We start from the raw sequence: 278,097 nt of genomic DNA on the forward strand, positions 1-278,097 counted from the left end.
CCCACTGGTCCCATACCCTGTGTCAATAATGTTAAGAAATTATGCTATAAAATACAGGTTGATCAGCTGAAACATACATAGCTCAGGAGAAAATTAAAGATGAACAGGAAAGAGAATCAGAGAACCAGAGTATTATTTGAGTTGGAAGTGACCCCCAAAGGTCATCTAATCCACCCAGCAGGGACACCCAAATGTAGAGGTTGCTCAGAACTTCACCCAGCCTGATCTTGAATGCCTCCAGGGATGGAGCATCCACTGTCTCTCTGGACAATCTGTTCCAGTGCTTTGCCATCCTGTGCCTGTCCCCATTTTTCTTTTATATCATCTTTAGGTACTGAAAGACCACTATTAGATCCGTCTGGAGCTTTCTCCTCTCCAGACTGAACAGTCTCAGCTCTCTGTCTAAAGAGAAAGCATCTGATTTAATTTCACAATCAGAAACAAACTCACAGAAATGAAGTCTTCCCCAGCTTTTTTTTTAACTCAACTCAAGTTACCTTATATATACAAATAAGTTTGCTAGAAGAGCAAGATTTCTTTCCTGCTTTAGGCATTTTTTACTAAAATATGCAGTATTCCAGTTATAAAAGAAAACTGAAGAGAAATTGTGAGGAGAAAATAATTTCTCCAGATGTATTAGGGTCATCCTTTCAAAGAGGCCATTTGACACTTAACTGTGCAAAGTTTTGTTCTAAGGAATGCTTCATGAATTACAAAGATTAAGTATATACATAAATATATACTTAAATATATGCATACAGATGAAAGATCAAGTAGCTGTTGTGGCGTTAAGCAATACTCCAGCCAAGAGGCTGTTTACTTGATTTTATCAGTATTATGCATGTCTCAGCTCTCCAAACTGTGTTCACCCTGAGACAGACCAAAATCCCCTACAATGCCTCATCCATTTTTTTGTTGACATTCTGGGTTAATTAGGACAGGTTTGGAGAATCCTAGAGATGGAAAACAATTTCAGGTACTTATTTTATATTTTTTTAAGGGTTTTTTGAATTTTGTGTGAATTGAAAAAGCGGTCTTAGAGGTGGCTTCATTTTATAGGGTAAGAGTCACTGAGATCTATTCAGACTCTCCCAAGTTACTGAAGGATAATGAAACTGTCAATGGTTTACAGGCCTGTTCGGCCCAGTTCCATGACTAACGGGATAGGGGAACCCATTGAATCATGCCCTGGAAGAGGAGGAAAGGGGAAAATGGGGAGAAGGTAGGGAGATGGGCCTAAAAGCAGAACAGTGGCAGTGATCTGAAGAGGAAAAGTTAATTTACTAAATATAATACCAGAATGCAAGATAACACAATATAATACCATATAATTGGAATTAAAGCTAATAAATCAAATAAAATGAGAGAGTGTCCAAAATTGAAGGCCTTACTCTAATGCTGGAGGTGAGACAGGTAGGGAGCACACAGCTGCAGTGATGAGCTATCAGAGAAGAAAAAGGACATCTTGGTGTCTTGCGAACAGTTTTATCTTTCCCATTAAATGGAAAATGGAAACAGAGCAGTGAAAGTCTTCTGGAGTATGTAGTTCTCCTCTTCTGAGAACCAGCTACCCAGAAAGATCAACAATCCACAGAACTGAGCATGAACTCTTTAACTCTCAGTGCACTCATGATGCTATGATGTGGAATATCAATAACAAAAATCATAAAACCATGACAACAACTAATGCCATTTCAAGACAAAGCTACAATAGAAAAAGCTAACAACAACAAAAACCCACAAACCCACTGCCTGATTTTAAAAAAGTGAGAAATGTATCTTCTTGCTGGAAGAAATGAGACTCATGACTGAAATATTCCTTTGTAACTAATCAAACAAGTCTGGAAATTTTGCACTGAGGACAAAGAGTCTTTGAAGACAAAACAAAATTGTCTTGACTGCTTGTAGTAAGTCGTGCACTTTTGTTTTTTATCATCAGGAAGCACTGAATGGCTCCCTTTTAGGTATATGAGATAACAGAAAATGTAATGATGTCTGTAATAGATTGTAATATGCCCAGCTCACATAATTGCTTGCATCAGAGCTAGGACTGGCATTTGCAAAATACAGATTTCAATATTCTTGCAAAACACACTAATTAAAACTTATATACAAAAACATGAAATTTTCCTTGGGAATTTGATATTGTTATGGAGAAACATACATTTCAGCATCCCTTTATTTTATTTTTTTTTAATAAGCATGTTTTTATTAATCGATAAACTTGGGTAATCATCTACATTAATGATATATTGCCTAAGAAAGTGTTTTATTGTTCTTATTTTTATCATTATGTTCTGTTACGTTCAGTGTTTGTGCTTAACTTGGTATTGTTACATGATACTATCATTTCTGCAGTGTCTGACTCTTAGGGACATCTGCCTTTCAACATATTTGCTTTTGAAAAGTCCAGACTGTTAGCCCTCACAGCCATTCTACTGAGTATGATTAAACACTTTTATGTTGGCTTTACTTGGTACTGGACCCAGCCAAATCTTGCATAAATATACCCCTTCTTTCAAGACAGATCAGCCTCTTCTATGTGATCAGATATAATACACACCTATCATCTTACTACTGTTTCCTTGCAGAGCAGTGATAGTTAACAGAGCAGAAGTTCAGTTGCAATGTTGTGCTCCTTTCCTATTGCCCACAGGGCCATTTCTGAAGCTCTGTTTACTCATCCATGTTCCAAACTGAAATCTGTGAAGTTAAATAGGCATTAGTGTGAGAAAAGCATTTATAGTTTTCAGAGGTATATGGGGTTTTGAAAATCAGCAGAAACTTGAACTTTAGATTAAAGATAGGTTTGCAGCATCGGCTATTGCAAAACCCATCTTTTACTTCTGACTACACTCGATTTGCAATTTAGTGAAATATAAACATGCAACTGCATACTACTATAATTTATTTTTATACTAAAGCCAAAAGTGAAATTACATAAGCTATGGCTTGGTTCTGAAATCCATACTTATCAAAGTCCTTTCAAATTTAACATATATTATGTTTATTTATGAAGGACAGATAGGACAATGAAATTTACTTTAGCAATTTATATGCAGATTTTATTAAGCCAATAGTATTTTGCTTCTCTTTCAATATGTTTATTTCTTTATTTTACAAAAGCAGTTTTGCTTTGCTCCATCTTGAAGTACAAACAAGATACGAGATTAGACTATTATCTCTAATGAAGAGGAAACATCCACAATTTCCACCCATACATAGGATTTCTGAAATGATCCAGTACAGTAAGCAGCAGTATTTACTGCTTTCCTCCCCAGCTGCCATAACAATAAATCTATATGGAAGGTATAATCTCACATAGTTTTAAGGTTTTCTGTGAGGTTATGTGTCATTTCTCACCAAATGGGCTGACATCTATGTGAATTACTCAGATAAGATAGAAAACGTGTCTTTCTAGGCATTGCACTGTCATGCCATTGAGATGGTGTTGATTTCCAGCCTGCAATGTTGGTATGTTTTGTAACGCACCACATTATAAGCTTTGATCCTAACACCAGATCAAGCATGTGACTGGAGGGCAGAGTAGTACCTTTCAGTCCACAGTTAAACTAACCTCCTCAAGGCCACAGAATGAGAAGGTATAGAGTCACAGAATCATCATAAAATGGCTTGGGTTGGAAGAGACTTTAAGGACTACTTTCTTCCAAAACCCTTCTCAAGATCAGACTGCCCAAAGCCTTATCCAACCTGACTCTAAATACTTCTAGGCATGCGTTGTCCACATAGGGAATATGGAAGCCTATTCCTTTGACTCAAAATCCTCTGATTCCCAATGTCTGATCTGAATTTACCCTCTTTTATTTTAAAGCCATTGTCCTGTCATTACACTTCCTGTTAAAGAATCTCTCTCCAGCTTTCTTCAGGGCTCCCTTTAAGTACCAGAAGGCTCCTCTCTCAGCCTCTCCAGTACCTCTGGAGAGGTACTCCAGCCTTCATGGACAACTCATAAGCCAACAAAGCACTCTCATCTGGAAAGCATGGAAGTGCTCTTTAGAGCTATAGTATATGTGTCCTGACAGAGACTGTAAAAGACTTTTTGTACTGTTTCCAAAATGCTGTAAGTCTGAAAATTTCCTGATTTTGAGTTTGTTCTGCAATCATCATCCTGAGAAGTCTGTTTTGGCCTTGACTGGGTGGACAGGGACAATGTTCTTGAAAGAATCCAAGCAGAAAAATCCAGAGAATGTTTCAGGAGAATTGAGGATTTGCTTATCTCAGTGGAACAGTTAGAAAAATGAGTCTGCTTCTCATGGCTTCTTGCATATTTCCAGTGCTAGGGAATGCAGAGTTTTTTCCTATAGTAACACTTTTGTTACTCTTTATTGCCTGCTATTCTAATAGCAAATATAAGAGTTAAGTGGAGTATTTTCTTCCATTTTAAAGAAGGACAGCAATGTGTTGCATCTCCTCATGAACCTAGGATTGTCTTGTACATCAGTCTGGAAAAAAAAAAAAAAAAAAAAAAGGTAGCTACAATCATAAGCAGCACCAGGGAAAATCTTTCTTTTAAAGACCTTAGCAGAAACATTTAAATCTCAATGTACTCTGAAAACTGATTGTAAGTAGAAAGATTAACTCTGAAAGCAAAGATATTTCTTGCTTAGCATAACTTGCCTACAATATTTGCAATAAGAAATCAGCTCAGGTTATGCTTTCTTTTAGGCTTTAATATATGCTTACATGCCAAAATAGCTCAAAAGATATTTTGTTGAAATAGTTTTTATTAACTGCTTTTGTACCGGAGGTAACAGCACCATCTGGTCAACCTGAACAGATTAGTTTCTCATAGCTATACTCACTGTACACAAGTATCCTACTGTGTAACTGTGAGACACCGTACAAACACTCCTTTTGTCTTAAAGATTACTGTGGAGTGCAAGGACAACTTTGGCATCTCTGCCTACACGGGAGTGTCAGGAACAAGGAAGATAAGGGGACTGTCTTGACACTTATCACCTTCCACTGAGATGCCTTGTGTGGGAGCCCCAGCTTCTCTGATCTGGATAAACCTGCACTGGACCACTGCACCTCTGACAAACATGCCTTTACTATGGGCAACCCAAGAAGAGCCAGACAGTATATATATGGCCTCTGCAAAAACTGGGTATGGGCTATCTAGTTTGTTGTGTTTTCTTTCTCCTTGTGATCGGCTGAGAAAGAATCTGCACCTCCCACCCCTGCCAACAAGACTCAGGAAATACCACAGTAGTAACTATCTCTGCCTTTCTATTACAAATCTTTGCTTCTAATTTCTGTATTTTCACTATCACTTTCTTTGTCCCACCTCTCGTCCCCAGACCTAGTTAACCAAAATTTGTATCATAAGCTGGTTGGGTAAATATTTGACTCCTTTTTGAGTCTTAATCTCATGTCAGATATACATATATCATGAACCGTCTTGCCATCGAGAGTTGGACAGAGACAATAATCTGAAAGCTGGAGCAGTGTTTCTGAAGAAGTAGCATAGCATGTACTCCATTGTATTTCTGTGAAAGGAGAAAGTACTACCTGAGATGCAGATGCCAAAAACTCTGAGCCATAAAAACAAACAAAACAAAAAACACCACCAACAAGAAAACTGACAGAGGAAAAGTAAAGTAACATTTAAGCAACAATATTAACAATGAAGAAAACTTAAAGAAAAACTCCAGAAAGGAGTTATTCATAAAATAAGTATGTAAAAAGCTGAGGAGCTAGTGTTCCCATAACTGAATAGTTATCTTCCACTATAAATGATCCAAAACAAGTGGGACTATAAAAACATTAAAAATCATAGTATCATAAAAGTTGGAAAAGACCACTAAGATCATGAAGTCCAACCACCGCCATGTCTACTAAAGCATATTCCTCAGTGCCACACATCTACACATTTCCTGAGCACTCTCAGAAAGTGACTTTACCACCTCCCTGGGCAGCCCATTCCAATGTTTTACCAATTCTTCTGAGGAAAAGTTTTTCCTAATATCCAATTTGAATCTCACCTGGTGAGATTTGAGGTCATTCCCTATTGTCCTATCGCTAGTTAGGTAGGAGTAGAGGCCAATCCCCACGTTATACCATCTGCTTTCGGAGAAGAATAAGGTTTCCCCTTCTTCTCTGGAGCCTCCTCTTCTCCAGAGTAAACAGTCCCAGTTCCCTCAGCTGCTCCTCATAAGACTCCAGATCCTTCACCTGCTCTACTGCCCTTCTCTGTACATGTTCCAGGGCCTTGATGTTTTTCTTGCAGTGAGAAGCCCAAAAGTGAACACAGTATTGAAGGGATGGCCTTACCAGAGCTGTATACAGGGGGATGATCACTTCCCTAGTCCCACTGGCTACACTATTACATTGTATTGGCCAGGATACCTTCTCTATTCAGCCATGGTGAGGCCGCACCTCGAGTACTGTGTCCAGTTTTGGGCCCCTCGCTGCAGGAAAGACATTGAGACCCTGCAGCGGGTTCAAAGAAGGGCAACAAAGCTGGTGAGGGGTCTGGAACACAGGCCTTATGAGGAAAGGCTGAAGGAGCTGGGAATGTTCAGGCTGGAGAAGAGGAGGCTCAGGGGAGACCTTATTGCTCTCTATAACTACCTGAAGGGAAGCTGTAGTGAGCTGGGGATCAGCCTCTTCTCTCCTGTAACTGGTCACAGGACTAGAGGGAATGGCTTCAAGCTGCGTCAGAGGAGATTTAGGCTGGACGTTAAGAAATACTACTTCTCTGGAAGAATGGGCAGGCAGTGGAATGGGCTGCCCAGGGAGGTGGTGGAGTCACTGACCCTGGAGGTGTTCAAGGAACGTTTGGATGTTGTGTTGAGGGACATGGTTTAGTGAGAACTATTGGTGATAGGTGGATGGTTGGACTGCATGATCTTGTAGGTCTTTTCCAACCTTGGTTACTTTGAGATTCTCTAACTCTGTGACCACCTGGTCACACTGTTGGTTCACATTCAGCCAGCTGTGGAATAACACCACATTATTTTCCTTAGCACAGCTTTCTGGCTACTCCACCAGAAGCGTGTAGTGATGCAGGAATTTTATTTTTTTTTGTCAGAAGTACAGGGCCCAGCACTTGGTCTTGTTCAATCTCCTCCAATATTTTGTGTCACCAAATCAAATGAAAAAAAATTTCAAAGGAAAAAGTCATCAGTTTACAACTGAACAAAAAACTATCTTATTTTTTTATTTAGCACTGCTGAATGCTCATATTAAATTTCAGTTGTATTCTGGGTAACTATCTGTATTTATCCAGAAAACCTCTCTTAGAATATTTATTGGCAAAAGCCAATAGAGTTCTATGTAATTGAGAAGATGTATTTAAGATTCAAAGGAAAGAAACTACAGCTTTCTAAGACCTCATGTTGGTCTTGACATTCAACATATTCTTTCTACAAAGAACTCTTCACATTCAAAATGATGATGAGAGTTGAGAATTGTAATTAAGGCAGCTCTTACCAAAGAAAACCTTTACTTTGACTGCTAAAGTGTAAGTCATCTGCACTTACTTATTTCTCTAATCCATAGATAAGAGATGAGAATACCAATGGAAGGAGAGAGAGATCGTGTGCGAGAGAGAAAGAGCTTCTTTGGGTAGTAGCAATCATGCAGTCAGAAAATCAGAGAATCATAGAATGGCTTGGGTCGAATGGGGTCCCACCCAGTTCCAACCACCCACCAGATTAGGCTGCCCAGGGCACCTTCCAACCTGGCCTTTAACAATTTCAGGGAAGAAGAATCCACAGCTTCTCTGGACAGCTTGTGCCAATGCTCACTGGAGTTGTGGAGTTGAGAGACTCCAAAAACTATGTAATGAACAAATTATAGTCATCACTCTACACTTTCCACCTCTTTCCCCCACAGAGTGCAGCAGTATGCAGATGTGATAAATTTGCTTCAGGAATCTCCAGTTTGTGACTCTTTACTGGCCTTGCCTGTAAAAAAATTTAAATAGTACCAGTTGGTCTAAATCTTGAGTAACTACATAGAACTAGGGTCATTAAATGAAGTTAAACTCGCACAGTCCAATGTTGGATTTTGTTCTTCAAGTTTAGCTGAGTTCTGTAAGCCCAACAATCTGTACAATCTAACCCAAGGCAACTGATTTTGAAAATATTCCTATACTATTTTCCTTGAAGTAGTATTTTTTAAGAAGTGTGGAAAATCATATTAATAAGTATATAGCATGAACATTTTCCAAATTTTCTAGGTATTTTATACTAATATATCACTTTTTCTGAGTCAAAATCAGTCAGATATTGAAATGCCATTCTAGTCTGCATCTCTAAATATCTATATGAAGCACAAATAATCAAAAAAAAAAAAAAAAAAACTTTGACTGATCTCTGTGTTAAACTACTAGAGAGTGTCCAATGGAGAGTTATGAAGGTGGAGAAGGGTGTATAGGGCAAGATGTATGAGGAGCAGCTGAAGTCCCTGAGTGTGTTCAGCCCAAAGCAAAGGAGGCTGAGGGGAAGCCTTATGGCAGATCCTCACAGGGAGTGAGCTGACTACCTCTTTAATGATTTATTTATTTTATCCTAAACATATTCAATGCAATGTATAATCTACTTAGTACAATGAGCAGTAGATTTTTTTGTTTCTACAACTCAGCAGCTGGTGGTGTTTGCTGAGACATGACTATGTCCCCTCCGTGTCCACTATGACTTCAGATCTAAGACAGCTTAACAGGTCTGTGCTAAACACATGTATGTAGTTTTTTTCACCTTCAAACGCATAGTAATTGAATGGTTTCATTAGGTTACTGGTAGTCATTCGGCTGTGATAATTATTTTCCCTGAAAGACTGAGCTGCAGGAATTGTTCAAAGGAACTGTTCTGCTAAGCTGAATGAATTTTTCAGAACTGAAGCTAGATTGAGTTTAGCAGTACTTTCTGTCATTTCTTTTCCCTTACTTAAAAATTAAAATGACCTCACTAGTTTACTAGTTACCATTTAGATCAGCAATTTCAGTAGTTGATAAACAAGGTTCTGCTCTTTTAAATCTAGCTTTCACAGTGTTAGCCAAGGGGGGAAAACAAAGTTATAGTCTTTATGAGACCAGTCCAGTGGACAAGATTGCTATGCAAATCAGTTGAAAAATAAATCCAATTGAATTAAAGTAGTAAGGCATCATATCAAAAAGTATGCCCTATTTTATACATAATAATATGTATAATATTATGTATAATAATATGTATATGTATATATGTCAAATTCAAAGCTAAAAAAACAGATTAGGTGAGTGCAAACATGGCAAGTAGTCCTTATAAAAACTATACTGAAATAATTTTGGAAATTGAAAGTAGTAATAAACATTGGTGAAACTACTGAATTTCCATGAAAGACATTGGAAAGTTTATTGATACCAATAAGCCTTGGACGGGGCCTGAAACGAAGTTTATGTAAATATGCTTTCTACATTTTAACACAAGTAAGCTTTTTACAGCTGTGCAGCGAGACTGACTGGACATTGATGACTTCTTTGGGGGCTGAGGAAGAATATATGAAGAGTAATTGTGCCACCTTGTGAAGTAATATTGTGGTTGCAGTCTTATGGGTTCTGGCAGCATTTTACTGTCATTCAAAACACAATGTGATATCTTCTGAACCAAGTTATTATTACACAATTTTATTTTATATCCTTGACTAGAACACACTTTCAAATAAGTTGTTCTTCTTCTGAATTACTTAGTGAAAAGTATTCTACAGTTTTGAAAATGTGTTTTACTTGCTGATTTCCTGCAGTATGTACCTGGAGAAAGTTGTACAAAAAGTATATTGTTCTTACTTGCAGACTTTTTCCAAAAAAATGGTATCTTTGGCAAAAAAATATCAGCTGATTTGTACAAATTTATACACTGTACATTGTCTAGAATATGGGAGAAAATTAAAAAAAAATTAAAAATCCACAAATCTTCTACACACATAGAATGTTATTTTTTTTTTCCTAAAGTTAAATCGTTTATTTTAACATTTCATAGTTACGTTCATGAAGATAAACTTCACAAAGCAATAAAAATGTTTTTCAGTTGAAAAGATTTTGTGTGAGTAAAAATATGTGTAAGAGACACCAACTTGTATGCTGAGTTCAGAAAATTTCTACAAGGAAACAGTTGCTCTACTTAAACAACGTAAACACATGAAAAATTTTACTTTCATTGTTTACTGAAACCTGCATTTAGCTGACAGAAATCCAACAGGTACAGAAAGTCATCTACTGTTTCCTTTGTCCTCTTTCATTTGATTAATGCGTAACTTGTGGCACATCTTTGTTGCTCAGTTACATGCCAGCCCAAGTTCTGCAGAATATATTCTTATTAACTAAGAAGTAATCCCAGTGGAACTATGATACTGAATGCTAAGATCTCAAAAGAAAAGCCTGGAAAAAGCATAGGAGGTTCATTTTGTGCATGAAATTAAGAAGTGCTATTGTTTTTCAATACCTGTATCAGTGGAAAATGCTAGAGGTTCTGCAAGATAAATCTGCAGATGTACATGTGGAATCATAGATCCCAAACCACTGATACAAACATTACATCTGTTATGATTGTGGAACAAGTATGTTTGAAATTATATCCATTTGACCTTTTTTAAATGGAGGAATTTGTTATTTTCTTAATCATAACAAACTTATGCACAGCTAAATAATATAGTTGACCAGTTCAACTAATATTTATACTGAAGAGATTGCAATAGTGGAGAGAGAAATTATGAAATTTGATTTGTTTATTTTTCATATACATTCAGCAACTAGCATTCTTAGAAAATTGACCTCAAGTTTGAGGCAAATATGCTTTGAAATAACAATCTGCTTACATAACTACCTATATTTTATGTAAAAGTTGCAAAGAATAAATTTGCTTTCTTGGGAAGCTGCCATTTATATAACTGTTAAACATCATGTAATAATCTGCAGAGAATATCGAGAACTCAAAATGATTCTGCAGTTTAGCTTACAAGCTTGGGTTGAGACTGTAGAAACTTTATGGATTTACCACAAGTTTCAAAGAAGGTATGCTTTTAAAACTTAGGGCAATCGTCAGACAAATATTACCTCACATTGAGCAGCCTTTGTATGGGAACACTGTTGGAATGTGGAAATGCAGCTCCTGTAGACTACAGTAGGCTTATTCTGATGAATATTCATGTAATTTTTGCTAAGGATGTCTGTTGTTTTCCAGGCTACTGTGCCCCACTGAGCATTTGACTCCGCTCTGCACCATTTGCTCTCATGACAAAGCCTCAGAGCTCCAGCTAAATGGTATTTAGAGAGGTGGAGTACTTCAGGGAGACCTCATTGTGACCTTCAAGTACATAAAGGGAGCATATAAACAGAAGGGAGTACAGCTGTTTACAAGGGTGGATAGTGACAGGACAAGGGAGAATGGTTTTAAACTGAGACAGGGGAGGTTTAGGTTGGATATTAGGAGGAATTTTTTCACCCAGAGGGTGGTGAGGCACTGGAACAGGTTGCCCAAGGAGGCTGTGGATGCCCCATCCCTGGAGGCATTCAAGGCCAGGCTGGATGTGGCTCTGGGCAGCCTGGGCTGCTGGTTGGTAACCCTGCACATGGCAGGGGGTTGGAACGAGATGATCATTGTGATCTTTTTCAACCCAGGCCATTCTATGATTCTATAATTCTATGATTTAATAGCACTGAAATCACTCCATGCATTTCAGACCAGAACGTTATCTTGGCTCAGAGTGAATCTGTCCATTTGAACTGTTTTATTTCAAGACAGAATATCGGGGTGCTGTTTTAGATAGAACAGGCAGTGTTTAGCATCCACAAAGAAGGGAGTGAGCTTGTTCTTTAGGGTTTTCCTATTTACATTCCAATATTTCATGTAGGCTAGAAAATTCACATGGCTCCTAATCTTTCTGTTTTGTCCTAAGCAAAACTGTAGACTTTGGCTGAGCAGAAGAATTACAGGACTGTGCCATCATCCAAAAGACCCTGTGTTGTCTCGTGCCTTTGAGCTGATGGGGCACACATGAACGTCACTTAGTAGATAGGGGCTGGAAATGTCTGCTGGTGGCTTGTGAGCAGGGATAGGAGAATTTCCTCAGGCTGGAAGGACAAATTGCTCATTTACCTTGATTATCATACCAATCGTCTGGAAATAATTCATCAGATAAGATATTCTATCACTTTCATGATGTAGATTTCTTTCTAGACACAGGGATCAGTGACATTCAGATGTAGCAGAGTTTTTATAATCTGTCCACCCAAAAGAAACAGTTGCATAGGATCTTGCATTAGAAAATTAGGAGTACATTTTGGCTAAGATGGCAGGTCTAACTTGGCTGATGTTCTGATGTGTTTCAAACTATGATCCTTGGAACAGGGGATGCAGAGGATTGCATGTCAGACTCTTGCATGTCAGACAATTAAAGGAGCCTGATATGCAATGTCAGACAGGAGATTATGCATTATAATGAAGATTTAAGATTTGCCATTCTCACATTTATTTAGCTTCATTTGTAATGCTAGGGTAAGTGAAAGAGCCATATCACAGAGTCACAGAATCAGAGAATTGCAGGGGCTGGGAGGGACCTCAAGAGATCATCGAATTCGGTTTCCCTGCTGAAGCAGGTACCCAACAATAGGTTGCACAGGTAGGCATCTAGATGGGTCTTGAAGGAGACTCCACAGCCTCTCCGGGCAGCCTTTTTGTGTTCTTCATCACATATCAGATATCAGAATTTTCACTCATTGTTTCATTTTTTCTGTTCTCCAAGTTGTATTTGAAAGCTTCTTCATGCTGAAGGGTGCCCAGGATGCCACTTTTCAGAAGCAGTAGATGATGCAGTAGATCCCATGTAAGGAAAATGACTTCCTTCCCACAGAGGCTATGTTTAGCTGTGAGGCATTCTTCTGCGTTTGGAGAGAAGGCAACACTTAAACCTGTTTTCACTGCAGAATTGTCAGATGTGAACAAGTTCAGAGTACTGACAAGCAAAAGTCCTATTGGAGATAAAGGAAGATCATATACAACTCAATAATACTCACCGCAAAAATCCTACCATCACATATTTTTTTTAGTTTCTCAATAAAACCCTGAGGAAGCTCATTTTACAGAATCACAGAATCACAGAATTGTAGGGGTTGGAAGGGACCTCCAGAAATCATCGAGTCCAACCCTCCTGCCAAAGCAGGTTTCCTACACCAGGTCGCACAAGTAGGCGTCCAGGTGGGTCTTGAATATCTCCAGAGAAGGAGACTCCACAACCTCCCTGGGCAGCCTGTTCCAGTGCTCTGTCATCCCTGCCGTAAAGAAGTTCTTGCGCACATTTATGTAGAGCTTCCTATGCTCCAGTTTCTGGCCATTTCCCCTTGTCCTGTCTCCACATACTGCTGAAAACAGTCTGGCCTCACCACTCTGCCCCCCACACCTTAGATATTTATAAACCTGAATAAGGTCTCCTCTCAGTCTTCTCTTCTCAAGGCTAAACAGACCCAGCTCACTCAGCCTTTCTTTATAGGAGAGACGTTCCAGGCCCTTCACCATCTTTGTGGCCCTCTGCTGGACTCTTTCCAAGAGATCCCTGTCTTTTTTGTACTGGGGAGCACAGAACTGGACACAGCATTCCAGATGAGGCCTTACAAGGGCAGAGTAGAGGGGGAGGATCACCTGCCTCAACCTGCTGGCCATGCTCTTTTTAATGCACCCCAGAACGCCGTTGGCCCTCTTGGCCAAAGGGCACACTGCTGGCTCATGGCCAACCTGTCATCCACCAGGACACCCAGGTCCCTCTCCACAGAGCTCCTCTCCAGCAGGTCATCCCCCAACCTGTACTGGTGCATGCAATTATTCCTCCCTAGATGCGTGACTCTACACTTGCTTTTGTTAAACCTCATCCGGTTTCTTTCTGCCCAGCTCTCCAGCCTGTCCAGGTCTCGCTGAATGGGAGCACAGCCTTCAGGCGTGTCAGCCAATCCTCCCAACTTTGTTTCTGCTGAGATCCAAAAGCCAGAAGGTGTCATTCCAGAAGGAGCTGACTTAACCACTTTGGACTTATATAAATATGTTTATACTGTCACTGGAAAGTATTACCATAGTCACCATTGTCAACCAAACAGCCCCCAACAACCCATCACTACTGAAAACAAACCTCACTGGACTCATGGTGGTACTATCTCCCTCTTGCTCTTTATAAAGACTCCGTGCTTTTATTTCTTACCTTTTCCATTGCCCGTCTCCCCTTCTCCATCTCCCTGATTGATTAAGATTTGTAATAAATTGGTTGGACCAACATTTGAACCATTGTTTCTTAATCTCACAATGGGTATACATCTATCAAAGTACCTCCTTTCCCTCCTATAAATTGGAGCGAGACGGCTAGTTGGGCTGTGATGAACTGCATTGTAACAGGTGTGTAGCAAAGATTTAGAGTAAAAATTTCCCTGGTCAAGTATAATTTATATACTTGATTAATTCTGGATCAGCCTTCCAGAAGACTCATTGTGTAAAGATCCCAGGAGCTCTTGGCAAAGAGTTGGCATTTCTGGGAGAGGATATTGCTTCTGTTCAATAATTCCCAGGTACATTATTCTTTATCTAAATAAAAAGTTTGAGAACTGGTATTTATTACTGCCCCCCAGAATGCTATTGGCCTTTTTGGCCACAAGGGCACACTGCTGGCTCATGGCTAACCTGTCATCCATCAAGACACCCAGATCCCCCTCTGCAGGGATCCTCTCCAGCAGGTCATCCCCCAACCTGCACCAGTGCATGTGATTATTCCTCCCTAGATGCGAGACTCTACACTTGCTTTTGTTAAACCTCATCTGGTTTCCTACTGCCCAGCTCTCCAGCCTGTCCAGGTCTCGCTGAATGGCAGCACAGCCTTCAAGTGTGTCAGCCAATCTCCCAACTTCGTGTCATCAGCAAACGTGCTGAGGGTAGCCACTATCCCCTCATCAAGATCATTGATGAAGATATTGAACAAGACCGGACCCAGCACTGACTCCTGAGGAACACTCCCAGTTACAGGTCTCCAACTGGACTCTGCACCGCCAATGATGACCCTCTATGCTCTGCCAGTCAGCCAGTTCTCAACCCAGCTCACTGTCCACTCATCCATCCCACACTTCCTCAGCTTTGTTATAAGGATGTCCTGGGAGACAGTATCAAATCCCTTGCTGAAATCAAGGTAGACCACATCCACTGCTTTCCCCCCATCCACCCAGCCAGAGACAACATCATAGAAGGCTACCAGGTTGGTCAAGCATGACCTCCCCCTGGTGAAGCCATGCTGGCTACTCCTGATTACCTCCTTTTCTTCCAGTTGTCTGGAGATAGCATCCAGCACAAGCTGTTCCATCACCTTTCCAGGGACAGAGGTGAGGCTGACTGGCCTGTAATTACCTGGATCTTCCTTCTTGCCCTTTTTGAAGACCGGAGTGACATTGGCTATCCTCCAATCTTCAGGTACCTCCTCCATTCTCCAAGACCTCTCAAAGATGACAGAGAGTGGTTCAGCAATCACCTCTGCCAGCTCCCTCAGCACCTGTGGATGCATCCCATCAGGTCCCATGGATTTATGAACACTGGTGTTGCCTAGGCATTCTCGGACCACGTCTTCCCTGACTAAAGGAAAGTTTTCCATTCCCCAGATCCTCTCACTAGCCTCCAGGGTCTGGGATTCCTAAGGGGGAGCTTTTTCACTGAGACAGAAGCAAAGAAGGCATTCAGTATCTCCACCTTCTCAGCATCCCCCGTTACCAGAACATCCCCCTCACTTAGTAGAGGAGCCACATTCTCCCTTTTACTGTTAACATACTTTAAAAAAGCCTTTTTTATTATCCTTTAGCACCTTTGCCAGATTCAGTTCCAGGTGGGCTGTAGCCTTTCTCATCACATCCCTGCAGGCCCTGACAATATTTCTATATTCTTCCCAAGAGGTCAGACCCTTTTTCCACATTTCATGGACCTTATTCTTCCCTTTGAGTTTGTGCATGAGCTCCTTGCTCATCCACACAGTTCTCCTGCCACCCTTTTCTGATTTCTCACTCACAGGGACACACTGATCCTGAGCTTGGAAGAAGAGCTTTTTAAATGCTGACCAGCTCTCACAGGCCCCCTTACCTTCTAATACTGTAGCCCATGGGATAGCTCCAAGTAGATCCCAGAAGAGATCAAAGTTGTCTCTCCTAAAGTCCAGGGTAGCAATCCTACTTTTTGCTTTCTTGAACTCCACCATCTCATGGTCACTACAACCCAAGCTGCCCCTGATCTTTACTTCCTTGACAAGCCCTTCCTTATTAGTGAGAATAAGGTCCAGCAACACCTCTCCCCTCATCAGTTCCTCCACCACTTGCATCAGAAAGTTGTCTTCAGCACATTGCAGGAACCGTCTGAACCGTGTGTGCCTGGCCATGTTGCTTATCCAGCAAATATCTGGATAATTGAAGAATCCCCCATTAGCACCAGCGCCTGGGATCGTGACGCTACTTCCAGTTGCTCATGGAAGGCCTCATCAACCTCCTCCTCCTGATCAGGGGGCCTGTAATACACACCCACAATGGTGTCACCCATACCAGCCTGCCCCTTGATTCTCACTCACAAGTTCTCCACTGCTACACCACTGTCCCCCAAGTGGAGTTCAGTACATAGCTGCTCTCTCATATAAAGAGCAACTCCACCACCTCGCCTCACCAGCCAATCTTTCCTAAAAAGCACATAGCCCTCCATGACAACATTCCAGTCATGCGAGCTGTCCCACCACATCTCCGTGACTGCAATGAGCTCGTGGCCATGCGACTGCACACTGATCTCCCACTCTTCCTGTTTATTTCCCATACTGCGCGCATTAGTGTACAGACACTTTAGGGAAGCATCATCCGCCTGCCCCTCTCCATCCCTTTGAACTCCACCCTCATCATCCATCAAGCTCTGTTTTGAGCCTCAAACTACCCGCTCAACCCCAGTGGCCCTCATTTTGTCCCCTTCCTCCTTCTTACCTAGTTTAAACACCTTTCAATGAGTCCCATCAATTCCTGGGTTAGGATTCTTTTACCCCTTGCAGACAGGTGAGTTCCATTTGCAGCTGTCATGCCAGGTGCTGAGTAAATTGCCCCATGGTCAAAAAAAACCAAAATCCTTGTGTTTGCACCAACCTCTAAGCCATTTATTTATGAAGAAGGATTTTTTGATCCTCTCAGTATCTTTCCACGCCACTGAAGGGATAGAAGAGAAAACCACCTGCACGCCCACTCCATCAAGTAGCCTCCCCGGTCCCTTGAAGTCATTTTTGATAGCCCTCAGGCTTCTCTCAGCAGCATTATCACTGCTGACCTGAACTACCAATAAGGGATAGTAATCAGATGGGCAAATAAGACCAGGAAGCTTTCTAGAGATATCCCTGACCCGTGTCCTACGGAGGCAGCACACTTTCTTACAGGTGGGGTCACCCAACATATTGGGCCCTCAATTCCTTTTAGAAGGGAGTCACCTATGACTATCATCCTCCTTTCTTTACTGGAGGAGGCAGTCTTCAAGCTTGGAGCTGACTGTCTCTCCTTAGAAAAGCCTGGAGCCTGTCCCTCTCGGTTGGCTCTCTGGGTTTAATCACAGCAAGGGAGAGTGTCCACTACAGTTTGGGGGTTGCTTCTTTCTCGCAGAGAGTCACACCACCAATCTATCTCCCTCTCACACTGTCTAATGGTTCTTAATCTCTCTACCTCCTCCCTAAGCTCCACGACCAGGCTGAGCAGCTTGTCCACCTGCTCGCACCTCACGCAGGTGGCATCCGTCCCATCGTCCCCAGCAGCAGCAGGCTCAGGCACTCCCTGCAGCCAGAGACTTGAACCACCACATTTCTGAGCAGGGCTCTCTGTCTGGGTCGCCACAATCTTCTTGGAGCAAGCCCGCCAACTGGTAGATACCATGTTTGAACCTACGGTCTCCAGGTTAGTTAGTAGGAGAGCGGACTCCTGAGCAAAGACAAGAACACTGACGCATCCTGCCACAAGACCCACCTACTGCTGCAGTAATGGGCAGTGTGGGCTGTGCTCAAACTCTGACTTCCCTCCCTGTTATCAGTGGGCAGTAACACCCTTTTCTCTCCTTTTCTCACCAGGCACGTTTGGTGGCCCTCCTGAGGGCTGCTTTTAGCCTCGCAGAAAAAGGTCAAGGTTAACCATTCTAACCTTAGACTGGTGAAGCTCCCACTGGTTAGAAAATGGGAAACACAACAATCATTTTCAAGAAGGGAAAAAAGGAAGATCAAGGGAACTACAGGCCAGTCAGTCTCACCTCTGTACTTGGCAAGATCATGGTGCAGATTCTCCCAAAAGCCCTACTAAAGCATGGGGAAAATGAAGACGAGGTGATAGGTGGTCAAGTCAAGGGCAAGTCATGCCTGACAAATTTGGTGGCCTTTTATGATGGAGTTACAGCATCAGTGGATAAAAGAAGAGCAACTGTTGTCATCTACTTGGACTCATGCAAAGCATTTGACACTGTCCTGCAGGACATCCTGCTCACCAAATTGGAGGAAAAAAAATGGATTTGATGGATGGACAATTCGCTGGATAAGGAATTGGCTGGATGGTCACATTCAGAGTTGTGGACAGTGGTTCGATGTCTAAGTGGAAACTGGTAGTGAGTGGCATTCCTCAGAGATTGATATTGGGAGTGGTGTTATTTAACATCTCTGTAGGTGACATGAATAGTGGGATCAAGTGGACCTTCAGCAAGTTTACAAATGACACCAAGCTGAGTGGTGCAGTCAACACATTAGAGGGAAATGATGCCATCCAGAAGGACTTGGACAGGCTTGAGAGGTGGGCCCATGCCAGTCTCCTGAAGTTCAACAAAGCCAAGTTTAAAGTCCTGCACCTGGGTCAGAGCAATCTCAAGCACAGATACAGGTTTGGCAGAGAATGGCTTGAGAGCAAACCTGAGGAGAAGGGTTTGGAAGTGTTGACTGATGAAAGATTCAACATGTGTGCTTGCAGCCCAGAAGGCCAACTGTATCCTGGGTTGCATCAAGAAAAGTGTGACCAGCAGGTCAAGAAAGGTGATTTTGCCCCTCTGCTCTCGCGATTCCCCACCCGGAGTATTGAATCCAGTTCTGGAGTCCCCTAACATAAGAAGGACATGGACTTGTTGAAGCATGTCCAGAGGAGGGCCATGAAGACGATCAGAGGGCTGGAACACTTCCCCTACAAAGAGAGGCTTAGAGGGATGGAGCTCTTCAGCCTGGAGAAGAGAAGGCTCCATGAGGAGACCTTATAGCAGCCTTCCCCTTACGGGCGCCTTCTGGAAAAGTGGAGAGAGACTTTTTATAAGGGCATGTAGCAACAGAACGAGGGAAAATGGTTTTAAAGAGAAAGTCAGTAGATACAGACTAGATTTTAGGAAGAAATTTGTTACTGTGGGGGTGTTGAAACACTGGAACAGTTTGCCCAAGGAGATTGAGAATGCCCCCTCCCTGGAATCATTCAAGGGCAGGCTGGATGGGACTTTGAGCAGTCTTGTCTAGAGGGAGGTGTCCCTGCCTATTGCAAGGGGATTGGAACTGGATGATCTTAGAGGTCCTTTCCAAATCAAACCATCCTATGACTCTCTGATTCTATATGCTTTTAACTCTATGGGAAGTTCTTCTCTCCCTCAGAAGTTTGTTGTATATTTTAGTTTGTTATATATTGTATCATTCATTTCCACACAAAAATCACCCCTATAAAACCTAGATTTTACTCACCTGTTTTCTACTCTCTGGGAGTTGACAGCTTGCCAGTTTAATGCATAGGCATCAAGGCTGCAGTAAGTATGTTTACTCCATGTGCTAGAACAGTCAATTCTTCTCTGATTTGCAGCTTTCCATAATCTTATACTTCAGACATAGTTCTGATATTTTATAATTTTACTCATATGCACAAAGTCAGAGCTACTGCTGCATGGTCTGCCTTAATCTAAATGACTTGTTTGGAATTTATTTTTGTTTTAATAGTAGATATACTTCAGTGTCACACTTCAGCCAGGGACTGCTTGATTTAAAGGAGAAGGAGAAGGAGGAGAAGTTGAAAGGAAAAGGAAAAAAGGAAGAAACAAAAGCAATACTATCAGCTCCTCACTGAGAATCTATTCACTAGTGCTAGTTCAGCTCAGCTTCTTGTAGAACTGAGATAGCATACTTGTGGGTAAGAAAAAGAAAAGTAGGTGTGGGTGTAAAAAACAGAAAGCCAATTAGACGCAAAAACAAGCATCTTCCACAACAAAACTATCCTTTATCATTTTCACTATGGATCTTTGTTACCAATTCCTTTTCTGAGGAAGAACAGTTACTTAGAAGAGATAGAACAAGACAGCTGAAGATGCAATACCACTGTAGCATGCATATTTACATGCTTTTATTATTACTCAGTTCTGCCTAGAGAGGAGAAACCTTAAAGATAGGGCATGTACATCACATTCAGAAGTGTTTAAAGACAGAAATCTACCAAATTTAAATGAAAATAAGCATTCTATCCAGAATGCTTTCTGTGGTACAGCAGCTGTGTGCTGGAGCAAAACTGTCTCCTTTCCACCTGACCTCCACACCACTTCCTCCAACAAGTATCAGGAATCTTCCCAGATGAGCCTACTTACTGATACAAGAATTTCAGTTTACTGCAGCAGCTGCAGCAAATTGATTTTGAGCTGGAAGTGGCCTTTTGGAGCCCAATCAAGAAGAGAACAGTATGAACAAAAAAAATCCCAGAGGAAAACAAGGCCTCTTTGGGAAGCCTGACTCTTTTCCTGGGTTGTTTAAAGCTGCCTGTGAAGCTAAACGTGGGTGGGAACAAGAATGAACAGCAACTTGGGATTTACATGTTCTCCTGAAAATACCGTATGTCATGCTGCTATTGACTCACCATTCCTCTCTCTTATAACACAAAAATTTGTCTGTCAGCTTGTTTCAGTAATGCACCGAAATTAAGTCTGTGTGCAGGAATTTTGTTGCTGGATTGATTTAATCAAACTTCATGTTTTTCAGGAAAGAGCGCTCAGCATTCATTTTCCACAGCCAGATGAGTTCCATCAGCTCTGGAGATGAAAAAGTTAACAAGTCATTGGTAACTGGATCTGTGACTCAAGGATTCAGCATATCCTGGTCAGCTTTAGAGGAGTGTCAGGACCAGCCTGAAGTGGGTCTAGATGCATACAGTCCCACAGTCGGAGCACCTTGACAACTCCTTCTGGCACGAAGAGGATAAGCAATCAGTATGCACCACAGCCAGACTGGTTGCTTGGAGGAGTCCACCAAAAACTGCTGCAAAAGGGAGGAGAGAGCATCACACCTCCTCAGTGATCTGGGCTGAAGCTCCTTATCTTGAAATACCTGTGCTCAGATTCCACCTCCGCTCACTCTTGCTGTGTATCTGTGCTTCCATAGAAGTCTGCCTGGATTTTGTTTCATGTTGAGAAGCACACGTGTAAGGGTAACTCAGTGGTATTTGTATTTGGATAGCTGCAAACTTCATCCATTGATTGCTGTTTGCAGTTGGACAAGTCAGAGAAACTGAGCAGACCTAGGCAGTTAGCCATCTTCAAGATGTAGTTTAATTAAGCTTATCATTTGGGTTTAGCTCAATGGATAGGCAGTAAATTTGTCAGAAACACAAATCCCAGTCCTCAGGAACTAAATGAAACACTGTGAATAAAACGGCTTGGGGAAAAGAAAGAAAGAAAGGTAGGAAAAAAAAAAGAGTAAAAAACATCCCTCAGACCATAAATATTTTGCAACTTAAATATTTTGAAGATTTAGATTTATAGATTGGAATGCAGTATTATATGAAGAGATTTATTTTTCTCAAAGACATTGTTCTGTTTTCTCTTTCCAGCCAATGGGGCACAATGGGCACAGGCCGTTAGATTTGATGTATGATTATGGATTTACACAGCTGTCAAACAGCTGAGAAAGGAGCTGAGCCATGGCATGTGCCATGCCTTACCCATGGATCCAGGTACACTGAGTGTGCACCTGCATGTCACCTGGGCCTGAATCAGTGTTGTGGAAGAAAGCACTGCTACTGTGAAACCCTCTGTGAGAACAGAAGCTTGCTGTTACTAGAGTCTCCCCTGTATTTATTAACACATTCCTATAAAGTGCACATAGTCATTTTATAGTGGTGCAGGTGAGGCCAAAAGAGACCCATGAATCCACAGAAAAACTCCAGACTTCTGTCTTTCTTTATTTACAGGGATAAATCTTTCTAGGAAATCCTAAACAATTTTAAAAATCTGTACAAAATGTATTTTTTTTTTTAATAAAAGGTGCTGTATAAGAGGATATGTTATCTGATGTTAAACCCAAAACCATAATTTACTTAAAGTACTCGATGCTTCAAAACTTCTGAAATTTATCTTGTGTGGCAAAAGAGATAGTACTCCTTATCTTATACAGATCACTGTTACAGCATGTAATGCTCTATGGAGACAATTTTTTGCTGCTTCAGACCTTGTAAGTATAGGTTCATTTTCTGAACAGTAAAATTGCTTGAGGAAATAATTGGTGGGAACATCACATGAGTTGTGTTGGAAGGCTTTGCTGAGTTTAGTTGAACTGACTTATACCTCTAAATTCATATGTCATTGAGTTAATAGTACAACCGAACAGCTTCAAAACATATCTGCACTGATCAGAGGGATCTTCTTGGTTAGGGAGACTTGCAGGGACCATCCTGATCTTCCAGTGATAGTTGAGTCAGATACTTAGCATCCACATGTCCCACTCTTACCATTCTTGGTTGTTTAAATAAGTGTGAACTCATCACACACACCAGTATGCTATAAATGAAGGAGTAACGTCTGTCCTGCCCAGGATCATAGTGTATGATACCTCACAACTCATGCTGTATTTTCCCTTTTTAAGTCCTAGTGTGATCAGCTCTACACATGGCAAACACAAACATGCCTCTGTCCTTATCCTATTCCGTTTTAGAACCTGTCTTGTTTGACAAGTGCATCAGCAGAAGAAAAATAAAGAAGACTAAGTGTGAATATATACACCATACTGAAGTACTAAGCCGTGCTAAGATCCATCTCTGCTGAGCCAGCTCTGTACTTCACTGAAGTAGAATGGTAGCTGTAGTTTCCCCTGGTAATGCCTTCTGGTGCTCCAGAGCCAAACAGGAGCCTCTGTCCCACAGCTTCACAGGATGAAAACAAATAAAGTGAGAACTCAGGTGAGTATTTACTGATAGTTTTTGGGAAAAAAGAATGTGGCAGAGGAAGAGAATGGTTGGGGTTGAGTTTTCTGAAATACTCTAGTGATTTTAGAGCAGTTGTACTAAAAGGCAATAAAAAATAAAGTTCAAATCCATAGGTAGTTTTGAAAACTAATCCTTAATTGCTGAAGAGAAGGAACTAAGTTTTCTCACATCACTTGCAGAATACAGTAACTGCCTGTGTAATTATAAATTGGCAGAGCCTGTGTGAACTGTCACTCCTATTTCGTTCCAGATTACAGCTGCACATTTCATAAGAACAAATTCCTCTACATCTCCCTGCAAGTACCAGTTTTCCCCATCAAAGGTAGCATTCTGCAGCAGTTACCCTCTTGTTCTACATCATATGAATAGGTGCTGGCATGGTATCTATGTATCAGCCTGGTGCTGCATGTCACAGTTTTATTGGCTATTAAGCAGGAGACTTTGCTGGCATTTGAGCTGATTACTGCTGGAATAAAAAATTCAAAACCTTGCCAACATTTGTTTCTGTTCTGATCCAAATTTGACTTCTTTACTTAAGCACCTGCTTAAATCCCATTGAAGTCAAGCAGAGCGTATGCGTAAGCATTCTCTCAGGCCAGGAACAGACCAATGAATTTAGATCTCGGAGATTACTTACTGTGGAAAAAATGCTGTATGTCCCATTTGAATGTCATTACCTAGTAGAGTTGTTTTATTCATCCAGTTTTAAAAGCTCTTTTGGAATACACTAAACATTCTGTTTTCCAAACACCTATCCTAATCCCACTTTATAAATGTTACATGATGACTTTTCTGCTTCAGCTCTTGCCTCTGAGGAATTAAAAAAATAAAATAAAATCAAATAAAATCGCACAGTAAAGAGGTGGCATAAAGCAACCTTAACAAATAAAGCTGTTCTAGTGTAATACATGTACCCTGCATCACATCCAGGGGTTAAAGATGGGTGTCTCCTCGACTGCTTCTGGATGAAGCACACTTCAGGGAGGATTCCCATCTACTTGAAAAGAGGTCTTTGTCTCTCAGTTCTATCCTCCCCCCTCAAGCATTCAATTGTTGTGTATTTTCCCAAAGGCCAGAGCGCGGCTCTCATTCAGACAATGACGGGCTGTCCCCCTGCGAATGCTCTTCCAGGCGCGTAGCAGCACGGGGTCTCTCCGCACGGGCAGCAGAGACGCTCCACGCTCCCTCAGAGAGCGAGTGCGGCCTCTTCCCCCTCCCTTCCCCTTCCTCCCCCCCGTTTTTAACACTTATGCACTTCCATAATCGAGACAACGTGCGGGTGACCGGAAGCGGGGGGGGGGAGGCGGAGAACGGGGCTGCGCGCCCGGCGCGCTTCGGCCACCAGGTGGCAGCAGAAGAACCCGCGCGTACCGTTAAAACAACAGCAAAAAAAACCTCAAATAAATAAACGCGCCTTACTCCGGACCAGCAAAGCGCCGCCCGGAGCCTTTTCCCCGTTTTCTGACTCTCCGCTAGATGACAGCAGCAAAGCCGAAGCAGCGGTAAATGGACTTGTGGAGAAAACGATTTTATTCTACTGCTAAAGCCTCAGAGAGCAATGCAGTTAAGAAACTCTCATTATTGGCTATTTTCCTGGAAATTACAGAGCCTTTTGCTTTTAGGCGTCCCGCCTACAGGCCTTGATAATTTAGAAAAATATGTCTCTGCATTGTATGCAATTCACTTAAAGCAAATTCACCATGGTTAAAAAAAAAAAAAAAAAACAAAAACAGTTAAGTATTGTTGCTTTAATATGAATAATTACTTCACAATGTTAGCATTAGTCTTGTAGAATGCCCCTTGGTTCTTACTTTCAGAATCCAAGTGCCTCTGATCTTTCAGACAAGAACACCATCCACACCACTGCTGCAACGGGCTGAGAGATCAAGCTTCCTTCCTTCCCATGTTATTTACAGCAATGTTCAATTTTATAACGCTTCCTTCCCGTGTTATTTACAGCAGTGTTCAATGTTGTAATGCAGATACTAATTTTATGTCAATGCATTTAAATGCTGCTACAGTTTTGCTGTTGGCTGATTACCAGGTTAATCATAGAATCATAGAATGGCCTGGGTTGAAAAGGATCACAGTGATCATCTCGTTTCAGCTCCCCTGCTATGTGCAGGGTCACCAACCAGCAGCCCAGGCTGCCCAGAGCCACATCCAGCCTGGCCTTGGATGCCTCCAGGGATGGGGCATCCACAGCCTCCTTGGGAAACCTGTTCCAGTGCCTCACCACCGTTTGTGTGAAAAAACTTCCTTCTAATATCCAGCCTAAACCTCCCCTGTCTCAGTTTAAAACCATTCTCCCTTGTCCTATCACTATCAACCCTCATGAACAACTGTACTCCCTCCTGTTTATGTGTTCTCTTTAAGTACTTGAAGGTCACAATGAGGTCTCCCCGGAGCCTTCTCCAAGCTAAACAATCCCAGTTCCCTCAACCTTTCTTCACAGGAGAGGTGCTCCAGCCCTCTGATCATCTCAGTGGCCCTTCTCTGGACCAGTTCCAGGAGCTCCATATTCTTGTACTGAGGGCCCAATGCCTGGATGCAATACTCCAGATGGGGCCTCACAACAGCTGAATAGAGGGGTACAATCACCTCTTTTTCAATGCAGCCCAGGATATAATTGCACTTCTGGGCTGCAAGCGCACACTGCTGGCTCATGTCCTGCTTCTCATCCACCAGGACCCCCAAGTCCTTCTCCGCCAGGCTGCTCTCAAGGAGTTCTTCCCTCAGTCTGTATAAATACCTGAGATTGCCCCAGCCAAAGTGCAACACCTTGCACTTGGCCTTGTTGAACCTCATCAGGTTTTCATGAGCCCACTTCTCCAGCCTGTCCAGGTCCCTCTGGATGGCTTCCCTTCTCTCCAATGTAGCCACCGCACTGCTCAGCGTGGTGTCATCAGCAACCTTGCTGAGGGTGCACTCGATTCCATCAAGTGAGAGTTCTCTTGTGTCATTGAGGGAAATCACCAGCACAGCAGTAATTGTAGCCCTTTGCCCTGGTAGAGCTATAAAGAGTTTGCAGAGTATAAAGAGTTTGAACTTTTAGAGATAAAATAAAAAAAATTTATATGCTTCTCTCTTTGTTCACTTACATTTAATTTCACCTTGTATTGTCATCCTCCTGAATTTTTCTGCTAGAACTTAGTTGTCCTTTTCCTTTCATTTTCAAAGACCCTATCTTACAGGATGACTATATACATTCAGTCTTTCAAATAGATATATTCAAATTTCTTTCAACTTTAGCACTCACCAGATCCTGAAGTGTCAGCTGTTAAAAAATATTAGCTCTCCACATTTTGAAGTGTGAAAGATGTTGCATGTTTGTAGGTCTGGACTCTGGAGTGAAGAAACCCTCTCACAGATTCCAGGAAATTATTTTGATGGGAACCCAGAGATTTAGTGGTCTTGTTTTTGTTTTTCTTGTTCTCCAAAAAAAAAATGTAAGGAAACATTTATGCATTTAGACTAAGATTTTAGAAAGGGTGTCATTACTGCAGAAATGCATTTAGTCAGTAAGTAATGCAGATCTTTTTGGTTTAGAATTCTTTAGTAAAACCTGAATGCTAATCTGTTATACTTTGCTGTGTTCCATAAAAAGATGGTAGATATTTTTTAGAATAAATATTCAGTCAGTAGTCAGTGCATATCATATGTACTATATTACAGATACTGAATCAAAACACCAGTCAGAAGAAGAAGCCGTTATAAGAAGTACTGTGTTCAGAGTTTTGCCTTTAAATTATACCCATTAGGTGACATTCTCCTATGTTTAGGGTATTTGTATCTTTTCAGTATCAAGTCCTTATGCTGCACAAGAACATTTTAAAATAGTGATGTCAAACAAATTGTACTTGTGCCAAAAAAAGAACAGGGAAGGGAAGGGAAGGGGAGGGAAGGGGAGGGGAGGGGAGGGGAGGGGAGGGGAAGGGAAGGGAAGGGAAGGGAAGGGAAGGGAAGGGAAGGGAAGGGAAGGGAAGGGAAGGGAAGGGAAGGGAAGGGAAGGGAAGGGAAGGGAAGGGAAGGGAAGGGAAGGGAAGGGAAGGGAAGGGAAGGGAAGGGAAGGGAAGGGAAGGGAAGGGAAGGAATTAAAATAAAGTCAAATAAAACAAGGGAGGGGAATAAATAAAAATGTTTATTGAAAAACTTCCATTACCAGCTTTTGGCTGCATTAAGTAAGTAAAACACTGAGTGTGACTATTGTCAACAGGATGCAAACAGCTAGTACCATTACCAGGATGATTCGACACCATTTAGAATGCTTGCTTTCTTTCTCTTTCTTTTTTAACAAGGTATCATACCCAGGAGTATAAATATCCCCCATCCAGAACCGTAGATCATTAGGATTTTCCTGAAAAAAAAAGAAAAGAAAAATAAAATAAAATAAAATAAAATAAAATAAAATAAAATAAAATAAAATAAAATAAAATAAAATAAAAAAGAACTCAGCTCTTCTGCCTTGCATATATAGTCATTAAAACATAGCTAGGAGTATTTTGGCTATCATCAGATAGTGATTAATGAATTTAAAGCATCACAACAGAAATGCAAGAGACTTTCACTTGAACATAGGTTGTGCTACTTGCCAGATGCTGCAAATGTTCCTCTGGGGAAAGCTAAAACCACAGTTTCCAGCCAGGAACCAAATGTAGGACACTAAGCATTGAAATGAGATTTAGAAAAGAAAGAAAAATGAAGAAAAAAAAAGAAAAAAAGAGAGAGAGAGAGAGAGAAAGAAAGAGAGAGAGAGGAAGAAAGCAAGAAAGCAAGGAAGCAAGGAAGCAAGGAAGGAAGGAAGAAAGGAAGAAAGGAAAAATGGAAGAAAGAAAGAAAGAAAGAAAGGAAGGCAACAAAACAAAACCCCAAACAGTAGCAACCAGATTGTATTCTGAAGAATAGATGCTGATTTATAAAGACCTAATCCTTCCTAAGTCTAGTAACAGGGAATAGCAAAAACAAACAAATGGAAAAGCAACTACAAAAAAAAACAATTGTGAAAACCCACATGCAGGTAGGATCCCGCATAGTGTGAATAAGCCTGAAAAAACGTGTGTTATCTGTGACCTTATGAACAGCTACAAAAGTGGACACATAATTCTTAAGTACCTGGTTTACAGATCACCCCTGTATAGACTGGGAAACTGTTGCAGGGTGTTGTGGTTTTAGACTTTCTCATTACAGAGATCATGTTCTGCTGAACTGCAATTGCTGGCATCTAACCAGATACATGGACTTCTTTTTCTGATCAGACTCATGCAAGTGTCATGTCTGCACAGGAAAACATGTCCATATTTGCTTCTGGAATCCTACCAAAAGAACCAAACACGCTGCGCTGTGGCTCATGTTCACACAGAGCTTATAGCAATCCATTCTGTTTGAATGCAGTACAGCAGCACGTTACCTTTATGTGGCTGGCCAAGTCAGAATGCAGTGAATGTCTGTCATAGTCCTGCACTGTCCAGGAAGGGGTCCTTCTCTTCTCCTCCCAGTCATCTTCCACCTGGAAATCGCTATACAAGGGATTGCTCTTGATTGTGGATTTCAGTGTGACGGGTGTAATGTGTTTCCCAAGAGTTTTGTCTATCATTTCTTGGCTGACCCCATTCAGTTCCAACCCAGGCAGCTCAGTAATGTTTTTCTTTTCTCTCTGTAAAGCACAAATTAGAGAAGAATTTGGCTTTCATTTTCATTTATCTATGACACAGGTTCCCTTTCAGAGCTATAATTTGTCAAAAGTCATTATTAAAATTACCTGTGCATCAATTGTTCTGGCAAACATCGTCAATGTACTAAGTCTGACTGTTCACTCTGTGAAGATTTCTTCCTTCTGTGGAAGCACGTGGTTACATGTGAACATTAAAGTTTTCTGCAAATATGAACAGGCACTGTGAGGCCCACTGAAAAGAAAGCTTATATTATAGCAGAATGGTGTTATGGGGTATGACAGTGGAGCATGCAGATCTGACAGATGCCAAGGTAGTGAGATGCAGAAGCACAGCTGCAAGAAGAAAGCAGAGCGAAGCGTGAGGTAGCAGTCTGCCAGCGGCTGTCTTTGCTGAAGCTGCACATCTCACCATGGGGGGATCTCACAGCTCTGATACCCTCACAGCCTGACAGACCCATCAGCGGCCTGGCATGCAACTAAGGGAAAGTTCCTAACACAGGTTACCTTCAGAACACAGGTAATTAGACAGCTGAGCAATCTTCCTGCAGAGCATTGGCTCAAACAGGCCTTTAGGGCAGTGGACGGCAAAGGAGAAGGAGTATTGACTGCATTGGGGTGTGGTTTTTGGAGAATTCACAATGTGCTTCTTAAATCAGCCTAAGCCTCTTCAGCAGCTGGTAAGACCGTAACCATACAACGACCTTCTGTCCCTGAAACTCGGAACTAGCCCATGGCTCCAGCCACACCTCAGCTTCCCAGGAGAGCTATTTCTCACAGAGCCCTGCCCTCACACCAGCACCTGCCCTGTGCTTCAGGACTGTCTTTGTACTTCCATCCCAGCACACACAAAGCTCTTCTGACTAGTAGATGACATTTCCTTTGAGACAAGGGTGGTCTTGGCCTGACTTGGTGCCCTGACAGGCCTGCTGAGAGGAGCACGGGGCTTCTGCATCCTCTTCACACTGGTTTTGGATGCGCACACATCTTCTACCAGGCAGCACCAGTCCCAAAGCTGACAGCAAGCTGCTTGATTCCTTGAGTGATGTTCTGCTGCTTTGGTGGACCCATTTTCAATTGAAGCCATGCTCTGTGCCTCGTGTCTGCATATATGCAAAGGCCCTGTGAGCCAGTGTGGGGCAGGGAGGCATAGATAAAAGCAAAGGCTGGTTTTGTTTGGAAAGGAATGAAAAAGGTAAAGAAAGCATCAACCTTTGTCTAAGTAACCCTAGTAGAAATCATCATGCTGGCACTGTTATCACCAAATCATCAAAAGTAACTAAGTGTATTTCCCATCAATAATTATCATTAGTAGGTGGGTGGATCCTCAGTGCCTCCCAGTTCCTCCATTAGTTCATAATTTCCATATGTCATTCCTCAGCCTTGACATGTCCCCTGACAGTATTACTCTATGCAGTGCAGTTACAGCTGGCACTGAAGGCCTCTGAATTGTACTGGCCAGATTTCAGCTGAGCTGGTGTTTTTAACTGTCATTTCTTTCTGATTCCATTTTACTTTATTTAATTTATTTCTTATTTAAAATTTGTCAGTGACCTTAATGATGCTTCCCTCAGGCCCACTAGATGGTTGGACTTGGAGAACATTTTGCTGAAGAACACGAGCCGTCTCACCATGGGATGTTCAGTGTCCTTAGGCTAAAATATTGTGAAAATAATGTAACTTGACAGTGACTTTTAAAGCTGTTTTATATAAAACCCTCCCACACTTGGAAAAGGTGGCACAGTGGAGAAGTTTTTCAGAAATCAGTGTCAGAACTTCATGCCCCTTCCTTCCAGAATACCTTCCTTTTTATGGGCAGCAATTGATAAAGACAGGAGAATGTGCTATCCTGAAGTAAAGCTAGGGAAAAAATATCATGGGAGGAGCAAAAGTGTTTTACCAAGAGAACTGGACTGGAATTTGAATAGGAGATGGTTTGCAGAAGCTTTTGAGAACAGACACTGAAGTTCTACATTAATTGGGAAAATATTTTTGAGTGCAACTGAAGATTTGACTGTGACATTTTTGCTGCTTATGGAAAGAGAGGAGCCCAAATCATGGACAAAAACTCCATGGACTTTAGGTCCAAGAAACAGCATATGTAAATGTGAAGCAGATTGCATGAAACATATGCATTTACAGAAGCAGATAAATGATTTCATAATGCGAATTACGCATACCAGTAGATGACAACATACGTCACTATAAATTCTAAAGTAATCTATATTGTTAGAAAATATTTCAATTTCATTATTATCTTAACTTTGTCTTTCTGTTGCCACTGCTGTTTTAGCACAGAAATAGTCTAACTTTTCTGTCCTCAGTCTGTGATAAGGGAATATCAAGCACCAAGCTATGACCCGCCAAAACCAAGACATTATAGTGCTAAGGCTAGGCCTTGGTCCCAGGTCAACCTGTCTGCAAGAAGAAATGAAAGAGACACCTAAAAAATTAACGAAGTTCACATTATGCAAGTCAAATTTTTTCCTTACTCCCTGCAAAGAGTTATTTATGTCCCATGGCAAGCTGGGCTGCTGGCAGCCCTTAGGGCAATACTCAAAGAAAGTAAGGAACACTGCCTACAGGCAGCTGCACCTAGTAGCTTTACTAAAGCAGGTGTTCAGAAATTTTTGGCCACCATTTTCTGCTGGAGCTGTTTTGTAATACTAATGAAAGTGGGTGGCAGGTTATGTAGGTGATTTGTTTGGTATTATAACCCTCTATTGTTCAAAAGGCATGCACTGCTTTCTCTGGAGAGCTCTCCAAGTAACAGGTGGGGCATTACTTTGATATAGAGACATAAGGTATTGCTGACAGGAAGCTGCTAGGTAGCTGCCAGGGACCTAAGGAACTCTGCAATAGTTGTAACAACTGTATAGGTGCTGTATGGTATTTAGTCAACTGAAAAAGCTCATTTATCAGAATAAGCAATAATTGCCTCTGTAGATTTTCTAAGACAAATCTAATGTTTTGGGAGATGTTGTGGAAAAGAAACCAGGAGGGCAATTATTAACCATGTCTAAGTGAGTGGATATGAAAGACAGCAGAGCACATTAAAGGCTGCTGAGAATTCACTTTTTCTTTTCAAGAGACCTGAAGGGGATCATCTGTGCTTATAGGAGGAACAATTCAGTGCTAGGTGATGCAAAGCAAGATGGGAGTCCACCTGATGGAGGCTGCAGATCAGTAGGTGGCTGTAAAACCTTAAGGCAAAGTGACAGGACCCAAGAACATTCAGAGAAAAGCAAGCATTCTTAGTGACTATCTTCACTGTGTGGAAAGTACTTCTGCACAGTAATTAACTGTTTACTTAAAGAAAGCTGTTTTATCTGTCATTGCTAATGAAGGTCTGCAGGGCTGTGAGTACAATATATAAAAACTGCTGTATGGTGTCAGATCAGAACTCCTGTCAGCTTTGCAGCTGGTCTCTGACTGCGGACAGTTGCAAATGTCTGGGGAAGAATAAGAGAACACATGTGTAATGCAGGCCTGAGCCAAGGGATAGGAAGCAACTGGCCCAGCACCTAACTGAGAGGTAAAATCTTCCTCCTCAGTGCCCTGAGAGGTGTGCAAGGGCCAGGCACAGGTGTTGCAATCAAATGAGGCACCAGAAGTGCAGTTAGCATGGTAACAGCAATTCTGGAAGGCCAAATTTGTCTGGTTGTGAAATCCTAATAACCACAGCAAAGTGAAGGAACACGGTGTGCAAAGACAAAATTCTCTCTGCTGTCTTCCAAGGAAAAGAACAAAATGCAAGCAGGAAGGAGAAGTCCAAGAACTGCTGAAAACAAGGGAAAAGGCAGAGGGAGATGAGCAAGCCTGGTATCTGGGAGCTGTGCACTGTGCACCGGGAGGTGCTGGGGCAGAGCAGTCTGCAGTGCTGAGAACACACAAAGTGAGCAACAGCTGCTAACATTGGTGAAGAAACAGTCTGTGCTCCTTGTGCTGCTTTGAATCAGGAAGTGCCAGGATTACTGAACCGCTTCATGGCCTTTATTTGAAGTAGACAATGAAAATGTATGCTGAGCAGGGCAGCTGTGTTTGCCTGACACAGAGAAGTAAGGGAAAGAGCAGAAATTTTTGGTCAGAAATATTAATTGCCATTATAATCAGGCTGCTTTCTATAATGGAAATTCATTTTAGAAGCTATAGGTGAAGAAAACATGTAAGTACTGAAATGTGCAGAAAATGAGTGCTATTGTGACAGAGGTTGGAAGGGGTGCAAACTGCCACACAGTCACTGTGCACAGGGATACCTCTGCAGCCCCAGCTCCTTACAGAAAGAAAATGAATTTCTGGGTGGGGAATTTCAGCTGCTCTCAAGGATGCTGGGAGTCTGCAGGTCACTCACATATGTTCTGAAACCAATTTTCCTCCCTCGCCCCCCTCATTTCCGCTTCAGAATTAACTAACCCTTAACCCCATTAGCTTTCTCATCTTAAAGCAAAACATGTTACTCCTGCACCATTAGTTCTCTGCTGTGCCATCGTGTTTATTCTAACGTCTGGAATTCATCAACTCTTTTCCCTTTATTTGTCAGCAAGAGGGAAAGAGAGGAGGCCTCTCTTTCATAAGGGAGGGAGAATGAGGCACAGTGATGTCTGGACAGCTCACAGTCACTAAGAACTGCACTTACAAACATAGGTTATGCCCCACATTTGGGGATTTATAAACCATGCTGTATTATAGGAGCAGTTCCGGTAAGGCAGCAGGCACAGCCATCTCCCCGGCTGTGCCTGCATGGAGCAGGGTGGAGGGAGGCCTTGCTTAGGGCTCCCACTCAGCCCAGTCCTCCTGCAAGCCTGGCCCAGCCTTGAAGCCTTTTGCCCAGCAACAATGGGGAGAAGCGTCCCGCTGCGGCGCAGCTCAGTGTGTGGTTGCCTCATCCTGCACAAAGAGGAGCTGCAGCGGGGCGGGGAGCGAGGCCAGCATTGCTCCATGCCCTATTGTTTTGGATCCCACAGGCTCTTTCTTTTAGTGAGAGCTCTGTGCATGAGAGACAGCAGTGAGTGTGGGACCCCCCCTGCCTGCCTCCTCCCTTCCAGCTCCCCATGGGGAGTCCTGGGCGAGGAACATACAATAGGAGTGGACTCTGGGAGGGAGGGAAGGGGTCTGGACTGCTGATGAGGGAAGAAGTAAAACTGGAAGCAGCGATGGGAGATTTCAAGGCTCTTTCTCTTCCCTTCCTGCCCCCATGTTGATGGTTTTTCAGTTCCCACTCTTCATTGTCATGGGGATCTGGACTCATGCCCCGGGGATGCTCAGGATACAGAACCATCTCCAGCCCCCAACCACCTCCGCGTGTCTCCATCCCCTGACAAGAACCAGACCTTGAAGCTTTTCTCAGGCTAGGGGTGGGGAAAGGCAAGGGGCTCCCCAGGCAGCCGGAAAGGAGTGCTGTGGTGTGAGCTGCAAGTGGGGCCCAGAGGGGTGTGAGCTGATGCAGCTGTACTGCTGCTGATCCAGATACAAATGTCTCCTCTGTGGGCTCCAGGCATCTGTTAGACAGTGCACTTTTGCATTTTTCCATGAAAACACTGCTACCTCCACATAATAACCTGCATTAATGCTGTCATTGCCTTTCACGCCTTCAACAGACATCTGTCAGGGTGACAGCAAGGTCAAAGAGGAAAGACGAAAAACAAGACGAAGTAAAGAAGATACAGCAAAATACACAGACATGCACAAGCTAGCAAGACACTAGAAAGAATCTCTGGTGTTCTCTCTAATGTGCCTTTTATTTCTTTTATTGAGTGTTGTCACCTGGATTTCACATTTAAGTCCAGTGTTGGCTTTTTTTTTTTCCTCCTTTGCTATTCTTTTCCCTTCTTTCTCTAACTTGTAATTTCTTTAGAGAGGGTGTTCTATTAGCCTCCTTAGTACAATTAATCCATATCTGACATAAGTCGGCTTTCTGGGAAGTACTATGAAAATGTCACCACAAGTAATAGAAAACATAATGTACTGAAGCAAATGAGGTGGACTGTGCTGCTGCTGAGGAGAGTGACTGCCCTTCTGGAGCCCAATCCTCACTGAAATCAAAGGGAAAACCCTGGGGGTTATATTAGTGGTGCAGATTCAGGCATGTGGGAAGCTAAATTCACAGTTGAAATGCTGAGCTCTTATCATTTGCCTCCAGATTCCCAGAAGAAGATAGAAAAGTCAGGAAAAGAATCTGCCTCTGTTAGATCTTACCTGTAAATAGATCCTATTGTGCCACTGTTGCACTCCAGGTAAAGCTGCTTCTGGGAACTTTGCCAGTCTGGCCTGTAGAAAGGTTGAGTTTTTCACTAAAGACTTCACCTCCAGCTGTAGGAATTTATCAGGATGGTTGTTGTTTGGCAAAGCAGAGAGGTCCATGTTTCTGTCCTCTGGAGTAATAAAGAAAGCAGTCCAAGCTTCTGCTTCCTGGCTGTGCACACTGCTTAAATCATTAATGATGTGAAGAAGGATACGACAGTCCCCTGAAACTGTATCTGACCTCCTCTTGGTGTCAGGCTCTCTTGTATGATCTACCAATGCTAACAACATTGTTCGGAAGTGGCAGAAAAGACGAGACCTGTTTCTCTATATTCCTAGCTTAAGTCTTCAAATTCAAGGTCTGTTTTAATAGGTACAAAAAAAAAAAAAAGGCAACGTATGGCTCAACCGAGACTTTGGCAGATCTGCATCACAAGGCTATCCTGCCTGAGGCCAGGGAGATGGTGAGAAGGGAAGGTACTGCTGGAGATAGGTGCAGGCATGGTGGGCACTGGGCTACACCCCAGCACCCAGCTGGTGTCATGTTTGGCTCCAAAGGAAGGGATTTCGCTCTTTGGACTGGCCTTAGCTCATTAAAGCTAACCAATTATCAGTCAGTAGATGCATGAGACACTTAAATGTGCACCAGCTCTTCTTCAAGTGACCTGCTAAAAATTTCAAGCTTACAGCACTTCAAAGTAAAACCTTTCTCAGAAAATGAGAAGCAGCTCCCAGTACAAAGGCAGTTTTCCTCCTCTTTGGCAGCCCTGAGTGGCTCTGTGGTGCTGTGCAGGTCAGTACCATTCTCCACAGCAGCTATGACACACACTTCTTGCAGGGATTTCTTTGACAGTAAGTTCTTCTTGACTTTGGGAAATGCCCATTTGTTTCACGTAGTTGATAACAGAAGTTCTCAAGTGGTTGACTACTTGACAACTCCTGGTCAAGTGAATGGAAAAACTCTTGCTGACTTGAATGACAGTCTCTTAACTTCCACTGATTCATTTTGAGATTTTGTATTTTCATCAGCAGTTTAGAAGTAGGAAGTTCTTTTGACTTCTGGCTAGTGAAATTCTCCTTCTAGTCATGGTCACTACTTAAAAAAAGCAAAAACAGCCCCTTCATGTTTATTTTAAGCTTTTTAAAAATCTTTTCAAAATTTTGTATTTTTGTAATACATCATTTTTTTTTATTTTTTATTTTTTTTATAATGCCACATAGGATAGGTTTGTAAAAGCACACTGTTTGAAAAACCTATTTTGGTTCAAATTAAGTGCGTGATTAGGACATAATGAAAATGTCATCCTTGCACTTAGAGCAGAGAATTAATCCATTTTCTTTATGTAAGATTTCTGGTACTTTAAATGAAAATTAAACCACTAGACTACCTTTTTAAGGTACTCATGTGAGGTCCTAATGTAATAAATGACTAATTTGATATACATACGAGTTAAAACCCTTTTTATTCACAGGTAAAGTTTGTGTGTGTGTATTAGCAATTATTAGGCAGCATATCTGGTAAAAAGAAAAAATAATTTGTTGATTTTAAAGTAGGAATGGAGTATTTGTGAGCAGACATAAAAGAGGCAGTAATAGCCATGTTTCCAGGAAGACGCACCTGGGGAAAATGCTGCTTAATTTAGGGTTTCTGCCCCATAATGTAATGAAGCCCTGCAATTCTATATCACACATTCACAGTATAGCTGCAGTGACTACCCTGAAGTTACTCTTCTAGACATACAGTGACATATAGTACCCTCTTTCCCTGTGTACAGCTAAGACAGAAATAATAAGTGTTCTGCAATACTTGCATGAATGTACATACTCTTTCCAGTTTATTGCTGCAGCCAGGATTTTTATGTGATACTGTATCATATAGGATATGGAAATGAGTCCTGGACGTGCATCTGTGGGAATTTGCATATAACTACTTCTTTTAAATGTGATTTAAAAACATAAAAGAGGATTGATTGGACTGGAGGTTCCCCAAATCCAAGATCTCTCACTGTGTTTGTAAATAAGGAGAGACACTACTTAGGAGCAGTGTTTATTCCTGGCTGCCTCCTGCAGTCCGTTCTCCTTTTAGCCTCCCAGAAAACACAATTATTTTTTGTACTAGGGCGTCTCCTCCGAGGCCTTCTGTTTATAGGCTACCCATCCATTAATGTCTCTAATTTCTTGTCAAGTCTTCTGATACTACCTCTTCTGAAAATAAGATTCTGACCATTTCTGTGAAATGCTGAAGATGTTAAACAAGACCAGACCCAGTACCAACTCCTGAGGAACAGAACTAGACACAGGCCTCCAGCTACACTCTCCATCATTTCCTTCAGCCTCCTCCAGCTTCAGTAGTATTTGTGCTGTAAGCAGTGCACAATGTGTGTATCATCCCTCTGTGTCCCTACTTGTGTCACCAGGTGAACCCACTGACTCTCTAGCTGCCTTCCTATTTTTGATGTATTCCTAGTCTTCTTTACTATAAATTTGAGCATCTTGCCTTTTATGTTGGTTTCCTCATGCATGCAACTATTCTAATATATTTTTAGAATTGAACAAATTATTGGCTATTTGTCACCAATATATTAATAAAAATAAAATAAAAAACAGGATGAAAACTCCCCAACAAAATTAAGCCGAAACTCCAGAAATTAAACCAAGTAAACAAAAACACATCCTACAGAACAAAACAGCAAATATCTTCCAGAATAACCAATAATGTAATTAAAATTCTGTTATTCTTTTTATTTAGGAAAGGTGTAAGAAGCGATAACTAATGTACCACAGCAAATGAGCATGTAACTGAGACAAAGCATGCCCACTGTGTACCAGCCCTGTGCACCACTTAACCCAACCAACTGGGTGTAGGTGGGATTTCACTAGCCCCTGGCAAACAGGGTGCATTTTCAGCTCTACTTGTCAGATAGCCATGACTGATTGAAATTCACGCATAAGGCTGGAAGAAAAACATATGAGTGGAGAAGGATTGTTGCTGGGGAGAAAAAATAAAAGAAGCTCCAAAAAGTAAGGGGCCTTCCCCTAGTGCAGTAGGCTATTGCTGCCCTGAGCCCTACTGGGAGGACCATTGAAGGTTGCCCAGAGAAACTGTGGATGCCCCATCACTGGAGGTATTCAAGGCTGGGTTGGATGGGGTCCTGGGCAGCCTGAGCTGGTGGCAGCCCTGGCATGGGATTTGAACTGTGTGGGCTTTACAGTTCCCTCCAACCTAAGCCACTCAGTGATTCTATGACTTTATGATTAGGACCTAGCTGTTCTCATCTGGACCTGTGGCATCACCTGGACTGTGGCAAGGCTCTGCAACATAGGCAAACACACTGAGCCTTCACACAGCATGGACCTGTGAGTATATGCTGCTTCTCAGAATGATAACTGTGTGTATGAAAGAAGCAAAAAGAAAATTAACTTGTTTTCAAATTCCAAGAGAGTAGGAAACAACAAGTATTTTTTGCTATGTAAACACAGAATTTCTTCAACATGATTCACACACATCTAATTAATAGTCCTGTATTACAAGTGCTGAAGAAGAGCCAGAGCCATCAGGATTGTAACACTGACTTCACTCGTTACATTTAAAAGGAATGTCATTCAGCTGAGCAACTTTCCATCCCTGGTTCCAATCTAGAGGTCTTTTTCTTTTATGGTGCTGCGAAAGAGCAACAGGAGGACAATTTATGCATCATTCAATTGTCCCTTTTTGGCAGGCGTAGGCAGAGTACTTTCATATTTTGAGATAGGTTGTCATTCTTATTAGTGAAATACTCCAAAAAAAGCTGAGTGTAAACATGTGTGATTGTGTGAATGATACAATTGGCTGAAAAAAGAATGCCTCTGGCCTCTAGTCTGGAGGCATCTTTCTCTTTGGTTTTTAGTTGTGGTTGCAATCTGAGCTTGTAACCCAGAACTGGGTATTCAGTACACTGGAAGCAAACAATGTTTCGAGGTTTTTTTTGCCTACCAACTTCAATAATTCTGTTAATTGAATTTTAAATTTGCGTTGGGGACACTGAGTAGTTAACATCCAACGGCAACTGAACTGTCTGTACATTATAACACACCGTGTCTATTTAATTACACAACACATAATTTCACATAATTCCATGACATCAAAGTAATTTTTCACTGCTTTTTCACTTCTCAAAAACCAAAAATGTATGATTCAAACATTATACAATTACTTTAATATAACACACAATAGTTTCCAAAGAGAGGTCCGATGCTCAGTGAAGCCTACTGCAAAGCTACAGTTAATTCAGTGCAGGGCCATAGTTCCCCTTCCTGCAGTCTCTAAGGAGACTGAAATTGTTATAGGAATTACTAACTATATCTTGTGACTCCTTTCAGACTCATTTCTCCAGCTGTCTTGCCTTCAGAGTTTGCTCTCCTGGGTGTTTTCCGAGCAAGGCTAATGGTTTGTACTGCAAAACAGAGGCAGAGAACCTACCTCACAGTGGTTACAGAACTCACCTGAGATACCTAAGTTCTTCACTGAATATCCCTCTGCTAGATTCAGCTCTTCATGCATCAGGATCATGGAGCAGCACATCTGCCTGTAGCCGCAGAACAGTGCCTAAGTCATGAGGATATTAGGCATGTGCTGCAGAGATTACTGCAGCTGTACCTGCTGCTATGCAGGGCTCAACGGATTCTGCAACCAGACACAGATGGCAAAAGCCACAAAAATGCAAATAACAAAAGAAGCTTCACTTTTTATTGAAAATGTAAAAGTCATGTGAATCATGTACAATATTTTCTCATAAGGAAAATTTTAGCTGTTTCATAACGTTTCACAAAACTGTAAAACATTTTATTTTTATAAAGACTTTTTCATAAAACAAAGATAAACTAAAGTAAAATTACAAAGCTATTTCCTAAATTATTGACAAAGAACTGAAAATGTTTAACAGATCAATTCATAAAAATGGCAGGAGGAAGGACTTCCATTTGTAAATCTGCAAGAAGACGCACAAAGGTATAGGGGGGCGTGGGTTTTTTGTTCCTAAACGTTCAAAATCAAGTGACATGCTAAACAGTACAGACGTGGATTCATAGGATGGTACAATTTCTAGGACTGCATTTCTCTACACTACCTCAAACAGTGCAACAGTGATTCAGTGTAAATCTCTACAGTGTTTCATTGATTCAATACTTGTGTTCAAGTACATGTCCATGAGAATGATCAAAATTCCTATTTCTCTATTTTAATTTTCTTGTTTACAATAGGTATAAGTTACAGTAGATTATCCCCAACAGCATGATTCTAAATCAAATCAAATGAACTGATTTCACAATACATTCTGTAATAACCTGCTCAATAACGTTAGCTTACTCACCTCAACATCTGTTGCAAAATACACAAGATCATTCTGCCAAAAATATAATAAAATTAAAAAAGGCTTTATTTCCATATACAACAAAACTATTCAGCTAAATTAAAATAAATTCAAGATAATATGGTGGCTTCTTTTGGCAACAGAGAGATGACCCTACTGAAAATAAACATTTAAAATACTAGTTACTATTCTTTAAAAAATTCTGATAAATGTATCCCAAATTGTTCATATAAAAATTAATTATGAAAACCTCAGAGGATAAAACAAGTTGACTGTCTAACCAAAACAATTAAGGATGTCTGGCAGGCAAAAATAAATTAAATTTGATTAAATTATATGTAATCATAGTATTTGGTCTGAAAAAGCGTGCATGTGTGTGTATGTGTATGCGTGTGTGTGTGTACATCTATGTGTGCTTATAAATAATAAGATTGCAAAGAGCTGAGAGCCAGCCAGCCTGACAGAGGTCAACTCCTTTGTTGCATCTTCTGCGCATAGAAGTCCCTGCACGTCTCACAGCAGCGCTGGTACCACCTCATGTCTTGACACAGGTTCTTCTCTCGTATCACTCTGCAGTACACAGGCCACTGGTCACCCAAGCACTTGAATGTTAAAGCAGCTGTGAAGCAACAAAAAATACAGGTAACTGTTACATTTCTTGTGAAGAATTGGGTAACAAAGATGACCAGGACACCAGAGTGTATCCATGGGTGGCAAAGGAGGACAGATTTAGTTTTTCAGAAAAGAATGACCACGAATCCTCTTGTTTTCAATATTTTCAACAGTAAAATTTTAGGGCCAGTACAATTTATAAATGGGATTAAGTCAAGCCACACTGAAAGTGCTGGTTTCATGTCATGCAGCTGCCTCCTCACAAGAGAGCTAAGGCACATTTCTGCCCCACACAGAGGTAAGCCCAGTTCTACTAGGGATGAATCCAAGGGCATTAGGGGGCTGCAGAGCCAGTTCTGGCTGATGCTGTGCTCAGGTGAATGTCACCATTAGAAGCCTCAGCTCTAATAGTAAAAGAATGTGGTTCCCAGTGAAATCTAGAAGGGGAAATGCTTTCATCAGAGGCAGATGTGGAAAAGCAGGAAATAAGTATGGAAGTTGTTGCTTGTTTCCATTTTCAGCTTTTCCTCAAGAAATCAACACTTTGTGCCATGTTGTCAGTGAATAGAAATTAAACAAAACTGCATAACATTTTACCTAATCTTTCTTTGTTAGTAATACATCTGATAAATCTTCTCTGCCTACTTCATTGAAACATATGGAATAAAATTGTCTTGCTAGCTTTAATACCCTAGACACCACACAGCAAGGTACTCCTGTAAGCATACGGAGTTGAAGGCAGTTATCAAGTTCTATTTAATAAGGCAAATACATTTTATCTACAAGCATGGAATTTGCTGCATGGAATCAATGAGATTTGATTTACTGGTAAATATTTTGTCCAGGCCTAATTATCTCCCTTTCTGTTTTTCTTAAATTTCTGAACTTTATCTCTCCTCTTCACATAAATTCAAAATGTTGTGTTTGTCTTTGGTGGTTTTTTTTTTTAATTTGTTTTGAATTATTTTCCAGTACAGCAGTCTGACAGCATCAACGTATTTCTGATTACTCTAAAGTCTCTTTCTTTTTCCTTCTTTTAATCCTTACCTCCATATATTTCACAGTTTATCCTCATTCACTTATTCAAGTTGCTCCATTAGTATTCTACTGCTGCTCCAGTGGGCTGCTCCAAAAGTAACGCCTCCTGTCTTATTATTGGCCCACAAAATCAGAGGTGGATGTTGGTGGTATGGCAGTAGAGACTCAACTTTCCTGCCAATATTCCATTATATTTTATTGCCATGTGACAGATGGCAGCAAAGGAGCACTTTGACAGGATGGCCTCTGACTTGAAAGTGCATCTGAAGCAAAGTTGTACTACTGAATTCCTCCATGCAGAAAAATGGCATCCATTGGCATTTATCAAGATTTGCTGAATGTTTGTGGAGATCAAATAGTAAATATGAGCACAGTGAGGTGGTGGCAGGTGGTGTGTTTCAGCCATGGCGACAATCATGTGAAAGATAAGCCATGTTATAAACAACCATGCAGACTTTTACAAGCACTGCATGAAGGCTCTTTTTTATTGCTGGTGAAAATACAAAGCTAATGGTCTTACTGTTTTGTAGCTGAGTATTTGCTGTATGAAATAGTGCTCTGGTGCTCTTTGTATCTGTAGTTTCCATGGAATTAAACAGGAGGCACTAGTGTGACAGAAGTGACCTGCATATTACTGCTTTTTAACTGTGAATCCCTAGCCACCAAATTCTTCCTCTGAAACATTCTAAACTGAAAGGGACATCATACTAGCCTGAAAAGCCATTGTCTGATTTATTCCACCTATTTTCATTTGTGTTACAATTATATGGTTCTCTCTAGCTATCGTTAACTCTCAGATGCAGACACCTGATAACTCTAGTTGTTAAAAAATAGTCATATTTTCACATATGTTGTCTTTTTCCTTTTGAAGTCATCTCTTACTTCACATATTTGTTTCACTTGCCAAGGCCTTTTATTATGTTAATCATCTTACAAATTTGGAACCTTATACACTGAGTTAGTCCAACTGTAGTGCATCTGTGCAATTACTATGGGAAACCAAGGAAATATAGGGCACAAGAAGCACATCATACAATAATCAATATAAATGCTGAACTGAAAAAAAGGAAAGTCAGTCATTTTAATAGAAGTCAAAGAGAAAGTGGGACTATATTTAAAACTGAATAGAGATAGATGGTGTAACCCACATCAGCTTCCCCCAGCCCTACCCTCAGATCCAGAGGATCCATGCAGCATGGTAGGAAATGAAGTGGATGAGAAAATGATCAATATATTTAAGTGAAGCTTTGGCTTATGAATTTGGAGCTTTTAGCATTTCCAGTGGACTGGATTCTGAGTCGCTCTGCATGAAGTGGACTTGTAGATTTGTAATAATTTCTATAACCCACTCTACAAGGACAGCATAGCCCTTTTGTTTTGCGAATTTCACATAATGTGTAATTCTAATCTAAAGATGCACCTTCTGTGAAACATTGTGGTTCATTTAACTTCATGAAACAAAGCCTCTTATATTTTACTGGATTGAGAGTGTCAGTGATGGAGAGATGGCCTCTTGCTTCTCTGGGATCAGCTGAACAAAGTATGAAGGGCAGCAGTGAAATAGTTGAGGAAACTTCTGTAAGCAACAGCTATCATCTCATTGAGCAAACTGAAACAATGACTACTACGCAGAAGTGTTTAAGAGTTAAAAGCTTCAGAGATAAATACCGTTTCCTCACTCAAAGGAAGGATTACACGGCCTGAAATGTTATACTTGCTTTCCATGCAGGAGTAGTCCTTTTGACAGGAGAATTTATCTTTAAAGGGCTCTGGAAAATAATCTGGAAAAGATATGCTGTCCTACAGAATAAAAAAAGCTTTTGAATAATGCCCCGGTCATGCCCAAAAAGATGAACATTGCAGGGAGCTAATGGTAAGACCACCATTAACACACCGTCAGGAAATGACAATTAGAAGAATCAACAGATCATTTATGCAGTAAAATAATTTCTTTAAGACCAACAGAGACATCAGTTTCCCCTGGAACAGTAAATCTCTTCTTGTTAGCAATTTTCTTTTATATGTTTTAGTGCATCAGTCATAGATTATAGAAATGTGTACTAAAGAGAAGTAGAAAGAAAAAATTGTATTGAGGAACTATCTTACAAATATAATGAGAACATGATGTGCAGAGCTTTTAAAGAGAAAATGAAGGATTTTCCTACTTTAGCAATGTTTGACAAAATTCAGTGGAAAAAGAAACAAATTCTTAGCTTTAAAATAAGCCTGTATTCATGCAGGATATTTTGATTCCATAATGTCACACAGTCTCATAACATAATTCTTCTCTGGATAACAAAATCCTTTACCATCCTGAGGACAGTCTCTCATATATGCAGTGGAAAAGTGAGATAGAGAAAGAAGTCTCTGCAAAGAATTTGCATCTTCTGAATCTCAGTCCTATGTTTTGAATTTATCATTTAAATTTATAAAAAAAAAAAAACTAAAACCAAATTTCCAGTAAGAAGTTGTCATTTTGGATGCTTACCTAACCTGGGTGATGTTATAGTGTTAACATTAATTTTCTCATTGCAGGGGTGCAGATGACAGGGTCTGTAGGCTGCAGGTTTTTCTGAAGAAAAACATTCATTACCATGCCTTCCTGTAATCTTGTGCATGCACTGAATGACTCGGGACTGCATTCCTTTGCCACAGGTAACAGAGCACTGGAACACACAGAAGACAGAAATTCGTTGTAAAGGTATTTTTGCCTGCAAAACATGAAGTGAAATGCCAGTCCAGTTGAAGCCAATGGCTCTTACTGCAATCTGAGATTTCTGCCTTCCGTTCAATTATCTTAACAAAAATACATTAAAAACCATAAACAAAATGGCAGTACCACTGAAAGATTGATTCTTGCGTGCAGTGTCTGCCAAAATCCATTTTTGCAGTCAGTGATGAAAGTGAAATGTAGCAACCTGCACGAAGGAAGAAAGGCTTTTCTCCTTTATTTGTTTTCTAGTTTACTGTTAGAATGGAGGTGAGAATGATGGAACAACAGAAAATGCTGACAGAGAGAAGCATTTTGAAATAACCCATTATTCCCTCTGCCAGTGCAGAAGTGCTCTTTCCAGAGTAGAGTGTTTGCCTCCTTCTGCTTTTACTTCCCACCTTTTTGTTTTCACATGTCGCACATAATACACACGCAGTCAGTGAGACACTACTGAGCTTTTAATCACCCTCCCCTGATTGTTTCCATAGTGAATGAAAAAAGAAAACAGCTAAGTACTATAACAATAATAATGTCCTACTTTTATCACAGTAACTTAGCAAAATAGAATGAGTAATGCTTTACAAACACATACAAAAACCTGTCCCAAAACTAACAAATTACACCTTTTCCCCGACTTCCTAAGAATAAAACTTCACAACACACAAAGTATTGTTTGGCCACTTGCGTATGTTCAGTTGCATTTGATTAGAAGTACACTGAAAAAAAAAGAAAAAGAGCTTTGATTTGCTCCTATGTGCTACTGATTTTGACTCATGCATCTATAAATTTCATTCAGTTTTGGAGACTTTTGTAATAGAGATCATCTTCAAGTATTAATTTCTTGCAATGAATCTTATGAGCACTGGCTAGTAACTTATGCATCAATACCCATATAATCCTGAAAACACTTTTATTCTTTAAAAACTAATAGCTAAATATTCATAAAACGTTTTCTTTGGAGACTTCATGAAGCAACTGGAAAAGCACTGAAATAATAGAGAAAGACAAGAAGCATACCCTGTAACAACAGCACTTTCCCAACCACCCTTCCTCTCAAGATGGAAATAGAGAAGTAGGGTTTACTAAGCCTCTAGTAAAACAATTGATTTTTAGTGTAGCAAGCACTACAGGGGTTTTTATCCATCCCTTTTGCCATCTGTGTGCATTTGGGTGACAAGCAATGTTGTTAGAAGGAAAGATTTACACATTCCAAATAGGAACTATGTGGCTTAAGAGGAGCTAGACTCATGTTTCACTCCTAAAATGGCAAAAGAGACTAGGATATATATCTAGAGGGCGTTTTCAAAAAGTATTAACAGGATCCAAAGCAACACTTCATCTTGTAAAACACATTAAATTAAACACTGACATTCTACAGATGTATTAAGTGGACTTGATTTTGCATCTCAAAGTTGTACATCAGGAGTAACTCCACAAAGTCAATAAAGTTATTACAATTATTTACGAAGTTAATCAGATATTGCCTGCATAGTTCAAAGCTTGCAAAGGCATTCAATTAGAAACACGCAGTTGTCTATTCAACAACAATCACGACTTAATAAGTGAACCACTGTACTGATTGCAGGAGGAAATCCAGCAGGTACTGAAGTTGTCCCAGAGGAGAAGACTCTCATCAACTTCTAATTTAGTAGGCTGCTTTTTAATTGTGCAAGAAAAAGATTCAGACAGAATTTACTTTCTCGAATTCTCTACCATTTTCCTGTGCAGCTAAAAACGCAATGACTTTCTACAGTGGCAAATATTGCACGTATGATAAACATATAGTATTACACGTAAAGATAGCCAAATTAAATAACCACAGTGGCTGGAACATTTATCTTAATCTTAATAAAATTCCAGCCACTGGTTGGATTCCTCTCTCCGTGAGTTCAGAGAGGTTTCTCATCAGAGTATTTTAGTGGATTGGTATGCAAGACAATGGAATAGTAAACTTAAAAAAAAAAAAAAAATAGACAAACCTAGGAATGAAGCCAAGATGAAGGTACTCTTTTAAGACTAACACAAAATTTAGGGTAATTTTGCAGAGAGTATTGTATTCTTTCCCTTCAGTAAAACATTTTCATGTTTGGTAACCAGAGCAAAAGTGTTTGTGAAACCACAGTACATTTGCATCTTTTATCACCTACAGAGACGGAGGACAGGAGGATGGACCTGGTACATATGATCTCTTAAGAACAATTTATCCGCCTTTCTTTTTGTTTGTCCTAAAATGAGCAAGTGCAACCTCGCCATCTGGAGTACTGGCGGGAAGTGAGAAGAGGATTTGAAGATGCTGGACTTCTGGTGATGAACTGTGCTCCAATGGTTTATCTGCTAACTGACAGTGCATAACAATGCCCCCTGTGAAGATGCCAGTGCAGAGAGCACTCTGCCACCAGCCACATCTTGTCTCTATCACACAAGCACTGGCCTGAATGCTTTTACTGCCACTGAGTCAATCACAACAAGCAGACATCCCTCTCAGGCAATCAGGTAATCCCTCTCAGGCCCTTCATTTCTTACAGACTGGCAAAATTTGGGTATTAAAATCTTAAGGGGCAAATTAACATCCCCTTAATGACTGACCCACTGTAAGATATTTCAAAGAGCTCTAGGAAGCATTACCATGTAGTTTTCATGCAAAGTTTTCATGCAACTTCCAAACAATTCATTTCTGTCTTGCATGACCTATCATACAAATTTTAGAACAGAAAAATGACTCTGAAGGGTAGTAAAATAACAAGTTCCAATAAATATAGAAAGTATGTGGCAAAGCAAGAAGCATACTATTTCTCTCCCCCTTCTCTTCCCATTTTCCTCTCATTTTACCTAATTTTCATAGAAATGTACTAAATTCTAGCTTAGTATTTACGATTATCTTGTAAAACTGAGAAATTTAATTAAGTCTTGAAAGATTATCAGGGAAAACTTTGAAGAGGCAGGGCTATCACACTGATCTGCCATCTAAAATGTTTAAAGCTTGCCTGATAAGTTTATGAGTAAGGAGACTTTTTCCCCAAACCACTAATGTTTTAAACTCCATCGTATAATCAGGTTGTGCTTTACTGTCTTCACACATCACCATCCGCAATGGTGTCTGACTTTCTGACTTTAGAATTAGAATTCTACTCACTGGATGCCACAACAACAACTACACACACAAAAAAAAAAAAGGTCAGAAAACAAATCAGTTTACCATTGCTATATTGTCATGTTCAAAGTAGTATGAAATATGATGTCTTCTAGCAAAATTTACACATAGACTACTTACAAACAGAGCAAATGAACTGTTTTAGTCATTTTAAAAGCACCTGAAAATAAAATGAAAATTTTCAGGTACCCCATATTATTTGTATAAAATTAGGGAAAACATACTTCAGATATGGCATTTAGTAGTGGCATTTGCTAGTGCCAGGGACAATGAGATTTCTGCTTGTTTCCATGAACTGGTCATACACCTGAGTTTGTGCTACCTGCACAACAGCCAACTGCTTACATAACCAAGAGCAGCCACTTAATTCTGGGGGATAAATCATATCCACATCCTTCTTTTTGACTCTGCACACGTAAAGACTCGTTCCAGTTTCTCCAGAAGACATCTCAATTTCTGCAAACCAGGTAGATGCAGTGCAGAGCAAGAGCTCTGACCCTCGCTGTGAAACTCACTTCATTACATACGTATCTTTACTTTCAAGCTCCATACACAAATGTCTCCTAACCTTTTCTCACCTCTACATTTTTCTCACTGAAAATGCTCAGCTTGAGGGAAATACTGCTCACTGGATACACGAGTTTCACATTTTATGTAGAACTTATAGTACGTAGTCAAGGCTGCAATGGTTCTGTGTAGTTTCCAAGTTTAAAACTGTAACAAGATTTTCAATTTACAGCAATACTTTCATCTTCACATTCTAAGCTGTAGATTAAATTACAATACTGTCCATCTGTCAAAACTGATTTTTCCATACGCGTTACATATAAGTGAGTACAAAAATATGTAAAGCTTATTTAAATAAAATTTTCAGAAAATGCCCACTTCAAATCAATCGGCTCGAACTTTCGTAGATTCTGTAGATCTCAGGTTTATTTCAACCTACATCTTTTAGGATGAATGAATAGAGAATTTTTTTTCTATAGCTTTTCTCCACACCTCCCATACACACGCTTGCACATGCTATATTTTATTCTGCGGTGGTGAATTACATTTTAATTTTGACTGTTTTGATGACCTACACTTTAAGGCCATGCAGATGATTAGCAAAAATTCCTGTAGGACAACTGTGTTTGTAGGTTTAGACTAAATGTTCTAATACACAGCCAGAGGTTTTTTTTTTTTATGTGGCTGTTAATCTGTGCATTTTGGACATATTCCTAAAAGTACTGTAAAACCGTTCAAGCAGTAAAACATTCCTGTTAAAGATTACGAAAAAATCTTGGATAAATATAGTTAAGAGCCTTTTTCTTTTCTTTTTTTTTTTTTTTTTCTTGTTTTTTCTTTTTTTCTTTTTTTAAGAAAAGGAAGGGTTTTTTTTTCTTTCAAATGAGATCCACCCACCCTATTCGAATTTTGTCCTACTTTTGAACTTCTTTTAGACATAATTTCAGGGAAAGAAATCTAGGTGTTAAATATAACAATCCTTACACTTGGCATGCACACCAGTTACCCAAGATTCCTTATTTCTTTTTCCTGCCAAAGATATATATTCTGGAGAGAATGCATATTCCCATGGCCAACAGCTGAGGAAGGTGCTGTAATGCCTTGGCTGCTTCCAGCTGGCCTTTCAAAGAAGTAGGAATTCCTAAATTAAGGGAAAAATTGTCACTGGCAGACTGTAATGGTGAAAATGCATCCTTTTGCCAAGACAATAGGCAATCATTGCAAAGGCTCATACAATCCTCAATGAAAAATCCAATCAATATTAACAGAATTGACTTGGACAATTTATATTCAAGAAAAAATGGATTGTTCAATAAAAGGTTTTACAAGTCTAAGTATCATTAAAAGTGGAGAAGTGCTCTAAGAAAACTCGATGAGTTCTACTGGAAATTATTAGCAGAGCATTCCTAGTCATATATGTACAGGTTCATCAGTTCCAGCATTCAAACAGTTTCAACCTTTTAATAAAGTGAGTGTGAAACAAGGATAGCAAGCAAGCAGATGCTAGCAACAGGATTTGTACTTTCTATCATGCTTGCAACCATTTTGTATATCCGAAGTTCACTTTTTAAGGCAGGTAGTCGGTAAAAGTTCTGCATTTGTTTGCAGTAAACTGAGTTTAACTATATTCTTAGTTTTAAAGGTTACTATACAAAGTAAAAAGTCTGTAATTTACTTCAACTTTTTTTTTTTTTCTGAAACTATTTGTGAACAGTGCGACTAACACACACACACACACACACACACAAAAAAAAAAAAAAGGGACTAATAGTTTCAAATATAAGATGAAGTTTGAGTTCTTCTATTCATCATTTCCAGGAAGGTCTTTCTGCCTCTCATTTCTGACACACCCAATACCTCAGTCTGTGAATGCCAAAAATATTCAGAACTTGCACTGAAAAAGTCTGCAGTTGGTCTCCTAGGTTTAGGAAGTTTTAGTTGTCCTTCTTTCTTTCTTTTTTTTTTTTTTTTCACTTTTTCTTTCTTGCTCTCTTTCTCACTTGCTCTGCCTCTCTCTCTCTCTCTCTCTTTTTTTTTTTTCCTTTCTCTTTCTCCAAGCGCTTTCTTTTTTACCGATCAGTATTTGGTAACTGTTCAAAAGACATAAGATTTGAAAGGAAGATAGATGGCCCCAGCCCACCTCTGATAAGCCGGACTAGAGGCAGGCCTCATGAAGAGGAAGTCCTCATTATATGGTCTCAGGAACCTGGAGTTGTCTTTTCTCTACTTTTTTAGTCATTGTTAGTTTCACATGGAGATTACCTATGCTGTTCAGTGGAAGATGAGAAACTGTACTTGGTAACAACACAAAAAGCAACTGATAGTTTACAAGTAAGATATGACTGTGGAAAATCACATGGAATTTAGCTTAACACAATTACTAAAGTAAAAAAAAAATCATTTTGAATAGGATGGCATACAGAAGTTTCTCCATCAACAATCTATGCTGTAGATCAACACTGATCATTTACTCTGAATCAATAGTGGGACTTCACAGGCATCAATCTTAACAGCTGTACTGGACTTAACTCAGAAAAACTATATTCTTTGTCCATGTGAGACCCTGCTTCAGTTCCTGATTTATCTATCTATCTATCTATCTATCTATCTATCTATCTATCTATCTATCTATTTATTTATTATTATTTTGGATAAATGAGTCACAATCCCCCACTACTTGATTGAGTAAGCTTGAGTGTTCCATTGAGAGTAGAATTTTGTCGAGACAGGGAGACTGCTGACATTCCTCCACAATATTTGCAGTGTTGGGTTAATTCACAAAATCCTATACAATGTTTTGAGTGGTGAATTTAGAGGCTGGATAGCAGTAGAGCATACCACCTCTTCTGAGATGAAGATTACTGGTGGGACATACGATCTCATGTTCCAGGGGAGATTTATACTGCAATGTTCTTACTGATTATACAAGGATAGGTAGAAGACCCTTGGATGTGGAAGGAGAAATCCCTTGCAAGACTGAAGAGTTTTTAACGTGGTGTATAAAATAGTTGTGGATTTCTTTGAAACCAAGGAAAGAACAAAAGGAAAAGGTATTTTTTTTATGACGGATTCTTCACTGACTTAAAACTCTTTATCATGTAGACTTTCCTTTTCTGCACAAAGAGAACTCTGATGACTAATTTATTACTCTCCTAAAAATATTAACTTAAAAGTTCCTGAAATCTTCATACTGAACACTAAGCTTCTGCAGAAATTCTATGTATGATAACGTGAAATCCTGATCCACAAAAACAACAGACTGCTTTTTTTCATTTGTTTGTTTGTAATTTCAGGTAAAGCTGCCCAACTTAAATGTATATCTCTCCTTATTCATGACATGTACTCTCAAAATCAACAGAAGACCATCACAATTTATACACCTGTAGGTTTAGCAGAAAATTATTTACATGCTTCTGAGTTATATAAATACTAATTTTTTATTTTCCCAGTTTTGTAGACTATATTTCTTCTTCATGCTTTTTTTAAAGGCAATATACATGCAAAGCTGAAAATAAATATTCAACTAATTTTTTTGGTAGTAATATAGATCTGTGATGTTTCTGATATTCAGAGATAAGGGAAGTGAAAGCTAACCATTATTAGGATCTTTACTATTCAGTCAACAGAGCAAATAACTTTAGTCAACTGCACTGCTGCAATGCTTGTATGCTAATATTTTGTGGATATTTTTACAATTTAGAGATACCGTATGCTTGCCTAAAGCCTTACATTATTTTTAAAGTTTCAGAAAAGAAATTGGAAGGAGGCAATTATTTGTTAGAGCCATGTGATCAAAATGCAGTTCATAACTGCTTAAGAGGGCTGCACGTAGATTTAATATTATACTGCCCACACTCCTAAAATTCCTTTCTGTGGCATTCTGTATGTAGCACTGCCATTAGTACTTTGTGGTAAGTAAGACATAATCATACCTAACATTTTCACATGGGAGAATTCACTAAACTGTTTTTTCACAGAAGACGACCTTCCATTGATTATAACTATCAAATAACAAAACAAGACTATGATAAACTGGAAGCAGTTAGTTTCAAAGACATCATAATTACCTTTTCTATGAATTTAAAAGATCTATGTTGTTCTGGATTAGTGAAAACAAATTCTTGAAAACATTCTGAGAAATTAGCCTTTGAATATATAATTTGATGTTAGCATATATCACAAAACTGCTGTGTAAAAATCCTTCCAGGGAAAATAGCTCATCAAGATAAATATTTATTTAAGTGATTACGGCATTTCTAATGAAATGACAATTCTAAGAACCCACTAGGAACATAAATAAAATGTCATAGGAGAAGAAAAAATCACCCTCGTGTTTCCAAAATTTCCATGATTTAATATATTTACTTTCAGAAATTAAAGAAATATAAGTCAAAGGCTGTTCTGTATCACCTAGTAATACTAAAAGTAAATGAAAGAGCTCTTCCCTAACAATTACTTAATTTCCATTCAGTGTATTTACCAAATTTCACATCATGAAGATCTTAAGTGATAGCAAGTTATTATGTCAAATGGATATGAAAGATATTCAAAGAAAAACAAAGAAACAAATCCTGTCTGTGTAACAGGAAACTGACAGTTATTTTGGCTAAAATACTGTGATCTCACATATAGGTCATTACTTCTGAAAAAAACGACACAAATACCACAACCCTAACAAAACAAAACAAAACAAAAAATAACAAATAATAATAATAATAAACACAATATAAAAGAGAAATGAGGAAAATGAATTAGAATATTACTTAAAATTATGAGCAAAACCTCACCAATTTTCTCTTCATAGTATCTAGATACAGTCAGTGCAAGAAAATGGATCTCCAGAAAATTCCATATTAATTGGATAATTGTACTAAAATGAAATGTAAATTTTATTACATATGATGAAGTAATCCAAAAGTAAGAATGTCATTAGAGAACTATCAAAAGGCCAGGAAATAGACAATGTTAACCAATCTGAGCTGTTGTGGTCCAGTGATAGATTCACCTAAGAACAATCACTACTTTTGTTTGAACGCTGTTCTATGTCAATTTTAGCAGAGATATTGTAGCAAGATTGTATGAGGGAACCTTGGATATTAAATGTAGTTCTGTGAATAACACTCTGAAAGATAGTGCAGAAAAGTAAATCTTTCTTCCAGTATTTAAAAATTACAAACAGTAAAAATAATTTCAAATTGAAATCTAACTGGAAGTTATTACAAAACAGTAGAAAGTAAGAATCATGTAGCAACAAACAAGAAAAAACAATAAATACTTGTGTGGTAAAACAAGAACTGCGTAAGTTTATCTCAAGCATGAACACCTGACAGTATTATTTGCATTAGCTTATGAAAGATAGGAGGAAAAATGCATGAAATAAAAGTTTTCCAACATACAGAAATCATCTAGATCCCACAAGAGCAGAAGGATTACATAAATGCTAGCAGAATCCAAGTCAAAAAGCTAAATGAGTTACACTTTGGCAGAAGATACAGTCAGAGATGCTGATGAAAACATTTGGAAGGACAGAGAGATTATCTTAGAGATTGAGATACACAAGGCAAAAGAATGCCTACTGGGCTAAGTCTCAGTATTGGACTGAGTAACTGAATTCTCCTGCACAAATTGACAGGTTCGGAATGATTTGTCAGCTATCAGAAGAAAAAAAAAAAATGTCTAGGCATCATCATGAACAGACCAATGATATGATTTGTCCAACATGTATCACCAAGCAAAAACAAGAGAGAAGACTATGACAGAAAACAGGGTAATGAACATGCAGCAAACGCTTATACTGAAAACATGAAAAAAACTTGTAGTTGAAAATGCCAGGGATTGCTGTTCCCCAAATCAGGGATGAGCCATGAAATGCTAGATAAACTGCAGCATTTTCCATTTGCATACTGAGAGAATATCTACTTTTTTTCCACCATAACCTCAAGTATATCACAGAACCACAGAATCACAGAATCATAGGGGTTGGAAGGGACCTCCAGAGATCATCGAGTCCAACCCCCCTGCCAAAGCAGGTTCCCTACACCAGGTCACACAGGTAGGCATCCAGGCGGGTCTTGAATATCTGCAGAGAAGGAGACTCCACCACCTCCCTGGGCAGCCTGTTCCACTGCTCCGTCACCTCACCGTAAAGAAGTTCTTGTGCACATTTGTGTGAAACTTCCTATGCTCCAGTTTCTGGCCATTTCCCCTTGTCCTGTCTCCACATACCGCTGAAAACAGTCTGCCCTCGCCACTCTGCCCCCCACACCTTAGATATTTATAGACCTAGATCAGATCTCCTCTCAGTCTTCTCTTCTCAAGGCTAAACAGACGCAGCTCACTCAGCCTTTCCTCATAGGAGAGACGTTCCAGGCCCTTCACCATCTTTGTGGCTCTCCGCTGGACTCTTTCCAAGAGATCCCTGTCTTTTTTGTACTGAGGAGCCCAGAACTGGACACAGATTCCAGATGAGGCCTTGCCAGGGCAGAGTAGAGGAGGAGGATCACCTCCCTCGACCTGCTGGCCACACTTTTTAATGCACCCCAGGATACCATTGGCCCTCTTGGCCACAAGGGCACACTGCTGGCTCATGGCCAACCTGTCGTCCACCAGGACACCCAGGTCCCTCTCCGCAGAGCTCCTCTCCAGCAGGTCATCCCCCAACCTGTACCGGTGCATGCAATTATTCCTCCCTAGGTGCAAGACTCTACACTTGCTTTTGTTAAACCTCATCTGGTTTCTTTCTGCCCAGCTCTCCAGCCTGTCCAGGTCTCGCTGAATGGCAGCACAGCCTTCGGGCGTGTCAGCCAATCCTCCCAACTTCGTATCATCAGCAAACTTGCTGAGGGTGGCCACTATCCCCTCATCAAGGTCATTGATGAAGATGTTGAAGAAGACCAGACCCAGCACCGACCCCTGGGGAACACCGCTGGTTACAGGTCTCCAACCAGACTCTGCACCGCCAATGACGACCCTCTGTGCTCTGCCAGTCAGCCAGTTCTCAACCCACCTCACTGTCCACCCATCTATCCCACACTTCCTCAGCTTCGTTATAAGGATGTTGTGGCAGACAGTATCATCAGTCACTGTAAAAAGATGGGAGATTCTTAAGTGGAATAGTGTGTACATATGCAATATATTTGTTTCAGTTAAATGAAAGTCTAAGAAAAAGATACAGAAGCTGACATTTCTGTTTTTCCCATAACCATCCTTGACCCTCAAGGGCCACATTACTCTTGATTCCTTAGTTCCTTTCCTCATAATGTACTTGCACATAAATTCATCATAGCTCTTGGGGAAACTGTGAAATTCTCATGGACTCTGTAGTTCTTATCTAATAAAATTTTGTAGAGATTAGTCTTCTCAGACCTGACTGAAGGAAAATTAGTGTCAGCACAAGGACACAGGAAAGATGCTTGCTGTTAACCTTTGCCATTCTGTAGAGATCTCTGGAATATACATTCTGTTAGTTTGAGAACTCTTCTTTATTTTCTGCTCAAAGCTTGCTTCCTGAGGTATTTCTTGTGATAAGACTCCAGATGATTTATTGAGAAGGCGAGTGATGGGTGCTACCATGTGACAATCAACATCACTCTGTGGTCATCTGAAAGCACCTTCCTTCATAGCTGTTTGCCTTCGAAAGAGTGTGCTCAGGACTGTTTAATGGCAGAAGGTCTGGCCTGTGACCAAATAACTCCAGCTTGCTATGGGAGACTGGGGGATAATACCATTGTATTCTGTGAAGGCAAGATACAAGTTGGTGCCTCCAAGCTCCCTCTTATCTGCTGGCAAGCCTTGGCAGATGGGAACAAAAGGAGTTTCTGCTGAAATCCAAAAGCCAGAAGGTGTCATTCCAGAAGGAGCTGACTTAACCACTTTGGACTTATATAAATATGTTTATACTGTCACTGGAAAGTATTACCATAGTCACCATTGTCAACCAAACAGCCCCCGATGACCCATCACTACTGAAAACAGACCTCACTGGACTCATGGTGGTACTATCTCCCTCTTGCTCTTTATAAAGACTCCGTGCTTTTATTTCTTACCTTTTCCATTGCCCGTCTCCCCTTCTCCATCTCCCTGATTGATTAAGATTTGTAATAAATTGGTTGGACCAACATTTGAACCATTGTTTCTTAATCTCACAATGGGTATACATCTATCAAAGTACCTCCTTTCCCTCCTATAAATTGGAGCGAGACAGCTAGTTGGGCTGTGATGAACTGCATTGTAACAGGTGTGTAGCAAAGATTTAGAGTAAAAATTTCCCTGGTCAAGTATAATTTATATACTTGATTAATTCTGGATCAGCCTTCCAGAAGACTCATTGTGTAAAGATCCCAGGAGCTCTTGGCAAAGAGTTGGCATTTCTGGGAGACCACACAATTAAGTCCTGGATAGAGGATATTGCTTCTGTTCAATAATTCCCAAGTACATTATTCTTTATCTAAATGAAAAGTTTGATAACTGATATTTGGCCTGATCTAGTCTGCAGTGGAATGGCTTGGAAGACTGCAGATAGTGGCAAGTGGTGATGGAAAGCTGTGCTCTTTGATTTCTATTTTGTAGATGCATGATACATCTCTTATCAGCTATAAACATGTTTATATTTCCTGGTCTTCTTTCCTCTGAGAGATCCAACTGTTAAGAGAGGTCACCGAGCTAGCTTCAGCACAAGAAAGAGGGTTCCTGCTATCCTCATTGTAGTAGAAACAACCATTACTCAAAGGCATCCTATTTGCACTTCTAACCCTTATAATTATAGCCAATGTATTTTTTAAAAACAGGCTTCACTTTGATTCTATATATGCCTTGAGGATAATCCTCAACTCCACTATCAAAGCTTAATCATGCAGTGTAAATGTGCATGTATCATTTTATCTGGTTGAAGATCCCAGGTGAATGTCATGGCTTTTAATGGTTCCACTAAGCTTTCTTCTTCAAATTACACTTTTGTATCACCTTGTACAATTTCAAGAAGCCTTTTTGTTGGTCAAAAAAAGACATTCCAAGAACTTACCCAGCGGACAGTATGTCATACGATTTCTTCTCATGCAAACGTTTCAGCTAAATTTTGGGGATCTGAAATAATTTTTTTATTATTTATTTTAAAGACTATTCAAAAAATATTAACATTTTAGATGTTCACATTTTTATCTTACTGTGAACAGTTAAAGAACTTCTAAGAAATGTCACAAATATTCTTATAGATTAAAAGCATTTTGGAAATCTGCAATTTATCCCATTTCTGGACTCTGGACTTCTGACTTTCTGTCAGAAAGTCCACCAGTAAAAAGAGGAATTAATGCCAGCATGTGACAGCAGCCATTTTCAGAAAGTCAAACACCCACATTAGCACTGTCCACTGAAACTGTGGGAAGAATTATTTCTTCAAAAAGCCATTTATATTTAAAGAAATTGGTCAAATCACAAAGACTGGTGGATACTCTGAATCTAGTACATTACTAAAATATCACATCAATCATTCATATTTGGCACGGTCAGATTGCCAAATCTACTAATTCAATGAACAGCTGCCATCAATATAGAAGGTAATTACAGAATGTAAATGAACAATTAGTTGTCAACAGTAGAAAACAGCAACGTGGAGATGATCTATTTGAGTACAGCACGGATATCTACTGTCTATTAAACTTGAGACAAACTGAGTTACACAATGTTAAGTTTCATGAAATTCATACCAGCTGACAGAATAAAAACAATTTCAATAGAAATAAGAGTTTGCTTTGATGATATCAAATATGTCTTTCGCCAATAAGCTACAGTCTAGTAATCATTTCTGCCAGTTTTGTGACAAACACTCAGTAAGGCAAGTGGTAGCCAGACTTCATCACTTAAAGCAGTGATTGTAAGCTGTTGATAGAACCATAGAATTTGTGGCTGGAAGGATAGCCCCAAAAATTTGTTAAGCTGCCCAAAGATTCGAAGTTTATTACTGCATACTAACAATGTTTAGTCTTGATGGGTATAAAAGGAAGAAAACAGCCTTTATATATAAAGTTCTAAGTTATCTCTTTTCATCACTTCCGCTAGCAGTGTTACTCTTTTCTTTCTCTGAAATCTAACAGGTTATAATAGTATCCTCTTTCCCTTTCATACAACACCCTGTAGCACGCTGTACATTATGCAGTGAGACTATGACTTGCACTAAACCCTTGATCATGGGGCTCTATTTGCATCTACTGCTAGCTACCAGATGGACTTTTTTCCCCCATCTGTTCTCCTTAGTTTTACTTTATACTGTCTCCTATAGTCCTAGGAGGGTCACTATGGGCTTGTTCAAGAAGGGTAATGTCTACTTTTAAAACGTTTTCCAGTTTTATATGCTTTTTGGCTATTACAAAGGGTGGTCTTAATTTGTTTTTCTAGAAACTAACATGACATCTCATTTATTCTAGGCAAAATACTACAGTTCACTTGACTGAGCTACAAAAAAACAACTATCTAAAACAAATTAAGTTAATATCACAGAATTGGCTGGAAATGAACAAAAATCTCCCAACTCTGATTGTATTATACTCACATCTTCTATAAGATTTGCTCACACTTCATTTCTGAAACAAAGACATACGTCACCTGCCAGAATCTTACTGCATAATTAGGTCAATATGAATATTGTTAACATGATGCTAAAATTATTTTGACTTCAACTATTTCACAGTCACATATTCTCTTTTTACATAAATCTATTAATAGATTTGAGTTGCAGCCAATACTGTTTCATCCCTAGATTGAGAAAAAGCTAATAATTTCAGACTGGGATCTAAAGAATAAAACCAAGGCTAACAACCTTCTCAGTGAAAATACAACATTAATAATATTCAAATTCTGTATTTTTAATTAAAGGAGAACAAATCAGTTATTTGCTATGGAAATTTAGGGATTGTTTAAATGTTTCAGCACACAGTTTAAAGGTTGAACATCTCATGTGGTTTAACAATTGGCAAAAAGTGAATTTGTTTTTTTCCTTTTTTACATTATTACATGTTATTTGATCAGGACAAAAGAGAAGAAATGATCGTCACTAGCAACTGCTTTTTGTACCACTCAACTGAGAGATCTCTCTATCAACTGTTGGCTTTATTCTGTCTCCCCTCAACAGCTGGAAACATTATTTTTCTTTCACCCTCTGTCTGGAGGGCATCGTATAGACTATCTTTAATAAACAGTTTGAAACAGGACATGAGTTCTGAGACTTACTGATGTAAAAACCGAGCAGTGGCTTCAGATGTCCTCTAGTTTTACAAGAAAAAATTATCAGATCCAACTTTGATCCCCCTTCTAACTTCCTCAGCCAGCAGACAAAGCAAAATACACCTCAACCATGTGAATCATTATGACAGATTCTCTATTTGACTCCTATTTCTCTCCAGCCTAATACATAGGTACTGTTTAGAAATTCAGCTGTCACTTCCTATTTAGCCCCTACTGAGTGCATCTTTTCTTTCCAGATTCCTCTGGAATATCTTGAAAACAATATCTTATCTTAGTACTTACATCATATTATATGCTTTGACTCCCATACACTTCACTTACTACAAATGGCTGTTCTAAATTCTATTCTCTTGCCCATTGTTTCAATCCTATTATCACTTGCTGAATGTCTCCAGAAGTTTCTGGCATATTATCACATGAAACTTAAGATTTTTATTATTGTTTTCAAAACGTACTCTACTCCCAAATTATCCTCCCTTCCAAAATTCATCCTGCCTCTTATGCTTCATTTCTTCTACCAGTGTTCTGAGGATTCTAGATAATACCAAAATATATGCATATATATAGTTTCCAACATAAAGTTCCCTAAATACAACCTTTGAGTATTCTTTACTGTCGTCATTTAAGTAACTACTCATACAGTGATGCGAGCTTCTCTAGTAAGTCATCTAGATGTGTTAACAAACAGTGCACATGCATTTCATTTCTCTACACCCCTGCTTGTTTCTTTATCCTTAGATGACAAATTATTAGCAAAAGTTTCTGCTTATGATACAAGCAAGCTACACTATGCTCTGTTTAAGTCCATAATAAATGTTGTAAGCTTTCTTCATCTGAAGAAAACGTTTGTGTTTCTCAGCATTGTATTCCATGGACAGTATTCACAGAGAAAAGACAATGAAATTGATAATGTTTCAAGGCAGTGGCTCCAGCAGTTCAGTTTGAGCCTTTAGTTTCTCAGCACACTCATCAGGGCAGGCACAGAGTACTCAACTCAACTGATGTTGAGAACAGAAATTTTTAGCACACTGAGCCACCTTGCTGACTTAAGAGCTGGGAAGGAGTTTAATGCTGCATACATACAGTTCAGAGTATACAGCATATGTATAAGTTAAATTAGAATTTTAGAAGGATTTACGTGGTCTTTGACTTATCAGAGCCTGTAGTCAAATTTTCTTTGATCTTGGTATTATTGTTAAAATGTTGAGCAAAAGAATTATTTGATCTCAATGTGACTGTACCTCTAAAACAATATTAACTCCATTACAGCACTACCATGGTTATTAATAATGTTATCTTTCCAGTAATAGTACAGTTTAAGCTTCATTTAAAATCATGCCTTACGAGTTCAAAAGGAGCAGCAAAGCCAATAAGGATCACATTAAGCCTCTTGTTTCAACGTGTGAGAAGCGTCATTTAAATTTTTCAAGCCAAGTCTTGGCATTAGCTAGGGGGAACTTGGCTTTGCTCAAAGGAGCAGCCTTCTGTCAATGTCAAGAATGATCCTGAAGAGTAAAAACAGTGAACACAGAGGGCTACACTGAACTTCTAAGTTAGAAACAAACAGTGAGCAAAGATCAACATTTATTTGAGCTTTCCATTTGTTTCCCCTATTGCAGACATATTAATATGTATGACATGACTTCATGTTGCTATGTACTCTAGCAATGGAACAGAATAGTAACAGGGGAAAAAAAAAAAAAAAAAAAGAGGAAATCCAAGTATATTTTAAATTGAACTCATGTCTCTGCAGAGAAATTAAAGTATCTATTATTTTTGTATAAATCCTAGAAAATCTCAGTTGTATAAGTCACACTTGGGCTCTATTATTAACCATTCAAAAGATTTTGTCAATTCCGTATGAAATATTGCCTCATATTCTGTTTCTGAAGTTTAAAGCACAATTTAGGTGATACTATTAAAGCCTTGACAGGAGGAAGGCAGAACATTTGAAATGCCAGTAAATTTTAAACAGGAAGAAATACATTCTCGTACATGAATCTATGACATGGGCTTTTGAGAAAAGTACTGAATCGGAGAATAAAGCCCTTCTTTTTCTTCAGAGGGCATTGGGAATACAGCATAACTGTCTGAGCATCCTCACATAGCCTCAGCAATGCTGATTTGAATGACTGCTTCAGCTAAGAAAGCAGATGGTCATTTCTACATGGTCTACTTCTTGTTCATGCTACTGCTATATGATGCAAGTTTTTTGTCCAATTCTGCGGTATGGAAAAGCAACTACTATGCTTATTTCCAAACATATCTTCTTATAAAAGTAACCTTGCTTCTGAAGATAAGTTGCTTCTGGCTGTTGCTTAAAAATTAATGGCTATATATTGCCTTGTATTTCTGAAGTAGCTAAGGTAGGGGGTTATGTCCTAGTTTCTATGACAGTGTTCCAAAAAATCAAGTATTTGAAAATAACTCATAAAGAAGACCAGAAAATTGAGTAAGCAGTAATACGATAGTGACAATTTGTACCCCACAGTCACTATAGTCATAAAATGGGAGCTCACAAGAAGAATTCTGTGAAACACTCATTACCCATACAGTTCTTGCAGCTAATTCTTGGAAGGCTGGCTAGTCATACATTACTGGCTTTAGTCCTTGTTTCCAGCTATTACATCATATTAAAAACAACCAAAAATACATTAAATACTTCTCCATGCAAGCAAGTTTAAAAGCTTTTGCAGTAATGTTATACACTGAAAGCAGAAGAGATGTTTGCAAGGTTATGAACAGAAGCAAAATAATAAATAAATAAATAAACAAACAAACAAATAAATAAATAAATAAATAAGAATATCTCTGCTCAAGCACGGTGATAGGGCAGTAACAAACCTTAGCATTTTTTTTTTTTTCTTCAGAATTTCATTGTGTTCTGAATATTTTAAACCGTACCAGATGTTCAGGTTCCCAGTCCAATAACATATTCATTCAAATGCAGATCTAACCAGTGTCTTCTGATACTGTTTGTCCTGTGTGTATGTATTTCACTGAAATCAAAATCCCTATACCAAGGAAATAACTGGTAGTTACATCAAGTGTTCAGAAAAATCCAGTTGTACATGCTTTCTAGTTATTAAATGGTGTGCTTGGAAATTGACATGCTTCTTTATGAGGCTGAAAAGTACAACTTCTTGGAATTGTGGACAAATAAAATCTGCAAACATAATAAAATGTCTTTGAAATGACCTTAATTGGAGTATAATTATTATAATTAATTACAGTTGGGTTACATCTAAATGGCAAACAATACCTTGCCCTGGTTAGACAGTGAGGTAGTTTTGAGATGGAACTCAGCAGAATGACCTAAGCAAATTACTCTAAATGTTTAGTAATGGAAATTCAGTTATTTTCCTAGAACCATTTTGTTAAGCAACCCTTGAAACAAATTCCACATTACAATGAGAAATGCATGACAGAATTAGGACATACAACAACAAACATTAGGCCACTGCCAGCCTATGATGGAAGTGGAAAAGAAACACAGGAGTATCTCACCAAAGCATGTAGTGCACACTGCCAATTGATAGGCTGTATGCTGCTATCCAGACATTCAGGAACTTCTTGCTGGGAGCCAAACACAGTATTCAATGTGTTTGATATTTTGTCTTAGTAAGACATCAAGTCAGAGGCAAGCAAGAAAATAAGTCTAACAGAAAATAAAGAATACAGGCAAGAGAGCTGCTACTTTGCTTAACCAAGTGTTATCAGAACTTTCAAACAGTTCTGGAAAAGTAGTAGTAGCATATTTGCAAATATGAACACTTAATACATTCCATACTCTTCATGTCTCTGACAGTTTTGCCTGCCTACTGGAAACACTAAATATATGTACACATTTGCACAATACTGAACATTCAACTCATTCACATTTCTGACTTTTCTTTTACACTTTGGTCACACTGTGACTTCATATTTTGAATATGTATTTTTTTCTAATTATTATTTTTTCATAACTGGGAGGGTCCTAGATCTCTAATAGAAGCCGTGCAGAGAATTCAGCTAGCAGAACGTATTGTGCTATGGGACAGCAGAATCAAGGATGTCTCACCTTAGACCAGTCTCCCATTCTCCAGACATAGCATTTGGAATAGTCCTCACAGTCCTCTGCTTCTTTAGGTCTTGTGGACAAAACACATTTCTTGCGGGGATTGGTGCACCTCACGGTCCGATGCCGTACTCCCTTACCACACTTTACAGAGCACTGTTGGAAAAAGATGCTTTTCAGGTTTCTTCAAAAGGCCTCTGCCAATGACTTCTGCCAAGCTATTATAAATACTTCAGGACTTCAACGATTTCCTGACTTTCAATCCTTGCACAGATACTTGATTTGCTAAAAACTAACACATGAACAAAAATTCTGTATGAGGCAGAATGATCATTTTTAGATTTATATGTGAAAATATGTAATTTGATGAAAAAATATTTGCTTAGTAAAAAACTAAGCTTTAAAAGCTGTGCTTGGATAAGGAAACATTTAGAAAAGATATGATGAAATGAAAGTTGCAGTAAAAATATAATGCAATCTTTGTCTGAATAATTAAAAGAAATATTATGAAAAAAAAAACACTAAATGAAGACTATAAGTACAAGGCATGAATCAATTTCAAATAAACTCCACCTTTATAAGAAGAAAAAAAATAAAATGTAAAAGCAAATACTCTAAATCAATGCAAGAATCCAGCTGAATTTGAAAATTCAAATTCACAGCATATACAGCATGTGAAAACTCTCCTCAAGTTCCCTAGAAGGTCTTAATCTATGCTTTTTTCAGCTATTACCACTTACGCTGCCAAAAATTATGCCATTTCCTTCTTAAAACATTATCACTGCTTTTGATCATCCCACTGCTTGCAGATCAAAACTCTCCTTTGCCAAGCCAATTGCAACTGCAGGAAGCAGTAATGGCTAGCTTCCAGTTCAATGGTGATAGTAAGAATGCCGATGGGAAACACCTCTCTCTTCAAAATACATTTCTTCCAGCAGAAACATGCTTATTTATTTGTTATCTCTCAAGTGAAACAAATCAACTAAACCACATGGGTTTCTTTCTCAGACCACTGTAAGCATGCCTTATAATGCATCAACTTTTGCATTATAAATGACTGTATCAAACCAACAACTGCTGATGATTATTCCTCTTATCTCCATCTTAGCACATGCTTTTTCTTTTTGAAAATATTCCCCGTGCTGCTGACCAGAGAAACCCAAACAAATCTGTATACCCACATTCAGAAGCTGCTATTCTTATTTTGAGCCTGGAGGGACTCATAGCACAGCTCAGAATTGCAGCATTCTTCAAGTGGAGGGAGCAGCTTTAAATAACCCCTTCAGCTTTTCCAGACGGCAGTGATAACAACTCCCTTCTTCCTCCACAGTCAATTACTTTAAGAATTAGTATAGCTTCTTAGAAAAAGAAGAAAATCAAATGAACATACAGCCCGCACTAATGCTTCAGGATAAATGGATCCAAAATTATCCTATTTACAAGCCCTTTGGCTCAGTGCTTGTACTGCTCTTGGAAAAAGGAAGGGAACGTCCTTTTTTTTGCATGCAGCTTCACTCACAGCCTCTGTGAAGTAAAATGGAAGCTACAGTCTGATCAACCTCCCTTGGTACAAAAATACCTCTCAGACACTCACAGCCTGAACCCATATTTTGGCAGCTGGCAACTGTCTTAATTCTGCTTACCTCTAGTTAGCCATTACTACAGTCAGGATGTACTTGATTACATCCACTTGAAAACAGGCCAAAAGAAACTGTTCCAGGACGTTAACTAGGTAAAATGTAGTAGTTCTATACTTGTTTCCCTAACTTGTTTTCCTAGTCCTAGTTCCAAATCATTGCATGAGGATCCTGAAACACATTTTGCTAGGAAAAAAAAAAAAAACAAAACCCTACACTCTCAGAAAATACTAATGCATAAATAAGCATTGTGTCTGCTTATATGCTGTAAATGCAGCACCTCAGACCAGACTCCCGCTTCCCACACAGTCATGCAGTCTTGGCCTTCACAGCGCTGTGCAGAAGCAGGCTTTGGCCCAAGGCAATCTCTCTCCCTTGCTCTGATCAGGGTCCCATTTCTGAGCTGCTGTGTGCAGGCTATTTGTCTGTTTTGTGTCCCTTTTCCACATGTCCTTGAACATGGAGTCCATTCAGTCATCATCCATCTACAAAGAAATACAGGCAATACAGTAAGAAGAAATCAGGATGGAAGAAGCCCCATTATATCACTTAATCTTTTGCTTACCAATAATTCCTTAGTCAGGATACACTTGTAAATGTTCTCCTTCCTTTCAATTTTACATTTAGCACTAAACAGACTAATTACTAATCTAACATACTCTAAACTTAAATACTACTCTGTGATTCTATTAATCAGTTAACGTTCACATCATCAGTTTGCATGTTTTCAGAGTACTCTCTTATCATTACAAGTCCAATTAGAAAAGCTCCAAAATAGTGTTACACGTTTCAAATACAACAGTCTACTAACCAACCTGTATTTTCTGTCTATCTCTATGGCTACCTGTATGTCAAATGTATGCCCTGCACCTATGTCCATCATTTTTTAAAAGACTCAGTTTCAGAACAGAATCAAACTCCTGTGTGTTGTTCTACAGGAAGCAGAGGAGTTCAGACTCTCTCATGTTCTTTATGATCAGGCCTAAATATAATCACTTAGCTTAAATCACAGCAAGTAAGGCTGATGATGCAGCTTGGCAGAACCCATGTACCTGGAAAGTAACCATTCTAGGAGATAATTTTCCCCAAATGTTTTGTAGCTTCAAACTGGCCATACACCCTTAAAATGAGAAGTTCTGCCATTAATGTAGTACACAAGTTTATCCCTTATAGATTTGCAAGGAAACTGAAGTTTAACAAATCTCCAACATTCTGACATTTATTGTAAGAAAGCTGAACATTTAACTGAGTTTTCTTTATTAGTCTAAAGACTCAATTTACAATTCACTGGAAAATGACTAAATTGTCAAACTGTCTAAATAATGCAATGGACAATGCCTCAGAAGAATAGCAGACTATTTCATTTCCATCAGTTCACTGTCTATTGTCATTAACAAAATAAAATGCTAACCTGGTCAAATATGCATAAAGAAATCTATCTACTCTATCTACTGTTTAATTGTCTCTGGAAACACAAATGTTAATATTTCAGTCTTACTTAAAATGTATTATAAGTTGTATTTTATCAATCCTAATATTTCATGATTTACAACAAAGCTATGTCTACTGGTCCATTTTACACACTTTCTTCAACAGTATTTGCATTACATTTCCTTTGAATTGAATTACATTTCAATTTCATTGTACACATCACAGTGAGAACTTCTACCAAAGAAAGTAATAAGCTGCTTTCTTGAATGATAATTCATTGAGACATGTTCTTAAGGGCTCTCTTTAATTCAGACTTAAGATAAACAACATTAAATGTTTCAGCATCCTCCATATTTCGCAGTATAACTTTTGGGAAGTGTGGCTTTACTGCACATTGATTGCCAGAAGCAGTAAATGCTCTTGAGATTTTTACATTTAGATATAACTCTGATACAATCAAATCACTATTACCTGGTTTGGCATGGCTGCTCATTGCACTTTCGGATCTGTGGTTCAGGTTTTGTTAAATATTTGCACTTCTTGTTGTCCACATGACTGATATTTTTATTCATAATCTTTGTGCAAGAGACTGTTGTTTTTCTTTCACCTAGTAGAAGATAAAGCAGGTATGCAGAGAAACCAAGAACAGACAAATTTGTTAAATGAATGCAAAATCTATCCGTACATCAGATGTAGTTATTCTATGCTCAGTTTGGCAAAAAGAAGTGAAGAAGACAGCAGCGAGCCTAAGGGAGATACTAAGCTTTTTAGGGAAGAATGCATTTTCTTAATCCGGTATATCTATACCAGTGTCATTAGAATATTGCTGCAACAAGTCATATTCTGAGCCCCACATCTCACTGCTGTAACTGCTTCCTCCTCAACCAAGACCACAGTGTTGAGAACAGCTTGTGGAAAAATCACATAGAAAGAAGACATGTTTGCTTGTTAAGTTAAAGGAAAGGAATAACAAATCCTGTCTCCCTGTGTTGCTTGAGTTTAGCAGTTCTGCTTTGTTTAGTAGCAGGTGTGGCTAGCACTCAGGTAAAAGGAAGCACTGCTGCAGCCTTCAGAAAGAAGACACACTAAAGAGAAAAGGCCATACAGTCTGATCTGTAGCATAACCATTTAGGAACCTGTTTACTGCTGGTGGAGACCTAATGCATGTTCTGTTATGTAAACACTGCCTTTACAGATGAACTGACACCTGATTCTCTTGAACAGGTAGGAAATCTGAATTGAACGCAATGATTATCAGAGTGTAATCAGAGTGGAGTATAGTTTTTAGAAAACTAGCAAGGCTTAATTAAAGTCTTCACTTTGTAGAAAATAATTTCATAACCACTTCTTCCTGTTTCCATCTGGAAGTTTGCTGACAAATGGTGTGTGCAGAATACAGTACTTAATAGCGGTTAGAAATGTGCCTGCAGATCAAGCAGCAAAGTTAGAAATAGTAATTTTCAATGTGACCACAACTGACATTTAACACACTGTTTGTATACGTGAGTGCACATGCAATTTATCTCTTACACACAGTGTCCAAAACTTTTGACCTCTTTTTTCCACATTTACATATACCTCTTTGCATCCATATTCGTGCCTACACAAAGAATGCTTTTCTGCAACACAGGAAGTGGCAGACCAGTGACATATGTAAATATGCACAAAGTCAGATGGCTTCATCAGTACTTTCATCCTGAGAGATGTTTTAAACACCTTTAAATAAGGAAAACTACTGATATGTGTATTCTTTAATCAGGTACATCAAAGTATTGATGATAAAAGTTCAAGCACAAAAATTTACACAGGGAACAAGCTGCATCATTTTTATTTCACTATTACTTCATATTAAATGAAATAAATAAAAAGAAGAATTAAAGTGAGAAAACTTTTTGACATGTATTTCAGAATATTTGCAGTTAAAAAAAAAAAACTTTCATGGAACTTTGCATTAACTCAACTATTTCAAACAATAATAAAAAGTGATGGCCAATTACAACAGAGAAAAGTATGATAAAAATAAACATTACAGTAAAACACTTAAATATTTATTTAAGCATTAATGTAGAAAAAAATCACCAGCATAGTGCATTTTAGGACTTTTCCAATTGATAGGTAACTCCAGAAATATCTGAAGCAATAATGAGAGATTGTGGTAGCATTCCAATTATTCTAAAAATACTTCAGGAAACTGTAAAAAGCATGAATATTCCAAGTGAATATGAGTGCACTATGAAGAAACGGGGGATGATGCTAGTACCACGTACAAAATGCCTTCAGGGAAGAAGCTTTCTTACCAAACCACAAAAGGCATGTTTATGGAAACTACAGTAATCTGTCGTGACACTGGGACTGTTTGCAGAATCAAAGTAGCTAGAACACTGTGTTCTTTGTGTTGCTGTTATGAGAAGGTAAAGTGTTTCCAGGCTTTCTTATTGCATTACAAGTTGCATAGCAGTTTTCACAACTGCTGATCAGAGCAGCCATGATTATCAAAGCATGAAAGACAGGTATTAATAATTAATATATTATTCACAGTATAAGTCTGAAAAATTAATTATGCAAGATATTAAAAGATCTCGGTGGGTTGCCTTCATTAAGAAATCCCTCACATTTTCTAATAACTAGCTTCTAAACAGTTACTGATTGGAAAGGATTTTGTTGCAGTAATATCATTCATATTCCAATATTTGTTCTCATATTGGCATTTAGTTCTTCCAAATTCACATTTTTTACAGTTTACAAACATAAACATAGGAAAAATATTACATAAGCATATTAATATCTGCTGTTGCTATATTTGTTCCGTATGTTTCTGGATCATTCTCAACTCATCTAACTAATGTATTTGATCTGAGATTGGGGTTCAGCTCTTCTGAAGTTTGAAATTTCTTTTACAGATCATTTATCTTAAGTAGTTCCAAATACAGAGTGGAATGCATATGAACATTCTATTCTTGTTCTAGCTCTTACACTTGTACTTCTTCTTGGAAACTGCATCTTGAATTTATTTTTTTTAATTGAGATTTGATTCCTTCACTATCATTTTTTTCTACCTACTTTATTTAGTTTGTATCTTAACTAGATTATCATTAAGATAATCATTATAGTTATCATTATTCTTTTAGTATATTCAGGAAGAACAAAAAGAAATACGTCAATCATTCTATGTAATCATACCAGCTACAATGGGAACATTACTATTAAACACACTACACTGACCACCAGAGTTTGAAATATTAATACACCATTTGTTCTAGTTCGTATATATATATATATATATATAGGGTAAATATATATACAGGGTAAATATATAAATATATATGCATTGAATGTTTGCGTTGTTTTTTTGTTTTTTTTTTTACCTCCTCCACACACAGCATCACAATCCTCCCAGCCAGAATGAGTCCACATGAAAAGAGGTTCCGGTACTTTAGAGCTCTGATTCTCAGGAGGAGGATCCAGTGGGATTGTGTACTCATAGTGCAGACCATAGCTCTGGTCATGGAAAAGCAGCACCTGTCAATTACAGAGGAGAAAAACATTCCTTTGAAGATAAGGCACTGAGGAGAAAACAACAGAATTTATGAAGAAATAATCTTGAAGTGCTTGACAGAATGACTTATTCATTCAAGGCCAGGCTGGATGTGGCTCTGGGCAGCCCAGTCTAGTGGTGACTTTGCCCATGGCAGTGGGGTTGAAACTAAATGATCTTTGAAGTCCTTTTCAACCCAAGCCATTCTATGATTCTTTGATTCTAAGATTCAGTAGCTTTTAGAGTTTTCTGATAGATTTGATGGGAGAAATTGCTAGAGGTACCTAACTCAGAACTATGGGAAAAATGTTTTTATTTAACAGAAAGGTCTAAAAGCTCCCCAAGTAAAATAATTCATTAAAATAAAAAAAAAGAAAGAAACAAAAACAAAAGCAAAATAAAATTCATAACAAATCCAGGGAATTGTGTTTTCAGTACTCTTAAAAAGATGATGTCTTCCCTAGGTATGAGATATTTCAAAGTATTTAGACATTCAAGACAGTTTCTTGCAAGTAAAGAATTTTGAATTGTGAAGTATTTCTGCATCATTTCTTCATCTTTTCTTTTGGATTTGTCACTTGGCTACCAACTTTTCCTCCCTACACTGAAGTGTATCAAAACTCTACTTCTTAATGGAGAACATGGTAATTTCAACCTTGAAATGGCAGTACTGTGCTAAATTTAGCCAATGGCCCAAGAGGATAGAAAAAAAAGGCTAAATAAAACACAAAATTCATATTGTCATACCAGTAAATGTAAAGGAGAAGTTGTGGGACCTTTGGCAGAAATCTTCTCCCAGAGACCTCTTCGAACATAATGGACAGTGGTCCCAGCAATATTGAACGCTCCTGAATGTTCTATCTTCCAGTCACTATTGATAGACTGTTTACCAGCATCACGAAGAGCTGCAAAAATACATTAAAAATGTTTGGTCATTAGTGATTCTGGCCTCTTTCCACATGCTGATTGGATAATATAACTGAAATCACCTAAGTCTGCAAAGGTACGTAGTTAACTCCAAAAGTAATGTCTCTTGTTTATTTCCATGGAAAGTACAACAGGTGCAAAAAGCACAGTAACATTATTTGATAAAACAAGTTATCAGCTACAAAATACTACCTTTCAAAATAGTCGCCACCATTAGCTATGCATTTTTACTAGAAATGAACAAGAGCCTGTGCACCGTACTTGTAAAATTCTGCAATAGCAAAGGTGACTCACTGTTTCACAGTGCTATGACAATGTTGTTGCTAGGAAAATATTGCCCACACAGTTGATCTTTCATCAGCCTGAACAGGGGTAAGTCAGAAGGCACAAATCTGGGCTGTACAGTGGGTGTGGTAGGACAGTCCAGCCAAGATTGGCAGTGCTCCACAGTCTTCAAACTTCCACGGGGCCAGGTGTTATTTTGATGCAAGAGAAAGATTGTCTTTTTCTCTAGCCTTATTCTGGACGTTTGAGACTTCAGCTTTGTCATCATAGTGATATAGTGGTAAGAACTGATGGTTTGATGGGGTTCCAGGAAATCCGGAAGGATCATCCTATCCCAAAAGATAGTGCACATCACTTTACCTGCTGAAAGCCATCTCTTTTTCTTCAATGGGGAACTGACATGTCAACACTCCATAGATGCTGTTTTGACTCCAACTAGTAGCAGTGATACAACATCTTGTAACTGCTAATGATGCAGTCCAGGAAGAAGTCATCCTCAGCCTCGTATTGGTTGAACAGGTTCTGACGAACTTGCATAAAGCATTCTTTCTGGTTCCATATGAGTATTTGCAGGACCCACGTGGCACAAGCTTTGCAATATTTCAACATTGCCATCATCACTGCCAATGCACTGAAACCAGTATTTGGCTCCATACACAATTTCCTGGTCATAATCCACTCATTCATGTGGATGACCTAATTGATATGCCTTTCATTTCATGGTGTGACAGCTGTGCATGGGCATCTGCAGTGTGGCTTGTCTTTCACACTGCTGTCACCACTACTGAAATACAACACCCACTGCCTCATTGTGCTCACATCCACTGTTTAGTCTTTACAAATGTTCAGGAAGCATCGATGAATGTCAATGGCTGCCAGCTTTTCCTCATGAAAGAGCTCAATTACACACATTTGCTTCAGACACACTTCCATGTCAGACGCCATTCTGTAAGACTGTCCCTCTGCTGCCATCTGTCACATGGCAACAAAACATAACAGGAGATTGGCAGGAAGGTTCAGTCTCTTCTGCCATACTACCAACATCCGTCTCTGACATCCTGGTCCAATATGGTAAAATGGGAGATATTACTTTCACAACAGCCCTTGTATTTATGAATGCTATTGTACAGGAACTTAAATTGAACAATTTTTGGAAGAAATGCTTGTCCAAACCACATATGCATAACATTAATTGAATTTAAAATGTTTTATTGCCTAGTAAGACTGAAGGCTCCAGAATTCATTAAATTAATTTAAGACAAAAACAATTATTCTCCATTCCTAGGGTCTACAACCTTTACAAGACAGAGATATACCATTTTCACAAGTTATTTTTCAATATTTGTGGAACTACATTAGAAAAAAAAATTCTGGTTCAAAATTATTGCTCTCTAACCACTAAATCTATATTTTTCCCACCTCAAAATGTAACAGTACTATTGTTATCCTGCTTAAGCACTTATTTTACTCTATTATTTGCTCTAACAAACAGAAACAGATTGTTCTTTTTGGTCAAATTATGATTTAAAAGCATCACCAAGTCAGAAAAGATATTCAGATATTGAAAACACAGTATATTACTATTTTTTTCTATATTAAACTCTGCAGAAACTCTTCTGTGAGGAACCTTTATTTTAACCTTTTTTTTTTTTTTTTTTAATTTTATATAATTCTCTTATTCAAAATAATATCTGAAATAGGCATGTGAAGGAAGATGTACTTGAAGTCACCTTTTGGACAAAAAGTTTACACATTCCTCTTCACTGAAATTGCATGTTTGGCATCAAACTGTTTTAAGAGAACCTCAACATCTTAACCCTTGTCCAAATTTTCTTATTTAAACTTGTAAGTTAATGTGAGTCATTCCTGTAATTGTCTTTTCTCCTATTCATATTTATACTGTTATGTTTTGTTTCTATGGGAAACAATGGCAATAGCTCTATGGACTGGCAGCAATACAATTGCATAAGACATCACTGATGTGTACTACTACAGTGCTGTGTAATAAATGTTAAGATTATAAAATCCATCAATGCCTTGTGCTAAAAATAACAAGTCATTTTACAAGATCTAAAAATTGGTATTTCAGGTTTAAACATTCTATAACTAGTGGTAATTGGGTTCTATTTAGTTTTAAAACTGTAGATGCCAATCCTCTTTCTAGTGTAGAAAGAACACAAATGTAAATGACGGTGCTGGGGTCTAGTTGAGTAATGCTGCTCAAATGGAGCAGAGTTTCTCCCTTGAGAGCAGTGGACCTTGTACTGTCTTCTGTGTCTTTAAAAGCAACATTATGTGCGACTGCACACAGATGTGTTCAGAAGACTTGAAATCTCAGTTCTGGAACACAGAAATATGTCAGTTCCTGCATTTTCTTCTCTCAGCTTCCTCAGCTGAGAGCCTGGGGTTAAATGAAGGAAGAATGAGTGTTAGCGTGCCTAAAATTTAGGCTTGGATTCAGGTAGTCCAGCTTCTATATCTGACTCTGTCTCACCTCTTATTGCAAGCTAGTTCACTCAGTTTTAATCCATGTCACATGTGTAATCCCTACTCTGCTTAGCTTTTGATGAAGGAGGATCTCCTGTACAGAGTAATGCGACATAGGAGGAAAATTCAGCACACAGGTGTATTGCTTCTCAGGCTATAAAGCATACCGAGTAATATACCAATAATGAAAAAGACAAACAATAAAAAAACTTATGAGGAGGAAAATCTACCAGAAGAAGAAGTGTTTGTGCAAAAAAAAAAAAAAAAAAAAAGGGAAATGAATGTCTTTGGAAGTTGTGAATTTGAGTTTTGTTTGTTTGTTTGTTTGTTTGTTTTTGGTTTTTACAAAATTTAGATATACTCTTCATAAAATAACCAAAACAGCATCACTTTGGCTGAACTTGATTTTGTCAAGAAAACTGGCAAATATAAAAAATATATGAATCTAATTTCTAAACCAGAATGCTTTCACTGATATCTTTTATCAGGGAAGTCACTGTTTCACCTGCATTAAGGTTATTCTGTGACACCTTCAATATATTTTAAGAGTAGTAATAATCAAAATTTGAAAAGTTGAACATAGAAAATTTCAATTTATCAACTCAGGAAGTAGAAAAATTCCATCTTGATCTTATATATGGTGCCAGTAAAATTAGGAGTTACATGTAATTTGGCATAATGCCTTCTTGTTTCTGTTTTTACTAAGTAAATTATTTAAATTTTATATTGAAGCATTTATTTCCAATGTAAATGGAAAGTTATTTGAACAAGTAAATGTTTAGAGATGCTGAAAACTACTATACTTATACTTGCAGTACCATATGGGATATATTCAATAAACGATATGTCTTATAAGTAGAAACTTCTATTGGATGCTGCTTTATTTTCTATGAGGTCACGTTTTAATGCTGATAGTTCCTTGCTGCTTTCTCAAAATTAACTAATGAAGGGACATGATATTACCTTCTGCAGCAAACTTCCCATTAGTTGCTGCTGCTTCAGTCTTTTCCAAATCATTGCTTTGATACTAAGGAAACTAAGTAAGAGAAGAGAAATCAAACAGAAATGCTATCAGGTGATTATGCAGCATGTGTCAGCAAAGGAATATTTTTTGCTTAAACCAAAAAGCTTAAAAAAGCTCAACTGCCACGAGTAACTGGCCCTCAGCCTGACACAAGCCCATTTTCTACAAACTTTTGAGCACAACCCATCAGCCAATTGCTCACCAATCACATGTTTTTGTCGTTGGTCATAACAGTAATGAAAAAGCAGAAGAAGCTCACAGGTTCTTTTTCATTTTATAAGCAATAACAATCAATTTATAGGCTACATCCAGAGGTATGCATATTGCTAAAAGTAATTTATGACATTTCAGCACTACTGTGACTAATTAGCCCCAACTGATCATTAATATCCAGGAAATCCTTCTATTAAAGTCAGTGTTATTATTATAATGAGAAACTGAGAACAGGAAAAGGATCGTGTCTGTTTTGTTATGATTTGACAATAAATGTATTTTGTATAGAAAAAAAAGACTGACCTTACTTTCTCAGAAACCTCTTGAAAATAAAATGAAAAAAATCAGGCTGGCCTGCTTAATCACTGTAATTGGTAGCAACTATTCCGTGGTAAATAGTAATAAAGTTACAAGTATCTTATCTATAGGCAAATATATAATCTAATGAAAATTAAAGACTCTTTAAGACTACACATAAAATAAGTGCTAGTCCGTGCTTAAAATTAGTAAGTGCTACTTTTGTTTCCTGCCTGGCAGTGTTCACACATACAGTGAACTTATTTCCAAAACTCATGTAACTCAAAAACTGATTCCTGACAAACCCATTTTCTTCGTTACGTATTTTCATTCACAGCTTTGCTAACACAGAATCACAGAATCACAGAATCACTAAGGTTGGAAAAGACCTATAAGATCATCCAGTCCAACCATCCACCTGTCACCAATGGTTCTCATTAAACCATATCCCTCAACACAACATCCAAACGTTCTTTGAACACCTCCAGGGTTGGTGACTCCACCACCTCCCTGGGCAGCCCATTCCAGTGCCTGACCACCCTTTCAGAGAAGTAGTATTTCCTAATGTCCAGCCTGAATCTTCCCTGGCGAAGCTTGAAACCATTCCCTCTAGTCCTATCACCAGTTACACGAGAGAAGAGGCCGACCCCCAGCTCGCTACAACCTCCCTTCAGGTAGTTATAGAGAGCAATAAGGTCTCCCCTGAGCCTCCTCTTCTCCAGACTGAACAATCCCAGCTCCCTCAGCCGCTCCTCATAAGACCTGTGCTCCAGACCCCTCACCAGCTTTGTTGCCCTTCTTTGAACACGCTCCAGGGCCTCAATGTCTTTCTTGCAGTGAGGGGCCCAGAACTGGACACAATACTCAAGGTGCGGCCTCACCAGAGCTGAGTACAGGGGAACAATTACTTCCCTACTCCTGCTGGTCACACTGCTTCTGATACAAGCCAGAATGCCATTGGCCTTCTTGGCCACCTGGGCACACTGCTGGCTCATGTTTAGCCGAGCGTCAACCAACACCCCCAGGTCCATTTCCTCTACACAGTCTTCAAGCCATTCCACCCCAAGCCTGTAGCGTTGCTTGGGGTTGCTGTGGCCAAAGTGTAGGACCCGGCATTTGGTCTTATTAGACCTCATCCCATTGGCTTCAGCCCAGCTCTCCAGCCTGTCCAGATCTCTCTGTAGGGCCTCGCTACCCCCCTCGCTATATATATACCCCTCGCTAACCTACTTGCACTTCCTTTATCACTTTTATTTCACAGAACTACAACACATATTCTCTTGGTGTTAGATATGAAAGAGGGGAATACTTAATTGAGGTGGTACAATTTGTATCTGCTGCATAATTCTGTATAGAAGAAGGGCTTTTTTTTCTCTATGGAGAAATTTGAGCTATATTAAAATATGTACATGCGAAAATATACTATTGGTATTTATTTTTATAAATAACTTATCTGCGTGTGCTGAGCGGAAAACATAGCATGATTCCATATTGGTATCAATCTTCACTCCTATTTTGAAAATGACTTCAAGACAGTCCATACCACTGTGGTGCACAGTTTTACTGACTGTGAAGGTAGAGCTGATTCACATCATTTTCATGTTGTCTTCTGCTTTGGCAATGTAAGAGCTCAATAAAGATTTCAATCGGGTTTAAGCACAATCTGAATAAAATAAACTTCCATTTACTAATTCTGGTTGTTTTATGGAATGGGTTGCTCAGCTGTTGAAAGTTCTAGAGCTCTTTATACACACAGGAAATGATTACTGGGTGCTTAAATATAAGCTGACTTTTTCTCCCTCACTATTTCAGCCGATGAGAAAAATGGGGGGTCAGTAAAAAGGCTGTTTAAACAGTAACAGATCAGCAACAACTAAAAATGTGCATATTCTTATCTGGAAAATAATTCAAACTCACTTTCATGAACTTGTTTGCTTAGTTTATATTGCTAAACACTTCGCTAAACTGTTTGCTGATATCTTTCAAAGGTACAGACTTAATAATAAATGTTAAAAAATAAGTATTTTTTTCATCTTGATGTAAAACAGTTTCAATTTTTTTTTGTTATCAATCACTGTCCGCAGCCTTCTACTTATAAAAGGAAAATATGGTTAATCTCAGGGGACTCTGGCCTCTGCTATGGGACCAGGTCCTCAACCAGCTTCCAAGGTGTTTTAAAACAATTAGCATTTTCAGAAGTGGGTGATTCAAAATTGTGTGTAATTTGTCAGATCCTGCCTGCTTTCCCACATTCTTCACCTCATAGGCCCCAGCAGTACAACTTCTTTTTTTTTTTTTAAAACTAGGAAACATACTTCATAAAGAAAACTGGACAAGAACACCACATATTTGTCAACTTGACATCTCAACAGAATGAGGAATTACAGTGCTATGCAGTGTACAGTTGCAGGTGTTCAAAGGCATCCCTGAAGCAGCTTGATTGTGTATGCCAGAACAATTACTCAGCTCGCAGAATGGCTGAGGTAGGAAGGGAAATCTGGATGTAATCTGGTTCTGCTCCCCTGCTCAACCAGGGACACCTGGAGTTAATCCTCTTCTGTATCTCAGTTAAAAACAAATAATTTCTCTCATTTCCAATTACCACTGAGAAATTTCAGGTTATAGATTAAAAACTATCTGTGTAGCTAAATACAATTAAGTATTCTTAGTAATTCATTACGGGTCTGGACCTGACGTGCCATTTTGCAAGTGTCATGCGAGTGTTATAATCTCAAAATTTGTTTTATCTCCTATAAAAAAAGAAAATAAATTTCCTTCCTGTATTCTACTTTAACAACTTTTAAAAAGTAAACATTTGTCAAATGGGAAGGAAAATGTAACAGCAGACAAGGCATAATCTTAGACTGTAGGAAACTAGATCATGCTTGAAACAGTGTGTCTATAGCTGTAATTGTGATAAAAATTCTCAAGTAAATGACAAAACAAGACTGGCAGCAAAACAGTTTTTAAATTCACAAAATTACCACTGCACGTTTATTCCTTAAAATTACATCTCAACATTCTTTTCCAGAGATCCTAATTCTAAAATAAATGAGTTTATTGTTTAGGAAATATTCTCAAGTTAAATAAATACTTGTTTTTAACTCTTCACTACTATAAATAAATTATATTTCTTAATGGAAATTATTATAGAAGTATTTCTGAACATGTATTCCTACTAAGGAAAGAAGCAGAATTTTGTATGTATTTTCTCATATAACTTAAGGGTAGGAGAAATAACTAATATCTGGCTATATCACAATAGGAAAAAAAAAACAACATAGTTTTTTAAAATCTGTGAATAAATCCTCCAGAAGACATAAGAGATAGGCCATATCTAGAGGCATTCATCAGTTCAGTAAATGCAGTTGAAGGTTATACTTTACATTTTCCCCTAGGATGACAGAGTTCCTGTTATTGTGGTATATGTTGATATATCTCAGATAAAGAGGATATTTAAGGGGCTCAGAAAGAACTTCTCTGAAGATTAGCTTCCACAGTACATTATACAATGATGCTATTGATGTGGACTGTGGTTTTACTAATGAATTTAGTATCATCATCACAACTTCCATGAAAACAGCGAACAGCATTTATTTTGATTGCTTCCCTGTTTTACCTATGAAAAACAGGAATCACATTTCCAACAGCTGGAATTTTTAAACTGGATTCTACTTTCTAACCCACACTTTTTTTATGTATGTTTTACTGCATTACAGTATGTTTACAGCTAAATCGTTATGCAATTATTAGGTAGAAAATTAGCTATATTATTTTAAGAACTTATTTATAAGGTGTGTATATGAAAATAAACAGGCCAGAAATATGGTTGAAGTATATTGATGCTTTTCAAGTTCAAAAACCCAAAAAAACAGGCAACATAAAATGAGAACTCCAAACTATAAGACATAAATGATTCAGAACAACATAATTTAATTTGTACTGTATTTCAAAATTTTGAAGACAGTTCTCTGAAAAACACTGTTTCTAAGCTGAAACTTTTACACTTTATTCCCAGAACTTGCAATTCACCCCTCTTGGTCAAAAATTTTACTGTTCAACTTGTTACTCCTATTCAATTTTGATTTTAGTCCTTTCACAATAAATACATTTTAAAATTGAAGAATGTTTAAGTACTTTTGGATAGTATAAATAACAATAATAAAAAAGCAACAATTTAGGTTTTAGTTAGAAAGAAGAGATCTGTTACTGCTTTTCCTCCTACAAAAAAAAAGATGTGTGATACTGGCTGATAATCATTCAGACATCAGCTGATTAAGAAAAGTAAAATTCAAGTGAAAATAAATTAAAAGCTGATCAGGTACTAATGAGCACCTTCAAAAATAATCAGAACAACTGATATGATTTCATGGGTGTAAAAAGAATTAAGTTCTCTTAGTCTTTCTCAGTATAAGGGAGGAAAATTTACCACTAATGAGAAGTGAATTAATTTCCCTAAATACAAATCTAGTGTTTACTTATTTTTGTATTATTTAAAATATAAGAACTAAACAGTACTTCAGTTGTCTGTTAATGGTAATAGGCAAAGTGGAATAAATTAACTTGAAAATTAAGAAAATGTATCAATGAAACCAATTATTGATCCAACAGTCCTATACCTGTATCTTTATACTCCATTAATGCACAGTGAAATTGTTCAAAACTGTGAATCTCCTGTGATAATTTAACAGGATAAGCAGATCCCTCACAATAAACAAACAGTAACTCACCAGTAACTTAAGGGCTAATAATTCAGATTTGCCATTTTTTACATTCTCTCAGATGAGATATTGAAAATGTTCAAGTAAAAACATTGTAAAATGTTGGTATTTCTTATGACCAGAACTAATAACAGTGGTCAAACCAAGGAAATTTTCATTTCATTGTCCCATTTCTCATACTGAGTTTCTGACAAGTTAAAATGCAAGCAGTTCACCGAATAGGACCAGTTATGATAACTTAAATCCTGTAACAATAACTACAAATTGTACTGCACTAGAAAAGAGCTCTACAAATCATTACGAGAGAAAAATGTCTTCTTCTTATGAAAAACAATTTCATAAAAATGAAAAAAAAAAAAAAAAAACCTAAAATGTCATTATGATTAATTTTTTTCCATGAAAATATTCCTATTATTTGAAATCATGAAAAGAAATATTTTTCTGTATTATTACTCTAATTTTAGAACTTTCATTTGACTTTTGGTGATCTCCTGTGTACTGGTCACTCTGTTTTTTGTACCCTAAGCAGAAATTATTCCATTTTAGTATGAAGCATTTATTTTCACTAGTTCAATATGAAGAGCTTTCATCAGTATTTTCCACATGAAGCACAGAAAGTCTTGAAATGTAAAACATGGTGATTTTTTCTGAAATAATCTAAATTAATACTTTGAAAATTTCTGTAAATGAGATGAGATGAAAGTTCAAAAAGAAGAAAATGCAGGAGCCATTCCTATGGCATTTCTACAAATTTTCTTTAATTGTTTTCTCAATGATTTCATTTTCTACTCAGTTTTGTTTAATCACACAAGCATGCCTAGTTAGACCTCTTCAGTGCTGATCCAAACAGCAAACAAGCACTAAACCATGGTACTTACCTAAGTAACTGTGAGCTGGTTTTTCTTCCACAACTTTGATTCTCCTTGCTCCTGCAGGTATCACCAAAGCTTCCACGTAACCTAGACATGAGACCAAATGTCCAAATGTACTGAGTTAAATAGAGCTCTACAGAAACGTACACCTTGCATTTTTTTTTTCATTTTTTCTCTCTGATTTTGTTTTTGAAATTTAGAAACTTATAATTTGTATAACAATGGCCTCCAAAAAACATTATAGCCATTAACAAATGACGATATTGTGCCATATAAGTAATATATGTAGTGTGATATAAATTTAAAAAAGTGTGGCAGAATAAAATATAGTGAGAATTAGCAAGGAATAGACTGGGTCTAGGGCAGATGAAACCAAGTAATATAATGCTATTATCACATCAGGCAATGGCAAAAGAATTCTTATTTTATTCTGCATGTAGAGACAAATATGATATCATTAAAAAATATATATATAAAATCATCCATCTATTTTCTTTTTTTCTTTTTTTATATTTTGTATTTTGTATTTTGTAATCCTGCTTTCTTGCTGTAGTGTTCAATTGCTGCTATGAATGACTATGAAGTATGTTATTACAGTTAATGTAAAAGAGTTTATTGTAGTGCATTAAAATTGGTTCCATACAGTGTGGGGAAAAGACATACTGTTTGGTAATTTGCTTTAAGTAAAAAGAGGTGAAAAGGCAAGGCAGGTGGAAAACACTGTGTTATAAATAAATCATACTTTATATTATCTAGGTGAACTTCAAATAGTGGGCTGTTCAACATATCTTTATTCTTCCCAGCTATGTAATTCTGTCCAGGATAATACCGAGCACTGACAGAATCTTCTCAACAAACTGGAAGCATGAATATTAGGTAACTGCAAAGGAGCATTATATTTCATTTCTTTAAGAGCAAATAGCACTTTCCATTTATTGCTATTATTGATATTCCAGCTTCTTGAGAAATAAAACAACAGCTGCGATTAGATGGCAATACTATATTATGGATTGACAAAGAAATCTGAATGATTCTGAGAAGGTTTTGGAAATTCACATTAGCTGTAAAAGATTGCTGACACCCTGCTATTTCTACTAGCTGTCACTTCCTCTGTAGTATAATCTTTCAGGCTCATCCATTGTTTGGGATCCTTGTTCTGCATTACTTTCAGCTTTAGGTCCCAGAAGAAACATCTGAAGATTATGTCTTTTTTTTTTTTTTTTGCACTAAAGTCCATAACTGTCCAAGAATATACTGTCTGATTTTAATTACAGTGTTTTATTATATGATTTACTTACTGTATTGAAATTTGGTGCATTTTATACACCAGAAACAAAAAGTGTAACAGCAAACAAACGCTGAAAACAACTGACCAAATATTCTTTCAAAGGAAAGAAAGACTTAAAGAGAAGGTATACATGGTGCATGATTAACTTCACTAAGATTTCAGTCTTTCACTCTGTCAACTGTATGGGGCTGTAGTCAGTCAATTCATCTCGTTCAAAGAACAAATCACAAGACTGTCTGAAAATCTAATACTCATTCTGCACCGGAAAATCTTTTTACTTTTTACATTATGTTGCTATTAACATAAAGTAATGGAAAGATATGACTTCTCCACACATCTGACTAATGATATTACTCTAGGTAACAAAAGATAATTTGGATATTTATTTTGAAGAATACTACATTAATCTAAATACTGAAAGAATTCACAATTTAATTACAAACTAAACACACAAAAACAATACTTTGCAGAGTTTTATCAATCGGGAATTTCTGTAAAATAATATATGTCTATGTGGTAGATAAATCATATAATTCGGTCCTGTAATTTGCAGCATTATAAAAACAATAATTTACTTTTATGTTAAACACTGAACATATGATAGGGGTGAGATTCATTTCAAAAATATCTTTTATAGATATCTCAGGAACATGATTTAGCAGAGGGTTGTTAGAGTTTGGGTAGTACGTTTAGGTTGCGGTTGGTCTTGATGATCTTGAAGGTCTTTTCCAACCTGAGCAACTGTATGATTCTGTGATTCTATTATTCTAGATCTGAAACTGTGATAAACTGCATCACTTTAAAAAAAGCATATCTTAGTTCTAGTGCTCAAAGTAATCAAAATAATGCATTTCTGAGTCTTCTAAATAAATAGACCTACCCGCTCCTTTGGTATGGTTAAAGTCACCCTTAATGACCTTGCAAGACTTTCCATTACCATTGCATACACCACAGTGATCTTCACGAGCCAGAGAGCCTATTATACCATCGCAGCCAAATTTCTGCAGGAGAAGAAAATAAAGCTGTTTAAGTAATGATCTACATTTGTTGTAAGGCTGCAGGTACATCTCACCATTTTTCAGGATGACCTAACCTTTACAATTCAGGTTTGATATCAGGCCTCTTCAGAATGAGTGCTGCACTATTTGATATCCTGATATCTGTTCTATACTAACTTCTCCTTTGATTTTACTTAAATTGGTGCACTCACTCTTCCTATATGGTTGGCCAACACTACCAGCTGCTCTCCAAGATGAATCTGGCACAGTTGAACCACTATACAAAAACACTCCGTAGGCCTTCCTTCCCAGTGACTGCAGTTTGTGTTGCTTTAGTATTTTTCATTCCAAATATGGGAGGTTTTATCCCTTTCCCATAATAGTCAAGTACCGTCTTCAGTTACTCTGAATAGCATGTGAACATATCTGGAATGCAAATATAAAATTTATTTTGTACTTCATGGAGAAGTATTCAGTTTGAGATGGCATTTACTAAAGAAGCACTCTTACATTACTAAATTAGAGGTCAAGTAATATCACTGCTTCTTTGTCAACAGAAATAGAGTTAATATGAAGTTCATTTAATATGAAATAAAAATCTTTTGAAGACCAGAAAGGCCAACACATGGTAATCTTGTGCGCTGTATAACTGCACCTCATTAAACCAATAAAACTTCAGCACTGTTTGATAAGTGATGAAGATAAAAGCTAGGCTAAACAGGAAATGAAAAATTCTTGTAAGGACAGAAAACATGGTCTACTACAGATCAGCTTGTTTTCAAGCATGTGAAGATTGTTACTTCATGTTATGCAAACAATTTCTGATAGAGTTGTTCTACTGAAAAAAAAAAAAAGAAAACAACATTAATGGTTTATGGTATTAGGGTTCCAAGAACTGCGTATCTAAAATGATATATTTGGAAGATTTAAATATCTAACTCTACAGCTGGTAGGCTGGAAGTTCTTTTTTATCTGTTGTTTGAAAAGACAAGCTAAAATATGGAAGATACAAAAAATTTACATGTTCAAATTCGATTAGCAGATATCTCTCTGACTTTTGATATATCAAGAATACAATTCAGTCTTTGATGGGTTTGGCTTCAGGCTTTTTTTTTGTCTTTATTAGCCAGGCAGATATGAAAAGTGGATAGCAAAATGAAACAACAGGTTTTTCATGAAAAATGGACTTTGTGTCCTCTTTGTGATCAACCCTCCGATAACTAACTGTTGAGCAAAAAACCAGTTCAATAAAGTTTTTAAGTGTGTATTTCTTGCATATAGTCACTTGAAAAACACTTACACATACACATCTGCATTTGCATTTGCATGGAGACATGCATGTATGCATCTGTAAGCTAATTTATTATATCATCTAGTGATGCTATAATAATAATATATATTACTATATTATATAATATATATGATATAATATAATATATATTATTATATATAAAAATATAATAATTTATTATAGCATCTAATGATGAATCTGTGTTAAAGGTTACTTTTTCTGCTGAATTCAGTGTTTGCAATGAGAAGTGGATCAAGCTAAAAACAGCCCTGAGGGATTTTTATATGAAAGAGTTTCTATATGAGGCATTATAAAACTGTCAGAAGAACTTCTATAAGCCAAATGAATTCTCAGGACTATAAACAGAAGAAGCCCTCTGTTTTAGTTATCTGTAAATTACCATCTTTGGCTTATTTGGATGTAAAATCTGTACTGTTGACAGAATTAAGCTCACATATGCAGATCCCACAGCAACATTTTCCATCCTGTTCAAAGCTGTGTCTTCACTCAACTTTAGAAGATGAACTCAATTATCCAGTGTGCTGCAGTTTCTTATAATCAGCTGTACCTGGGATATATAATCCTGCAGCTAAATTTTCAGCAACTTCACATAGTGTGTTCCAATGAGTGAAAAGAGTTTAAAATATTTTAGTATGATACATAAAGAAACATTCAGTCTTGGTCATGCATTCTGCAAAATTCCATCAGAAAAATAACACATATTCATAACAAATACTTGCACCCACACACATGTACATACATATCCGTTTTCTAAAGAAGTGATGCATACCTGGCATCTACCATCTGCACAGATATCTAACCCATGCTGGCCACAGGAAGTCCCATCCATCACCTTTTCTGTTAGAAGAATGGGTTGATCCTTTCCAGACGGTGTACAGAATAAGGCACATGGCTTTTCTTTAGTAGCAATTGACAGAAAAAAAAAGAGGTCATGAAAGGTCAGTTAACAAATAAAAAAAATAATCAACAGTATTTTAAAAGTTGATTTATACTTATCTTTTCAATATGAATCTACATTAGTATAAGAAGTCATGTCTGTTAACGTGGAAAAAAAACAACACACATTTTCTATCCTTTTCTCATGTTTGTAGAACTCAAGTTCTTTTTCTCCTAGAACACACTTCTGCTTTAAACTTGGCTTACATCATACTCCTGTCATGTTCATTGTTACAATTAAGAATACACACATTTCAACTGATGGAATATTTTGGTTGTAATCTATACTTTCATTCTACTAAACTTCTGACAGATCATAAATATTGGTTAAAAAAGAAAAGTTAACACTTTCCAGATTTTCTAACTATGCAGGTCATAGAGGAAAAAAAAAAAAAAAATGGAGTAACTGAAACACCCTGGGAAGAAAAATATAAGGATTTACAAAGTCCACAATTAAAAAAAAGACAAAATACTGAACACATTCTTTAAACATCTTTACCAAAGTCATGTAACTTTCTACTACATTTCTACAGCATTCTGCAAATCATTTTTCATTTTGCAAAGAATTAAAAAGAAATTTTATTCTACGTAGCCATGTATTCCACAGGGTCATCATTTATAAATAATGAAGTTTGTTCTATCATTGCCAAAGTAATAACAAATAAAATAAAATAAGTCTGCTCTCAGTGGTCTGCTCTCAACTGAGTACAAAATCACGTAACTTTTTATATCTTTAATCACAAGTGCATTAACTCAGAACTCTTTCCCAAATCTTTTGCAGATTCCTGAAAGGATAATGTCAATCTTGAAATTGAAACTGATTTCATTTGGATGCATTCTACACCACTCTGACTTCATGCTGACTTTTAGATTCCTGGAGTGCATTTTTATTAGTAAATTAAACAGTTCCAGGAAACATTCAAGGGCACTAGGGCTCTACTGTCTATACAGTTAAACTGTAAAACAGTCTGTGGCACATTTTTTGCCTGTGCCATCTAGCACTAGCTGGGTCTAAACTAGAAATTGCCACTTGAAAAGGACCATTTCCAGAAGGCAGCTTGGATGTCACCATTTTTCAGATTGTTAGATAGCTAAGAAGTATGGACACAGGCCTTCTCTGCCAACTCACTTGCAAACCAGAGAATAGTCTGGGCACATTTAACATACTAAAATTGACATAGCTCTGGGTATCTCCAGGGGAAAAATACAAGCAGATGTAAGCAGATCTTTTTTGCCAATACATGAAGCCAGTTAGACACAAGCCACCTCCAGTTCAGAAGCCTGAGACTCTGCCTGAGCTTCTGCAGTAAAGTGAAAGTCACCTGGTATCTACAAGAACCACACGCATCAGAATTCTTCAAAAGAGTACCTTAATAGAAAATCTACAAACTAAAATGTTTTAAGAACACTGAACTCAAAAAGACCAAAAAAAAAAAAAAAAAAAAGTAGAATACAAATAGTGATTTACGTTGGAAGGGATCTGCAAGAAGATCCAGTTCCAATCTCCCTCCAGTGGACAGGGACACTTTCTACTTGATCACATTGCCCAAAGCCCCATCCATCCTGATCTTGAACAGCTTTAGGATGAAGAATCCACAACTTCTCTGGGCAAAGTAAAAAATTACTTCATGATGTCTAAATTAAGCCTTCTTTATTTTTAAAGCCATAATCCCCTGTCCTATCAGTAGAGTCCCTGACAAAGAAGAGCTTTTCATCTTTCTTGCAGATCCATTTTAGATACTGGTGGGCCATTGTGAGGTCTCTCCAGTGCCTTTTCTCCTCCAGGCTGAACAATTCTGGCTGTCTCAGCCCATCTTAATAGAAGAGATACTGATCATCCTCATGGCCTTCCTCTGGACTTTCTCCAACAGGTTCCTGTTTTTCAGAGCTGAATGAAGTACCCAAGGAGGGATGGAAAGTGAGTGGAGGAGGAAAATCACCTCCCTTGCCTTTCTAGCCATGCTTCTTTTGTTGCACCCCAGGATATAATTGGCTTCCTGGCTTGCAATCACACACTACCAGCTCATATTGAACTTCTCATCAACCAAAACTCCTACGTTCTTCTTCTGGGGGTTGTTCTCAAGCAACTCCCTTCTTAGCCTTTATTAGTGCTTTGGTATGCTTCAAAGGCTTAGGACATTGCATTTGGCCTTGCTGAACTTCATGAGGTTCACATGGCCCCATGTCTCAAGCATGTCAAGATATCCTCTAGATGGCATCCCTTCCTTCATGTACATGTTCACCATAACACACAGTTTGGTGTGTTACAAACTTGCACAAACTTGCTGAGGGTGAACTCAATCCCATTGTCCAGGTTGCCAACAAAGACACTAAATAGATTTCTAAAATATGATAGGTAGTGGCTTAGCAACTTTACCCACCCAGTTGCTTGGGACCGTTGAATGCATCTCATCAATCAACAACACTAGACCACTTCAACAAACTATAGGTGACCTCACTCAAGCGACAGCAACTACTTTGAACACGGTGCACAGTTCGGTCCTTATAAAGTCCAGGAGGGAAAATAACTAAGGGTTTGGGGACAATGGACTTTTGTAACTCTGGAATTATTCAGCTTGTGTCCAGTTTTGTGCCTCCTGAGGGCAGCTTAAGACACGAACGTGCTTGGTGAAAACAGTCATCCATTCTCAATGGAAAATGGGAGAGCGTCAACATTTTTCATTAGATGACTGAATTATTCAAAGTCAGATTGAAAACTTATGATCCTTAAGATATATGTCAAAGTTTCTGTTCTAAAATGAAATTTGGTAAAATAAAGCCAGATTGATTCCTTAGATAAGGGCCTTTCAAATACATGAAGAGAATTTTCTTTACTTGGAAAGAAGAATGACAAGTTTTCATTGTGCCACCTTCAGTCTTCTGTATAAAATCTCATAATTTAGCATTAAAAAAATATTCTTTTAGATGGACATACGTTCAGCTAGGTTTGTTGTATTAGGATAATAACTTCACATTTTTCAGGATTCAGCAAAATCTGTCCTTTGTAATAGCTTGTGATAATTTGTCTTAAGAAATGACAGTATTCCCATGTCATTCTAGGCACAACTTTACTACTGGTTGCAAAGATTCTTAATTTCTCAACTTAACTGTTTTCAGTCCTTAACTCTTTCTGCTTGCTTTGTTGTTGTTGTTGTGTTTGGTTAGTTCTTTGGTTTGTTTTCATTTTGCTTTTGCTTTTAATTTATTGTTATTTATTAAAGAAAATATATAACAACAATTTGGGAAATGTGAGAGATGTCTTAGACTTACCATCATCAATGACAGCCTGCCATTGGTGCACATGCTTCTGATACGAAGATCTGACGCTGAAAGCCTGGCACTGCCAGTCTCTGAAGGCAGGCACACCAGCAGGACAGGAAGGATTTTCACATATTCTATACTGCATCACGGGGCCATGACACTCACCTTCAACGCCCAGACTAGAAATGATGGCATAAATACAGTGATTTATTGATAGCAATATCTATAAACATACAGCATAGCTTGTTTAAGATAAACACTAACAATTTAAATAGCAGTTTTATTGATGATAATATTAAGAAATCACTCACAATAAACTCACAGAACATGTTTGACTTCTGTTTGGACTGGTTGCATTACAAGTAATGGTGCTATACCATAACTTACACTTGATTCCAAAGAAGCACTAGTATTAGTAGGGATGTTTAGCACAGAGAACCTTTGTTAAGGTTTTGGTAAAGTTCAGATGATTTTTCTATTGTTGTTTTCTATTGTTGAACTGAGCCAGGCATGCAAGTGAAAAGACATATAATGCCTGCATCACTAGATGTTACCTCTCCATTTTTTTTAACAAATGCGTGTTACAAAGTTTAGGCAAAACTCTTTTTTTCCTGATGCATAAGTTGTGATTGTAGGCATTAATGAATAAATGCAGAATAGTGAACTGCAAAAACTGGAGTTAGTTACTGGAAATATTGCCTGGAAAAATGAATTTAAGTGAAACTGAAACATCATTAAATTCTACAAAAGTTTTTAGGCATGCTGCTGGCTCCCATTTAGGTGGGAGGATATAAAATACCCTCTTTTCAATCTACGGACTCTGTTAACTATTGTTTATTAGCATAGCCATATCCAAATTTAACTTATGGCTCTCTATGCATACATCCCTCTTAATTCCTCTGTCTTCTGCACTCTTTCCCTTTCCCTTTCCCTTTCCCTTCCCCCTTCCCCCTTCCCCCTTCCCCCTTCCCTTCCCTTCCCTTCCCTTCCCTTCCCTTCCCTTCCCTTCCCTTCCCTTCCCTTCCCTTCCCTTCCCTTCCCTTCCCTTCCCTTCCCTTCCCTTCCCTTCCCTTCCCTTCCCTTCCCTTCCCTTCCCTTCCCTTTTTCTCAAATCCATTATATTTCTTCCATTCTTCATCATTTCCCAGTTTTGATTTACTTTTTCCTAAATCACCTACTTACTCTACATTTCACCATATGCTATGTTCTGTTACCAATTCTATTTTTCCCTTTTTTGGTGTATAACTGACCCACAAAAGAGAGATGGGGCACTGAGTAACCAAAAGAAAAGCATATTTCTACTACTATAATATAGCTGTATGCTGATTTCATTCATGGCAGTGATAAAACTTCATTTATCCCCATTGGCACTGGATTTTCATTTTCACAAGAACACAAGAGTGTTCTAAATGTTGTTTCTAGATATTCTATCTGTCTGCAACAGTAGAAGATCTCTTTGTTAAAGGTACAGTTCTTTGGCTCTCAAAATGAAATAGAAAACAATTTTTCTTTACCAAAATGAAAAGACAAGAATTTTGTACTGGCACTCTGCAAGTCAAAAATTATGCATTTAATTTTCTCTTTAATCTTCAGGTGAAGCTATAAACAAAAGTTTGTACGTGCAACTAAAAAAATCAAATACTTAGTTCATCTAAGCCTTTTCAGTATTCATTACTTATAGATAGGATAGCAATATCTTAATGAGGTTCTGTACTGGAATGATTTAAATTCTGTTCAGAAAAACAGAATTGGAAACCTGAACTTATTTTTACCCAGGGCATTTGCGCTGTCGACTGCTGATTCCAGTGTTGCAAGTACGGCTGCAAGTGCTCCACATGCTCCACTCCCCCTCCATATGTTCCACCAACGTTGTCCGGTTGGTACATTCTCCAGCCTTACACCACTAGATAAAAATTCATCACTTAGGTAAATAAAGTTATATGCAAAACAACTCCACAAGGCAGAATCCAAACATTTTGTTCAGAAGATTTCATATGAGTCAGGAGTGTCTCCTCCTACTGTTTTCACAGCTTTCTTTCCTGTATTAGTGACCTTCCTCTAGCTCTTTGTCCAAGTAGACAAAGTCAACTGAACTTCTGACATTTATTTAAAGAAGTCCAAAATACCACCTCAATGATCTCATATTTATCTATCATCTCCCAAGATGACAGCAATTTCTCACTATCCAATCACAGTTCTTATGCTTTGTAGCCAATGTCTATATCTTGTAACAACTATACATTTGCAAAACACTCGCACTTATCAATTTACACCAGCTGAAAATCTTTTTTGTCTTGTCCTGGTTTCAACTGGGACAGACTTGATTTTCCTCATAGTGTCTGATATGCTATGTTTTGCTATTAGGATAAAAACAGTACTGATAACACACTGATGTTTTAGTTGCTAAGTAGTGCTGTACAGAGCCAAGGACATTTTCACTTCATTTCATTTTCTCAGCTTCTTGTACAGCCCTTCCAGACAGGTGGATGGGAGGCACAAAGAGCCAGGAGGGCACAGATCCAGGACAGCTGACCTAAAGTGGCCAAAGAGATATTCCAGACTGTATGGAATCATGTGGAGGAAAAAACAAAAAACAAAACAAATTATAGCACTGCAATGATGACATAATTTACTAAATTTGAGAAGTCTTCATAGAGCTGTCTAAAGTTTTGCATTGAATACACAATCAGAAACTACAAATTTTGTAATGCTTTTGATATTTCAGACTGAACATGCTCATATTTATTTAATCATATTCCTTCAGATACATAGGCAAAAATGAGTTTTCTCTAGAGGTTGCATCTTCCTGATGTAGAGTTTGAGGGGTGCTTAGAAATCCTTGACTTAAATGACAGATGAGCTGGAATGAGCTTAAAACTAGAGAGGCTAAGTAAATGATACTCAAACCATTTCCCAATATCCTAAGTGAATAATACAAGACAAGAATATATCACCTCTACAACTTAAGACATAAAGTAAACAAGAAGAAGGATCTCTTCTAATTCTCTGAGATGTTTCAGTGATGTCTGCTTAGCTTTCTACTGTTAGTCATAAATAAGGTGTCTCTGCATCTTGACACAAAACTCATTGAGCCATCCAAATTTGAATCAGTAATTTTTCTTACTCTTACTACTTATTTCCCTCCAACTAGCTAAGTTCCTCATAGGCTCTCCCAGTTCCACTACTTTCTTATCCACACCAGGGGCACACTAGTGTCAACATAAAGAATTTAACCTTCAACAAAAGATATGTCTGTGTCTTTCCAAATGTTGATTTCAGATTCCAAGCATCATGGGTTTGTCAGAATCAGAAGATCACAGTAAATGTAAGACCTTTACAAATATGACAATTAATGCATTCTGTTTTTTCTTCAGTATACAAAATGTTACTACTTGAAAAATTTAGCTGACTGATTGATTTATTTGCTTTTCTTAGAATCACAGAATGGCTTGTGTTGGAAGGGACCACAAGAATCATCAAGTTCCAAACCCCTGCCACAGATAGGGCTACAAACCTCCACAAACCTCCAGAAGATTAGGGGTATGATGACAGTCCTTGGTGACTGCAATATGACTCAAAGAGCAAATCACTCCAGAAGGAGATTGCTGTCAGCACAATATCATGAAAATCCCAAGACACATGCATATTTCTGCTATGTTATCTATTTACTTATCTTCTTTTACAGTTCTATTCACATACAACAGCAATTATTAAAACATGAATGCTCCTGAAGAACAACAATTAATGTAAGGCAGACTTCATTAATTTCTCCTTGACATCATATTTGCAGTGATATTAATTGTTCCTTTAGATGTACGGACGCTGTAAGTATCTCCTTACAAAGCTTATCCCAAATAGTTAGATTGCAAATCTGCTTTTACGTGGAAATCGGGGCTGAAATTTTTTCTGTCTTTCAAGGCTTATGTTTCTGCTCACTACAAGCAGGGCAACAACAGCCATTCATAAACAGGACACAAAAACAATGCAAGACTGAAATACAACAGTATGTAAGCATCAAAACTGGTGGCTTTGGTTAACTTTTTAAAAGCATTTCACTGCCTGTATGGAAATGTATTTTTGTACTATGTCTAGATTATATAATAGAAAATACATAGTTCATTTTATTATGTACATTTGGTTTCATGAAAATTGAGGTAAGCAATAACTAAACAAATGCGAAGACATATTCAGCTTTTTTCTTAAATGTCAGGTGTGCAGTGTAACTTATATTGCTTTATCACTTCTGCTGTAGGAAAACATACCTTTCCAGTCTCACAGTCTGTTCCATCCATAGGTGGATCCAGTTTAGTTTTGCATTCCTTCTCGCTTTCCACCTTACACCACAACCCAGTGCATATGACATGCTGAAAACCAAGTACATAGGTATACTATAAAGTATGAAATCTGTCTTAAGAAAAATTACTTTCTGCACATAAATCAATAATTTTATAATAAAGTTACCAGCTTCAAATATATTTAAAAATAGGCTAAAAGTGGACAAAAATCAGTAAGGGCAAATTGTGCTTCACTTTCTATTAATCACTGACACATGGTACAAGCCAAGCTGGTGTGTTGACAGAAAGGGGAAAGAAATCCCTGAGTTTAACCCTAGAGGTCATGGTCTGTGCATACTCCAGCACTGACAAAGCACATAGGAATAACTTTGCACCATGTTATGAACATGTCAGTGTGCAGATGCTCTCCAACTAGGACTGAAAGATGTATGATAATGCTAAAGCTGAAAGGAGGATTGTACTTTTGTTTGCTAGCACATAAATCAGGAAAACCACTGGGCACCTGGATAAAAATAAACTTCTCAGCATCATTTTAGAAACAGGTGAATACAAGAGATGTGCTTCTGAGTAACATTTGGAGCTTTTGGAAAATTATTTTTAAAATTAATCCATATTTTCACTCATTTTATTTAGAATCATGGAAACTTTAAGGTTGGAAAAGACCTCTGAGATCATCAAGTCTAACCACCAATCCATTACCACCATGCCCACTAACCACATCCCTCAGTGTAACATCTATTCATTTCTGAGTGCTCATTCATTTTATATGAAAGGGACAAAGCACTGTCACTTCCAAAAAGCAAGGTTTGAAAATGAATCCATTTATATATATAAGATCTAATCAATCTTGGTACAGCAACAAAAAACTACGCAGACTATGATCAAAGGAGGTTTGTAAGAACATATTCATAAAAAATTTGGAGGTTTCCCTAGGACTTCCTAATGCCCTGTTCATAGAACTCATGTAGTTGCTCATACAACTACAATGAATACTGACGCACTTCCAGTGATTCATTATCTTCATTACACTGGAAATACCTCAAAAATAAATAAAATCTGACATCTTCAAAGAAGATATAAAATAAGGTGACAAATCAGGCTGCAGTATTTTTGCTGGGAAGGAAAAGGCAGATGAGAGGAATTCCAGCCAGTTGTCATTTACGGAGATTTTTGGAGACAGAAAGAAAAATGCTTATTCTGCCAGCTGTGAGCATCAGAACAAGATAACTTTATCTTCTTCAAATGTTAGTACACCTTTGCAATATTTCTCCAAATTTCTTGGCAGCTAATGAGAGGAAAAAAAGGATCAAGGAGATGTGGGAGGGAGGTGGCTCACAGTGCACATAAAACGTAAAGATCAGGAGATTTTTGAACTCTGGGCTGCCAGAAGACGGGTTTTTTATGACTGAAATGATTTGTTACATTGATAAAACTACTGAGAGTCTCTGTTTCTTTTATATTATGCATGAAAATTGTATGACAAATCTTATGCTGTCTTGAGAAGTCTTAGTGCACAGGAAATAGGTGCACTAATGAACAATGAAAGACTGTATCCTGAACCAAGTAAACAGGATGATTCCAGTGGGAGACACGCATGTAAAAATGTATGTAATATCATTTTTTTAAAGAAGGCAAAGATTGCAGAGGGCTTAGGATTGAAGCAGCCACACTCACCCCTGGTTCATTCTGTCACAGCTTTGTGTCAAAGCAGAACTGACATGACAACAGTCAGGCTACGGTAATCCTAAAATTTAGCTACAGAAGACCTACTCTGTGTTCAGAATAGTTTTTAACAAATATTTTTCAATGTCAGATTGCAATTATTTTCCTTGTTCCAAAGATAATCTGTGTTTCTAAAATTATTTTTATAAATACACTTCAAGATAAAACTTGACAGCAACAGGACTTCTTCAAATAATAAAGAAAAGACAGAGTATCCCGTGTTCAGGACTAACTGCTTCCACTTCTTCTATGTGATGTGTGTACTACTAACTCATAACTACATAACTCAGCCTCATTGAAACAAGAATATATGCTAGTCTACTGGTCCTCATTAATGTCTCCATTCACCAGTGACTGCATTTGAAGAAGTTATCCAGATTTTCAAAAACTAAAGTCAAATTTTCACATACTGGTGTATGTTTTCCATTTTTTTAATCTCCAAATCTTTTCAACTTCTGCTTAACTTCTCTTGGAAAAAAAAAGAAACAATTATTCTCTTAAGAAGATAAGAATTTAAGAATGATACATACACACCATAAGACCTTCTCCAGAAATCTGCAGTGCTTCATGTTGAGACTGATTTGAAAACCAACAGAAATCTGGAGACGAGTATTGGTAGTACAGCCACCCAAAAATCAGAGCACAAACTTCTGAAATGCAAATTTGCTACTCTAGGTAGAAAGCTATATCCATTCATAATCTGCATAGTTATGTTCACAGAGGTTTAGTGGCTATGATAACCACAATAAAATAGCAGTTACAATTAGACTAAGATGGAAAATGAGAGTTACTGGAAGTGATAAATGTATACTAATGATATTAAACTATTCCCAATCTGTAAAATACTTTTTTGTGTGTACAATCCAAAACAAAATATCGCCAAGCATACATGAATGTTTTTTTCATAAATAATAGGCTAATAGTTAATTTGAGTTTTTAACCTCTGAAATTAAATAAAATGCAACATAAAAGTCACAATGTTACAGAACTCTTTTATTTTCAGAGGCTTTTAAAATGAGCAAGAGAGATTCATGTGCATGATAGGGATACTTTTCCAATCATCTGGAAAGAGGATCCAGCTGAAAGGAAGGAATGGATACAAAACGAGCATTTCAGAACTGTATATGTGCAAAGTCAAGATTGTTTACAGTGTGGTGGTGGATATGGGGATGGATATTTCTCCAGGGCTATAATGTTTCCATGACTTTCGTTCTTTTCATTGTGATCTTTCCCTAAAATGTCTTAAAAATCACCATGAAATATAACCAGTCTCCTACTTCTTTAAAAAGATCGCAGCTGTGTTATGACAGGAATTGTTTTAGTGGAGCTGACTAGATAGCACTCACATCCTGGACTTTAATCTTGAAAGCCAGCATTCAATAGTTCAGCGATTATATTCAATTGTCAAGTTCTACATTTAATCATTGAGAACTACTTCTGGGCCACGATCTCGCTATCTGTTATGCAAAACAATGTTAGGTCTAATTGATTCTTGTGTGAGACGTTATGGGCATAAAAGCAAACTTGGCTCCTTTACAAGATAAGCACAGTGACATGACATAAATTTTGTACCCAGAGATCCACTCACACTTTTCTCAGGCTCTATAAATTTTGCTTAGGGTATGAAAAAGAAGCCTTTTAAATAAAGCTGAAAAGAAAAAACACTGTCTAGATACTACTCATGGAAGAGTGAGGCTCACTTAGGAAAATACAGGAGTAGGAATTCAGTGGTGCTTTCAGTCCCTTCCTTTAGACATTAAATCACAAAAAGGAATTCCAGATAGCAAGTGAAAATCATTGGTATATGCAGTATTTCTCAGAGGTTGCCATGTAAGACGACTGTAAATTATTATGAAGTGCTGTTCAATAATGGAATTTGTAGAAAATTCTGAATGTACCACTGATATTATCATTTTGATATCATTAAGAAAACTGATTTTCATTATTATTCATTTGTTTTCTTAGTTGAATAGCTGTTAAAAAAAGAAATGAACTTGTTTCAAAAAAGGACTGCATGAAGTCTGTGGTCAAACCAACTGCCAGTGACAAAAAACGTAAGACTGACTTAGTTCATGATTTATCTTCTACATAGTTGTACTGAAGTGCATGAATCCTTCAGCAAATAGAACAGATTCAAGAAATCCCTGGCTATAAACTGTCGGATTTACTGAAGTTGAAATGAACCTTTAAGGAGAATGTTTCTCACTCATTTCTTGGCTTCTGGACAACAACTGTAACCACAGTAAACTGCCAGTTACTGGCAAAAACGTATGCAGTGATAAATGAATGTAGTTTGGACTTCATGGAAAATTCGGTGGTTGCCAATGCACAATAAAATAATTATTGTAACAAATTAATATTGGAACTTCAGAAGCATTGTTTTAGTTGTAGAAGAGTCTTCCATGCACTGATTTCTCTAATGGCAGTCAGAATAATCTGCATGGTTAAAATAGTAAACTTTGCATTAACTTCATAATATGGAAAATGAAAGAATTTGGTAAATTCAACGTATTTGTTATTTCCACGTAACATCCTCAGATTTCAAGAGAAAGATGATAAAAAAAATTGACTAAGACATCAAAATAAAATAAATAAATAATATCAGTGTTACACAGTCCATGTCCACGGAGAATTTTTGGAAACTCTGTACAGCTTAGTTCTAGCTCAACTGAAATGGCAATATCTATTTTTTGTACGTGTTCTGTCTATTGCTCTGATTCTTTTTCGCTACAGAAATCTTATTTAACTGCACTGGAAATCCTACTGCCATGGCACTACGTGGCTCAGCCTGAGCTCACAGGATATAATGCTACAAGTCAGGGTCTATTCAGAGAACCCAGATAACACCACTGTTTTCACTCTGAGATTCAATACTCAAATGAAACGGAACCCACACACAAAACCTGGTCCCAGTGGAATAAATAGTAAATATCCCATTTGTTGCAATGAGGTGACTTCACACTGTGTAGTTCTCTATTTCTAAAGCACAAGGAACACATCATTGATGTGAAGAAGAACTTGACTCAGTATGTTTTGAGATTCAAAGCAAGCCTTACAAGATAAACAGATGAGAATGTTTACTTTAACCTCAGAAAGGCAGAGTGCAAACTGAGCTTCAAAGGTGCTATATGTCCTCATAAACAGAAAGAACTGAATTATAAGTTGGTAGATGTATTCTTTGAAGTATATCCCCATCCTTACCTGCATTTCTTGGCAAAAAGAAGCAGTTGGTCCAAAAATAATTTGACATTGCTCATCTGCAGTGTATGTCATCCCTGGGAGCTTGGAGGGAATAATCACAGAATTGAGGCTTTGAGGATTCGTCTGTAGCAGACAATTACTGGCCTTTGACCTGGCAATATACAGAGATTCAGATGCTGAGCAATCTGAAAGAGCTTGATTGTCATGCTGACTTATACATGCATTAGATGTTCTACATTAGAGGAATATGGACTCGTGATTTCTTTTTTTCTTTTTTTTTTTCATAAGAATTGAACTGTCATTCAGAGAAATGACAACATAAATTAATGTCTGCTTTCTTGAAAGAAGTTAATGGCATTCTGATTTGTATATTTGCAGAAAAATTATCAGAAGTACTAGGAATTTCAGGAATATTCTGGATAGCATTTTAGTATTAGTGTTACTTAACTGATTGAGGCTTGGATAGAAATTGAAACAGCTGTTTAACAAGTGGAATATTGATAATGCACAGACAGTTATGCAGCTTGTTTTTCACATTCACTGATATTTTAAACTAATAATTTCAGTTTATATACATACATTTCTGAGCCAGTAGACAGAACTTTAACATTTCTCAACAACTGAAGAAAAAAAGATTTGAAAATGCCTAAACCTATTTAATGCATCAGATCGTGGACATATGATTTCTGCTGAGATCATGGACATATGATTTCTGCAGTATAAATTCAGTATAAATTCAGTATAAATTCAAATATAATTTCAATTAACTATTTCAGAATCATAGAGCAGGCTTCAGGACTGCTTAACAGTTTTAAGAAAATTCCCAAGAGGTATATCTATGAATTTAAGATTCTATTTTCAGAGGTAAGAGTGAAAATGAATTTTTTAATTTGGTTTCTAGGCATACTACTCTCTATGAAATATTTCCCAGTAAATTAAAGGAATTAATGTAATTAAATTGCATAGCACTTAATGGCACAACACAAATCATTAAATCTATACAATATTTAGAAGTTGTTTTCTGTCCAGCCTTATTCAATGTATACTATATTAAAATACTTTAATGTATTTTAAAATGAACTTTTATGCATGTATAAATACAAACACATCCAAAAATTGAGCATATAAGAGCATAAATAATTGCCAAAAATAGCTAAATTTTAATCTGCCAAACAATATCTTGTGCATGTTTTAAGTTATTTTGATGGACTATGTAAGTGGAAGTTCCTTTTCAATCTCCCACTGAAAGGCTGAAATTTTTTTCAGGTTACTCACTGCAACTATTTGTAAAATATACATAATATGAATTATTTTTATTGAAAGATATACCTGAGAAATCTTTCCAGATCTTCCCTGCTGCAGCGGGACCATGAGACATCACCAAGATTCTGTCCTTTAATCCATTCTCCAGACATGATATGGAGACCATCTGCACAGGATGGGTGGTCATTGTCGTGGTTTATTCCCATGCTGAATTTTCAAGTTTTTAAAAGCAAAACAAAACACAACAAAACAGCAAGTTGTTTTCAGAAATGTTTGCTAGTTAAAATCCTTATAAGAGACTAAGAGAAACTCATTTTCTCCATTACATTTTTCACAGAAGTACACAGACTCATATCTGAAGGATTAGACTACCGTTGAAAAGCCAAAAACAAAGCTTCGTTATTTGTTTAGAAATACTATGTTCTAATCAGCCACTAAATATAGACTTTGGACAGATTTTTAAAATTCAGAACTGAACAAGTATGTTCCAGTAGTACTTTTCTTGATAACAACAAAAGCACTGGAAACTACTTTTTAAGATCCGTGAATTCTACTTATATTTACACTCTGACTTAATCTTAATTCTGTGCTTATTCCATTGGGATTGGTTTGTTGAAATTTTAGAGAACAATAAAATACTTACCAGTTCATTACTATTGTATCTTAAGAAAAATCATCTATGTTTTCACTAACTGCTGTTAGAAATAACACTGATGGACTTACATCCATTCAATTTATAACATTAAGAATTTATTTAACACCATTTATGATGTTTTGGTTTTTAATAATATTTTAAAGACTTGGCATCCGTGTACCCCCTTCATAAGTTCTCAGATAAGGAGCTGCAAAGCAATAAAAAATTCAACTAAAAAATTCTACTAAAAATCTACTTCAAAATGTTCCTGTTGCTAAAGTAAAGTCTCATTATCACTCTCACTGAAAAGAGGTAACCACTGAGGAAAAAACTACTTAAAAAAAAAAAAAGTTTTTAAAAATTTTAAGAAGGAGCTAGGTGCAAACATTCCGCTCTATCATTAGGAGAAATAAATAAAATACTTCCAGTTGTTTTTAAAAATAAGCATGAGATGACTCTGCAGACCACTGAATTCAGATTCAAGCTGATGCTGGAATTCTGCATCCCTGCAGAATTCTGCCCTGCAGAAAACCAAAACTTTCTATTGCACAAAGCTTTACACCTTGTATTCATTCCCTCAATTCCCTCAGCTGAAGAGCAGACAGATGGCTTAGAAAACACAAAGCCGAGAGGTCTGTCACTCTGTCACTTCAGTAGAAAGTGCATTGTGCTTAATTATTTTTCACCATAAGGCAATAGCCAAAGGGAAAAAAAAAAAAAAAAAAAAAATCTGTCACCACCTCACTTTCTATCTTTACTCTGTTCCCAAAATCTCTAGTGACGAGACAAAATTCTGGAAGCTGCATTACCATGTTTTTCTTAACAAAATGAATTTAGCATCATAGAATTATAGAATCATAGAATCATAGAATCATGACAGTTGGACAAGACCTCTAAGATCAACTAGCCTAACCACACACCTCATACCAATATTGCCCACTAACCATGTCCCTGAATACCACATCTCCATATTTCTTGAACACTTCAAGGGATGCTGATGCCACCACTTCCCTGGGCAACCTGTTCCACTGTCCAACCACTCTCCCAGAGAAGAAATCCCCTGTAGAGGATATAAAACCCACACGGGGCTTTTTTATGCTTATTAGAGTATCTCTATAATTATTTATATAAGAGTTGTACATCTATAATTAGTACTTATCAGAGTACATTATAATTTGTAGCACTGGATTAGCTGTTTCTGCATTGATGGAATAATTTTGTGAGTTGTAAACAGTGTAACTGAGGTAAACAAAACTGTTTTACTCTCAAGAGACACTCTAAGGAAATGCTCTGGTATTTTCCTTACATTCTTCTTACATATGATTATTACTTTTTATATGTGAGAGCTGCATTGAAAGTACAGTCTCCTATTTTATTATGTAGACCCATGACATCAGAGGCAGATGGTGATTGTATGGCAGTAGAGGGTGAATCTTTCCACCAATATCCTGTTACTTTTTGTTGCTGGCAGCAGAGGGGCAGTCTGACAAAATGACATGGAAGTCTGACATGGAAGTGCGGATGAATCACAGGTGAGTCTCTGAATTCCTCCGTGTGGAAAAAATGGCACCCAATGACACAAATCATTTGTTGAACATTTATGGAAACCAAACAGCAGATGGGAGCACAGTGAGGCTGTGAGTGAGGCTCTTCAGCAGCGCTGACAGTGACAATGAGTCACCTCTGCTGCTACAGAATTTATCACTGCAGGATGCAGGCTCTTCTTCATGGTCAGCAAAAATGCATACCTAACAGTGATGATGGTGTGGACAAAACAGTATTTTGTAGCTGAGAATCTGCTCTACCAAATAGTGTTTTTGTGTTTGTATCTGTTGTAGTTTCCATGGAAATAAATAAGTAGCATTGTCTTCAGGGCAACGCATCTATCATGTCTTATATATGAAGTTTGTGATGCCTGTAAGTGACCTGCTCATCTAATCTCACTCCCTGGAAAAATTATTGACAAGACTGCCTTGGGGAATTTTGAAAATCAGACAAAGAACAAAGCTATTACCAGGTATATCAATACTGGATAATCAAGGGAAAGTCCTATCTTGGTAATTTGATCTCTACCTAGGATAAGATCACCTACCTGGTGGATGAAAGAAAGGCAAAATATGTTATTTTCCTAGACTTCAGTAATGCCTTTGACATTGACTGTCAAATCATCCTTCTGTACACACTGTCCAACTGTGAGATCAACAGGTTATGCTATGCTAGGTTGTGAAACGGTCGAAGACAGAGCTTAAAGTAAGTGGGTGTATATCCAGTCGGTTGCTGGTCAAGAGCAGTGTTCCTCAGGATGCAGTTCCAGGGCCAGTTCAATATTCTTCTCAAAGAGAAGAGAAGACTGTAAGGTACCTCCAGTACGTTTGCAGATCACAAAAAACAGGGAGATGCTGTTGGCTCTCTGGAGAGATAAGAGGCCTTCTAAGAAGTATCTAGAAACAGTGACACACTATGCAATCAGCAATGGTATAAAGTTCAAGAAAAATTCTAGTGTTGCACCAGGATGCAACGGTGCTGCACACATGTACAGACTGGGAGCTGGGTGACTGTGGAAGAGCTCAGCAGAAGGAGACCTGGGGGTGCTGGTGGAAGCAGGCGCAGCAAGAGCCAGAATTGTGCCTCAGCAGCCAACAGGGCAAACTGCGCTCTTGAAGGCATGAAGCATTGCATCACCAAGCTGAATAAAATGGGATGAATCTCCCACTACATTCAGCATTCATGCAGTCTCAAAAATGTATGCAGTTCTGAGCTCCATGATATAAAAAGGACAGTAAGGTGCTTGAATGTGTCTGGAGGGAGGAGGGTTCCAGCCCTGGTAACAGGGCTGGAAGTCATGTCCTGCGAGGACAGGCTGAGGACACTTAGTTTGTCCAGTCTGGAGAAGAGGAGGCCAAGAGGTGACCTCTTTGCTCTCTACAACTTCCTGAGGAGAGGAAGCAGGAGGGAGATGCTGGTCTCTTCTCCCTGAGAACCAGTGAGTGGATGTGCAGCAAGAGAACCCAGCTGCACCAGGTGAGGTTCAGACTGATTATCAGGAAAAGTGTCTTTGTTGTTAGGCTGGTTAACAACTGGAACAGAAAGGCAGTCGATACCCCATGCTAGTCTGTGCTCCTGAGGCATTTGGACAAGCCTTTTAATAACACACTTTAACTTTCAGTTCTCTCTGAAATGCTCAAGGAATTGGACTTAACAATTACTGAAGATTCCTTCCAGCTCCATTCCCCACCCCAAGCCACAAGGTGCTCAGGCAACTGAATTCAGTGACTTTGCATAGATTTCTTCCAACAGAATTACCCTACTCTACTCTATCCAGCTCTGCCCTCTTGTCTGCCCCGCTCTCCTGCCTCACCTTACCCAATTCTACCTCCAGTGTTACATCTGTAGGAACTATGACAGAACATATAGAAACTGAAAATTTGCTTTGCTGAGAGCACAAGAGATAGATGTTGCTTACATTTCTTACAGTTACTTGTGTCCTTATTTAAAAAGTCATTCATCATGATATACATACTGTGATTTGGTATAAAGCAATCACAACATACAAATGCTCAAAATCTTTTTGATGTGATTAATCTCGGAACTGATGATCTGTGCAACAAAGAAAGTCATTATGAACAAAAGACCTTGCAGATGAGTAAACAAGCTCAACGTCTGCTTGCGCCAGACATAAACGCACATGAGGCATGTGATCAAGCGGTTGTTACACAGGTACAAAAGATTGTAAGCATGTACAATAAAGGTCTTCGTTCTGTACCACCAAGGGATTCCATGCCTCTCTTGCAGCACCAGCAATGGAGCCTGTAGCTCTCTCACTGCAATTGGTGCCCAAAGAGGGTCACAAAAGGCAGACCAGTCTGTAGAGTGCTGAAAGAAGACCTATTGAGAGAGGGCTGAGGGAAGTGCAGGGCTGAGAGAAGCCTTACTGAGAGGGCATTGAGAGAAATGTGAGGCTTGACATAGAAGGCTGTATGTGGGAGAGTTGAGAGAAATGCGGTGAGGTTTCATCACGCAGCCAGAATCACTTCTGCAGGACCGAGGTGAGCAATGGGGAACAATGGGAACAAGTGTAACAAAGGAGCAGGAGATGGTTTGTAAAATAATGAAAACAATTTTGCAGAAGCATCATGCTAAAGTGGAAAGCTTCAACTTAAGCTTTCGTAATGTAAAAGTAGTGGATGGAGCTATGATTTATGACACAGAAACGTGGGACAAAGCAATGAGGCTGTGGGACGCTCTCCGACCCTGTGGCTGAAGACTTCTTGGGTTCCTGGAGACTGGTTTTTGAATCGCTTAAGGAACATGCGAAATTCATGGCCTCAATAGAGCCCTCTGCTCTTCCTGTGGTGGAAGCCGCTGTAAACGACAGTGATGATAAGGACAAAGGCCCTTTCGACCCCAGACTAGTGAGCAAGAGGAAGGAACCAACTTGCAACCCCCGATCTGCATGACGTTTGATGAGCAATCAGCAAAGAAGCGGAGGCAGGAGGGGGACTGACATCATTCAGAAATTGCATTCAGCTCTCACATGTCCTGCGATCTCGGTTTTTGGATTAAGGCTCAGCTTGCCCTGTACTAGCAATCTGTTGAGCTCTGTTATGAAAAGTTACACTCTTCGTCCTGGTGGTTGCAAGACCTTGGTGCAATTGACAGGTTCTCAATACATGATGTGGGTGGGCTTTTGGAGAAAATCTGCACAACAAAAGGCGCTGGAGAGGAAGCTCTTGGAGCTCAGCAACGCGCAGCAGAGCGTGCAGCCCCTGAACCTATGGCTCATCCACCACCGCAAGGACTTGGGGCTTATTGTCAGTGTGTGGGAGCAGGAGCTGCAGAAAGCTCCTACTGAGACATATGCTTGTGTTGGGATTCTCACTCATTCCAGCTGTTGGCATTGATGCAGTGTATCTTTCCGAATCTTTTAGCTGCTGTAGCAGTTGCTCAATGCTCCAGAAAATTCTAAGGTAAAAGATCATGGCATGCAGATTGAGAAGACCTAACAACATTGAAAGTATGTTTGAAAGTTGTGCGTGTCTGAGTTCCTCTGATATCAGTCAAATGCTTTAGAGCAGGAGCACAGCTGAAAGTGGTGAAAATACACTGCTTTGCAGATGTGAAGTAAACTTCAATAAACAGGTTCCTGATTTTAAAGCTGTTATTCTCTATAGCAGGTAGTGTAGTTTTTCTTACAAGAGAGGGAATCTTTCTGTTATAAATAGATTCCTTTTTTCTTTCTGTTGAAAGAAAACATTATGGGATATTCGTGGGAATCCAAAGATTCTCTTCTTTACAGAAAGGATCAGAGATTGACTAGAAGCAGATATTCAAGGTGAATGCATGTAGCTAAATTAGTAAACAGTGTTTGCTCTAAAACGATGTGTGTTCATGTGCCTTAGATTGGTAATGTAGGAAGCTTTCTCATATTTGGTAGTATAATCCAACTTGACTGGCTGAATATCTTCTGGCATTTGAGAATCTGTATATTAACAGCTGTATATTTTACCTACTCCTTCCTGGCTTTCATAATTCTGGTTCTGAATACATAATTTCAGTGATTTAAAAGAATGATAATAATAGATTTCCCTATTTAAAAAGAAAGAGGGGTAGAAGGGGGAGAGTGCGGGTATGACCCCTCAGGAAAGAAAAGCTTAAAGCATGCTATGTTCTTAGTTTTCTAAATTGTTGGACAACAAAGGGCCCCCAGTTTACAGACACTTTGGTCATAATGCTTTCACTCATGTCAGGTTAGGGTAAAATACCTGAGTTCTAACCAATGGAAGGGCCCTATTTGTTGATTATGTGAGGCCAAGGCTACGTTTGTGTTTCAATAGAAACAGGTCCGAGATGGGTACCAGCACGATGGGACTGGCCAGCTGTCTCATCATCTGCTGTAACGTGATCACCACGCTTTCATCAGCAGTTTGAATTGTCGACAACAAGACGGGACAAGACACACTTTGCTTGTCAACTGTGTCACAAGGGAACCATGAGAACTGGAATTGTTGGGATCAGTTAGAATGGACTATTGATTGTATTTTAACTGTAGTGGAAAGAACCAATCATTAGTTCAGTGTGTTAATTTTAGTTTAGCTCCTTATAGGAATGTTTCTAAATTGCATCTTTTTTAAAAATTATTATTATTAATAATAGAGAAGGGGCAGATGTGGGACAAAGAAAGTCATTATGAACAAAAAACCTTGCAGATGAGTAAACAAGCTCAGCAGCTACTTGCACCAGACATAAACACATATGAGGCTCCTGGCTCCTACATGTGACCAAAGGGTTGTTGCACGGGTATAAATGGTTGGAAGCGTGTACAATAAAGGTCTTTGTTCTGCACCAACAAGGGAGTCCTTGCCTTTCTTGCAGCAATGGAGCCCATAGCTCTCTTGCCATAATGGTTCATTTTTTGGATTGAGAATTAACATGTTGATACATTATTTAAAATTAATAATTTCTGGCTTTTTGTCCACTCTGAAGAGCAATTCTTGGACTGAAACTTTAGTAGACTGTAAAACCAAACAAAAAATTAATGTTTTGAATCGAGATCATTGCTGTTTCAGAAGAATAGTTCTAGCAGCTACCATTGTCTAAACTTATCTGTACAACTTTTAAATCTATTGTCATAGAAGAATTCTGTGTATTCTATCAATATATGATTTCATTAGACAACACTGTATTTTAAAGTGCGAAATGGCAAAAAAAAAAAGATATATTTATAACAATTGTGTATATCTGCCACATAAACGTTAAGCATTAAAAAAAAAAAAAAAAAAAACCAACTCTAATTCTCTTCCAGTACTTCAGCTCTTATACTCTTTTAGAAGTTATATTCAGCTTTGAATTTCAAGTATACCCCATAGATATCTGCATGAACCCATCAGGATTAATTTGTCAATACATTTCCACTTACAAGTGAAATACACTTAAAAGAATTCTCAGTAAGATCTGCAAATCCTCAAAATCAATGAAATGAACACCCACTTATGAAGGCAAGTGCAGGTCACAATGTTAATATCAACTAATTAGATCCCTAGACAGTACGCAAAGGGTGTGTTAAAAGAGCAATGGATCCTGCTCTGAAAAAATTTCAGAAATCTTCTGCATACATACTGTTGATTTCTTCTACAGTATGGTAATAACTGCACATCTTTATCTGACCCACTATCAACTACACTACTTCATAACGGTAGATACGCATGTCTTGCCTCCTGGTTTCTTTTTCCACAAATTTATGCATGTAGTTATGTACACAATAGGCATAATTAAGCATAATATTATGTACAATAACAGTCATCCCTTTATCCAGCAAGAAAGTAAAGTAAAGTTTGTGTATCTATTTCTTCATTAATAATCAAGGACATAAAAAAAATTCTAATACATACACTTGTAGTCACGGTGTTTTCCTTGATGTACTATCAATATGAAAGTCATAGCTATATCTTTCCAGTAAAAGACACCATGGAAATGATGTCAGTGTAAGGTGCTGTTCTGTTATTTTCCAGTAGAATTCATTTAGCTAGCACTGGGCACCTTTATCTTTCTGTCTATGAGCTTCTCTCTCCCACAGCTGCAATCATTCAGCCTTGTGCCTGAGTGAAGGAGAAAGATGTGTATGTGGGAGAAAGACAAGAGGGTTTGGGATAAGAGGATAACTTTATAACTTTATAATTGTCTGAAAAACTATGATTTACACATAAGACAGTGCTGTACTTTAACAAGTAGTACATCACATACACAGTGAACCAAATCAAATTCTGTTTTAAGAGCTGAAACATTATTTTTTTCACTGATAAATAAAAACACTCCGTCTATTTTGCATAGGGAATATATAGAATGAAAGTCAAAAACATTCTACAGAAGGCATTTTCTTAATGAAATATTAGCAATATTTTAATTCACACTGTGCAATGTAACTACATTTAAAAAAAAAACAATCAGTTTAGAAGCATTTTGATAAAGAGATTTGGTCAAATAAAATCCAGTAACGTGATATAAGGTTGTCAAGTGAACTAAAAAGAGATCTTTTTCTTATAACACCTCCCACATTTGTTTAAAAAAGTACTGCCAGGTTTTTTAATTAATTTATTTACATATATATATTATTTTATTTTAATTGTGATATCATGCAGAAAGCTGGAACAATCTATGCTGAATTTTGAAAATGATCTCTGTTGATGTTCAATGTACACAATGAACAGTCAAAAAAATAAAAAAATAAAAAAAAAACAACCTTAATTTCTCTGTGCTTATGTTAAAATTAAAATGAGGGCCAAAGTAGAAGACAAATATTGGTTCCACTTTTTTTTTTTTTCTGTGAAAAATAAATTATTGTATAATTCGCTACCTGTACAATTATATGTGCATGGACAGATGTAAGATAGACACATCTCTCTTATCATCAAGGGAACTTTATATTCTTGCAGGCACAAAATGCATTTCAGTTCACATACTGTAAAAGTGCCAACTACAACGCTTCGATTTGAATTTATTCTATCTGAGAATTAAGAAATGAAAGCTCTGTTATGTCAGAAGAAATAGTCTTCAATCATTATTCTGTGTTTAAATAAGTCAAATGAGGCTATTGTATGCATCTTCTGGAAATAATTTTGTCCACATTATGAAGTGCTGTTTTACATTTCTTAATATAACACTCAAAAATTCTCCTACACATTCTCCAACATTCAAGGCATCAAATTTGCTCCATGAAACTCAAACACTTCCATGTGTAAAGCTTTCTATTTTTTAAATTATTATTTTCATGGTGTTTTACAAATGACAAATGATGGCCCTGTTACCACAACCAAATTACACTTAAGAACATTGTATTGCACCTGAACAATAATGCTGCTATTGAACTAGAAACACGTGATTCAGGCACAAAGACTAAGTGGTATTAAAAAGTAATTCAGGAGCAAATAGACGGGAAAATTCAGATAGCTGAGGAAGATTAATTTAGGTCTATAAATTAACGAATTTCATTTAAAAGATTATAGAGAACACTAGCTATGGTTCAGTTTTATGGAGTCACTAACCAGAAAACAGAGCAGGGATGCGACAGACTACAAAATAAAACAAAAGAACCCAAAGGAAATCCCAACTACCAAAGGAACCAGGAATAGTCTGCTGAATACTCAATGTAATAAATAAAGTACTAAATCATAAAATGTAACAGTTCAATACAAGAGATAAGCAGCAGAGGCATGCTGAGTAAAAAAAATCAGTTAAAAAGTATTTTATACCTATAGTCAAATAACTACTGAAAAAAATAACCCTTTGAGTATGAGGTGATTAGTCTCTGAATGCTGATACCAATCTGTACTTGCAATGTAGGATGGAATCAGGGTTACAACTTGATTTCTTTTGAAATTAATGTCTTAATAAATGCTACATGTATTTACAAATGACTACAGATAATTTTTAATTTACTGGAAAAAAAAAAAAATTAACCAGTATTTTTTTTGCAAATAAATCAAAGCCATATTATGGTTACTATTACTTTAAAAATAACTTTAAATTAAAAAACGATGTTAATTACAAAGTATTATCCTATGTATTATTTCCAGTGTTCTCTTTTTCATTTTGTACTCCATTATACTAGAATCTTACTAGAAGCTTATTTAACCATGGACTTGAAAACTATATCATTTATAAACTTATATGACATTGAATAGTTCAATTAATTCATATAATTTGTTTAACCTGATATGTTGCATATCACTGTATCACAGGAATGGATTTAATAAATGAAGATAACACCACATAAGCTAGACAGAGGGTACATGAAAGCTTCTCTATTTTGTTAGTACTTTGTTTTTTTCCCACCTTTACAATGAAAATTTAAAATGTTATGGCATTATTTAATTCATAGTGAAAATGATGATATAAACAGACTAGTAGCAGGTTACTAAATGCTATTTTCTATATAGCTATATTATGTACAGTTGATTTCTGCAGTTAATGTAAAAAGACCACTATATATTTTTTTTGTTTGCTCTGCTTTTAAATTCCTCAATAATTATTATATTTTTATAACTGTATTTTAAAATATGTGGGCTTCACAAATGGTTGCATAAATAACATAAGGTATGTTATTGACAATGAAGTGAACTGAATGGCAAGAAAGTCAGTCATAGAAAATGGGAAGAGGTAGAAAACAGTTTAGAAAAAAAACTTTGTCTTTGATCAAAATGTCCTGGATAAAGAAATCACAGTCCTCTTATTAACAAACTGATATTACAAAAAAAAAAAAAAAGGGGAAAAAAAAGAAAAAAAAAATGCTTACCAAATGATTATTTCTCTTCTGCAAAACACTGCTGTGACAAGGTCTGTAAATCAGATTGTATTTTTGGTCTTAAAAGCAGGGGGCAAAAAATACAACTTGTATACTAATATACAAATGTTAACATATACTAGATGCTGAAGTCCACCTGACATTGTAACTTTTGCTAAAGAGCTGCCTTCCTCACCATCGTTCCAATGCTTCTGTCTTCAAAAAACTGGACCTAGACACCACATGGTGTCCTGGTGCTTTGATTCAAGAACAAAAATAATTTAAAGCTTTGATATGACAGTTGTATTTTCCATAATATGAATATACATACAGTTCCTCACTGTTGTTTTTTGTTGTTGTTGTTGTTTTAACCAAAAGTAAATAATACAAAAGAATTATTCACCTCTGGAAGAAAGACTCATACCAAACCAAGAAGACAGGAGGGGAAGGAAATGGAAGGAGGGGGAACAAAATGGAGGCAGGGAGGGAAGGAGAGGGGAATGGAGCTGGAAGGAATCTTCAATGATTGTTAAGTCCAATTCCTTGAGCATTTCAGAGAGAAATGAAAGTTAAAGCATGTTATTAAAAGGGTCACCCAAATGCCTCAGGAGCACAGACTAGCATGGGGTATCGACTGCCTTGCTGTTCCAGTTGTTAACCAGCCTAACAACAAAGACACTTTTCCTGATAATCAGTCTGAACCTCACCTGGTGCAGCTGGGTTCTCTTGCTGCACATCCACTCACTGATTCTCAGGGAGAAGAGACCAGCATCTCCCTCCTGCTTCCTCTCCTCAGGAAGTTGTAGGGAGCAAAGAGGTCAGCTCTTGGCCTCCTCTTCTCCAGACTGGACAAACTAAGTGTCCTCAGCCTGTCCTCGCAGGACATGACTTCCAGCCCTCTTACCAGCTTCACTTCCTCCCTCCAGACACATTCAAGCACCTTACTGTCCTTTTTATATCATGGAGCTCAGAACTGCATACATTTTTTGAGACTGCATGAATGCTGAATGTAGTGGGAGATTCATCCCTTTTTATTCAGCTTGGTGATGCAATGCTTCATGCTGTCAAGAGCGCAGTTTGCCCTGTTGGCTGCTGCGGCACAATTCTGGCTCTTGCTGCGCCTGCTTCCACCAGCACCCCCAGGTCTCCTTCTGCTGAGCTCTTCCACAGTCACCCAGCTCCCAGTCTGTACCTGTGTCAGGCATTTCTCTGTCCTTCTAGAGAGTCAGCAGTGCTTTCCAGTTCAATATCAGCCCTAGAATAAAGTCCCTTGGAACATGAAGTTCTTTTTACCCAGTCATCATTCAGAACTTCACAAACCTGTTTATCTCAAAATTGGGCAGCATATTTCAAAAGGATGATATGAAAATCAGTGTCAAAGGGCTTACTAAAATCCAGAGAGATTATAACCACCACCTTCCCTTCAGCCCCCAACTAAGTGACCTTGTTGCAGAAAGAGATGAAATTATTAAGGAAGGACTTACCCTTGATTATCCTACATTGACTATGCTTGACAATAGTTTTGTTTGTCAAATGTTTTTCAGTATCCACCAGAAAAATCTCCATTACTTTTCCAGGGACTGCACAAGACAAACACGTCTGCAGTTTCCTAGACAATTTCTCATGCACATTTTGCAGCTGGCTATAATGTCGGCTAGCTTCCAGTTTCCAGGGACTTCCCTCAACTCCCACAGCCTGTAGTAAATTCTCAAGAGGGCTACAGCTAAAATGCCTGCTAATTCCTTCGGCATCCTGGGGTATATCTCATTAAGGCCAGTGCACATACAAATGTTGAGCTGTTGCAACTGTTCCTTTACAGTTTTGTTGACCACAAACTGTAATTCATTGCTCCACAAGTCATTCTCCTGCACTTCAGAGGACGGGACATGTAAAGATCTATCATTAATATTAAAATCTGAGGTTAAAAAAAATATTTAATGCCTCAATATTTTTCTCTCCCTTACTGTTAGGTGAGTATCTGCATCAAGTATCAGTGCAATGTTTTCTTTTGACCTCCTCTTTCTGCTGACATACTTGAAAAAGTCTTTTTTATTGTCTGACACAACAGTGGCCATTGTCGCCTCAAGCTGGGGTTTGGCTTTTCTTGTTTCCTCCCTTCAGATGGGAATGGTGGCTCTGTACTCTCCCTTTGAATCCTGACCTTGCCTCCAGATGTCATAAATTTTCTTTCTCTGCTTTAGTTCCAAGAGGAGCTTCCTGTTCATCCAGTCTAGTCTTCTGTCCTGCTTGCCTGACTTGCAACACAATGGGATTGCCTGCTTTTGGGCTTTAAAAAGGTAATTTTGAAGAAGTGAGCAGCTCTCATGGACCCCTAAACCTTCTAGAGCAGATTCCAAAGGGATGCTGCAAATTGACTCCCTTAGAACAACCCATTACCCTCGCTACCCTCAAATGGTGTTATACCATCCTTTGGCATAACCCCTGTTCATAGTGATTTCCCCTTCCCCAGTGATCCTAGCCTCTCAAGCAGTCTCACTAGGTTACAGGCCCAGAAATATTTCCGTCATCAAGATAGATAAGTCCCATCAGGCCACATCAGACCCCTCATTTTAAAGGCTCAACCATGGTTATAAAACCTAAAATTCTGGTGGAGTCACCAATCACCAGAGCTAGACTTAGCATAGGACAACTGAGGAAAACACTGTCTGTGCTACTGAGTCTTTTAGCTGTCTCCACAGAGCTGTGAAATCTCTTTTAAGTGACCTCAGGCTTCCTGTTGCTACATTATTGGTAAACACTTGAAAGAAGAGTAGGCAGTTCTCCAAAGACTGCATTACATGCAAAAGTTTATTAGAAACATATTTGATTTGAGCCTCATGGACTAAGCAACCTTCTCTGAAGAGGGTGTGGTCTACAGATAGGAACCTTCATTCCCTTCAAGAGGGACAAGAGTCAATTTTCTTCAGGGTAGCTGGCATGGTCATGTGTTTTGTATTTAGGATGGAAATGAGGTTGATTGCACACCAGTGTTTTAGTTGATGCTGAGCAGCGCTTACACTGATTCTTTTGTGCTTGTTGTGTTGTTCTGCCATTGTGAAGGCTGGGGATGCACAAGAAGCTGAGAAGGGACACAGTCAGAACAATTGACCAAACCTGCCCAAGTAAATATTGCATACCATATAATGTTATGCTCAGCAATAGGAATGGGGCAACCAGCTGTAGATGTTGCTCAGGTTGAGCACTGGTGACCTAGGGGTGAGCGACTCTGTTGTGCTTCACTTATATGTTGATTTTTCTTTTTTTTTTCTTTTTTTTTTTTTTGCTTGCTTGTTTTAATTTCTTTAGTTATTATTAATTATTATTATTAATCTGTCCTTTACTCAGCTTTCAAGTTCTTGCACTTTTACCTTTTTAAACCCTCCCCCCATCACACTTGATTGAGTCAAGGGCTGTGCGTTGTTTTGCTGCCTACTAAGTTCAGCCACAACGTCCATGCTAAACATGAGTTAGCAGGGCCTACAAATTCTGCCTGTCTGTCTTGTTGGCAAAAGTGGAAATGCACAGAGGACAATCAGGACATAAAAGTTACTGTGTCTGACCAAATACACCTAGATTTTTATACTTCTGTGTTTTTATAGAAGAATCTGCCAAATCCTTCTCTAGTAAAGCTATACTTTGAGAGTTACTGGACAAACAAGTAGGAGACTAAAAAATTGTAGGCAAACACCAAATATTTAAAAGATTTTTAAAAAGAAGAAGTGTGCCACTACCCAAACAAACTATTCTATACTTATTTCTGAAGATAAAAGAAGTACTTAAAATGAAAGTGGGGCGTGGGCTACATGCATTATTGACCTACTCACCAAATTGGGCTTCATCCTTTCTGTGTAGGTGTGAAAGATTCCCTACTCCACATTAGTATGCCTTTCCCGAAGATTAGTAGACAACTTGAACTGTAAAATTAGCTTTTATTATTCTACTGTATTTTAATGAGTTTTGTTATCATATTTGGGACTGTGTTGACAAACACAGAGTAACTCCATCAGCCTCATATAACTTCACATTTAAAACACATTTTATTTTCATTGGATTTCATATGATTATTTAATATTATCACACAAAAATGGATGTATTTGAATGATGAAATATTAAGTTACTGAAACATTACTCAAGGTTTTTTTGTTGTTTTTTTTTTTTTTTTGATCTACACAATTCTCAGTGTCATTAGAAGAAAATGTGCTTTCAGATATACATGGCTAGAACAAAGACATTTTAATAAGGTGTAATTTTCCAGTGGATTTCATTGAGAATATTTATTTTCTAATTTTGTGTCAAAGTCAACTTTAGCTGCAGCTCAACAATTAATGTACATATTCACTTTCTAAGTATTCTTACCATTCCTTTTGGAGTTGACTTGTTGCTGATCAGTTGCATATGTCAATTGTTCTTTTTATGAAAACCAAACATCTGCTTTCAATTTTATTTTTGTATCTAAAGTTTTATGTAAGCATTAACCAATTCATTGGAAATTGAGTTCACATATAAACGTGGACTAACAAAGCTGCTACAGACTTACATTTTCATTAATCTTTCTGTTATGGGCTTACTGGGAAAGCTGAGAAAACCACAACACAACTGGTAAAAAAATATTTTTTCATCAGAGGTATTGAATGTAATTAATTGTAAATCCTCACCTCTGTTCCTGTGCAAGCAGTCTAGATTCTGGCACTGGGACATATACCACATACACCCCATACACCTTACAATCCCCAAGCCCATAACTCTGCAAATTATGTCAGTGACAGTGTAGCTCTGAAAATTGTTCTGTCTGCAAATGATCGTGAGATTTTACCAGAGACAAGTGAATGTGAAACATGTAGATATCAGAATGGAGACTGGCGCACTAAAATAAGCAACTTTGAGTGAAAATTGCCAGCTTCCTCAAAGGTACTGTTTTGCTCATCAGTGGTAAACGTTTGTGAATATATTTGTTTTTCTATGTTCTAAAATCAGTGAAAATCTACAGCGGTTATATTAAATATACTTTGTATCTATTGAAATGATGATCTATAGGAAAGTATATTTAATTACTGTTTAGAGAATAAAACAGGTAGGACTTGTTTTGTACCTTGAGAAATAGTTTTTGTTTCTGCTCTATTGCTGCTTTTTTTGCAAGAACAAGTAGAACAGTGATACTAGATAGAAAAAAAGAAGGAAATGATTAAGTTCTTTCAGAAGAGTTCATAAAATTTTTTTAAAAGACTTAACATGTGGAAAGAATGGAAGATTTATGACTGGTCTAGACTTTGACTATTTAATCCCCACTTCTGAGAAAGTTAAGAATGGGTAAGGCATATGCCTCTGAGAATATTCTAGCTACATTCAAATCTTTTGAGGGCCTTTTAAGTGAAATATTTATTCAAATGTTTGTCTTCAAATATTTGTACAGTTCTGTTCTGCCTATCCAAGAAGTCAACTATCTTTAGCGTGCTTCCTTGCAATCAGCAGGGCTAGGCTGTCAAAGAAAGTCAAGAAGAAAAAATGAATCTTTATTAAATATTATTTAATTTCTTTGGTAAATGACCATTCTACTTTAGATTAGACGCATTAAGGAATCTGGCTTCATGATGAAACAGGAATCAACCCAAATGCCCCTGCATGTTTTGTAATGGGGGCAGCTCAGTGGATCCCAAGAACAGCTGGCTATCTTTTCTTGAAGTTGTGTGGTAAGGTTCCTAATTTTTATGTAGATTGTTTCTATCCTATATAAGGTTGAATTTCTTGAATAAATGGTGTAGTTCAAATAATAATCTGCTCTTTGCTATTGAATCTGATTTGGTTTAGTCTTCATTTCTATTGCTTTTAAATGTCTACTACAGTACATATAGAGAAATGTGATGTTTTCTCTATGGACATCCAAATGCCATTATTACTCTGAGAACAAGATGACTGAAATCTCATCATGATCTGTTTTTCCAAATTTATTTGAATGAATGAGTAACTTTAACCTTCTGAAATTTCATAGTGTAGCCTTTAGCATTTTTCACCAGATTCACATACCAGCAATTTAGTTTTTATGTCCTCTAGGATGATCATTCTACATGCTTTCTCTTCCTCAGTTCCACAGAAATTCAAAGCCAGAAATATATTTTTCACACAGAGAACCAAATGCAGCAAGAGTCAAAACCTGGCTTATGCAGCTAATTTTGGAAAAAAATCCTAGCACTACTGGTAAGAGCCTCCATCTTTTCTGCTTGAGAAGTCTGAGTTGTCTGCTGCAAGGCAACCCTGGTTTGTAAGATCAATAACAAACATTCTCAAATTTGGTAGTGCAGAGAAAACATTTCTCCTGAAACTTCACAGAAATGTTACACATTCTTCCTGCTCATCTAGGAATCTGTACATCACTGCTTCACAGTCAGCTCAAGGTGTTACGTTTTTTTATTGATGATAATATCTTTTCCCTAGTCTGGATCCTGTCTGGACAATGCTAAATTCAGTAAGGGCTCTTATAAACTCATTAAAATGCTCACTGACAAAAAATATGTAGAGCTGGATCTGATTTATTAAGGATAAAAACAGCTTGGGGCATCTGCTTTCCTCTTTCCTTCCAATTAGCCTAATTATTGTGAAGATATAGTGACTATACTGTGAACATGTTGTGACTATAAAGACTCCTGCATAACAGAAAATTGTAAACATTTTCTTATTTTAGAAATAGTTCTTGTTTGATTCTAAGTTATGCATACCAGTACATGTCACTATTACTGTAACAATTCTTTTCCAAAGTTTTTGTCAAAATTAAAAGCTTTCCTAATAGGAAAAAAAGAAGGAAAAACTTAAGCACACAATCAGTTTAAAAGTAAATTACAATGACACAGTAAACAAATATTAGGTTTGCTGTCCACATACTTACTTGTGACCCATCTCATGGGCAATGGTAAAAGCAAGATTCAGACCATTGTCCTCTGCAATAATACATTTTCGTTTTTCACTGCACATTCCACTCAGATATGCTATACCTAGGAAAAATAATCACCATATTCAATTATTTTAATTATTAATAAACATCTATGTTAAGGCATTACAACCTGAAACAGGTCTGAAATCTCACTGTGGTCAGAGCAATCAAATTATATATACAGGTAATTGAAAAACTTTTTTTTGAGTTACAACAGCTGATGATAGCACAAAAATAAATAAAATGTATAAAAGAAGTCACAAACAACAGCAGGATTAGCTGACAGTAATACAACCTGATTGTATAGACTGCAATGTGCAGAAAATGTTTTGTTTACAAGCATCACTTTAATAAGATGTGATAGAAAACAAGTATGGATATTTATGTGTAAAATAGTAAGACAAAAACATGAAGTGGTATTTTCTCTAACAGATTATGAAGTAAAGATGCAAAACACAGAACATCACACCTAAATTATCACTGTTAAGTACCAACATAATGTAGCATGTTCACTTAAAACTGCAAAACAATCAGATGCCAAAGAGCTAGTAAAATTCTTAAGAACTTAAAGTTTATATATTTATTTATTGCACTATCTAACATTTACGTTTTCAAGAAGTAGAAGTCTAAAACATAGTATTTTGAATATAGGTGCTATTTCTAAAAACTACAGTCTATAATTTTAAAAGCTTGAGCAACATGAAGCTTAATTTGTATAATATGTAATGGTCATTGTTTTCAGGCCGTAAATACATTTAGTGGGAACTCACTGTCATCTTTCATTGCTTGAAGTTTCAGGGAAAAGAATCAAAATCCTGTTTCAAGTGTTTGGCCTGTTCCTTGGAACATCCTTGCTATGGAATGGTGCCTTCAGGATTAACATGTTGCTGGGTGTTTGTACATAAAGGTTAAGCTTGAAATCTTTGACAGTGTTTGAAATTGAGTCATAATTAGTATTCTAAGTTAATAAAAGTCATTCTTCTTACAATCCAAGTAATCAAATTAATCAGTATTTAAACACAGCCCCTCATCCACAACATGAAATTCGAGTAGTGACTTCAAAACAAATCTTGCAGTGGTGTTCTCAGTTGAGCTGACTAGAAGTTTTTGGACAAAGTGCTCCTGTGACAAAAGTATTGTTGAGGTTTGGCCAAAACAATCACAAATTAGCTTTGAATGCAGCAGAATATTTCAGCTTTTACTGTATCTTTCCAAAGAAAGTAGAAAAAATGAAGTAGGGGTAAAATAAATTTGGGCTGCAAAAAATGGCAAAACATGATCAAAAGGGAAAAAAAAAAAAAAAAAAGTTCTTCCAGAGATGTCTCATGCTAAGTATAGATATTATTTATATTATAGCTACTGAAAATAATAGAAGTAGCAACACTCTAATTTGTAATGCAGTATTTTGACTGCTGTGTTCCAGCAGCTGAAACAAAAACAATAATTCCAAGACCATCTTGTGCCCCATAGCCACACAATTGTGTTTTCTTTCAAGTTTTAATTAGCAAACAGAAAAAGAACTGTTTTTAATGTTACAGCTCTGAGTAGTAGAGATGATAACAACATCTGAAGAAGCATACAGCAGGGCTCTAATTTCAGCCAACACCAATTAACTTAAAATTTTCTAAAACAAAATTGTAAAATTACTATCCATAAACAAAATCCAGTGCTTGATATTAAAGAGTTGTGACCATTCTTGTTACTACAGTGCATCCTGTTGAGAAACACATTTCTCACTGACAACAGTTATACTCAGCTGGATAAAACTTATTTGTTGGAATATGAGGGTTATTCCAAAAGTAATGCCTCCTATTTTATAATGTTGGCCCACAACATCAGAGTTGGATGATGATGGTATGGCAATGGAGTTGAACTTTCTCATCAACATCCCATTACATTTCGATGCTGTGTGACAGATGGCAGCAGAGGGGCACTCTGACAACTTGCCATCTGACATGAAAGTCTGGATAAAGCAAAGTTGTGTCACTGAATTCCTCCATGTGGAAAAAATGGCACCACTGACATTCATCAACATTTGCAGAACATTTATGGAGAACAAATGTGGATGTGAGCGCAGTGAGTTGCTGGATGGTGCATTTCAGCAGTGGTGACAGCAGCAGTGGTTCCTTGGTTCCTTCTGTGCAGAATTTACTAGCACAGCATTCAGGCTTTTGTTCATCACTGGTGAAAACTCAGATCTAAAAGTGGTGACTACTTTGAATATTTTTTTTTGTGGCTAAGAATTTGCTCTATTAATCGGTGTTATTGTGGTCTTTGTATATCTGTTGTATTTTCCATGGCAATAAATACAAGGCATTGCTTTCAGAGTACTTTATATATATGTGAAGAGAATTCCCAAATAAAAATCTATTCGATGCTCACTAGTTTCTTACAGGGAAAAGAAGTCCCCTACTGTTTTTTTGGCCTCCCAAAAGGGACAGTCCAAGAATATTATCCGTATTTTCCCATACAACAACGTGTACTCTCACTTGCTATCCACTGCCTTGTCTGTCCTAAAAGCAGAATTTATTCTCAAATAACAATGTGCATTGCAATATTTTTGTGCAGAAGCATGAGTGTGTTCTAATAAGCATTTTCAACAGTACCAAAAATATATGACCAAGACAGTTTGCATAAGTGACAATCTTTGAAGGAAACTGATTACACGCGATCCTTTTAGATGCAACGTATGAAACAGGAGACCTGCATTTAATTTAGATTGAATTAGATTTTAGATCCCAGAAATTTCCAAAAATATCAAGTGGAATGCGTGTTTTATGACTTTGCCCTTCTAAAAGACATCAACTTTATACACGAAAGCCACATCAAACAGCAGCTACTAGATGTAAAATCAGTGAAATAGTAACTGTGAACTGGTTTCATGTCTTGTTGCTGGTTAACAATTGCAAGTGCAGAAAGAAAGAAACTGACTTCAGTAAGTAGCTGACCTTGTTTATTTGTCTCTAGGTAAAAGAAAGAAATTCTTCTTTAAATATATGAATGTTCACTGTAGCTTCCTGTGGCTTATTAACACAGCTGGAAATGCTGCAAGGTTAAATACACAAGGAAAAAAAAAAAAAAAAGAAAAGAAGAAAGAAAGAACAATTGCTCCTTTGTCAAGATTAAGGTACTCCCAGTGAACTCCACAGGCTCAAAGGACAGCACAGTTTCAAATTAAAACATTTAATATTCAAAAAGCATTGGCTAAAAAGCTAACATCATCTCACTCACAATTTAAGGAAAGAAACTGTTGTCTACCCATTAAGAAAGCTGTGCTCTGCCATAGAAAAAGTACTGCATGGAGACACACCACATATAAAATATCAAAGTTACCTCAGTGTAAGTAATTCTGTATTTATTTCTCATGCTAATTCAGAATATACAGAATATTTATTAAGAAAATAAGCTTTGCAGTTGTGCCCTAGAAGAACTACGTATGTGACTGTGTTTTCTTATCAAATGTGTAAAGATGTGATTAAAACAAATGTTGCTTCAAAGAACTGCCACACAAATCACATTACTATGTATCTAAACAAATTCATCGACTTCATGTACTCATTCATGGATTGCTGTCTGTAGCAGAAATTCACTACCTATAAAAAAAGCCTACTGTTAGAGTTACCCAAAGGAATGAAAGTACCGCAGTGAAAAAATAATAATAATAATAATCAGTTTAAGAAACATGCAGACAAATACAAACATTGCTCTTTCTTACAGCAGTCATACAACATGCAAACATGACTTAAGTATGTCCTTAAAAATTCCTTACTAAACATTTGTAGCGATGCATTTTTAAAGGCAAGAGAATTATTACTATTTCCAGCTGTAAAGTGATTCAGTGAATTTAGTATACTAAAAGTCTAAAAGTTTCATATTTCTTATCCATATATCCTTCATTCTAAACTTCCTTGGTTTCACAACACATTCAAATTACTTGTTTCTTGCCGTTGGATACATGCTCCTTTCAAGTCCCTTTTCTCATAATTGCTCAAAATAAAACTGATCTTTAATTCTGTTGAAAGAGAAAGATATCTTTCCATCTACTACCAGTTAACTCCATTGATATCACCTGTACACACCTGTGTGCTTCTTTACAGCTCTTCTTTTTGGAAATTCTGCCCATCAAATTTCTTTTTTTTCCTCCAATTTTAAGTCAATAACAATTCATTAAAAAAAAAATATAGAACAAAGCTCACATAAAAAAATTCTCTGAATTCAGGGAAGAACAATAGGGAATCATGCCTTCATCCTTTCTTTTACTGATCAAGTTCAGATTCTACCTGAATTTCCAGTCTATATAGATTCAAAATTTTGTAAAATACGAATATATACATTGTTTCCAACCCTTGAAAATACAAGCTGAAAGGACTGAAAAAGGCATATATTTGTATAGTACAATATATTTTTTAAAAGCTGTATTTCAATTTGGAAGACTTTTATACAGAATAAGTATGTAGTATTCTGAGGAATTTAGAGATAGCATGTTCCTTGCCACGATAGCTATCCACCAGTGAAAGCTGTCATATTTGACCAAGATGAAATGCAGCTAAATCAAATAGATTCCTTGTATCTTCTTAATTGTCACCATGGTAAAATAATGTAGATAACAATTACAATTGAATACATACTAAACTATGTATTCATACTAAATATTTTCAAGCATATAGAATTATCATCACTCAGGTTGAAAAGACCTTAAAGATCACCAAGTCCAACCACAACACAACCATACTACCCTACCTAGCAACCCACCCCTAAACCACGTCCCTGAGCACCACATCCAAATGGTTTTTAAAACACACCCATGGATGCTGACTCAACCACCTTCCTGGAGAGCCTATTCCAGCGTTTAACAACCCTTTCTGTAAAGAAGGTTTTCCACATATCCAACCTAAATCTCCCTGGCACAACTTGAAGCCATTTCCCCTCGTCCTGTCACCTGTCACCAGAGAAGAGACCAGCCCCGCTCTCACTGCAATCACCTTTCAGATATTGGAAGAGAACAGTAAGGTCTCCCCTCAACCTCCTTTTCCCCAGACTAAACAGCCCCAGTTCCTGCAGCCTTTCCTCATAGGGCATATTCTCCAAGCCCTTCACAAGCTTTGCTGCCCTTCTTTGGACCTGATCCAGCACCTCCATGTCCTTTCTGTATTGAGGTGCCCAATACTGAACACAGTACCCAAGGTGAGGCCTCACCAATGCCGAGTACAGGGGCAGGATGACTTCCCTAGTTTATGGTCTTTGGAAGAGTGGGCAAGCTACTTATGATGATTACAGGTACAGAGTGAAGCTGTGCAGGGAGAAAATTAGAAAAGCCAAAGCCCAGCCCTTGTTCTTGAGTTCCAAAGGTTTCTGTTCAGCCAGTCCGGTCTCCTGGACTGTTCATGAATTTCATGAATGGCAGATCCTTTTTTATTAACTTACATGCAACTGACATTGCTTAGACACATATTATGAATAAAAATAATATCTGTATCTGGAGTTTTGTTTGAAGTTTCTACTCTGGGCTTTGGAAGCAGTAATATGAAGCACTGATTAAATATAGGTAAGTGAACAGAAAACATGCAGAATAACTCTTAGCCCTTCTGAAAGTGCCATGGACCAATATACCACACAGAGCATGACTTTAGTTTGAATATCAACAATGCGCAAACCCAGTAAACCACTGCAATACATAATGCTTTAATTATATTTGGCATTTGATTCAAACACAAACATTTCTCATTTGAACGGGAAAGTCAACTGGACTGTAAATATAAATAACAGCATTTATCTGGACTTGATACTCCTAAAAAATGATTTTTTAATTTTTTTTTTTCCAGGTCAGATGCTTTTCTTAAGATACAGAAGAAAAAAATTTCCACAGAGTTGACACTTAAAAATATTAATTAGCTCTGAACAGAGACACAGATATTGAAACTTCCAGGAAAAAAAGAGTCTTGTCACTCATCAGTGAATCAGCAGCCCTTAAACACGGCAGCAATCACACCAACTCATTCAACAGACAGGAATCTCAAATGCAAACAGGATGTCTATACGTCCATTTTTTTTACAGTGTGAGAGAATGATGATAACTACACCTGTATGTTTGTATGTGTGTGTGTGCATGTGTGTGTGCATTTATACTGATGCAAGACATTAGAAGAAACAACAATTTAAAAATGAATCAACTTCTGCTGCATTTTGTGCAAATATAACTTAAGTTGTAATCACCTGTTTTGTTTGTTTATGATCTAGGCAAACCTTAGAAAAAAGCAACACTTACAGAAAAAAAATATCAATACCCATCAGATATGTGATGATACAACTGAATGATCAGATACAACTGAACAGTGATCAGACATGCTTCACAGCAGTCCACAAATCCTACTTAAACAAACTTCTGCACAGCCTTGGAAAGCATATGCCTACCAGGTATAAGTAAATTCTAATGCATACAGTTTTAAGACCTTAGATATTGAATCTTATTAACAGTCCACACATGTTTAACATGTCATTATATAGATGGCAGAACTGCTGGAACTTACTTGTTATCTTCTCAAATGCAAACGCAAAGAAAACATAAGATAACTACTCATTCTTATGATGAGTAGGTAAACCATTGCCATTCCTCAAAGGTCTTATTGAAATAAAATTGTGCTCAATAGAAATCAAGAGCAAATACTTATGGAGGTAATACATAAACAAGACAATAAGTCAGCTTTCCAAATTCCCAACTCTACCAGTCCATTCCCAGCTTTTGAAGATAAGTCCTACAGGGACTCCTTAAGCTAATGACTGGATGCAATGTTATCTTTAACAGCCAGCAAAGCAGCCAGCAAAGCATTTATTCTCTGAACTTGGTTATTCCCTCTTAATCTGTGTCACAGTTTTGGACCAAAACATGCCATGGCAAGTAGCTCCAATACGTAATTATGTACAACAGTATATTTTTCTCTTTATAAATGCTTCATTGGACATATTCTATCTCAAATGCAGTGGACTATTATGTTTTTTTTCTAAGACACCTGTGTCTTCATAGCTCTCTGCCAGGTTTCTCAATGAAAAACTGAGACGTTTTAGGATATTTAGCCTTTCTGCATGTGGATGCAAACAACATCTTTTTTCGTTTTTTTCTTTTCTTTTCTTTTCTTTCCTTTTTTTTTTTTTGGTCCCATTGTCCACTGCAAAGCTTACATACTCCTGTTTTACTACATTCTTTATGATAGAAATGGAACACAGATGTAAAAAAGACCAACATAAACATTATGTTTTCCTAAGGTTCTCTATTCTATCAGTCATCTTACACAACTGAACAGTGAGATGACATTTTCTAAGAGATAATTCTCTGATCCCTTTCCTGAGTTGCACTAAAGTTCCCATGTGCAGTCCAGACAGCTTATTTAGAGAAGTCCCTGTACCACCAGGAACTCACACTCATAACCCCATTAACAAGATGCTATGATAGGTGCAAGAAATCAGGCAAGGAAGGCAGATAATCAGCATGATTGTGTAAGCATCTCCTCGCTGAACTGAAAAGCAAGGAAGTTCACAAGCAGTGGAAGAAGGAACACACGCCTTGGGAACAACACAGGAATTCTGCCTGGGGTTGCAGGAATGGGATTAGGAAAGCCAATGCATGGCCAGAACTGAAACTTCCACAGGTATGCTGGATGAAAAAAAAGAGAATCAAAGAAAATGAAACCCTGAGCAAGATAAGTCAGGTGATCTATTAATGATTGACAAAAAAAAAACTAAGGTATTCAGCAACTCTTCTGCTTCAGTTTTCACTGAAGTCTTCACAAATCTCTGCTGTCCCTAAAGACCAAGACAGGGCCAAATTGAATGAAATACAATCCATTGTAGGAGACTCATAGGATCACAGAATGGCTTAGATTGGAAGGAACCACAAATTTCATTCAGTTCTAACACCACTGCATGGGAAGGGTAGCTACTCATTAGATAAGGTTACCTGTGTCCCCATCTAGCCTAGCCTTGAATAACTTCAGTGATGGAGTCCACAACTTCTCCAGGATTCCTATGCCAGTGCCTCACCATCCTGTGAGTAACATCTAATTTAAATCTCCCCTTTTTTATTTTAAGCCATTCCCCTTCTGCTATCACTATATGCCATGTCAAAAGCCCTCCCTTCTGCTTATAAGCTCTCCTCAAGTACTGAAGGGTCACAATGAGGTCTCCCTAAAGCCTTCTTGTCTCCAAGCTAAACAAGCTCAGCTCCCTCAGTGTGTCAGAAGAGACAGTCCCAAGAGAGCATACCCCCTGTGATAAAGGAGAACTGGCTATAACAGACACAGAGAAGAATGAGCTACTCAGTGAGTTCTTTGCCTCAAACTTCATTAGCAGCCAGGATTCTCATTTTTCTCACATCCCTGAAACTCAGAGCCCTGAACCTCCATGTAGAAACTGGGAAAGCAAAATCCCCCTCACTATAAGAACAGTTCAAGTCCAAGACTGCATCATGAGACTGAATGGGTAAAAGTATAGGGCTGGATGATATGCATCTCAGAGTCCTGAAGGAACTGGCTGATGCAGTTGCCAAGCCATTCTCCACCATATATGAAAAGTCATGGCTATCAAGCAAAGTCCCCAGTGACTAGAAAATGGGAAACATCACTCCCATTTTCAAGAAAAACAGAAAGGAAGAGTCAAGGAACTAAAGGTCATTGAGACCCACCTCTGTGCCTGGGAAGATCATGGAATAGATTTTCGTAGAAAACATTCCGGGGCACATGAGGGATGAGTGGGTGATCTGAGACAGTTTGATACAGTCATCACAGCTTCACAAAGGGCAGATCAAGCCTGATCAATCTGATGGCCTTCTATGATGGAGTGATAGTATCAGCGGACAAAAGGAGGACAACCAGTGTCATTTACCTGGACTTTTGCAAGGTTTTCAACATGGTCTTGCACTACAATCTCAAAATTGGATAAATATGGGTTCAAAGGGTCGACTATTCAGTGGATAAGGAATTTGTTGGGAAGTCTGCAGCCAGAAGGTTATGGTAAAGAGCTTTATGTCAAGGTGGAGGCCATTGAGGAGTGGTGCTCTGAGCAGTCTGTCCTGAGACCAGTTTTAGTATCAGTTACACAGATGATGGGATTGAGTACACCCTTAGCAAGTTTGCCGATGACACTAAGCTGAGTTTTGCAGTTGATGCAATGGAAGGAAGGGATCCCATTCAGAGGGACCTTGACAAACCTAATGAGGTTCAAAAAGGCTGAGTTAAAGGTGTTGCACTTGTATCAGGACAATCCCAGGCATCCCAACACAGGAAAGATGTGGCTTGTCAAGAGGGTCCAGAGGAGGACCACCAGGATGATCATAGGGCTGGAGCAGTTCTGTGAGTACAGAATGAGAAAGCTTGGCTTGCTCAATCTGGAGAAGGTCCTGAGGAGATCTCATTATGGCCTTCCTATATTTAAAGGGAGCTTACAAACAGGAGGGAAACAAACTTTTTACATGAGTAGATACAGATAAAACAAGGAAGAATGATTTTAAAGTAACAGAGATTTAGATTAGATGTTGGGGAACTTTTTCATTGAAAGACTGGTGAGGTGCTGGAACAGGCTGACCACAGAAGTTGCCTCATCTCTAGAGACATTCAAGGCCAGGCTTAACAGAGTCCTGGGCAGCCTGATCTAGTACTTGATGTAGCTGTTGGCAATTGTGTCCAAGGCAGGGGGTTTGGAAAGAGATTGTCTTTGAGATCACTTCCAATTGAAGGCCATTCTATGATTCTTTCCTAATAAGAGAGGATCTCCAACCTTCATCATCTTCATGGCCTTTTTCTGGACCTTCTTCTGGATTTCAAGAGGTTGGCCATGAGCCAGCAGTATGCCCTTGTGGCCAAGAAAGCCAGTTGTATCCTGGGGTGCATTAAAAAGAGCGTGGCTGGCAGATTGAAGGAAGTTATCCTCCCTCTCTACTCTGTCCTGATGAGGCCACATTTAGACTACTGTGTCCAAGTCTGGGATCCTCAGTTCAAAAAGAGAGGTGTCTCCTAGAAGGAGTCCAGCAGAGGGCCACAAAGATGATAAAGGACCTGGAACATATCCCATGTGAGGATAGGCTGATTAACCTAGGTCTGCTCAGCCTGGAGAAAAGAAGACTGAGGGGGGGGTTGATAAATGCTTATAAATATCTAAAGGAAGGTGGGAGGCAAATGGGTGAGGCCAGGTTCTTTTTGGTGGTGCATAGCAATAGGAAAAGGAGTAACGGCCTAAAACTTGAATTTCTGTAATAACATGTGGAAGAACTTCTTTATGGTAAAACTAACAGAGTGCTGGAACAGGTTTCACAGAGTGGCTGGGGATCTCCTTCCATGGAGATAATCAAGAACTGTCTGCATGCCTACCTGTGCAACCTACAGTGGGGTACCCTGTTTAGTAGGGGGTTTGGACTTAGTATCTTGAAGTCCCATCTAACTCCTGCAATTCTGTGATTCTGTAAGGTGCCTCTGCTCCTGGCAGGGGCTTATACTAATTGATCTTTAAAGATCCCTTCCAACCCAAACTATTCTATGATTCTAAGATTTTCACATGTATATGTAAAGTCTTTAATTTTTTCTTACTGAGCGTTACTTTTTATGTGGCAATATTTGACTTAGTTTGCTCTTCCTCTGCTATTTCGGTAACAAACTTCTACAGTTCTTTCTGCCAGCTTTATATTGGAGTATCTAGATAGACTGATTCAAATTATCCAAAAAGATTTTCAGTCCATACTTATTCAAAAAAATCTTATGAGGCGGCCCCAAACTCCAGGATGTCTCCTTCTAATATCAAAGCTAACAAATAATTCCCATTTTACCTTTTAACCAAGATACAAATAAAAAAAAATCTAAAATATTGAAAGGAAAATTTTAAAACATCAGGACATTTTACCATAGATACTGAGTGCAGCCAGCATACTTTTTAAAAACTGTTTTTCTTTTTTTCTCAAAGGCAACACTGTGAAATAGAAGATTTCCACATAGATACAAGTGTAAACAGAGAAAAATAATCAAAATAAAACTGCAATAAGGGAAGAGGAATGAAAAGGAAAAAATGTAGAATAAAAAAGAGACACTCAACTTCCTCCCTTCGCATTTTTGTACCTGTACACCAGAAATAGAAAACTTGGTTGGATTTCGTATAATTGCAGTTGAAGTTGAACAGGTCCTAAGCTATTCTGTTTAGAACAACTTGGGAGAAATCTCTTAATATGGTTTAATGTCTTTCATATCCTCTAACACTATTAGTACAAAAAATAAATGAATGAAATGCTTACAATAATTCAACCTTCTAAGACTCTGAATTAGTTTGATCCATTACCCAAACTTCCTCATAGCATGGTTTCAATCAACAAGTTTTCCATAGGTTTGTTTCACATGGCATAGAAAATTACTAATATTCTTGATCACATTTAAAGGCTTAAATTTTGGATAGGAGAAGAAAAGTCTTTTTTAAGACATACACAAAAAATACTTTCAGTCTTTAAAATTACATGGATAAATTATAAGAGTACCTCATGAAAGCTTCACGGAACTCTTTTGTACACAGTTAAATAACATTTGACTTTGAAAGGACACACCTTCTTTGGCAACAAAACTGAATGGAGCTTTCCAAAGTAAATCATAATCTTGTTAATTATAAAGCCAGAAACAGGTTGCAAACTGAACGTCAGCGGTTTCAGAACAGTTCTCACAGAATATTTTCATAAATAATAGCATGACAGAATAGCCCTGAGTTGGAAGGGACCCAAAATCGTCATCAAGTCCAACTGCTGGCACTTCACAGGACAACCCAAAAATCAAAACATATTTCTTAGAGAACTGTACAAATACTTCAATAGGCTTGATGCAATGACCACTTCCCTGGGGAGCCTACTCCAATGCCTGATGAAATTCTCAGTCAAGAACCTTTTCCTAATATCCCATGTGGACATACCTGACTTAGCTTCTTGCCATTCCCTCTTTCAGAACCACTGTGCTCATGTAAACTACAAACAAGCCTTGATACAACAGTAAAATTAACTACAGTTAAGATCAAAGAAGACTTTCTAAATTTTAGAATGTTAAGAGGGAAGACAAATAAGATTATTCTTTATGGAAGATAGTTTACAGATGCAAGTGATCAAATTACTGAGTTGAACCTCAGAACTCAGAACCTTCTCTGGTCAATACATACCTGGGAGGGCAATGTATAATATACCATCCTCTCTGCCCAAACCCTAAATGGATCCAGATCTCACGTCATAGCAATTTAAATCAATTACTGTCAGGGATCACATGTAGCATGTTATGGTATACAAACAAGATTGTTTTAATGTATGTAGAATGATATATTGCCTGTATCCTTATATTAATTAAATAAGATTAACTGATTGAAAAAAAATCAATAAATTGAGCTGGAGACAATGATTATCAGTCCTATGTAATTCCTTCTAAAACATGCTTTAAGAAATAAAATGTCTGGTACATAGGTACACATATTTTAAGTGGTTAAAATCTGATGACTAATATATGAGTTATGTGTGGCACTGGTCTATTAAAAAGTTCAGAATTAATGAACTGTACAGATATAATCATGGCTTTTCACTGTGTAAAAAATTTAAAAACTGTTACCTTCACTGAATGAGAGGCACAAGTTAATTACCAGAGAAAGAGTAATAGTAAAAGCTTTTACCAAAGCTTTTTAAAGGTTTACAAACTGAAGCTACTGCTGCAATATTACTTAAAAAGGAGAAGTAGGAGTCACAGACTCAAAATCATATTCAAAGGGAGACATTTTAGCCAAAAAGGGAAGCAAATTTTCAGATTACCAAGAAAACCAGAGTAAGATTTGTAGTATAATAAATTAATGTCTGACTACTTCCTAATATTAAGAAACACAAACTGGCCTCATTTTCTGAAGACGATCTTTTCTACTAATTTGTTACAGATTTGCTATTGTATGCTTTATTGCTACTGCCAACTGTTTAAATTATATTTTTTTAGCATAAGCACAATTTTAAAAATACCTTTATATAAATAACATAAAGAATGGCTTAGTTGATTCAAATATCTGGAACACATAAAAAACCATTTCATTTTAAAGTAAATATTAAAAAAGCTTCACTAGGGAACCCAGTTCTAGGAAATAGGAAATATATTTCACAAAACAGTATGCTTAAAAAAATGATTATACGAATATTTCAGATTTCCCAGGGTGCTGTGTACTGTATCAGTATTTTAAAAAGCTCCCTGCTTTTCAAGATCAGTTTTGAGATAGTCTGTATTTTCGAAATGGAAATTTTCCATAATTTCTTAAACCTTAAAAAAAATGCTCATCTTGAAACTTGAACTTCTGTGTCATTTCAAGATTAAATGTTTTCTGTAATTTGCCAAAGAATGAATAAATACTTATTGCTCTCCTATTTTAATACCAATATGGTGTATACTTTTTTTAATTGTGTCTCTTACTCTGCTTCTAACAAAATCGGACTTTTCACCCATAAGAAATGAGAATGAATTGATATTATGCTGCAAAGTAAGATGATCCAATTAATTGTCAAAACTGCTTCTATTGCTATGGAGTGCAACTTCACAGATTTTAAAATACTATAAGCCAATACCTCTGTACACTTGAGTCAAAATGTATTAGCATCATAGAGCAAAATGTATAATAGAGGTAATTAAAAATTATGTTACTCCATCCGAGTAGTAGAAATACTCCTGCAGGTGCTTATCTCTCTTGTTGCCTTCCTGACATCTAGGTTTCAGTTCCCACATTCATAAAATGTGCAGCTGCTCAAGTTGCCCCCATGTCCTGTACCTATATGAACACTGCAACACCTTTGACTTCATCTCTTGTCTCATTCCATTCCATCAAACTATTGGGGTTTTTTTTTCAGAACATGCTTCTAGGACTTGTGTAACATCAATGTCTCTCCCTATTTGATCTAGTCATAATACATTATCGGTGCTTTTCTTCCTCTTACATGGATTCCAGTCTGACATCCTACCCAATTAATCTGATTTTCCTATAGTTTGATTTCTGGTATTTTCTTCCACTTATCTGGTTACCATTCTCCTTTCAACAAGCAGATGCAAAATCTTCTACGAGATATACAGTTCTAATTCTAATACATCTTCAGTCCTGCTTTCATTTCTACTAAAAATGAGAAAAACAAAACTTTCTTGCTTTCTTTTGCAATTTCTTATACCCATTCTATGGAAATAACACTGTGTGGTAGTAACATATAACTGTTCATAGATGATTAGTACATCAGCATAGTAATACATTTCCACACTTTCTGTAATCTGTGTGATTACTGGAAAACATCTCAAATGTTATCATTAAATAACCAAGAAATATGAAAGTTTTTAATGTTGGTGAGACCCCACTCACAGAACACTTTTAGAATTTTTAATTTTTTTATTTTCTTTGAATTCTAGTGTAGCCTACATTCTCTTTTGTGTGATATAAGAAGAGGGAAGGGGATTGAAAGAGGTGTTAGTCATCTGGGATTTGGCTGTAATTTTTTTGTTTGTTTTGCATGTTTGTGTGTTCATTTTCTAAAAAATCTATTACTCTATGATAAAGATATTATTATTTATAATAATAACATATTATATATAATAATAAATATATATAATAATATATATATATAATATATAATAATATATGACCTATAAGGATTTCATGTGAAAAAATTGTATGTTGTTTCACTCTAAGAGAGATGAACTATCAGAACGAAATATCTTGGGATTGGTAACAAAAGACACCAGTAACACTCCTTATAAGAAAGATGAATTCACTGAACTAACTCCTTTATCATTTAGAGGAGCAATGGATGAGCTACCTCAAGAAGAATCTCCCATTATGCTTTTTTTTCAGCTAGAATTATTTTATTTAAAAATACAATCTTTATTTTTGAATGTCTATCTTAATCAGTGCAGCTAAGAGGATATTTTTCTTAGAATACACATAGAATTTTACAATCACAGAGTGGGAAGGGACCTCTGCAGGCCATCCAGACCAGTTCCCCTGCAATGAACAGGAAGACCACAGCTAGATCAGGTTACATCTGGCCTTATCCAGCCTCACCTTGAAAGAATCCAGGGACATCAACCACATCCCTGGGCAACCTGTTCCAGTGCCTCATCACCCTCACTGTAAAAGACTTTTTCCTTAATCTAACCTAAATTTACCTTTTCTGAGCTTAAAAACATTTCCCCTTGTTCTATTACCACAGACCTTGCTAAAAGGTCTGGTGGTTACGCTGCCCTAAATAAGAGCCCCTGATGAGTTCTTTCAAGAGCATGTTTCAACATTTTTGCAAGCTGTTTCCAATTCAAAAATTCATTGATTTTATTGGGATGGTCTTCAGAAAGTTTGAACTCTCTGAATGCAAACTAAAAAGGCTGAGTGTCAGGTCTTCCCTCTTCCACTGAATTCGCTACCTAAACTGCCTTTGCAAAGTCTGCAAGATGCATGGTACCCAAGAACTAGAGGGGGTTCCCTTGTCTCACATATACAATAATAGATCCTGGCGAGTTCCTGATAAAGAGAGCTGAGTAAAAGATGACTGACTTGCTGAAAAACTCATGTATGGTAGGGTACCATCATCCTGAGAACATAAAGCCCTCAGTAGAGACTGAAAACAGAAACAGGTCTTTTTGCGGTTTAAGTCTTATAAAAGGGAGCTGTGAGATGGATTCCAACAAAAAAATTGCACAAAGGCATGTGGAAGAAGAGTGAGCCTTGGCCTCAGCCCTTGTATCTGTGGGGCAGACTTTTCACTGTCTAATGTGTTTTTGTGGATCATTCACAACTCTCCCTAAAATACAAAGATTATTATATTGGTGAAAGTGCCTATGTGTTATTTCTTACCCACCCTATTTTCCAAACTCCAGAGGAAAGTAAGCATTCATTACGTGATCTATATAATTGCATTACACTGATGGTTTTTTCCCTTAAATACCTATGAGACACAGAAATTCATGCATTTCTAGTGATTAGCTACATCTCATAGGAGCAATGCCGTTTAGTCAAATGCAGTAAAACAAAGGGTAAGGTAAGGAGGATTGCATCTTAGAGTTTTGCTGGGTGCAAGAAATTTAATAAATTTTCAAGACTTTTAATATGTATCTAGAAGAGGAGGGAAGTTAAGGCTAATAATAGCAGAAGTCTGGATTTGATGACATAGCACATGTATTGTAGTATTTCTTCTGCTTTCCCAATAAAATGCACTGAGCATGCACTAATTCATTTGATGTTTTATGACATGCTGGGCAGAAAAATCTGGGAGTGTGTAGGGAGGAACTGTTCTTTTTGGTTCAGATTTTTTTTCTCTAAATTTACTTGGAACTCACATCTAATTAGGTTCTGCTTTGTTGTACCTTTGGACATGCAACTATCACCAGTAAAAGAGGTTTATTCTGAAAACTATAGAATTTAAAGTTATCCTGATCATTTAAAAAAAATACTTCATATCAAAGATATGTGTATACTGCACATAGTGTATTACCATATGGAATCATTTCCTAGGGAGCTTTTACACTTCCATATTTCGGCCTAGTCCAAACTACTGTAACTAGAATGTCATAGCAGTGTCATAGGAAAACGCATTTTTCAAAAGCCATATATGAGCACTGCAGTTACTTAGTCATTGGCATCAACTAGATACACATCTGAGTGACAGTATTCTTAACAGAGAAGGAGTGAGATCTCTATAGAAACCAAGACAGGAAACAAACTTCCCCTTGCTTCTTAATGTCAGTTAAAGTACAGTCCATGAAAACATGGTGGCGTCATCTCTTCCCTCCTTTCCCTTTCCCTTCCTCCAGAGAAGTACTATGAATCTGGTAATGCCAACCACCAGTCACAGGACAGAACCCAACTACACAAGGTGTTAGAGAAACAGAAGGATTATCCCTCCCTAAGTGGCTCATGTGCAGCATAAAGATACTTCAACTAGCTTTAAATCAAGCAACATCAAGTAGCCACAGTAATTCACCAATAGTGGCATACAGCTGAACGTGAGATAATTCATCCTGCTTCTCAGTGAACTCTTATCACTGCTCTGAATAATTAGATAAAAGATAGCTACGCAGGATTACACAGAGTGATTTTCTGGATATGACAAGAGAAAAAAAGATAGATAAAAGTGAGGAAGCATAGGAAATTGGACTTCTAAAACTTATTTTTGCTTGTGTTTTGCAGATCTTTCCTGGATGTTTGTAGAGTAGTAGTGGGCCCTAAGCAGCCAACTTCAATTTATTCAGCATTAGCTTTTATGGACAATGATGTCCTAGATAATTCCCTAGATATTTTTTTTTTGTATCTCCTAATGCATTGGGCTACACTAAATATTTGTACATTACGACAAACGTTGGAGGAAATGTTTAAGTATTAAAGATCTACAGCTTTCACACACACACACACACAGAAGTAAATAAATATACCTTTGGCATTTTGCTAAGTTGGATGAAAGGCATATTCTTTCACCTCATCTTATTTTATGGTCTTTATTGTATACACGTTGGTCTGATTCCTTATCAGTTATGATTTATATCCAAGCTACTTAGAACCTTTGCAACAGAATGGAGACCTGACGCCAACTAAACTCTCTGCTTTATTTTTGTCTTTGCAACGCTAGGTGTTAACCAAGTTATACTTTCATAATATAGTATAGTTGTAACACCCCCTAAAAGTAATTTGACAACCATTTAAGAGACTTCTGTTTAGAGATTGCAATGCCAGCATTTTATTAAAAATGCATTCTAGTAAACTGCTTAAATTGAAGCACAGTTTTAGGTAAAAATGTTCTCACAGCTGATGCTTTAACTGAAAATGGTATCTGAAAATACAGAATCAAATGGTACATGATCAAGTGTTAAAAATAATATATTTTTTAAAAATAGTATACTTTCTTCTTTTATACAGTAAAATACAGAAAAATGCTTCAAATTAGTAGCATTTAACTATCCTCCCCCCGAAGAAGACCAAAACTCATCAAAACATTGCACTTTCTCTTCTCTGAGACCGAAGAAATGCTGGAAGACCTGTTTTTTATAAAGTAAAAGGAAAGTTCTATTTACTATTCCTGAGACTCCTATTACTTGGGAATTTCAACCAGGACTAAGACTATGAGCGAATGGCATCAATGTTAAAGGGAGTTTGCTTATGCAAAACTATACAGGTGTATCAACCAGATATGTTTTTTGTTTTTTTTTTTAAAAAGCCTCATTCTGCTGTATTAATAGCGTTGAAACAATCAGCTGAGGTCACTGTGTTAAAGGCAAAAGCTGTTTCCAAAATGATTCATATTTCTGACGTATTAGGTAAAACAGAACACGAATTTATTCAAGCTGAGGAAATTGCTAACTCTCCATTGACACAAGCATATTTTTCTAAAGTGAATGCTGTGAAAGGTTTATGCTAAATAAATCTGGAAATACAAGTTTTCTGTTTTCCATTTTGTTGCTCTCAGTGTTACTAGGACATTCCGCTACCTAACATAAATCTTTCAGAAGATTAAGTATGTTCACAACATTTTTAACAGTACACATACTGTACACTTGTGGACTTTTGACAGGGGATGAGAGAAGATATTATCTGAAGACTCAGATAACATATTGCAACAGATAATATAAAGATTCAGGTCCTACTGATTAAAGACATTCCAATTGGCACCAACAGAAGACATACATCATTTTACAATCTGCACTTCCTGTAACATCTTACTGTTATAGGTAGCTCACTACTACTGTGTTTCTACACAAATGGTTAGCTAATAGCAAACAAATCTAATGCAAAATAAGTATGTCTCAGAGACTCAAGATCTTAACTACTACAGTGGAAAGGTAGAAAAGAGAAATTCAAATGTGAGCAGTTGCTTCAACAAGCAGTCCTCGCAAATTAATTTTTTAGCCTGATCTTGAAGGGAATGAGAAAATATCTGTTGATCTCCATCTGCTGGTACGAAGGTTTGTGCAGTATCCACTAACAAACTGCCACGTGAATTATTGCTCATTTCAGTTATATAAATGTGATACTATGGCAGGATGCATGCACAAAAAAGCACAGTGCGTATGAGCCCCACTTCACATTTTGTGCAGATTCTTTTAGAACAGTCTTAGTTTCATGAAAACGGACAGCGCAGTGATAAATTTAGCCCCTAAACACTGAATGGTGAACCAGGGTCTGAAACCTTAAGAAGAGCTGCGAGAATCAGTGGTGGAACAACTGCATCTCCCTGCTGTGTAGGAACAGGAGACGAGGACTGCACACATGAGCAGCAGGGAACGAAAAACAACGAAACAGAGAGTGCTACAGCCAAATAAGCGTGGGAAGCTCCAGAGCACTTTGGTCTAGTTCATTTTGTTGACAAAACAATTGCCTTGTGATTCTCCACCCAGAAGGAAACTTACGGGGTCGTGACAATTAACAGTGCTGAAATCAGAATACGGCAGTTGTCAACGGTGGTCCTGCGCTGACAAAGAGATACTACAGGAGAATCTAGCTTATTGTTTCATAGAAATATGAGGATAGCCAATGAAGGAGGAAATTCAAGGCATTCTGGATTGACAGCCTCAAACAGGCAAGCCCCAGAACTCTGCCGGCCTAGCAGAGATTTCCAAACACTACCAAAAATAGCATGATATTAGGTTAGCAAAGCTAAAACCCAGACAGAATTAATTCAAGCCAAGGGCTTGAAACAAGAGGCAATTCTACAAGTATAATTGTGATAAAAAAGAAGGAAGAGGTAGGGAAGAGGTGGGCCCTCTCTGTAAGGAAACTGGAGACATGGTCATCATGAGGGGTACTGAGAAAGCTGAGGCACTCAAAGACTTGCTTGCCTCAGTCTTCACTGCTAGGGGCTCTAGCCTCACCACCCAAGTTGCAGAAAACAATGGCAAGAACTTGGAGAAGGTACATCTGCCTGGTATAAGTGAATGTTTTTAATAAACTACATCACCTTTTGTAAAATGTAATAAAATTTCAAACTAATTCTTTTTTTTCTGTCTACCTTTCATAATTATCAAATACAAAGTGTTAATACATTTTGTGTTTGATCATCAAGATAGTCACAACTTTTCTCCAGGTAAGAATGTAAAATCTCACATATGCTGCAAAACAAACTTTCTACCAATAAGGAAAAAAACATCAATCTTCTGAAATGCCTTTTAGAAAAGAAATTGGAAGATTAGCTTCTCGTATTTTTTTTCAAAGAATAATATCTGATACAATGAAAGTTTAGAAACCTTTTTATTTTTTGTTCTAGTCTACAGAGTTCTTGCTTAATGTTAACTTTAAGACATTATATCATCGTATAAATCACTCTTCTATTCTACTCTCTCTTCTATGAAACAATGGAAAAGTACTAACTGAAGAGTGCATAAGCTCTCTACTTGGAGCAGAACAAGACAGGAAACACAGACATCACAGACAGCACAGTCTTTGCTATATAAATAGGTAAAAACTTTGCCTATACAATAGAATACTGGCACTTACTTAAGTGGATACCCACATACAGTTTGAAAACTATGAGTCTTGGTGTTTAATGAATAAATACAAAAGACAATATTTTTCTCTTTAGTACTCATCAAAGAGAATGACTACAATTCAACATTACATCCCTCTCCAATACTTACATCTGTCCTGTAATGCTCCTTTCTGATGAATTTCACTTCTGCTTTGTATAAAATGCTACAAAGAACACTCTGTGTGACTGACATACGTTCACAGTTATGCTAGTATTTCACACAGAATTGCTGTATATTTTTTTATTTGGTAGTCAGGAGTTTGTATTTTGGTGTAGCTTTTTGTGTTTCCTTTTTTTTCCCCTCTGGGTTGGTTTGTTTGTTGTTGTTATTGTTGTTTTGGGGGATTTTTTCCAAGCTCTGGTCAGCTGGGAATTGTAGAGCTTTAACACATATCTTAGTCTGTTCACCTTAGCTGAAAACTTTACAACTGCAGAGACAACTTTGGTGATAAATGGCGATTCTATTCACTCCAAGGTTCAAACAAAGAAGAAGTATTTGTCATGCAAATCCTTTGAATAGATTCATTTAATCTGATTTAGATAAACTACAAGTAATCCAGATTTGATCTTCAACTTAAATAAGCATACGTTGCTGAAGACTTTCCTAATCATATCATTTATCTCAGATGGAAAGAAGCTTTTTTCCACTTATAGGACAAAAAGAACTGAACTGTATGCATCAAGTACTCACAAAAATTCACCTAAGAGCAAGATACCAATCTGGGGAATAACACTATGCATTTTTTATCAGTAGCTGACACAAGAAACATTCAATTCCTTATTTAGAAAGATTCTTAACTGATATCCATCTTACAGACATACCTGCATAGACTTGGGATGATTAAAAAAAACGAGGGATGACAAGCAAGAAAATAGTTAATAGTCCCTTACTGTCATCCATAAAATTCTAATTGAAACGATTTAGGTTCTGAATACTTGTATTTACACACAAAACTGATATAGGTTCCTATTAGCCAAATGAAATTCTAGGATAAAAACGCGCCATGGCATGCTTCATCTATTGTTTTTAACTAGGTCTAAGCTTGAATTGCCTTTTCCACCATACATTTATACTGAAAATATGTCTTCCCAAAAGGTGCTAATTACGCTGTGAGAAGACCTCAGTGCATCTAGTACTCATTTTAATTGTAGATACCAGAAGATGCCTTGCAAAATAGTACATTTCCTGTGTTTCTGAACAGTTACATAGTTCATAAACACTGTGTTAAGCAAGTACATTACTACAGAAGATTAAAATCTACATACTCTCAGCAAAGATAAATCCACTGCATTAAAAAGCATCATATACTTGCTCCTTTCGATTGTGACTCAATTAAGAATACTACAATTTCTTCTTAAATTGAGTTTGAAAAGAAAAAAATATACAAGGAGTATTTTAAAAAATGAGATAGATATACTCTAGTTTAACACTATTTAGTGTTTCTAACTATTTGCATATATCTAACAAACTATTCTCAGTATTTTAGACATCTTCCTTTTATTTAGTTACTGCTACCCACCAGAGATGCTGTTGACATAGTATAGCTTCACATACATATTTATCTAACACTCATTTTATGACATGGTCTATACACACAGCCTCTTACATTTATTTACTTACCGACAGTATCACATGGTTCGTCTTTATGTACACAGAAATCCTTCCTAGAATTGAGGGTGGAAAAAAGAAAAATGTTAAGTAAGCCAAGTTGTCAGTCCTATAATGACTGTGTGACCTATTTACAAATACTTCATATGGCTCAATGAATAAACACAGAACGCTGTTATCCCAACAAAGAGCGTGGTGAAGCAAAGGCCAGGATTACCCACAACACTTTTATTCAGTATACTCTCGGAAGAGATTTAAGAGTAGTCAGGTGACAAAATATGTACCACATATTTAATTTGCATTATACATAGTTCTTGTTTTTTTTTTTTCTTTTAACCCATTTCTATTTCTTGAAATATAGCATTCTAAAGTTAGTCTTCAGAAATGTGCACATGAAATGAAAATATCTTAATATCAGATCCAAAACCAGCATTTTAATCCAGGATTAAAATCAGAGTAAGAAAGCTTTTGTGGCTTATCAAGTTATCAAGACTAAAAGAGAATTTGGTACAAGTGCATGCTGGCAAAGCATTTCTGCTAGGGCAGCCATTCTAATAGTGGAAGATTTAAAATAAACTCATGAGGAAAAGACTTTCACCAATACCATTTTTAGTCCATCCGCAGATCTACAAATAAGACCGTATGATTGCATCAAGCAGAATAAATATCTTAGCCCTGCTTTAAACAATATTTGCTTGGAATTCATTTTAAATTCACACATATTTTACCTGTTCTCTGAGAGAAGCAACAAAGTTACATAAAAAAAAACCTTAAAGATATGCAGGAACATAGAGAAAAAAACAACATACATCATCGCACTACATACATCACCTAATAAAAGTACTATCTTCTTATCTGAAATTTATTCTGATCCTGACATGTACTCATATAAAGAATATTCTCCCCTCTTACTCTCAATTTCTGCACAGGTCATTATGGGTTGAAAATATTCCTTTTTTACATTCTGTCTATGAAGCTAGATATATAAATTGATACAGGTAAAGATATGCATAAGCACACATCAGCGCTCACAGACAAACATACTTGTATCTATCGTCAGCAGCAGCAATTATAAGTGGAAACTAACTGATACCTGATATACACTCTGGAAAGACGTACCCAGTACAGAAATTTCCTGTTTCTATATTACTTGAGCTATTAAATATCTTTGCATGAATAATCATATTCATTTTTTATATCTGGGAAGTATTTCATGTGTGCATACTGATCATCGTTAAGTATCTGTAATACATTTCTTAATAGCTATTGTTGTTAAAGGCTTAAGAATAAAAACTTAAGATGGAAGTCAGTGAAGCTATGAATCAGACTGCACCTCACTTTTCAACCTCACATTTTACTTTTTTGTTGAACTGGACCAGTAATTAAGGATCTTTCTCTTTCAAAAATATCTTACATGTGTATTTATTTTCCAGTAACTAAATATGTGCTCCCAGGGCTTGAGACACAAGAGTAGACTGATGATAATTACCATTTTTACAAATGCAACTACTCGAAGAGATTTTTCTTTGTTTCCCACAGACTACTGTCACACAGTGATTTAGGCTCAAAAGCGATCTCAGGAGACTGGTAAATTTTTGGCACTTGTGAAAGGCCACACAGTTAGAGACATGAGATTATAGCTTTTTATTCTCTAGTCACCACTGACAAAAAATTACCGGCTAGAAAAGCAAAGCGGCAGTGCTAGAAAGAAATTATGGTAGAATCAAATCTTTATCCTAAGTGATAAAGAAGATGTAGGAATTCATTTAGATGAGCATTGGAAACAGAGACTGAAATGATGTTGAAGAAACTATAATCAGACACAGAGAGAAGTACTTTTACGTTATCAAAGCTGTAAGAAATTGCTTTAATGCAGTGGGCTTTAACAGTTTCCTTTGTTCAGTGCTATGTGACACAAGGGACTTACTGTGTTGTTAAACATGACAGAAAGATTAGAAATATGGCACTTCTGATGAAGCAAGAGAACACGTGCAGAAACGATCTAAGGCCATAGATTATCTTTCATGCATAGTCATTCAACTACCATAAATAGTAACTGATGTAATGAAGTTAAAAAAAAAAAAAGAGAAAAAAAAAGAAGAAGAGCATACCTGAAATTTAAAAGATCATTTGGCATTTTAAAACTACCAATATCCAAGAGGTTTCTGCTTATGTAATAGCTCTGCTCTCAGATACTTAATGAGGTGCTTTTGTTTTGTTTTTCCTTCTTGCCCAAATCCATCTATGATTAAGCTATGCATCCAGAGTTTCATTATGGAACTTTGGGGAAACAGTTCTGCTGTGATTTGGTAAGAGGAAGGCAAAATAAACCATTCTTAGTTCCTTATTTACATTGAAAGAATATAATGTCTACTTTAATTTCCAAGAATACTTATTCAGGAAACATTAGTAAAAATTTAAAACTCTAGCTAGATCTACAACTGACTTGTAAAGAAACTATTCTTTAATTCCTACAAGATAACTTGCACATTCCATCAAATTATAACTACATTTCCATGTGTGTATATATATGTAGCTTACACAGAATCACACATAGAATCATACACATGTATGTATACACCTCTCTCTCTGTATATATATATGTAATTGACATATGGAAATTACACAAAAGAGGACACTGACTCTTAGATATAGATGAAGTGGTATAAATAAATAAAATGGTATAAATAGGGCAATAAAGCACAATACAAAGACTTCAGGAAAGCCACTGACATCATTTGCCTCTGTTCTTTTCCTTCTTAGCAAAGTAGGGTTGATAGTAGCATTATCATTAATGTACATATAGAAGTTTGAGGGGCAAGAGTTAGTAACCAGTATATATAAAATATATATAAAAGTATATACTGGTATATATAGAAAGCAAAAAAAATTGGTTAAAATACACAGAAATTTCCTTCTAAGCAGCATCCAGCTCAAAACTTCTATTACTCTAATGCACACCTGGCATGCACATGTAAAGAAAAACAAGTCCTTATTCAAGTGAGGGAAAAACAGGAGGTTTCATGAGTATTATAACTGATTTCCAAGTTTGATTGAGTTGACCAACACACTCAAAGAAAGAATGGGTAAATACTAATATATTGTTTCAAGAAATTACATTTAGTTAGTAAATTCTCAATCAATTACATATAAAGAGGCAAAGACTAATTATCCACTTTCCAAATATAAAGTATCTCATTATATACTATTTTTCAAAATAAATGCTGATGTGTAGATGGGATGTAACAGAAGGTGTAAAGAACAGCAGAAGAAGAATAAAGAAGAAAACAGACAATTTCTATGAACAGCTTGCATCAGTGCATCATTTTAAGTAACTTAACATACATTTTAGCCATGCTAGTAGAAAGACTTACTATGTACCTAAACTTGCTTGCAGTTTCATTCCATATGTTAGATGTGAGAAAAGCAGAAACAGAAGTGGTCAGACTGGATTTTAGCATTCTAACAAATATTCATTCTGGCTTTTGCCCTACTTTCAATTTCCTAACTATTTTGATGCTCTAATGTACTAAATGAGTAATGACAGCATTGTAGTTGTTCTTGTTGTTTCATGTGACGGAACATTCTGAAATTATCAGTATACTTTTTTAAAAAACAAACAAAAACCAATAAAATGAAATCAGTTTAGGAGTTAATGAACCACAGGCTAAATTACTATTTACAGGCTAACTTACTATTCAGTTCGGAATTTAAATAAACAACAATCTTACTGTTATGGATGTTTTTTCTGGAGCTCTTCACCGTTGTGATGGTAAGCTTCAAATGCATTGGTAAGTATTATTTCTAACTTAGAAAATCAAAAAACACTGCATTTAAATATTTTAAATAGCTAATTTTACTTCAGGTCTGTAACGCTGAACTGACATTAAAAATGGTAATAAGCTACCTTCCGAAATTCATGTTTCACCACATTTAAGAAGAGTGGGAAGCAAAATAGTAAGTAAATTGAATGTGTAGCTAACATCTCTAAACAGATACAGAAAAATGAGAATGCCAAGGAAGGTATTTTTGAGTTGAGTTCAATGGAATCTAAGCTCAACATTAGTATTAAACAATGTTTTGGAAGAAAATAAGAGAGCACTGCTAGTTAAGTTTAAAAATGAAATGTTAATATTATTAATACTTAATAAATTATAGATATAGAATAGCTACAATATAGAATATAAATAGGAATGAAGACAAATCATCTTTTTATATAGGACTTATGTGAATAACTCTTATTTTAATGTGGCCAAAACTTGATCAGGTATGGTGACAACAAAGAAGAAAAAAGAAAGGGAAGAAAAGAAATAAGAATTTGAAAACAGGCAGTGGCAGTTTACTTCAAAGGAGTGAATAGCATCGTTGGATAAAAGCACAGGAAAGTATCAGATGTGGCACCAGCAAAGCTGTCTGCACACTGCTGTGTCCAATTTGTGGACTTACAATCTGTGAAAAAAAGGAAATGGGTCTGGAAAGAGCTAAAAGAATGATTATACATCTGAGAAACTGTTAATCTAGAGAAAGATGAGCTGTGCCTTGATCACAGTCTACAAGTATTTAGACAGGGAGGAGATTTCAAATAACTCCTTAGCTGCAAATGTATAGAGATCCCTGGTAGAAAGCTGAAGCAACAGAGATGAAAAATACGTCAAAATTTTTCATTCTGAAAGTAAATAAAAATGGCAATAATCTATTTCAGAACAAAGTTAATTTCCTTCATTTTGTTTATTTGTTTCAAGACTGTCTAGCTTTCCTGTTCACTGCTAAAATCTGAAATGTAGTCCTGGTGACTTATACTACATAACCATAGTTTTAAAATTCAATTTCGTTTCATGTAGAGGTATTTAGCAGATCAGTAAGGGTGAAAGACATTGCAGAATGGAGCAGATATTACCTGAGTACTACAGCTCTAAAGAACATGCTGATGGAACCAAGTAAATCATGCAGATTTTCCTCAAACGTGACAAATTTTATCAACTTCACATACTCCAACACCTTGAACTTAGAAAACAAACAAATCCACAGAATCTGATAATTAAAAAATAGGGAAAAGTACTAGATATCATAAATAAATTTAAAGTGAAATGAGGTTTTGCTTCACTCATATCTTTTTTTCCTACACTTCCAAGATTTAACTATCTAGTTTGCTATAGCGGTGATATATGACTCAGATTTCATAAGAGAGAAACTGTAGATACCATAGACCTCTTCTGCCTTAATTTCAGCTACAATATACAGAACAGAAAACCTCTAAGGATTTCTTCCTCCATACCAACCGATAATAAAATCTCTGTGGTCATTAAACTCAGGGCTTAACTCTGTGCAGCTGCACAGCTTAATTTCAAAAGCAAGTAGCGTGATAATGTTCTCTAGTGTTTACTAACACATACCCTGCAAGGAACAAACAGAATGTACTGGAAGATTTGGTTCTTTCCCTATGATATCACTGGTATCAGTGGGACTTGATGGAAGTTCTACAACTGGAGAGCTGGGATGGAGGGCTACCAGCTGTTTAGGAGGAACAGACAGGGTAGGTGTGGTAGATGTGCTGTGCTGTACATAAGGGAGAGATTAGACTATACAGACCTTGCCATTTAGGATGACACGGTAGACAGTTTCTGGGTGAGGATTATGGGGATGGACTGCAAAGCACAAGTAATCATGGGGTCTTACTATCGACTGCCCACTCAGCACAGTGCCACAGATAAGATATTCTATGGGCAGTCAAGGGAAATTTCAGGATCAATTGCCCTCTTTCTTATGAGAGACTTCAAATTCTGAGACATAAGTTGGGAATGTCAATGGGAAATTCCTACAGCATATTGTCCTGTCACATGCACTAAATGAGACAATTAGGAAAAGGATGTTCTAGATCTGTTGTTTGAGAATAGGGCCTTATGGAGAGGTGATGGTAGGCAGATCTCTTGGCCACAGTGAGTTTGAAAAAGCTGACCTCAAAATTCTTTGTTGCAAGGAGAAAAAAGGTCAGCAGAATTGCCACTCTGGGCAAACTCGGAGCTTCTCAGGGAGGAAGCCAGAAGTGTCCCCTGGGAATCTGCTCCAGACGGTTTAGATGCTTGCTTTTTAAAAAATACCTTTTTTAAGCCTAGAAGCAGGCAAGTCTTACTTGCAAGTCAGGCAAGTAATGCAAAAGACTAGCCTTGGTATAAAAGGAACTGTTCTTGGAACTAAGGCAGAAAAAGAAAGGCAAGGTCAAGATTCATAGGGAGAGGACAGAGTGGCAGTTAGCACCTGCAAAAAGAAAACAAGAAAAGTCAAAGCCCAGTTTGTACTGACAGTGGCCACTGTAGAGTCAGACAACAAAGAAGGCTTTTTCAGTCTCGTCAGCACGCTGTAGTTTAATCCAACAGGCAGCAAAGCACCACACACTTGTTCATCCACTCTCTCACCTCCCGGTGGGATGGGGGTGAGAACCAATAAAAATAAAAGCAAAGTAGAACTTGTGAGTTGACATAAAAGCTAATTACTAAGAAATGGAAGATAAAAAATAACAGTAATGATAATTACATATAGATCACTCTGAAAGTAATGCCTCCTACTTATTTTCATGGGAACTTTCATGGAGTTATATAGATCAATCTGTGCCTGTGATAGGGGCAGCAGGCCCATAGGCCCCCTGGCCTCAAAATGGAAGGGAAAAGAGGAAGGGAATGGGGGATGGGAGCTGGGCCCAAAAACAGAACAGTGGCAATGATCTAAAGAGGAAACTTAATTTTACTAAAGATGATATTGGAATGCAAGATAACACAACATAATACAATATAGTTGGAATTGAGGCTAATAAATCAAATAAAATAAGAGACAGGGTGACTGAAACCGAAAGGTCTACTTTGAACTGAAGCTGCACAGCTGGGGAGCACCCACACACACTGCCAGGCAGTGAGCAAGAGAGCCAGGGAGAGAAATCCCATGACTTCATCCCGTGGCTTCTCTTTCTCTCTGAATGCGAAGTCCCCTGGGGTACACAGTTCTTGTCTTCTGAGAACCAGATATCCAGAAAGTTGTAGTCCACAGAATGGGAGTATTAACTCTTTAATTCCCTGTGCTTTACCTGATGTTATAATGTGGAATACCGACAACAAAATTATAAAACCATGACAAAACCACGACAGATTAAAAGAGAACAATGACATTATTTGATACAGCAAATTCTAAGCTGCCAAATACTATCTTTCAACATAGTCACCACCATTAGCTATGCATTTCCACAAGTGATGAACAAGAGCCTGCAAGACCCACTATTTCACAGTTGCTATGACAGGGTCCTTGCTAGGAAAATGCTGTCCACATGGTCCATTTTTCTTGGGCCAAACAGATGGAAATCAGAAGGCATCAAATCTAGACTATGCAGTGGGTATGGACAGTCCAGCCAAAATTGGCAGTGTGCTCCAAGGTCTTCAAACTGGTATGAGGTCAGGTACTTGTGTGTCGCAAGAATGGTTGTCTTCTCTGGCCTGGCTCTGGAAGTTCAAGCCTTCAGCTTAATCAGTGTCATGATGTAAGAGTCAAACTTAATGGTTTGTCCTGGTTCCAGGATATCCAGAAAGATTACTCCTTGCCTATCCCAGAAGGCCATGCACATCACTTTTTCTGATGACTGCTATGTCTTGATCTTTTTCTTAGATTAGGAATTCACATGTCCATGCACTCTTGTTTTGACTCAGGTTTGTAGTGATGATACCACATCATCAGTAATGATGCAAATCAGGAAACAGTTACCTTCAGCCTCAGATTGGTTCAATAGCTTCTAATAAATTTGAATATGATGTCATGGTGTTATTTCTGTTCCTATGTATTTTCTGGACCCATCTGAGGCAAACTATGCAATATTCCAACACTACCACCATCATCTCAAGCAAATTGAAGCCAGTATTCAGCTTTTTACACAGTTCCCTGGCTGTAATCTGCTGGTTTGTGTAAATGAGCTGATTGAGAAGCTCTTCATTTCATGGTATGACAGCTGTGCAAGGCTATCCAGAAAATGGCTTATCTTTCAAAGGGCTGTTGCCACAGCTGAAACACATCACCCACTGCCTCACTGAGCTCACATCCACTGTCTGGGCTCCATAAACATTCAGCAAGTGCCTATCAATGTCACTTGTTGCTATTTATTCCTCATGGAAGAATAATAATACTATTAATTCATACAAACTTCCATGTAGGACACTATTTTGTCAGACCACTCCTCTGCTGCCTCCTGTCATACGCCAACAAAATACAACAGAATAAAAATGAGAACATTCAGTCTCTACTGCCATACCACTAATATCCACCTCTGATGTCATGGATACACATAATAAAATAGGAGGCATTACTTTTGCAGTAGTGCTTGTATGTACATACATACATACATACATATATTCACCAAGCAGTGATGGCAAGTCAATTGCTCACCGTCCACTCATAGATGCCCAGACAGTCTCCAGACAGTGGCTGAGTCCCCTAGCCAACTCCCTACAGTCATAGTTTCTCACATGATGTTATGTAGTATAGGATATCCATTGTCCAGTTTAGGTCAGCTGTCCTGGTTCCGTCTCCTCCCAGCTCTTCACGCCCCTCCAGACTCTTCACTAGCACAGCAGTACGATAAGATGAAATGTCCTTGGTTCTGTGTAGAACAACTCAGCAACAGCTAAAATATTGGTGTGTTAGCATTCTTGTTTTTCTCCTAAAGCTGAAACACCATCACAACACATACTGTGAAGAAAAATTAACTACACCTCAGATGAAACCAGAACACAACAGCAAGAGGTCAAAGAAAAACTCTGCCCTGATATTTGATGCAGATGATCACTTAACAAGTAAGGAGGGTAAAAATAAAATTGAGGTATTTAATATTTCCTGTTACCTCAGTCTTTAATAGCAGTGGCAGATCCTCAGTTGCACAGTTGTCCAATGTGGAGGATCATGACTAATGGAGAAGTGAATTTCCATTTGTGTTCACCAAAATTGTAAGGGAACAACTATAAGTTGTCTTAGCTCAATATTCTTAAGTCCATGGATCCTAAAGGGATATACTGCAGGATGCTGGAAGAATTAGAGAATATTATAGCTGAGCTCTTCTCAACAGATTACTGGAGCTGTGGGAGTCTGTGGAAGTCTCTTCTGACTGGCCATTAGCCAACTTTATACATGACAACAAAAATGGCATGAAAAAAGGCCTAGGAAACAACAGACCTGTTAGTCTAGCTCAGTCGCTGGAAAAGTTCTGGAAAAGATTGTTCCAGAGGATATTTAAAGGCATTTGAAGAACAAAGTTGTTATCAGACATAGTCAACATGGGTTCATCAAGGGAAAGTTCTGTCTTAGTAATTTGATCTCCTTCTACAATAATGTTACCCACAGTGTGGATGAAGGAAGGGTTCAATTCTAGGGCCAGTTCATTCTAAATGTTTTTCTAAATGACTTGGATACAGGACTTGAAAGTAGACCAAATAAGTTTGCAGATTACACTAAACTGGGAAAAGCTGTTGATTCCCTTAAGAATGGAAAGGCCTTGCAGAGAGATCTTGATAAATTAGAGGGCTGGGAAATCACCAACTACACAAAATTTAAAAAGAGCATATGCATGAAGAACAGAGCTAACCTGGCTATATTTACAAACTCAGGGATGGGGGCTGGAGAGCAGCCCTGCTCCTCATGTGTTCTGGCTGTCAGCAAGTTGAATCTGAGTCAGCTGCGTGCCCTGGCATCCCTAAGGGCCAACGACACCCCGGGGTTCATCAGGCCCAGTGCTGCCACAGGGAAAAAAAAGGGTTGTCCCACTGCTCTACACTGGTCCAGCCTTACCTTTAACACTGTATGTAGGATTGGGTGGCACAAGAAAAGAAGGAACTAATAGAGATTTCCAAAGCAGGGCTCCAAAGATGGTGAAGGGTCTACAGGGCAAGACATAAGAGGAACAGATGAAATCACTTAGTCTATTCAGCCGATAGAATAAGAGGAAACCTCATGGTTGCCTACATCTTCCTCACAAGGAAGAGCAGAAGAGGTGCTAATCTCTTCTCTCTGGTAGTCAGTAATAGGATTCAAGGGAACAAAGAAGAGAGAACTGGCAATAACACTAGAGAAGGCTGAGGTACTCAAAAAGTTCTTCCCCTCAGTCTTCATTGGCATGTCTCTCAAATCCCTGAACCTCCAGGTAACAGTTGGAGAAGTGAAATCCCTCACACTGTAAAAGAAGAACAGGCTCAAGACCACTTCATGAAACTGAACATATGCAAGTCTATGTGACTCAAGGAAATGCATTCCAGGGATCTGAGGCAGCTGGCTGATGCAGTTGCTGAGCCATTCTCCACCATATTTGGGAAGTCTTGGCTGTCAGGTGAAGTCCTCAGCGATTGAAAAAATCACTGAAGAAACACCACTTCCAGTTTTAAGAAGGACTAACAAACTTGCTGGATGGCCACAGTCAGAGAGTTGGGCAGACAATTGGCTCTATGTCCAGCTGGAGGTGAGTAATGATGGCGTCCCCCATGGTTCCATATTGAGCACACCTTCAGCAAGTTTGCAGGCAACATCAATCTAAAGAATTCAGTTGATACAACAGAAGGAAAGGATGCCATCCAAAGGGACATGAAAAAGCTTTACAAGTATGCTCAAGTGAACCTAATGAGGTTCAGCAAGGCCATGTGCAAGTCCGTGGCACTTGGGTCAGGGAATCCCAGACATGAGTGTAGACCGAGAGAAGAACACCTTGAAAGCAGCCCTGCACAGAAAGATTTGGGGCTTCTAATGGAAAAATGTTCAGTTAAGCCAGCAGTATGCATGTACTTGTAGCCCAGAAAGCTAAGTATATCCTGTGCTGCATCAAAAGAAGGGTGGACAGCAGAGTGAAGGAGTTTATTGTCCCTCTCTACCCTTGTGAGGCCCCATCAGGAGCATTCCATTCAGGTTTGAGGACCCTAGGGCAAGTAAGAGCTGTCAGAAAGGGTCCAGAGGAGGGCAAAGAAGATGGTCAGCAGACTAGAGCACCTCTCCTGCAAAGAAGGGCTGAGGGAGGCTTTGGAAAGACTTCACCGTGGCCTTTTTTTACTTAAAATGAGATTTATTTTTTCTTTATTCTGAGGGCAGAGAGTCTCTGAAGCGGGCTTCCTAGCAAGGTAGTTCATGTCCTATGCCTGTCAATGTCCAGGATGCATTTGGAAAATACTTTTTTGGAAATGCATCTGGAAAATGCTTTTAATAATAGGTTTTACCTTTTGGTTAACCTTTAAGTGAGGTCAGGCTATTGGACACAATTATATTCGTAACTTCCTTCCAACTGAAGTAGTCTAATTTCTTTTTTTTTTTTCTAGAGAAAAATGCTTTATGATATGTATATCTCTAAAGTAATAATGTTAATTTACAGCTGTCCAATTGTTTGACCAAGAAAGTCCTTAAAACCATTTATATCTTAATTCTCACATACTCCTTCTATCAAGCCTCCCTGATCCTATCTAAATACAATATGCAAACTTTATCTTTCTGTCTTCCTTTTATTTTATGACACCATATTCTAAATACAACATTGTTTCATCAGAATAAGTGAATTTAAAGGGAAACTAAACAAAATCTCAGAGGTCAAACAGAACTATAGTGAAGGAAAATGATTAAATTACTAGTGTACTCACAGGTACCACCCCAGCCTGTCTGGGCAGCAGAGAATGTGAACACTGTGGGCAGAAATGGGCTTTGCTTTCAGTTTTACAGAACAAGTGTTAAAGTAAGTCTGGAAGATAATCTTTTTCATTAAATGACTATGATGTCTCTTTGTTGAATAAAAATCTTTATTACATACATGTTATGCTGTTTACATTTTGCATTAAATATTAATTCTGCAAAATAGTGATAATCAAGACCATATTTCTAACTCTTTGGGCTACCAGAAACAACTGGCATGTGTGAGCACAATGAAGCCTTTTCAAAACACTCTTGTTTGTTCTTTTACCATGCTAGAAAAAAGGAGGTGTCAGTAAGTTTTAGCAGGTCTACCACAGAATATGTTTGGAAATAAAAAACATACATTTTTACTTGAAAAAACACCAAGAAATCGGTGTTTATCTCCTTAAAGAAAATTACTTCTTTCAGTAAGTCTGTTGTCTAAGGATGTTTTTAAGTTATGACAAAAGAGCTTTTCTGTGATTGTAAAACGGAATAATACTTTCTGAATTAACAAAACACACAATTGTAGCCTCATGTGGGGTTAGCTATACCATAAAACTGATGATGTGCAGAGGGAGCCTGGATTAGCAAAACATTCCCACAGTCAGCAAACCACTGATATGATTTATTAACAGCTAAAGCAGCTCTGAGATGGTAGGTAGTATAATCTGGAGAATAAAACCACTGAAAAAAATGCCAGAACAGATCTACAATTCCTGGCTGTAGTACTGACTTACTATCTGATTTCGAGCCAGTCACTTCCCGTTCTCTGCTTTAATTTCCTTAACACTAATCAGCAAATACTTCAAAGAAAACCTTTTAAAACTAACAGATAAAAACGTAGGAAATGTAAATCAGAATACCGTATTACCAAGAACATCAGAAAATTGTGTCTTAAAAGCATGATTAGACTTTCTGAAAGAAGTTTTTTTACCATGTAGTAAGGTTACATGAAATTTAAAAGGCTCTCTGGTCAAACGCATTGTCTGCTGAAGACATCTCCAAACTACTGCCTTAACTAAGACCTCATTTGCCTGAATTCAGAACTCTCCTGATTCTTCTCATGAAGGCTTACAAGGGAAAGAATGGCAAATGAGAGGGAAGAGGTGTTAAATTCTTTAATGTGTAGTATCTTGCTGTGGAAACACATCTCCCGAGTTAAGAAGTGCAGACTTGGACAACAAACTGAAACATCGGTCTAATTTTTTGTATTTTCCCATTAAGCTAAGACAGATTTGAAGATCAGGTGTGGGACAACAGCCAGTTTTGTCAAAAATGGCATAGAAATTCTCACTCTCCTGGCAGTGCCAATGGTTTAGGCTTTGAAGAATTCAGTGCTTCTTCAAGCTGCTGCAGAAAATGCAAACACTGAAACTGATTCAAGAGTCAAGAGACAGATGAGAGGTCACTCAGCAACACTCAGTAGTACACTGAGTGTACTACTCAATTATTTTTGGACCGTCAAAGAGTACAATGAGGTGCGAGAAGCTCTACTTCCCTTTAGTCCCATTCATCAGCCCAATGCCCAACTTACGATACTTGCCATTCTTCATGCCTTGGCATAATTCACTCTTTCCTGCTATTCAGACTTTTTCTTTGCCATCTCAACTCTTTTCCCATCAACACACTCATTGTTAATATTAGGGTCTGAAAAATCCCCCTCCAGTCTGCCAGCCCAGAGATGTTTTCTAATTAATGGAAATTTTATTACAGATAGTATTACCTAGTTTTATTACCACTTGTGTCTTTCAGGGCAGTTCAAAGGAACCTGAATGAAGGACTACCACTTAAATAATACAGAAATGTGTAAAAACTGATCCTCAAACAACAATCCATGGTGCAGACAGAACAACGATGAATAGTAGAATGGGTTACAAGTGAAGGATGTGGTTTTTCTTAAGGAAAGGTAGGAGATTAAGCTGCAAAAGTACCAAAAAAAAAAAAAAAAAAAAAAATCTATGTTTGTAGATGATCTGGATTTCAGCACCCCCTGCTTCTAGCATGTTCTCCAAAGCAAGAAAATTCACAGAAGCTTTTTTCTGCTTTGGACAACTGAAATTTAGATATTGGAGTACTTAGAATGTAACCTGATTTTACAAAATGTATATAACTTCCAGTGACACTGTCCTGAATTAGAAGTATTCCAATATATGCAAACAAATAAGGCTTATTTGGAAGGAACATCCAAAGTTCATCCAGTTCAAGCTCCGTTGCAAAAATGGGGCTGGGCCCAACCCTAGACCAGCTGAATCATCATTCTCCTTGTCACTGGAAAATGTCTGTGCTCTGTTCAATCAAGATGCATCTTCCTGTGCCACCAAGGACAGCCTAAAGAACACCTGCCTGGGAGGAAAGAGGTAAGTTGGAGGCAGGTGTCCTTCTGAATATGTGAACTGTCTGATAATGTTGTAATTAATCACAGATCTGAGATCACACTTCTGTGTTGGCAAAGTGAGTACTGTACATCGGGCACATAGTAAGACACACTTGTTCTAGAACCATTACAAAAAAGTATAACATAGTGATGTGATTAATGTCATGCTGATCCAGTTCTGAATCCTCTAGATATGCTTTTGTCTTTTGAACAAATATGTCTGCAGGCTTATGTATGCTGCCTCCTGTTTTAGATGCAGAAAGAAGCATCTAATCTACAGTCAAAGAAGAAATAGGAGAGTAACTTTGTAATTTCAGATGTTAACTATTGTCTTCCACCTCTTTAACACCATCTTGTTCTCAACATTTCAGCCTCTAAAAAGACTTTCAGTTAACTTCTATTTTCTATTTCTGGAAAGGTGCCTCAAGTTTTACTCTTTCTCACTCAAAACTAAAGTCTGTGTTGATCATCTATCAACTCTTTTAACCAGTTCTTGATCCATAATATTCATATTATGCCATTCCTTATTTTTTAATGCTCATCCTTCGATAATAATACCTTGTGATAAGTATAGCTGCATCAACTGACGACATGTCTTCTCCCCAGCTTGTTGACATTTCTAAGTGTATATCATTCTTCTTGCCAAACTCTTCATGCTGCCATTTACAAAAGCTTTCCAGCATTTTTTCCCCATGATGTCCAATATACATATCTGCCTAGAAATGAAAGTATTGATTCTGTTAAAATTGTGATTTTGTACAATATAATTAAGGCTTTTTTTTTTTTTTTTTTACTGAATTTGCAAAAGTATAATCCCTTTCATGGTACAGTGTATGCATGAAAGTTTCTGTTTCTGAATTTAATGCTACCCTGCTATGTTACACAGATGAAGACACTGTATTGAGATGAGTACAGACAATCTGTTCACCTAAACTCCTGCCCCCTTTACTCATTAACTTTTCACTATTGATTGAGAAGAAAAGATCAGTGAAGATGAAGAATTTGAACATAAAATGAGATTTCACTTGCTGTGAGAATACTTTCTTTTAATATTTTAAAAGTTGAAACACAGATAGGGAGATCTCTTTTTCTTATGAACTAATTAAAATATGAAAGGATTCCCATAATACTTCACAGAAATGACAAGAAATCACAGCACCTTTCATTTGTTGACTAGTTGTCTGACAAATAACATTAACTCTCCTACCATCCACCAAGTTTTAAAAAGTCTGTCATTGAGTTATGTGAATATACAAAAAGCAGTACACAAGCTGATTTTCCATAGGAATTTTTTTTTTTTTTTACTGACTTTCATCTGCAAGCATAGGAATCTCAATATATACAACATTCAGATTAGCAAAAACTTGATCTTTACTGGGGCTGTCAAGCACTGTAAATAATACATAAAGAAAACTGAGAAAAGCTGTTGGCCATTAAAGTAAATGAATATTACAAGCCTTCACAGAGCAACAAGCTGAAGTAGCATTGTCCTCTGCAGACTAAGACAAAGATGATGCATACTTACTGGAGTCTCATGAAGGAGGACAAGCTTAGTAACTCGAAGATTAACTTGTAGTCCAAGGCTTTTGTGCTGGAAAAGGTTAAAAACCTAAGAAGAAGAAGAAGAAAAAAAACATTAAAAAAAAAAAAAGATTAAAAAAAACAGGCACTTGTTTTGAACACAACACACTGTAGACTAAAAATATCAAAACTCAGAGACATTAACATTTTATAGTGAGGTTGCTTTTACTTCCAATAACTTCAACAAAGCCTAGAACTAATTTTGTTATTAGGCAATACTGCTTCTGGAAGAACAGAAAGAACCTTTCACACTGACAACGGTCATAACCACTTTATGAAGTTTGGCCAATTTCTCCACATACTTGCACATGCATATAAAGTTATTCACATGAGAACTGTTACTCATTCAAATGCAAGATCATGGGAATAACCCTTCCTCTCATGCAAAACAGTATTTTTATTTATTTCTCAGTTTATGCTCCTTCTTCATAACGTTCTCTCCTTGTACGTGACAGATCCTAGTTCTTGCTGCACTTTATGCAGTGCAGCAACAGCTGGGAGGGGTTGTAATCAACTCAGTGCCTTAACTTTTTTTTCTTATCCATTGTGATGATCACGTAATCCTTCTAAATGACAAAGTTGCATTTACACAGTAAGCACAGATCATTAGAAATCATGCAATACCCCAGCTTTCCAATAATATCATAGTCTTCTAACCAGAAAATCACCTTGGTCAGATCCCATTTTCTAGTTTCATCGCTGAAGATATAAGACCAGATGGTGCAAACTGATGTGCAGCATCATGGTTTTATGTTGCAAAATAGACGTGTTAAATCTTGACAGCCTGGTAATGGTCATGTGCTGACTGTCTCTTTACAGGTACTCTCTCAGGATAATAAAAAGGAGCAATGAAATCAGTTCATTACGCATGCACTGGTGGCAAAAGCCAAAATGAATTTTAAATTTCCTACCATGTTTAAGATGGTCAGAATAAATCTTCTGGCAGCATCTTTTCCATGATACAGAACCATAGCTGGATCTGCTACCACAACTGTTTCTATATTGTACTCCTGAGGTAATTTGTAAGAGTATCGTTTTCCTCTTCCACTTTCTGATACTTTCTGATTCTTGGATTTTCTTTTATCTGTAACATAAAAACATTGCTTGAAGAATACATCTTTCAAAGTACCCCTCGCGTACCTTAAGGATTTGCTACCTGTAGTTAGAGCATCTCACTGATTGTGTGCACTGTGATACTCATGAACGCTAATACATTCTTATTTAGCACTGCCAGTGCGATTAGGCTCAGACTGATGGCCTGAATGTAAGTTCACACGAGGGAAACAAGACTATCATTCAGCTGCTCAGATAAAGACAGTCAGATTCTTTGCATCCCACTACATGACATATTTATAAAATAGTAGGCGCATCCTTCTTTGCTTTATAAGATAGAGTTAAATTAATATTCTGTTTAACGTACAAGTAGTCTCACTGAGGCTGAAGAATCACTGTTTATCTGCATAAAGCATAGAGAAAATGTACAGTCAATGTATCTCAGCATAATAGATGATGAATAAAGTTTTGTCACAAACTGAGTACCAAGAAAATATCCAGAAAAATTCACTGATTTGTAAAGATGAAAGACAATTTCAGATGAATGATGTCAAGAATATGCAGGATAAAATATGACTGGTTTTTTTGTTTTGTTTGTGTTTGTTTTTTTTTTTTTAAAGCTGCACTAATAGGATTTCAAAGTCATTGCTACTGTCACTATAAGTTGCTGAAATAATTTTTTTTAAAAGCGTATGATCTCCAGAAATAAATAAAGCCTTGGGTTTTGATTTCCTAAAAAGTAATACTAGATAAATCCATAAACAATCTAAATTTTAACCTCCCACCTTTTGATCCTTCAATCAGCTTGCTTAGCCTTACATGGATAGCTAGCACTATGCTATACTTGTGTTTGCTGGCTGGATCCAGAGCCTAGTGCATAAAACAAAGCATCATACTTGTTTTTTTCATGCTTTTGAGAATAGTTTTTAATGAAGCTGTACTGTCAAGTATCCATATTTGTGCCAAGAAAACACACCCTACAAGCTATACAACTGTGACTTACTACACAAGGCTGCATGAGTAGGCTAAGGCTCTGAGTTTACACAGTAAATTCATTTGGGTTAGAAAAGATTTGTCATGAGCCATCTGATCGATATCATTTCCCTTTTAGGAGCAGTGATTGATTCCAGTATAGCTTCCAACAATATCACTTATTCATCATTCACTCCTTTCTCACTAACAGCATCTACTGGTTGAAAAATTTTGATTTAGTATCAGCATGGAAGTTCTGAGAAGTTTGCTAATATACTTCTCTAATATTTTACCTAGAGATCTAATTTTTATTCAGAACTGAAGTAAGCAGTCCACTATTTAAGTCAGTGCTTTGCTAAATGCACCACAGTCCCAAAAACTGCTGTATCTTCTATTTTTTGGGTTGTTGTGGACAAGAAGACTGCTCAGCTTCACAGACAAGCTGGCTGCAAGGGGCAGTGTCCCTCATTTCCTCAGATATCTGTTGGGTTAACAAACCAAAGGAAGATCTGTTCTTGGCCAGTCAGCCTTATCCAAATTGCTGGAAGAATTCCCCATCATGTGAGACCTCATTTATCTGAAAATTTTAGCTCTTCCTCCAGACTCTTAAATAAATAGAATTGTTAATTTTAGTAGCAGTGGCATCCAAACAACTACTGCGATTACTTCCACCTAACAGACCAAACAGGTTTTAGGCAAAAATACTTGATTATTCACATATACAAAAACAGAACTGCTCATTAATGAATGTATACTGCATAACAGATAACAACTCCGTAAAAAAAAAGTATCTATACTGACATTGCATGTAGTAAAATGATAAAAGTCAGTTTAACAAAAAAAAAACAACCAACAACAACAACAACAACAAAACCAAAACACTGCTTCTTGGATGTAAAGATGCAGAAATTCAGTTTATAAACTAAATTACAATAGAAAAATAAAATATAAATGTAACCAGAACACTGTGATTAGTAAGACTTTGACTTTCAGTGCAGTTATAAGGAACATTAAGATTTCATATCAATTTATTACTTAAACTCACAATCTGGGACTGAAATGAAATCTAGAAATACTCCAGTACCCCAGCCAAGAAGTTTAGAAACATTTGACGTTCAATAGCCTCTCAAAATAATAATAATAATAACCCTGAAAATTCAGCCACTGAAGCAACAGATTGCTCAGAAGTATCTGAGCTGACGTTGTGAAGAAGTTATGACTACAGGACTCTGACACACTTGCCAGCCCTCAGGCACAAGAGTATTTCCTGAATCCACTCGAGTCCAGCACAAATAAGAGAACCCACCACCATCAACATCCAGGATTTCTTTTCCTAGGGAAAAGAAAAGGGATGCATTAACCTTACAGAAATTGCAGTATTCTGAAGAATGTAATGGAAAGCAACCACTCAAGCAGCACCAGTATCCTCTAGCACAATCTCAAAAATCTATATCTACAACTAAGATTATTTATGCACTTATTTCATGATTGTTGGATGGAAACTGCATTTAGAGCAAGGACTAACACAGCTATTGCAGCTGCCAGTCCATTCTTCACTAAGTCAAACTTCTGCTTTTGGTCCAGCAAAACTTGCTAAATTTTTCCTACAAAAATAGCATCAATTAAAGAGCACGGTCTGATTGTAATTCAGAAGAACTGAATATTGCTTATTGTCAGAAAAGTAAAAGAAGAGCCTTCCATCTCAAACAAAGAAAGGATGCAAAATTCACATCTACTGTATCTTGTGCAAGCACTCTCACTCATCAGTTTGTGTGAAACAGAACAACCATTTGAGATTATTTTTTCTTCCTAGAGTACTTTTGCCATCACCCAGCTACAACGCACAAGCAACTTCAGGCTTGAACAAGAGCCTCATACTAGGCAGAAGGAATAGTGCATAGTTTCTCAAGGCAGATCTAGGCAGATCTTTGTTCTAATAGCAACTGCTTTTCTCATGAATCCTGTGCAACAGGTCAGTGAACTGGTTTGATTTGAAAGGTACCATGGATGGACCATGTGCTACAGAAAGGTGCAGAGTTTGAGATCTGTGTATGTGCAGCTGGCTCACATAAGTAAATCATACGCATGTTCAGTGAAAAGGCACACACACATTCCCACAAGTTCAGAAAGTAAACGTTTTCATCAGTCCTATTCTCTCCCTCCACCAAACTGCAAGAAAGAAAGCAGCCCATTTGCAAAACCAATTTCTTTGCTTTCCTCGGACGACTTGGGCTATGTAGTATCTTTCAGCACAGAACACAACAGTTACAGACAACAAACAATACCTTCATTGATTGCTTCCCCTAATTCTGCATGAAAAGCCATTATATGTATTATATAGTGATCCTTCAGCACCTCCAACAAAGACATTCATTCCTTCTAACAATCACAATTCATCATTGGCAATATATATTTGCTTGATATGTAGCCAGTCTTTGAGATCAATTTGGCTTAAAACCAGCAGCAAAAATACCTGTTCCATAGCACCTACTCTGACACACCAGTACTGCAGAAACAAGAGATCCTGTTGTAAGATATTGCTGAGAAGTAAGCATATGTAAGACAATAGTTACATTGTGTTGGGCAATTCTCTCCAAGGCAGCTGTGTAAAATCTGAGTACCAAAGCATCAGAGAGCTCCATGAATCTGCTGTTTTATCTTCATTAACCTACTTACTTGACAATTCGGTTTAAAATTCTCAAATATTGCATTAAAAGACTATTCTGTTGTTTTGGTTTTTTGTCTGTTTGTTTTTTTTATTCTCTCCTTTCTGCAATCCACTTTAAGGCTGTACCCATAAAATTAATTTTCTGGTGATGTTAGTGATGCTAAGTATTGTCACAACAGCAACTGCTCCTAGCATAGACACCACTTCTATCAATATAGCTTACTGCAGCTCCACTATGTAACACAACTGGTAACATCAAAGGGAGGGACTAGTCTTGCCAGTATAACAGAATTAGTCAGAAACTGCAGACATATAAAGCCTCCCGGAAATAAGGTTATGCCAGAAGATGCTAATCAGTTATTCACAGTTCGAGCTATTTTTAAATTCCAGACTGGTAGTAGAGATAATAAAACCAACTTCAAACAAATATTTGAATCTCTGTTGACAGAGTATTTGCACTGTCAGAGCCTTGGGCATAAGATTACTGGAACAGAATAAGCTGACTTTTCCATTTTAGAGGACATGAAAAAGTGAAAGGCTGACTGCTAATGAAAATGACAGAAAAATAATTTCCTTACAGATGAGTCTGCATCTTTATTCATTTTCATGCATACCATGGATTGTTATATAGCAGATGCCTCTCTCGTGTTTGTTTTTATGATAATTTCCTACAACATCATTACAAATATCCTCAACTCATGTCTTCTCTCCTCTGGAGAAAAGAAGCCATCAATTAAGCAGGAACAGCAGAGTATTATTTTCCACAAAAGCCCTTTTCTCCTCTACACTGAACATTACTAAGTGATCATTATGTGCCAGACTTTTTTGGAAGCCTCTTTTCTTGAAAAACTGTTTCTACCACCCAGTTCAGAAGATGAATTTCACATTTATTTTAAGTGACAGCCATAAAAGATGAACACTGTTACAAAGGTCTTTTAACATCAGTGTCTGACTCACATGAACGTTCAAAACATTAACGACTGAAACTGTGATGAGATGTGCTTATGTTGTAAAACTGAACAGTAAGTACAAGCACTGCACATAATAAGTAAACCAGCAACTACTAAGACAATAGACTGGGCCCACAAGTCGGTTGTAGTTGTTAGACTGAAATAAAATGGCCCCACATTTTCTACTTTCAGATATAATGGATCATTGTACTTGTCTATTCCACAACTGAAGATTCCACCTTTTGACAGATAAAACTGCAGTCTCAGTATGCCACCTTGAAGTTGACAGTAAGTTGCTACTACTATAAATATAATCAAATATGCTGTTGTTGGTTTTTAACTACCGCCTACAGATCTTAAATACATGTTCACTACATTAAGTCTGTTCAGTAAGATTTGTGTATTACCTGTAACAACACCACAGTACTGATTCTGAGAAGCTGGTTTTTCAGTAATTTTCTCCTCTACGGACCTTTTTCGTCTGTACACCCTGTGTGCATGACCTGTCACAGCCAAAGTGTGATTGAGTGGCTCAATAAATATGAAGTCCTCATTAATCTGTATAAACCCCATCTGCAAAGGAAAAGAAAAGGAACATAAGATGAGAATTTAAGAAGCTATGTAATTGTGCACACAGTTCACAGAAACAAAAATAAACAAACAGAAAAAACACACAAAAAAGCCCTACTCCATTTAAGAAAAATCTTTGTTTTAGTAACCTTATTAGCTAGGTGACTGCCTTTATGTTTTACAAGTCTTCTTCTTGAGTGAACTGGAATAAATTTAATTTATTTCAAGAAAACTTGTGGGTGGGTGGCTACATGCCAGTAGTAGATGCACAGCAAAAAATCTGGAATGTTAAAAGCTTGCTTTGGGAGACCCATGGGGTCATTTAAATATGTACTGTATGTACACAAAAGTCTATACACTACTTCAATAACTCAGTGTATTGTCACATTTTTATAACTGTATTAAATGAAATAGCAGGAATAATTTGAGGAGTATGAATACATTCCGAACAACTATGAAACTCTAGAAGTCTTATTACAGCACTCTTTTTGCACTTTTTGAACTTAAACCCGTAAATAAAATAAATAATTAAATACATAGATACAGAGACAGCAAGCCCAGCTGAATGCCAGCAGCTGAAACAAAAAAAGCTAAAAACATTCTACTAAGACCGTTTAGCTTTTTTTTCCTTTCCCAACACATTATGCACACAAACATACAGAAAAAATCTAGTGTTCCAGATACATATCTTCTGTTACAAGAGTTTTGCTAAAGCTAAAATAACTAAGCAAATAAATGTAATTTATTTATATAATTAATGTGGAACCCTAACTCAGGTCAAATTGTTAAAATGCCAAATATAAATTCCTATCAGAGTCACTAACACTGGGAGGATCAAAGTGCTTTCCTGTGGTTTTTTTTTTTTCCGTCTGAAAATATCATCAGCAGGACTGATGATGAACTTTCTCATTCTCTAAACTGAAAAAATGTAGTAAACAGTTTTATTACAATAAGAAAATGTGCTACATCTGGCTAAAAGAAGCAAAGACCTCTTCTGTATGTTTCCATGCAAAACAAAAGATAGAAACAGTGAAGAATTTTGTCACTTCTGGAATTATGTAGGTGGCATCGTCATATTGAATATTCTGCCATCAAAAATAGATTCTGATTCAAACAAGAAAACAAAAATAATTTTTATGGGAATTATATAGTATGTCTTCTTTCAAACTCACTTGGGTATTATTTTTAAAACAAACAAGCAATCAAACAAACAGAAATAAAACACAATGACCTTTCCTTTCTCCACTGTCACATCAAATAAAAGGGAATACATGTAGCCACACTAGCTGCAGAAACCTGAACAGATACTGAAAATTCATCACTAACACTGTACAGAAACTTTTTTAAGTAGTTAAGTTTGTTGACCTGCTTTTTAGGTCAGCTCACCTTCACCATGATCTATGAATATTACACAGAAGATTAACTACATATATATCATAAGGCACTTTCTGTACACATACCAGCTGGCATTTCTACATACCCCAAATAAAGTTACAGTGATATACCATGCTAATGTTTAACTATTAAAAATAGTGTTTTAAAAACTGTTATTTAAAAGCACAATTTTTAAATACATGTAAAATGGATAACTATATTTTATTTCATTTTTATGTCTAATGCTGAATTGCACATGGTCAAAATTTTATACATATTTTTTTAAATAACAGCGTATCTGCCTAATTCTTCTGTTTTCATTGTGAAAAGAAAATACAGATTTATTATGCTGTTATACAGACTGTCATTAATAGAATCATAGAAACATAGAATGATTTGTTTTGGAAGGGTCTTGTAAGGTCATCTAGTTCCAACCCCACTGCTATAGGCAGGGACACCTCCCTCCACAACAGATCACTCAAAGCCCCATCCAACCTGGCCTTGAATACGTTCAGGGATGAGGCAATCACAACCCCACTGGGCAAACTATTCCAGTATCTCACCACCCTCACAGAAAAGAATTTCTTCCTTATATCTATCCTCTTCCATTTCCCCTTGTCCTGTCACTGCATGCCCTTATAAAAGTCCCTCCTTGGCTTTTCCTAGGACCCCTTTGGGTACTGAAAGCCCCAGAGGTCCCACTGGAACCTTCTCTTCTCTAGGCTGAGGATCCTCAGCTCTCTCAGCCTGTCTTCATAGGGAAGGTACTCCAGATCTCTGGTCATCTTCGTGTCCCTCTTCTGGACTCACTCCAACAGACTGACGTCTTTGCTTTGGAGGCCCCAGAACTGGATGCAGTTCTTCAGGTGGGCTCTCGGCAGAGTAGAGGGGCAGAATCAGCTCCCTCAACCTGCTGGTCACACTTGTCTCGATGCAGCCCACAATACAGTTGGACTTCTGGGCTACAAGGGCACATTGCCTGCTTGTGCTGAATCATTCATAACCATAACTTCCAAACCCTTCTTCTCTTCAGAGGAGAGGGCTGCTCCCAAGCCATTCTCTGCCCAACCTGTATGTGTGCTTGAGATTGCCCCATTCCGGGTGGACTTCGTGAGTTTGGAATGGGCCCACCTCACAAACCTGTCCAGATCCCTCAGGATAGCCTCCCTTCCCTTTAGCTGCCTCACTCACCATGGCGTCATCTGCAACCTTGCTGAGAGTGCTCAATCCCATTGGCCATGTCGCCTATGAAGATCTTAAGTAGCACCAGTCCCAACACCGACTTATCCACTGACACTGTAACTCTGTCATAAAAGGCCACCAAGCTTGTCAGGCATGGCTTGCCTTTAGTGAAGCCATGTTGGTTGCCACCTATCACCTCATCTTTATTTTCCACATGCCTTAGTAGGGCCTTCAGGAGGATCTGCTCCATGATCTTGCCAGGCACACAGGTGAGACTGAGTGGCCTGTAGTTCCCTGGATCTTCTTTTTCTACCTTCTTGAAAATGGAGATATGTTTCCCCTTTTTCAGTCAGTGGGAACTTCATCAGACTGCCATGACTTTTCAAATATGATGCATAGCAGCTTGGCAAATTCACCTGCCCGTTCCCTCAGAACCCATGGATGGACCTCATCGGTCCCATTTGCTGGTGCACCTTCTGGTACCTTAGATGGTACTGAACCTCAACCTTAACCTACGTTACACTTATACCAGTACTTCTCCAAGTTCTTGCCATTGTTTTCTGCAACTTGGGTGGTGAGGCTAGAGCCCCTAGCAGTGAAGACTGAGGCAAGGAAGTCTTTGAGTGCCTCAGCTTTCTCAGTACCCCTCATGATGACCATGTCTCCAGTTTCCTTACAGAGAGGGCCCACCTCTTCCCTACCTCTTCCTTCTTTTTTATCACAGTTATACTTGTAGAATTGCCTCTTGTTTCAAGCCCTTGGCTTGAATTAATTCTGTCTGGGTTTTAGCTTTGCTAACCTAATATCATGCTATTTTTGGTAGTGTTTGGAAATCTCTGCTAGGCCGGCAGAGTTCTGGGGCTTGCCTGTTTGAGGCTGTCAATCCAGAATGCCTTGAATTTCCTCCTTCATTGGCTATCCTCATATTTCTATGAAACAATAAGCTAGATTCTCCTGTAGTATCTCTTTGTCAGCGCAGGACCACCGTTGACAACTGCTGTATTCTGATTTCAGCACTTAATTGTCACGACCCCGTAAGTTTCCTTCTGGGTGGAGAATCACAAGGCAATTGTTTTGTCAACAAAATGAACTAGACCAAAGTGCTCTGGAGCTTCCCACGCTTATTTGGCTGTAGCACTCTCTGTTTCGTTGTTTTTCGTTCCCTGCTGCTCATGTGTGCAGTCCTCGTCTCCTGTTCCTACACAGCAGGGAGATGCAGTTGTTCCACCACTGATTCTCGCAGCTCTTCTTAAGGTTTCAGACCCTGGTTCACCATTCAGTGTTTAGGGGCTAAATTTATCACTGCGCTGTCCGTTTTCATGAAACTAAGATTGTTCTAAAAGACTCTGCACAAAATGTGAAGTGGGGCTCATACGCACTGTGCTTTTTTGTGCATGCATCCTGCCATAGTATCACATTTAAATAACTGAAATGAGCAATAATTCACGTGGCAGTTTGTTAGTGGATACTGCACAAACCTTCGTACCAGCAGATGGAGATCAACAGATATTTTCTCATTCCCTTCAAGATCAGGCTAAAAAATTAATTTGCGAGGACTGCATGTTGAAGCAACTGCTCACATTTGAATTTCTCTTTTCTACCTTTCCACTGTAGTAGTTAAGATCTTGAGTCTCTGAGACATACTTATTTTGCATGTTGATCTTGGGTTGGGGCAATCCCAGGTATTTATATGTAGACTGAAGAACTGCTAGAGAGCAGCGCTTTGGAGAAGGACTTGGTGGTCCTGGTAGACAAGAAGCTGGTTGTGAGCCAGCAATGTGCGCGTGCAGTCCAGGAGGACAACTGTATCCTGGACTGCATTAAAAAGGGATAACCAGAGGGAAGAAGGAGGTGATTGTTCCACTCTATTCAGCTCTTGTGAGGTCCCATCTGGACTATTGTGTCCAGCCCTCAGGCTCCCAGCTCAAGAAGGATACAGAGCTCTTAGAATGGGTCCAGAGGAGTGTCACTAAGATGATCAGAGGGCTGGAGAATCTTTCCTATACAGAAAGGTTGATGGAACTGGGCTTGTTTAGCTTGGAGAAGAGAAAGTTCCATGGAGACTTCATTGTGGCCTTCCAGTACTTAAGGGAGTGTATGAACAGGAATGGGAATGGCTGTTTATGAGGGTGGATTGTGATAGGACAAGGGAGAATGGTTTTAAACTGAGACAGAGGAGGTTTAGGTTAGATATTAGGAAGAAGTTTTTCACTCAGAGGGTGGTGACACACCTGGAACAGGTTGTCCCTGGAGACATTCATGGCCAGGCTGGATGTGTCTCTGTGCAGCCTGGTCTAGTGGTTGGTGACCCTGCCCACAGCAGGGGGGTTCAAACTAGATGATCTTTAACATCCTTTTCAACCCAGGCTATTCTATGATTCTATGATTCTATAAAATAATCTTTGTGATTATTTTGATTGTTTCCAAAAAATGCATCACTATTTTTTCACCTCTTGAATATTTTCAAAGGTAGAAAAGCAATGTTGAATCCCTATCCTTACAGCTATAATCCTAACTCTTCTTCAATCACTACAAGTGGAAGTAAGAATATCTTCTTTAAACCCTAACACAACAAAAGAGAAATTGAAAGCCGGGCATTGAAGCATCACATTTTTGAAGACTATTTGGATATCGGATGGGTTTAAATACCGACTTTGGTGAGATTAAATGGAAAACTCCTACATCATGAAAGCACGTAATCAAACAAAGATTAAAAACTGTAAGAAATAACATGCAACTGTAGTACAACTGAGTAGCTTTCTGGAGTGAGTTCTGAGTAACTGATCCATCTCACCAACTCCAGTGGAATAAGCTATCAGTGCTGCAAGTGAAAAGCCTGCCAAGATGGTGCATCTATCTTATGCAAAAACAATGTAACTTGACTTTTTTTCCCTCTGTTTATGTATTTCTGCATTTTATAGTTTCTTACCTTGAGTCATACAGAAGTCAAATGTAACCTGTATCTCAGGTTAAGCCCAGGGCAATCTTATATGGTAAGAATTATTCAGAGTTCTTCAGAAAGAACAAAATGAGTACTTGCTCTGCAACTCAATCTATGTTGTATAACGAGAGCTTAAAAGTACAGGTCTGATTTCATTAAATGGGCATATAGAAAAATGCCTTGTACAAAGAATGGACAGTTTGAAATGGACACAAATCCATGACTTGTAGTTTAGAGTGGACACTTGTCTTCATAAATAAAAGATTTCTACAACATATGTTCACATACAAGATTTTTCACTTTTCTAAAATAAAACAAAGCAAAAAAGATATGTGGGAACACTACTCCTGAAAGAAGACTAAAATTTTGCTTTATGTAAAATAAAAATAGCTGAGATCTAAAATACACCCATAATCACAGAAACAAAAGGCAGATTTCTTCAGAAGTAAGAAAATTATCATTTTCTTTCATCCAAGAGGAAATATCACAGATTAGAGATGAAGAATGAAAAAGCAGCATATTCTCAGCAATCCCAACTAATTCAAGACACTATAACAGAAACTATTTTGTCACTTTATTTTAAATATCGTGTCATGAAACTTAGAGTAATTCTACTGTTTCTACTAAAATCATATTATCATGACAAGGTAACATGAAATTGAAATTAATCTGTAAAAACTACCTTTACACATAGTCACCAGATCCCACGTATAAGCCAGGAAATTTCTTCATCAGTAAATAACTTTTTAAATTCCTATATATACTTCCTTGCACACCAGTTCAGAGTAACAGCTTGTTATCATCCAAAGTTGATAATTTGAATATTATATTGTTGCCTGTAGAATTTACAGAACTGAGGCAGCAAAGAAAATTAATTTAAATGAATATGCTTTCCTAAGAATAGGAATTTCTTTAGAATAGAAGAAGGCTTAGGGTACATTTAGCACTATCAAAGAGGAGATACCAGAAGATAATTATGAAATAACAACTTCCAATACATTGTGTTGTTTCCAGTGTAGAGTTTCAAGAAAATAATCAAGGCAGACATCCTACCACAGACTTGAAAGTACCATCACAAGTGTCAGAAGGCTGTTTTACCCTTTTAAAGAAACAGTACACAACAGTTCTGAAGGATGAGCTCTCAGTATTCTACTGACAAGGTAGTTGTTCTAAACCTGATGCTTGACATATCAAAGCAAAACTTTTCATTCTTTCTATGAAATTCACATCTATGGTGGATTGATCTTGGCTGCTTATCAGACATCCATCTAGTTGCTCTTCTTCCTTTCCCCTCCCCAGAAGAATGGAGAGATGAAAAGATGAAAACGGTTCATGAGCCAAGATAAGGACAGGGAGAACACTTAACAATTACCATCACAAGCAAGTAGGTCCTGGAGAAAATTGATTTATTGCCAATCAAAGTAGATTTGGATAGTGAGTAACAAAGACAAAAATTAAAACAACATCTTCCCACCACTTTCTGAGTGGTACAGAGAAGGATGAGAAGTACAGTCTGCTACATCCTCCTCCTCACATTTCACCCCTGGTTTAGTGTGGGTCGACCCCATCAACTGCAGTCTTTCAGAACATACTTGTTCCTGGCTACAGTTTCCTTCAGAGCACATCCAGGTCATGGGCAGACTGTCACATGCTGGCATGGAATGTAGGGGGATCTCTGCTCCAGCATCTAAAGCACCTCTTTATCCTCTGGCCTTGCTCTTCACCAGGTTGGTCCTTCCAATTTTTCCTTCCCTCCTCACACTGCCAAGAAGAGTCTTACTCCTTTCTAAAGATGCTGTCACAGGGGAATTCGCCTGTGGCTGCTGGGCCCAGCTGTGCCCCTGTGGTGGTGTCATTGGATCCAGCTGGAGCCAGCTGCATCCTCCAGCCTTGCGTCACAGAGGAGACCAGCAGGCCCAGGCCAGCACCTAGGAGCCTGCAGCCAGTACAGACATTTGAAAGAATAATGACTTTAAAAATCTACCGAACAAGAGCAGGACTTGAAATAAACCACACTGCTCTTGCTGACAACACTTGAAGTAATACAGAATTAATTTCCCATCTCCTTCCTGTGGGTTATTACTGTCAGCCGCAAGCTTCCATCTACACAGAAGTATCTAATAAGGATGTGTTCCCCAAAACACGCAGATTAAAAATTTCCTAATTCTCATGTGAAATAAGACTCCCACGGTGTTACACTTTTTCTGCTTTCTGTCTGGCTTTTTCTGTGTGCTTTTATGGATTCCACAAACTAGATTTCAGTAGTAAACGGGCATAATATTGCCTTGTCATGATCTCAATAAAAGTCTTCCCCACAGTTCTCTCTCCACTATCTTGTGAAGTGGATGCAAGCAATCAGTGTGCAAGGCCCAGCTGTACAAAACTCTGCTTTTTCACACCCTCACTATGTTGCCTAAGGCAAACAGCAATGTTATCACAGGGAAAATTAACTTGTATCAGATGCAGAATATTGTATCTATCAGCGCCAAAATGTTAATGTGAGAGATGAACTAGATCCTCAGATCTCACAGGAATGTTAATGTCATCTCTGGTATGAGCATGAAGGGATTTCCTCAATATACACTTACAAAGACAATTCTTATTTTACTAGGTCAGTGCTTGCCAGTTTTAAAACACGTTGTGATAATCTACGGATTTGTACTCCTCATAAAATGCCTCAGAAATTAAAGATTTCTGTTATGAAGTAAAACCTTTAGCATGTATATCGGTGTCCTCCTGAAGCAGGTTTTAAAACTACAGATCAAAGTCAATATCGTGATTCTAACAATGCTATCAAGTCTTAATTTTAGCTGAAAAACAACAGAAATCAAACTCTAGTTCTTAACAAAGCTTAAGCAACTTTTCAAACTGCTTTCAAGTTCAGAATTTTAGTTATTCAGTTCTCAGTGTTGAAAGACTTGGATTTTTCCAAGACACTTTGCCAAAATGCAGCTAAGAGAAGGCAGCTGATTTTCAGCTGGGAAGCCGGAAACAACATGTACTCTATGCAAAAATCACACATCTGTGCAAAAATCTACTCCCCCAAATGGTCCCAAATAGTGTTAATTTGTAGAACGAGAAGTTCCTATTCCTCTTCCACAAAGACACTGGAAACTCTGAAGTCATAAATTAAGCTTCTAAGATTAGAATGTAAATCTCTAATCTGCAAACTGAATTTTTAAGATAAAACAGACACACAAAAATTCTACATAGGTTTCTTTACCCACTGGCCATTCACAGAGTAAAAATATCTTAAGTTATATCGCCAGCTTTTACATCTGTGATGTGTGGCAGCTGCAGAAATGTCTCAGTTGTGTCTACCTATTTAAGGACTTAGATTTTATTAGAAGTAAGATAAAAGTGCTCCAGAGTAACTTATATTGTCAGGCTATCATTAGCACTTCAACCTTGAGAAAAAAAGACTCACATATTGGGATTTTTGTACATCATGCTGAGAAATTTCCATTTCATATGTAAGATAACTAACCTTCAAGATATAAAGACCTTAAAGATCATCAAGTCCAACCACAACCTAACCATACTATCCTAACTCTAACAGCTCTCTACTAAATCATGTCCCTGAGCACCACATCCAAGCAGTTTTTAAACACATCCAGGGATGGTGACTCAATTACCTTCCTGTGCTTAACAACCCTTTCTGTAAAGAAGTGTTTCCTGATAACCAACATAAACTTACCCTGACGCATCTTGATGCCATTTCCCCTAGTCCTGTCACCTGTCACCAGTGAGAAGAGACCAAACCTGCTCTCGCTGTAAGCACCTTTCAGATATTGGAAGAGAGCAGTAAGATTTCCCCTCAGCCTCCTTTTCTGCAGACTAAACAGCCCCATTCCTTCAGTCTTTCCTCATAGGGCATATTCTCCAAGCCCTTCACAAGCCTAGTTGCCCTTCTCTGGACCTGCTACAACACCTCAATGTCCCTTTGTACTGAAATGCCCAATACTGAACAGTACTTGAGGTGAGGCCACCAATGCCGAGTACAGGGGCAGGATGACTTCCCTAGTCCTGCTCACCACATCATTCCTGATACAAGGCAGGATGCCATTGGCCTTCTTGGCCACCTGGGCACACTGCTGGCTCATATTCAGCCAACTGTCCATCAGTACACCAAGGTCCCTTTCTGTCAGGTACCTTTCCAGCCACTCCTCCCCAAGCCTGTAGGGTTGCCTGGGGTTGTTGTGACCAAAATGCAGGACCCAACTCTTGGCCCTATTCAAACTCATACAGTTAACAATGGCCCATCAATCCAGTCTGTCCAGGTACCTTTGTAGTGCCTTTCTATCCTCTGACAGATCAGCACTCCCTCGCAAGGACTTGGTGTCATCTCCAAACTTCCTGAGGGTGCATTCAATCCCCTCATCAAGATCGTTAATAAAGATGTTAAATAGGAGCAGTCCTAGTATGGAGCTCTGGGAGACACCACTCATGATCAGCCACCAACTGGATTTAACTCCAGCAGAGTTTCACCCAGCAGAGTGTATGCCCATCCAAACTGTGGGCAGCCAGCTTCTCCACAAGAATGTTGTGGGGGACAGTGTCAAATGTCTTCCTGAAGTCCAGGTAGACCACATCAACAGCCTTACCTTCATCCACTAAGCGGGTCACCTTGTCATAGAATGAAATCAGGTTTGTCAGACAGGATCTACCATTTGTAAACCCATGCTGACTAGGTGTGATCCTCTCGTTGATCTTTAACTGATCCATGATGGCACCCGAGATTCATTCCATTCCATATGCATTCCATAACCTTCCTGTGCACTGAGGTGAGTCTGATAGATCTGTAGCTACCCGTGTCATCTTTCCAGCCCTTTTTGAATATGGGCGTAACATTTGCCAGTCTCCAATCCACTGGAACATCCCTGATTAGCCAGGACTGCTGAAGAATGATGGAGGGTGGCTTGGCAACCACACTCACGAACTCCCTGAGCACTCTAGGGTGCAATCCATCAGGCCCCATAGATTTGTGTGCATCCAGCTTTCAGAGCAGGTCCAAAACTATCTCATCATGGATCATGCAAGGCTTATTCTGTTCCCCCATCCCCATCTACCAGCACAAATCCTGTTTTACTGAAGACTAACATGAATTTCAATAAAAGTAAAAACTAGCTTCCAGAAGAGTATATCTATCTTTAATGATGAACACTTTGAGAACATGCTGTTCAAAACTCCGTGATTTTTTAATAATCTTAAAATTCTGAAGAAGTTATTATTATCCTTTCTTCTCTTCCCATCTTACAGGGTTTTGCAATACAGACACAGAAACACACACTGAAATATCCTCTTAAATCCACAAAAATGATGCTATCTCAGCAGAACCTACTATATTACTCTCTAATAAATAGGTATTCACTGCACCCAAAATGAAATTTCTGATTAAAAAAATATATAAATTCTGATCTCTCTGAAGTGCATTTTTGCACAAAAGCACATGTTCCTCCTAAACTCCTTGTATTGTTTTAAAATCAAATGTCACTGGAATCAGCTGTGAAACTCAGAAATCTAACAGAAGTCCCTTCAATAGCCACAGTTTTCTGTGCAGCTGTGCAGGTTTAAGTGACTATCTCTTCACGAACCAAATTAAATCAAACCTCTCTGCTCTTTCACCTTACTGAAAATATAAACTGTCTGTAGGCACATACTGTTAAATCATTCATAGAATCCACCTGTTTTGCTCTTGTCAGTTTCCAGAAAAGTCAGTGTATGCTTCCCATTTGATTTCCAGAAGAATTCAGTAAAACAAATAAATTATCAAACACTGAAATTATGTGTGCAAATCCTTTTCCCCTCCCCTAGAAACCCTTGCTGGGATTCTGATTGGGTACCATCTATATTAATGGAAAATGTGCACCTATGCACAAAAAAGCATTCTGGAAAAGAGGGGAAACCCCAGAAGAAAAAGACCACTGGCCACCTACTTTATCATCTGAATTTCTCCAGTGCTGATAGGATCACTCAGTGTTAGAACAGGCTGTGCATACTTTTCTGAGAAAATTGTAATGTGTTGAAGGAAACCACAGCAGAGAGAATGGTTGGCTGATGCCTCTAGTGACTTACTTAAAAGAGCAAATTAGAGATATTCTATTACCATCAAGAAGTTATAAAAAGCCACTTCATATTTTTATTCTAGACACGGAAGCAAAGAGAATTATCTATCATTCATGAAGTTACAGGTTTTCTTACAAATTTATCTTCAGTATTGAAGTCGGATTCAACTGAAACTCAACTTGATAAATAAAATCTGTTTTTCTATGTCAAACTCAGCACACGTTTTCCATTCTCATTATACCACCTTAATTATCACTGCCTAGTTCTCTATTGTTGAAAAAAATCAACGATACATGAGAAAATCTAGTAGAACTAATGCAATTTCCCTTTGTATTATACATTATAGCTCTACAGATCAAGTAGAGCCCCATATGTATTTAAGACTTCATAAAATACAAACTTTATCACCGAATCACAGAATCCTTAGAGTTGGAAGAGATCTCTGAGGGCCATCTAGTCCAACTCTCCTGCAGTGAACAGGGACACCCCAGCTAGATTAGGTAGCCCACGGCCTTATCCAGCCTCGTCTTGAAAATATCCAGGGACTGGGCATCAACCACCAGCACTAGGTAACCCGTTCCATCGCCTCACCACCTTCATTTTAAAAGATTTTTTCCTTATATGTAACCCAAATCTACCTTCCTGGGCTTGAAGCCATTTCCCCTTGTTCTACCACCACAGACTCTGCTAAAGAATCTGTTCTTTGCTTACAGTTACGTTGGTAGTACAAATCCACCATCTTAGACTTCTTTGTAATGTATTTATCTTTTCGTGTCATTAATTAATGTTGTTTCAATATAACTGCTGATTGGCTTACATGGTTACCATTTAAAAATTGTTTCAGATTCTCTTCTCAAAGTTGGGAATCTTTTCTGAATTTATTTATTCATGGTCATTATTTTAGACTCATCTGATTCTGGCATTCTTTTACATCTTGGCCAGCTTTCCAAGCTCCTTGATACTCACTCTTTTGCTTTTATAAAAAGCAATCATTCTGTACCACAGTTTCTGCTGTATGAAGATAAACACACTTGCCTTTAATTGCTGCTTGATTAAACAGGTTTACTGCTATAATTATCCTTGTAGCCACCACTGAATTCTTTATTCTGAACATCAGTAAACAGAACTGGAAGTCACGTTGCAGCTCTCATTTCAACATAACTGTTTCACATTTGAGAATAAATTTTCTGTGTCACCACTAAATATAGACAATCAACTACAGGTTCACACCCACATCATTCCTGATAGCTCATAATGGTTCTGTGATCAGCAAACATACACAATCATTTCCTTCTCCCATTCACTGCCAGCTAAGTCATCAGTCTTAAGAGAAGATCTGCAAATGCAGTAAGTCACACTTGAAGCTGTCTACACCAACCAGCCTTTGGTCTATGTAATTCTTCTGTGCCTCCCAGCTCTGATCTTACTACTAAAACAGTCAGGTCCACACACGCTGCCTACAATCTTTTCTCCTGTTCAAAACCATGTTCCTCCTAACTAGGACTGGCCAACAGGTTTCAGCATCCTTTTTTTCCCCTTGCAAAATACTGCATCAAGGGGAAAAAAAATGTTGTTTGTGATTAAATACTTTTTTTTTTATGATCAAAGTGAAAAACGGACAAAATTTACTGGAATCCTCTCCCTCACACTGCTGGTTACATTTGTGAGAGTGGGGCTTCAGAACAATCATACCATGAAAATGAAGTCTCCAATTAAAGTAGGAAAGCACAGAACAGCGAGCAAACATGTAACAGAAATATTAGAAATAACATAATTCCTAACATTTGTTACTTTCAATTTGTTGTTTAAAAGTCAGTGTTACATCTGATATACCATTTTTTTAAAAGTACTCTTTTTTTACCCTCTTAATTTCCTTGGTCTAACCAGACATGTCAGGTAGTCTTTGACAGTACTTTCTTTTTCCATGCTGTAAGGCATTCAACACGTTACTATCTAGATATGGTGGTGAAAATTAAGTTTGTCCTAGGTAATGTGCCAGCAGGTTCTATACAACATCATAAGTTTTCATAGATTCTTTGAGGGGGGAAAAAAAAAAAAAAGAGGAAAAAAAATACACACACACAAACTTTATGAAGAGTTTTACTGAAATTAAACAGATGTTATTCTTTTCACAGATTTACTGCTTCAATAGCACATTGTAAATGGACTCCACTGTACATTCTATTTTGGCAACAATTTCCAATAAGCCTAGTTGGACTGCAGTTTGCTTTAGTCAAATTAGTTGTGTCAAAACACTGGAATAGGCTTGGTGCTTTAAAACTCAGAACGCATCCCAAACTCTTTTAAGCCTTGCTTTAAGGCATAGCATAGTTTCAACATAGAAAAAAAAAAATTGCAAAAGCACTACTGCACTTGAATTTCAAAATAATAAACGATAAAAGGTAAATAGGACTCTGTTGTTGAGCGAAACCTTATAGCTCTCAATACGACTTCTTCTAGAATAACAACAGAAACCTTTATAAACAATTGCTACCCTACACAGACAGTCCAGTCCCTTGTACAAGTTGAATGTATTCTGTTCTTTCTCTCCATAAAGACAAGTCTAAATCTATTTCAGTTTGAGGTAACTGAAGTATCTTTAATAATAACTCACTGAAAACTACTACCATGAGGCAATTCAAAGTACAATTTTCAAATCTGACAAATAACATCAAATGAGTAATAATAATATGAATTATAAGCTTCTATGGCTAAATGTGCCACTCTTGCTACAGTCTATTTTTCTAGAAACTAGATAGCAACCAAAAAATCTGTGTCTAAATACAGGTAACATAATTCTGTTGTGCCCCATGATGATTTGTACTACAAAGCAAGAAGGTCTACAGGAGCCCAGGCATCTTTATTGAAGCTGGAGGAGGGTCTGTCTTGGCTGGGACAGAGCTAGTTTTCTTCACAGTAGCTGACATGGTGTTATGCCATGAAATGTTATGTTATTATGAAAATAATGGTGAAAGAACTCTGGTATTTTAGTAATAAAACAGCGGTATTTGCACAGCAACAAGGATTTTTCTATTTCTCCAGCTACCCTTTCAGTGTGGAGGCTGGAGTTACACAAAAAGTTGGAATGGACACAGTTGGAACTGCTGACCCAAACTGATAAGAGGTATATCTTTCTCAGCCATAAGAACTGAGTGGAATGAGGGAGGGAAGGATATTATTCTGAGTTATCTCACTTGTCTTCCCAAGCAACTGTTAGGCACGATGGACTCTGCTTTCATGAATGTGGTTGAACATCTACCTGCTGATGAGGAGTGAATGAGTCCTTTTGCTTTGGTTGTGTTGACAGCACTCATTTCACCTAGTAAACTGCCTTTAAAGGAGAAGTTGACAGAGATTCACAATGGGGAAATCATGCTTGAACGATCTGGTAGCCTTCCAAGATGTCGTGACTGGCTGGGTAGATAGGGGAAGAGCAGTGGACTTTGTCTGCCTTTTAGCATGGCCTTTGACACTGTCTCCCTTAACATACTTGTAGCTAAGCTTAGGCAATGTGGGACAGATTAATGGACAGAGAAGTGGACTGAAAACTGACTGGCAGAACTAAGAGGGTTATGATCTACAGTGCAGACTAGTTGGAGACTGTAACTAGCAGTGTTCCCCAGAGATTGGTGCTGGATCTGCCATCTTCATCAGTGACCAGGATGAAGGGATAGAGATTGCACCTTCAGCAAGTTTGCTGATGATACAAAGCTGTGAGGAGCTGGCCCTTGCTGAACGATGTGAGAATCCTCTCCACACAACTCTCCAGACAATCTTACACCTGGGGAGAACTAACTGCTTACAGTGCTGCAAGTTAGGGGCTGACCTGCTGGAAAGGAGTTCTTCAGAGAAGGATCTGAGTGTCCTGGGACTGAGGGGGAATCTTATAAACATTTATAAATATCTGAGGGGTGGGTGTCAAGTGGATGGGGCCTGACTCTTTTTGGTTGTGCCCAGAGACACGACAAGGGGCAAGAGGCATGAAATGAAACATGAGAAGTTCCACCTGACCACGAGAAAGAACTTTAAACTTTGTGCGTGACAGAGAACTGGAACAAGCTTCCCAGTGAGGCTGTGGAGCCTTCTTTGGAGATATTCAAAACCCACCTGGATGCATTCCTCTGCAGCATACTCTACAGATCTTGATTTATCATGGCATTTGGACTAGATGTTCTCCAGAGGTCCCTTCAAAGCCCTACAGTTATCTGATTCTGTAATTCTGTGTGATTCTTTAAGTTTTCTCACTTTTTCCTTTCCAATTCTCTGTCCCATATCACTGGTGCAAGAGAGCAAGTGGTGCTTAGCTGCCTGCTGGGGTAAAACTACAGGAAGGTCTCATGGAAATCATTCACATCAATTAATTTTAGTGCTACCCAACATATACATATGAAATACATGTATGAATAATTATCAGCAGGAGCCTCATGAAATCTAGCAAGAGGGCATGCCAATTGCAGCCCTTGGGATAGATTTGCCCTTGTTCTGGTAATAAAAGCTGGTCTACACTACTGCTTATCATCACTACCTCATCACTTGTCAAGGAAGCAGCATGGAACTGGCTGTGGCATTGTACTAAGTTGATACTATCCTGATCTCTAAATTCTAGTTCAATTCTATTTATTTTGTCCTCTGCCTTTCTCCGAGGTTTTCAATTCTAATCTTGTTCTGTGACTGACTTGAAACATAAATTTGGCCAAGAAATTTGTGCCTATGTATTCTTAATTCAGTTTACAGAGTGCATATGTACATGCTGAGTAACAGTAACCACAGACTTTCAAAACTATATTTTAAAATTTTGACAGAAGTCATACTTTAAAATCTTGCTTTCCATTGCAACATCTACAAAACAACCAACTGTAGTTACATGTAAGTGTATATACACAAAGAATGTTTGGCAGAAGCATAAATACTGTCTTTTCTTCCTGTTATCATATTACACATTAGGTTGTTACACATTTTACATGTTAGGTTGGATATTAGGAAACACTTCTTTACAGAAAGGGTTGTTAAGCACAAGGTGGCTGAGTCACCATCCGTGGATGTGTTTAAAAACCATTCGGATGTGATGCTCAGGGACATGATTTAGCATTGGCTTGTTAAAGTTAGGGTAGTATGGTTAGGTTGTGGTTGGACTTGATGATCTTTAAGGTCTTTTCCAACCTGAGTGATTCTACGATTCTATGACACAGCTAACTAATTACTGTATAAATTTTTTTTTTTTTCCTTTTTCTTTCTTTTTTACTAGGCTGCAACTACCCAGATTTGGGATACAGCAGACGTATTTCCCCACAGCTATATATTTATTTGTCTGCCAAATGTTTACATTCTATCTCCCTCATACAGAGGGAAAAGTGTGAAAATAAAAAAGAGGAAAGAGAGTGAGGAACTATACAATATAAGGAAAAATGTGCATTTTGAGTTCACAGTAAATGAAACTCCATTTACTCTCAAATACACTGTTACAATTTCACTGATAAAAAGTATTCCATAGGTACCATTAAAACTATAAATTTAAAATTATTAGTACCTAAGGATTTATACATAGAATTAAAAAAAAAAAAAAAAAACCTAAGAAATGCAGACTTACCATGGGCATACGCTCTTGTTTATTTTCCTTAGCCACAACTCAAAATTCATGAGGCATAGACAGTCTACTGCATTTTTAAGAGTGATTTGATTTTATAATCCAGAGAGCATTTCTAATCCATTTGCCACAAGCCATTGTTAAAACATGAAGTTTTTACATTACATTTGTGATAAGATTATCATATTTAAAACCTGTTTTCAAAAGGCAATGGGTTCATAGAATCATAGAATGCTTTGGGTAGACCTGAAAGAGCACCTATTTTCAACCCCCTGCCATGGGCAGAGACACTTTCCACTAGAGCAGATTGCTCAAAGCTCCCCATCCTCCCCCCAGCAAACCTGGCCTTAAATGCTTCCAAGGATGGGGAATACACAGTTTTTCTGAGTATTCCTTTCCAGTGCTTCACCATCTTCCCAGTAAAAAAATTCCTCCTAAAATGTAACGTATCTACTTATCCTAGAAGAGAATCTTTTCTCATTTTTCCTGTAGGTCAATTTTAGGTACTGGATAAACTCTCCCTGAAGCCTTATCCAGGCTGAACAAGCCCTGCTTCCTAGAACTGTCTCCATAGAAGAGTTTCTCCAGCTCTCTCATCACTTTTGTCATCTTTCTCTGGAACTGCTCTAACAGGTTCCTGCCCTTCTTATCAGGTGGACCCCAGAGCTGAATGCAGTACTTCTGGTGGGACCTCATGAGGGTGGAAAACAGGGAGACAATCTTCTTCCACACCCTTCTGGTGACTCCTCTTTTGATGCAGACCAGTTGGCCTTCTGGACTGCAAGTGCACACTGGTGGCTCATGGAGAGCTTGTCACTCACTGAAATCCACCAGAACCCCCAGGTCCTTCTATGCAGATCTGTTTTCAATCCACTCATCATCCACTCCGTAGTCATGTCTGGGATTGCTCCAATCCAGGAGCACTGGACTTTGTTGGACTTCACGATGTTTGCACTTCTGAAGTGCAGGCTGCACCATTCAGCTTGGTGTTGCCTGTGAAATCACTGAGAGCACACTCGAGAACCCACTGTTTATGTCATCAATTAAGATATCAAACAGAACTTGTTCCAGTAAGAACCCATGAAGAACATCATTGATCTCCACCTAGACATTAAGCCATTGACCTCAACCCTTCAGATATGGCCATCTAATCAATTCATTATCAACTGAGTCATACACCCTTCAAATTCATGTGTCTCCAGTTTAGAGACAAGGATGTTAGGTGGGACCATATCATAAGCTTTACATAAGTCAAGGCAGATGACATCCTTGTCCACCAATACTATCATTATGACATAGAAGAGACAGTGAAAAAATTCACTTAAACTAGCTTAAATTCCAAAACTATTGTATTTGCTCAGGATAAGTGGGAGTGTTGACTAATATAACCAGGAACAAATTAAGAGGCCTATTGTCAAGCCAGACTTCATCAGTGGTGCAGCTATCAAAATATGCACAACATCCAGAACTGGATCCAGAACTTTAAATAATAATAGTAATAGAATAAATTGAGCTGGAGTTAGTAAAAAGAAGGCAACCCAGAGGGCAGTGTCTGTGCAAAACTCATGAACTGGCACTCACTTTACTCCTGTAAATACTTTGCTTCCATGAAAAACTTACTTTTAAGTAGAAATCCATTTATTTAGAGTGGAATTTGTAATTCTATTAAAAGAACATAAAAATTGTATATATTGGCAGCTCTAACCAAAAAAGCTTCTGATTTAAAAAAAAAAAAAAAGAAGTTTTTCACAGTTCTTCTGACTTCTAATTTTCAGGTTTCATATTTTTAAGTTTTTATCATCCCTTAAATGGGCTAATTATTTTTATCATTTTTATCATTATCCCAATTCCATGTAGTATTCAAGGTATGGTAATAATATGGCAACTCAAAGGGGACTTCAGTTTAACAGTAACACAACAATCAGATTTGACTGTGGTTCAAGAACAGCTTCCAAAATAACTAAAGGAAGCAGCTACCGCTGCAGAAGGAAGCATCAGCCAGCTTTCAAGGAAGCTAACCCAAAGGAAAAATATGAAAGATATCAACACTGCTGACAAGGATTCTCTTTTTGTCTCCCAAATAATAATACATTAAACACGTTTTATCTGTTTGCATGACTCCCAACTCTATCCATGAAAACAGCAAACCACAAAGTCCCCTCACAGAAATCTTAAATAGATTCAGTAAGCTGAAGGTTAAGTAAATAATTTCTTGTTTTCTTGCCTTTTCGATTTTTTCCATGTACAGAAAACTCACACAATTTATACATCATAGCATGATGTACAGTACAACTAAACTGCAGTATGCAGCTCTGAACTCCAACCAGCACATCAGGATACATTTCAAAAATTAATGGATTAATGAATGAGGTAGATGCCTTCTGACTACAGTCTGAAATGCTCTGGAAAATCTTATTTTATTTTTCTTTAAAAACTGTACTGCAACACATTCAACCAACCACATATGACTGATACAGACCAATAAAATAAACTACAAGCAAACTAAAAACCATGATGTACCTCAACAAGCAAGATGCAGCCTTTATGTGTACAGTTGAAGGCAGGACTGAATAAATAAATAGCAAATTATGTCCACCATGTTATCATAAAAAAATGATAAAACATTTTAATAATTACTTCACCTTGCTCATCAAGTAAACACGATATTAAATAGAACTGATTTACTTTGTTGGTTTTTTTTGTTTTTATTTTCTTCACAATCCCAACTTTCTTTTCCAGAATAAATGCAAAAGGTTCCCCAAAGTAAGCCAAGATTTTTAAAGCCGCATTGCATATGTGCTAAGTTAGAAATTATTTACAGTGAAATGGCTTAGTCACACTCCAGATCACTTATCATCTAATGACTGTTCTGAAAATACACTCCAGATCATATCCTATAAAATGACATTTTTGAAATAATTAATTTTGTGTGATAAGGACCCTTTGCAGAGTTAAATATGACTAGTGCTAAAGAAAAAATAAAAATAAAAATAAACATGGAAAGCTATCACATTTGGAAAAATCCTTGCAATTAAAGACTCAGTACTGGTAAAAATATATTTCTTTGGATCGCTTAGGTACAATATGAGTTCTTTTGGTAAGGCTGAAGACCACTCTTCTGGAGTATAAATCAAAATGTTTTATTTTTAGCTCGTGAAACAGCATCAGCCCCATTTCTTCAGTGCAAGCCTGGATATAACTCCATCAGATACAGAAATGATATGTTAAGCAGGTAAAAATATAATTGTGTACAAAAGATAAGCACAAAACCTTCCACACCTAGCACCATGCAGGAGATGTAAACTAATCTATAGTAGATACAACGCCTAGCCTAACAGCAAAAAGAGGACACGTGAGATCCATATTTAAATTTACTAAGGGACATTAAAATATTCACATAATGGATACTGATGAGCAATCACTGTTCATGTGCTTTCACCGTAGCCACAGAGGGACATGACGTATCTCCAAAATCCACCATGACTGCCTATAGAAAAATTTAATTTCTCCTATTCCTTAATGAAATATCTCTCTACCACTCCATTATTTTAGTTTTCCCAACGGAGTGAGACTGAAACACATTCAAAGACTACTTACTTTAAGGCAACACTTCACAGAACTTACTTCCATTTAAATCATCAATTTCCCAAAACTACGAACTATAGTTCAAGTCAAGAAAATAAATTATGAGTACAGAACTACAATTCAACAGATCAATTTATTCCATCTATAACATAAATTTGTGCTTAGCCTGTCTAGAATTATGTGAATCCAAAACTGGTGGCTTTAAGAGAAATACCTAAGAATATCAGAATTTACTATCATTAATTAACACTGCTTAACAAAGTTAAAAATATATAGAAGTCATTTAACCCTATTATTTCACTCCTAATCAAAATCCATATCTGAACATCTTTCTAACTTTGAGTAGTTTGTTGTTTCATACTTCTAAGCTTCGATTCTCCTTCTCCTTTATTGGCAAAATAATAATAAAAATAATAATAATTTTTAAATCACTTATAAACTGAAGTTGCAGCACCCTCATGAAAGAAAGAATTGATTCTGCAAGAATTATTATCTTAATCAAATGGAAAATGCATTTTGGAAAAAGGCTTTTTTCTCTTTTATAAACCTGGAGAACTTGCATAAGAATACAAATAATTAGCAGAGTTTTGCACCCTCGCTCCCCTCATAGATGACTTCACAAACATTTGAGGCAAGGTCCATCTGTCACAGAGGGACAAAAGAAATCCTGTACCAATTTCATTACCCCAAACTGACCTCAAGCTTGGAAGATTTAAAAAACTTTTTCAGTAATGTTAGAAGAGTTTCTTGCGGAGCTTACAACAGAAGTCTAAGATCCAGGCAGAGTTGTACATTAAGAGTGAATTACAGAATAAATTCAGCAAGACCACAATTAAACATTGTCCTAACAGTATTTGCACAAACCTGGTTTTATGTTCCCTGCAAACACTAAAAGTGAGAAGTCACCCTTCATCCACTGTTGTATCTCAGAAAAACAGACATTCAGCTTTTTCTTATCCCTTACACAGTCCCTTTTTTCCCATTCCAATCTTCAGAAGAAAAGGAAAGCACTACATATAAGAAGCAGAGCTACACCAGAGTTTCCAAGTTTATAGCTTGATTATCAGATTAATCCGTGCTCACACTTGACAAAAAGAGCACCAAAGAGATTAAACAGAGCTGAAGCTCAGCTTAACATTTTATATAAAAGATGGCACTTGCCATAGCCAGTACTTGGACACTGTTTCCAGCCAGCACCCCATAAGCCCAGAGAACATAAGAGGATATTTACATGGTACTGAATCACAGAAGACTGAATTCGGACCCAGCTGAATTAACAACATCAAATACAGAAAATATTTTTATTTTCCTTAATGCACTGTCTAAATAAGCTTGACCTGACTTGACCCAGTTAAACTTCTGACATCTAATGAGAATTTAAAGTAGCACAGCTGAGATCATAAAACAAGCATACCCAGTTGTTGGAGAATAATCTGCAGAGACTAAATCACGTTACAAGCAGTTTTAGGCACATTTCTACATTTTCAGATGCTTAAAAAAAAAAAAAAAAACTTATTTGGAAAATAATTCTGACCAACATACTTGCAGACCTATACAAACCATTCATATCACAGGCTTCCAACAAATTTTTCTTATACTGACTTCTTTGCAAGCACATGTATTATTGGAAACTAATGCTACAATATTGATTTATCACAGTAAAAATAGTATTTCTTTGCTTTTCTATCCCATTACTAGAAGTGATAAAAATAATCAAGAAGAGCAGACTGTCCAGTCCAGGAGAAAAAGGGTAACTGAATTGCTAAAGCAGCACCTGATTTTCAATCTAATATAAATATCATGTGCTATTAATTTATTAAAATTTGACCAGCTACAGTCTGGATATGCAGTATAACACACAAATGCACACACTCATCATACTTCCCACTGTTTCCACTACATTGCTGATTCTGCTTAAACTAGAAGCAGTCGACCAATCCTCAAAACTATGTCACTGAAGTCATCAATGAGATGGTGATGATCACATGAGTAATGTGTTATCCCATAACAAAGACAAGTGTGCATCATTCCCTCACTATGTCCTACTCCTATCTCTACGTTTTCACAAAATGGTATTCACATATCCTCAGATATCAGCAACCCCACAATGACTCTCTCACAGCAGATACTTTCTGTTGTAATTTTCTGTATTTCCCAACTCTCATACTTTTTTATGGTGATACACTTTGGAAATAGTGGATATTCCAGTTTTTTTCCATCACAACCTATGAGAAACTACAAAAACAAATGTCCATTCTTGTAGGTTCAAGGATTTTTTTAAAAAAGAACGAGCACCACTTCGAAAACATAAAATCACAACTGCTGCAACATAGAGAACATATGTTCACTTTAAAAATCCTATATATTTGCTATAGAATGTACAACTGGCATGGGTAATGAGATACAGATAAAAGGTAATGAAAGACTGCCAATTTCTCTAACCTTAAAAATTGAAGGTGAGGTAGACTCAGTGCAGTGTCATTCTCCCTCTTCCGTTTAAAGCAGTTGTATCCAAATTATAGGGTCAAAACTTTACTCATTTAATTAATGGACCTATTGAGTTTTTCTGATGTAGCATCGCACTACTATGCCTTGCCAAATCACCTCGATAATTTTATATTTCTTAATTAAGAGTAGAGATCTCAGAAGACTCATAATTTTAACATAAAACTGCACTGGAGATAGCGTGTTTTTCTTTTCTGTCTTGGAAATATACTACAAAGGATGTATTTAGTACTGAAACTAAGCACCTGTAGAGAAAAACTGGCTATTATAAGTAGGATCGGAATCACAAATCCAACATGTCTCAGGATGGAATGATTACACGACTATAGAAGAGGTTTTTAGAAGGATAAAGAAATCACTGCCACATGGTATATTGGCCCAACATCTCATATAGCATGCTACCATACTTAATATTAAAGAAAACAGAGATCATTATAACTCAAATGCAGTCATGGCCTAAATCAAAACTGATCTGCTAAACCTTGTTGCTGTATACTAACACTGCTCTTCCCACGTTTAAAAGATCTATCCTTATTATCAGTTAAGAAGAGTCTCAGATATAGAAAATAAAAAAACAGCAAAATGCTATTTCAACCAGAAACATAAAGATGAAGAGCAGCAGGCTGCAGCATCAGAGCTCAAGAATCAAAATAAAAAGGTTTTAGTCCTTTCTCTTTACACAGATCTTTGTTGTTTTGTATTTCTTCACGACAGTAATTAAACAGTTTCTTCACGAAAAAAATAAAACTGAACTTTTGTTTTCAATTAAGGTGCCTCTCAGATAAGATAAAGCAACGTTTATAAATAGTGCCTTAACTGAATGTATATTCCAGTTGCTCCAGATGATTGCAGTCATAGCCTTGATTTTAATTATTTATGGCTTCTCTACTCAATTTTGATTTTCCCATGGTTTCTTCTGTTTTTTGGTCAAGAAAGCTACTTCTGAAGTAGATCAAAGTTGCTTTACATTCAGGACTGACATTTCCATTCATGCCCTGTTCAGTCCATCTATTAATACTGAATTCGATATTGCCTGATTAAAAATACTTAAAACATAGTAAGACATCAGTGGAAATCAGCCAAGCAAAGTTATGGGAACCTGTGACTTCTCCATTAAGGATAATCACTAGGTACCCTCATTCATGAATTTATTTCTCTCAGTGAAGTTTATTTTTCTTAACAAACTCACAATGCAACACCAGACAGATAGTAACCTAAGTAATAATATTTTAGCATTTTAAGTAGGTATCTGAAAAAAAAATCAGAAAAAAAAAAATCAGCAATTTCTCGCATTCTTTTGTCTTGAGCTAGTCCTGTTTTTGTTTGTTGGTTTTGTTTTGTTTTTAAAGAGGGGCTCTAAACACATAATTTATTGCATGAGTGTCATTTCTCTCATTAAGGATCCCCAAATGCTGGGTGTCTACAAGCCAGAGTGGACTTACCTTTACCCTGGAAAACTCTAGGATAATTTAATTATATAATTAATATATTTTTATTTTAATATATAATTAATGATTAATTATATAATCCTTATTTTGCAGTGTTTAAATATAGCCCTTGTATATCAGATGGACTGTGAATATTGCTAATATTTGCCCTTTTCTAAAAAACTCTTGGGAATAGCTGTAGTTAAAGATACATGCAGAATTTTAGGACAACAGTCTTTATTTCATTTCTGTTGTTCTAGTACAATTTCATTCTGCTTGTACTGAGACAATCTCCAAAGTCAGACTATTCTCAGTGGATAGGTATAAAAAAATAAAACCTCCAGCTTTTAGAAACTTAATTAAATTTAAAGGTCTTGTCAGAGTATCTTGAATATCTACAGTGTTTCGCACCCATCATATGTCATTCCACTAGTATAAATTAATACCACCAATTTTGAATCATAGAATCATAGAATAGTTGAGTTGGAAGGGACCTCTAGTCCAACTCCCCTGCAGTGAACAGGGCGACTCAAAGCTAGATCAGGTTGCTAAGAGATCTCTTCAGAATAACCTCGAATGCCTCGATGGGCCATTCAACACCTCTCTGGGCAACCTGTTCCAATGTTTCACTACTTTTGTCTTAAAAAAATTTCTTCCTTTTGTCCAGTCAAAATCTCTTCTCTTTAGAAACCATTTCCCTGCTAAAGAGTCTGTCCTCTTCTTTCTTATCTTTAGATACCGAAAGGCTGCTGTAAGATCTCCCTAGAGCCTTCTATCCTGTAGACTGAATAGCCCCAGCTCTCTCAGCCCATCCTCATACAGGAGGTTTTCCATCCCTCAGATCATTTTTGTGGCCCCTTCCTACAGGTCCATGTCTCTCCTCTACTAAGAATTCCACATCTGGATGCAGCACTCCAGGCAAGGTCTCACCAACAAAGAGCATGATTACCTCCACTTACCTCCATCCAAACATTGAGACATTTATCACCACCCTATGGGTGCAATCTTGCAATCCATTCTTCATACATCAAATGGTCTACCCATGAAATCTGTATCTTTCCAATTTACAGACAAGGATGTTTTGTGGGATCAGACAGATGACATCAATGGCTCTTCCTTTGTTTGCTGATGAACTCATGACATCATAGATGAGCATAGGTAGGTCAAGCAGGACCTGCCCTTCACCAAGTCATAAGGGTCATCTCCCATCACCTCCCTGCCTTCCATGTGCCTTAGCATAGCTTCCAGGAGAATCTGTTCCATGATCTTCTCTAGCTGAAGAGGTAAGGCTGTGATGAGACACACCAGTAGTTCCCTGAGTTACCCTTCTATCCTTCTTAAAAATGGATATGATATTGCCTTTTTTTAAGTCATTAAAGACTTTAGTTGACCACCATGACTTTTCAAACATCACTAAGATTTGCTTGGCTACTACATTAACCAATATCCTCAGTACTCTTGGACACTAAATTTTAGGAAAGCCAACTTTCAACTCTTCATGGAGCTAGTCAACAAACCCCTTGGGAAAAATGCCCTCAAGGACAAGGAAGTAGAATGGAGCTGGCAGATCTTTAAAGAAACTTTCCTTAGGGCATATGAGCTCTTCATCCCCAGGTGCAGGAAGACAGGAAAGGAAGGCAAGAGAACAGCATGTCTGACCAGGACTTGCTGTTCAAAACTGAGAGGAAAAAGAACAGCCTTTGGAAGCAGAGGCAGGTACCCTGGGAGGAGTACAGAGATGCTGCTAGGCAGGGTAGGGATAGGGTCAGGAAGGCAAAGGCCTAACTGGAACTGGTCTTGGAAAGGGGTGCAAAAAACATGAAAGGCTTCTACAGTAAATAAACCAGAAAAGGAAAGTACAAGAAGGCATACCCCACTCCCCCCCACCTCAACTCATCATTCCATGAGCAATACAGGCAATTAACAATGGACAAGGCTGAAGTAATCAACACATTTCTTGCCTCAGTCTTTACTGACAACCGTTCTACATACAGTCCTTTAGAGGATGGTTCAGAAGAAGCTTCCAGGGGCTGGGGAAACAATGTCCTTCCACTATAAGTGAAGATTAGTTTCACAACTACCTGAGGAACATGAACATCCATAAATCTATGGATCCCAATGAAGATGCAATTAATGCACCTTCAAAACACAATGTTTGCCAGAAGTGAGAATTTATTTCCTGTAATGGTGCTTAAGGATTTTTTCTGAACCTTAGTGAAGTAGTACATAAGTATTTCATAAGTAAAAGAAGGAACATAGGTCTGTTTTTTACACATCCTAATTTCAATTTTATTGTTAAGTAAGGCATTACTGATCAAACTACTTGTTAAAATGTGATTATCCAATGATACTTGGCACATCCCATCATGATAAATAACTACAGGTATCCATTCTTTTCAGATACTGGCAGAATTGATACTGACAGTATATATATAGTAAACCAGAAATTATTCATCTATAAACTACTGACCAGACTTTGAAATACCTGCTTCTGAAAGGCAATGAAGACTAAAAAACTTGAAAAGCATCATATACTTTCCTAGACAAGGCCCTTCATTGAACTGGATTGGAGATGCACTATGACTTAATCCCACTCAAGTCTCTGGGAAAACACACGTTGAATTCCACTGTAAGTAGCATCTGATGCTAATTCTTCAAAACACGTTTACAGAACCAGTAGATCTACCATGATCCACTTTGCATTCTTATCATCTAGTGAAATTATTGAAACACACAGACTAATTTCAAAGCTTCTGCCCTGCAAATTAACCCTGTCAGCAATGCTGTCTGTTTAGACAGATCTCCACACAAGTTTTATAACCAGCAAAGCATAGCAGTGAACAGCATATTTGCAAAGAGCTGCATTTTCTTGTCTGTCCTCTGCATAATGTTTTCTGCTGTTTGCATTTCCTAACAGTCCCATATATTCCGGAATGAAAAAAACACATTTAAATCCTTGTTCTTAGCTGTTATCTATTTATTAGAGACTGCTTCAGTTCAAGAAACGGGAAAAAAGGAGAAGAATCAAAAGGAAAAAGAAGGGGTAAGGGAAAAATGATATAGTGGGGAAATCCCTACTCATCAACACCTAGCCCTGCGTACTGATGTAAGCACTTCATTGCTAGGAAAAGAGAAAAACTGACATTGAATATCTCTCTGAAATGAAGTAGGGGATAAAGAACTCATCTGCAGTGTTAACTGCTTTCTTCTGGGAAATGTAGTGAGACTACTTCAACTTCCATGCTAGCAGCAGAGCAGAACCAGTAGCCAAATTTCTTAATTCCAAGTTTACAGTAAGTTTCCGCTACAGTATGCTCTGACAGAATCACCAGTTTCAATTCAATTTGTATTACTAGTTACAACTGCTCAGAAGCACTTTTTTCTTATTTCAGATATTAAAGCAAAACACAAACATGCAATAGAAACAACTCTTTAAATAATTAATGGTCTGGCTCTGCAGTTCGTCACTTCCAAAACAGCAGTCTTACTGGCATCAGCAGAACTGCTTGCATCCTGGTATTTGGCTAATGATGAACAACAACCAGGCAGTCGGCATACAGATGGAGAATTTTTGGAAACCTCTCTATATTAATCTTCCCACAGCACCAGCACAGAATCCCCAAATGAACTCAACAAATCTCATTCAGCTACAAAGGGATGCAAGAAGCTCTGAGTGTTTTACCAAGGATGTGTAAAAGGCTGCACCATGGATCATGTGATCTCTGAGAGTACAGTGAAGTCACAGGGACAGAGTTTATATACAGTCCATGTATATCTCCAGTCTTTAGTTTGATCAGAAAATATCAGTTATGTTTCCTTCATTTCTCAAGACAGGTTGCCAAATGAAGCCACTGCTGACAGTGAGAATCTGTTTAGCAATTACCTGAAAAATACCTCTCATTTTTCTCTTGTATACTCACATTATTATATGTTATCATCCCTATTATTATCACTGGCTCCTGACAAACAGTTCAAGAAAAAAGAATGCCACTGAAGCTCCCAAGAACAGTGAAGCAGGAAATAAGAGGAGCTTCAGCGCTGTGCAGACCTTCATCCAACTGCATTGAACTATTCAGAATGCATCCACATTCAATTTCAAGGGAAAAGATGCCTAAAATATCCATAAGAACATTCCTCTATCTTTCTGCCAGTTTGATGTCTACACAGACTTTTTTTTTTCAATTTCCTGCATGTCTCTGCCATGTCTCCCCATGTGAAGTCTCTCCAATCTGTGAAGTTGGGACCCTCATCCGCATCCTGATTTGGATGGTGTGAAATCTTACGTAAGGACTTATATTAATTTTAGTGAAGATCCTGCACACTATTTCAAAAGCAGACCTACAGGCAAATTTCCCAGTGACGGGTCCATATAGAATCACAGAGTAGTTTGAGTTGGAAAGGACCTTCAAGATCATCTAGTTCTAGCCCCCTGCTACAGGCAGGGACACCTCCCTCTAGACCAGGTTGCTCAAAGCCCCATCCAGGCTGGCCTTGAATGCTTCCAGGGATGTGACATATAGTCCCACTGTGCCAAACCTCTTACTGGCTTCTACTGTTCTTCAGCCATCCTCCTGTGTGACACAATCACTGCTGTCTATCAGCCGAATAAACACATTAACTAAAATGCTACCTAAAAAGCACAAGAAGTAAGGTTGAAGTTTTGTTTGTCTACAGAGACACTGTATTTTACACTGAAAAGAAAAAACTGAAGAGTGGAAGCTAAGAGATATACTAAGTGGCTCACTGTTTTAATTTTGCAAGGCGCATGCCATCTGGCAAACCTAACTTGAAATTCACAAGGCTTTGAAATAAGAGTGTATCTAGGACATTCGTGCTATGTTTTCTCTGAAACTTCATTATATATAAAATGGAAATTAAGCTGTAATGGAAGTAAGCACAATAAAATATTTGTAGGGTTAAGTTCCAATGAATCTTTACATCTTGAAAACAGAAAACATAATCTGAAATACTGCCTGGCTCTTCTTGCAGGAAAAGGCCTAAAGGAAGCAGGATGTACAACATACATATGATGTTTTTTTAAGACTTTTGGAAACAGAGCAATTTATAGAGTCCAAGCAATGGCTGAATAAAGAATGACAAATAACTGAAGATTTGTTATGACAACTTTAACGTAGCATCACTGTGCAATTTTTCAGCTCTGTACCTGACGCAGTAACACTCTCCAGAACAACAGCTGCTCACTCATTTCACTGCAAACAAGACTGCATGGCTGAGGATGATGACAAGACCATCAATATCAACAACACCTTCTAATCTTGTTGAGATGCACAGAACCTTATCGGTATTCCAACTCCAGCCTTCTGAAAGGGAAACATGATCTCAGCACATGCATGCTGAGACTGCCAATAAGCTGAAAGCAAAACTGTACTCCCAGGAACAGTCTGCTTCAATAATTACTAAGAGCTCTCCTAAGGCACTGGAGCCTATTCAGACAATAAATGTCAGTTTTTAAACTAGAAAGATTTACAGATACACAACGACATAAATCACTTCTGAGCAGATACTTGCGATAATTATCTCTTATTACCAATTTCTTTGCAAACATTTTCTCCAACATAGTCCTACCCACATGCAATGTAGAAAAAAAAAAATTATAACAAGAACAAGGAGCATAGAAGTAAAGTGCTTTTGCAGAACATTAAAAAAAAAAAAAACCTTTCTGTGACTGTTTTCAAACAACTGACTTTCAATATTTATCTCCACAAATAATTTTGCTACCCTGCTTTGGAAAATCTGACAAAATGTCAACAATTAGATGCCAACCACTTAAGAGCTATGTGAAACTTAGCACTTTCACCTTGCAGAAGTGCAGGCAATATTTTATTTGGTGTCAATCTACATATGTTCCCTCTCCACCACGTTCAGTTTGGGGTTTGAGTTTCGAATAAAGCCAAGCAGGCAAATGAACAGGCAGTAACAGTTTCCACATTTTACTCAGTCTCATTCCACGACCAAGCAAATAAAACACAGACAGGCATATCTTCATGAATTGACAATGGAATAAGTTAGATGTTCAAGTTCAGAAAGAATACCAGAAAGCATCTACCACGTGACTGTAAAGATTTACATTCAGCCACCATAAAAACAAACAAATCAGGGTCACCATGATGTGAACTCCCTAGCACTATTACTGTTTATATTCTACATTCTGTGAAGTGCTTCAGGCATACGTATTCATGATGCTATATAATATCCCACAATGAGAAAAATAATTAGTTTTGTTCAAAATCTTGCCATCATTTTACATCATCCCATCTGCTTCCTAATCTTTTCATCTACCTCAAAGTATCTTGGGATTGAAGCTACCTGGATCACCACTGCTGTTGTCAATGTGCCCAGTTCTGGCCTTTACATGGTAAAAATCAGGAGTGATCTAACATAAAGTATAGCAGGTGAAATTTTTTATGAAATAGGTGACATAAAGTCAAATGGTCCTGAAGAAAAAACTATTCAAGAAAAGATCTGACTCTTAATTTTTCTGTTGAGAACTTACCCATGGCTTACTTCTATGAAGGAAATGAAAGTAAAAAAAGATACAGAGTAACAAATCCAAGTGACTACAGGTATCATGCTTAGGGAAAACTGCCGGTTAGAGCAAAAAGATTAAGGAATGAGAAGAATAAAAGAAAAAAGGAAGAATTAAGGTAAGAAGGGGGAGATAAGATACTGATAGATGTAGAAAAGACAGAAAAGCCTGAAATCTGAGATGCAAAAGAGAAGTAGTAGACCAAAAATTAGAATAACGTGAATATGAAAATGACGAACAAAAGGTTTATACATGGTTTGGAGATGAGATGGGAATATTGAGAAAAAGGAATGTGACTGAGCATGGCAGGAAACTACAAGAACACACAAAGGAACAACATACGATTAATGACAAATGAGAAGAGATGAAGAAAGAATGGCACAGGAATGTATGAAAAGATTCAAGAGAAAAAAAGAAAAGTAAGAAACTGAGAGAATAAGTGAATCTGGAGGTAAGATTTGATAAAAATAATGACTGGGTCTAAAAATTAGTGATGAATAGCAAAGTGGTTAAAAACTGGGATAATAAGCAGGACCCAGGAGGACCTCAGGTAAAGAATGAAGTGAAAAGTGGCAGATGAAGGTGGTCCTGGGATGGAGACCTTGGTGCTGCCCCTACATGCAAGGTCATCTTACCAATCCACCACAGGTGCTGAAGGAAGCGAAGGAGCCTGGGTAGCGAAGCACAGCACCACTGTAGTAACAAGCTCTCTCAGGCTGCCCTTGAGCAGTACCCTGCGGGCTTTTGCTGTCGCCCCCGTGTCGTTCCTCCACAGCAAAGCCAGGAGCCAGGAAGCGGCTGTCCCTCTTGAGCAGCAGATACAGCTCCCGGGCAAAGGCCGGGATCCTCAGCAACACTTCGTCTCCATCCTCGGCCAAAGGCGGTGGCGGGGGGGACAGTGTTGCTGGCAGCTGCGGGGTGGCACCAGAGCCCTGAGGCAGGGGGGGCCAGTGGTAAAACTCCTGAGACTCGTACTCATCTTCGGCGTCCTCCTCCTCGGCCGCCTCCCCTGCGGCCTGCGCCGGACCCTCCACCGAGGAGGAGACGGAGCGCACTTCCCGAGAGCTGCCCGTCGCCGGGCCGGGTGCCGCGGGCGCGCTGGGCGCGCTGCTCCGGTTACCGCAGCCGGGCTCGGCGCTGCCACCGCCCCCGCCGCCGCTGCCGCCCGCCGGCTCCTGCTGGCCCCGGCTCCAGAGCGCGGGGAAGACGATCTCCCACTCCTCAGAGTCCACTGAAGCATGGAGACCTGCGGGAAGGAAGCAGAGGCTGTGCGTGAGCGAGCACCCCGCGGTGCAGGACAGAAGCCCTCGGCGCGCTCCCTAGGTCCCCCAGCCCCGGGACACGGCGGGCGCCACTCGGCTTCTCCGTCCGTCCGCAGGTGGGGCGAGCTGGCACCGCCAGAGGTCTCCGTGCCGCTCGGCTCTGGGTGGACTGCGCTCCCGGTCTGCCCGCAGCGCCGGGGGCGTTCCTCTTTCCGACCGTCGCCTCCATGTAGGGAGTTGTACAAAACTTTCATTTAGACGAAAAACTGGCAACTTTTTCGTGCCGCTTAAGCATACATGCATTTTAACAGAAAAACCCTGAGTATCTGAAAACAAAACAAAACAAAAAACGAAACGAAACAAACAAACAAAAACACCAACTTTGAAAATTTCAGCCTTGTCCTTAGCACATTTCGCAATACCCAGCGACTCCAAAAGTGCAGCCAAATGCACGCGCCCTCCCGGCGGCACTCTGCTGAGCGCACGCACCGCTGGCAGCCGCTCACACTGCATCCCCATCACTACCACGTTATCATCACTGGCGACTCCAACGCACTGCACGCACACCAGATCACAATGTAATTCACGTAAGATTCACAGAGCAACGCCACTGTGTGCTTATATACACGCGCATACACACAGCCTCCACAACCAGATACACGGGGTGGCTGTATGCGCGCACCCATCCCACACACACTCGGAAAACAGCACCGAGTTGGAAGCACTGCTCCTGAGCACCGCCGTCTCCCGCATGCAGCGGGCAGTGGCTACCGGGGATGGCACTAACCTGCGGCCAGTCCGCTGGACAGAACGCACAGCTGGTAGAAGACGCAGCACACGCGGCTCAGGCGCATCCTCCCACTACTCCCCATCGGCCCTGCGGGGGATCCGCGGGCAGCGCAGGGCAGAGCGTGGAACCCCGTGGAGCACAGCCACCCCTGGCGAGGCGGGCAGCTCGGCAGCGCGGGCCGCGTCCCCGCGTGTGCCTGCGTGTCCGTGCGCCCTGCGCCGGCGGCAGGAGGGCTGCAGGCAGCGCAGACCGTGTGCGCACACAGCGCCCGGCGGCGGGCGGGCAGCTGCGCCCCGGCGGCGGCGACCGCGCTGCCCCCGCCCGCCGCTCACCCCCACGGGGCGGGACGCGCCGGGCCCCGGCCCGGTCGGCTCTGGCCCGGCCCCGCCCCGCCCCGCCCGGGCGGGCACCCGGCACTACTCCCGCGCCGCGGCGCCGCGACGCTGGCCGGGCTGCCCCGGGTGCAGCCGAGCCTCGCTGGGCCCCGAGAGCACGGGCCCTTCCCCAGCCCACGGAGCGCAGCTCGCCCCGGCCCTGTGTCTCGCGGAGGGAAGCCGCTGCCGGCTCCCGGCGCGCCCGACCTGGTACTTGGTTCGGAGTGCAGCGTGGTGGGCCCTTTGTGCGCGGTTTATTGCCGTAATCGGGTACTCAGCTCCTTGTGACCCCACTCTTCAGGGAAACCCAACGCTTGCCACTGCAACCGTTGTCAGCAGAGCAAGGATTAGATGGGGAGGTGAGCAAAATCCTTAAATACACATCTAGCATCAGTGTAAGTTGCAGAGCGATACATAAAGGCTTCCCTATGAGTCTGATTTCTTAACGCAGCTTCTGCCTCTTTACATAATATCAGCAATATCAGAGGACTGATATCCCGTATGGGAAAGCAGAGTGTTGTGCAGTGGGAGAACAGCACTGTGCTGGTCGGGGTGTCCTGCTGCAAGAATTCCTTCTAAACATTAGATGCTTGAAATGAGAAGGAAAACAAAAATCACGTTAGACCTGAAATAAATAAAATAAAATAAAATAAAATAAAATAAAAAACAAAAGTTTTGACTCCACAGAAGCCAAAAGCATCTCCCATTTGCACTCTCCTCTCTCCAGCAACAGCCTGAAAGCTGTGTTGCATGAATGTTTCCAGCTATCTCCCAGCAGTGTTTCCAGCTATCTCCCAGCAGTGCCACTGATCCGTTGCTGGATCTCATGGGAAACAAGTTACTGCAGAATGGTCCTTTTTTGGCAACAGGGACAACTGATTCTGAGCAAAATCAGAGAGACTTTGTGAAAAGTTTCATTGTCTGCAGATTTGTGTTTGCCTGATAATTGGGTCAACTTAAAAACACACTGCAAGTGAAGCTTTATTTCCCATGAAAATAACAACATAGATACTGATTTACATGGAAATTAGCCAACAGAACTAAGGCCGCACATTCTCCAAAATGCATCCTTGAGATGTGCAGATACCACTTCTGTATGTCCTTGCTTAAAACAAATGAGAAGCATAGACAAGATAAAAAAAAACCCACTGAGAAAATCTTTGTTCAAAGCGGATACAGTTGTACCATGGCATTATAGGACAACTGGCAGGAGTAAGGAGAAGAGACAGGGCCTGTGTGTATGCTGGTTTCAAAGAGACTGTGAAGAGCCAATTGAGAATGACTTTGGTATATTAGACTTTACCTTCAACAGAAGGAAGAGGAACTTTTCAAACAAGCCTCCAAACAGGATCAGAAGGGGGGCTGAAGTCAGCATTCGATGCTGCAACAAATTTCTCCAACTCATTTTATGTTTACATTTATCTTTTCAATAGTTAAAATAAAGGGGGAAGTTTTCAGTGCTTGACTTTGGGGAAAGCTCACTGTAAAACAGGGCCCCTACTGGTGTTTGTTAGTTGTAACAAAGGGCCTGGTCATAGGTTAGAGCTAGTGGGCGGTGGCATCCCACAACATGCTCAGTGCTGTCACAGCAAAACCAGTGCAGGGAAGTCTGTCTCTGCAGGAATGAGAATTAAAAGGATAAAACAATAGTATCATACTGCACTTGTTTTTCAGAGAGGATAATATTGTATCCACCTGTACTGTACAGAAGATTTTTTATTTTGTTCATCATGAAGCTACCTCTTTGCAAAATAGTTTTTACTTTATAGAATATATTGCGTGCTGGCGTTCGTGAAATTAAATTAAATTAGATTAAATACTATTTCTAAACTCAGAACAGAGCAAGATGAAAAGATACATTCGGCTGGCCTCTCTAGATCTGCGAAGCCACGCTCAATATTGGAAGGGTCTGAGCCTGCTGGCTCTCTGAGGGACATGCGGAGGATCACAAATGCATCCAGTGCAGAACGTGTTGATTTGTAAAATGGAACAATGATCCAAACCATCTCACTAAAAGAAAAAAATGCAGAAAATGAGGCAGAGGATGTGTATTCTTCAGTCCTTTCTCATTGAGGTCAATCAGCCTGAATTTGCTGAAATCAATGGAGATATGGCAGTTTCCTCTCGTTGAGTCCTTCCTGGTGTTGAATTTGCAGCACTGCACCATCGGCCCTTTTGGGCCTGGCCAGACAGTAGCCCCAGGAAGGCTGGAGGATCCCCTCATCAAGGTGCCAAAATCCTTCATGACACCACACTATGCTGGCAATGGCACACAGACACCTCAAATCATCTTTTTGAAGTATGTTCGTCTTCTTCTTTCTCTCTGTATTCAAATCTGACAGCAACTGTCTTACCTCTGCCTGAGTTGTAACAGTAACTCGCACAGAATCTCCTCCCCCCCCCCCCAAGAACACAGTGAATCTGTTTCAGTGATTTAATTCTAGGGATTAAGAAAAGTATGAACAAATCACACCATTCAAATGCCAGATTCTAGAAGCATGGACAGTACTGTCAGTCAGAGCTTTTCCTTGATTTATTCTTTTTACTTAACAATCTAACTATAAAACTAGCAAGCTTATACATACAAAAGCAATTTAAAATTACCTCTGCTTTGCAATAAATACAAGATTGCCCCTAGTGATTGCTGACAGAAAAAAAAACAAACACAAACCTTTAAACTTTTTCATAGGGAAATAGCTGTTAGTTATTTGTGCATACGTTTTATGTGACTGACGATATCATTGATACTTTTTTTTTTTTTTAATCTTGGAATCAAATCTTTGCAACTTAACAGAATATATGAGATCAGTGAGGAAAAAAAAACTGTTCTGTTTTGAATGGTGCTTACTACTTTACAGCCACATATCGGATTACCATTGAGATTAGAAACAGAAACATATCTTCCTGTTTCTAGGGTGCTTTGCAAATGTTATCTCAGGATAAATAAACTTCTGGAAAATGCAGGTTGAACTAACTTTTTTTTTCTCACATTGAGATATTTTGAACCAAGGTAATTTTTCCCCAGTTATACATAAATTAAATGAGTTTTGGGTTTTCTTTTTCATCTTAGAAAGTATTTTACTCTGCATTCCTTTAGCAGAACAATGTATTTCCACTGACTCTTAATTAACTCATCAACTCTGAATGTTTAGTCTGCAATTCTATATTATTATGTACAAGCTCAAAATGAAGGATTTGTTTAAAATGTATGAATTTAAAAGCACTTCAAACAACCTCTTTTTAGCAGATCTTCCTTCAGAGCAAATCTGTTGGTTATATATCAGCTCAGTGCTACGATAAGATGACCTGTGCAGTAAGGTATGTGTTGAACTGTTGTGAGCTTACTACCTCTGTTAGTTTAGAGTGCAAAAACTTCAGAAGTGCTAAACTTACAGCAATCCACTGCTTTTGTGTTGCTCCATGAAGTGTTATGATACTGAGCTTATGTAATTTGGTGAAACTTTCTCAAAGTCACAGTCATTATCTTGTAAGCTATTTCATGAAGTCATGTTGTGAAATTAATCAAGATCTTTGTGGGTGGTGCATATAGGTAAAAATATGCTTAAAACTCACTGTTAGTAGGGAATGCTTGGCAGAGTCGTCATTTAACTAGAACAGATTTTCACACCTCCATGTATTGCTTTCTTTTCCTTCGTTGAATTTTTATTCTCAGAAAAATTGATTCTTTCATGAGCAGCCTGCAGAAAGCTCAGTCTGCAGAGAGAAGTGTGCCACAGTACTAGAATTAAAGATGCTTAAAAACAAACTAACAAGAGCTACAACAAAAATAGCTAAAGAGAAGATAGCATGGCGTTCCCTATGAACCTGAGTCCCACACAGCTTTCTCAGCTACAATGTGAAAGAGTATACACAAATTCCTAGAATGGGGATCATTTGTCATGCAAATATACCACTTGCTCTGTTATGTCTAGAATGATCAACAAATATTTCCTAGTATTGGAACAACTTAAAAGAACAGCATTTCAAATTCTATGCAGGCAGGTCACTAGTACTACTACTAGTTTGGGAAGAAGCTTTGCTGCATGAGGTAGAAATCAGCTCTCCCTCCTGAACATTAAAAAACAAACAAAAACAAAAACAAAAAACCAACTAAATAAAACCAAAATAAGAATAACAAAATATGTATTAAAATAAACCATGGTAACAGATCATCTCACTAAACTTTAAAAATCTGCTTGTAGGCATCAAGCAGTTTATTATGTTTTCTTATGTACATTATATATTTGAAAGCTCTGCTTGGTTTCCTCTAATACAAAAAGGAAAGGCAAAATTCTCTGCTTCTCTGCAGTTTCAAACAACTTAAGAAGAAAATGTTTATTGTTGATTTTTCAAGATCATGAAAAGAATGCCCTTTCTAGTTTCTTCCTGATTTAGATTGCAAGGAATGGCTTAATTTGCATTTCATTGGATATCTGAACTTTGTGAACAAATAAACATTCAAACTTCTATCTTTTATCTGAGGAAAGGTAAAAACAGCCATTCTGAACCCTGTGTGGCATTGCGAGTCTTGTAAAAAATATTTCCATTGCCAGTAAAAACACAGTCTCAGACTGAAATAGATTTATCATGTTAAAGAATTATACAGAAGAATGACAGAAAATGCAACATGGACGTAATAAAAGTATTTGGGAACAGCAGCAGTTTTAGTCATCTGTCCTTTAGACTGCTGTCCTCTGTAATTCCTAAAATCAAAATCATTGAAAATATATTACTGTTTCTAAGAACTCAAACTGCAGTTTGAGCCAGATCCACTCAAGAGTGTAGGTACCAGCTCTCCAGTGATTTACATGCATTCCCGAATTTACACAAAAAATCCTGTTAAGGCCAATGTGTGTAAGACAAAGTTGTTGTATTATTGGTGCTATTACATTCTTGTTCCAGTCTTTATAAAACACTGTTGATATTCAACACCATGTGCAATCTACCATCAAAGGCAGTATACTGCTATTGTTCTCATAGGTCACAGAAGTGATGCTAGTCTGCATGGTTCTTTATGATAGTTAGAAAATAATAAAATAAGGGTATCTTAAATGAAGTCTTAAATACAATTTAAAATTTTAGTGTTATTTGTAAATGCATACAAGTACATTCAGGTGGCCAACAGGGCCAACGGCATCCTGGCCTGCATTAGAAATAGTGTGGCCAGCAGGAGCAGGGAGATGATCATCCGCTGTACTCAGCACTGGTGAGGCCACACCTCAAGTATTGTGTTCAGTTTTGGGCCCCTCACTACAAAAAAGACATTGAGGCCCTGGAACGTGTCCAGAAAAGGGCAACAAAACTGGTGAGGGGTCTGGAGCACAAGTCTTATGAGGAGCAGCTGAGGGAGCTGGGATTGTTCAGTCTGGAGAAGAGGAGGCTCTGTTTCACTCTCCAACTTCCTGAAGGGAGGTTGTGATGAGGAGGCGTTTGGCCTCTTCCCCCAGGCAACAAACAGGACACAGGGAAATGGCCGCAAGTTGTACCAGAAGAGATTTAGGTTGGACATGAGGAGAAACTTTTTCTCTCAGAGAGTGGTCAGGCACTGGAATGGCTGCACAGGGAGGTGGTGGAGTCGCCGTCCCTGGCAGTGTTCAAGAGGCGTCTGGATGAGGAGCTACAAGATCTGGTTTAGTAGCTTGTGGTAGCAATGGTAATGGGAGGGTGGTTGGGCTAGATGGTCTGTAGGTCCTTTCCAACATTGCGATTCTGTGATTCTATACATGGAAACACGTACTAGTGAAAGAGAAGATGATTGACTGCATTACCATTTATCTATAAAGAGACACGTTCTCAGCACTGTTTTGCTTCTTTCTGTGCTAAAGCAGCAATAATGGAGGATATCCTCATAAGAGCCATTCATTCTAGATACTGAAACTAGCTGCTTAATAGTAAGAGCAAGTTAGAAGATCTAATAAATTTTGAGTGATTAAAAATGGTGGAAACCTATTTCTTGTGGGAAAATTATCCCATTTCGGATTAAAGAATTTATAACTCCTTTTAATTTATATGTTAAAGAAATTAAGAAACTTGATTAGGCTACTTCCTCCTCTCCCCATCCATGTGACTCTACATGGAAAGAAGGTGGAGACAGATGAATGTAAACTGTACAACAAAGTAAAGTATTCATTGGGAGCTGTGAACATTTGCAATTGGGTTTGAACCTCTGTGGGATTCATGGTGAAACCAGAACAATAGTGCATTAGATTACTAGTGAATGCAAGTAAATGTCTGCTGTGTTTGAAGAAGCAATTTTGAAAGATTGTATCATCCATTGTTATCCCAGACCCGCAAGGCAACAAGTCTATTTCTGAATTCAATCCTTCCTTAGGCAGATAAATATAGCCATGTATATTTTAGGCCATAATGTAAAGAACAGACAGTTAAAATTTCCTTTGTCTTACTTACATACACGACTTAAAAGGTTGAGTGGTACAATTGTAATGTATTTACAACACTGTAAACTTCTGAGGAAGAAAAACAACTCTTTTTGTTTGTTTGTTTGTTTGTTTGTTTTTGCAAATAAATCAGTGTTACTCAAAAGCCTGGGGGAAAAAAAGAAGAAAAAAAAAAACAACTCAATAAGAAAGTTAATACATAAGACAGGAATAGGGAAAGCAATGTAGGCAAATCTTGTACAATACAAAATATGGTTCCAAATAAAGCTTAAAATTTGAATGGGTTTTGGATAATCTGGCGTTTGAATTGCTCCCTGGTCTACAGTGTATCAGTATAAATGCTTATATCAGTATAAATCCTTACAATGTAACAAAACATACTTTATGCTGTTAAATCACACAAAGAAAACAAGCCAGTGGGATGGATCCAGATGATGCAAAAACAGTATTGGATGTGATAAAAGTTGACCAAGACAGCAAAGTCAAAGAAAACAGAACAGAGATAGAGGAGAGAGAGTGAAATACCACTTCAGAAGCTGCAAGTAAATAAAAAGATGTCTTCCATGCAACAAGTTTCATTTCCCCGTTATTTTGAAAAGTGATATATACAAATAACCTTGTTTTCTGAAACTCTTGTTTCTCTCTGATTTCTTAGATTTAAATCAAGCATGCAGCATGATAGCTGATTTCCAGACGTCCTCTTCCAACAAGTCACCTAGCTGCAAACGCTGGATCATGGAACTTATAGAAATAAAGTTAACTAGTCTCCAAGTCATTATTCATTTAAGTAACATTGCGGATATCCTATTTGCACTTTCCCCTGCCACAGGAGAGAAAGGCTTCATTATATCTACCAAATAAAAAGCAAACTGTATAAATGATTTATTTTTTCCTATCTAAAAGATTTATTCATAAGAACTATGATGTGTAGCAGGGGTAGCTGGCTGAACAGACTGCCTTGCTCTTTTAGCCTCTGTAACTGGGAAACTCATTAAGACCACATGAGTTGTCAAAGCATACGGTATGTTTTGTACTGTATGAATACTGTCCACAGGCACTGGCTTTGAAGGCAGGCCAATGGCAAACAGTGGCACCAGGAGACCAGGGAAAATATAGTGTAATCAAGGTGACAGAGTATAAAACACAGGTTGTGCAAGACTCCTGTTAAAAGGCAAAAAGCCAAGGGTGCATAGCTAAGGAGTTTTGAAACTACTCCCTAGTAGTCATTTGCTTGAATTCAAGTAGAAAGAAACTGTTGGCACAATACGTGATGTTCTTAGTTTTGCTCCTCAGCTCCTATCTGCTCCTCCCATTATGCTAGAGCAGATAAGAATAAAAGAACAGAAGCTATGGTTCAGGTATGGTTCAGTGAGGTCCAGCAATAGAAAAATCCAAGTTGTCAAGCTGCACATCAGCTATCATGAGCCACAGCCAGGAAGTGCCAGTCAACAGAGAGCTAAAAAATCTCCACTGTAGAAGAGTTAACTAGTCTCTTGTTTGCAGAGCACCCTGAAGATTAAAAGTTCATTATGTCAATATTACCTAGAAAGCTGTTTTGCCCAGTAAAGTGCAAACTCCGTTGTACTGTCAAAAATCTTGGAATTATTGGCAAATATATTTTTCAAAACCAGCTGATGTAAATCTGTTGTCCATGATTAGTCTTGCTCTTTCTGCCAGTGTGAAAGCTTGTACACCAATGATTTGACCTCTATATTTAGATAGCAGTAGAAAACTATTTCATGGACAGCAGAAAGGAAGAAATCTACTTAAAATAAATACGTTGGACAGAAGTTTAAATATATCTCTAGGTAACTGGAGGGATAGGTGTACTGACAAGGAAGTGCTAACAGTTGTCCTGGTGAAAATAAGTATACGTGGAAGAATTTTCTCTGACTAGAATTATTTCTCATTGATCATTAAAGAATACATATAATATTGATTTATTAGCAATGCAGTTATGTGGTACATAACCCATAAATTTTACAGGTCCTACTATCCTAAATTTACTTACAAACCTAAACATCCTAAATAACTCTTTCAAGTTTTCAGTACATTTAATCCACTTGTTCCTGAATGGTAGGAAAACATATTTTTATCTTCATTTTGGTTAAACAAAGAATATAGACACTGTCAAATGATTTCTTGACAGCTACGTGAGGAGGAAATAAAAGCTACTCAAGCATCTCAAATTGCCATTTAGGTACCAGGCCCAGTTGTTCTTATATTTTTGTTAAGTTATGAAGATAACGTTAGCCCAAATTATTGTATGCAGAATTACTTTCTGTACACGTGAGATTATATGCAATTTCCCCCTCCCACCTTTTTTAGCACATTTGGCATAAATTTGCATACCAATAAGCATTTTAATTGGGATGGCTGATCTAACAAAGCTGGCATCTGCTATTGTTTCGGAGATAACATCTTAGCCACAGAATGTACTTCCTATATTTCTGGTATCATTTCACTGTTGTTCATTCTTGATCTCTGTTGGTTTAATTTTAGATTTGGATTTTCATCTGTATATCACTGACAGTTCTTTCAAATGACCCAGCTGCACATTTCTTCAATGAGATAGTGTCATTCCTATGTACAGATAAATAGGGTCTCTCTTTTTCTTCATGAGGAATGTTTCTCCATTCAAGATGTACAGATCTTCCTCTGTGGAAGAATTTGTGTGAGCAATGAATTTATGAAGTGGAAATGAACTCATTCCTATAGCAATACTAATTCTGAGAGATTTAATTTTTATATGCTTCCTTGCTTTGTTTCCTTTCCATAAGCCTTCCTACCAAAGAAGCAGTCACAACACCTGTGTCTCATCTGACAATTGTTTATCCAATCAATTAGGAGACAGAAGAGCCTTGTGATGGAAAATTCCTGTTCTCTCAGCAATATTAATTCCAACATTAAACTATCATAACTGTGACTAGGCCTAATTTTCCTTAGGTCTCTAGTTTTTTTTTAACCTATTACTTTATTAGCTATAGACAGAAAGAAAATTTGTTTCCCTTTCTCTTTTCAGCAGCAATCTGCCATAAATTTATCTTCAAACTAACACTTTTTTTTTCTTTTGTTTTTGCACCTTTGATTGCCCCTGTTGCTCTGTCTTGCACTCCCTCAAACTGTCTCACATCTTTCTGGAAATACAGTTACCCGAAAGAGTTTCTAACTGGAAACACACTACTCAATAACTGAGAAGAAGTATTACTCACTGGATTTTGAAAGTCTTTGTCCAGTCTTCAGTGCCTCCAGGAATGTTTTGGACTCCCCTTCAGGTCTGAAGTCAGAACATGAGTTTTCTGTTTGTAGAGTAGTAGAATGTTGGATAAATTGGGGGACTTTTTAAGCATGCCAATTAGGCTTTAAAAGCTTCATGATCCAAAGTACAGGAGAAACAGGATGCAAACTCACTTAGGTATCTTATCCTTAGAAGCAGAGGCATGTAGTAATAAAAATCAGACAGAATTATAGCTGCTAAGGAAAGAACACAGGATTTTAGCAAGTGCAGGTGTCAACTAAACATGACTTGAAACTGATTTAGCCTATTGCACAAACTAAGTTGTTCATAAATGGAGTTGTTCATAAACTTTAAATGTATAATAACATTTTTTTAATGTAATTTTGTGCCTGTCTGTCCTGTAGTCTTTTTTAAACACGGATTATAATTTTTCATCTTACAGTTCTCTAGTGAAAGAAACTACTTGTAGAATACAGATCAGATGACATTGTTTTCTTTTGCTTTGGGAAAACTGTGTTAGATATATGCACACTGGTGACAAATCAACATCTCCAGTTCTCTTTGTGATATAGTAAGATTTCTTTGCACAGTACTTCTGCTTTTATGTTCTCATTCATCAGTCTGTTATTGGTAGAAATATTCTAAAGATCAGTTCCTTTGATCTTTAGAAATAAAGATGTTTCTTCTGGGAAAGTATTTTTAAATGTTACAAGAGGGCAAATAAATCATTTTCTGCAAAGCAGTGAAGAAACAGGGCGAGGGTGGAGGCTTTGTCATATGACCTATGAGTCAATTCATTCAACTTATTACAGAGTGGGGTGCTTTGCTGAGGATGCTAGTTTGAATAGCTTCCTTCTTTGTAGTCAAGTCTTCTTGCACAAATGGTTCCTTGCAACTTCAACTACAGCTGAGGAATTGTGAAGACAACAATTTACCAAATGGTAAGATTTTTGCCATTTAATCAAAATCTTAAAGTAATTTTTAAGTCAACAGCTTCTCAAAAACAACAGTAACAACAGCCAAACAGATGCAAATCACCAATACTAAAAGAATAACAACTGAGTTCAGGCTTAGTTTAGAGCTATCAAAATTGAAGAAAAACATGGTAGTTCATAGTGCATATGCAACCTAGTAGCTGTCACTGATGTTTCACAACCTATGTAAAGGCTTTATTGATACCTACTTTCCACCTCATATTTATATAATGGTAGATCAATTTTTATTCCTTTTTTTACCTCAGGCTATCAAGATTAAGCTTCAGTGCCCAAGAAAAATGCGTGTCTTTATATGCTAGGATAAGATAATCACATAGTTTATATACTCCTTTAGTATGACTTCCGTGTATGAGAAAAAAGCAGATGAAGGCACAGCAAAAGCAAACAGGGACATGGTTTGATTGCAGGAAATTATGTGGAAACTGGCCAAATAAGCAAGCTCTTCCTCTCACTGTCCCTCCTGACCTATGAAATGGCCATCTCAGTAGTGGAAATGCGCCAAACGAGCAAGTTGTTCTTCCTGTTCTCCGTTTTGGCCTATGAAAAATCTAGCGAGAAGGACCACTGCCTCAATTCAAAAAAAACATACTTAGAGGGCAAAGTCTTTCTCCTCATTTCTGCCCTGCAGATGATATTTTAGCAAACTATTCAATCCCAAGCGCACAGGAGATTGGCTCCATTTTTTGAACCAACACAAATGTGCAGTTCAGATCTGGCAGTGGACTGTCATTTTGCTCATATTAACACATCATAATTTTTCTCTTCTTACTTTTGTTCCTCTTCTGAATTCTTTCCAGTGGACAAAATCAAGTGTCTCTTCTGTGAAGAACTGTGATTCATAAATACAAGCAAAGCTGATGAATGAATGAGGAGAAAAATTAAAATGGTATGAAGAAAAAAATACTGTAGAAAGAGCGAACATCATTTTTCCTTTAATGGTTATCAGAAATGCAAAGTTTCTATGGTGAGTCTCTGTCGTACCTGCTTCCAGCTTGAAGCCTACCAAACTTTTAACCCCACTTTAGGAACCAATGGAGCTTTGCCAAAGGAATGCTATTTTAAAGCATTTAAAGCATTATTTTGAACTTCTGAAAATTTTAAATGTTTCAGCTTAAAGGAGAAACAGCCATTAAATGATCAATCCAAATCATATGAATCCCTCTTCCATCTTTTAAATGATTAATTTAAAATCCGTAACATCTATCAGTAGCTGGCAGAGTTTGATTTCCTGACATCTATCAGTAGTTTGTATTGTTGAAGAAAGACAAATGCTGTCATTGTTTTTCGACAAATAATAGGCCAGCAGTAGATATTAAAGCCTAAGGGATCTAGGGGCTTTATCTTAAAGAAAATAATATTGATCAGTTTTATGGAGAATTCAAACACGAGCTGCTAGCTTTTCAGTAGAGGCAATTATTTTTTAATTACTGCTCGGTTTCTGATCCTCAGAACCTTAGAGTGTCAGTGAAAAAAAAAATCATGATACGCTTATTACCCTTTAATTTTTTGTTTGCTTTTTCTACTCATTCAGCAGAAATTTTTTTAATCAAAAAAATCGATGTATGTATAAAGAAGCAAGGAAGTGATGATTGTCAGAAAAAAACTCCATCATATTATTTTATTCAGTGTAAATCATAGAGAAGAAAAATGTAATGGAGATAAGTAAAAAAATATATTACAGATGCAAACTTTATCACTTGAAAAAAGGGTGCTACAGTCAAGGTTCATGGTAAGATTGATGTATTTTCATCTTAGTGAAAAATGGAAGTTTTATTAGATCTTTTATTTTATATAAATCAACTGTCATAGAAAAACTTGAACTCACTTTTCTTTGGTTAACGTACATTCCCAATTTACCAATTACAAGTTTCTGAAGAATGATTTCTGATTTTATACATAATGGAAAAGAATCATCTACTGTTGGCTTTTTTTTTGGTGTGTGTGTGTTATGTGATTTAATGTAGTTCTGATATTTTTCCAGAAGATTTGATTTGTTCAGAAGAGGATACAGATGTCTGTAAAGCTCCTTTTAGAAACCTTCTTATATCTTTTCAAGATAAAAGTATATTTTTCTCTTTTCTCAGGTCTTTGAGGAAAATAATACTGCATAGATGGCTTTCAGAAGAAGTTTGATTCCCAGAATATATAGCCTTAACAGCTGAAAAAGCATCTATACAATGCACTGTATCTTAATAAAAAAAAGAAAAAAGCCATTGCACAATTCAGAGGACACAGTGGATAAAGTAACTAGGGATTGATAAATTCTGCTAGAGGGAGCTCTACAGCTACATATTTACTCAAGTGAACATTACAAGAATTTCACAATCTACTTATAAAAATTAAATGATATTAACACAAACTAGAAGTCACATATGTACGCCTTCACAAGCACAACATCTAGGTTGCTGATCATCTGTAAAACATTACGTTTTTGCTTTGAGCATTACTTTTGTAATCAAACTGGAGCTTACTTTTAAATATAATATCTTAAAATGGTAGTCCTGTTATGGATGCAAGAGCATGAATAATATTATACAAGAAATTAACTTTCTGCCCGATTCTGAAACACTGATGTAGGCAAAGAGCATGCTCTTGTACCAGAATGGCAGTGAAAAGCCTTGAGCCAACATTACAGGCACAGAACACAATCAGACAAAGCATACAAGCTGCGAAAGATTTGCAATTTCTGCTCATGTGTTTCAGGCTGATCAGCAGTTCAACTCCTCTTTCCGTTAAGCCTATAAGCTACAGTCAAATTACCCCTGTTCACTTGATCTGCTTATTTCTCAGTAGCTACTATTTTCCTTCCCACTGTTGGATTTACTGCCTTCATATGCTGCCACTACTGCAGCTCATGTCAACCACTCGAGAGTCAGCTTTACATGGGCTTGTTCTGGCATTCCTAATAGTCAAGAAAGCACAAAATTCCTTTTGTGAAATGGCACATGTGCAAAACCTGTGTGAAGCAAGAAAATATTCTGGCATTTCACCTGTGTTAACTTTTCTAGCTGCTACAGCAGTGTTGCTAGCACAACTGAAACCAAATAGCTGTGGAATGTCTCAAAGGAAAGCATGCTATGCCACAGTGCTGTGTACAGAGATGGCCTCTAAGTGAAGGTAAGAATGAAGTGAAGAATGGTATGTTGAAAGAAAAGTTGTTTTTTTTAAATGCTGGTTTACTTTAATAACAATGTTTTATTTATTGACCAGTGCAGAGACAGAGTTTATTTCCTGACAGACCTTTGGTAGCATCTCCCTCTCAAACACATCTTACTGAGCATGGTGTTTATTGTCAGAAAACGGGGTAAAAAGAGGGCTCCTGCGAGATATTAATGACATACTTTGATTTACCATGCTGTGCTTAAGAAAAGCTTTAACATTAAGGCTTTGTAAAACACAATGTAGTGAACAGTTCTGGGAGGAGCTGATTGCCATGGGTAAAAAGTGAAGCAGTTCTAGAGTAAATAAAGGTAGATATGACTAAATTGTTTTCCCCTTAAAATGGGGAAACACAGACATTCAATTTAGAGTTTATTTAAATAGCGTATTTTTGCGGAGAATTAGTTGCTTAAAAATTACTGAAAAAGATCAAAATAACCAACTAAAACAATGGCCTCTTGAGTCTAAGCATCTTAACAGATGGTTTCTATTAAACTTCTATTGTTTCTTCAAGAATTGCTTTAATGTCTACAACAGTTTTATTATTATTATTATTTTGAGAACATACCTACAGTATTTTAGATGTATCATATAAGGACAAAACTATGCCAAGAATTTGACAGAAGCATTTCTAATGGACTTAACTTCTCTTTTTTTCAGCTGCTGATTCAGGTCATGTTTTCATTTACTTTCTGCTGCTGTTGGAATTGATGAATGATTCTGTTCAACAGGAGGCTCTTTCACCACAGTTCAGTTTCTACTCAGTATTTCCTCATGCCTTTCTTCACCAGCAGCACATTTGAAGAAAAAGTACTTAAAAATATTTTGTTTCCTTGGCTTTAAAAAAGTACAACTATTTAGGACACATATGAAGACATCCAGCAATCCCTATGGAAATTTGTTGGACAGATTTTGGTTCTAATCCCAAAGAAAACTCTCATGACTTTAAAACTGTTGTAAGCATAAGAGCTATACGATATAGTTTTGTTATTTCATAGGGAATGCATTCCATAATGACTAAGTGATATAGGTCAGCATTGGTACATTGTATTCCAGGAAAATACTCCATTTAAGAGTAAACATTATGCAGACAAAGAGACGCAGAGATGTATGATAGATTTTGATTTTCCCTCTTTTGCTATAAGTGTGAAATTAAAAACCATAAAAAAGGGTTCCTAGTATCTTGTGAATGAGGTGTATTCTATGTATTAGTTGGAATAAACTGGATAGATCACCTGGTTCCACAATCTCATTTAATCTAATCCAATTGAAAGTAAATATAATAATATCACAACCATCTGCCTCCAAAAATGCTGTTGTTAATCCTATGCTGTGTTACTTCCTTGGAAATACTACGTGATATTCATGTAATCTGAACCCCAATTAAATTTCCTTGGAAACCACTATTCTGTTATACTTAACCTCAGGATTATGCAATCTAGAAAAGAGAAGATACTTAATACAATACAAGCTTCTTTTCATGATACACCCTCTGAATAGAAGCGAGACTTTTGCTGTAGAAGTCAGATTTTCAAGCTCCATAATGGTAGTTATAAATCTTCTCTTCATCATCTTTTTGCTTTCAACTGTATTTATGGTTTCCTCCATGTCTTTCTAAACTTCTGCTTCTATTCCCCTGCTGCTGTGATGGGCGCCTCAGCCACCGCTTGCTAACAGAGCTGAGCTGTTACATCATTTCTCCCTTACACTCCCTAGAATGTATTCAGAACCACCTTCTGTACTCCATTGCAGATTGCACCATATTGATGAAAGTAAGCATTTAAAACAGTATTTGACAGTGGAAACTGTTTGCTGGTGTTTATAATGGGTGGAGAGATGCACTCTCTGGCTAGAGCACAGATGGATAAAATGTGAGCTGTATTCGATAGGAAACAGCAATTGTATTAATGTCTGTAGAAAAACCTAGTGACAGCTACAAGTTTACAACTGTATGCAAAACTGAAATGTTGGCATCTGGAGAGAGTTTACTGTTTCACTGGAGAGACATGTCTGAATTATTTAGAGACTGTAAGGCACTTTTTTTTTTTTTTTTACAGTAGTGGGTGGTTAGGGTGGGATCACAGCAATGAATATGGTAGATCACAGAATCATAGAATATCCCAAGTTGGAAAGGAACCACAAGAATCATAAGTCCAACTCCTGTCCCCACACAGGACCACCCAAAAATCAGACTCTGTGCCTGAGAGCGTTGTCCAGATGGTTCTTGAACTCTGTTAGGCATGGTGCTGTGAGTACTGCCATAGAAAGTCTGTTCTAGATCGCACCGTGTCTCTGAGTCCAGAAGAATAGAAGTAATTTCAAAAGATAATAATTATAATTAATTGTGTGCTACGAATGGGGTACTTTAAACAGGGCTAAAAGCACTGCAGCATAGGATCAAAGTTAGTGGTTAGAGCACTCAGTTCAGCTGTGTGCTGCTTGAAATTATCAGTATTTTCCATAATCCATATAAAAAATATATAGCCTTAAGCATAAAAACAAAACAAAGAGTTAAAAGGTATCTCCTATATCTATCTATTGATATCTATCTATCTATCTATCTATAGATATAATTTAAAACTACAACAGCAAAACAAGTGTAAGTATAGGAAGTAAGTATAGTGTAAGTATGTAGGAAGCCAAAGAACTACAATAGAAAAATGAGGATTAGACATAAAATAGCATGTGGAATGAATGCCTTGGAAAATTATTATATGCCCTCTAGAAATAAAGATTGTTTTACTTCTATATGACCATAGAGAATTGTTCATTAGCTTCAATGGCTGTTAGATCAAGCACTGATTTTCCAAAGGTCAAGGCAATTTGTGACAAAAAATAAACAGAACAAAACAAGACAAAATGGTTTTGCTGAAGAAAATAAAGAAAAATATGCTTGAAATAAAGACTATGAGCAAGACTATTTGTATGCTTACATCATGATTCCATAGTTCTAAATACCTAATAAGAGTATGAGCTTATCTGATGGCCCCTGAGCAATTCCTTTATTTATTTTACAGTGGACCAATTACAGTCAAATAGACTGTATCTCAGTGTCCAGTTAACTACATTTCAGTTCTGGAAGATCTATCTCCACCCTTCCCATGACAGTATCATACTATTCCACTATCCAGCTATCTATCATGATGTTGTAAATGTGTTTGTTCAAATAGCATCATGGGCTGGAGTTCTCCCATAATTCTCATTTTTATTTAGGTAGCTAACAAACATTAAACATCAACGCAGTGGCATGATATGTAGTATAAAACATCAGAGTAACAAGGATTTCAAATTTTTTCCCTCTGACTGCATGTGCTTTTAAAGAAGGAAGGTGTGATACCAAGTTAATACAGAATTTGTCAGTGCAGAAAGAAGTGTAACCTAAGCAAGTTTTCACCATATTTAATGATGACTAAAGTGGTGCCTTGCTCTCTTCTGGTAATTTTCATTGATCAAAAGTAACTCGTGTGTTTGATATATATATCAGTTGGAAACACCCCTAGTGCTTCTAGAGTCTCACCAAAAGATAATGTTATCCTAAACTAAAGCCAAGAAAACATTTGTCCTTTCTGAGCCAGCCTTTTTCTTTGCAAGCCAAAAGTCAAGTCTGAGTTTTAATGAATTTATCCAAGTATAACAAAAATTCTTCATCATGAAACACTCAACCAAGCCCTAGAGTAGACAATTACTTGGAACTAGTTACTGAGTGAGATGTTACAGATGTCATGGAAAACAAAGCTCATGTATTTTTTCTTGAACAACCATGGCATAAGAAAGTCTTTACCATCATCTTTGTCACTAACACTCCAGCTATCTCCTGTGATATTTACTTAAGTACATTGCTATGCTAAGTCTTGAAAAAGATTATTAGGTGGCACTGCATCTATAGCTGGGGGCACATCAGCTTAACAATGACTTGATACCTTATACCTTATACCTTACAGGCAGCAAAAAGCCCTCTCTCAAGGCCCTTTATAGCCAATCTGTATCAGAAAGTGGTCCAAACTATAACAAGGAAGTCCTTAATCATAACGCATTAGGGTGACTTCTAATTAGATCTCATACAGAATATAGATTCTGTATCCCTTTTTCTTGCAGTTCTGAATTTAATGCAAGATCCAGGGAATGACATACTGAATGACACAAAATCATGGAATTGTTTGAGTTGGAAGTGATCCTTAAAGTTTATGTAGTCCAACTTCCTTACAATGAACAGGGAAATCTACAGCTCAATCAGGTTGCTCAGAGCCCTGTCCAGTCTGACTTTGAATGTCTCCAGGGGTGGGACATCTGCCATATCTCTGGGCAACCTGTTACAGTGCCTCACTAAAAACTTCTTCCTTATACCCATCCTAAATACACCCTCTTTTAGTCTGAAAGCATTTCCCTTTGTCCTGTCACAACAGACTCTAATAAAAAGTCTGCCCTTTTCTTTCTTACAGCCCCCTTTAGATACTTCAAGCCCTCTATCAGTTTCCCCCAGAGCCTTCTCTTCTTCGTGTTGAACAGGCCCAGCTCTCTCAGCCTGTTCTCACAGGGCAGGGAGGTGTTCCACCCCCTAGATCATTTTTGTATCCCTCCTCTGCATGTACTCCTACAGACTCCAACAGTCTCTCCTGTACTGAGAACTTCACTTCTGGACACAGTACTCCAGGTGAAGTCTCACCAGCACAGAGTATAGGGCAGGGTCTCCTCACCTGGCCTGCTGGCCACGCTTCTTTTGATGCAGTCCAGGATACAGTCTGCTTTCTGGGCTGGGAGGGCATATTGCTGGCTCATGTCCAGCTTTCCATCCACCAGTAACCACAAGTTTTTTTTTCAGCAGAGTTACGCTCAATTCATTAATTGCCCAGCTTGTACTGGTAGTGGGGGTTGCTGCTACCCAGGTGCAAGACCTTGCACTTGGATTTGTTGAATCTCATGAGATTCATTGGGGACCACTGCTTAAACCTCACCAGGCCTGTCTGGATGGCATCCTGTCCCTCAGGCTTGTCAACAGCACCATACAGCTTGATGTCATCTCCAAACTTCGAGATATCAGTGTCATTGATTAAGATAATGAAGTGCATAGGTGCCAATACAGACCCCTGAGGGAACATAACTTGTTGCTGATCTCCATTTGGTCATTGATCCATTAAATATGCAGAGTCCAGGATGACCTTATTTACTTCTTTGATTGCTGCTTACTGAAACAATGTTTTGAGCTTGTTTTGAGTTGTCAAAAATCATGTATTAGTACTAAAGTTGCCAGAAAAGTAAGTTTCTTCAATGTAAATCAATATTTCTCCTCAAATAGAAGAATTTTGTTCATCTAAATTTCTGGTTTTTTTATAATATTTATCTTAAATAAAATTATTTTATCTACTGAAATTGCAAATTGAAACTCCTTAAAACAAATACCTTCAGTAATTTACCGGAGCAAGAGAAGTTCATCTGCCATTTCAGAAATGACCAGGATTTCAGCTATATACACTACACAGGACAATTCCGAACCCACACAGTTCTACAACTGACACCATAAATTATTAATCAAATGCTATGAATTTATGGTGGAAATTTAGAAAAACTGAGGAGATCTGGTTGACAATGTAGATTAAGTATGTAACTGGAGCAATGCAATTAGTGTACTTAAAGCATACCACCAGTTTACAAGCGATGTCTATGCTAGTCTTTAATGTGAACGTAAAAGCTAAAAATCTGTAGCTGAAACTGAATTGTTATATTAAACTATTAGACTACTCCCTGGAGTCTAACTCATTCTTGGAGTTGCCCTGATGGAAAAGAAGCAGAAGCAGCTTAAAAAGGGCAGAGATTCTACTGCAACCTGTTTATTACAAATCTTCATGCAGTTACATAATAAAAACAGAGAGTGATTCAGTTGGTATTAACATGCTCACATTTTTATTTCACTTTTGTAAGAGAGTAATTGAGGTATTTTACTTCTACTACGTGCAAAAAAAAAAGATGTCACAGTGCAATAACCACAAACCAAACTACTGTTGAATCATGTTGTCAAGTTTATATAAATTCACTAAAAAATGCATGACTCAAGAAACAAACTCGTCATTCCACAGAGATGAGTGTTTCTAACCATACTATAAAAATTTATTAGGTTTATATACACACAATACACCAGTGGATTATAACAGAACTTCAGAGTTCAGTAGGAAATATCGATGGGATCTACCTTCAGGATTGGAGGCTTTAAACATGGCAAGTGAATGTTCAGGCTTCTGCAGTTGCTTTTTCTTCATTTGGTAAAGAAAGGAAATCATTTGAAACCTTTCTATTTTTAAACTTTCACTACTATGTCTTAAGAGGAAAACATTTTTAATAAATATTTCAAGTATGAGAGAAATTATGTTCAGGCTCTGGAAACATGCAAGCACCTTTTAAGTATTCTTTGATCTACTGATTCTGGAGTTAAGTTAGCTTCAACCCCAACTTAGTTCACTATCGTTTCAAAGCTGATATCACAGAATCACAGAATCACTAAGGTTGGAAAAGACCTATAAGATCATCCAGTCCAACCATCCACCTATCACCAATGGTTCTCGCTAAACCATATCCCTCAACACAACATCCAAACGTTCCTTGAACACCTCCAGGGTCGGTGACTCCACCACCTCCCTGGGCAGCCCATTCCAGTGCCTAACCACCCTTTCAGAGAAGTAGTATTTCCTAATATTCAGCCTGAATCTTCCCTGGCGCAGCTTGAAACCATTCCCTCTAGTCCTATCATATCTTTCCCATTTGTCACTTCAGTGTGTTTGTGGATAATTCCTCAAAGTCCATTTGTTGGGAGTACATCCTTTCCCCCCCCCCCCCCTTTTTTTTTTTTTTGATCTTTAGCTCACTCCAAAACATCTGTGAATTATAAATGTCTTCCCACATCACTGGAAGACTTCCAGTGATGCTAAATATCAGATGCTATAATACCATGGACTGAGTGAGATCCTGGAGGAAATTCCTCACCCAAGCTTACTGGTTTTGCACTTCTAGATTCCATATCATTACACAAAGACCTCCAAACTAGAAATTCTTTCTCATTTTAAAGTACCTCATGATATGAAGAAAAAAGTTTACTAGAGTCTTTACAAGAAGCAAATACAAATTCATAGAATCATAGAGTGGTGTGTGTTGAAAAGGACCATAATGATCATCTAGTTTCAATGTCCCTGATATGCTCAGGGTCATCAATCACCAGACCAGGCTGCCCAGAGCCACATCCAGCCTGGCCTTGAATGCCTACAGAAATAGGGCATCCACAACCTCCTTGGACAACCTGTTCCAGTGTGTCACCACCCTCCTAATATCTATCCTAAGGTTAACCAGAGGTTTCTCCCGTCTCAGGTTAAAACCATTCCCCCTTGCCCTACCATAGTCCACCCTCATAAACAGCCGTACTCCCTCCTGTTTATACACTCTCTTCAAATATTGGAAGGCCACAGTGAGGTCCCCCTGAAGACTTCTATTCTCCAGAATAGGTCTCTATGCCCTGAAAAGCATAGTACCAAGAAGATCCTAATGAATCTTGCCATCTGCTAACATTGCCAAATAATCTCATTCATAAGTTGTTGTCAGTAGTCTTATTTTCCCATCACTATTCCTGTTGGAAAGTTTTCCATAGGGCATTCTATACCTTCTCTGATGAGAAGTATTTTGCTGAAGGATACTGAAGATTTATATCTATTTTCTCTTGTGGTGATAGTGTTACAGACCTTAATAACTTACGTATTTATAAGGCCTACCCCTATAGAAGAATTATGATAGAACAATCAAGCCCATTCTCCTGTAAACTATTTTTCAATCAGTTTGTCCAAAAAATTCCTTCTCATCAGTGATTTCATTCTCAATCCATCTTTCTTATCACTGTACATTAAAATAGCAACAATATTTCTTGATCCCTGCTGAAACAGCTTTACTCAGTAAAGCTTGGGATAGCATCTGCTGCACTCCCAACAGTCTTAGCACATTTTTATGATCAATAATCCAATGAGTTTTATTCAATTTTTTTTCTGCTTTTATCAAGTAAGCCCTCATTTTAGAAAGGCAAACATGTTTTGTAATTCACCAATTTGTAGCAATATAAAAAAAAATCACACAAGAAAAAATAATTTGAGTTATATTTTCACTTTCTATCATAAGTCCTTTCTATCACATCTGCTATACCTTTGTGAAGCTTTTCCATGATTCTGTAAAGAAGGTTACAAAGTTCTTCTGACTCAGGGGCAGTAAAGTAGTGAAATTCTGTCTCCGCCTTTGACATCATAATTTCTAGATCCATATTCTTATGCTGCCTATTCATGCAGCCTTGGCTTTTGAACTCAATTTTAGCATTGATCTGGAAAGGTGAAAAATTGATTCAAATTTGAGTTATGCTTCTATTGTCCTCCCTTTTTAATTCTTGTCCTCACTGCATACTGATACTGTCTTTTTATTTATGTAACTAAATAAATTTTATATATATTGGAATGAAATTTTTGTGCAAGACATTCCAATGCTGGTTTTGATTCCAAATAAAGACTGTGGGACTACAGTACACGTGAAGTCATTGTATTTGTTCAGAAGCATGTAATAACCTTGATAAGGGATTGTAAGTAAATATTCATTTGTATCTCTTCTATTTTTTATGATTTTTAGTGTTCCAGTGACTTTTTTTCGTATACACATAGATGCATGCTGCAAGATGCTGAATATTTTTCTGAAGAGTAAATAACTTTTTCACACAAGTCTACAAACTGTATACTATAACTATATTCTTGACTCAAGGCCTTCCAATACTGGAAGGGAGCATGTAAACAGGAGGGGGTACAGATGTTTACAAGGGTAGATACTGATACAACAAGAGAGAATGGTTTTAAACTGAGACGGGAGAGATTTAGGTTAGACATTAGGAGGAAGTTTTTCACCCAGAGGGTGGTGACGCACTGGAACAGGTTGCCCATAGAGGTAGTGGATGCCCCATCCCTGGAGGCATTCAAGGCTGGATGTGGCTCTGGGCAGCTTGGACTAGTGGTTGGTGACCCTGCACATGGCAGGGGAGCTGAAACAAGATGATCATTATGGTCCTTTTCAATCCAGGCCATTCTATGATTCTATGAACTTAACAAATAGTAGTTGGCAAGAAAGAAAGACAGGATTTGTGATATTCTGTATTGTACTGTAGAAAATTTAATTTAAAATGTTATTTAAAGCTCAGACTGAGTGTCTAAGGTAGAAGACATAAAGATGACAGTGGCAGAAATCTGAATCTTGCTGTTGCTGTACCTTTGTTCTTGGAGCAACAATAGTTTTGATATGCACAGTCGTTTCACACCTCAATAAGAACCTGAAGTCATATACCCTGATCAGTTTCACTGATGAATAAAAAAACCCTTACATTCTGTTAGAGCTTGCATCTCATGAATATTTCAATACTAATTCCTTAGATTAAAAAAAAAGGAATTTTTATATAGGTATAACCGTGAGCAACTGAAGTGTTATAATTACTATGCAGCACACCTTATAAAAGTTGAATGTAAATTAAAATATGATGTCAGTCATCCTTTATGTCTTTTTAAATCCATTTGGAAGTGTGATTTATTTGACTTAATAGTATATTCAATTTTTATATATGTATACAGAATTTATGCAAAGGTTTGCATTTACAAGTCTGAAAATTCTAATTAATTTACCAGCCTTTTGAAGTTCACATGCATAAATGTGGGATGAAAATAAATCCATATAAGCTTAGCTCTGATTTATTTTACATGGTACTCTTCATCACAACACCAATATTTAGGTGGTATGAAATCAGTAAAATTAAAATCTCCAATTAAAAAACAGAATCTTCAATTAATAAATAGCCTTTCCCATTTTTTTTTTTCAATATGTGCTTACCAGTAAGATCTCTCTCTTCTGTTCTGAGGTATGTATGATTAAAAATGGCTCTTTACACTTCTCCTGAAAGATCAGTCAGCAGAGAAGACTACTAGCAGGACATGACTGCATCCTAGGAAAAGACACACACTAGACTTCCCAGTGTTTTCTTGAACAATTCCTCTTGATTTCAATAGAAATTTGTATCAAGCAGGAATCATGATGTTTGGCCCAAAGGGTCTTTCCAGTTCTCTTTTTCTTTTTTTTTTTAATGGAAACTGAAAAAGTGAGATGCTGCTGTGAGAGTGAAGATTTGCATCTTCTGTATACACTGCATTTCTCTATGGGTATAGGATTGTCACAGATATTGATGGTTGCCTTGTTCTTAGACAATCTTGAGGGAAAGGTAAATATTCAAATAGTAGAGCAAAACTGGCAACAGGGATGAACTAGTAGAGCTCATCAGGGAAGATGAGGCAGTTGTTTTCATAACCAACACTGTCTCAATTTGGATACAAGCACTAATGTATATCATCTGAATTAACTACAAGCATCTAAAGCTGTGTGGGCTAAAGTACAGCTCATCAGGTTTGTCAAAGCCAAGGTCAGCAGAGGTTCAGAAAAATACCAAATGAAATTTTGTTTTCAGGTCCCAATAAGTTTGCAAAGTTAGGAAGATTATTTGTTTTGCTTTTTTTTTTCCTAGAAGCTAATAAGCTCTTCAAAGACAAAAATCTGTTTATTCCCATTGGCAACTAATATTCCCATTGAAATAGATATGTGTTTTCCATTGGGGTTTATATCATTTGCTCTAGCGTTTATATTATTGGCTTGTGCAAAGGAAAGAAATAGTAGCTTGAGCACATAATATATTGGGCAAAATATCAAGAAGATTAAGCCACATGGTAGAGCAAAGTCTGATGGAAAACATACATTTACTGCAAGGAAATAGTTATGCCAGAAATCTAAGAAATTCTCCCGCAAAACAGTGTCTGCCTTGTATCGTGCTCTCTTACTCCCCTCTCCTTCTATGATTCTCAGCAGCAAACTGGGCCTTAACAAAAAACTGGGCCTGAATAGCAGATTGCTTCAAAAAGATTTAGAGTGGCAGAGTAGGAACAGAGAAGGGAAAAACTGGGAGTGGAGGAAACCTAGACAAATTTTTATTAGCAAAATATTTATCCTTTTCCATTCCAAAAAATTATGGCTGTCACAAATACTAAGTGAACTGCAGATGTTAAAGGAGACTATCAGACATATTTTACAATGTTTGTGTTATTTATTATTAAGACCTCATTTGAGATGGAGCCTAATAGTAATTACTCTCTGCAGCCGCCATCCACACTGACAGCCTCCCTCTCTTCCATACGGAATACAGAAAATGCTCCCACTCCAAAAAAAAAAAACAAGATACATGATGACTGTTCCCTTGCACATTGCAAGGCTGCCAACTTCCTCTGCCCTGCTTGGTGGTCAGCACTCGAGACAGAGCAGTCCTGCTTACCCAGCCCCATCAGCAGCACCCCTATTTCACTGCCACTGTCCCAGGGAGCACAGTGGACTGTCTGAGCACACAGTGCACGTAGTGGTGCAGGATGCACCCTCCCCTCCTGCGTCTGCTGAGACAGCTCCAGCACTGTAAAGCTTGCCCTCGCCAGCACTGTGAGGCCCTCAGTGCCATCTTTCTCTTAAATTCCTATTGGTGCACACAGTGACATCCCATTTCCTACTAACACAGACACACGCTGTGGAAACTTAAGCACATCCTGAAATCTTAATCCAAAGTAGTGAAAAGTCAGTGTCTTAAGGATGGATAGTAAAAGCCCAACGTATGCATTTGAAAGATTCTTACAGGTGCAGATAGTTGTACGAAGGAGTTCAGGGGTTGTGTCTTTCATATCTGCCAAAAGAACAGAGCTCCACCATTCCTAGCAGCTAAGCAGATCATAGAAGTGTAAAAAGATTCTCAAAAAGAGAAGCCCTCCTGCAAAAATCTTGTTATTCTTCATTTGGAAATGAAAAAGCCTGCAAAAACTGCTGTTTCAAAACCAAAGTAATGCATGCATGTTTAATTTTAAACATATGTAAACTTTTTACAAGATGTGTGTATAATGTGGAAGTGATTAATCACAGTCATTATATTGCTTTATTGTTAAGTAACATTTACCAGACAAGATAATCAAATTTTTCTGTCGTGAACAAAATAAGCACTAGCATAGCACAGTACATCTATCTGAACATTTACTATATGCAAAATATTTTATTTCTGCTTTATTCAAAATGATATAGAGTTGCCATAATGCTAAATGCCATAGCACAAAACTGTTTATTTTCTTAATAAATCTGCACTTTCGTATCCTTCTCTTTGAAAATTCATGGGATAGATAACATTGTATCTGATGATTTATTTGTGCTGAAAGATGTCAGATTAGGAATTGAAGTATGTTTGAAGAAATTGTAAACTTCAATTATTTACAGCTACAGAACTTCACAGAGCAGAATGGGGGATGCAAAAAGTGCACAGCCTTGCAATAAGCTTCAAGACTTTCAAGATATGTAAGCAAGCAGAGATTTGTCAGCCTGACATTCAAAAAGGACCAGATTGCAACAGCAGCAAATGGGTTTATTTTGGGGACCGTTCCCAAGCCCAACGAAGGTAACATGAATCACTTAGCTAATTTCTGTTCTGTCTTCATGAGGGTTTTGTCTTTTTTCACATTTTCAACTGTAGAAATATTGGTTGATTAAGCTTCACACTATCTGCATGATACACATTCCTTCACAGACACCTCTCTTTCAGCAGTATTGTTTCAAACTGTTTACATTTACATGGCATTTGTGTTCTTAGGTCCCAAAGCAGCCTCAGCAGTCCTAAGTCAAGTGAATCCAACTCAAGTTCAGGCTATCAACAATCCTTGTGAAGGCTGACTTCATAAGAGCAGCAATGAGCTACTACTACAAAGTAAAATCCCTGTGTAGGGTGGGTGACAAACTTGGTTCAACCTCACTCATGTGTCATCCTGTATCTCCATAACTCTCCCACCGTCATCTGTTTCCTTTCTGTGCATAAGCCTGCTTTGCTGTGCTTTACCATGCTCTCATTATCTGCTCGTATGAAAACTTCTTACATGTTTTTAAAAATCCTCACTCATATTTTATCCAATCTCATCTTTTAAGAAAAGCTTTTATCCTCTACATGCTTTATCTGCAAAACTAAGCCTAAGACTTTCTCCAAGATGCACAGACGTAAGTGCTACCTATGCTCACTGTTCTGTATTTCAGCTCAGTCTGCAGAATTGCCTGGTGCTTACAAGCATGAGCATGCATGAGGAGACTATTAAAAGCAGCCCTCTGCAGACACTCACAGAACACAGATTTTAAATAGACTGCAGCATGAGCCTGCTTTGGAGGAGACAGCACGCGTAACTCTTTCGTATCGATAGCTGTGGGTTGGACAGACATTTACAGATCAGTAAATTCAACACATTCAGAATATTTTAAATGGCATAGGACACTCATGGGAAAGGGAAAGACTTCCCACAGTCCCTGACAGAAAAGCTATTAAATAAACCAGACAAAGAAGTGAACATATTGTTCTTGAGTGGACAATATATACATATGTTTTCCTTTTGTGCAAGTGTAGCTAGAGAAATTTTCTTTAAATTGTATTAAATGTGACAGTAGCTGGATGATGTTGCAGGCAAAGCCTGCATGATTCTGAACAAAACCATTTTGTTTCCTGTTTTTAACTCGTGAATTTTACCTTCCTAGGAAGTTCAAACCCACTGATGGGTGTCAGGTGGTTTTTCCAAGCTGTAGGACTGATGGTCACACAGCTGTAAAGCAACAAAATGTCAAGTGACATCAGAAAAGGAAGAACAGTCAAAGTTCACATCTCATGTTCTCAAATATTCAGTTACTCCAGAGGAAACTAAATATATTTGTTTCACAAATTTAAATGTAATCTAAACGGTGACATTGTGATCTGTATATTCCAAAAATCTGAGTGTAGGTATAATAAACACCATACGTAAAAACTATTCATCTGTGACATGATGAACTGAAAAAAAAAAAGTTTACTCAGTCCTTGGTAATGATCTACTCATAAGGATTTTGTCAAGAGGTTGGTTTTTTTCAGTAAGATTTCCACAATACTGTCAAGAAGAACATACGACACAGATGTTCATCACTAGTGCAGCAAATGAAAACATCATTACAATAGCATTTATAAGCTAGTTCCATCTCATAAAACAGCCATGTTGAGTGGAGACAAATGAGAACTGGTAACTGGGAAGCAAGGGAAGTTTTCTTAAACTGCTTTCACAATGGGAATAGCCCCATCTCATGGGGAAGAAACACGAGCACATGTGGTTCCTCAGCTATCAGACCAGAGAACTGCAGAAGTACAACAAACCAATTCAGTCCACAAAGTCCAAGACAGAGCAGTACAAAATACAAATAGTAGCACAACTGAATTTTGTAAGTCAGATATATAATGAGGCCAAACAGTGCTGACAGCTGCCTGGAAGCTGCTCTGAGCTGCAGTGTTTACCTGCATCTTATGAAGGCTATTATGGAGACACAGCTCTGACAGTGGTACTGCATTAACACCATAGACTTTCAGACTGTAATAAACACAGATAATACAGTATGTTAGGTATAGCTAAGGCAAGGTGTTTGAATTTGGAGCACTGCAAAAAGCATATCAGATACTTCTGATCTATCAGTGATGTTTTTCAGTGACTTGGATCCATGGATTCCTTCCCAGACAAACACACTTCTTCTGCTGCGGACCTTCAAAGGACATCTGTGCTCTGGTACGGATGTGACACCCACCTATCTCCAGTCTATGCACCAGATTTTGGCACATTTATCTTTGGAAATAAGATTTAAGGCCTTTTGTTTGGGGCCTGTAATTGATTTCAGTGTGAAGAATCAGATTCTTCATAATTTCACTTGCTTTGCATTAGCCTGTAATGTGAACATCTGCTCACATCTTCTGCATATCACTGCAGAAGTACTATACACAATCACTGTTTTAGAAAAAGATTGTTTAAAAAACAAGCAATCCTGAAAATCCTTATTTGTATTGGTACCCATTTATTTATAAGTACAGTATGAGGTTCTCCATGGCAAACTGATCTTGCAATATCCAGAATCTCAGCTCCAGTGGCCTTGCACTGCTGTGTGTGTTACATTCCACAGAGGATGATACTAGCCTCTAAGTTGATTATTTTAAAAAAATAAAAAAAAAAATTGAAAAAACATTGCAATGCCATTGAGTATGGAGTCTATTTTCTAAGAATGTGCATCTAAGTAGCCAGTACTTGCAAATCAGTCTTACTTTAGAACGTATAATTTTAGCAAAGTAGGATTTACAATTCTTTTGGGGGAGCCTCAAATATTTCAAAAGTGGGAAAAATATCAGAACCTCTTTGCAGTCTCAATTCCACCAAATTTCCAACATCATGTAATTATATTTAGAAAACAGTTGAATTTTAAAGGATACTACTAAGCAATCTGGATTTAAGCTAACTCTAATTTGCAGATACTGATCCTTCTGTACTGACACAAGGAATTGTCGTCTTGTTCAGTGATGATCTGGTGATATGTTTAGGAAGCATATATTCATAACTCAGCTGCTTGAGCAATCTCAGCACTATGTTGTAATTATGATTGTGTTTACATGGGTTTTAGCTAGCAAATAATCCTGTTCTTTTGCACTCTCATGTTGTATATACCATGCCACATTAGTATGGCATCATTCCTAAAATAATATACACTGCTTCACAGCAGGGCTAATTAGTCCTGGTTCTGTGATATACTAATAGCTGTTAAATGGCTCTTAGTTGGCTCAGGCTCTGGGAAGAGCTTACTCATGTCTGTTGTAGCATACCATTTAGTAATACCTCCTGTGGTAAACATATTAATTAATGTTACTGACAGCACGGGTGGTCTATTTATTTTTTCTTTCGACATGTGAAAGCAGAACAACAGGTAGCAGAGTGTTCTGCCTGTTCTTTAACCTGCACTGTGAGTAACTGGGATAGTTAAAAAAAAAAAAAGAAAATAAATAATTGCAGATCCTGACTTTTGTTCATGTCAAAACTATTACTTAGGTTTTTCATTTGTATCTCAGCAAAATGATTCTTTTTTTCCAAAATCTCGCTGTACTATTAAGCTTATCTCCACATTTGCAGTTGTTTTCCCTGAAACTCTGCCCAGGCAGCGCAAGGAAGTCAATGTCTTTCACTCTGCACTGAAAGATCACTCATAAAATCAGTTACTTGTCTGTGGGCGTCCACCTACACATACAGCTCAGCAACTGCTTAAGAGTTAGTCTCTTAATGCAATGTTTCTTGAGACTTCACTTGTGCTGCCACCATGCTCACAGGTTTCTTTCATTCAAATTTTCAGGTAAATTGAAAATCTTTTATTTTCCCTCGTTTAATTTTCCAGTTTATCATTTTCTCCATCTTACTTACTAGAAAAATTCTGTTACCATGTTTAGGTATGTTCCTTCAGACTACTTCATCTAGACAGCTTCAGTAGTTCCTACAGCTTTATCTAGAAATCATGGTAGTTTTTTTACCAAGAGGGAAAAAGAGTCACCAAATCACTGGCATATTTCCACATTGGTTGTGTTGAATATACTAAGTCACAAATACAGATAAAATTTCCTTCTGTTCACAGAATCTTATTATTTTTTTAAAAAAATCTGACAGCCTAGATTATGGAAAGGGTGATCACCCAAGCCTCTGCACTGACATTTGATTTAAATGCATATGGTGCTACCTCTAGAAAAATCACATACTAATTTCAAAAAAATCACATACTAATTTCTAGTACTTTTTTTCTCCTTTGCTTACAATTCATTGTGTTCAGCTTTCTTTCCTTTAATCAGAAGAGTCAGCCAACTATTCTCATAGTGCTATGTGATGATTCGAAGATGAAAAGTTATGATGACCTTGCCATTATAAAAAAAGAACACACAATGATTTTTAAGCTGTCAGCCTATCTGTAGTTGAAGAGTGTCCACCAGATACTCAGGACTCATATTCTAAAGATAAATAAACTTCCAGAAATCTATTCCTTCATACTTCTATTACACTCATCTGTCATGTGCTAAGTCTCTGAAATATTCCAGACTTCACCTTGCCCCTGTTTTCTGTTTCTGCTTCTCTCTATTGCTATTATACTGGCAGCTTTCATACATCACGTGACATCACGTACCTCATTGAAAAGTCAGGGTGTTTCATAAGTATAGCTTCCTGGAATATAGCATCCTTATTACTTTAAATTAGAAATTGCAGAGCAGCTCTTCAAGTTAAATCACACAGTAATTCATAAACTCAGTTATTTAAAAAAAATCAGTGATACAGCTACTTGCTACTTCAGTTTGCATGTAAATACTTTACAAAATGAAAAACAAAACAAAGCAGAACAAAAAAACAGAACTCACATTATAAATTATCCTTGTTGTGAAAATTATCTTTATTATGTCACAGAGGTGAGTTCATCAAACAGAATATCCATACTTGAGATTTTATAGTTTTTTATATGGCATTCAAGATGTGGCTAGTAGATAAAATGGAAATAAAACTTTCAAAGGATAAATCAAAGCAGGAATATCCCTCTTGGTTTGTCAGAAAGTGATATTCTCCAAGTTTGCTTTAAAGTGAGCAGTGGGATTAATTTAACGCTTGGAATTAGTAGAAGGTGGTTTTGACAGTCTCAACCCTGTTCTTTCACACTGTTCTAAAATGCCACATTCTCATTACTTTAGAATGTTTTGTTGTTTTTATGAACAGAAAAATGGAATGATCAATTTCTCAGTTTGGAGAGGCATTAATCACAGAAAATTCTTCATTAGAAAAACCCTGTAATGATATTAATAGTGGGATTCAAAATTTCCCTCCCCTCCCCTCCCCTCCCCTCCCCTCCCCTCCCCTCCCCTCCCCTCCCCTCCCCTCCCCTCCCCTCCCCTCCCCTCCCCTCCCCTCCCCTCCCCTCCCCTCCCCTCCCCTCCCCTCCCCTCCCCTCCCCTCCCCTCCCCTCCCCTCCCCTCCCCTCCCCTCCCCTCCCCTCCCCTCCCCTCCCCTCCCCTCCCCTCCCCTCCCCTCCCCTTCCCTCCCCTCCCCTCCCCTCCCCTTCCCTTCCCTTCCCTTCCCTTCCCTTCCCTTCCCTTCCCTTCCCTTCCCTTCCCTTCCCTTCCCTTCCCTTCCCTTCCCTTCCCTTCCCTTCCCTTCCCTTCCCTTCCCTTCCCTTCCCTTCCCTTCCCTTCCCTTCCCTTCCCTTCCCTTCCCTTCCCTTCCCTTCCCTTCCCTTCCCTTCCCTTTCCCTTCCCTTTCCCTTCCCTTTCCCTTCCCTTTCCCTTCCCTTTCCCTTCCCTTTCCCTTCCCTTTCCCTTCCCTTTCCCTTCCCTTTCCCTTCCCTATCCCTCTCCTCTCCTCTCCTCTCCTCTCCTCTCCTCTCCTCTCCTCTCCTCTCCTCTCCTCTCCTCTCCTCTCCTCTCCTCTCCTCTCCTCTCCTCTCCTCTCCTCTCCTCTCCTCTCCTCTCCTCTCCTCTCCTCTCCTCTCCTCTCCTCTCCTCTCCTCTCCTCTCCTCTCCTCTCCTCTCCTCTCCTCTCCTCTCCTCTCCTCTCCTCTCCTCTCCTCTCCTTTCCTTTCCTTTCCTTTCCTTTCCTTTCCTTTCCTTTCCTTTCCTTTCCTTTCCTTTCCTTTCCTTTCCTTTCCTTTTTTCGTACTTCTGTGGAACATTTCTCATTATTTGTTTCATGCTTCCTACCAAAGAATTTTCATTTTAAAAAAATCATATCTTGGCCTAAAGACTCTGAAGTTATCCTTCCACAATTACAAAACTTCCATACAAAATACTTGCTTGGATCTTCCATTCTTGTGCCTAATACTCATAAAGTAAGTACAGTAAAAGCATTTAAAATGCACCAGCATATACATTCACAAATCTTCAAATTCCTCATGCAGATACAACTTTTATACTTCCATATATAAAATTATAATGTACCCCCGCTGTTCATTTTGCGGAATTAAAAACAACTGATACTATGGTCCACTTCAAAGACACTCACACAAAAAATAGCTACATTAAATCAGAGGTGTCAGCTTAAGCCATCCATTAGGAAATAAAAGAACCGATTGAATTGTAGAGGATCATCTCATTTCATACTGTAGTCTCACACTGACAAATTCTGAAATTCAAATTTGTATAAAGCAATATCACAGATGGATTTGAGCAAAATCAAGCTATGCTGAAAAAATAAGAGATTACTTTCGGAAAAATAGCCAAGACAGAGAAACTACTTTGGCTCTTATGATAGTAGTCAGCTTAAATTATGGAAAAGAGACAGAGAAGACACAAATATTGAAGAGAAATGTTAGGTGTAGTTGGACTAAATTTAACATAGTGACACTGATAAAACATCTTGAGAAACAACACTTTGAGCTTGATTAGTAGGTCAGTCAAGCAGAAAGCTGAGGAACTGTCTGGAAGATGAAGCTGATTCAGTGATATTTTCTGAATGGAGACAACTGTTTGGCTACAATACGTCAGTCTCCCTGAAATTGAGATAGAGCAGATTTATGAAGACCATAAAGAAGGAATAGCAACAGTCCAGATAAGAAGTGATTAATGTATGACTGAGGATTTCAGGAACAGAAAGATCAGTATAATGTCAAGTGCAGACAATGTTCTATAGGTGGTAAATTTACAGAAAAAAAAAAGAAATATATATATATATATATATATCTTTCAGAACCAGGATTATTCACAGGAACTTCTTTTATCTTAATGTAAAAACTAAGAAGACTGAAGACAGTCAAATGTTGTTTAAAGAAGGACAGATTTAAGCAAAATTGTTATGCAATGCACAAGCTTTCCTAAATGATAAACCTACTTTTCTCTGCTTCTACACTTCTATATCATATGAAATGCTTATTACGTTTTCTTGAAGAACATCACTGTTCACGTTGTTTAGGAAGACTAAAAAGTGAGAAAAGAATTCCTTCAACACAAGTATTATTCTCTTACTGAGTTTTTCTTTGGATAATAGAATACACCGCATTCACTGTCAAATAGCAATAGGCAAGCTTTATAGGTTTGCAGAAACTGAATCTTCAAGTTTCCTATTGTGAAAAATAAGATATGACTGCTATCTCAGCTGAATAACATTAAGTTTTACATTTTCTTTAGAAATTGTAACTTTTTTTTCTGCCAAGCTGATATATACCCTTGTAGTGAAGAAAGAAATAACATTATTTGGGACAAAATCCATTACAGAATGACACTACACTTTTCTAAAATTGTACAAAAATGACAGGAATTATTTTAAATGGCTGAAGTGCTACACAATTTCAACTCTGATGAATACACACTTATTATAACAAGCACAGTGAGTTCATACAGCACAACAACAGAACAGGCAACAGAGCAAAGAAAAACAGGAACAAACAAGCCAGAACACTAACATAATGAATACTGTGGAAGACTCACTGTTACAATAACAACGAAGATGAATGGCCAATCATTGCTGACATGCGATATTTGTCCCTATATTTTTAATACAGAAATAGAGCTATCTCTAGAGGAGAAAGTATGGGAGGAGGTAGAACAGTGGAAAAATATGGAAATAATATAATAAAATCTAAATTCAGGAAGTTAACAAACCAGTAAAAATTATTAATTCAGAAAAGAAAAAACAGTGTCTAACTACCTGAAATAAATAGGATCAGTAGTACTTGGAAATCCTTGTTTTATTAGCAGACATACAAACCCACAAACTAATGTATACCATCATGTGCTTGGCTGTCAGAGCATAATGGATTTTTGAAATGCATAATAGTACTAGCTCATACTCAGAATTGCAAACGTCACTTGATGTAATAGAATTACTTTTGATGTAGGTGGAAGATTTTCTTGTGTAAAATGCAATTTTAAACAGTTTAGTCAACAGGAATGTAGAAAACATGCTAGCAAATGTGTAGTTGTGCGTTATAATTTTCATAAATAACAGTATGTGGCATCAATTCAGGACAGAGGACATTCTTTCCTGTTCATGTTGGCAGCATCTAACTGATAACACCATTAACAACAAATGTTAAAAGGAGAGGATAGAGTACAGCTTCCCTATTCCATTTGCAGTATTTTCCTTATCATATGATGATGCTTTATAATCATGATCATGATCACTGCCAGAAACTACTGAGATTTCTGGGTTGTTGCACCTTTCTAAAAAATAGTCAGTCAGATTTGCCACTCCTGCTGAGAGGAGTCCAAGGAGCCCACATGAAGCAAGATCCTTGGCCATAAGTGAGCTGTCACCATGGGAAAACTGGTCGGAGCCGTATGAGGATGTTTCACTGAGCACTCAAAGGTTTGGTAGAAGTGTACTGTCATAGTGTGACACATCCTCAGTCTTCCATTTTACTTTAAACTCTACTCCTTTTTTTTTTTTTTTTTTTCATAGAACACTGATTTTATAAAAGAATCAAAATCTAAAACCTAAGTTGCTGGTAATGTAAACTCCCACATCTAGCCATTTTTTGCACGATTTTTCAAATAAATAGCGGTATTAACACAACATATCTGTTCTTGTATAAACCACAGTGAGAATTCTGAGAATACACAGCTTGTTTTACCTTGACTGTTCCGACTGGCAGCATTATTCAACCTCTGTATACAGTACTACGTATTTCATATTTTAAAACAAGAGAAAGTCCTACAGGTACATTAAACATTTTGTGTTAATGACTGTCCCATTATCATCTTGCCCTTCCTTCAGCTGAACTGACTGCCACTGCTCAAGGATAGATGTATCAGAAAATTCCACTCTGAAACAACAGCATCTTTTCATACTGTCATGAAAAATAGATTGGCTGTAGATTTGAGTAGCCTTTATGTAATTACTGCATCAGTGGTATTGGATGCAAATATATGGCTATATGCAAGCCAGGCAGACCTAACAACAAATTTTCCCCAGCTTGCTGCCTCAGTAGCTGGTCTGAGAACAGCTCTGTCACAAGCACAGGCCACAGCAAGAGCTGTTCTCTGTGTCCTAGGCCATCTCCAGACAGTTTTGGAGCCAGTCTCTCTGGTTCTCACTGCGTACTGAAGAAGGTCATGCATGCTGCATGGCTGATACCATCTCAACTTAATCTTCTGGTAAGGTTAGTGAAGTTAGGGAGCATGTATCTCCTTGCAGAACGGGGCTTTGCATCTGTTTGAAACAGTATGGTTTCAGTCAAAACACACGATGACAGCTGTCTGAAGAATTTTTACATCAATCCACTCACTGACTACTTAAAGCAGAAGCTGTCAGTACAAAATGTACTACACTTTTGTTCATGAAAAAATAACAGGGGGACTGCCAATTAAGAAGAAAAAAAACTAAAAACCAGTCCTGGTGAAGCTCTCTTTCTCCTTGTTTCTCGTTCCCATCAGTATCTCAGTATCACTGTAATCACTCTGCTATTTGCCCCTCTATTTTTTTTCTGCCATACGATAACCTTGATAACAAGTTTCAGCTCAACTCTGTCCTTCTTGGCTCGTGATCATAGAAAATCTGCTTGGAACAAGAAAAAAAAAATGGCTTCCAAAGATTAGCATTGCCACTTTACAGACATTCTGAGTAATACCACAAGCCAGGGCCACAGGCCACTGAAAGGAATCTCAAAGCAAAGATCTGTGTTCTTGTCTTCTGCCTAATTTTAACAGAAACAGCCATTTCCTCTGACACGGTAGCTGAGCTGCAGCTCTGTTTACATAGGATTCTTTGAAGTTCTCCCCGCTACTCTATTTTTTTTTCATCTTAGTTCAGTTTCAGATTTGTTCATTAAAAAACCATCAGTGTACTATTGTGTTTGAATTCTGACTTAAACAGGCCGCTTGGGGGTACTGTGCTGTAAAGCCAACAGAGCAAGCAACATTAAAAGGCAGACATAATTTCATTCTCAGCCTACATTTGCAGAAGGACACCTGGAATATAAATGTGTCTGGACAGGACCAGGATTGTTGTGATTAATTGCCAGCTGTTGTCTGTAGGAGATAGAGCTGTACTGTGCAACCAGGAGAAAGTGTTCCTTGGGGCCTGCTCTGCTGCTCGTGATCGGACAGACTGGGGCAGGAGTGCAAAGGAACTCATAAACAGAAATATATCTTTCCATAGGAGAGGTGAGCCAAATATTGATACACTGTTTATTTGCTCCCTTGTCATGGCTACTCGCAATTAAGAGATTATGCAACCTGGTTTAATTGCCAGTGCTTTTCCATTGCTTCCACGTAGAAAGCATTCCTAAACATAAATTCAATTAAAACTCAGAAGTTGTGCTAATTAAACATAGAAATGCCTCCTCAACTTATGAAGTCTTTTCTGCAAAAGCAATGATTCAGTTTTCTCTAATATAAGAATATAGAACAGGAAAGATACTCTCGGAAGGTTATCTGATTCTTTTTTTCTGCAAGGATCCTTCTTAGCTTGTCCCTTTTTATGACTCCAGGTAATCTGCAAAATCTTGTTTTTTGAATGTTTTTCTTATCTATTGAATTCCCAGTCAATCTTGACTCATGACAAGTTTGCACTCATTTGGTTTTCCTACATGTATTCCTGTCATCTGTCCTGATGATTGGTAGATGTCAGTTACTGTGTTTTTTTTATATCACGTAGGATGTGTGAAAGGTTTTTCAGAGACAGCTTTAGAAAGATGTTAAGCTTCAGAAAGCTGTTTAACAGCCAGATAGCGTGAGCTTCCCTGTAGTTCTGACAATTACATACAAACAAAGTTTTTATTTGAATTCCTTCATCTGTATATTCAAACTGCCATTTGAATACTCTGTAATCCTACTTCTCCCTTGTTGTAAAACCAGAGTTCTATGCTATACTAGTTTAAATTTTAGGTCTGTTTCAATCAGTGACAGGATGATGATTTAAAGATTTGATACATATTTCGGGGTCAAGTTTGCTTTTCCAGTTGAGCTAAGAAAGGTGCATGTACAAGATCTCATCCTTCCACTGACTTGAAATCTTTTATTTCAAGCTTTATGTATTTTTACACAGTAGTTTCCAATAAGTCAAAACAGTGGTATTTCCCACTGGAAGCTTTGGGGACGCATTTCCTGAAACTTGCCCTATCTCTACTGTATGTCCAGACGAAGCTAAAGGTAAGGAGCACACAGAGTCCAAGTCAGCCTGCCTTATCACCCAGCTCATATCTCCACAGCTGTGGTCAGGTACTTCGCTCAGGCTCTTTCAGAAGAGAACTTCAGCAAACATTCTTTAAAAAAAAATAATAATAATTTTTAAAAAAATCTCAACTTTGCAACTTACTTCCCTTTCCTGAGACAAACACAATATAATGCGGAGTTTATTAATTATCTTAAACTCATCCTTTAAGAAGAATCAGTGAAAGCAACTGAGTAGATTGTGCTTCAAGATTTTGACATGCAACAGTTTGTGTTTTGTAGCTTTTTGTGTAAGACAAACTATTTCCAAACAGTCTCTAGTATTCTATATAGAATGTAATGTTAATTTCAGTGCCCTGGCTATGGGCTTGTCGAAATTAATGTGAGTTCTGAGTAGCAAAAATACTTTCTCAATATCTTTCCATTAATAAATACATATGCTTGTATATTCGTGTCCCCTTGCACAAAGACAATTCCCTGGAAACAGCATCTCTAAATTTTTCGTGGTACTTTTCCTGCTGTGTTGCATAGTGACCAGAAATACAAATCATACTGAAAAAGGCTGAACAGCAGCAGCTACTTCTGCTTCTTTGCTACATACTATAGATAGTTCTCTGTAACCAGCACCACATGTCCTGGATTGAACCTCAGTACAATTCCAGCATTCTTAGCTCTAATGGAGAGAATGTGTTAATTCATCTTTTGTTTCACGGTTTGGGATGCTCTTTTCCCTTTTAGATTTTCAGTCAGTTTTCAGGCACTTTGAAGATTTCGGTTTCTATTCTTTTACTGCAGTTAAACTCCATATATAGTGCTTGATTCAAAGCAAAAAGAAAAACAAAAAACTTCCAGCTTTCACACCGAAGAACCACCAGAAATAGATTAACCAGTGTATTTGCAGACATACACAGGCTTCTGAAATATTGAAGTCAGTCATAGATTAGCTTGCCATTGCCATTTAAGGTAACTTCATTCATTTAGATTCTGTGTAAACTTTCATAAGATATTTATTTCTATATTATTTAAGCACAATCTGTCCACATGAAGTTGCCCCTTCTGACCCAGCAAGATCAGATGATCTCTGATATCAGATACCTGCACTGCTTAATCACTGGCTAGTGTAAACTGGATCTGGAAAAACCTTATTTTGAATGAATTACAGCACATAACTCACTGTTGATATATGATTTGACAGAAGATTGTCACTTTCTATCCCGAGGGCTAGCATGTGTTCTCTGGTGGTAGTGTTCTGAACTGAATTTGAATTGACCCATATATACTCATGATGCTAAATCTATCAATACCAGTTTAGTTGCAATTGTGAGCTGACAACTGGACTTAGGCTCTGGAAGCTCTGCTATATTTTTTGCTTTAATGCCAGACACTGCTGTCAGGAAAAGCTCAAATAAGATGACATATCTCTAAGGTTTGGCAGATTGTATGGCAGATTATACCTTAAATCTCAGAGGTTGGGGAAGACATCAGAATGAAAAAGCTGTTTTTCATACAGATCAGTGTCTATAGTATACCACAGTGAGGAATTCAGATTTCTGGAAGGCTTAAAAATGCCAACATTATTTGGAATCTGATAGCCAAATAAATGTATTATCCTGTTTCTTATTAATTCAGCATTTCAGTACGACTCAGGAAGCAATATGTGCCATTCAGAAGGCATTTTCCTCATGCTAACTGCAGATTCTGGAACCACAGAATCTTTATTGACACATTTCCTTATCCATGTCACAGTAATCAATACGATGCATACAAAAAATTTTTGTTCTTTTCTTTTGCCACTCCTTTTCCTATAAATACAACTGTAAAATCATTTCTCCATTGCGTTTTAGACTTAGTCACTGTATGAATGCTTTACTGTTCCCTGTGTGAATGCTTTACCACTGTCTCTGTACATTGCACAGTCACTAGGTACCACACCAAGGTAGAGTGCTTTTCCTTCATGACCCTCATCACTGTTGTAGCTATGTTTGCTGAAGGATGAAATTTTTGTGGTTATGCACTATACCTTAAACACTGATTTATTGACTTTGTTTTCAATAGTATCCCAGAATGAACTGCAGAGGAATGACCCAGGGCTTTGTATACTGAGCACAGAAAGAGAAACATGATTTGGAGGGGTGAGAAGAAGGGTACATTTTCATTGTACATTTTCATCCTGCTTTGCGTCTTGAAGAAAGAAGGTGTGGATTTGCACATCAAAAGCTTCTAAAACATTGTGAAAACAAATTTCTGACCAAAAAAATTGTCTTTCCATTTAAATAGTGAAATTCGAGCCTAAGAAATATAATGAACTAGGCTTTAGAGTAGAGCACAACATGTAATTTAAATGATTAATCTCAAAGTTACCTACAGTCGAGCCTGAAGTGCAGTGAAAACTTTCACTAAAGTTAAATCTATAGTGAAATATTAGGGAAATATTAGTTTTAATGAAGAGCATGTATTTTAAGGAAAGAAACTGCATGAATTCTTCTGAGGTAACCTGCCCAGGTTTTTTTAAAATTCCACATTACAAAGAGAAAAACTTGTGGATGTGATCTTGAAGTTGATTGTGTAATACTAATGGCAACCACTAGTTTCCCCCTTCTTTTAATCTGTTCTGTTTATGATTAAGGTAGTTGAAGTACAGTGTATAGCATCTGTTTTCTTTTCTTTACAGTTGGAATTACATAATTGAGTCTCCATGGACTTGATGTTTATATAGCCTTATACAATTTTAAAATCTATGGTACAAATACCATGTAAAATATGTGGTTTTAGGCACAGTGTTATAGCAAAGATTATACAAAGACTATGGTGCATGGGAACGAAGATCCTAGGAAAGTGGTAAAGCTATTAGAGATAATTCTAAATGTCAAACAGTAGGATTTAACTAGGTGACAAATAAGATATTAAACAGGCCTCAGTCTTTGCAGAGATCTTGACATTACTTTGTAATGGAAGGAGGACTGCAGACATGAATTGAGTTCAAAGGTTTCTAATGGAGGCAGGGTGGGGGGGATTCCATAGTCAGTAAAAGTCTGTGTGGTTTCTTTTGCCTTCAAAGGCAAAAGAATGAACTAAAAATAGAAGAAATATAGACTACAAAAAAAAAAAAAAAAAAAAAAAAGAGCATACATATATGAAATAGACCATTTGCTTCCTCTTTTTATGATAGCTTATTCACACCCACTTACTACAATTTTTGTCGCATTGTGCATTTTTCCAATGGTGTATTACACTTGATATGAAAAGACATATATCTCCAACTTTAAAGAACAACAATTAGAAGAAGAATTTACATGTCATTTGAGTGAGAACAAAGAAAAGTATGATGTCTGAAACAAAAATAAACCAACTACCTTCAGCAATTGAGTGTGAAGTTCTACTTTATTTAAGCTCATTTCCATAATCAACTTGTAAACCTCAGTATTTTAATTGCTATGAAACCACATCCAGTTGGCCGCAGATTAGATTATTATCAAAAAGACAACAAAATTCACTGTTTTTCATCCAGAAAAGCCAGAAAATGTAAAATCTGATACCTAGTACCAATAGTGTTGGGCATTTAGTATACAGAGAGATCAAGGATGACAAAGAATTATCATTTTCCATCCTCTGTTTCTAGATTGATAAGAATATAGGAACAGTCCTCAGTAACTCAGGGTCAAATATCTCATACAATGACTCACAAATCAGCTAGTTCTGCTACTGAATTCTGCATATGGAGGCACAGCAGTCTCTTTCCTAACTTACTAGGAAGCCATCAGATTACATTTAGCCTCCTATTGAGATAGGAAGTAAATTACGTACAAATACAGAAAGAAGAAACAGAAGGCATTTTAACTTTTCTAAAGAAACAATGATCTTCAAGTAGTTTTCATCTGAAGTTAGAATTTAAAAATCAGAAAAAAGCTGAATCTTAACGAGACTTTTTCTATCTTCATTTACAAGCATCCCAAATGAGTTTCATTAGCAGCTGTAATGTGCATGAGAAAAGAAAGGTATATATGTAAACTAGTTGTCCACTGGATTTTAAAGATTATCATACAGAGGTTATTTCAGAGATTCAACAAGTAGTTGAAGCTGGAAGGCCCTACTGGAGACCAGCTGGTTCAACCTCCCACTGAAAGCAGGGCCAGTCAGACCAGAGTTCTTACAGCCATGTCCACTCAGACTTTGAATATCTCAAATGATAGTGATATTACGAAATATTTAGTAAGATGCATGTTTATGCAACAGTCCCTTGAGGCACATAAGCACTAGGTACATTCTCTTTCTTGTAAGTGAATGGCTGGTTTCCACCTGAACAGAAACCTCACTCTTTGCTGTCCATAATAGCTACATTGACCTTCAATGAACAAATCTCAAGTCTCTATGAATATAAGACAGAGCACTTCTGATTTTGTCTGAAAGCCACTTTTGAACTCCAGACAGTATCCTGAATGCATCACCTAGGGATGGCAAGAATTATGCATACTTCTCAGGGAAGGAAAGTGTTTGCCAGTGACAAAAACAAGGTTCCAAAATAAAGTTATTCCAAAGAAATTCTCCTACAAGCACAATGGGAGTTTATGAGGTCTTGTTTTGCCATGGAGTACAATAAACAAAGCATTATAAACTTTCCATAGGTATTAGCCAAAGCTACACTCAGCCACTTCAAGGATGAATTACTTGAATGAATCATTAAGGCAAGGGAGATCCCAGGGCCTCTTGAGAGGCCTTTGCAGATGCACCTCAGGTGATCCACACCAGCAGCAGCATATTCACCAAACCCTGACTAATATTTCAGAGAACAATTCTCTCATTTGGAATAATACAGATTGCAGCTTGTGGGTGTGAAATGCTTCCTAATAGCATCCACAGTGAGTACACAACCAGAATCCCAAGAGCTTAGATTGTTCTCTTCAACCTGACCGCCTCCTCCAAGTCTGATTTGTGACACATTATTGTCTTGTCTCCTGGGCAGCAAGGGCAAAATGGAAATGTCACGTCCTTTGAAATGAAACACATATCACCCACACAAGAAATTGCTCTTCTGACTCACACGGAGCAGAAAACACAATTATGATCTTTATTCTCATCTGTTTCTCCTGCATCATGCTCTTCTGTGTAGGCTGGTACATTGTTGTCAGTAATTTTCCATTAAGAACTGGAAAGATGATGATTTCTTCTGTCTTCTCCCCTGAGAACTTTCAGGCTGAAACCTAAAATCATACTATTACAATATGGGCAGGATACAAAAAGAAATACAGACATACACAAAAGAAAATGATTTCTCCAACAAAAATAAGAAGTGATAGGAGGTGTTCAATTTGCAATTTCATCTTCTTTTTGAAATTTAGACCTGAATACCTGGTAGTAGTAATTTTTTTTTTTCTCTTGATACTTTAAGAGTAATTATTCAGTGATCATTATTAGCTATTTCTTTTCTTTACATGCTTTTTCTTTTGTTACCAACTCTTATTTATATGATATAGACACTTCTAGTACAAGACAAAAGGAAAGTGGGAAAAAAATAAATGATTTCAAATTAATCAAGATAGACTAAATTTTAGACTCTTAGTATCATACACAGAGCTAGTGGAATTCTCTTTTAAGATGTAGAAGTAGATTTTAAAAATGTGCATTCATTTTTGTGCAAGTATAAAAAGTATATACTTGCAGCACCTCAGCTGCTAATTTTACCCAATTATAGATGGATGTGAAATATTTTTAAGTTGTCTGCTAATCCATGGGGGATGCAGGTGATTCTGAATATATCGCTTGAAATCCATTGCAATACTCGGCCTTAATTATCTGGGTGGTAAAAGTCTCACCAGAAATTCATAGAAGACAATTTTATAGCAATTGTACTGAGGGCCATCTGACCTCCGTGAAAATATTTGTATGTTACAAATGTTGCATATAAAGTTTAGAATAAATTGAGGCTAGTAATCCTTCCTATCTCTCATTCAGAAAGACACTCAACAACGCATTTGTTTTGGAAATAAATCATATATTTGCCATTACAGAATTCTTATCCTCTTTTTTTCCAGAAGTATGAATGTCTTAAGAAGCCATCTACTCATCCTGATGGGATCTAGCTCTTAGCTGGAAGAAAACGTTATTTCCACTGTGAGCTAAAGATACCAAAACAGGAACAAAGTCTCTGCACTCCACAGCAAGATCTGTATCACAGATCTTCAAATCTTGTTATTTTACATGAGATTTCACAGACCCATTTTCTTTCAAACAAAGAAATTATTATGAGATGAGTGAAAGGAAGACATGTTGCATGGGTGACAAGTGGCATCCGGGCTGGAATCAGAAACTGTGTTGCCAGGTGGAACAGAGAGGTGATCATCGCGCTGTACTCAGCTCTGGCAAGTCAGCACTCAACTACTGTGTACAGTTTGGGGCTTCTCACTACAAAAAAACATCAAGGCCCTGGAGCGGGTCAGGAGAAGGGCAGCAAAGTTGATGAGTGTTCTGGAGCACAAGCCTTACGGGGAGCAGCTAAGGGAACTGGGATCAATCAGTCTGCAGAAGAGGAGGCTCAGAGATCTTTTCATTCCCTACAGCTGCTTGGAAAAGGTTGTGGTGAGGTGAGTGTCAGCCTCTTCTCCAATGTAACTAGCAAAAGGACTAGAGGGAATAGCCTCAAGTTGTACCAGGAGATGTTCAGTTTGGGTATTAGGAAAAACTTATTCTGGAACAGGAACAGGCTGCCCAGGGAGGTGGTGAGGTCTCTAGAGGTGCTCAAGAAACATTTAGATAATATACTAAGGGATGTGATTTGGTGGGGAAATATTGGTGGTAGGTGGATAGTTTGACTAGATAATCTTGAAAGTGTTTTCCAGCCTTGGTGAATGTGTTCTAACATTCTATGGTGACAGAGGTGAAGTCATCACAATTAAATAGTCATTCTGAGTTCTTCTAATTTACAAAAATCTAAGGTCAGATTTAAAACAAAGAAATTATGAAAAATTATTATTATTTAAAAGCCTTTAATATTTGCTTAATGAAAAATGTGCATGTTTTAGTATTGATCTTAGTGTAAGAAGTTTATAAAACTGCTTAAAGGATGGGAAGTTTGAAAGGAAAGTCAAGATACCTGACACCAGATGGTGTTTAGATTAACTGTCTTAAACAATTTTTTTGTTGTGATTTGGTTGATATCATGAATTTCAACTGTTACTATCATAATTGATGGATAATTCTTCATTTTTGTCCAACAATACTGCTTCTGAAGTTTCGGGGTGCCTAAAGGCTACAAGAAGCAGACCCTATAAGAATAAAACAGCATATCTTAGAAAGCAAAAAGTATCTACCTACCACATTTTCTGAGACAGAAGTTCATCTTAGCAAAAATTTCTGTAAAGTAGACTTTTTTTACATCAAATTAACATAGTTGTTCTGTCACACAAGGGAGGAAAAGAATCAAAAATACAGTGCAGAGAGAAAAATTTGGATTAATTAGTCCAGAACATTTAAAATATTCAAAGGACAGACAATGATATAATGAAGATGTTTCACGGGTGCAGGTGTAGATGATGATTCCCTTCTACAATTAATCTTTTTCAACATCCCTTCCAACTTCAACTTAGTGTGTCTTAGGCAGTCCATATGTACTCCAGGGTAGGTGTCCATGCACCAACCTTGCCTTAGATAAAAACATCCTTAATGCCTGTCCCTAAAACCGGGCAAAAGTAATTCTGCCACCTCCATCTCAATAGTGTTAATAAGAAGTATGAATTTGTCAAATCTGAAGTTCTGGTGATCCCAGCCACATCTGAAACAAATGCAGCCTGGGGTCAAACTGTCCAACTATGGTAAATCTAAGGGAAAAAAGCTTTGCTCCGATCAGGAAGGTTTCATTAAAACCTGTTGACTAGTAGTGTTTACACTTTTACTTATACCTATGGTTTTCCTTATAACTTTTATGAAACATTCAAGAAATCAAGCATAAACATAAGTTCAGTTATGAGAAATACACAGGAATCTCAAAACCTGCCTATTCTGACTAAAGGATCAGGCCCAGCGGTTTTACAACTGTAGCTAACAAATCCTGACGCAAACATAGCTGTGGTACAAAGCAGAAAGAACTGGGATGGGAGAAAGAGGAAAGAATTAATAAAAATACAAAAGCAAGATAATAAGATACGTTCATACAGACAGATGTTTTCCCTCTTATGTTCACAAATGCTAAATATGGTTTGAATGTTCATTTAAAAATCAAATTTATCTTGTTTACAGAAAAGACCCAAACTACTTTTGATTGGGAAAACATCTATTACATTAATTAAAATTCGTGCCACTGTCCTGGTGTTTTGTGTACCAGTATTAATAAAAAATCCATTTTCCATACCTAGAAGCCCTGAAAACAATGTTTTACCATGGAAATATTAACACAATGCAAAACACAATAGGACCAGTTCTGCTTTTAGACATAAATGATTCATGCTGCAATGAGTCACAGTTCTACATAAGGGAATTGCTTTCCTGGCTCCATCACTGCTCAGTTTATATCCTAAAACATTATACTTGACTGTTCACTGTTATATTAACTTGCATAACTACAGTTATTTTTGAAGACTAACAAATAACCTACAGAACCATTTCATTTGTTGTTTTGTGCTGCAAATATAGGTAGCAATGTCATACTTCATCAGAAGTGTCTCATTCTTGTACTTAAGAAGATTAGGTCAGTGTGCCATGTGGTTAACCTCAAATTCCCTCCAGGAAAACACTTCTTTATAGTAGATATATCTATAAGGCTGTAATTACTTGGCCTTAAATTTTTAAAGCCTTAAATACTTTGGAGCGTTTCAGCTGTACTTCCTTATGCTTGTTTGTTATTTCTTACGGTTTATTGAGAGTCGATTGCCTGATGCTGTGCAGACATAAAGATACTGACCAAAGAATTAACATTTTTTATGTGAAGTTCCTCTTTTGTGCAGAAGAATATTGATTGTGATTTTGAGTTTTCACATAATCTGTAACTTAAACTGAACTGGGAATCTGTATACAATTTTCCATGACGACCACATGCAAGCAGCTATACAAAAGGCATTTATTTCAAGCTGATAAATAACTTGTACTGTCATGAGCTGAAAAATAAGGAATTTAAATGCCATAATCCTATGTTGTCCCACAGCTACAAAGACAGATAGCTTGTATCTGACTCACTTCCAAGCAAAAATTTAGATTAAAGTTTCAAGGCTACAGATGATTTCTAGTCATTATTCTCCCTGATCTCAAGGCAAAAGTCAACAGAGTTAGATGCAGGAGGGAGCTGGCCAAACCATTTGCAATTTAAGTAATTTTCAGTATCACAAAGGCGTGTTGGAATAACTTGCTGCTAACCAGGTACTTCTTTGCATGGTCAGAACGAACAGTTACTTGTTTGCTGACGTACCATCTTTGCTTCAGAGCTTTCTACGTGCAACAGCAGGAGTTCAATATTGTTTCAACCTAGTAACTGGGCATTTTGCCAGATAAGGAAAACCACAGTGATTTGCACGATATGACGGAAATACAGTCATGCCTTTATAAATAATAGGCAGTACGACAGTCATGGTTGTTCGCTGGTTCCTGTTCATCATTAGAATTAGTAGGAAAAAAGCTGCCGAGGAGAAAAGTTGCCACGTGGTGGATTATCTGTTCCTTGAAATCCTGAAATAAATGAATTTACTTTTCTTAGCATTTAGACCTTTTTTTTAAGGGGGAAAAAAAAAAAAAAAGTTTCAGGCAGCCAAATGCGTCAGGCAGATGTGGCTGGAGAAAGTACCTGTGGTGCCAGCTGGATTTGTACTAGCATTCTTGGAGAGACAGAGGACACAAATGGCTGCTTTGAATTTAATATATCTTATTTCCTGCCTGCTGGTGTTACTTATGAGACACTGCTGTCCACTCTGCTATGCCCTCCAAATGCCTTTTTTTCCTCCTTTCAGTCTTTTTTCTTCTTCTTTAATATGGACTTTTCAAGAAATTAAATAATAAATTGTTGCCTTAAACACTTGGCTCCAGTTATTTGGTTCTTAACCAAAGACAGAAAGCAGTTCATGGTAAAGAGTAAAGGCAAGTGGCTAACACATTTTAAAATGTATTTTTGGCAATGAAAAAAATTGTGAAATAGTTTTTTACTTTTTTTTTTCTGAAATAAAGCTTCTTATTGGAGCTATTATAATGCCACTACCCTGGTGCAGCTTGTTTGCTGCTCACAGCATAATTATGTAATATAAGACCTCTGGTGACAAACATCACAGATTATCCAAAAAATTATTTACACAAACCAGCAAGCTTCAAGATAAAATTGGTGGACTTTAGTCTTATTTAGTTGCCAAAAACTCTGCCCAACCATCCCTGGGTGATTTAACACTGCTGCCAAAATGCACTGGAGATAACCAGAGCATAGTATTCAAAGGGTTCTTTATATCAACTACGTATATTAGAGCATGAGGTTTCCCAGATCAACATGTTCATATGTAAGTGTATATGTTTAGGCTCACACACATGTTCATATGTGTTTTTGATATACGTGTCTCTTTCAGTACACTTTAGATACTATTTACTTCTGACAGATTAATTGTGCATATAGTTTAAGTTCATAGTTTTATAGTTTGAAAATTGTAATTTGAGTGCTAGAAAGTAACTGATGAGCCCAATATTTAATTTCATCATTGAAGTTGTTTTTTAGCAAGGAACAAATACAGCTAGTGAAGTTTATATAAACATATATGCTTCATAAAGTGGTAGAACCCCAGTGCCCTGCCCTAGACAGCCCCCTTCTCATGACCCTCACCACAACCAGTCAAGGTTCCTATCTATATTTTCCTGGCCTCACAGCCAAGAAAGAAACAGCATGCACTGTGACTTGGAGAAAATTGCAGCTATGCCAACTGACCAGCAGCTCTCTGTGAATTGACTGCCTGGCTGATTGTTGTTTCTTGGCTGCTGGATGAGCCTAAGCAGAGCAACTCAACTTTGATGGATCAAACAGGTCTTGACCCTGAATTATGTCCCTGGGCAACATTTTGTGCAAGCCAGCTGAAAGAGCTTAACATCTTTGAAACCTCAATGTCTTTGTCAAATTTTGCTGAAACTGCCCACATTTGGGCACTTAATGGCATGCAATATTGCTTAAGTATGCAGTGGACAAGCTGGTACAGCAAAAAAAAAAAGTCTTTCTTCAAAGAGAGATAGTTCCAAATACAAAGGCAGTAATGAAGGACATGCAGAAATATAGTCACATGGCTTTAATAATTCAGAGGAGCATCAAGAGCCTATAGAACATCCCCTGAGCCTCAGTCAATATCTTCCCTGGTGTGCAGAATCCATGGATTGATTGCAACAGTAAGTCAGAATTGAATGGGTAGATCCAGCCTTCAAGTTAAAAAATGGTCACCTAGTTTTGCAGTTAATAGCTGCACATTTGATTATTATTTCTTGACTCTGCTTGTGCAAAGCTGACAGGAGTTCACTCAAATTTACAGTGAAAAGTAGTAGAACCCTTTGGAAAGTGTGTCCCATCCCAAATATTTCATACTGACGTTTATGGATTTTTTTGCCTTCTTTTCTTATGTAACACTTCTGGCATTTGACAAGGGGATTTACTTTCATGAACTTTTTTATTTTACTTTGAAATGCATTTAGTTTGGTTTACATTCTCTGATACGTACACCCACACATATGCAGATGAATGCATAAGAGGTGAAAATACCTCAATTATTTAGATATCCAGTTTGAGAACCTGCTGTAACTGCATGGGTACAAGTTAGATAGGTTAAAGATTCCTCCTGTGTATTTTTTTTAATCTGTCAGTTTATACAGGTCCCCAGAATGTAATTTTTGTGTGATTTTTAACATGCACATTGTCTTTAGGTTACTGGGAGAACAGAACCATAAAGCACTATCTCAACAGTCCTTCCATGTTCAGCCCATATGCCAAATGAACACTTTCTTTTGCTTTTCCATCAGTGTACTAATTTTCACACAGCTGAAATCCCAATCATCTGAAAATTTTATATATAGAAATACGCTATTAAAAGGAATTCAGAAAGCACTTGCAAGAAATGTTTCCCTATCATGAGCAACTGATTCATACCTGTAACAGCAGACTTTGAAAAACAGGAGTAAAATCAAAGAATAATAAATAATAAATTATCTTCAGAGAGCAGCAAATCCCAACCTGCTATTGAGGCAAAAGTGCTGAAAGTTTGTCCTGGTTTTGACAACAGAAGTAGACAGCAGTCAATTTCTGTATTAATAACTTCTTATTAGGATGTTTAAACTGTATGCTAATATTTTATATCCAGATCTCAAGTGACAGGCTTTTGTGGTTGCTCTTTTTTTTTGTAATTACACTTCAAAAAAATGTAAACTGAAAAGAAATATGTAAATTGCCTAACATAGTAATTAATCCTTCAGAGAATATCCTATGATTACTGGTCCTTCAGAACAGTAGTCTGAAGATCTTTGTAGGAGTCTCTGAAAGTAATACCTCCTATTTATTTCCATGAAAACTACAAGAGATACAAAGAGCACAGAAACAATTTGACAGAGCAAATTTCCAGCTACACCACACTATTTTTCAGCATAATCACCACCATTAGCTATGCATTTTCACCAGTGATGAACAAAAGCATGCATGCCATGCTTGTAATTGTATAGATGTATTGAAAACTTGTCTTTCACATTGCTGTCACCAAAGTTGAAAGGCACCACCCACTGCCTCACTGTGCTCACATCCACCGATTGGCCTCCACAAACATTAAGCAAATGTCAATGAGTGTTAGTGGGTGCCATTTTTTCCTCATAGAAGCATTCAGTGACACAGTTTCTCTTCACATGCACTTCTAGGTCAGATGCCATTGTAGCAGACTGCCCCTCTGCTGCCATCTGTCACATGGAACAAAATGTAATGCAATATTGGTGGGAAGATTCAATCTCTACTGTCATATCGCCAACATCTGGGTTAAAATATCATGGGCCAAGATAATAAAACAAGAGGCATAGCTTTCAGACCAGCCCTTACACAATCACTCCTAATGATAGTATTTAGACCTCTTTAATATGCAAAACAAAGATAAAGGCAAAGAAACAGTCTTACAGCACTGGCTTCCTACCTTTTCATAACCTGAGGAATAAAAAATGGTAATCGTGTGACTGTCTGTTATAAAAGAAAGGCATCACCCTACACTAAAGTTTTGGCAGGTAAAGCACCGTTTGTGATGTTTTGTGTCTTGCTTTAATTACACTGAAGACATAGTTATTAGAAACCCCTTTTTATTTCCATCTGATTGTTCTGACCTACCCAGTAAGTCAAAAGTAATTTTTCCTTGATAACATTTCTGTGAAATTCACTGTCTTCAGAATTTGTATTTGTATTAGCAATAGTAAATTAGTAAAGTTACCTTCACAATAGTAGGATCAAGGTAACAACCAAATACATTTACACTTAAAACTCTTCATTTCTATTATTTTATGCCACATACCAATTGCTTAAAACTATAACATCAAGAATGTTAAATGTAAAGCCACTTCTTAAGTACATTTGCTAAAATGTGCTGAAAAATTACTGAATTCTGTTCACTATATATCAATATTCTGTCAATTATTCCAGTTACAATTAACTGGATTTAAGATCTGCAAACTCTTAGGCATAGATCTGCCATGCTTGTACAGTATACTTCACCAAATAAGAGATCTAAGCATCTGTATTCCTGTGAAACACCCTATGATTCTCTTTGAAAAAACTGGTACTGACATTCATGGCTTTTATGGGTACAGAAAGTATCTTTCATAAAAATCCATGATGTTGTAAGCATCATCCTACTGGATGTGGAAGACCATATACAACTGTGGAGTTTTTTTGTAGATCTCCTGAACGGTTTATGGGGAAATTACTTGTTATTTTGATGTGTAGTTTGATATTACTTTTATGTATCGGGAAAGAAAGAGCAAGAAGAATTCATCACCTTCTCCATCTTTTCAGCCTATCTGAGCTAATCATCAAGTAAGCAGAATAGAACAGAATCCCTTTTTCAGCATTTTGCTGCTTATAGCTTTGACTGAAACTTTGAAAACAAGCAAGATCATAAAAGTATAAATATGCACATAAAAACAAAGTTACATTCCTAACATGGTTATGGATGCACAAACTCTTACAGGACTTGGATGTTCCAGAGCATATAGACATCTGACAGACTGTAAATCCAGAATATTATACATTATGTTAACACATACATAATGTGAAATAACTGATAACTGGTGTTTCATAAACAGCAGAATAAAAGTTGTTAAACACATTTTCCCTCAAAAAAAAAACAAACCACAACATTTTTGCAATTCAGAGTTTCAAGAAGTAAACCTGAATAGAAATTAAAAAATAAAAAAAAAAGAAATAAAATTAAAAATGGGGACAGAAAATGAGATATTTCTTCTGTTTCATTGCTAGTCTTTTACTCATAAATACAAACAGCTTGAATGAAGAGTTTATCAGAATAAAGACAGGGACATAAAAGATCTTGAGTAGTAAGGAATGCTATTAGCACAAGATTGATAAACATGACTGATCCTCTGTAGTTACACCAAGTCTCTTATGTAAACTGGATTAATCATTGTCATGAATGTTAGTATGTACATATTTTTGAAATAGTAAATGATTTTTCCTTTGGCCAGAAAAATGCAGAATTTGTAAAGGCTTTGAAGAACCCCTTAAATATACTCCCTTCAAGTATTTTTAGAGCCATCTGTTAAAGCAGGCTAAAACAATGTTCAAAAATGTCTAGCATTTCCAGATGAAGTGGTGTTCAGTAAAGAAACTGATTGTTCTCTTCGCGGATTTACTGAAGAAACACTGAATAACACGTGCAAAAATCTAAAAAAAAAGTGGAGAATGGAAATATATTATATGTGTATTGTTAAAAAGGATATTTAATTGTTAATCCAAGTAATGTATTCCTGTGTGCTTTACATCACTGTAATCACATACTTGGAATAAAAGTAATTCTGGAACAAAAACTATGTTTGTCCTCATAAAAACTTTGTGTCTCAAGTAGAAAAATAGATGTTTTTTTTTAAAAAGAATAACAGTCACAGCAAATGATAAGCTTGTTTTCTCACGTTCTTAATACTAGAATAGAAATTGAGGTTAAATTATTTAACAATGCTTTTAAAGATATGCATTAGATCTAACAAATCAAGTTTTTATTCTATACTCCTGGAGGCTGAAGGACATTAATATTTTAAGTCTATTTTCCTTCTGATATAGAAAATAACATGCCTGTTCTTTAATTCCCTGGAGATCCAGTAACTATTACAAATACGAAGTGTAGCTTGGAAAGCTAGCTTTTTTTGATATTTTAATCTTTATTTCAAGAAGTCTTAAATATTGGCTTCAAGACAATTATGCTGTTCCATGGCATAGAATCTCAGTGTTTACTGAAGAATGAAGTCACTACTATGTTAACTCATTCATTAACAGTCAAACAAATGAGCCAAGTCACTTCAAAAATTCCTGGATGGCACAAATAAAAATTGTATGCGGTGATGAGAGTGTCTCAAATAATACAGACTGAAATGTATGTGTGTAATTCCTTCCTTATAGCAGTTTTTATACCAAGGTTATCTTTAAAACTATTTCCAGCACTTGCAATTGAGCTCAAGAAAAACAGAACAAAATAGAAAAGATGGAGAATGTCATAAGTTATTGTAACATGTAAGAGTTTAGTTCTTGGTAGACAGAAAGAACAAAGGTCAAGAAGACAGAAAACTAAGTGGTAGAAGATGATCTAATATTACAAAGGAGAGAAATTTCTTCTTCCCTCCTTCTGATTGCTTCATTTCCGAGGAAATACTGACCAGTGTATACAAGAATTCTCAAAATAAATTTGTCTGGTTGTCACATATTCAGTGTGAGTTTTCAAAGATATGTAACCCTTATTTTCATCCAAACAACTGACCCCACAAGCTTCAGAGTTCCTATAATGGAAAAGCAATCCTTACTTAATATCTGAATGAGAAATTCACTCTTTTCTCAACTGAAATAATAGGTTGTGCTCAAATTAACACTTTCCGATTACACATTTTCTTCTGTATGGAAAAATCAAAATTGTGAAACATCTCACTCCAGTTCTTCTGGACTCAAAGGAAAACAAGAAACAAAAATGATATCATAGTTTGACATTCCTAGAAGCGAGGAGGAAAAAAAAAATATGTAATTAGAGCATTGCTTCATAAAAAACCTTAAAGTCTCTATCATTGCAGGTAACTTCTGATAATACTTAGCATGTACACATGAGCACATTAACTAATTCTCATCAGAGACATCAGGAGAATAAAACCACAATCACAAAATCACAGATTTGTGGGGATTGAATTTGACCTCAAGAGATCAAGTTCAACCTTCCTGCTAAAGCAGGTACCCTACAACACATCACACAGGTAGGTGTTCAGATGGGTCTTGAGTATATTTCCACAGCAGGAGACTCCATAACACCTTTGGGCAACCAGTTCTAAAATTTTGTCTCCCTCATTGTAAAGATGTTCTTCCACATGCTAGTACAGAACATTTTTTGTTCAAGTTTTAGGCTGTTATTCCTTTTCCTATCACTACACATCACCAAAAAGAACCTGGCCTCACCCACTTGCCTCCCACCTTCCTTTAGATATTTATGAACATTTATCAAATCCCCCCTCAGTCTTCTTCCCTCCAGGCTGAGCAGACCTAGGTTACTCAGCCTATCCTCACATGGGATATGTTCCAGGTCCTTTATCATCTCTGTGGCCCTCCGCTGAACTTCTTCTAGGACTCCCTTTCTGAACTAGGGATCCCAGACCTGGACACAGTAGTCTAAACATGGCTTCGCCAGGACACAGTAGAGAGGTAGGATAATTTCCCTCAATCTGCCAGCCATGCTCTTTTTAATGCACCCCAGGATACAACTTGGCCACAAGGGCACACCTCTGGCTCATGAGGAACCACCAGGACTCCCAGGTCCTTCTCTGCAAAGCTGCTTTCCAGCAGGTCATCCCCTAACCTGTACTGATGCAACACTCTACACTTGCTCTTCTTAAACCTCATCACATTCCTGCTTGCCCAACTCTCTGGTTTGTCCAGGTCTCATTGAATGGCAGCCCAGTTTTGTATCATCAGCAAACCTGGGTTGACTCTACCCCTTTGTCCAGATTGTTGACAAAGCTGTTGAACAAGACCAGACCCAATGCTGCCCCCTGGGGAACACCACTAATTACTCCAACCAGACTGTGCTGCTGATGACAACTCTGAGCTCTGTCAGTCAGCCAGTTCCAAATCCACCTCACTATCTGCTTTATCTATCCCACGTTTTCTAATGCTTGTGCATTAGAAAACTCTCGCTCTGGAGTTTGACCAGTAGATCCCAGCTCAGCCACACTGGTCTCCTGACTTTTTTCCTGACTTGTTACACTTGCGGATGAAGACTTGAGGAAACCCTCTTTAAAGATCTGCCAGTTCTGCTGTACACCATTGACCACGAGGGCAATTTCCCAGGACATTTTGTTGACTGACTCCCTGAAGAGCTGGAAGGCAGCTTTCCTAGAATTTAGCATCTTAATTTTACTTTTTGTTTGTCTCATATCCCTCTTGTATAATTGACAAGTATACAGAAAAGTTAGGCTGGTCTTTAAAGAGCATATGGAAAGTCTAGCACACTAGAAAGGGATAATCAGAAATGAGTGGAAAAGCTTACCTGTGCCCTGGGTTTGCAGGAAAAACTCCAAGAGGAGCAATTGCCAGAGAGAGATCCTTCCTCATGGCAGTCAGCCCTTATATGGGTGTAGGAGAGATGGAGCCAGGCTCCACCCGCTCTGGTCATACAGCTGAATTGCCTTCACCTGTGCTCCTGTGGCTGACTCATTGCTCACCTCACGTGATCAGGGGTTCAGGCTGTGATTCAATAGTTCCCATATACATTTGGAGCATGAACTCAACCATAGCATGGTCACTACAGCCCAGGCAGCCTCCAATCCTGATATCACTAGTCAATTTATTTGTATTGGTGAGCAACAAATCCAGTATTGCTTCCCCTCTGGGAGGGCCATCTACTACGTGACTCAGGAAGTTATTATCTATGCATCGCAGGAGCCTCCCGGATTGCTCAAAGCTCACTGTGCTACTTTTCCAGCAGATTTCTTGGTGGTTGAAGTCTCCCAGAAGGAAGAGTGCTTGCAATCACAATGCCTCCTGTAGCTGGAGATAGAAGGCTTCATCGACAGGCTTTGCTTGATCAGGTAGCCTGTAGTAGTCAATCACATCACAAGGCCCTCTCTCCTACTTCAGTCTCTAATTGTCACCCAAAGGCTTTCAACTTACTCATGACTATTCTTTACAGATAGGTTTTCACATTCTATTCCTTTCCTGATGTAGATAGCAACATCCACTCCCCTCCTTCCTTGCCTGTCTTTTATGAACAGCTTGTAGCTGCCATGGGAATCAGGTTTCAATGACAGCAGCTATATTGTTTTCTAGTAGCACAGTAGCTTGCATCTCCTCCTGTTTCTTTCCAAGGCTGTATGCCTATAGAGTCACTTAAGTTGGGCAGCTAGCCTTGTCACTTCCTTAAAGATTAACTCCTCAATTCCTTGATTTTCCCCATTGCCTTCTCCTGTTGCCCCAGCAGTCACTGCCTCATCATCAGAGGATTTCATATGTGCTGCAGTATTGCCAGCACCTTTCAAGGCAGCAGGTCCTTTAAGGCCGCTGCTAGCACCTTGTGCCTTTAATATAGCTATGCCATCCCACATCTCATCATGGAAAGGCTCACTATCCCCCCAGCCCCCTTCAGTCTTTGTTTAAAGACCTCCCAGTGAGCCCCACTAGCTTTTCCCGAAGGACCCTTCTCTTCCACTGAGAAAGGCAAAACCCCATCTGGTGCCCACAAGCTCAGTGCCATGTAGGCCATTTGGTTGTCAGAAAAAAACAAATTTCTGGCAACAGCACAAACCACAGAGATAGGTATTTAAATATAAGATCCTTTGATTTCTTTCTATGTTCTTACCGAATAGGAAGCAGAGCGGAAAAGATTATTTGTGCATTCAGATCCTTCAGCCATCATCTCCAGGCCCTATCAGAATAGTCTGACATTAGCAAATTGAACTATGCCCTGAAAGACTTCTTCTTACAGGGAGAAATAGAACCTTTGAAATCACAAGAAAGACTTTTGTTGGCCTCTGCAAAGTCCATGGAGAGTAAGCCTCCAGCTGCCATGTAAATGAAGAAAACCACATCACAATGATAAACTGACATTAACAGCTGCACAGTGTTTGCAAATGTTATTTGCTCTTTTAAGCCAAATTTTTGTGATTTTTATATAAAATTGTAACGTGTGTGAATAAACAACTTTAATGATAAATCCTTTTATTGTTATAAATGACAGAACGCATATTTCATGCTGATATATGACATGGTGAAACAAGAGTTTTATCATCATTTGTTTCAGCCACATGTTCTCATTCACAATATTGCTTACAGAACTAAAAAATATTTATGGGTTACAATGTTGTTTTATAGCAGATTCCACAGCATTAAATGATGCTAATGGGGCAAAATCATAACAAAAATATCATACCCTCTTTGCTAAATCTTCTTGCAACTCTGGAACTAAAATCTTTCTGAAGTTCTGTTTACTTGAGTTTCTCAATCGCATTATTTATTTCTCTACTTTAGAAAGAGAAGGACAGACAGACAGAGAGAAAGGAGGACATGCAAAGACAGAAAGGAAGACAAGAGGAAAAAGAAAAGGAGCCAGGCCATTTACTTCCATTCCAGGTGGCTTTTTTTAGTATTTATTGCAGACTTCAGATCCCCACTGTAGGAGGCATTTCTTAGATGTTCCAGAGTGTATAAGGTCTACACATTTAAGAAGTAGTATCGAAGTTCCATCCTTTTTTAGATAGTAAGTTCCCTATCTGCACATACCTTCAAGTTGCCACCAGCTTACTGACTCTCCAGACATCAGCTAAGAACTGATGGGAACAGTGGACCTCTTCAAATCAAAACATAAGAGATTCTTTCTGAACATCAGGAGCACTTTTGTGCTGTGTGAGTGACTGAGCACTGTTAGACATCACCCTGAGCAGTTGTGGCATCTCCTACTTGGAGATTTTCACAAGCAGTCTGGATGCGTTCCTCACCTATCCTTCCAACCTCAGCTATTCTGTGATTCTGTGGTCAAGGAAAGAATGAAAGAAAGATGTTACGGTGATATTCTTCTGCTACTTTGTTTTCCTTAGCTCCCCTGGATAGCTGTGCAGCTTTGCGTGCAGAAGTCAGTGATCGTAGACGCTCTTATCTAAGCTTAATGGGGTCCTACTAACACAATGCATGTAGTTATTGCACACTGCAGCCCGCCTCTTCCTACCCTCGAGCTTCCAATAGCCCCAAAATCTGCTAGAAACTGTAATGAAGTACGGTTTACCTCTGCTCCGACTGCACTGACAAGTCATGTATCCACAAGGAAGCTTACAAAAGACTAAGATGACATAAAGCAGACAGAACTGAATGAATACACAACTGCTCTTACAGTGACAATCACCTGGTCTTGTAGTTCCTTACTTTTCACTGAGAGAAGGTCACTGAAGTCCCCAGATACCCCAATGGTGTTCAGGGCTAATCTCCATTTCTCTTTTTTCCTCTCACCACACCCAGGACCCAAGAGAAAAATGGAGGTTAGCTAGCCATTTCTGGAGAGACAAAGGGGAGGAAGGAGGATACCCCAGACCCTGAGAACCTCACCTCTTTATCTGTCCATAAACACCCAGTTATTGGAAGGCTGGCAGTCTATGACAGTCTCTGATGCAAAAACACAATCACACAGTGTCTTTGATTACCAATGCTTATCTAGCACTTCATTAAGAAGTGATATTAATATTTATAACAGTGATTCATGGCTTTGCAAATTAAACATTTTAAGGTAAGTCACTGAAAATGGGCAATTTTTTTCTTAGCTCCTTTGCAAGAAGATATTGTCTGAGCAAAGGAGTACAGTGTTAACTTCTGAAATATTTTTGTTCTTGGACATAAGGAGACAACAGGATTTAATGAAGCTAATTCTGTCCTCGGACATAAATGAATAAAAAGAAAGAGGAAGAAAAAGAAACATTAAAAAATAACCAGCAGACCATAAGAATCTCATTCCCATAGTATACCCAAGACTAACTGCACAATTAAGCAATTAAGTCAAGTAATACAGTAATTTAACATTCAATAATCTCAATCGATCAATCATTCTGCCCTTGGCAAAGATCTTTGTTGCATGCCTGGTTGTTGTTTTTGTTGTTGTTTGTTTTTTTTTTGTTTTGTTTTGTTTTGTTTTACTTTGTTTTCCAAAAAAGGAGTACAGAAGCAAAACTTAGCCTATATTTTGCCTTTTTTTTAATCTTTTTCACTCTTAAGACTTGTTCTGTAGATCCCAGGTACACAATTTGTAAACCTTAAAGTTTTAAAGAGATACTCTGTTCTAATAAAGAACCACAAAGGAACATAAATTAAAACTGACACTGAATAAAAGGTGAACAAAGACAAATCATAGCAAATAGAAATATATTCCTTTGAAATTTACACAAATTCAAATAAAACTATTTATAAATAATCATTCTGATTTCATATTTATGACAACTTGAAATCTGATAAACTGACTAAACTTGAATTTTTTAAGGTATTCAGATCTCTTAGGACATGATAAAAATATCTTTAAGATGGATTGTTGTTCATTTACACTTCTGCCAATTTTACAAATCTGAATGGACAGTACAGACATACACAATCTGATTTACGTCCTTAACTGATTTGTATCCTTGATTCTTTCAGTGTCATCAACAGGATTAATCACGTCTGTGTAAGACAAATATTTTTCTTCGGTGCTATAACACATTTAAAATCAAAGACTTCTTTAAGAAGTCTAAAGATATTACCTTCAATGTATTTAATGTTACTCTTAACTATTATATAAAATATATAAAAGTCCATTATTTTTATACTTTGTGGAGTTTCATATCTAGGAATGAATTTCAGGATTTTCAGATGTAGACTGGGAGAGACGGTGGCATGATAATGGTTATACAATTAGATTCCTAGTTAGGATTTTCATTCAATCACAAGTGATTGGTAGTTTGGAGTTTTGGAAAAAACATATACCTCAGCATTAACAAATAGAAACAAGTGAACTGATAGCACGATTATATATTCAAGGTTTGTCATTTAATCTGTTACAGAGCTGTCACTGAATCTTCTGAGTTCCCAAAACCTTGAATCATAGGCTCTGACTACCTTATGCTATTCCATGTCAAGGTGCTCTGGCTGTGTCAGGGTCCTTCCTCAGAGTGCTGTTCAGCCATATGCCAACTGAATGTGCACCAGTACTGCAGACAGGAAGAACACTTAAAGTAAATAAATAAATAAATGTAATAAATAATAAAACGAAACCAATATTTTTTGCAGTGGATTTTTAAAATCATCATTCACTTCTTCAAAGAAAAATATACTATACCAGTTTGGTGACTGAATACTGCTCTTAATGACTATTTTCAATGGCAGGAAATAGAAAAGTAAGTAAGATTAAGATTATTCTTAATTCCTGAATGTTAGATACCAGCTGTATAACTGAATGTCAATCAGCATTCAGCCTAGTGCCACTCATGCACATAGGAAATATCAACATAATGAAAAGTATACATGTGCAAATTATTAAAAATTAAATGCACATATGCTTTACACATACTTTCTTCTATACTAAACTTAAAGAACAAACAAATTCTGAGCAATTATTTCATAGTTTTCTCCAACCATGTCTATTATAAAGTCAGAGAAGAAGAGAGAGAGGTAGAAAGGAATTTTGATCAAATTCCCTAACTGCTAAGTATTACCCATTACTAGGCTACGACATGTTTTATTCTATGAAAAGACCAACTCCACATCTGTAAATCTGTCTGCATGAATGCTAACAGCTGGATGGTAAAACAGAAAGGAGGAGAAGAGTAGTGAGCAGCTCGGACTTTTTTCAGTTGTTTATGCACACAATGCAGCAGCTGAGGGGCCTGATCCAGTATATCTGCAGTATTTCAGACTGCTGTCCATACGCCATGCTTGGAAGAACAGTTCTGGGGCACCATAACAAGCTCAGCACCTGCTCCTGAGCACTAGAAAGAGAACATGAAAGGATGGCAAAAAAGAAATTGTATAACCATCTGAAGGAAACAGCTGTTTTTCAACAAAGCAGCTCATGTGTTTGTATGTTTCACTGAGGCCACTTCAGTGTCTTTCTTCTTCCCTCTGAGCTGAGTTTCAAGGATAGAAGGAAGATACGACCACAGCACTTTAGTAAGATAATTAATAAATAAGTGTCTGGTTGTCAAACGAGACAGTCTAACCAGCTCTAAAGTTTATAGTGAGAGGAGACAAAAAGCTATTGCCTCGTTATTTATGTATTTATTTGGTAAACATTATTTCAGATTACTGTTGGAGATTGGTAACATCTCTGCTATCCCCATACTCATGGCCTTGGAATCCAGGGACACTGCAGAAATAGCAACGTCTAAATTGCTTGTTCTTCCAGCAAGTGTAAATTTGCAAATGTGATAAAACAGATGTTACAGATATGTAGTCAATTTCCTTCATATTCCACATGCAATGTTCTGGTAGCCCTTTATGACAGAAGTAAAAACGTCACAGAACTTCTTCAGATCTTTCCAGAAAAAATACAATAAGAATAATGTGAATGAAATTTTTGAGGGATCTTAACAAGGAGAGCACTAACCAGAATGAAGCTATTTTTCACCTATAAAAAATTGTTGCAAGCAATAAATACATTCAAATAACATTAATGGCAGATTTTTTTACTTTCCTAGGTGCAGAGCTTCACCAATTCACTTATTAACAGAACTTCTCTATAGCCTTATACCTCTCCTGCCTGTCCTTTGTCAGAGTGTACAACCCACCACCTGCAGAAGCACTCACTGATTCTCCACTCAATAGCCACAGTTTTTGTATTCAGTTTTCGTAGATGTAAAGGTGTACCCAAACAATGCAGACAAAAAACAGGCTGCACTAAAGCAGTCACAACATAGCAGATGTGCCTGTTTTGAGGGCACTGTGATGAACACTGCAAAAGAAATCTGAGGGCAGTGTAACAGCTTCCTGTTGCATGGTAAATGTGAAATAAAGTACCACTTTCAGCAACAAGAAATACCAGAATTTTGAAAGACTGCACATCTGTACAATTATTCCTGATGGACACAGGAAAATCATATCTAGACATGTCAAGTAGACTCAACATTTGCAGAAGACTCTTCTTTCAAAGGAGTCACGGGATTGTAAGACACCTAATTGTGTCTCTATAGGCTTACAACACTCACAGACACTGAATGTCCTTCTTGAAATCTAGCCATCTCAGTACTGGAGACTACAGTCCCCTAATGTACACTCCCTCAGAGTGGCAGAAATGCTCTTCCAGTATGCCTTCTCCTTGCCTCAGCTAAAATAAATTGATTGAAAACTCATTAGTATTTAGTCAGTTTACACTGGCAGTTCAGATTTGAACTGAAGCAAGGTAAGTAGCCATTATAAGAGCAAATCAGTTGGAATCTCAATGCAAACACTACTGAACTTACTAGTGAACATGCTTTCCTTTTTCACAATTAATGGCAATACAAGTGACAGTAGATGTGAACATATGCCTGTCATTCCTTCAAGAAGAGCAGCAGTTTAAAATTCTTTAGTAAAAACCTATCAGTGGAAGCAGAAATAATCAAAAAGTCAAGAAACTGTCTTCCTCTTGAGATGTCTCCAGAATTTAAGTGGGCAAAAGATTTAAAAACAGGCTCTGTGTGTCTACAGTGACATCAGAAGTTAAAGCTGGAAAGAGAAAAATCTTAATCTAATCGCAAGCAGCTACAGAAACTCTGTGTCCCAGCTGCAACCTCAGGAGAGCCATATTAACATAAGGGTGTTGCTAAATGTATGTGTCCCAAATAGTTGAGACCTCTAGAGACCAAGTTTTGATAATGAGCAAAAGAAGGCTAGCAATTGCTGAATACAAGCAAAAGTAACACAGCCATTCATGTATCTATCCCCATACCACCTATAAAACTTAAAGTGCATTGAACATAACATTCAACTTTGGCTGAACTTGATAATTTGAACAGAGTAAGAAATGCTTAAGTAGCTTCTCCTCCTTTTTGTGCTAACCCACTAACAATTCAAACATATTTAGGCATATTTAACTGCAAGACATCCTCAGCTCATCCTTAACCATTCCAGTGCTCAGTACTACCACTCAGGTCCATAACAGTATACATGTAGTGCTCCCAGTGGAATCAGTGCTGTAAATCTCTGAGCATCTAATGGATATTTGTGTTGAACTTGGACCCAAATTTCATATTAAAAAAGACTTTGATGAAAAGATGGTACGAAACAGTGGTAGAATCACAAGTCAACAATATAGCTACTTATAGCTACTTTATACCACATTAGTATTTATATGTATTGTTTAAAAATATTAAAAGGCTGATTCATCTTGGGTTTAATCTTCTTACTCATCCATACACAATTTTGTCTAGTCCTCCACATTTGCAACTAAATATAGGAAGTTCATTATCTTATTCTCAAAGAGAGGAAGGAAATAAATTGGAAGTCTCTGGTCAGTCAGGACAGCATGGTTGGCAGCAAATTCTTGTGGAGAACCATTCTTGACAGTTAACAGGATCCAAGCACTGCTGATATTGCAAGAGATGCGTCTATGAATATTAGTTCAATAGTTGATACTATTTCGTAATCTGCCCATGCATCCATTTTTTATGTGCTAATGTACTGAAACCCATTTTAAAAAATCAGGTATTGTTTTATGGGTTGAAATAAAAGACTAAAAAGTGTGAAATAGTCATTCTAAAACAATTTTCAAACATGTTTCAAGTAATCTTGATGGAACACTTCTGTTTCTTTTCAGCTGAACAGATGATGTCAAGCAGTTTTAAGTTACCTTGCTTGGCTTTCTGTTTGTAAGAAGTGACAGAGGAGATGAGTGCAAACAGGAAATCATTCTACCTGCTTGCCAGTTGTCCCCTGCACTAGCTGCAAGAAGGAAACCTTCAGTTGCCCAAGGCTACGTATGTGCTACAGATCACTAAAGTGAGTGACTTGACTTTTGCACCAAAGTACACAAATGGGGACTGCTAATGCAGTCTTGCTTCTTATCACTCAGTGTCATGGCACTTTTCTTCCTCTCAGACCTGAGGGATTTCAGTTTTCATAAGATAAGTGACCATCATTTGTAGACACTTCAGGACAAAATCTAGCAGATCTAACTTAGACAAATATGTTTCAGTAAACTGAAAATTGCCAAATAATTTTTATTACACTACCTTGGTTACATCATTCCTTGAGAATTCAATGAAGATTGGCCTCACAAAGTAAGAGTCGCTTCTTTCCGAATTACTTGCAAGAGTTCCTGGAACAAGGGTCTGTGTAAATTCACAGAACTGGTGGCTTAATTCTTTTTGTTACCAGTAACATTTCCAGTATGGTATCCCTATGAGGAGAAGAACACTGTTTGGAAGAAAATAACGAATCCATTCTGTCCCAATGACCTGAATCTTCATTCTTTTCTCACATGTCAGACATAACTCTCCTGCAGTTTTGGAAATGTTTGTTTAAGTGTTTTCCTGCCCATTATTTTTCATTGTTACATACTTCTGCACTTGTGTAAGGGGAAGTTAATGACAAATGAAGCAGAAATAACTGTGAAATTACAATAAATAAATTATATCTCAAGTGTTTTCCAGGGAGTAGGAAAGTGCCAGCAAGCAAGCTAAGTTTTAGAGATCAGCAAATTAAATACAGAGACTTTAAGATATGCAAAACATTTTAAAATAAAATAATTATTTTAAGAAAACAACATTAAACAGCTTTGAAATGTATGACAAATCCTTCTGTTCACAGCAGAAGCTCTTCCCTCCTTATAAGACTCAGGAGAGAATTCTTCAGCATAAAAGAAATGTAATGATTTAATTTATATTGATCTAGACAAAGAAAGAAGTTAACACATTGAGAAGTGCTAATTAATCTTTAGATAATTTTTGATATAAAATTGGCCTTTTTTCTCAGATGAACACAATCTTTCAATACTTCTTAATATGTAAAGCTGCTTATCCAGTTTTAACACATAAAAATGAGTGATTTCAGATTTCAAAATTCAAAAGTGAACTCTTTCTAATGTCAACAATGGTTTTGCTACTGATTTTGTATTTTCCCCTGGATGTGGAATTCTCTTTTTCTGGGCCCAGTTCTTCACAGCTGAGCATATGTTGCAGGCATTTTTATTTTGTAGAGAGAAAGCATGAAAAATACTCACCCCTTACCTTTCTTTCTTGGAAGAAATTCATATTAACCAGGTTCTGCTGCATAATTAGCAATGCACTGTGAATACAAGTAGTGTTCACAGTTGAAAAAAGGCCCCTTTTTTGCAGATTCATTTGCGGACTTCAACTTCTCTTTTACAAATCATCCAGTTTTAGTATTTTACTATAATTTTACTATTTTACTATTTTACTATAATTTTTAAGATGGCTGGGTTGGCTTATGAATCAATGTTGCTGGTAACAGTGAAACAGGAGGTATCAATTGTTCAAGAACAGGGCAGTGCTCTGGAAAATGCAAATCCCATTCACGTGCACCAAAGTTCCTGAAAAAGTCACTTAAGCATTTTACAAAGTGTTCCCAGTTTTGAAATATAACTGTGCCTTTGGAACCCCTGGGCATGTTTTGGTGATAATGTGACCTGTGCAATTTATGAGCACCTGAACGAATAGAAGTTGCTTGTACACAATCTGCATAGACATGAAAAAATGATGTTTTTGACCCAAATCCGGCCATTAGACCAATATGAATGAGCATGCGAGCTGTAGTGATGTTTCATAGTTCTTTTTTTTTTTTTTTCTTTTACTTCTGACTTCAGAGCAGCTTTCTAGAAGCTTGGGGCTTTGCTCGCAGTGTTCCAGACCCAGAATCAGGATTGACAACTCATTTTTTTTTCTTACAAATAGCAACACAGACAGATAAACCACAGACTTAACTGCCTTATCGTCTAACACTGAAGACTAATTCATAAGGATAGCCAAGAATAGTATTTATGGCAAGACAGGACAAAAAATTTCCTAGAGATGGAAATATGATACCAGTGGTGAATAACTTCACCACAAGGAGAAGAGGGTCAAGTGTAGTTCTAAAAAATGAGTACAGAAATACCAGTGAATCAGATGGAATAACACACAGAAACAGTTATTTTCTATGCTCTGGCTCACTGGCTAAACTCAAATTACTTAGTCTCCTTTCTCCCAACACAAGTTTTTCCTGAAATGACAGTAAGAGCTAAATCCTGTCATTTTCTTCCATGCAAATATATTTTAAAAATGATGTAACAAAAATTTCACTGTATTGTATAAGGCATGTATATACATATGAACACTGACCTGCATTATATATAGGCGTAATTACTGTGTTTGTATCTTGTTCCAACTTATAGGCCATTTGCTGAAATGAAACACCTAGCAGAAAGATTATAATTCATTTCACTGCTTCATTTTTGTTATATTTTGGAGGGTTGGCAGCCACCTTCATATCTCAGGCCGAAGCCCACAGAACAGACTGCAGAGATACTTAACCTCTTAAATCATGTCTCTTATTTTCTGTTATCTTACAGTCCTAAAATTTCTTGGCAAAAGTATCGAGAGGATGACAAGAGAAGTTCTTGTTTGTAAATCTTGTATTCATGGCCAAAATAAGAGCCTTCAAATGCAGGTTTATGAATAGGATTCCTATCTGCAAAAGCATATCAAGTCCGATTTTGCCAGTTCCAAGTTTTTTCAACACAATGAACTGCTGATACACCTCATATTCAAATCTTAGTGTTGTCAGTTAAATGCTGTGTCCTAAAAAATTACAGAGTTCTGAAGGATATTATATTTAATATAAAACCAAACTTTCTATTTGGGTTACATTGTCAAGAGTTTATAAATGTGTACAGGAAATTGTACAAGAAGCGAAAAACTTTCCAGTTCAAAACATGATCACACAAAAGACTTATGAAAGTGGTCCATCTGCCTTAAAGAACTTCTCTTCTATGCACTTCAGGGAAAGCCTGAATTTTATTTTTTTTAAGGAAGAAGCACACACACACACAAACACAATAGGGCAGAAAATGGAATAACACAACCATAGTACAACCAGATTGCTTTTTAGAATACCCTGATCTGTTGCAATTCTCCCAAATATTTTTCCCCTAAAAGTTGAAATTGACAAAATCTACAGTTATACTTGCCTAGATTTAAACCAGCATTAGAATAATAGAATTTGAATGAATGTTAATAACCATACTACTTATTTGAAACCATATACATTATATCCGGAAAGTTAGCAATGTTACAAAAAGGCTGTATATCCAACAGAGAATATACATCTAGGAAAGTTTAATTGATTTTCTTGAACTAGCTCTTAAGATCACTCTAAAAATTCATGTTAAGTTTTGCTGTATTATCCAAATATCTGTTTATTCTTTGACAGTGCACATAATAACCGTGAAGCCAAACAGCTGGAAGCCATACATGGTGTATATGTTACACTTCATACGTTATTACTACCATTTCTGTTAACAAAGTACATTCTTTAACTAAATCCTTCTTCTCAAAGTGATATCTTTAAGTCTCTGACACAGTGTGATCAATGTTCTGCTACCAACATTTTTAAATGAAAAACAAATTCTTAAGTTTTGGGAAATGGTGGCCAGTGACTAATACTTTTTTCAAATGTTGATCCAAGTTAACCACTTTTCAGTGGATATTATGTTATCATTTTATCTACATACTGAAAAAGCTTTACAGTAATTTGTCACTAATAATGTAGAAACACATCATATATCTAACACTGACCCACTCCCCCAAAATAAATTGCATACAACATTTTCTCTTTAATTCTCTTTTTATATAATTCTAAAGAGGAAAAATATATACATTTCTTCAGGCATTACTGTAATGAATAACTACAACTGCACTTAGGTAGAAGAAATAGTGCTAGATACCAGTAGGAAGGCTCAAGAGTGTTGCAATGAATCTAAATGCCTATATAGACACCAAAAGTTCTGTCTGTTAAACTTGTCTAAAAAGCCAGCAGTCGCAGCATACCTACAAAGACTACATGGTCTTCCTGCTTCAGGTTGGATGATGAGTTCTTGGTCAGTTCTCCTGGGAGCTTTAGATGGACCAAGTAATCAGGGCAATGAAAAGCAGCATCCAAGTCGCTCTGCTCACTGCTCCATTTTTTATTTTCATGGAAACTTACTTTCAGTACTAATAAAAAAACATTTTAGGACAGAGATTATTTTTACTGAGTTAGATCTTCAGCACCTGTGTCAGTAATTCAAAAGAGACTCTGAACTTTTCAATGACCTTGGAGAAGAGAAAAGGTGAGGATTTGTTTTCTATTGTTTATACTAATAAAATCATTTCTTTGAAGGCAAAACTGAGAAGCAGCATTCTTCATCAATGACCCATAAACAGTTTAGGATTAGATGGGAAATACTTCAGTGAATTATATGGCTGTATCTTACAGCTGAAAGATTCCAGCAGAATTTTAGAGGAATTCTGGAAAATTGGGAATGGGCTTGTTGCGTTTACATACGTCTGTTTCACTGCATGCTTCTCAATTTTGCAGTCTTAATGGTCTATGACAACCTTTTTTCACTAAATGAGTAATTCCTGACCTACTGATCTATATTCTCAGTCATAGTAAGTTTGCTTAAGAACTGCTGGTCTGACGTGACCACAGCTCATTAAAAAAGTACCATATTCATGTTCTCTTCCTCACTTCATCAGTAGGAAAGAAACACAACATAGTTCTTTTAGTAGATGCAAACAACAAGATCAACTCCTTGTATGAAAATCTAAGGATGACAGTTGAATTCCAGGTAGACTGCAAGCTAAATTTTGAATACAGAAAATGTAACAATAGCAACTCTTTTCATGCTGTCTACCTACAACTATCTGGCAGAAGAACCAAAATAAAGACAATGGATGGAAGGAAATCCGAGTTAGGAAACACACATACTTGCAAATCCCAGGACCCGAACTCAAAGTAGAAACCTGCTTTGCACAGCTGTTTGTATGGGACTAGATCTATCGTATTTTGGTATGATCTCTAGAGCAAAAATGAAGATTCGATATTTTTAGTACATAAGGTTACTGCTAGCATTCTTTACAGATTAAGTAGCAAAGGGTTTTGTTTCATTTTCTTTATTAGTTTTTCTCTCCTTGCAGTCCCATATCCTAGAGTAGATGATTTTGTCTGTGCCTTAAGACATGTGCAGAAAACTAAGATGAAAATGATTTGTGCATTGAGTTCATAATTCTATAACAAATTCACATTATTTTGCTAGCTTCCACATTCTCACTTCAGTTGCCCTATGCATTTTCACCTTGCTATATAATGAAGAATATTGCTTGAAAGATCTGTGCAAAGGATTGATACAATTATACTTAAAAAATACTTAATTCAACATTGACAACTTCACCACATGAGGTCAAGATTTGCTGACATAATATCCCCACAGGGCATTTGGAAATAAAAAAGGCGAAGACAAGAGAATGGAAACAGTATGTAATACAGATAGACTGAACAAAAGGAACAAGAGACTGCCTTGTAGAAGTGATTTCCAGGGTTCAAAAAAATTACTGCACATCTAACTAAAATCCAATTGTTCTCATCCGTGATCTTTAAAGCATTTCTGTTTCTCACAGAAAGTTACACAGAATATTTTTGTTTTCTGTTTTATAATCCATTAAATCAAAAACATATGAATGAGGTTTATGCAATGACATATGGAAATCATTAATGCTGCATTAGTCCTCATCTAAGTACCCTGTCCTGTACTCCTTAAATAACAAAAACTCTTATTGAAATCACTGTGAGCTTTTTCTGCATAAAAAAGGGGAAAAAGCCAACAGAGCACTAAATGCAATGATCTGTAGGCTACTAAAATTGCCCAGTGACCCTTATGTCAGTCCCTTTTAATAATAGACACTTTCTCGCAGAATATAAATTCTCCCTATAAAGTGAGTGATTGTTTTCTGTTCAACCAGGGACCAATTTGGCTTCCAAAGAGTCAAATGCAAAACTCTGACTGACCTCCATAGGAAGCAGGATTAAGACTATTACACAGTTTTTATATAAGAAATTTTCTGACTCAACTGACTGTCACCTTCTCACTTAGTTGTAGATGTGAGTGGGCTGCTATATCAGTGTCAATCCCTTATTTCTTAAAAAAAAAGGAGTGCAGAAAAACATACCTGTTTAATACAAAGTGAAAACTACAAAAATCAAAGGCACTCAGATGCTGATACATTATCTACAGAAAGGCTCCTATTATCCTTTTAAGGGAACGGGGAAAAAAGAAAGACACACGTATTATATATAAACATAATATATATATTATTATTACATTTTTTAAATTAACAATTGCTTGAAAGTAGAATCCAACTCAATCTCAACTCAACCTGATGGCAGTCAAACCGGCATGGCTCAGCAAGAACCTGCTAGGCAAACTGAGGGCAAAGAAAAGTGCATACAAGCTCTGGAAATAGGGGAGTGTCACCTGGGATGTGTCATACAGGGATGCAGTCCGGACTTGCAGACATGGGGTCAGGAAAGTCAAGGCACAGGCAGAACTGAACTTGGCGAGGGATGTGAAAAACAATGAGAAAACATTCTACAGGTACATTGGCCAGAACAGACAGGTCAAAGCAAGTGTACCTAAATGTTAAAGGAGAGCTGCTTCAACAGATGCCAAGGATGAGATACTGCATGAGTTCTTTGCCTGAGTCTTCACTGGCAGCCAGGATTCTAATATTTCTCATGTCCCTGAATCCTGCATCCCTAAACATCTAGTAAATCCTCACACATACCCCCACTGTAAGGGCAGAGCAAATCCAAGACTGTCTCATGAGACCGAATGCGTACGAGTCTATGGAGCTGGATGCCATGCAGGGTTCTGAAGGAGCTGGCTGAGGTGGTTGCCGAGCCGCTCTCCATCATATTTGAAAAGTTGTGGCTGTCAGGTGACGTCCTGTGTGACTGGAGGAAGGGTCAGGTCATTCCCATTTATATGGAAGTGATCAAGAAAGACCCTGGGAACTATGGGCTGATGAGTCTCACCTCTGTGCCTGGGAAGAATTGTGGAGCAGATCCTCCTGGATGACATGCTTGATCACAAGAGGAATGAATCCACAAGAGGAATCTGACACAGCCAGCACAACTTCACCAGGGGAAGGTCATGTCTAACCAATCTGGTGGCCTTTTATGATGGGTTGGTGAAAAATTGGAAGGTCACCAATATGGCCTTTGACATGGCACATCCTTATCTCCACCACATCTTTATCTCCAAATTGGAGAAATGTGGATTTGACCGGTAGATCACCCAGTGGATAAGTAATTGATTGAAAGGCCACAGACAGAAGGTGATGATCAGTGGTTCTATGTCCAGGCGGAGGCCGGTAACGAGCAGCGTCCCCCAGGAGTCTGTCTTGGGACCGGTGCTCTTTAACATCTTTATCAATGACATCGATGATGGAATTGAGTGCACCCTCAGCAAGTTTGCTGATGACACCAAGCTGAGCTGTGTGGCTGACACCGTGGAAAGAAGGGATGCCATTCAGAAGGACTGAACAGACTTGAAAGGCGGGCCCAGGTGAGTCTAGTGAAGTTCAACACAGCAAAGTGCAAGGTTTTGCACTTGGACTGGAGGAATCCCAGGCATTTATACAGACTGGGAGGAGCAGTCCTTGAGAGTAGCCCTGCAGAGAAAGACCTTGGGGTCATGATGGATGAAAAACTTAACACTGAGCCAGCAGTGTGCTCTTTCAGCTTGGAAAGCAACTGGTGGCCAGCAGGAACAGGAGGTGATTGTCCCTCTCTACTCTGCTCTTGTGAGGCCCCATCTGCAGTACTGTGTCCAGGTCTGGAGCCCCCAGCACAAGAAAGACAGGGAGCTGTTGGAGTCGATCCAGAGAAGGGCCACAGAGATGATCAGGGGGCTGCAGCACCTCATCTATGAAGACAGGCTGAATGGACTTGGGGGTATTGATTGACGCTTGGCTGAACATGAGCCAGCAGTGTGCCCAGGTGGCCAAGAAAGCCAATGGCATCCTGGCTTGCATCAGAAACAGTGTTGCCAGCAGGAACAGGGAAGTGATCATCCCCCTGTACTCAGCTCTGGTGAGGCCGCACCTCGAGTGCTGTGTCCAGTTTTTGGCCCCTCGCTGCAAGAAAGACATTGAGGCCCTGGAGCGGGTTCAAAGAAGGGCAACAAAGCTGGTGAGGGGTCTGGAGCACAGGTCTTATGAGGAGCGGCTGAGGGAGCTGGGATTGTTCAGTCTGGAGAAGAGGAGGCTCAGAGGAGACCTTATTGCTCTCTATAACTACCTGAAGGGAGGCTGTAGTGAGCTGGGGGTTGGCCTCCTCTCTTGTGTAACTGTGACAGGACTAGAGGAAATGGCTTCAAGCTGTGCCTGGGGAGATCTAGGCTGACATTAGGAAATACTACTTTTCTGAAAGAGTGGTCAAGCAGTGGAGGAATGGGCTGCCCAGGGAGGTGGTGGAGTCGCCGATCCTGGAGGTGTTCAAGGAACGTTTGGATGTTGTGTTGAGGGACATGGTTTAGTGAGAACTATTGGTGATAGGTGGATGGTTGGACTGCATGATCTTGTAGGTCTTTTCCAACCTTAGTATTTCTGTGGATTTTGTGTTGTTCAGCCTGGAGAAAAGAAGGCTGCGGGGCAACCTCATTGCAGCTTTCCAGTACCTAAAGAGAGCCTATAAATAAACAGGAGGGGAGTCAATTCTTTGAAATGGTAGATAATAGCAGGACAAGGGATAATGGCTTTAAGTTGAAGGAGGCAAAATTTAGATTGGATGTCAGGGGAAAGTTCTTTACAGAGAGAGTGGTGAGATGCTGGAACAGGCTGCCCAGAGAGGTTGTGGATGCCCCATCCCTAAAGGTGTTCAGGGCCAGACTGGATGGGGCTCTGGGCAACCAGTCTTTTATTAAATGGGGAGGTTGGTGGCCCTGCATGTGACAGGGGGGCTGGAGCTTCATGATCCTTGAGGTCCCTTCCAACCCAGGCCATTCTGTGATTCTTGATTCTGTGAATGCTGATGCTTCTCACTTCTCATTAAATACTTTTAAATGTGTGGAGTGAACAAAATAATTGCTTGGAAATATTATTATGCCTTGTATTCACAGTCAGCATATGTTAGGGCTCCAACAAGTAAACTTTAATTGAAGTAAAAGTAAATTTTATCTAATTGCTTTTTTTAATCACGAAATACTACAAGGAGTCTATATATCTATAATCGTTATCTCTCTGATTGAGTTTCCTTGGTAAAATTCTGGCAGAACTGTAATCAGCTGAAGCTTTGCCATTCTCACCACTGTGACAGGGAACTTCTTCTCTTTCTTGTCATGCAGTAAAATTAAAGTGGAGGAAGCATTAGCTTCATGACTTTTATGATGGCAGTGTCAGAAATGTGCTTAATATGCTTTGTTTTCTATTGTATTCAGTTGTATATAATACACTATTTCTCAGATGCTACTGATATGAAAAAGTAACTCTTGTAATGATTAAAAGTTTTGCTTCCTTTCATTACGGTGAAAAGAGAATAGGTGCTTTAGATATTTATTGCTTACATCTCTAAAAAAATACAAGTTAGTGGACATCCTCTGTATCTTTCAGAAACATCTAGCCAAAATCTCCAAGAAACCTATCATGAAAAAGGAATCTTAGCAAGTAGTCCCTAGTTAAGTAGTTAAGTACTGGTTGCTGAAGTAAAGAACTCTTGTCACCCGAACACTTCCTTTGATTTAACTTGGAAAGGCAACAAGAAAATTGTTTTAATTTGCTTTTCAATCCAATGATTTCTGTATAGTTCTCATTTAAGTTGTAACAGCATAGAATTATGTTATAAATTGACTCTAGAATAAGTAAGGGGCTCAGTAACTTTGTTAAATTGACCAGAAATATTTTTTGTCATACTGTTTATTGGCACTTCAATTTCAAAACAAGCTTAGCTTTTCAAAGCTGAATGAAGGCAAAAGTGAATATAGAATCAAAATTGGTTTTCTTTTTCCTTTCCTTCTCAGAAATAGAAAAGGATTTCCATTTGATTAATCACTGACTTCATGGCTCATTGTGTGGCCTTCACACATATTTGTAGGTTAATATCATAAACCAGATTATTTTTCCTTCTGTGAAAGATACTGTTGTTCAACTATGTTTGATCTGTTCTCAGCATCTGGAAAAAAAATCAAAACAAAACAGAACAAAAAAAGTGATTTCACTTTTTCCTGTCTTACTATCACAATATTGAATTCAGCATGATGGGGGGAAAAAAAAGTAACATCTCCATGAGGTTGGAGATTAGACTGGACAGCCTCGTATCAAAATATCACTGTCAAGAGTTACCTTTAGTAAAGCTAAACAGGCTACCCAGAGGTGGGTATCCTATCCCTGGAGGCTTTCAAGATGAGATTGGACTGGGGCCCTGAGCAGCTTGATCCAGCACGTTATTTAGTGGTTGGCATCACTGCCCATGGCAGGGGAATGGAATGATGAACCCTGAGGTTCCTTTCAACCCAAGCCATTCAATGACCCTGTGATTCAATGATTCTAAGCACAAAGATTTCTAAAGATTTCTCTGAAGAGTTGAAGAGGGAAGGAAGATGAGACATTTATGGCCCACCAGAAGTAGTGCTGGCTCTTTCAGGTTCTAGAATCCCACAGATATTACCTATCAAGAATTTTATTCATACAAAAAAAAAAAAAAAAAAAAATGTGTTGTGGGACATGCAACTATGAGAAGTATAACAATAGGAGATTCAAAGGAGTTGTACTTTGGAATTGTATAATCTGTGGTGTACTGCTGCACCAGTGCCGAAATACCGAGCACAGAAAATCCAATGCAATGAAATTCTGACATTCAGAATTGAATTTCCTACGAATTCAATCAATATATGATGAAGAAATCTGCAAAATCACTTTCCAAGTAAAAAATCAGTTTATTTCAGTTTTGGAGATGATGCTCTTAATATGAGTAGTATGCAATGTCTGCCTTTCCCTCACTACACCCCTCTCTTCCATTTCTCATTTTCTTTATTCTTTCCCTTTTTCTCTCTATTCTTTCTGCTTCTCCTTCTCCTCCTCTTCCTCTTCTCTCCATTCCTTTCAACTCTCTCTTCATCTCCATTTCTCCTTTACTCTTCCTTTGATTTCTTGCTTTTCACCAAGTTTTGCAATGAATTTCTGAACTACTTAAAAGCTGATAATGAATGATCAGAGATTTTAATCTTCAGTAAATTCCAAGAAAAATATTGGAACAAGTAATCATTGTATTACAAGAGTGTTATTTCAATAGTCCTTTCCTGTTTCTAAGAACAGATTCTACTAAGAAAAAAAAGAAAGAAAAAGATGAAAAAAGTTTAAATTCTCTAATGGACAGTAGAGACCACAAAAGTCTGTGTAAGTTTTATATTCTTCACATATATTTTTACCAGAATACAGTATTACACCACAAATACATAGATATTGAGTGGAGAAGACACAAATGTCAGAATATCATATATATCTAACATATTGCTTCTCACAATTAAAACATATTTCATGACATAAGATTCAAAATCATATCAGGTGAAAGCAGAAATCTTGTCCTTCGTGCTAGCAAAGATATACTGTGAAGATTCTAACATACCATCAAAGTCATTCAGCATGTTTTATTTGACATATTTTGTAAAGTCATTAGGGACAAATATCATATACACATATATGCAGAACTATGAAGTAGTTGCTGTAACTATTGGAATGCATGACACACTGCAAATAGATGAATTCGCCCATAAACAAGTGTTTCCAGTTTTCATAAATTTAGCAGTGCATGCATTCAGCTCAACTCATTGTCATCAATGTAGCTTATCCCCCCCAGAAATCATGTAGAAGATATTTAGGCACTGTAAAAAGAAAGGTCTGTCTAATAGTTGTACAAGATGCACAGCAGTCAAGAGGTGACACAAAACTGTAAAAATATTCAGCAAATACAAAGGTACACTTGAATCACTTGGATCATAGGCACAAGCTTACCTATGCACTGAATCTGCTTAGATTATGGTAGATGGTTTATGAGACATATGTTTTTAATTGCTTTCAATTACTTATTGTGAATGACTGAGATGATTCTGTATGAGTTAAATCTAATGTAATGCAGATGTTGGATGTGTTAATATTAGCCTTTTTCTTCTCAGTTTCTGAACACATTGTCAGTGAAATTCAATTCACGTTCAAGAGTTACTTGTCCAAAGAAATAGCATCAAATATAATGCAAGTATCCAGCTACAGATAGTTTAATATTAAGATTTCTTCAAAAATTCATAACTGATGAATACTTTCCTTGTTTATGCCAAAAAAAATTATTTATCAATGAAAGAGATATCTTTTTCTATCAGAATCGTTTTTTGTTGAACTTTATGGGTTCTACACTTAGCAGCCACCTGCCACATGAGGCATGCAATTCAGAGTGCCATCCTTTTTTCTGAGAACAAACAGGCCTGTCAAAGATTCTCTCTGTGTGCAGTGCAGCAGTGACTGCAACACAACTGCAACACAAATTCCCTCCTGCCAAACCTTATCACAGCATACATTTGCTAGGGACCTGTTGCATGCTCCATTAAAACTATATGAAGGAGTAAGAGCAGTTCTGCAAGTCAAACAAAAGCATTTGGAGTTGTTACAATTTTCATTTAAATAGGAATTCCATCAGGAAATGTATAATACTTTAATGAAATTAGATCTTTTTTCAGCATGAAAATACTATTTAGATACTACAGAATTTCCAGATGAAACAAAAATAAAAGTTCTGCTCCAGTTCTGTATTTGCACATGCCAGTAAGATTATGCCTTTAATGAAGTATTGCACATCAAGCATATTTAGCAAAATATATTTTTAAGTTTAAAGAAACCCACTTACTCCTTCATATTATGTATGTAATTTAAGGAGTTAAAGGCAGCCTTGGGTGATTGCCTCCCTTATGTTTTTATCTCTATCTTAGATCAATTATGAACCTAATTCCTTTCCCCTTGCCCTGTCAGATCAACCTGCTGTTAAATTGGAGGTTTTTTTTTTCTTTCTCGTAACACGACTCATTCGCTGTTTGATTACTGAGTAATCCCATTAAAGGCAATCCCTTTAATTTAATCTCCTTCCTAAACAACCATTTTATCCATCGCCTTCTGTGCCACAGCCTGGAAGTCATGCCCTGCCTAGAAAGAGTTGCAGTGTAGGTCAGAAATCACCAGGTGTGCTAATGCTGTAAATGTTCTCCTAGGGAAATTCTGGGATTTGCTGCTCTTTTCTCCATTCACAGAAGGAGCCTGTCAGCAGTCAATGCCAATTTTCTTGAACATAAATAAAAGCAAGTATCCTACCTTTGTAGCCTTTGCTATCTTTGCCTTTATTTTGGCAAAGATTAATTAATTAATTAAACCAATTTATTAATTAATTAGTAAGAAATAATTAAAACCAAAATGAGTCTGATAATTTATAAGTACTGTACCATACTTTCCAGTTCAAAAGCAGTGTAGTTTCAAGAAAAAAAACTTACTTGTTCCTGGGGAAAAAAAAAATAATAATAACCTTTTCCCTGTTAAAGGACTAATTCCATTTCAAATATAGAAAAATGTTTTCTATAATCCAAAGGTATCATCAGATACAGGTAAAATATTGGCAGAACAAGCCATATGCACTAGTGTGTTATTCTACAAGAATCTACACGATTGCATTTTAGCAAACTAGACATCTGAAATAATTGATGTCTGCTATTTAGATGCCTTCCAGCCATGTAACTGAGTTTGTGCTCCTGATGATGTGAGACCTTAATGGAGAATTACAAGATGCCAGCCCATTTACTCTCTCTGCAAATCGTGATCTATGAGCTGGGAAACTAAGAGTTTTGTCCTTCCTTCTGTTTCCCCCAAAGCTGTTAAAAATTGAATGAACCATTCAACAAAAATCACATGTTCACCATTCAAGATTCCTATCTTGGCCAATAAATTTAGTGAAGCTGGTTGGCTTTATGCTGCCCTGAATCCTCATGGTATCCTGAATGGGTCCAAGAGAGCAAAATCATGTTCAGGACTGAGCCTCCTGCAGCCTCTCTCTAACATAAGTCTTTATGCAATGCCACAACTGGTTTATATGCTTAGAAATCTATCTGATTGGTGTAACTCTCAAATAAAATCCATTCTGTGCAATATTTGCAACCTCTGTTAGGTTGAGAGTAAAACTTCAAAAAGACTTCTTGATTTTTTTCTAAATAAATGCTTCTATATGTCATTGTAGTTTGTTTTGAATTTTTTAAAGCACAAGAAGTTGAATGAAGGTACCTCCTGCACACTTTCACAGTCAAGAATCCTTAAGCTAGAAGCCAAAAAAATCTGTCAGGAGAAGATCTATCTTTGTGTCTTAATTTTTTCTATGATAGCTGCAGATACAGAATAAAGAATCAAACGCACAAAACAGGATGAATGCACCACACAATCAGAAAAACCACAAGGTAAGAAATATCTCTATTCTTTTCTAAATTCTCCTATATTTAATATGTAGTTATCCAAGTATCTATTGTCAAAGCATTGCTAGGCTCTGTTTTCATACTCAGTATTCTGATGTTCTGGTAGGAAATAGGAACATCACATCAGTGCAGGCTGCAGGGCAAAAGTATTCTTTACATTTATCCAACCCATTTACTGAAGTGATCTTTTGCGTTTGTCAGACCAATTCCACAGATCAATTCACAATGTTAGTGTCATTATTCTATCAAATAGAATACCAGGCCAAATGCTTTCAGCAAAAACAAGGAAGGAAGCAACAGAGGTGCTACAGATGTTTAATAGGTATTGCATATTGAGTGAAGGGAAGTAGCAGTTCATCCAACTACATGCAGGAATCGGTTCCTTAAAATCACTAGAAAAATTTGTCCTTTTTGCAATGGAGTTTAATTTAATTTGAGGTGCATAATTATTCTGACACTGTGACAAGCAAGCAGGATGATCAGATAGAATAATTTTTGGTTTGCTACATGATGCTGTTATTATAACATGATAGTTCTCAAATAAGCATATTTAATTAATGTAAAAAAAAGTTAATTCATTTATGATTATTTAAGTCATTTTTTTTGTTAAACTAATCATTAAAATATATTCATCTGTCATACGGTAATTTAATTAAATAAAATAATTAGTATTACAAAATATGACACTAGAATACTTCTACCTCTCAGATAACAGTACTTAATTTGTTCTACACCTCAGTTGATATTCTGAGCTAAGTACGTGGCAATTACTCTGTTACGAGAAATCCCATATTTTAAGCCTCTGATGAAATTGCAGTTAATGGAGAAAATGAGTCCTGCTGGTCAGTATGGGGGCTAAGTGTTTTCAGATAAGATGTAATTCTTTATGACAGCTGTAATGTTCTCACACCTATCGCTTGTAAAGTAAATATCAGTAATTATTTATCTGGATGATTTATTCCAGTTTTCCTAACATTTATATAGTTTTTCCTACATGAACATCTTCAGGTTCTCCCAATTACTTGATAACTTCTCATGCATAGGCCAATATTGAAGTTTTAAATTTAATCATGTAAGGAGCTGATCATTCCCTGTAACTCAACTGCCTTTTGCCAAGATTTCCTGGTGGGATCAGTCAGATTAATTATCTACTTCTGTTTTCCAGCTCTACCAGCCCTTCTTCCTGGCCCGAAGGGAGTTATGTGATGAAAAACAAAACAGAAATGGAAATAATTCAGAATATTGGTTTCTGTTTTTCATCAGAATGTCAAATTTAACCAGCTATGTTCTCTGTGTGCCTCAGAGGAGGAGACATGGAGTCACTGGGAATATCTGAGGTGTTGATTTCATCTGATAAGAAGAAAGTAGGAGGATGCTGAGGCTCTACACAGTTGAAGATTAGAATTCCATCACTTCTGTTGTAAGATGAAGATCTTATCTATTATCCCATTTCTACATTGGACCAGGAAAAATAAAAAAAACTACTGTTGTATAAGTTGTATTATTTTCCTCCAGCACTTTGTTTCAGCCTCATACCTCAGAGGTCTGTAAGCATAAGCCTCGCATCTTCGCAGCTCTTGTAATCAAATGGGCCTTTTACATCAGTCTACTGATCTCTATAAAGACTCTCAAAAATCATGTTGCAGGCATTTTCCCTTGAATTAAGTTGCTTTAAACTTCAGGTAAATTATCTCTTCAGGTATTGTAGAGCCTTGAGAATTGCACTGGATACTAAATGTCTCAGTCTCAGCCATTTGAAAACTCATAGCAGTGAATTTCCCTGTATTTACTTTGAAGAAAAAGGCTCTTTGAAAAAAAAAGAATTCCTACAAGCATAAAGGAAGTTTGTAGAAGCAATTCCTCTTAGAGTCCAATCAGATTGATTTGTAAATAGATGTGAAAACTTGGACATTTACATTATGTACATTTTAGCCACTAGGATTTTACTTATTGAAGTTATTTCCATCTTATTTATTGCAGTTTCTTAATTTGCAGTCTTTATTACAACCTGAGGAAAATGTGTCCTTCTGTAACTATTTACAGAAGACTTAGTATCATAGGGGAAAAAAAAAGGAAAAAAAAAAAAAGGATTGGATTAATTCCTACACTACAAAGCATATCATCTTGGATCTTTGTAAGGAATTCTCACAGGCATCAGTAAAAATTAGGAAAAATGAAAAAGAGATTTATATAGAATAATATAAAAAACCATTGAAAGAACTAAAGATAGCTGTAAACGATCAAGGTTATTAATCCTGTACTCTACCAAGGTAATGCTGCATTCTAATGGAAAAAAAAGGGTCCATCACTATTGAAAATATGCCCAATAGTCATGCATTTATACTGAAATAAATCGATTTATGGATTTAACTAAAAGTCCTTAAATTTATAGCTGAAATAGTCTAGTTTGTACTTCACACACAGTAGGTAAAAGCTAATGGGACTTTTTCAGACCAAAAAAGCACAGGACATTAGTATTCTTGAAATCAATCCAAGTTCCAAGTGTTTATATAGTAGTTGGTAAACCGTAACAGCTGGCTTACTGCTGAACTGAACAGGATACCTGGTCTAGACATTTAGACACAGGTGACAGAACCCTAAATTATGTACTGCTAGTATGTAAGTTGCATGTGTCATGCATTTAAACTGCCTAAGTAGATTTTAGCCTGCAAAAATGCTACAACTACTCATGCCTTTTTTCAGTGAAATTTCTTCTTATAGCACTCTCTTTTTCTAAAATGGCTTTTTATAGTGTTGAGCTTAGAGAATCCTGAAAGAATAACCTTTAAATACCACACTACGTGGCATGAGTAGAGAGTATGCCATTTTATTTTACACTAACTTCAGCTAAGTCCTGTGCTTTCCTCTCATAGCAAACATCCCCTGATGACTGTGAGGTCTTCATCAGGGTCAGGGAGCTTAATGCACAAACCTGTGCTCTGTAGCAGAAACAGATAGGAAAAAGCACCTGGGATACCTTTCTGTCCAGAGAGTTTCACTTGTGAGCTATAAAATATTTTAGCACTCTTTCAGTTAGTTTGATGACACAGAATATTTTCTTAGATGTTTAATGTAAGTATTATTCAGTTCAGAATGGAGGTTGGATTGTGCATTCATTCAAGATGGGATTTCAAGAGTTGCTCTAGTGAAGATTGAATTAGACACCAAGCAGACTACTTCAAAACAAACTATAGCATAATGATCAGAACGCCTTTCCTGAGGATGTATTTTAATGTGTATTTTCTAACTAAAAGAGAGGGAAAATTTGGAAGTTATCCCCCCTTCAATCAGTTAGTCACCCATTAGACAGTGGGGATGCTGGCCCACAAAGAGGCAGATGCTGGTGTCATGGCAGTACAGACTGAACCTTCCCACCAGTATTCCATTATATTTTATTGCTCTGTGACAGATGGTAGCAGAGGGGCAGTCTGACAAAATGATGTCTGACATGGAAGTGTGTATGGAGCAAAGGTGTGCCTTTGAATTTCTCCGTGCAGAAAAAATGGCACCCACTGACATTCATTGACATTTACTGAACAGTGCATGTGAGCACAGTGACAGCAACAGTGAGTCACCTCTGCTGATGTAAATGTTTATGAGGATGGCATGCAGGCTCTTGTTCATCACTACTTGTGTTGCATTTTCCATGGAAATAAATAGAAGACATTACTTTATGTACTTTATGTGCTTTATGTATTTTATTTTACTACAGCCTCTGTAGTAAAATAATATAATAATGTGGAATAATAAATTATAATATAAAATATGTTAAATATGAATATAGATATTAAAAATCTAGACTTCTTTCCTTGGATCTTGTTTCTAGTGTGTAGAATTTTGCTAATCATTGCTATTCGTTGCCTTGTAATTATCAGCTTAATTCTCTGTTAGAGAAAAAAATTCATATAGTTTTGAAAGTCACTAATCCACAGCAGCAGACATGCAACTACAGTGGAAGAAGATTATTAGCTGACTAGCTTTTCACATTACAATCACTGTACGTAATTTAACCATGAAGTCAGAGTGATTGCCCAAAACAGCAGAGTTAAGTTATGAAATGAAATTTTACCAATTTCCACATTTAAAGGAAGGTAACAATTGCAAAAGGAAATGAAATAACAAGAATTGATAACATAGAGCTTGAAGATGGTGCGGGTGATTACTGAAGAGGAGACTGAGCCTTCTCCAGGCTTCCTGAATTGATACTCTGAAAAATTAACAGCTTGTGAGATTTTAAATGTTAATTTAAATGTATTTCTGCTGTGGCTTTTTTCCTCAGTAGCTTCTTGTGCTGTAATTTATGAAATATATTAAACCATTATTTCATATCTGATTCATCCACTAGTCAAGTTCATAAGAGCTAAATGACATACAAAGACTGACTACACCACCTGCAGCATGTGATATGCTTCCTTAGGCTGTCTGAGAACATGACATCCCTTTCTTAAACAAGTCCAGGTGCTACATCACAGAAGGAAGACACATGACTACTCACGGCATATTGCTTAGGACTAATAATCAGGTGAGTTGGACAAATGCTGAGACTTCTTCATGTTAACGTATGCCCACAGATTCCTTTCCCATGAATCAGCAGAACAAGCAGTTCACCTTGTTTTTCCTCACTTCGTAGGATCTAAATATCTCTTTCACGCAGAAGGATAATCACCTACTACATAGATGAACAATACCAAA

The 278,097-nt window shown here is 37.7% G+C and overlaps 2 protein-coding genes and 1 long non-coding RNA gene across 4 annotated transcripts; 1 reads left to right on the forward strand and 2 right to left on the reverse strand.

The window, feature by feature from the left end:
* Positions 1-27,339: 27,339 nt before the first annotated feature.
* Positions 27,340-36,236, reverse strand: MINAR2 (membrane integral NOTCH2 associated receptor 2). Of its 2 annotated transcripts, XM_031612145.2 has the most exons (4): positions 36,229-36,236; positions 35,067-35,235; positions 28,611-28,856; positions 27,340-27,560 (listed from the first exon to the last, which is right to left on the reverse strand). In XM_031612145.2, the coding sequence occupies exons 1-4, from the start codon at positions 36,234-36,236 to the stop codon at positions 27,381-27,383; spliced, it is 603 nt and encodes a 200-aa protein (XP_031468005.1). In that variant the 3' UTR covers positions 27,340-27,380. The 2 variants fall into 2 exon arrangements, with proteins under 2 accessions (XP_031468005.1, XP_089987868.1); XM_090131742.1 differs by lacking the exon at positions 36,229-36,236 and having other exon boundaries at positions 35,067-35,868.
* A 3,734-nt stretch (positions 36,237-39,970) lies between these two features.
* On the reverse strand, positions 39,971-194,795 carry ADAMTS19 (ADAM metallopeptidase with thrombospondin type 1 motif 19). The gene is made up of 23 exons (XM_090131681.1): positions 194,523-194,795; positions 193,109-193,719; positions 161,100-161,265; positions 155,961-156,133; positions 154,994-155,077; positions 154,027-154,184; positions 139,440-139,483; positions 117,265-117,370; positions 99,544-99,684; positions 98,215-98,365; positions 93,259-93,360; positions 90,769-90,899; positions 89,006-89,175; positions 85,569-85,696; positions 83,370-83,490; positions 81,208-81,288; positions 71,123-71,280; positions 70,206-70,359; positions 67,312-67,447; positions 65,690-65,894; positions 63,776-63,928; positions 44,598-44,775; positions 39,971-41,078 (listed from the first exon to the last, which is right to left on the reverse strand). The coding sequence occupies exons 1-23, from the start codon at positions 194,605-194,607 to the stop codon at positions 40,927-40,929; spliced, it is 3,588 nt and encodes a 1,195-aa protein (XP_089987807.1). The 5' UTR covers positions 194,608-194,795; the 3' UTR covers positions 39,971-40,926.
* LOC149912663 (uncharacterized) lies at positions 187,028-191,508 on the forward strand. The gene is made up of 3 exons (XR_016461828.1): positions 187,028-187,209; positions 188,327-188,555; positions 191,083-191,508. It is a non-coding gene; the product is annotated as an uncharacterized LOC149912663 (long non-coding RNA).
* Positions 194,796-278,097: the final 83,302 nt, after the last annotated feature.

The sequence above is a fragment of the Phasianus colchicus genome, chromosome Z (assembly GCF_987193195.1).
Source record: "Phasianus colchicus chromosome Z, bPhaCol1.hap1.1, whole genome shotgun sequence".
NCBI classification, from domain to species: domain Eukaryota; kingdom Metazoa; phylum Chordata; class Aves; order Galliformes; family Phasianidae; genus Phasianus; species Phasianus colchicus.

Excerpts from the sequence above, each read along its gene's own strand:
- MINAR2 (XM_090131742.1), bottom strand. The coding sequence starts at position 35,402 with ATGTTGTTAGCATTGGTAGATCATACAAGAGAGCCTGACACCAAGAGG. Across the intron at positions 28,857-35,066 it reads ACAATAGGATCTATTTACAG|AGAGAAAAGAAAAACATTAC; the intron begins GTAAGATCTAAC and ends TGTGCTTTACAG. Across the intron at positions 27,561-28,610 it reads ACTTGGCCAGCCACATAAAG|GAAAATCCTAATGATCTACG; the intron begins GTAACGTGCTGC and ends TTTTTTTTTCAG.
- ADAMTS19 (XM_090131681.1), bottom strand. The coding sequence starts at position 194,607 with ATGGGGAGTAGTGGGAGGATGCGCCTGAGCCGCGTGTGCTGCGTCTTC. Across the intron at positions 81,289-83,369 it reads TAACCATACCAAAGGAGCGG|GTTACGTGGAAGCTTTGGTG; the intron begins GTAGGTCTATTT and ends TCTCATGTCTAG. Across the intron at positions 70,360-71,122 it reads CTTCTCCTTTACATTTACTG|GTGCTGCTTTTCCATGACCA; the intron begins GTATGACAATAT and ends TGTAATTGACAG.